Source organism: Trachypithecus francoisi, unplaced genomic scaffold (genome assembly GCF_009764315.1).
Source record: "Trachypithecus francoisi isolate TF-2019V2 unplaced genomic scaffold, Tfra_2.0 Lachesis_group4, whole genome shotgun sequence".
NCBI classification, from domain to species: domain Eukaryota; kingdom Metazoa; phylum Chordata; class Mammalia; order Primates; family Cercopithecidae; genus Trachypithecus; species Trachypithecus francoisi.
The window spans coordinates 144,202,042-144,490,399 of NW_022681469.1; the positions used below are offsets into that span (position 1 = coordinate 144,202,042).

The 288,358-nt window shown below is 38.4% G+C and overlaps 2 protein-coding genes across 5 annotated transcripts; one reads left to right on the forward strand and one right to left on the reverse strand.

Moving 5' to 3' along the window:
- Positions 1–11,405: 11,405 nt before the first annotated feature.
- On the reverse strand, positions 11,406–165,717 carry ZPBP (zona pellucida binding protein). Of its 3 annotated transcripts, none has more exons than XM_033194263.1 (8): positions 165,522–165,717; positions 161,877–161,957; positions 153,708–153,833; positions 129,094–129,243; positions 95,471–95,689; positions 82,705–82,781; positions 52,889–53,066; positions 11,406–12,993 (listed from the first exon to the last, which is right to left on the reverse strand). In XM_033194263.1, exons 1-8 carry the CDS (start codon positions 165,646–165,648, stop codon positions 12,899–12,901), a joined length of 1,053 nt encoding a protein of 350 aa, XP_033050154.1. In that variant the 5' UTR covers positions 165,649–165,717; the 3' UTR covers positions 11,406–12,898. The 3 variants fall into 3 exon arrangements, with proteins under 3 accessions (XP_033050154.1, XP_033050153.1, XP_033050155.1); XM_033194262.1 differs by having other exon boundaries at positions 129,094–129,246; XM_033194264.1 differs by lacking the exon at positions 153,708–153,833 and having other exon boundaries at positions 129,094–129,246.
- A 2,602-nt stretch (positions 165,718–168,319) lies between these two features.
- Positions 168,320–231,371, forward strand: SPATA48 (spermatogenesis associated 48). Of its 2 annotated transcripts, XM_033194260.1 has the most exons (10): positions 168,320–169,083; positions 175,981–176,073; positions 177,422–177,519; positions 200,871–200,947; positions 205,217–205,355; positions 207,215–207,282; positions 211,765–211,806; positions 213,225–213,332; positions 223,313–223,420; positions 230,531–231,371. In XM_033194260.1, the coding sequence occupies exons 1-10, from the start codon at positions 168,531–168,533 to the stop codon at positions 230,652–230,654; spliced, it is 1,410 nt and encodes a 469-aa protein (XP_033050151.1). In that variant the 5' UTR covers positions 168,320–168,530; the 3' UTR covers positions 230,655–231,371. The 2 variants fall into 2 exon arrangements, with proteins under 2 accessions (XP_033050151.1, XP_033050152.1); XM_033194261.1 differs by lacking the exon at positions 175,981–176,073 and having other exon boundaries at positions 168,322–169,083; positions 230,531–231,369.
- Positions 231,372–288,358: the final 56,987 nt, after the last annotated feature.

Genomic DNA, 288,358 nt, shown 5'->3' on the forward strand with positions numbered 1-288,358 from the left:
GTGGAAAATTTATAAACAATGACTTTACTCTGAGCTATAAAGAAAGTTTCATTATAAAACATTGACATCACATGAATTATAAATTCTGACAATTCAATTAAACTGTAACTCAACAAGAAAAACTATTAATAAAATGTCTCCATATGTTGCAAATTAAGAAACAAAATTCCAAGATGGGTGAGGTGGTACACACCTGTGGTCCCAGCTACTCAAAGGCCGCGGTCAAAGGGAGTCACAATAGAATGGAAAAGGGGCTGTCAATAGAGACTCTGCAGTGTTAAGAAGATAATCAAACTATAGTATGGGAGACTTCTGGCTCTGTCAAGATGGACTAGCCCTATTTCTCCCAGATTCTCCCTCTTACTAGTAAAAACCCTTGACATAATACAACAAACAACCATAAAAACTCTGAAAGTTAGGCCAGGCATGGTGGCTCATGCCTGTAATCCCAGCACTTTGGGAGGCCAAGGCGGGCAGATCATGAGGTCAGGAGATCGAGACCATCCTGGCTAACATGGTGAAACCTCATCTCTACTAAAAATACAAAATATTAGCCGGGCATGGTGGTGGGCGCCTGTAGTCCCAGCTACTTGGGAGGCTGAGCCAGAAGAATGGCGTGAACCCGGGAGGCAGAGCTTGCAGGGAGCCAAGATCGCACCGCTGCACTCCAGCCCGGGCGACAGAGCAAGACTTCGTCTCTAAATAAATAAATAAATAAAAACTCTGAAAGTTGGAAAGAAGACAGTGGCTGCCCAAGGACTTCAGGATTTGAGGAATGACACCCCAGTCTGTTCCATGGTTTCCTTATTGCCTCCCATAAATCCCAGACCCACCAACAGGCACAAATCATAAACACTCCAAGAAAACCCAACGCACAGGAAAAGGATGACCTAATAGCAGAAAACCTTTCTGGCTATGTGCACCCTACTCCAGGTAAACAATTACCTACCTCTGATTTGAATGGGCCCAGCAGGAGCTGGCCTCTTCACCCACTCTCCAGGCATGAAAGCAGGCAGCACTCTTGACCCCTGTTTGGTGGTATCTGGTCCATTTCTGCACCTCCTGTGCTGAGAAGTGGTCTAAGTCCTGGTCATATGTTCTTTTGTGTGGGATTCCATGCGTGGGCATCAGCCCTCCTATTAGCCCCCGGGTGGTGGTGAGACATATATATATGTATACACACATACATACACACACACACACACACACATAGTATGTACACACACACAATGAGTACATACACATCCCTGTAAAGATGAACCAGTGGATAGGGGCCAGATGGCATTAATTTGCTACTGAGTGGATGATTGGTGTCCCTGGGAAACAGTGCTATATCGGGACCCAGTGTTGGCCTCTGTTCCAGAAAGGTTAGACATTCAGAGGTGGTAGTAGCTAACAAGCCTGGGAAAGCAGGTGTCCATGCTATTGGGCACATATGTCACTCCATCACTCTATCCTGGCCACTCCCTCCATATGTCTGTGTGGGGTTCTGTTGGAGCTGATGATGAAAGATGGCCAATGCCAGTCACCTGGAAAAAATTACCTAGTTGGTTGTTTAGAGCCTCTTTTAAAGTACATGTTTTCTGCTTAGTGTTAACTATGTGATTGAAAAGTCTTCACACTGTGCACGCATGCCCATGTATCCATCCAAAGGCCTCTGCCTCAGACCTCCTTGTCTCCAGTCTTTTTGTCTTCCCTTCCAGGCCCCTGGCTGCAGCCACACCATTGGCCGCTGTCTAAGAATTATACATATTCTCCCCTCTCCACTGTCTTTCAGATCTCCCTCTAAAATAGGGCAGTCACTGTCAACTTTTGGCTTCACCCACTGACAGAACCCCATAAATCAAGCTTGGGATTTTTCCTCATGTGAGCTTGGGGAAGGGAAATGGTGTGATTGCTGTGGGTAATTTGGGAGTTTGGTCTGTCAGTGAATGTAGCTTACTTGGGCCCTCTGGACCTGCTTGGACTAAGTCCTGAATGGACCGCTGTTAGGTCAATGGACTCTGCATAACAGGCAGTTCTCTGTAGTCACTTGGCGCCCCATAGTTAAGCATTCCATCTGCCTGCAGTTCTTGCATTACTATGTCTACCTTTCGTCCCATCAATCCTGGCCAATAGAGAAAACCCACCAATTAGGTGTTAAGTGATGTTGGTACTGCTTAGACAACAAGTGTGTCCCTGATAGTGCCATGAATGGTGTGTCCTTGAGTCCTCTTGGACATAATGCGCTGTTGGGTTTTTTAACCTCATATAATTTACCAGCTCCAGCATTCCCAATTCCGTCAGCTTCTCTATTCCTTCTTCTACCACCTGCAGCTTAGGCATTTCTCATTTACTGTGTTGCCCATCACTTTTTCTAGCAGTAAGTTTTCCCAAAGTCTTCAATCTTGTTAAAGCCCTCAGTTTCTCATTCCTTTTCAAAGTATCTGTTTCACTTAACAGTAGTCAGCCAATTTTGCTGTCCTTGGTGGCACCCTTGTTCCCTTCTTAGGTCTAAGTCATCACACCTTCATACACAGGCCACTCAGAAGGGTACCCTCTTTGCCCACGGGATGGGCAGTGAATGAGTCACAGAGTCCCATCCTACTGCCTGTATTCTCAGACCACTTCTGACTCCTGGCATCACTTGGGTTAGCTTGGATCCTCTGAGAAACTGTCATAAAAATAGGATTAGACATGTAAGAGATGTGTTATAGTTTAAAATGTCTGTGAGAGAAAAAGGGAAGGAAGAGAGGAGAGTCTGGGAGATCATCTGGATAATAATGCAGGAGAGCAGGAAGGAGGGAAGGCCTTAGACTCCAGTTAGCTTTGAGAAGCAACTGGCTGTGAAGGAGCAGCCCTCCAGCCATAGCGGCCGCAGGAAGTTCTCACAGAACCGGGAAAGACCGGCAGCAGGCCTCTGCTGTGCTCAGTCTAGAAGCACGGACACAGCACAAACACAGTGGAATCAGAGCACAGCAGTGGACCCACTGGTCAGTGACTCCTTACAGCAGAAGGTCAGAGAGCCACATTTTCATAGCTGCTGTACCTTCATTCTGTGCCATTACCAGCCCCACCTATATTGGGTGTTGTAGTCTTCAATTAACTTTTACCACAGGACAAGAGAGTACTCAGATACACCACAGAGGATATCCCCATCTCTGTTGTGTAATGGCAACCCAATTTCCCCTTGATGGTTAGGATCAATCACTCCAGCCAGTACAGTAACTTATTTTGTGCCAGCTGGTTCAAAAACATGAGGTGGCAGTCCTGGCTTATAGTTTGTTAGAAGCATTCCTCCCTTGGGAAGTATGACTTCCAAACTAGCAGAGTCCAAAATTACAGAGACAGGAAGCAAATGTTTTGCTAGTGGCTATCCAGGGTAGTAGTGATAATCTATTCCCATCAACACCCCTCCAACCCACACACAATTCTGAGACCCATGAATCTTAATCATGGAAGCAATGGCACCATATATTAGAGTCATATTGGAAGCGACAGTTCTAGGGGCTTCCACTATGCCCTCCTTACAATATTCACAAATACACCATTGGCCATAGACTCAAAGAGGGTGATTTGGCAAATTGCTATTAGTTGCTGATTCAGAGTAAAAAATCACACCCAGGAGGAAATTACACTAGCTCAACTAAGTGCTGTCACCCAGCTGGCACCATAAGCATCCTCAGCAGCCCCTTCCACCATTCTGTTATTCCAGGTGCTACAAGGTAATGGAGAACATGGTAAGACCAAGGAATTACTTGAGTATGAGCCCACTGCCACATGTCATTAACTATGAGTTCCCTGGTCAGTAGCACTGCTGTGAGGAACATGACAGCAATAAATTTATTTAGTAAGTCTACAGATGGTGGTTTTGGCAGAAACACTCTAGTCAGGGAAAGCAAATTTGTATCAGATTTCAATATGAACACAGCATTGCCCCTCTCATGATGAACTTGATCCAATGTAATCAACCTGGTACCAGGTGACTGGCTGTCTCCCTGGTCAATGCTGCCATATTGAGGGCTCCTTGGTGGACTCTGCTGCTAGAAAACTGGACACTCAAAATGAGTTGTAGCTAGATTATGCCTTGGTAATCATGCATACCTTCCATCTTTGTTTTCATGGCCACTTTGTTCATGAGCCTATTGGCAAGGAAGAAAGAGGCTGGCCAATGCCCACAGGAGTCATGTTGTCCACTAACTAAGGTTATTTGCTGAGTTTACTAGTGTGCATTCCTACATGCTATGTGCTTGTTTGGAAATATCTAGTTACATACACTTTTCTCACAACACTGTCACCAAATTTCCAATCTTATTCCTTCTATGCTTCTGATCAGTGGGCCAAATTGTTGACTTATTGCTTAAAAATCTGTGCAGGTCCATACTTTTAGTCATCTCTCATTCTCAACAAGGTGGAGAGACTGGTATACTTCTTGGAGCCTCATCTATTGGCATTTCTCTTCCCCACTCTCCTTCAGGACCACCCCTGTGGGTAGGGCTATTTGTGGCTGCTGACAACATACGTGTACACCACTCTATAAGTGATGCTCAGATATCATAAAGAACTTCCCATGAGGTCACAGGTGCAGGCTGAAGTGGGGTGGCAGGAACAGAAGCCATGAAGGTCTGAGCCACTTGTTTGTGCAACTTACCACTCCCTTGGGACCTGCTTGAGTCCAATCTTGTACACACTAGTATATCATTCCCAGTGGATAAGAGTGCTGCTATGCATACCCAACTCCATGGCTCAGTGGGTTAGACAACACCTACCTCATGATGTAGGTCGGATTACATAGTAACTTTTTGGCCCAAACTGGAACCAGCACCAATCTAAAAGCTGTTTCTCAAAAGGAGAATAGTTACAGAGAATAGCATGGCTTTCTCTAACATCCTAAAGGTTCACACTGTGATCCTCAGCTCTCAGAACCTGTCCAAGTGTCCACACAACACCTTTATCTGCCATGACACTCTGAGCATGCTTGTACCCCTGGGTCACATTTTCCAAGTGGAGAGCACCTTTCACAGTGGCCTGGAATGGTTGCAGAGCCAGTTTCTGCTCTGAGCCTCATTCAAAATTGGCAGGCTTCCCAGTGACTTAAGAAATGAGCAGGAGCAGCAGGCCCGATGGAAACAAACGTTGACTCCCAAATCAAGAGGGTCCTCCTCATTCTAGGCATTGAGCCTCTTTCTTGATTAAAGAAGCCAGATAAATGTGTCCATAATCATGGAAGGATATGAACATGCCCTGGATCACAGGAAGATGAACTGGATGCAGAAAGAAGGAGAGATGCACCTCTGCATCTTTTGTCACCATGCTTGATCAGGACGATACAACACAACACAACCCAGCAAAAGAGAACTGTACGGCCCTTGAAAAATCCAAATCTGGCCGATGACAGCCTGTGAGTGTCTTAGGCCTCTGACTTCTCAGATAAAGTGAACTGAAATATAGTGCAGCTTCCAGAAAGGGGAATGCAAGGAATAAGGAAGACAACCACACAGGATAGAACCAGGGACCAACCAACAAACTAAAACCAAGTTGACAGCAGAAGGTCTCACTGTATCTTGTCCACCTGGATAAGCACTGAGGTGAGTTTTGCTTTCCTCCATTCTCTGCGTGGGAGTTTTAAATTAGTTACTCTATTCTTTCTCATGCATTTTATGAGGTGCGGGCAGATAAACTGTCTAGACCATATGAGCCCTCGACCTGATGCAAGTTTCTCCATCTCATCCGTGACTCAACATGCATCAATTGAGATGCAGTAACTGGATGAGAGTTTGAAGTTGAATTACATGTGGAGGAGAATGGGGACATTAAATGTACATGTTACTAATGTGAAGGGTGTGTATAAACGCACACAAGTTAAAGAGATGATTTGTGTAAGAAAAAGACATTGGCCTGTTCAACACTCATTCAAAGTTCGTGTCCCCTTTTAAATTGTTTTCTCTAATAATGAGAATTTAAAAATGAAGGTATCAATTTCTAGTCTGCCTTATAGTATCAGGTAACCTTGTGACATTATTCTGTTCAATATAATGTAAAAGTCCTGTAGAGAGTTTTTCATTTTTATGTTTTTTTCTGAATGGAAGGCAATTAAAAGCCTGAAGGCATAAGAGCACCTGCAACGATGAGGACAAAAGCTGCACTAAGGACTGGGGGCAAGACTACAAGTGGTCCGAGATCAGGAGAATGCTGCAGAACCACTGCATCAGCTAAGGGGAACCACTGAATCAGGTCCCTCAGGATCTTGCCACAAAATGGAATTGTAACTGACACACATCTTCACCATTACCAGCTATGTAAACGTGGGGAAGTATTTAATTATTGTGACTCATTTTCTTCATGTACTAATTAGAGTAACAATAACTCACAAACTCAGGCAAATTAAATATGAAAATCTATGTGATGGGTTTCAAACAAAACCTTTCACATAATAAACACTCAATAACTAACTAGCATCAGCAACAGCAACATTATTACAGGATGAAAGTTAAACCTCACTAGTACTAAAAAAAAAAAAAGAAAATTAATAGAGGAAGAAACTATTTCCATATATCACATTAAATGAATGACTTAAAAACGATACTGGAGAACATGCAATAAAATATGTATTCTGATATATCATTGGTGGTACTAGAAATTGGTATACTCCTTAGAAAATACACTTGGCAAATGATCCAAAAGATTAGAAATACCTAAACTTAGCAATTCTATGTCTGGGTATTTAGCAAAAAAAAAAAAAAAAATTTTAAAATACCACAAAATCTAAAGTAAGAAGATGTCAACTGTAATGCAACACATAATGAAAATTTGGAAGCAATAAAAATGTCCAACAATTAGAATAGCTTAACCATATGATATGGTTTGGCTCTATGTCCCACTTAAATCTCACCTTGAATTGTAATATTCCCCATGTTATGGGAGAGACCCAGTGCGAGGTAGTTGAATAATGGGGGCGAGTTTTTCCTGTGCTGTTCTCGTGATAATGAATAAGTCTCACAAGATCTGATGGTTTTATAAGGGAAGTTCTGCTGCACATGCTCTCTTGTCTGCCACCATGTAAGATGTGACTTTGCTCCTCATTTGCCTTCTGCCATAATTGTGAGGGCTTCCCTGACATGTGGAACTGTGAGTCAATTAAACCTCTTTCCTTTATAAACTATCCAGTCTCTGGTATGTCTTTATTAGCAGTGTGAGAACAGACTAATACAGTAAATTGGTACTGGGAGTGGGGCACTGCTGAAAAGATACCTGAAAATGTGGAAGCAACTTTGGAACTGGGTAACAGGCAGAGGTTGGAACAGTTTGGAGGGCTCAGAAGAAGACAAGAAAATGTGGGAAAGCTTGGAATTTTCTAGAGACTTATTGAATAGTTTTGCCCCAAATTCTAATAATGATATGGACAGTGAAGTCCAGGTTGAGGTGGTCTCAGATGGAAATGTGGAACTTGTTGGAAACTGGAGTAAAAGTCACTCTTGCTATGCAAAGAGACTGGTGGCATTTTGCCCTGCCTTAGAGATCTGTGGAACTTTGAACTTGAGAGAGATGATTTAGGGTACCCAGTGGAAGAAACTTCTAAGCAGAAAAGTGTTGAAGAGGAAGCAGATCATAAACGTTTGGAAAATTTGCAGCCTCATGATGGGATAGAAAAGAAAACCAATTTTCTGGGGAGAAATTCAAGCCAGCTGCAGAAATTTTCGAAAGTAATGAGGAGCCAAATGTTAATCACCAATCGGAAAATGTCTCCAGGGCATGTCAGACACCTTCACAGCAGCCCTTCCCATCACAGGCCTGGAGGCCTAGAAGGAAAAAATGGTTTTGTGGGCAAGGCCTAGGACCCCCTGCTCTGTGCAACCTAGGGCCACGGTGCCCTGCACATTCCAACTGCTTCAGCTCCAGCTGTGGCTAAACGGGGCCAACGTACACCTCAGGTCATTGCTTCAGAGGTAAGAAGCCCAAGCCTTGTCAATTTACACGTGGTAATGGGCCTGTGGGTACACGGAGGTCAAGAACTGAGGTTTGGGAACCTCCACCTAGATTTCAGAGGATGTATGGAAATGCCTGGATGTCCAGGTAGAGGTATGCTGCAGGGTTGGAGTTCTCATGGAGAACCTCTGCTAAGGCAGTGTGGAAGGGAAATGTGGGGTGGGAGCCCCCACACAGAGTCCCCACTGGGGTACTGCCTAGTGGAGCTGTGAGAAGAGGGCCACCGTCCTCCCAACCCCAGAATGGCAGATCCACCAAGTTTGCACCATGCACCTGAAAAAGTCACAGAATGCCAGCCTGTGAAAGCAGCCAGAAGGAGAGCTGTACCCTGCAAAGCCACAGGGGTGGAACTGCCCAAGGCTGTGGGAACCCACCTCTTGCATCAGCCTGGATGTGAGACATGGAGTCAAAGGAGATCATTTCAGAGCTTTAAGATTTTGCTGCCCTGCTGGATTTTGGACTTGCATGGGGCCTGCAGCCCCTTCGTTTTGGCCAATTTCTCTTGTTAGGAATGGGCGTATTTACCCAAAGCTTATACCCATAGTATCTAGGAAGTAACTGACTTGCTTTTGATTTTACAGGCTCATAGGCAGAAGGGACTTTACTTGTCTCAGATGAGACTTTGGACTGTGGACTTTTGAGTTAATGCTGAAATGAATTAAGACTTTGGGGGACTGTTGGGAAGGTATGATTGGTTTTGAAATGTGAGGATGAGATTTGGGAGGGGTCACAGGTGGAATGATAGGGTAGGGCCATGTCCCCACCCAAATCTCACCTTGAATTGTAGTAATCCCCACATATCAAGGGTGGGGCCACGCGGAGATAACTGAATCATGGAGGCAGTTTCCCCCATACTGTTCTCCTGGTAGTAAGCCTCACAAGATCTGATGGTTTTATAAATAGGAGTTCCCCTGCTCATGCTCTCTTGCCTGCCACCATGCAAGATGTAACTTCACTCCTCATTCGCCTTCCGCCATCACTGTGAAGCTTCCTCAGCCATGTGGAAATGTGAGTCAATTAAACCTGTCCTTTATAAATTACCCAGTCTTGGGCATGTCTTTATTAGCAGTGTGAGAACAGACTAATAAACCATATTACAGTTTTTTTTTTTTTTGCTGAAATGTATGAAATATTGTAGTCATTGAAATTATGTTAATGAAGTGAATAAAATAGTATGGAAATATATATATCATACTATTAAGGAAAATACTACATATGGTACCTATAGCATGAATAAAAAATTCACACAAAAGTAGGAAATTTACCAAGATGTTACCATTGCTGACATCTAGGTTATGAAACTATAAGTGGTATTTTCCCCTTATTTCTAATCCTCTACTTTACAAATTTCCTTTAATTAATACTGTATCAATTAGAATACTTTGAGCTGCAAGTAACAGAAAACCTAACTTGCTTAAGCAAAAGAAACTTTCTTATTTGACAGAACTAAGAAGTCTAGGACAGGCTAGGGTTCAGGTACAAATAAGGACAGTAACTCAACACCATCATCAATGCCCCAGTTCTTTTCCTATCTTCACTGTGTGTCCTCATTGTGGGCTTCATCCTCAAACTGGTTCACCTCATGGTCACAACAAGGCAGTGGCCAGAAAAGCTATGTGTTGACTGGCTAAAAAGAATCATTCTCTGGAGTAAACAAACTTGGTGCTTTGTTAGGAAGAAGGGGAGAGGTGAATTGATATTGGAGAGATAAGCAATGTCTTCTCTACTTTGCTACTATTTTAATTTTTCAAAGTATATTTATTGCTTCCAAGCTTGTGAATGTAATTCATTTCACTGCAGAAAATTTGGAAAACACAGGGCATTAAAAAAAAAAACTCACACATGATCCCATTACATGAAACAACCATTGTTAACATTTTGGTGCATTTGGTTTAAAAATCTATACAATATGGATAACAACTGTACACATGTGTATATAATCTTAATTTGTAAATGTGACTTTAATGGCACAATAACATTCAATCAAATGGAAACAGCATAATTTATTCAACCAATTATATTGTCACTCATTTATATTATTTTTCTTTTCATTATTATATATAATACAGAAATTAATACCATTGGATGTAATATTTCACTTTATTTCTTGTTTACTTCTGTAGTAAAATTTCCATTGAGATTACTGGACCAAACACGTTAAGGCTCTTTTACCATATTGCCAAATAAACACATCTTACATATTTATAATAAGAAAAATTCAAATTAATAAAATAAAAACTGGGAATTATATTTGCCCTGCTAACTTCACAGACTGGTATAATTATCAGATTATATAATTGCTAAAAACGTGTTTTGTGAAAATTTAAGCATTATATAAAAGTAAGATACTATTTTGATGCAAATAAATAAAAAACATTTGAAACTGCTTTATGACAATAATCTCTCGGGAATTCATTCATAATTTTTATTGTACACATTGTCATCACTTTAAACAAATTTCAACATTTCACATCCTACCTGTTAATAGAAGCAACTTTTGTCTAAATTGCTCAAGCATTTATACTCATAGAACTTTAATGATCCATTCATTAATTTTAAAAAGTATTAAGGATATAACTATGTGCTATGAAGAAGGCCATGAAGCTAGGAGTATCCTAGTATAATTGAATGTGGAAGACAAACATAATCAACTAAAATAAATGTGATAAGTGACATAACAGAGCAAAGGACCCAAGAAAAAGAAATAATTAATGCTTCCCTTCCTTCTGCTATTTTGTCCTTTGCTGCAATTTCTTTCTTTTTTTTTTTTCTTTTTTCTTTTTTTTTTTTTTTGAGATGGAGTTTTGCTCTTGTTGCCAGCCTGGAGTGCAGTGGCGCAATCTCGGCTAACTACAAGCTCCGCTTTCTGGTTTCAAGCGATTCTCCTGCCTCAGCCTCCTGAGCAGCTGGGATTACAGGCACACACCACCACGCCTGGATAATTTTTGTATTTTCAGCAGAGACGGGATTTCACCATGTTGGCCAGACTGGTCTCGAACTCCTGACCTTGTGATCCGCTGGCCTCAGCCTCCCAAAGTGCTGGGATTACAGGCGTGAGCCACTGCACCTGGCCCTTTGCTTCAATTTCTACAGCTTGTTTTCTTTGCCTGAACTTTATAAGTCTTAACCTTGTTCTGCCTTCAGATATTTGTGTGGTCTCATTATGGTGTGCCAGTAGCTAAAAATCCATGATATGCTCTCATCCCACTCCTGTTGTTCATCTCCTCTTATCTGGGGGTCACCTATCTCTTCGTGATTGCATTCCGATCCCCAGTACTTATCATGGGAATAACAACTCTGCCTCTGCTTTCCCGGGCTGTTGATGGGGTGCTGTTCATGGCTCAGAAAAAATGCATTGTAGGTTAAATTATTAAAGATTTTAAATATAGGAAAAAAGTAAGCAAACATAAAGAATAAAAAGGAAAGAATATGTATTCTAATCCATTATTTATTATACAGTTAAGAAATTTGGAAACTTTAGTAGATTACACTGCTTTTAGAAGTGGAAACGTGATAGGTCTTCTATTATTTGCAAAATACATGTGTTAGTAATTTTGGGAAGAAGAGTAACTCACCGGAACAGTGTAATGCGAGTATGTCACTTACTAGAGGAAAGAAGGCACTTGAAAAACGTCCCTAAATCGTATAGAAACAATTACATCATGATGATGAAAGCCCAAGGAATTTTTTTAGAAAACATTACCAGGGCTAATAACAAAGTACAGCCATATGTCATTTATCTTCCCTTTGTGTCTGTGTTAGAATTCTAGAGTTATATTTGTACACAGGATGGAAAAGTGAGAGGCTAATTTATTAACTAACTAGTTCATTTTTTAAAAGTCAAACACATCCTAGGTATAGGTGAACTGTCCTCCTGTCAATGTATTTCACATTTGTGCCCAGAGCCAACATGGGGTATGTTTGCCATTTACAAACGTTTATGTCTTAAGAGAGCAAATATGAAGAGCAAAACAGTGCATCCAGAGAGAGAAAGCTGATACAAATATAAATAAAACAATAATTAGAAAAATTGAGAAACTATTCATTTTCTAAATCACTCATGTATTTTCCCAGAATTTAAATCTTTTATTTTTTGATAACATTTCATATTCAAATATAGCATCCCATTGTGAGACAGGATAAGTATTAGTGATGGTACAAGTGATATCTGTTACATAATATTCATTTTCTTAGTGGAAGAAATAAAATAAAGGTTGTGATGACTGTTGATTATTTTTCCTAGAAGGATTGTCAGGGAAAGAAATCGCTTTCTCTCTTTCTCTCTTTCCACTAAGAAAGTTCAGTTATTAATTTAGGCACATAGAATAATTACTCCATTCTAAAATGCCGAAAAGGTAATTTAAGAGACTTAAAACTGAAAAGTTTAAGATAGTCACACTGAGCTATATTAAAAATCCACAGTGTGGTTGGAACTAGGCCTTATATTAAAGAGGCTAAAAATTGCAATAAGACCCAAGGCTTTAAATATGGCTTTAAACTGTGAAAGGTGAAACTAGAATGAATAAAATCCCATACATTTAAATCAAAAGAATGAAACAAGCTGAAATTAAAGTTATTATAGAAGAATATGGTGGCCTGGATCTAGTGAACATATAGTAAAAATAAAACAGAATATTCTGAAAAATCTTGAAAAATCTTTTGGGCTAACTTGATACGCTATATTTGAAACTATTTTTAAAATGCAGTGGTACAAGAAATATTTTAGAATCAAATGTAGGTTTGGCATTAATGGATAAAGACTAGGGGATTTTCGCCCTCATAAAGCACTTGGACATACAGTATTTGATTAAAATGATGACACCATTTTTTGTAAAATGTGCTTAATTTTGGCATAATAATGATTTATTATATGTTAATATTTCAAATATATACTTTGCATTTAATAAACTACTGAATAACTGAAGATAATGGCTTATAAGCACGTTTTTGCTCCATACACCAGGCTGCTGTTGCACTGAAGGCAATGAATCCCATCACGGGGGTTATATGATCCAGGGCTGCAGATCACTGTGAAAAAAGAATAAGTTAATAAGTAGCATTTTCCTAATACACATAATATAAAATTTTCAATCTCAATTCTTTTAAGTGTATAGTTCAGTAGTATTAAGTACATTCACATTGTTGTGCAACAAATCTACAGAACTTTTTCATCTTGCAAAACTGCAACTCTATACCCATTTCCTTGTTTCCACAGCTGTTGGCAACCACCATTATACCTTTGGTTTCTATGAGTTTCACTAATCTACATACCTCATGTAAATAGAATCGTACACTGGAAGTTTTAACTGCTTACTCTGAGATTCCTGTAAAGAGCGTGCAACCTGGATCCCTTGCGTGCATGCACAGTTGACAATATGGTTGGTACTCCTATGAGAATCTAATGCCATTGATGATCTGACAGGAAGCAGAGCTCAGGCTATAATGCTCACTTGCCCGCCACACACCTCCTGTTGTGCAGTCTGGTTCCTAACAGGCCATGGACCAGTACTGTTCCCTGGCCTGGGGGTTGGGGACCCCTGCTTTAAGTCATATAGCAGAAGCCACAAGAGGTCAACACTACAGGAGGAACCAAATGTGCTTCACACACGGCGATAACTGTATTTTAGGTGAAAAGAGACTGCGTTTTTTTCTAATAATCTCCTGATAAATTCAACAAAGTAGTAGTATACAAAATTGATACACAAAAATCAATTCTGTTTGTGTATATTAACAATAAACAATCCAAAAGGGAAATTAGGAAAATAGTTCCATTTAAAATACAATCAAATAATATTTCACCATAAACTCAACCAAGGTGTTGGAATAATGCATACTATAAATTACCAAAAATTGTTGAAATAAATTCAAGAAGACACAAATAAATAGACAGACCTACCATGTTCATGGGTTGAACACAATATTAAGGTGTTAACACTACACAAAGCTATTGATTCAATGCAATCTCTATCAAAATCCCAATAACATTTTTTTCATGAAAACCAAAAATCCTTCTCAAGACTCCAAATAGCCAAAATATTGAAAAAGAAAAACAAAATTGAAAGTCACATTTTCTGATTTTGAAACTTACTACAAAGCTACAATAACCAAAACAGTGTGGTGCTGCCAAAAAGACAGACATGCAGACTAATGAAACAGAATAGAAAGCCCAGTAATAAATCCTTGCATATAGGGACAAATGATTTTCATAAAGGATGCCAAGATCATTCAATGGGGAAAGAATAATTTTTTCAACCAACGGTATTGGGAAAACCGGATATACATAGACAACTAAGTGAAGTTGGACTTTTAGATCATATACAAAAATTAACTCAAAATGAATCAAGGACTTAAGAGCTAAAACTGTAGAACATTTAGAAGATGACACTGGTGAAAAGCTTCAGGATACTGGGTTTCACAATGATTTCTTTTTTTTTTTCTTTTTTTGCATATTTTCGTATAACATACAATCTTTTAAACGTTACTGCTAGTATCTGAATTTTTGTGTTTGTACTTGCAGTCCCTCTGAGTCACTGGTCTTCTTTTGTTTCTTGTTTGCATTTTTCACATTGTGTGTTTCACAGTAGTGCACACAAATGTTTTTGGATTGTTGCTGCTGTACTGCTCACTTCCACTCCTTAGATGTAAACAGCCTGCAAGTTTTGCTTGAATGTTCCTCTTCCCTCTGTGACTTCTGCTTATTTCCTTTTTTGGTAGATACTGTGTATCATCTACATCTTCAGATATTTTTCTCTACTCTTCATGTTTTTCACTTAGTCCCTTGGATATTCTGACTCCTGAAAAGTTTTTGGCTTTAACTTTGTCTAAAAACTTCTGATATTTAGCAATATTCTCATCTAGAGCTTTAATAACAGCTTTGGTGTGATTTTTCCATATGTTCTTCCTCAGATTCCTAGTAAGACTCTTCTTCATCATCTCCTGCTTCTGCTCCTCTTCTTCAGTAGAAAAGCTCTCAAGCTCTTTCTCCAGATATGACATATCCACAGGAACTGGGTCATCCCCAGAAGACTGAGGCGCCACATTGAGTTTGCCAAAGTTGCTGAACCCATGCACAAGAATCTGTTGCATCTCTGAGTTAGCATCCCAATGACTATTCTCTTCTTTTTCTTTTTCAATCACAGATTCTGTCACTTCACCTACAGTTTTGGTATTCCTTCTGTCACTTCCTCTTCTGGATTGTTCTGGGTTGCTTCTGTGGCAACTTTCACAGACTAGGAGGGTGAAAGCTGGGGGCCCACAGGGGGCTTTCTGCTAGGCAGCTTGACAAAGAAGGGAATCCAGCCCCCTCAGCCAGTCATTGAGGACTATCCACCCACGGTCAGTAAGTAAGTTACTCCACCCTTTAGTAACTTTCCAGTCCAGAAAGTTAGCTTCTCAATAAAGTCCTCAGCATTCTCCCAATAATTAATCTTTTATGTCTTGCTGACATATTCTCGCTTTACTTGTTCAAGTACATCAATGCAGTCTTCAGGGGCCTTAATTTTTCCTACTTAAACAACTCTTGAAATATATATTTTTTCTGATATAAGTATAGCTATTCCTGCTCTTTTCTGGTTTTGCATGAAATTTTTTTTACCCCTTTATTTTCAGTCTATGTGTATGTCTGTCTGGGTGTAGTGTGTTTCATAGTCTGAATAAAGGTTTGTTGATTTTGTTTATCTTTTTAAAAAATAACTTTTTATTTCATTGATTTTTGTACTTTTTTATTTCAATTTCATTTATTTATGCTCTGATCTTTATTTCTTCTACTAATTTGGGGTTTGGTTTGCCCTTGTTTTTCTAGTTCTTTAAGATGTATCAATAGGTTGCTAATTTGAAGTTTTTCTGCTTTTGTTGATGTAGGTGCCTATTGCAATAAACTTTCCTGTACTTTTTCACTGTATCCCATAGGTTTAGGTACCTCATGTTTTTCATTTTCATTTGTTTCAAGACATTTTTAAATTTCCTTCTTAATTTCTTCATTGAGCCACTGGTCATTCAGGAGCATATTGTTTAATTTCCATGTGTTCATACAGTTTTGAAATTCCTCTTGTTATTGATTTCTATTTTTAGTCCATTGTGGTCAGAGAAGATACTTGATATAATTTCAATTTTTTGACTGTTTAAATATTGGATTTGTGGCCTAACATATGGTCTATCTTTGAGGATTATCCATGTGCTGAGGAGAAGAGGCCTATCTTTGAGAATTATCCATGGGCTGAGGAGAAGACTGTGTATTCTGTAACTGTGGGATGAAATGTTCCGGGAATATGTCTATTAGGTTCATTTGTTCTATAGTGCAGATTAAGCCTGATATTTCTTTGTTGATTTTCTGTCTGGATAATCTGTCCAATGTTGAAAGTAGGGTGTTAAAGTCTCCAGCTATTATTGTATAGGGGTCTCTCTCTTTAGCTCTAATAATACTTGCTTCACATATCTGGATGCTCTTGTGTTAGATTCATATATATTAAGAATTGTTATATCCTCTTGCTGAATTGACTTCTTTATTCAATGACCTTATCTCTTTTTATACTTTTTATCTTGAAATATATATTTTTTCTGATGTAAGTATAGCTACTCCTGCTCTTTTCTGGTTTTGCATGAAATTTTTTTTACCCTTTTATTTTCAGCCTATGTGTATGTCTGTCTGGATGTAGTGTGTTTCATGTAGGCAACAGATTTTTGGGTCCTGTGTTTTTATCCATTCAGCTCTCTACGTCTCTTTGTTGGAGAGTTTAGTACATTTATATTCCATGTTATTACTCATAAGGAATAACTTTTGCCATTTTGTCACTTGTTTTCTGGTTGTTTTGTAGTCTTTTCCTTCTTTCCTTCCTTCCTGTATTCCTTTTAGTGAAAGTGATTTTCTCTGGTGATATATATATATCTGTTTTGTTTTTTGATTTGTGTTACCATAGCCTTGCAAATAATATCACGTAACCTATTATTTTAAACTGATGACTACTTAATGTTGATTGCAGAAACAAACAAGCAAAGAGAAAACTAGTAAAAACTCCACAGTTTAACTTCATTCCCCCCACTACTTTTTAGCTTTTTGTTATTTATATCTTGTTATACAGTGTTGTGAAAAGTTGTTGTAGTTATTATTTTTATAGGTTCATCTTTCAGTCTTTCTACTTGAGATATGTTTATACACCACTATTACAGTATTATAATATTCTTTTTTTGTGTGTATCTACTTCAGATGATTTCTTATTGTTCATTAACGTCCTTTTCCTTCAGATTGAAGAACTCTCCTCAGCATTTCTTATAGGCAAGGTCTGGTGCTGATGAAATCCCTCAGTTTTTGTTTTTCTGGGAAAGTCTTCATTTCTCCTCCATGTTTGAAAAATACTTTTTCCAGATATACCATTATAGGATACAAGTTTTTTTCTTTTTTTCCTTCAGCAATTTAAATATGTCATACCACTCTCTCCTGGCCTATACGGTTTCCACTAAGAAGTCTGCTGACAAAGGTACTGGAGCTCCATTGTATGTTGTTTCTTTTCTTTTGCTGCTTTTAGGATCCATTCTTTATCCTTGACCTTGGGGAGTTTGACTATTAAATGTTTTGAAGTAGTCGTACTTGGGTTAAAGTTGCTTGGTGTCCAAACCTTTCCCGTACTTGAATACTGATATCTTTTTTTAGGTTTGGAAACTTCTCTGTTACCATGCCTTTGAATAATCTTTCTATGCCAACCTCTCACTCTACCTCCTCCTTAAGGCCAATAACTCTTAGATTTGCCCTTTAAAGGCTATTTTCTAGATCTTCTAGACATGCTTCATTCTTTTTTTCTTTTGTCTTTTCTGACTGTGTATTTCCAAATAGCCTATCTTGAAGCTCACTAATTCTTTCTTTTGCTTGATAAATTCTGCTGCTAAGAGTTTCTGATGCATTCTTCAGTATATCAATTGCATTTTTCCAGCTCCAGAACTTCTGCTTGATGCTTTTTAATTATTTCAATTTCTTCATTAAATTTATCTGACAGGATTCTGAATTCCTTCTCTGTGTTATCTTGAATTCTATTAAGCTTCCTCAAAATAGCTATTATGAATTCTCCATCAGAAAGGTTATACATCTGTTTCTCAAGATTGATCACTGGTGCCCTATTTAGTTCATTTGATGAGGTCATGTTTTCCTGGATGATCTTGATGCTTATGGATGTTTGTCCATGTCTTGGCATTGAAGAGTCAGGTATTTACTGTGGTCTTCACAGTCTGGGCTCTTTTGTACCCATCCTCCTCAGGAAGGCCTTCTAGGTATTCAGAGAGACTTCAGTGTTGTGATTGAAGTCTTTGGTCACTGCAGCTATATCTGCATTAAGGGGCTCTCCAAGCCTAGTAACAATGTGGCTCTGGCAGACTTGCAGATGCACTGCCTTGGAGGTCTTGGGTAAGATTCAGAAGAATTCCCTGGATTACCAGCCAGAGACTCTTGTTCTCTTCTCTTATTTTCCCCCCAAACAGAGTCACTCTGTGTGTACTGAGCTGACTGGAACAAGAGGAGGGGTGACTGTGGCCACCACCACCTGTGACTGCACTGGGTGAGAACTGAAGCCAACATAGCTTTGGGTTTCACCCAAGACTCGTAGTGACCACTGCCTAACTACCACCTATGTTCACTGAAGACCCAAGGGCTCTACAATAAGCAGGTGGTGAGTTCAGCCAGGCTCATATCCGTCACTTCATAATTCTTTAAAAGATGTGTATATATGTATTTTATATGTGTTAGTACATGTATACGTCTATTTATATATACACATATAAATACACAAATTAATATGGTATATACCCTTACTTCATAGACCTGAGAGTAAAGGAACAAAAATATGAAATTATTGAAATAAAATATTAGATTTTTTTCATGCTTATGAGACAGCTAAAGCTTTCCTAAGAAGAAACAAGTATAATTGCAAGCGGTCCCAAATACTCAAAATACAGTTTAAAAAATGAACAAAGCTTCCAGTTGCACCTCCAAATTTCAAAACTTACTACAAACCCATAATAATCAAAACAGTGTGGTACTAGCATAAGGAAAGGCCTACCACCAATGAAACAGAATAGTGTTCATAAATAACCTCATACATCTAAGACAACTGATTTTCAACAAGGATACCAAGACAATGAAATGCAGAAAGAACAGTTTCTTTAGCAACTTATTCTCTAACAACCAGATAGCCACATGTCAAATAATGCAGTTGGATTCCTACAACACACAATTTATAAAATTTAGCTCAAAATGCATTGATGACCACTTTGAAAAAAATATAGGGGTAAGTCTTCATGATTTTGGATTTTGCAATGGTTTCTTAGATATGACGCCAAAAGCAAAAGCAATAAAAAATAAGTATAAACTAGACTTCATCTCAAAACGGTGACCAAATGGACAATATTATGGATGTGAAAAGAAAAGCAGAGAACAGGTAAAAATATTTGCAAAGCATATATTTGCTAAGAATCTAATATACAGAATATCTAAAGAGCCCTTACTACTCAAAAACAAATAAATAAAATCCCAAGTTAAAAAACTGGCAGAGGATTTACATAGACATTTCTCCAAAAAAGATACACAAATGCCCACCAAGCAAATATAGGAAAAAATGCTCAACATCATCATAATTCAGGAAATACAAATAAAAACTGAATGAGACACTATTTCACATATGCTAGAATGGTTAGAATAAACTTTTTTTTTTTTTTTAAAAAAGGAAAATAGCAAGTGTTGGCCAGGATGTGAAGAAACAGGTACTCTCATACATTACTAATGGGACTGTAAAATGGTATATCTATTGTGAAAAATGGTTTGGCTTATACTCAAAAAGTTAAACAAAGAGTAAGTGGAAAATAGAATAAAGTGGAATGACCCAGTATTCCACTTTGGTGTGTACCCAAAATAACTGAAAATAGGCACTTAGGTATATACTTTTCATGAATGTTCACAGCAACAGTATTCACAGTAGCCAAAATGTGGAAATAACCAAATGTGCATGGATAAACAAATTGTATATATACATAAAATGGGATATTATTCAGCCATAAAAAAGAATGTAGCATTGATACATGCTACATCAGACAAATCTCAAAAACAATATGCTATGTGAGAGAAGCCAGATACAAAATAATACATATTGTTATGTTTTATATGAAATACCCAGAATAAATAAATCCATAAAGATAGAAAGCATAGTGATAGTTGCCAGGGGTAATGGTAGACATGAATGAGGAGTAACTTTTTAATAAGCACAGGGTTTCCTTTTTGCAGTGATTAAAAAATTTTGGAATTTGGCAGAGGTGTTTGCAAAACATTGTGATTGTACTAAATGCTATTAAATTGTTCTCATTAAAATGGTGAATTTTAATTCATGTGAATTTCAGCTCAATTCAAAAAATAAATAGAGCTTCATTTAATCTGTGGACCAGTATAAATTGGTATAACACATGTGTATTTGATAATCAAAAGGAGAGGCCAATCATGCATAAAACAATAATAAATAGTTAAAAGCACTGAATTTAATGAATGATGTAAATGAACAGGTCAAAGATACCTGGCAAACATTCCACACAATATATATAAAGAACTCCACTTTTAGGCACTACAGAGTCGAACTGCTATTTATTTCCGGTGTAGCTTTGAGAATTTCTATATGAGTTTAACATAAAGATAAATGAGTTTTAATAAAGAGAAATTCTCAAAGCTATACAGGAAATAAACGTAAAAGCCCATCGTATTACAGGCAAGGTGGAGGGATTTATATAACAGGAAACTCTCTTCTCATCAGAAACAATAAATGCTAGAAGAGAACAGAGCAATGGTTTACTAGATATAAAAGTAAATTTTACTTTCAAAACTAAGGGTAAAAAAAAAATTTGTAATAAAAATTAGAGAGACACATTATCCAGGTAACAAAATAACATGTTCTCCCAAATCCTGCAACATTCAGTCTATAGAATCAATCTGCATGTGTACTCCTGAATAAAAGTTAAAAAAAGAAAGACTAAAGGAAATTCCTTAGCCTGAAGAGAGCTACTACCAGATGGAATAATAGGAAATCCATGTATCACCTTGCCTGAAACAACGAAAAATAGTAATCATCATTCAATATACATGGAAAAAAATGGTTTTCAAGACATTAGTTATCAAACCACAAGGAACTGTGATTCTTTGGAAATGAGAAACAGAAGATGTGAGCCCTACAATTGTGAGCCTAAAATTAGTAAACTAACTTCCATAGCTTACTGTCTTGAGTGAGTTTTCAAATTATGTTACAGGGAACTGAGGTGGAGCCCAGCAAAGTCCCTCAATTGAGGAGACCAACCTAAGAGTCAGAGAAGACCAACACTGCTGGAGTTAAGACTATGTCCCAGAGAGGAGATAGCTACATACACAGGGGACCCTGGAGATGAGTAGAATATTTCTCCTAAATATGTTACACAACAGCAATCAGCAAGTATGTGTGAGGAAGCTGTTAGGCTGGGAAGAGGAACATCTATTTTGATAGCAATAGAGGGAATAGTGCCTGGCAGTCACTCAGGATAATGAACAGTGTCTCTTCCCAATAGCCAGTGTGAGAAACTCAAAATTCAAAGGACACTGGGTAAAGCACTTGAAAAGGCAGTAAGAAACAATTACCTCTGTACTGAATATTGAACAAGAACCACCTATCAAATTACAAAGCAAGACATAAAATAATCAAACAGCTTCCAAGAAATGCATTAATTGCATGTGAAAACAAAGACTCAGAAGAAACAAATTTTTAGGAATATCAAAATATCCAGCACCAAATAAGGCAAAATTCACAATGTTTGGAATCCCAACAAAGATTACTGTGCATAAAAAGAGGAAGGAAAACATAACCCATAATCAGGGAAATAATCAAACAATCAAAACCAAACTGCAACTAAAGAGGTAAAATACACTGAATGCTACAAAATATTGCTGAAAGAAACTAAAGATGACCTAAATAGACATTCTGTGTTCATGAGAATAAATACTTAATATTGTTAAGATGTTAATATAACCCAAAGGGATCTAGAGATTCAATACAATCCCTGTCAACATTCCAACAGCTTTTATTGAAGAAATGGAAATGCCAACCCTCAAATTTATGTTGGATTCAAAGGGCACTAAATAGGCAAAAAAATTTGAAAAAGGAAAACAAAGTTGGAAGATGCAAAACTCCCAATTTCAAAAATTACTACAAAGCAATAGTAATCAAAATAATGTGGTAAAGGCATAAGGACAGACATATAGCCCAATGGAACAGAAATAAGTGCATATATCCATGACCAGCTCATTAGTTATAAGGGTGCCAAGCATTTTAATTATGGAAATAATAGTCTCTTCAACAAATGGTAAAGAGACAAGTGGATTTCCAACTGCCAAAAAATGAAGTTGAACCCCTATTTCATTCCAAATACATTAATCAACTCAAAATGGATTTATGACCTAAATAAATTTGAGCTAAAACTATTAAATTCCTAGAACAAAACATAAGGCTAAATCTTCATGCCTTTGATACAGCAATAAATGCTTAGATCTGACACCAAAAACATGGGTAACAAAAGAAAGCACACGTAACTTTGACTTCATCAAAAGTAAGATTTTGTCCATCAAAGTATATTACCAAGAACTTTGCAAATTGGCAAAGCAGAAGTATTTACAAGATCTAAATAACTGGTACAATATATAAACACTAAACATAAGAAAGATGGAAAGGTTATATTAATATCTAACAAAATAGGCTTCATTATAAGAAATATTATCAGGAATATAAAAATGTACTACATAATGACAGAGGAGGAAGTGATCAGGAAAAAAATAGCAATCCTAAATGTCTATTTCACTAGTTACTGAGTTTCAAATATGTGGCTAAACTAAAAGGAAAAATAGACAAATTCATAATGATAGCTAGGAATTTCAAATATTCCATTCTCAAAAACTGACATAACAAGTTGAAAATAAAAAAAACAGGGATATAGAAGATTAACCTTCTAAAACCAAAAATATCAGAATAAACTTTTTATTTATGGGAGCATGTAACATTTATCAAGATGTGCCAGATTTCTGGCCAGAAAACAATCTTTAGAACAACTGAAAGGACTGAATTGATATAGAATATGTTTTCTGAACATAAGATATTTAGTTGTAGATTAACAAAAATTATATTGGAATTGACCAGATGTTATGAAAATTAAACAATATACTAATAAATAAGACCTGGGCTAAATAAAACTACAAAATTAGATAGTATTTTGGACTTATCAAAAACTTAAAAATCAATAAAAATAAAATTAGTGGGCTACAGATAAAGCAATGTTAGAGAGAAATGTAAGGCTTTAAATACTTACATAAGAAAAAAGAGAAAGGTATGAAATTAATGTTCTATGCTATTCTCACAAGAAACTAAAGAAAGGGCCAGACGCAGTGGCTCACACCTGTAATCCCAACACTTTGGGAGGCCAAAGCAGGCGGATCACAAGGTCAGCCATTCGAGACCAGCCTGGCCAATATGGTAAAACCCCGTCTCTACTAAAATACCAAAAATTAGCTGGGCGTGCTGGTGTGTGCCTGTAATACCAGCTGCTCTGGAGGCAGAGGCAGGAGAATCACCTGAACCTGGGAGGCAGAGGTTGCAGTGAGCCGAGATCGCGCCACTGCACTCCATCCTGGGCAAGAGGGTGAGACTCCGTCTCAAAAACAAAACAAAACAAAACAAAAAAAACACTAAAGAAAGAAGAGCACATTAATTTTCAGATAAGAAAGGAAAGACTTTAGAAACTGTTAAAGGTATTAGTTAAAATTAATGAAATAGAAATCAGGTAAGAGAAAATAAATACGATGCTGGCTCTTTAAAAGGACTAATACAATTGATAAACTTTCAATTAAAGTCTAGTAAAACTTAAAAACAAAAAACGTATGTAGATGGATAATATCAGGAATTAATGATAAAATATCACTACAGATCCTATGATATTAGAAAGAAAATAAGAACATTGTGATCAATTTGTGGAATAAATTTGACATCTAAATAAAACAGACAAACTCTTGAGGATATACATTATCAAAACAGGCTCAGAAAATCTGAAAAGCCCTGTATCAACTAACCACTGAATTGTAATTAAAATCCTTTACACATGGAGTTACCATTTTGTTGTTACGGTCTAAGCTACTAATATCCAGCCATCCCATTGATTACAATTATATACTCAAAATAACTATATTGTAAAATAACTACCTGAGTACCCTAAAAAGCAAAGAGATTCAGGTGAATTTAGAAGGGCGGTTGAATGAAACAACTCACACAGGGAAGAGTGTTCATTCTGTTTGTCTGTTTTTACATTTTCTCTCTCTCATATTTATTACCACAAGGGTGAACTGAGTTGCAGAACAACACTGGGCAGGTAGGTAAAACTTGGATAGTAGGCCTGCCATACTTCTGGCGAATGAAACCAAAGAATGAAGTCAAATAATATTGTGATGTAAAGGAGATATCCTGGAAGGGAGAGAAGCTGAGAAACGGTTCCACTAATTCTGTGTACAAGCCTGGATAAAGCTTAGCCAAACCCAAAAACCACACATACACTACCCCAGATAGATCCAAACCAGCAAAGACTTAAAGAATTGAACTGAGATTTGAAACCATACAAATTTCAGCCTAACCCTTGAACACAGACGCATGAGAAAGACCCAAAATCAGCATAACCAAGTCTTTGAGACCTGAACTGGACTTCAGTTACTGCCCACAGAAGGAAAGATAAAATTATCTTTATCTAAATTATCATTACCTAAATATAATTGGGTAGATTTCCTGCTAAAAGGAAAACATCAACCTTCTCCATCAGATTATAACAGAAGCTAGAGGACACATAATATAACATTCACAGTTACAACATACAATACAAACTAAGTCTACACAGAAAAATCAAGGAAAATGTGACCTATTAAAAGGGTAAAGACAAAACATGCAAACCTCAAAATGACAGAAGTGTGAATTATCAAACAATGTCTTTAAAACAGCCGCAATAACTACATTACATGAGACATGTGAAAGCATACTTAAAATGAATGACAGATAGTAAATCTTAGGTGATAAATAGAAACAACTAGAAAAAAATTAGAAAACTCAACATTTAAATATAGAATATTGGAAATAAAAAATTCACTGGATGGACTCAACAAGAGAATGGGGATGACAGCAGGAAAGTCAGAACACTTTTAGATCAATAAATTAATCAAACTGAAAAACGGAAAGGAAAAAATTAAACAATAGGGGAATACACAGAACAAACCTCAAGCACTGTGCATTATCAAGAACTATGAGTTGTTACAGAAGGAGAGTCCAAAAAGAAGAGGGGGCAATAGAAAATCCAGCAATATTTTAAAATGATAATATGTCATTTGGTGAAAAATATCAATTTACAGATTTAGGATCACAAAGAACCCCTAAAAGGATAAATTCAAAGAAAACCATGCTTAGAAACGTAATCAAAACGTTGATGAGAAAAGACAAAAATCTGAAAAGTAGGTGGAGAAAAATGACAAATAATGTAAAAGGAAAGAGCAATTCAAGTCACTGGGAATTGCTTATCAGAATCCATGGTGGTCAGGGGACAATGGAACACCACTTTTAAGGGCTGAGAAAAAGTGCTGAGAACGCTGAATTTTATAGTCAGAGAAAATATCCTTCAAGAAATGGAGAACAGACATCTATACATAAAGGAAAGCCTTGAGATTCAGGAAAAGTAAGATAATTTGCCACCACAATACCTTCTCTACAAAAACTGCTAAAGAAAATGCTTTCAGGTAAAACAAAATAAAAAAGGAAACCTTGGATCTGCAGAAATGTAAGAAGAGCATCAACAGTGGTAAACGTGGGTACATCCAACAGACATTTTCCCCCTTAAGTTCTTTAAAATATGTAAAACTCTTCAAATTGAAAATTACAATAGTGTTTTGAGGAATTTTCAGTGTTTGTATATATACACACACACACATACATATAATATATCTATACACACATAACATATATGACAATTATAAAGAGCAGTGAGAGGGTAGCTGGGTAATAGGGCCTCAATGATTGTAAGGATCCTACATTTTATGTAATGTTGTACAACATTAAGTAGACAGTGAAACTATGAATTTGTATACTTTAATATGTAGACTACCAAAAACATACAAAAACATGTAGTCAAAAGAAAATTAAATGAATTAAATACAGCACAAATGCAACTGAACAATCTATAATATTAAAATTAAAAATATTCTAACAAGACAGAAAGAGAAGATCAAAGAAGAGAGGAGACAAATGGAAAACAATGAAAATAATACGTACACTTTAAAAGAAAGGCAGACATTGACAGACTAAAAAAGCAAGATTCAAGCATAAGCTGCCTATAATAGACAGGTTGAAAGTAATTGAAGGGGGGAAAAGCCTTATCATGCAAACAGTAAGGATAAGAATGCCAGAATTGCTACACTAATGTAAGTAAATAAAATTCAAGCAACACAGCAATTTAGGCATAAAGAGACATTTCATAATGATAATCCATCAGAAGGACATATATGGTGAAATAACAGTCTCAGAAGAATAAAAACCTGACAAAATTATAGATCATAAACAACCACTTTAATCTACTTACATTTATAGAATCCTACAATCAACAACTACAAAATATCCATATTTTTAAATCAGATATGGTACCTTCAACAATACAGACATAATGAGCCACAAAATCAGTCAAATTAATTTAAATGTCCTCTGACTATATAAATATCAAGAACACTGAGTTATCTAGAAAAATCTTAAATACCTAAAAATATTTTGAAATTAATAACAATGAATATATAACACTGACATTAATAAGATAAATCTAAAGCAGTATTTGAAAAAATTATCATTTTACATGTAGCTTTTATTAGGAAAAAATGGAAATTTCGAAATATCAATGCTCTCATTGAAAATTTCAAGAAATCTATTTTTGAAAAGTCTCCTAAAATACGTAAATTTAGCAAAGTAGTTGTAATCAAGGGCAACGAACAAAAACTATATTTCTAAGTACTAGCAATAAATGATTACAAACCAAAATTTAAGCCACAATACCACTTATAATAAGTACCTCCAAAATGAAATAACTATATGAATCTAATAACAATGTATAAGATCTATATGATGCTAACTACAAACTACCAATGAAAGAAATCAAAGCCCTAAATAAACAGATGGACAGGCTAAGTTCATGGATCTAAAGATTTAATACAGTAAAATTATGAAAATTCCACAAATCCTATATTGAACTATAAGTTTAATACAATTGCTATCAATATCCTAGAATATTTTTTTTGTAAATGCAGATAAATTAAGCTTTATATGGAAAAGCAAAGAAACTAGAATAGCTAAAATTAGCTTTGTGAGAGAAGAAAAAAGTAGGAGAAATCACACCACCAATTTTAAGACTTACTAACCATAGTAATGAAGACAGGGTTTGCTCTGGTTTGAATGCTTGTCCCTTCCAAACTCAAGTTGAAATTTAATTGCCATTATAACAGTATTAAGTAAGATCCTTAAGAGGTGATTAGACCATGAGGGCTTGGCCCTCATGAACTGATTAATGTCATTATCATGGGGGTGGATTCTGGGTTTGGCCCCCTTGGCTCTGTTTCTCTCTCTGTCTCACGCCCTCTCTTTGCACTTCCATCATAAGATTACACAATAAGAAGGCCCTCACCAGATGTCAATACCTTGATCCTGGACTTTCCATGCTCCAGAACTGTGAGAAATACATTTCTGTTCTTTATAAATTACAGAATCTCAGATATTCTATTATAGCAGCACAGAGTGGAATAAGATAGAAAATTGATTTTGAGAAGTGGGACTTTTGCTAAAACAGTCCTCTCATCACAGGCCCAGAGTGTCACTCCTCTCATCACAAGCCCAGAGTGCAGAGATCTGGGGAAGGATATATGTGAAAAGAGAGGCCTCAGGACATCGAGGCTTGCCTCCCAGGGAAGTCTCAGTCCTCTGCTCCCTGCATTCTGACACAGGGCTCCTCAGTCACCCAGGTGTTGCTGAAGGAGGCCCCAGATAGGACTTGAGCCACTGACTGTAAGAATACAAACAACAAATCTTGGTGGTGCCCACGTGGTGTTAAGTCTTGAGGCAGGCAGAATGCAAGGGCTGTGGAGGCATGGCTTCCTCCACCTTTATTTCAAAGAACCTTGTTGTGAACAACCTGGGGGCCCAGGCAGAGACTTATCATAGGGGCAGAGCCACGGCAGAGAGCCTCTACTGCAGCAATGCTCAGCAGAATTGTGTGGTCAGAGTTTTCAGAGAGTCTCCACTACAGTAATGCATAGTAGAGCCATGACAGCAAGGCCACAATACAAGAGTCCCTACTAGGGAATGCCCAGTGTTATGAGGGAAGAGCCAGCTCTGTAGAGCTACCAGAGTCCAATACCAGCCTGGGAGAACAGCAGGCATCTGACTCCAACCTACAAGAGCTGCTGCTTGAGCTATGCCCAACAAAGCCATAGGAGTGTGGCTTCTCGACCCCTTGAGGGCACAACTGCCACCCCAGTGTGCCCAGAAGGCAGGACAAGGGGTCAAGGAAAAATATTCTGGAGGCTTAAGATTTAATGTTGTTTACCTTGTTGGGTTTTGGACTTCCTTAGGGCCATTTGTCCCTTTCTTCTTGCCAATTTTTCCCTTTTGGAAATATATCCTATGCCTGTTCAACCATAATATTTTGAAGTAGATAATTTGTTTGATTTCACAGGGTCACAGCTGGAGGGAAATTTGCCTCAGGATGTATTGTGCCTTGAGTCTCACCCATATACATCTGATTTAGATGAGACTCTGGACTTTGAACTTTTCAGTTGATGCTGAAACAAGTTAAGACTTTTGGGGCTACTGGAGAAAAATGACTGTATGTTATATGCAAGAAAAACATGAATTTTGGGGGTTAAGGTCAAAATGGTATATGATTGGTATATATCTTCAAAAAGGATGTGTTGGAGACTTAATCCCCAATCCAACAGTGTTAGGAGGTGGGGCCTAATGGGACATGTCTAGGTCATGATAACTTGACTTTCATGAACAGGTTAATGACAATTATAGAATGGCTTGAGGCTGAGAGGTCTCTTGCTCCATCTCACTGTCTCTTTGGCCATCATGAGATGACACAGGAAGGAGGCCCTCATTAGACACCAGACTCTTGATCTTAGACTTCCCAGCTTCCAGAAATGTGAGCCAATAAATGTCTTTTCATGACAAATCATGGAGTCTGTGGTATTCTGTTTTATCTATGATAGCAGCACAAAACAGACTAAGACAGTGCTTTATTAGTGGAGGGATACACGCGTAGGTCAATGGAACAAGCTGGTAACCCAGTGAATTCCATTAAATATCAGAGGACAAAATAATATCAATCCTATAGAAGCACTTTCAGAATAGTAGGAGAAAACAATGTCCAACTCATTTCATAATGCCAGCATAACCATAATCCAAAATGATGACATAGATATTATTTAAAAATACAGAAAAATACTCTTGAAAAAGGTGTACATACTAACAAATCAAATAATAAATAAAAGGACCATGACCACATAGGTTTTTCTCCTAGAAATGCAAGGCTTGGTTCAGCATTAAAGAGTCAATCAAAGCAAATTACTATACTAATACAATAAGTGTTCTCAGATGTTCTTTGTTGGTTTTCAACCTGGCAAAGAACATCTAAGATAACCCTACAGCTGATACCATACTTAAAAGTGAAATAATTATTACTTTTCCTCCAATATTGGGAAAAGGACAAGAATGCCTTCTTTTGACATTTTTATGTAACACTGTACTAGAGGACCTAGTCACTGCAATGAAGCAAGCAAGAAAAAAAAAGCATAAACAGCAGAAATAAAGAATTAAATCTGTTGCAGAACATATATTTATATTTAAAAGGATCTACAAAATAATTATGATATCTAACCAGTGAATTAAGCATAATCACAGGATCCAGGTTAATATTTTAAAAATCAATCATATTATTACATGCTAACTAGAAAACTAAATCAAATAACATGCTAACTGGAAAATTAAATCAAATAATTAAATCAAATAACCATTAAAATAACTCAATTTAAAAGAGAGCAAATAAAACATAACATTCTTATGAATAAATCTAAGAGATTTGGTAGAAATCTGAAATGAAAACTACAAAACATCCCAAAGACAAATTTAAAAAGAATTTACACACATGGAGAATCAACATATTCACTATTTAGAATACTAAATATATTTGAGATAACATTTAATTACTTTTGTCTTTAGAGTCATTGAAATCAGTTCAAATTACAGTTGAATTGTTTGTAGAAACTGATATGTTAATTCTAAAATGCATACAGTAATTCAAACAACAGTGAAAAAAGCAATTTTTAAAATAAAAACAAAGCTGGAGGATTATCCTTGCTATTTCAATAGTTACTATAAAGCTACAGTAATCAAGATACTTGGTATTGTTCAAATAACAGACAGATGAATGGAGCATAATTAAATGCACATAATTGCAGTTGGCAGAATGTTTGACAGAGGCAATATGGCATTTTAATAGAGGAAGAAAAGTATCTTCAACAAATGGTACTGGATCATTAAGATATGATATCTTTATGGTAAAAAATGATCATCAACCTTTTTCTCATACCAAACAGAAAAATCAACTCAAAATGGATCATGGACCTAAATGCGGAATCCAAAATACTATTAAAAAACACAGAGGCCAGGCGCAGTGACTCATGCCTGTAATCCCAGCATTCTGGGAGGCCAAGGTGGGTGGATCACCTAAGGTCAGGAGTTCGAGACCAGCCTGGTCAACACAGTGAAACCTCATCTCTACTAAAAATACAAAAAAACAGCTGGGCGTGGTTGTGCACACCTGGAATCTCAGCTACTCGAGAGGCTGAGGCAAGAGAATTGCTTGAACCTGGGAGAAAGAGGTTGCAGTGAGCCTGTGCCATTGCACTCCAGCCTGGGCAGCAGAGTGAGACTTGGTCTCAAAAAAGGAAAAAGAAAAAAAACAGGAGAAAATCTTTGTGAATTCAGAGCAAGATAAGGTGTATTAGAACACAAACATATACATAAACTATTGAATAAAATAAATAAAATATACTTATCCAACTTTTTTGTTTAAAAACAAAAATGTGGGCCACAATCTGAAAGAAAATACTCACAGCACATATATCAGCAAAGGACTTTTGTCCATACTATTGTAAGGACTCTTGTAAGTCAATAATTATAAGACAAACAATCCACTTAAAAATGGGAAAGATAGTTGAACAAAGTATAAAACACATGCCAGTAGCCATTTGGAACTTGAAAAGATGCTCAAGATATCTTTTAACCAGGAAAATGAAAACTAAAACCACAGGAGATACCACAACACACACATACTGGAATGGCTAAGATGAAAAAGACTGACCACACCATGCTTTGGAAAGGGTTTGGAGCAACTGTCACCTCACATATTGCTGTATAACACAAGTTATACTGTATAACACAAGTTATAAGTGTGTTACACAGTTAACACAAGTGGAAATTATACAGTCACTTTATAAAGCCAATTGTTGGCTCCTAAATATAGACACAATTGGCTTACAAAAGGCAACAATTTGGCTTTTCTTCAAAATAAATAAAGTTAAACATACACTAACCATATGATCCAGCAATCACAGTCATATGTATTTTTCCAGGAGAAATGAAAATATATATCCACACAAAGACTTGTACAGGAATATTTATAGAAGCCTTATTTGTAATGGCCTAGAACTGGAAATAACCCAAATGTCCATCATCAGGTGAAAGAATGGATAAACAAAATGTGGTATACCCATACAATGGAGTACTATTCAGCAATAAACAGGGACAAACAATACATTCAACAAAATGGATGACTCTCAAAATCATTATGCTGACTAATAAAATTCAGACAAGGAATATATATACTACATGGCTACTTGTATAAAATTACAAAAACATATGCAAATCTATAATGACACAAAGCATATTAAGGCCTAGGAGCAGATGTTGAGAGGTAGATTACAAAAGGGCATAAGCAAAATACAGGGCATGGGACTTTTCTTGACCATTGTGATGCCTGCATGAGTGTATACATGTCAAGTCACTAAACTGTAAAATTTCAATATGTATAGTTAATTGTAAGTCATTGTTGAGCCAAAATAAAACAAGTTGCAAAAGTTACTTAAGGCAAAATATCATTTATTTTGTTGTTATCATGCAAAACAATACTATTTGTCATTATTCATGATCCCAATAAGTGTTAATAGCATAAAATTTTTAATTAGGATTAAAAAAAGACCAATCTATGATAATGGATATATCTGAGGAGAGAGGGAGGACAATAAGATTGTTGAGGACTTCATAGGAGGTGTCACCTGTGTCTTGTTAAAGTTGCCCTAAATCTTAGAAAGAATGTAAAGCATGTAACAGAATATGACATTTTCTTTCAATGGATGATACACAAATACTTGCCCCCATATCATTTCTGTTATTTTATGTGTTTGAAACATGATATTTATAAAGAAATATTTCATTTCCAAAGAGCCATAATAAATCAAATGCACATACATAAACACATACAAACTTTTCCATGAAAACCAAAACTGAAATAAACCTCCACTGACAGCTTCAATGAAGAATTAAATATTTGAAACAAGAATTTAAATTTTACATAAACCATTTATGAAAAGGCAAGAGGGAAGAACTGCAATTCATTTCTGAAATAGCAGTGCCCTAATATAGTACTACATTTTTACAAAAATTTATGAGAGAAGGGAACTATAGACCAAAGTCCCTCATGAATCTAGACACAAAAATCCTTAAAATGTTATAGCATATAAAAATTAAAAATATATTTTAAAATGATCACGTGTATTTTATATTAGCAGAGTTTATGTAAGGTTGCTTTAACATATGCCAATCAATCAATGCATCATAAAAACATAATAAAAGATACAAACCATGTGATCATCTCAATTGGGGTGTAAAAGACATTAGGAAAAATTCAACCTGATTTATGATTAAAAATAAAAAAAATAGGAAGCAGAATTTCCTTTGTCAACCTGATCAATGGCATTTATGAAAAGCCCACAACTAGTGTCATGCTTAATTGTGAAAGCATGAGGGCTCTGATAGTGGGAACAAGATTAGCATGCCCACTCTTAACACTTCTGTTTAAAGTTTTCTAAATACAATAGTCTCAAGAGGCAATAAAAAGAAATAATGAGCAAATAGATCTTAAGAAAAAAGTAAAATTGTGTTTATTCTTGTAGAATGTGATTAGGTATAAAGAAAAACCTTAAAAATCAAAAATAAACTATTAGAACTATCACTGAGTTTAGCAAGGCCACAAGATACAAAGTCAACATTTCTAGAAGAAAACAGAAAAAGGTCTTCATGAATTTGATCTAAGCAAAGATTTCTTGGACAGACACAATATCCTTGGAACATTAAGAAAAAATTTGAGAAACTTGGTTTTGTCAAGATTAAAATTTCTGATACTTGAAGGATACCATCGAGGAAATGAAGACAGAGCACATAGAGACCTGTTTCCAAAATATGTAAATAAATTTTATAAGGAAATATTTTTTTAAAATAACCTGATAAAAAGATACAGGAAAAGGTTTGAACAAACAGTTCAGAAAGGAATACATATGAATGTGCAAAGAGCAAATGAAAAGATATATCATTAGTTATTAAGTGCAAATTAATAATACTATACTCTTCTTAGGATGGCTAAAATTTAAGAGATGGACAATAGAAAACACTTCTGAGAATGTTGAAAAGCTAGAAATCTCATACATTGCTGGTGAGTGTGGAAAATCATACAATTTCTGTGTAAAAGTTTGGGGGCTTCTTACAATTTTAACTTATATTTACCATATCACTCCACAATTTAACTCTTACGTATTTACTCAAAAGAAATGAGAACATATAACCATATAAAAACTTAACACATAAATGTTCATACAACTTTATTCACACAAGGCAAAAACTGGAAACAAATGCTGATCAAGAGTTGGACAGATAAATAAATAGTGGTATATTTAATAAGTGATGGTAGAGATTGTGAACTGGCATAAGGGAATCATTTAGGGTTATGGAAATTTCTGCATCTTCATAGTGATGTTAGTTAACTGATGTTAGTTAAATGTTAGTTCTGATACTTGTCATAACTCACTGAGCTATAAAGTTAAAATTGGAATGTTTAAAATTAAAATCACATATATAAAATAAACACATTACATTTAAATAAAGAGGATTAAAAATATTGTCTCACAAAGACTGTTCTAGGCCCAGATGATTTCATTGGTAAATTCAATGAAACATTTAAGCAAAAAAAATTGTTATTATGGGTTTATTTTTTCAGAATACGGAAGAGGAAAGAATACTGCCCAACTTTTTTTTGAAAGGCCAGCATAATAAAAATGAAAAATGATTTATAATAAAATATGTAATATAAATAATGTAAATGCTTAGAATGTTAGCAAATTAGATACAACAATAGATGATGATAAAGTGGAGTTTGAAAAAAGAACATAAGGTTCAATGCATACTTCAACAAATTAAACAGAACTACTTTATTTCAATAATAGAGAAAAGCATTTAACAAAATCCAACTCTCTTATCCACAATAAAATATCTCAGTAAACTAGGTAGGAATTTCTTAATCTGATAAAGGGTATCTAAAAAATTTCTATAGCTAACACCTGCTTCAAGGTAAAACATTGAATGATTTCTTTCTAAAATTGGGGGAAAGATAAGCATAGCTATTCTCACAATTTATATTAAATATTTACTCGAGGCTCTAGGCTCCATAATAGAAATAATGAGGAAATAGACACCTTGAAGGTTAAATGGAATAAGCAATACTGTATTTAATGACCATATGATGATTTATGTATCAAATCCTAAGGTATATACAAATTTTCCCCTAGAAATAGGTTTAATAGGTCACAGGAAACAAAGCCCACATACAAAATACATTTTCCATTTTTATATCAGCAACCAACAATTGAAATAAAAAATTCAATTTAAAATAGGGTAAAAAATGTGTTAGACACCATCACTGAAAACTGTAAAATACTGATGAGATAAACTTAAGAATCCCTAAAAAGAGAGAGATATATCACACTTACAGACATGAAGTCACATTCTTTTCAAATAATCCTCGCTTATTGAAAAGGGATATTGACGAGCTAACTTTAACATCTATATGGAAATGCAAAGGACTTTTTGGCAAAGGGCATGTTCCAAAGATGGCAAATACCATATGCTAATTCTACACATTCTTACAATGTGACTTCATTCAGCAGTGGGGTCTGAGTTACCTTCTCTTGAACATAAGAGGATCTTTTTTTTTTTTTTTTTTTTTTTTGAGACGGAGTCTCGCTCTGTCGCCCAGACTGGAGTGCAGTGGCCGGATCTCAGCTCACTGCAAGCTCCGCCTCCCGGGTTCACGCCATTCTCCTGCCTCAGCCTCCCGAGTAGCTGGGACTACAGGCGCCCGCCACCTCGCCCGGCTAGCTTTTTGTATTTTTTAGTAGAGACGGGGTTTCACTGTGTTAGCCAGGATGGTCTCGATCTCCTGACCTCGTGATCCGCCCGTCTCGGCCTCCCAAAGTGCTGGGATTACAGGCTTGAGCCACCGCGCCCGGCCCATAAGAGGATCTTTATGGGTATGGCAGAACTGACACTAGGTGACTTCTGAGGCTAGGTCATAAAAACATCATGGATTTCCATTGTTTCCTTAGGACATGAACTTTGGATCTTGTCTGCCATACTGTAAGGTGACAACCCAATGCTCACACAGGGCTGAGAATAGTGCATGCTCCCATGAGTTAGTCTTGAAAACACCAAGAATGACAGGCTGACAGAGCAAATTGAAAAGTCTTGTCCCAGTAAGTGGAATATAATTAATGTAAACAGATCATTGGCCCAGCTAACAAATCTTAAGAGCAAGACCAGAAATGATTAAACTGCTTCCAAACAACTTACCTATGTGTGCCAAAACAAAGGAAAGAATTGTGAAGAAAAGTACACCAAGGCTCAACATACTAATATTCCTCAAAAGCAATGATAAAGATAAAACCTTAAAAGAATCATCAGGCAAAAAACAGAAATAAGGATAAAGGTGAAAGCAGAGATCTCATTGGAAACAATCACAGTGAAAAGACAGAGGAGGGGCAACAATTTCAAGATATATAAAGAATAAAAAAACTATCAACTCTTAATTCTATATCCACCAAACAAAATAATTCAAAAATTAAGGTAAAAGAAGACATTTAGATATATTTAAAAAAGGAAATATTCCTCAATAGCAAAGCTATACCAAAATAAATATTAAATAAAGTCCTTTGGGCCATAGAAAAATTACTGCAGATGGAAATGGGTCTACACCAAAGAATGAAGTCTACTGGAAATGGTAGTTACATGAGTAAATACATGAGATTTTTTTGGTGTTATTTCTATCCACATAAAAGATAACTGACTGTTTAATAAGCATAATAATAGTGTAGTGCAGGATTTGTGACATACGTAAAACTAAAACAGATGTCTACAACAGCACAAAGGTCAGAAGTGGAGAAATAAAGCATACTATTTTAAGATGCTTACATAATATATAAAAGTATAATATTACCTGAAGGTGGACTAAGATAAAATAATAACATATACTATAAACCTAAAGCAACTACCAAAATACAAAACACAAATTGTACCTAATAGGTCAAGTCAGATAAATGGAGTCATAAACAACTCAGACACACCATGATAACAACAATGAAAAGAAAGCTGCAATGACAATATCAAGATTAGACAAAGTACATTTCAGAGGAAAACCTATTACAAAAAATAAAGGACTTTCATAATGATAAAGGAGTGGATTTAACCAGGAGCATATAAAAATCTTAATCATTTATATACTTAATAACAGAACTTAAAAATACTTGAAACAGACGTTCATAAAACTGCAAAGAGAAACAGACACTTCCATAATTTTAATCATAAAGATAAATACCCCTCTTTAATAATTGGCAAAATAAGTAGACATAAAATCAGTAAAGGACATAAAAGATTTAAGTAAAATTAACAATAAAACTGACCTAATCTATATTTGCTGAACTTTCCTCCCATTCTCTGTCTCTGTCTCTCACTCTCTCTCAGTATCAATATATATGTCTCTCTATATATAGATATGACATGAGGGAAAAAATATATTTTTTTGAAGTACAAATGGAACATTTACCAAAATATATATACCATATACCAGGCCATAAAACATTTTAAATTAAAAGTATTCGGGCATGCAAAGTACATTCTCTAATAATTAAATTAGGTTTCCATAAAACAGAAATCTCTAGAAATCCCCCAAAAATCTGGAAATTAAACGCCACTCTTCTAAACAGCCAAATGCTCAAAAAAAATTCAGTGAAATTATTAAGCATTTTGAGTTGAATGAAAATGAAAATACAACATGTTGAAATTTGTGAGGTGCAACAAAAGCAATGCTAGACAGAAATTTTTACCTGAAAGACACAAACGATCAAAACTTCTCTAAGGAGAAATAAACAACCTTTGCTGCAGAGATTAGTTTTGTGACTCACAGATCTAGTCAAACATCCAAGAAGCCCACAACAGAAATGGGGTTATGCGGGAAAGTTCTGTGGAGGATCCCCCATCGAATGGTGTAAATTTCCATGGCATAGACAAGATTTTTGAGAATGCTGTATCAATGTTTACTTAGACTAACAGAGACAGAGGAAGGATAAAATGAAAGAGGACTGATGGATTTCCAAAATTCTACAAGCAGAAAATGGGCTAAAAGAGCTACTTGGTCTCAAGCTTGTGCTCTTCTTCAAGAAAAAGAAAAACATGACTCTGATGGAAGAACAATGGGCCCACAGGCTGATCCAGCCATAGTAATAGTTCCAGAGGTAGGGAAGAATGGAGCTTTCATGAGCCCAGGGGGCAGAGCTTCCGCAGTTCCGGTGGGCAGAGAATAAAGCCACAGATGATTACTCTCAAGCCTTAAAATCTAATGGTTCTCTGTTTCAAAGTTACTTGGGATAAGTGACCCCTTTCTTTCTTCTAATTTCTTCCTTTTGGAATGAGAGTATCAATTTTACGCATATCCCAGTCTTCTAATTTGGAAGCAGGTAACTTGTTTTCTATGATCATATATCCATAGATGGAGAAGAACTTTGCACCAAGATGCATCATACCTAGAGTCTCATCCACACAAGACTGACATGACCTAGATAATGATAATTTGGGACTTTCTTGGGTGATAATATTTAGGTAAGCTTTTAGAGTTAATGCTGCAATGGGATGAGATTTTTTATTTATTTATTTATTTATTTATTTATTTATTTTATTCATTTATTTTTAAGATGAAGTTTCGCTCTCATTGCCCAGGCTGAAGGGCAGTGGTGTCATCTTGGCTCACCACAACCTCCACCTCCTGGGTTCAAGCAATTCTCCTGCCTCTGCCTCCTGAGTAGCTGGGATTACAGGCATGCGCCACCACCCCTGGCTAATTTTGTGCTTTTAGTAGAGTCAGGGTTTCTCCATGTTGGTCAGGCTGGTCTTGAACTCCTGACCTCAGGTGATCTGCCCGCCTTTCCCTCCCAAAGTGCTGGGAATACAGGCATGAGCCACCGTGCCTGCCTGGGATGAGATTTTTTAAGATCTGGCACAGTGTGAATATATTTTGCGAGTGGATTGCCAGGAATTTTTGAGAGCCACAACCACAGGGCAGGCTGTGCTGGGTTGAATTATGTCCCTGAAAAATATATGTTCAAATACTAACTACTGGTAGTTGTGTAACCAAAACAGCATACTATAATATACTTAAATATAAGTATGAAAAGACAAAATAATAGAGTATTTTTTTCTCATGACAGCAGATTAATTTAGAACTAATTTTTTAAAAAAACATATTGGGAAAATTACCAAATGCTCAGAATTACAACACATTTCTATATAATTATTCAATTAAAGAACTAAAAAAAGAAATCAGGAAATACTCCAAACTCAGTAATGTGTGTGACCTCTAGACTGAAAGCCATTATATTTAAAATATTTTCCTGAAACTTAAAGAGATATAAATAAAAGGACAGATATATTAGGTTCATAGATTCTAAGAACCAATATTATAAAAATGCGAATTTTCCAAAATTAATCTATATTTTAAACTCTACTCAAAGCACTCACATGTATTTTGTAAAAATTATGAAATGATTCTAAAATTTATCTAAAAATATAGCAACCTAGGAGAGCAAAAATTAAGCTGAAGAAAAACAATAAAATTGGCAGATTTACATCAAAAGATATCAAGATATATGGAGTTGATTAACTAAATGTTAATTAACATATAATCTTAAACTAGACCTCTTATAAATTACTGATATACATACAATCATGCAAGTACATGAAAAAATTGTGTAGTAGTATCTACTAAAGCTAGTATAATATGCCAGGCCTATAACTCAGTCATTCCATTTATAGATATATACTCAAGGAAAACATTTCTTCTGAAAACATGAAAAATAACATGACTTGCAATTACACTCATAATATCACAGCTATTAATAATTAATAGTAATTGCTGATAATCACTATTAATAATAGCACAAATAAATTCCAATCAACAACAGAATGGATAAACTGACTCTAGTCAATAGCATACTGCATATCAGGAGAAAGTATTTATCATCATATAAAACTATAAGAACGTATCTCATAGACAGGATGAATACAAGAGCTAGTCACAAAAGATGACATAATATTGTTATTCCATTTAAATGAAGTTCAAGAATAGGCAAATTAATTTATGGTGATAGATGTCACATTAATAATTACTTCTGGGCCAGGATGGACTGTAAAGAGACCTGATGGAAAAATTACTGTAATATTGAAAATTTTCCTTCTATTGATATAAACTTGTGATTATTGATATATATTATTTATACATATTTTTATACATACATATATAATACAATATATATGATATATAATACTATATAATATTTTTATAGCCAATATATATCTAAATGTTCTTGTAGTTGCCCACATAAGATCTATGTATAAGTAATGTTGTAACATAACAAGTTTTAAATTATATATCTGAATATAACTATCCATTAAATTTAAATTTAAGATGGAATTAACAATTAAGAGAAAATATAACAAAACTGACACAAAATATACAATCTTAATGATATCATAACCGATCTAAAGAGAAGATTATGGGGCCGGGCGCGGTGGCTCAAGCCTGTAATCCCAGCACTTTGGGAGGCCGAGACGGGCGGATCACGAGGTCAGGAGATTGAGACCATCCTGGCTAATATGGTGAAACCCCGTCTCTACTAAAAAAATACAAAAAACTAGCCGGGCGAGGTGGCGGGCGCCTGTAGTCCCAGCTACTCCGGAGGCTGAGGCAGGAGAATGGCGGGAACCCGGGAGGTGGAACTTGCAGTGAGCTGAGATCCAGCCACTGCACTCCAGCCTGGGCGACAGAGTGAGACTCCGTCTCAACAACAACAAAAAAAAAAAAAAAAAAGAGAAGATTATTTCTTCAAATTAATCTTCCAAAAAGAAAACCTAGCTCAGATAATTTCAATAGCATGGTCAAATAAACAAAAAAACAACAAAAAACCACATAAGGATGAAATTATTCCAATTCATGCAGAAGAGAGAAAAGAAAGATAAATCACGCATCAATTTAAGGTGGCTGACATAAAGTTGTGTCAAAACCTGATTAGAAAAGTATGAGAAAAGAAGGTTACAGCCAGTCTCTCACAAATGCAGAAAAAGGACTTTCTACAAAAATGTTAGCAAACAGCACTGTATAAAAATGAAAATATACGAGAATCTAGTTGGGTTTATTTCAGAGATGCAAATTTGGTTTAAGAGTTTAAAAAGTTTATGTTAATAAATTTATATATATATATGGAGACATATACACACACACACACACATATATATGGAGAGAGAGAGAGAGAGAGAGGAGAGAGAGAGAGAGAGAGATTCTCTCTGTCACCCAGGCTGGAGTGCAGTGGCTGGCGCAATCTCAGCTTACTGACATTTCCGCCACCCGAGTTCAAGTGATTCTTGTGTCTCAGCTTCCCTAGTAGTTGGGATTACAGGCATGCACCACCACACCCAGCTAATTTTTATATTTTTATTAGAGACGGAATTTCGTCATATTGGCCAGACTGGTCTCGAACTCCAGACTTCAGGGTGATCCATCCGCCTCAGCCTCCCAAAATTCTGGGATTACAGGTGTGAGCCACATGTGTGGCCTATGTTAATAAATTAAGAAAGAAAAATCAAACAATTCTCTCAATAGATGTACAGAAAAACAAACTCAGTCTCAGCAGCTCTTAAAATACTCAAACAGAGAATCAAAATATATGAAGGAAACACAGAATTACAGGGAAATAGAGAGTTCTATAGTAACAGTTGGAGATTTCAGTACCCCAATTTCAATAATGAATGAACACTCAGAAAAAAGATCAATAAGAAAACAGAGGACTTAAAAAACACTATAAACCAATTAGACCTAAGAGTATTATACAGAACCCTCCACATAACAGCTGAATATACTTTTTTTTTTCTTTTTTTTGTGGGGGAGGGCACATGAAACAATCTTCAGGATAGATCATGTGCTTAATCACAAAATGTTTAAATAAATTTAAAATACTGAAATCATACAAAGTGTATTTTCTAATCAAAGTAGAATAAAGCTAGAAATCAATTGTTTAAAGAACACTGAAAATCACAATATGTGGACATTAAACAATACAATCGAACATTCAAAGGGTCAAAATAGAAAACACCAAAGCAGCCAGGTGCAGTGGCTCATGCCTGTAATTTCAGCATTTGGGGAAGCCTAGGTGGATAGATGACTTGAGCCTAGGAGTTTGAGATTGGCCTGGGCAATATAGTGAGTTCCAGTCTCTACAGAATAATAAATAAATAAATAAGCCAGGCATAGTGGTGCATGCTTCTAGTCCCAGCTACTCAGGGGACTGAAGTGGGAGGATCACTTGAGCTCAGGGGGTTGAGGATGCAGTGAGCCATGACTGTGTCACTGTAGTCCAGCCTGAGTGGCAAGGCAAGACCCTGTATCAATAAAAAAATTTAAAAACCCACAAAAGAAACAGATAATACCTTGAGACAAATGAAAATGCAAACACAACATAGAAAAACTTACACCATCCAGCAAAAGCAGTGGTAAGAGGGATATTTATAGCTGGAAACACATACATCAAACATGAGAAAAGACTGCTAATCAGTAAACTAATTTACACTTTAAGGAACCAGGAAAAGGAGAGAAAACTAAACATAGAATCACCATAATGAGGGAAATAAATTAGGAAATAGAAAAAAAAAAACAAAAAAAACAAAGGTTGGTTCTTTGAGAAAATCAAAAAAGGGAACAAACTTTAGCTAAATTGATTGGAAAAGAAAGAGAGGACTCAAATTACTAAAAATCAAAATTTAAAAGTGAGGACATTACTACTGATTTTATACAAACAAAAGAAAAATAACAAAATGCTATGAACAACTGTATACCAACAAATTGCATAACTTAGATGATACTAACAACTTTATAGAAATATATAATCTATAAAAAATGACTCAAAAGAAATAGAAAATGTGAACAGATTTACAACTAGTAAGGTAATTGAATCAGTAATCAAAAACTTTGTTATAAAGAAGAGCTCAGCAAGATGGTTTCACCAGTAATTTCAAACAAACATTTAAAGAAGTGACACAAATCCTTATAAACAATCTAAATGTTTGCAGAGGAAGGAACTTCCTAACTCATTCTATGAAGCCAGTATGATCACGACATCCAAGTCAGGAAAAGACATTACAAGAAAACTACAGACCAATATCCCTTATGATTACTGATCCAAAATTCAATAAAATATTAGAAAACAAAATTCAATAACATAGTAAAGGACTATATATAATAACCAAGAAGATGTTATTTCCAGAATGCGTGAAAGGTTTAACATATGAAAAAACAATCAATGCAATATACTACGTTAGCAGAATGAAAAGGAAAAAAACTACAGGCTCATGTCAATTGATGCAGAAAAACCACTTGCCCAGTGTCAACCCCTTTTTTCTGATAAAAATATTCAACAAAGTATGAATAGAACAATACTCTCTCATCACGGTAAATACTTTATATGAAAAATTCACAGCTAACATCACACTCAATTATGAAATGATGAAGGCATTTCCCCTAAGATTAGTAACAGGCCAAGGGTGTCTACTATCCTCATTTATATTTAACATACTGTTGAAAGCTCTAGCCAGAGAAATTGGGCAAGAAAAATAAATAAAAGGCATCCACCTGGAAAGGAAGCAAAATTATCTGTTCACAGATGACATTATCGTCTTTGTGTAAATCTTCAAGATTCTAAAAAAATCAAAATCTTGTTTATATCTAATAAGCATATTCAGTAAAGGTGCAACACAAAATCAACATGCAACAATAGCTGCATTTCTGTACATTAGCAATGAATAATCCAATGGGAATTTAAGAAAACAACTCCATTTACAGTTACATTCAAAAGAATACAATGCTTAGGAATAAATGTATGCAAGGAGGCAAAAGGCATGTACGCTGAAATCTAAAACATACTGTTGAAACAAATTAACTCATAAATAACTGGAAAGGCATTGTGTGGTCATGGACTGGTAGACTTAATATTTTTAAGATGGCAATACTACCCAAGGCAATCTACAGATTCAGTATTGTCCCTATCAAAATGCCAAGCATGTTTTTGCAAACCTCATCCTAAAATTCATATGAAATCCTCATCCTAAAATTCATATGGAATCTCAAGGTACCACAAATAGAACAATCTTAGAAAAGAACAAAGTTGAAGAATCCATATTTCCTGATTTTGAAATGTATTACAAAGCTATAGTAATAAAAACAGTGTGATACTGGCATAAAGACAGACATACAGACCAATGGAACAGAATAGAGGTCCCAGAAAAAAAAAAAAAAACACCTGCACAAATTATCAACTGATTTTGACAAGGAAGCTGAGACTATTCCATGGGTAAAAGACTGTCTTTTCAACAAACGGTGCTGTGAAAACCAGACATACACATGCAAATGAATGAAGTTGGACTCTTAACTTACACAGCAAACAAGTAATTTAAAGTAAGTAACATACCTAAGCTAAAACTTTAAAACTGTTAGAAAACCTAATGACACTGGGGGAAAGTCTGATGACACTGAATTTGGCAATTACTCCTTGGATACGGTAACAAAACCATAGACAACAAAAGAAAAAATCTGGACTTAACTCCAGTTGGAAAAATTCAGTGTCATCAGGCTTTTCTGGGGGAAAGTCTGATGACACTGAATTTGGCAATTACTGCTTGGATATGGTGACAAAATCATAGGCAACAAAAGAAAAAAAATGGACTTAACAAAAATTTATAGCTTTGTGCACTTAGGACATTATCAAGCGTGTAAAAATACAACTCACAGAATGGGGAGAAATATTTGAAAAATCACACATTTGATAAGGTATTAATATCTAGAATATATAAAGAACTCCTAAAACTCAGTAACAAAAAGGCAACCTAATTTAAAATTAGACAAAAGACTTGAACAGACATTTCTCCAAAGAAGATATACAAATGGCCAATAAACACATGAAAAGATGCTCAGTATCAATTAGTCATTAGAGAAATGCAAATCAAGCTCACAATGAGGAACACTTCACATTCACTAAGATGGCTAGTGTAGAAAACAAACAAGTAAGTGTTGGTGTGGAAATGGAGAAACTGGAAGGCTTCTATATTGCTGGTGGTAATATAAAATGGTGCAGCTGTTGTGAAAAACAGTTTGACCTCTCACAGAATGACCATATGATTCAGTAATTCCACTCTTAGGTATATATGCAAATATCTGAAAGTTGGGATTCATATAACTGTATACTAACGCTAATAAAAGCATTATTCACTATTGCCAACAGATAGAAACAACCCAAATACCCATTAATAAATGAACAGGTAAATGTAGTAGAATATTATTCTACCGTAAGGAATTTAGTTCTCATACAGGCTAAATGAACCTTAAAAATATTTTAACTAAAATAAGCCAGACACAGAAAGACAGACACTGTATGACTACACTTATATAAGATACCAAAAGTAGACAAATTCATAGAGATCAAAAACAGAACGGAGATTACTGGGAGATGAAGGGAAGGGCTAATGGAGTTATTGTTTAATTAATACAATTTTTGGTAGCCATACAAAAAGATCCTAAATGGATAGTGGTGATGATTGCACAATATGGTGAATGTACTTACCACTACTGAATTTTACACTTAAAAATGGTTAAAATTCTATATTTTATGCCATGTATAATTTACCAATAAAAAAAAAAGCCGAGCTTCTGGGAGACATGGTCAATCAGAAGGTTTGGGCAGGATAATTAGAAGGCAGGCCTGGGACATGTTATGAAGCCATAAAGTGAGAAATTGCTAAAAAAAAAAAAAATGAGGAAGGTATATTGAATGAGTACACATTTTACTTTAGAGAAACTATAATGGTGAAATTTTGGATAATTTGAACAACCTAATAATGATGGCAATGAAAAAATAACTAAAAGAAAACAATATTCATAAATCCATAATGGCAAAAAAATAATAAATTGGGAAAGAATATAACTTTCCCTTAGAGCAGAATTATAATCAATAAATATAGAATAATGAATAAAGAAACTGCCATTAGGCAGACAACACAGAAACAATTGTCACATGCAGGAATTATCACTGGATGCTAAAATTAGTTCATCATTTGATGTTAAACTTTGTCCACACATTTGCCAAATGTATGATGAATATGCATGTTTCTGTAGTCTCAAACTACTTTCTAACAAGACTTTAAGACAAAGGAATAAAATAGCATCAGATCTGGTGCTTCCATCCCCTGCACTGGGGGACTTGAGTGCAGGTTTGCCCAGCCCAGGCGGGAGGCCAAGCTGGGCAGGACTGAGCTGGGCAAACCTGCACTCAAGTTCCCCGGTGCGGGGCATGCAAGCACCAGATCTGATGGGGGTCAGGGAGCAGTTCTCAGGTCCCTAGAGAAATGCCCCAAAGAGGACTGGAAGAACTGCTGCCATGCCAAAGACCCAGCACAGGGAAATGGAGTGACTGGCTCCACAGCCTAGTGAGCAGTTGTGGGACCCACTTTGCTTTTATCCTCTGGACCCAGTGGTGTTCCTTCCCATGCCCTGACCTTGGCAGCAAGTGGGGACAATAAGTCACAAGCAGTATGCTTTCAGTCTGTGAAACTCAGGCAAATAGCTTCCTGCTACAGTTCCATGAAGGTGGCAGGGGTCAGGGGTGTCGCACTCATCTGTCAGTTCTGGCTATGGGGGCTCCTACCCTGCTCAAGACCAGAGTGCCAATCTCCAGTCTGAGATTCTCAAAATCAGTGAGTGTCACTGGTGCTAACTGGCATGTTCCCAAGCAATTCCCTAGAATCTAGGAAAGGAATGGCTTCCTCTTTTGGTGCCCAGGTCCAGGAGCATGTTTGGTATACTTACCGGTGCTGTTCCTTCTCATAGTTTCCTGACTGCTCCCCAAGTCAGATTCAGGGTTTGAGAGGGTCAAGGAGCTCTGCTGTGGCCTGGATTGTCTGGCTACCCAGTGGGAATGTGTATCACAGAGACACTCACTCTCCCTCTCACGTACTGGGCTTTCACACAATTTTCCACTGGATCTCATCATGTGGGCTACTGCCCATCTTCTTTTCCCAGAATACAAAGTTTTCTTCCACTTTTATATTGAACTCCCGTGTTCTTCCTTGTATAAACATTCTCAGTGTGAATTTTCTCTATATACACTATTTTGCTATTTCCAAGTGGGTGAGGTGTGCTGGCAAAGCCTCTATTCTGCTATCATTTTTCAGCTTCCAGGATGTCCTGGTATCCTGCATACCAATCTAATTCCTTCAGGTCACAGGTCACAAATGCTTCATAAGAGTCAACTTGGGTCTCCAGTATCTCAGGAGAAGAGGCAGCAGAGATGGGACTCTGGGCCATACACACTGAATTTAAATTGATCGTTTCAGTGAAATATTTTTGGTTCCAGTTGTACTTTTTTGTCCCCTTTCCAACTTGGCTTCTTTTGGATAAATAAAATGGAGTTTTGGGATAACTTTTTTTTTCTATCTACTAATTGTTATATACATATTATTTTACTGTCTTTTAACGGTTGTCCTAAAGAATACATCACGCATCTTAATCTATTATTACAATCTAATACAAATCATTACTTATACCAGTTCTAGACAATGGTTGAAACTGAAAACATTTTAATTTTATTTACTCCCTCTTGCTTTTGGTGTTACCATGATCATATATTTAGTGCTACATATTTTAAGCACATAAAGCATTATATATTTTTGTGTAGTCAATATTTATTTACATTTATCTCTATGTTTTTCCTTTCCATTGCCCCTTATGCCATCTTGCATGAACATGTTTCTACCTGGGATCATTTTAAACTAACTGAAAAATTCCCTTTAGTCCTTCTTTGAGTGTAGATTTGCCTATAACAATTCTCTCACATATTATGTCTAATGGTGTTTTGATTTTCCATCATGTATGATGATATTTCCATCAGGTATAGCATTATAAGTTGACAACTGTTTGATTTCAGCACATAAACATGTCATCCTATTGCCTTTTGATATCTGTCATGCATTTCCACACACCCCTTCTATCCATGATAGAAAGGAAGGGAGCTATGCTGCCTCTTGAATCCGTATGCCCTGACGTTTTACCAATGTCTTTAATAGAATGAGTAATTTTTAAATTTTATTAGACTTTTCTAGTTTTTCCAGAAACAGCTTTGGTCTGCTACAAGCTACTCCAGCATGGCCAGGAGAAGCACTAATTTTTGCTTTTTAGATTTTGACCCAGTAAGTCTTCATGATATTGTTAATTCTTCAACATATCTAAGACAGTTTCACTCAAATAAGTTTTTCAAATTACACGGACTGCTTTTACTGCAAATAAATGTATCAGCCAGGCGCAGTGGCTCACACCTGTAATTCCAGCACTTTGGGAGGCCGAGGCTAGCAGATCACAAGGTCAGTAGATTGAGACCATACTGGCTAACACGGTGAAACCCCGTCTCTACTAAAAACACAAAAAATTAGCTGGGCATGGTGGTGGACACCTGTAGTCCCAGCTACTCGGGCAGCTGAGGCAGGAGAATGGCGTGAACCAGGGAGGCGGAGCTTGCAGTGAGCCGAGATTGCACCACTGCACTCCAGCCTGGACGACAGAGCAAGACTCCATCTCAAAAAGTAAATAAATAAATGAAAATAAATGTATCTATTTAAGGAAAATCTGGGCATTCCACACTGCTAATCCATAGAATGACCTATCCATTGACCATGATTTTTCAATTATTTAGTTTCTTCAGAAATATAATGATTCAAAATAAGAACAATGTATTTATGGGTCTAAAAGGCAGATGAGTTTTATTTCATACTGATAATAGAAACTATTTATATATATGTAGTGAAAAAGCTGCAAAGGAAACATTTTTTGGTCTCTGATCCTCTGATGTAAAATCAGGGATGCAAGTCTGAGTAGGATAAATTTATTGACTCTGAAATGCTGTATTAAAAAAAATTTCACCTACTAAACAATTTGTTTTTCCTGCATAATTAACTAAAAGTACAAATGTACACTTTATTAATAAAACCATCTCAAGATGATTAAATACGCTAACCTGTAACCTAATCATTTCTGACCACTGACACAGTATCTGTGTCACAATGAAAGAACTCCCTACTGGAATTTCCATGTGATTATTAAAAGTCTTGAATAAGCAATAGCTATTCATTTTTTTAAAAAAGAGAAAGCAATAGGAAAAAAAAAAGCTGTCTAATTTATTATTGAGCTACATATTTAATCCATAATAATCAATGGCAAACAGTCTGCTACCTCAGTAGAAGCGTGGGCATCCTGTCAAGGTATTGCCTTATCAAAACTAATATTCCGACATTCTATCTATGTGTTGCCTTAACAACATTAATACTCAGATATCTCAAACTCAGTGTATATAAGAATCACCTAGGAAGCTTATAAATGTAGATGTCTGACTCATAAACGTTGGATATATTTTGAGAAAATCTTTAGGAAATTCTGATACACACATAAGAGTTTTAAAACCACTGCCATAGTTTAAACAGAAAAAAATAGGAAGGAGAACTGGGGTATTATGTCAAAGAATGTTACTTGACCTACAAATTTATTGGTTTTCTTTTTTTTGAAAAAAATTAGCAGAAATAAAATGGGGGAAAGTTGAATATACAAGCTACACAAAAATAGAAATAATAGAAATTGAAAAGTAAAGCATTTCAGAATCTGTGTTTTAACAAAATTCTTTTAAAAACAATGTAATATTTGGCTGGTCTTTGGTTGTAGTATATTATATAATTTATGAAATTATAAGATACTGATAACTCACAAATTTAATAAATCTCTCCTTAAAGTACCAAAACTGACCAACAAAATGATGTACATAATAAGCAACGCTAAATGTCAAGTCACAGAGAAGCTTTGCAGTACAACTTAATTTAAAATTACTAAATAAGTTAGGAAAAACAAAAATAATGTAGGTAGAAATGTCAAGTCTTCACTAATTTATAAGGAAACAAGCTTTGTCTGCCATCTAGAAAGTAAAACTAAATGAGAAAAGAACGATATCCAAAGGAAAAGAACAAATCTGGTGCTTCTTTCACCTACTATGGAGAAAGTAAACAAACTTCTCTTATGTCATAAACATGCTTTGTCTCAATCTTCTTTGTTGAATATAAACATGGTATATCATTTTATTCTGGACAAAGTTGTTTTATGAAATACCTCATATATTTTATGAGCTCATCATCATTTTATCTAGTAGTCAGTTTCATACTTGAATAGATTTTAAGTTCATTTACTGTGTTAATTTTGTCTTTTAACTAGTGTTATCCTAATTTAAAACACAGGGTAGTTTGTTAAATCATTTTCTATTCAGAGAACGATTTAAGTATCTTTTTGAGTAGTTACATGCTTTTCTAAAATGTTAGAGTGATGACCTTCTGTAAAATCAACAAAAACTATTATTATCCTATGGGGTCCTGAATATTACATTAAGGGAACTGAATCTTGCTTAACAGGAATAACACAAAGACAATTATAAATTAAGACATTTATTAACCATAAGATGGCAGAAAATGAAATTTGGCAACTCACTAATTAATAAGTCTATTGAGCAATGATGATGAGCCCATAAAATCCAAAAAATAAATTTTATTTTATTTGAGCAAAATTTCCCCCCATAAACTTGATGCTCATTCATGCTGTTGCTTGGATGGTACTTGCTATCCTAGTATCCTGCAAAGTAACTTCCTCAAGACTCAAAGACAAGTCTCACCAAGAAAGCCGTATCACAATTACACTGAACCTTTCTGATCTATCCTATTGCTAACTCAGTTTTCTTTATATAATCTTCTTGTATTTTTTCCTTTAACAGCCTTTTGTTCCCTAATTGTTTCATGGATGCATCTCTTAAGTATATAAACTCCGTGGGCAGAGATCAAATATTCAGGAGAACAAAACAGTATTTTAGAGACAGAAAATATTTTTGAGATTCATGTTAAATTTTTTCATATACTTCTTATGACAGGAATAAAAACAATTAATTAACCTGATCAAATAGTGTAGCACATAAGTTGAGTGTAATCATTACATGATGAAATTAGAAAACATTACAATTGTGTTGTTACCCAAAGTTTTTAAATACAAAAAAATTTTAATGATAAAATTATGTATAATTCTGACATTCAAAACTACTACTTCACTTGAAAGAGCTATGTTTGACAATTTCAAAATACTTATAATTAAGGAGATGCAAATATTTTAACAATTTTAGTTTATATTAAGTCTTTTTTGAATAATGATATAAATGCATGTAATAGACAGTCTACTATGTTCCAGTTTTTTTGGGTATTTCTATGTTTTTCTTTATCCTTATCTGTGTTCTGGAGTTTCATATATATATATAATATTAAATATATAAATATATCATATATTATATATTATATGTAATATATTACATTATATTATATTTACATACATAACATAATTTTCAGTCTTAAAAGTTTAAAATTTATACTAATATCACTAAATTTATAGCTGTCATAGTCTGTTTCAGACTATCTATATATATCATCAGTGATTATATATCATATATTATATAATTATATATTTTAGATTTATTTATGATCTATATATAGCATATATAAATATTTATAATTTGTATATATTACTTTATATATAAATATATAATATATATTATATGATATAAATAATCATGATTATATATAAATCATATGATTTTAAAATCAGTGATTTTTATATATATAAAATAATATATATAATCACGATTTTAAAAATAGTTACAAAGTTAACAGTTGGAAGTTATTTGTTTAATTTGTATTATATTTCATAATATATCTTGGTACTGTATTTTTTTGAAAGTTCATATATTTAAACAATAACGAAACACAAAATGTTATAAAGATAACTCTAGCCAAATCAAAGAAAACAAAGTAAAAGGAATATTTAGTGGTCTATTTTATGAAAAGGCTTTTAATCTAACTTAAATTGCAGAAAGAAAGGAGAAAAGAACAATTAGAAGTGACTTAATGAGAATGATATTGCTATGATTTGGATATAGTTTGCTTATTCCCATAAAATCTCATATTTAAATTTAATTCCAAATGTGGCAGTGTTAGGATGTAAGGTGTAGTGGGAGAGTTTTGGGTCATGGGAGCAGATCTCTCATGAATAGATTAATACCCTCCCTCAGGGGTGACCGAGTTCTAATTCTATTAGTTTCTGTGAGAGTTGGCTATACAAAAGAGGCTGGCATCTGCCCCCCTCTCTGGCTTCCTCTCTCACCATGTGATTTCTGCACACTCAGGCTCCCCTTCACATTCATCTTCTGCCACAGGTAGAAGCAGACCAAGGTCCTCACTGAATGCTCAATCTCACAACTTTTCAGCCATCAGAATCATGAGACAAATAAACTTTTTTCCTTTATAAACTATCAAGGCTTAAGTATTCTCTTACGGCAATATGGAACAGACTAAGACAGGTATAAATTTAGTGACATCAGTATAAATTTTTAAAACTCTTTTAAGACTGAAAATTAATTGGCCCATTAATCTCTCAATAACAGAAATGCAAAGACTTTGAATTCATGTGCTCAATCTAAATCAACAGCCTCTACAGAACTCTCTTCTATAGTAAAGATGAAAAAGAAAGAATAAACATCAGAGAGCAGCTCAGATACTGTAGTGCTAGGACCAAAAGTTAGAAAAAACAATTGGTAATAAAACATTTCATTTACTTATTTCAAAAGGAAGGAAAAAGTCACAAAGATGTCTACTGTAGACTATACAAACCTAAATTCATCAATAATAGATTCTAAAAGATATGTTAATTGGCTTTTTTTAAAGTCAGGAACTCTAAGTGACTCATAACTATTATTTGTGTTTCCTCCCAGGTAACTACCTAGTGATCCTAAACTCCCTTGGTGTAATATTAATACCAAGGCCAAAATTAAGCCAGACTGTTTTTTCTTTCACATCTTTAGATTCACATAGTCTTTTCAAATACACTACTTTAAATAAACTATGAAAAAATACCTAAATGATGGTAAAAATAAGTGATAGGCATTCACTTAGGCTTAATGAAAATAAGTACATTTTCAACAATATAAAACATGAAATCGTAATTCATTACATACCACAGCACTCAGGACATTTTGGATGTTTCTGGACATTCATTCCATATCCTGGAAAGCAGCGATTAATCCAAACCATCTGGAGAGTACCTTCAATATAGTATATTACAGGTAATTGTTCTGCACGTCTGCCAAGAATTTCTACTTGTTGATTAAAGAATCTCTCTATGAGATTTTTAGCCTAAAATATAAATACAATTTGATAAATTGTTAGCCATAAAAAATATAATTTCAGAACAAATAAGGATGCATGTGGATTTAGAATTTGAAGAAAACAAAGTCTCAAGGTCATTATTTTTTCTAGCACTCATAGAATATAAATAAAACACACAAAACTGAAAAGATGTCATCTATATACATCAAATATTTCTAAATGTACTTCCAATTACAATGCAAAGAAATCATTTGAAGATATAACCAAACATTTTGGTCCCTTTGTATTTTGAATAATATATGGATAAGTATATGAGCAAAATCAAGAAAGCTCTTTGAAACTGATTGAATGATAAGAAATGTAATGTACTTTAAAATAATATATTATAAGCATCCATAAGAAGCTTATCCTGAGGCACAACATCAACTCTTTTCACAAAGAAAAATTTAATTTAAAAACAAGAAAAAATATAACACATTACAACTTCTAGCTCTGTTTCAAAAATTAAGTCAAAAAAAAGCACCATTCTGATCTGTAATTATCTTTATGTTTGTAATAATTATACTGGCTTGCCTCCTAAAATTAACAAGAGCCTTAGACTTCTCTGACTGCTAAAATCTATGCATTCATGTATGAGGTACGCATAAATTCAAACTGCTACAAGCTAGTTAGTTCCACTCCATTCTGCCACACTAATTTGCACCTCCAATCTAGTCAGGAGCAGGGATAAATGGACCACACAGGCTGATCTACAACCACTAATGGTGCACCTCATGTCTACTCAGTTCTTCCAATATCTTGTAAGTTACACTCCTTCCATTACAATTTCTATAATGCCCAGATTCTTCCATGCAAAAACACCCACAGAGGGTGATAAAATAACTCTGTTTAATACATAAAGTAACTTAAAATATTGCATAAAATTATTTTCAGGTTATCTGTATAAGGCAGTGGTTCATAACCTTTTTGGTACTAGGGAATGGTTTTATGGAAGACAGTTTTTTCACAGACGAAGGTGGCAGGATGTTTTTGGGATGAAACTGTTCCACTTTAGATCATCAGGCATTAAGATTCTCATAAGGAGCGCGCAACCTAGATCTCTTGCATGTGGAGTTCACAATAGGGTTCGTGATCCAATGAGAATCTAATGCTGTCACTGATCTGACAGGAAGTGGAGCTCCGGCAGTAATGTTCGCTTTCTGCCACTCTCCTTCAGCTGTGTGGCCTGTTTCCTATCAGGCCATGGACTGGTACTAGTCCAAGGCCTGGGGATTGGGGACCACTAGTATAAGGTATATATGAAACATAAATAAATTTTCTATTTAGATTTGGGTTCCATCTCCATGATATCTCATTATATATATGCAAATACAGCAGGTCCTCAAATAATATCCTTTCCTTCAATGTCATTTTGTTATAATGTTGAAGAGAAAAAAAAATGCTTCCTAGCTAGGCCACTGTGCACATGGAGTCTGCATGTTCTCCCCATGTCTGCATGAGTTTTCTCCAGGTACTTTGGTTTCCTCCCACATCTCAAAGACGCATGTTACATTAATTGGCATGGCTAAATTGTCCCCCTAGGAGTAAGTGTGGATGTGTGTGAGTGCACCCTGTGATGGAATGGTATCCTGCCTAGCGTTGGTTCCCACCTTGAGTCCTGAGCTACCTGAATAGGCTAAAGCCACCAGTGACACTGAACTGGAACAAGTAAATAATTATCATACTTTGTTTTCATTACTCTTTCTTAAATATATGTATTTCTCACATTTATTTCAATGTTAGGATTAGAAGTGTTTTGGGTCTTTATTTTGAAATGTGGTTATATTTTTGCAACCAGAAATATGCCAGAGGAACTTAACTCTCATTTATATCATTTAGCCTGTAGTAAAAGTTGTTTTGTTATATGTCATTTTGCTTAAAGTTGCAGTTTCCAGAAGTCTATTGATGAAATTGAGTGAAGACTTACTGTATTTCAAAATCTGAAAATATCTGAAATCTAAAATACTTCTGGTTCCAACCATTTCAGATAAAAGATATTCAAAATATGTATAAATGTGTTATGAAAGTAATTGCATTTAAATTTGAGACTATAATTAAAACTGTCAGGAGACACTCCTAATCACTCAGATTAGGTCATACAGAGCCTAATTAGGCTTCTAATACCCCATGGGAAAAAAAAAAACCTAAATGAAGTTAGACCTGAGAAAACCTAGTGATAGATGCAGGGGCCAGATAAGGGAGGATCCCTGGAGAACCTCCGACCTGCCCCACAAGTGTTTACATCAGATGCTTTTGTGCAGATGTGGGAACCTGCCCAGGGTCTTGTCTGTGCATGCTGGCAACAGACTGGGGGCCTGCCTGCACACTGGGAAAATGGGGTGCAGCCAGTGGGGATTCATACCTTAGGCAGTGAGAAGGGTCCTGGCCTCTTCAGCTCATATGTGTGGTGACCTGGTATTCAATCTGTGAGTTGGAAGCCTGCTGGCAGAACCCCTTTTTTTCTCACTGAGAACTTTCTTTAATAAATTCCGTTCTCCTCAAACTTTCAATGAGTCCATATGCCTAATTTTTCCTGGTTGTGTGATAAGGACCTGGATTTTAGCTGAACTAAGGAGCAAAATATCTTGCATCATTTTGGTGGCCCATGTGGGGACATGAGGAAAGGTGAGTAAAATGTAGACCAAAGCATCTTTTCTCCTCTTGTATCTGAGCCTTTTGGTCCTTGGACTTCTGAGAGTAGAAGAAACTGCATCCCCTACCCACTGTTGCTCTTGGGGGTCAGGAATGTCAACCTTGTCTAACCTAGCCTTTTCTATGGCATTTTCCTTCTTTTCTTCAGGACTGTAATGGCACCACCCCACCCCAATGGCTGCAGGCACCCATGGGACTAAAAGGCAAGCAGCAGCACCCGTTCCCCCTTCCCTCCCAGCTGGGGCTGGGGCCCATTCCCAAAGGGTCCTGCGTGGCAGGCTGGCCAGCATTCCCTGCCACATGTGTGTCCACAGTGGCTTCCCCTCCCCTGGCCAAGAAGTCTAACTCTGTTCCAGCCCCAGGGAAGAAACAGCAATTAAGTTCCCGTCCTTGTTGGAGGAAACCATTTGCATAAGAGGTTCTTCCCCCAGTTAACACAGTCCTGAACTTGAAGCTGTTTTTATTTTCTTTTTTTTTTTTTTGTCTCCACCAAGTCAAGAGTTAACTTTTACACAAAAGGCTTTTTTCCTTTCAGAAGACATTTTACTAGGCCAGGACCCCAACTATCACCGTTTATATTCTCCATAAAGTTTTATTTATGAAAAAGGATCTGTGAGGCTGGTCTTAAGTTACAGCCAATCTAGAGTGCTTTACATGTCTTTACGGTTCTGTGAAAAAGAGGGGTACCTAAGGATGGGATATGGGCCCAGGACTCCACAGGCCCTATATTAAGCCATCTGGTAAACTGGTCAGTGGCAAACTTCGCTACAGACCTTCATCTTGTTTTATGTTCTTGGAAACATGACCTTACTGTAAGCAGGTGGCAGTGCTTTGTTTTAGCCTCTAACATTTTACAATGGCAGCCTGGGTTCAAATCTTAGCTTAGGGGAGTGAGTCCTTTCTGGTTTGCTATCTGTGTGACCTTTGACATTTGTTGATTCTCTTACCCTCCACCAACCGCCTTGAATTTTCTTCTCTGAGCACCTGGGAGATTATCTTTGATAAAGTCTCAAAGCTACAAATATTGGCTGTTTGGCATGGATAAAGTCAAGAAATAAGGGATTTAAAAGCATTTTTTTTTAAACAGCACTCAGCTTAATTCAAAATGGATATCCAAGTCATAAGTATATTTAAAAGGCCTTTATGTTTTTCTCTTATTGAACTTGATTTTCCCGGAAAAAGATTTTTTTCTCAGCTGACTAAACTATTTTTCTCCAAATTTTGCCTTCCCTGTCTTAATGCATACATAAGAGGCCCTAAGATAATTTCTCATGGCCTGGGACTCCTTGGGAAAAACAGAAAAGGTGCCACAAATTCCATTTTGGGAGAGACCTCTGTTTTCTTAAAGAAGCCCCAGGAATTAGAGGTGTATAGATACCTCTCAAAATCTGTTTTTATCTTCCAGCTATACCTGTTTATTAGGCCCTGGAAACTGCATGCTTTCCTAGCCTTGCTTTAAGTCTTTCCTAGCCTTAGAGAGTTCCATCCAGAGGCCAATAATCCAATGAGGAGATTGGCAAACAAAAAGTCTTATAGTTACTGAATCTTCTTCTGCCTTTCTGTGTAGTTATATATGTGTTTCGTGTGTGAGTGTGCATGTGTGTATGTGTGTGTGTGATGTCTATAAAAAAGAGCTCTAATTAACTGACTTAAAGAATGATAAATGCTTGGATCAAATATTTTTTAAAAGGAAAATAAAAGCGTGGTACCTTTGAGTTCACATGACATTAATTTTTGAAAAATAAAAACAGTCTTAAAGATTACTGGTAAAATGCAGATGTTGTCAAAATGTAAATTTTTGACTAGGGTTAATTTAGGATTGCTTTGAATTCGATAAGATAAAGCTAAAAGTTCAAACAAGTTGTGGAAAAACTGTAAAAATTAATCTTACAAAAGAAATTTCATGTGTGAATACATTAACTAAACTCAACAGGGTATTATATGGTTTGTCTGTAAATTAAGCATTAAAATAAAAGCACAATAAAATACTCTTGATGCACTAATCTGCTCTTTAGCTAAATCTGTAAAGGGTTATAAGAGATTTTTGCTTTTAAAAAAAATCCTAAGTCATCGCTTTAGAAAAATAAATAATATGGCAATTTGGAATTCTTTCATATCTTCAAGTGTTTTAAACCTCTAAAATACTTAACAGGCCTCCCCAGATCAAACTTCAGTTTCAAAAATTGTATTTCCTGACACCTAGCTTTCAGATGCTACAGAGGGCCCCTGAAGCATCTAGAAGAGTGGTAAACAGGATTATCTGACATGCTTAGGTACATGAGATTGCCAAAATGATGCTTAATCTCTAATTTAGGTTATATTTTATGTAATAGTGTTAATATATGTTCCAAAATTGTATGGGATTTCTAAAATTCTGAGTATACGCTATCAATCACAATTAAGGTCATTACGCTAAGTTATTATGAACCACAGAGATAACCAAATTTCTTTGTTAATCATGTTTCTAACTGTAACTACCATGGATATTTTGTTATTCACAGAAAATTGTTGTCTTATTTTAATCCTCTTCAAAGGATGGTTTATAATCAGTCACAAAACTCTGACAGGTGGTCTCAAATGCAGGATTCTGAAAACTTTGGAGATTGTGACGTTGGAATAAAGGAAAAACATACAGGACTCATGAAGAGCTGAAATGTTCACAAATATCAAGCAAAACAAGAGTTAACTGAATGGACTGAACTAATAGAAAACTGAAGTAAGGTTTTCAGTAATGACTTTTGATTGGAACATTGCTGATCTTTGTTTTGTTTTTCAGAGTCCAGGAAGCTTATTTTGAGCTATTTACGACCTTTAATAACTGAGTAAGTTATACTCCTATGAACAAAATTTGGAGCATATTTGTCTCTCTGTCTCTGCATGGCTTCTTCAGAATTGGGAAACTAGTTCTGAGTATTCTTAACTTATGCCAATATAGTTGTTTGCATCAGTGCAATAAGCATCCATTTTCTTTTGCAACAGGAACACAATTGGAGAAACTGGTTGTTTTACCAAAGCTTTGACTGGAAGGGTATGCTTCCATTTAAGGAATCAAACTCAACTTGCAGAGCTGATAAAAGTCCCATGGGAGGAAATGGCCTCATCCCTTGTGTACACAGTCCCTGTATGGGGTTCCTAATCTGCAGTGAGTAAAGAATGTCAGTTTCTAACAAGCCCAAGAACCCCATGCTCTAGGAACCTCAAAAAGAGAGGAGTTTGCCCAACTCACAGGTTTGAGGGTACAAACCCATGGCTGGGCTTGGCTTTACAAAGTCCTATCTGAGATTCCTTGTGGAACAGAGTTCCATCAAAGCAGATCTAAAAGGTCTAAGTAAAAATAATTATTCTTGCTGCACTTTATGCAAATAATCAGGCCAAGTATAAGACTGAAGTCTTTTTTGCAAACAAGTTAGTCCTATTATGATTTATTTTTAACAAAAATGAGGACTAGAGAGAGAGAAATTTTGTTTCAAAACATATCATACATTTGTCATGAAAATCTATACTCATTAGTTGCTTTTAAGTTTTTGCCTACTTTTTAGAGTAACCCTGCTTATTCCTGTGAAACAACCAGCAATCTCTGACTGCAGACCAGAAGGGAAAAAAGGGTATGGGCAATGTAAAAATCTGGATCAATATTCTAGTTCTGAGCAATTATCCTGAAAATTCTCCCATGTGAAAGGAATAAATAGGGTGCTCATCACCTGGAGTTTTCCTTAATGGAGCCAAAGTCAAGACCCATCACCCAAATCTTAGCAGGCGTAACTATAGCCACCAGTTTTCTTGGCATATCACAGGATATCCTTTTGTCTCCTTTGTTGGAAGAGGACTCAATTTTACAGCTTCACCTTAGCATTCAGCTTATGATAAAGAGTCCATGCCATCTCCCCCAAAACACATTTTTGTCCCAAATTCAATTCCAAGCTTCAGGTCAAAGCCCTAGGAAGAGAACTGGATCTAAGGGATCCAGAGGCAGGCAATAATGGAAGTTAAAAGGCACAGAGCAGGTAAGCATGACTAATTCCTGTTGATTAAGCCAAGTCTCCCATTTAATGGATAAATGCCATGCTAGTATCCATGGCATAAATGAGGTCTAGAAAACTCAAAGGCTACTGACAGCAAAGGGGACAGGGCATATGTGGGTAAGAGCAGATATTCCCACCCCCTTGGGCACCCTCTGTTAACATGGGTGAAAGCCCCTTTAACACCCATGGACAGCACCCTGTCACAGTCACCAGACTCAGGGATACAAGGACAGATGAAAGAAATAGGGATGCCTCACTTTCTCTCCCTCACATACTCTGGGTATTCACTAGGAAGAGAAGGGAAACTGGGATGAGTCTCTCTCCTCTTTCGAGATGAGTAGTCATTCATCTTCAGTCTGTACCCCTTTGGAATACACGCTGAAACCCTAGGACTCCTTTGAAAAAAAGCCCCCTGAAAAGAAAAGCTTTATAGAGGGATTAAATATATATGAGGGGAATTATGTTTTACAACAATTGGTCAATGGTTCAGGAAACAAAAAAAACTTACTGTTTCAACAATGAGCAATCTGTAAAATGTATACATTCTTGCATGAAAATGAACAGCTTATTTTTATTACTACAATCTGTCCTACTGACCATGCCAAGCTCATTGTGAATAAACATGACTGGAACAGCTTTAATATATGTTCTAGATTGGTCTAACAAACCTAACAAGAAGTCTAACAAGATTAGCTAACAAGATTAGTTAATTAATTAGTCTAACAAGAAGGTAGCAAGTAGCATTATGGGTGTTTTAGGATAGGCAACAGATATCATACAAGATTATAGTCCAACTAAGGTTCAAATATCCACTAGGAGAGAACTAGTATTTACAAGGTGTTACAGATATTATACCTAAAAAATAGAGTTCTTTGAATATCTCTGATTAACACCTATATTTGGGAATCTCTGGGACAAATGACGATAATAATCAAAAGGGGTTGGAAAAATAATTTTTAAAAGGAGATGGAAACACAAAGTGTCTTGAATGAACTGGAAAGAAATGTGAATTTTTATAGAAAAGGGATTATTTTGATGCTCAGAATGCAAATAAGAGGTTGGGTGTACAGACTTTATAACATAAAGTCTCTACAGATAACTATAAAAATGATTAATCAGAAACTCAAAATTGTCCCTCTCTCATTAGGAACATCAGAACAGGAATAATGTGATCTCATACTACTGATATGAGATCTCATATTAGAGATATATGAGATAGAGCTAAATTTGAGAGCAAAAGCAAAGGAATGAGGAAGAAAGTAAGGGTTATATAACAATTTGAATTTTATGAAAGTTGGAATTCACTCCTAAGAAACAATTAATCCTAAAACTTCAGATCAGAAAATTTTCACTTTGCAATGTGGGGACAACTTCAATCCTGAAGCAAAAAGCGAAACAATCCATTCTTCACTATGCTTTTTTCTCCAGAAACTGAAACTTGCACTAGAAAATTAGGCTCTTCAAAAGAAAGATTAAAGACAAATTGTAATTTATATCCTGAAATTATTAGAGATGTAAACTGGTATATTAAGTTCTTTTAAGTAGTATATTTCTCATTGAAAAAAGCAGATGAGACAGAGAGTGGGCAGGTAGAAATGAAATTTAAAAACAGGAAAAATATGTCCATTTTTAACCTTGTGGTGTACTAGATACCTTGAAAAAACCTTCTGTCAACAATCACCTAATTGAAACAAAGATTTTGTATAGTCACATTTCTACAATAAGAGAGGGTGGGAGAAAGAAAGGGAAGAAAGAGAGGGAAAGGGAAAAAGAAAAGCAAAAATGTAGGAAGGAAGGGAGAGAAAAAGGAAAAAGAGATGAGAGCTAAAACTGAGGGGAAAACTACAAACCTAATGATGGCTATGTCCCTGATTCACAGTGGACAAAGAAAATAAAACTGATTAGAAACGGGAGAAAACAAGGATTCTTAGAGGGTGGTAGAGGCAGGGAGGGTAGAGAGGTTGGAGGAGAAAAACTCCAGTGTGAATTCTTAGACCAAAGTCGCTATCTACTTACTGATAAAGGTCTAAAAAGCATGACTTTATCAACTGGAATTATGAAGTAAATAGTGAAATGAAGAAACAGTTGAAGCCACAACAGTCAAATTAGATCGTCAAGCAATTCATATAATTGAATATCAGTTATGTAAAATACAGAATGACTTTAAAAGTATATTTTAAAATATATAACCTTAAAATGGAACGAAAACATAAGGTAATTTATATCATGAAAAGAGAGAAAACACATTTGAAAAATAAATTATTTGAATACACATAATGAATGGAGTGAAATTAAAAATTAAATGGACAGCTTTAGCAGCAGATTAGACCTAAATGTAGCCACAACAATGAAACACAATGAATATCTAAAGATAATATTCAACATGAAAAACATAAACAGCTAGAAAAGAATATTACAAAAGAGAGATGGAGAAATCAATGAGAAAATCCAAATTATAGTGAACAGAAATTTCATTATTTTAGATAACTTCATTGAGATATAATTTACATAAAATGTATTTATTGCAAGTGTACTGCTGAACACAAAAGCAAATGCAGAAAAGGGAATTTTCAAAACAATCCTGGCTGAAAATTTTTCTTAACTGCTGACAGCCAATGAATACTCAGATCTGGGAGGCACAATAAATTCTGAAAGAAAAATGACAAGAGAAGGAAGGACTAAAATATAAGAAGAAAAGCAAATAAATAAATAAAATTGTGGGTAAATCTAAACAGACACTGATATTCTGAAACAATCTCAATAATAAGTAGAAAAATAAAAAGAATAGAACTCAAATACTAGAAACTAAAGCAATGAAAGATAAAAGCAAGTCAGGAAAGTTAAAGGTTCTTAAGGCCTTGTAGTTTTCAGGAGTGTAAAATAAACTAACTTTCAATACTGCTGCCTAGTATATATGTTAAAACTTGAAGCAAAACCACTAAAATAAATATTTAAAGTATACAACATTAAACAACAGAAAAAATAAGGTAAAAAAATTTTAATCAATTAAAAGAGGAAAATCTGAAGAACAGAAAACCAGGATAAATTATACAGAAGAGAATGCTGACATTCAATCCACATAGAGTAATCATTGTGATATGTAAATAATAAACTATCAAGGTAGAGCTATGAAAAGGAATCATTTTTAAAAGACACAATCTAAAGAAGGCAAAATAAAGGGAAAAGGGCTACAAAGAACAGATAGAAAAAATAGAAAGAAATGGAAAGGTGGTGGATTTAAATCCAAATATATGGATAATGAAATTAAATGCAATTGATTTAAACATTCCAATTAAAATGAAACGATTGTTAACTGGATTGAAAAGCAGTCACCAACTATAGTCTATGAACAATAAATGTTTTTCTCTATAGTAAAAGCAATTATACAATAAAATTTAAAAATATCTGTAATAACATTAAGTAAGAAATACTTAGAACAAAAATCTTCCCATTCACTGATGAATGGGGCCTAATGTAATCAACCTGTCACCAGGTAGCTGGTTGATCACCATGAAGAATGGTGTCACGTAACAGGGTTCAGTGTGGGTTTCTGTTGTTGGCAGACTGGGCACTTAATGGTGGCCACAGTCATACTAGCCTTAGTGAATAGGAATCCATATTGCTGAACCCATGCATAATCTCATGCCCACCACCATGGCCATGTAGTTCATGAGCACATTGGGACATGACTGTGGTGGCTGAGGAGAGTGGCTGATTAGTATCCACAGAAGGGGTTATCCCATCCCTTGCCTTATTAAAATTCTCCTTTGCTGTGGTCACCCATGAACATTCACACGGGACACACATATCTTCACTTTCTGCCCATTCAAAGAGGTCTTTCCACATTCCTCTTCTCCAAGTATCTTTGTCACCCAATTTCCAATCATTATCTTACCAAGTCTCTGAATATCCAGCCAAACCACTGGCACAGCCCAAGAATGAATATATAATACCACATCTGGCCGTTACTCCTTCCAATTGCACAATTTTGATGCATTGCCCAAAGTTTTCCCCACTGAGATTTTCCTTCACAACTGTCCTTCAGGGTTGTCTCAGGCAGGAGGCTGTAGTCCAACAGCTGTCCACCTTTCAGTGGTCCTGCATATTGTTGAGAATCATCTGTAAACCAGGCCTGAGCTCTTCCTCTGTCAATTGATCATAGAGAACTCACCATGAAGCCATAGGTACAGACTGGGAGAGAGAAGCAGTGTAGCAGGAATGGGGATCATGGGCATTTGAGCCACTTCTTCATCAATTTACTTGTGCTTCAAGGTCTGCTCAGGCCCAATCAAGTGAACACCATCTCCATCTGATAACAGTGGTGTTGTGCATGATCAACTTTATGGCTTAGTGGGTTAGCTAACACCCAGTTCATGATGGGTAGCTCAGGTCACATAGTAACCTGGTAGACCATGGTCAAGCATTCAATATTTCCTAAGACCCTGTAGAAGAAGCTGTCTCTCTGAAGAAGAGTTATTATCAGCAGATGTCAGGGCCTTGCTCCAAAATCCTAAAGGTCTGTGACATGATTCACATATTCAGGCCTGTCAAGGGCTCCAAGCAGCATCCTTATCAGCCACTGATACTTCAACCACCATCGGATTTGCTGGATCATATAGACTACATGGCACAGCAGCTTGTACAACAGCCTAGAACTATTGTAGATCCGTTTCTCTTGTTCTGGGCCCATCAGACCTAGCAGCTATCAGGTGACTATGTAAATGTACCAGAGTAACACATCCAAATGAGGAATATGTTGCCTCTAAAATATAAATAAGACTACTAGGCATTGTACCCCTTTTTTGATTGAAGGAGGACCCAGATGCAACAACATACCCTTCGCCCTGTGTTATCTCAAAAGGCCTCATACCATTGAACCCCTAGAAATTTTACTGAGGTAGAAGGTCCCCAAATTGTAATCAGATTTATTTCTCAGTCTCTGACACATAAAATGTCTTATCAATAAATCTAATAAAAACTAATAAACTAATCTTTCACCTTACTGTGCAAAAGTGAAGAACATGAAACTTCTGGGGAAGTTCTACAAAATTATACCATGATAAAATCAGAGACTTCAAAGAACCTCGCCTTATGAGTTGTACAGTATTTGCTATGACAGAAACCTAAAATTTTCTCCTGGAGGCTTTTTGATGCTTAGAGACAAAAACTTTAAACAATATAAGGCAGAAATAATTGAACACCTTTTCCTTATTCTTTCCACTTCCATCAGTTTTTCATTTGTTATACATATAGGTGGGGGAAAAAACTTAAGAAAACCTGTTCCTCTTTCTCGTATCTGGTAATGCAAGGAACATAAAATTACTGAGAACTTCTGCCTCTGGCCAATAATGAGTAACAGGGACTGCCGCTTGATATAAACAAAAAACAGACAAAATATATGAAACAATAGTTTACAAGACAGACACTGGGCATCTTGCAATGAAGGAGAATAATCCATTCCTTAAGAGCAAAAACAAATAAGTTGAGGTGTTTGAATACTTTACCTTGCTACCTTGAACAAGTTTTAGCTGTGGTAATGATGGGAAACCCAGAAGGACCCCTGACTTGAAAAGATGGAAATTAGAATCTGGGAATATGCTAACATGACTATTGTTAGTAGTAAAATGTAAAAAAGAAGAGACAGCTGCATAGAGTGAGTCCTCAGAACTATGAGGGTTATCCTCAAGTATTAATATTTATTTTGTATGAATGTATGCATGTACTTTTTTAGATAGGTCTTGCTCTGTCACCCAGGCTGCAATGCAGTGGCACAACCAAGGCAGCCTCCTAAATAGCTGGGACTACAGGCACACACACTACCATACGTGGCTAATTTTTAATTTTTTGTAGAGACAGTGTATTAGTCTGTTCTCACACTGCTAATAATGACATGCCTGAGACTGGGTAATTTATAAAGAGGTTTAATTGACTCACAGTTCCATATGGGTGGGGGTCCTCACAATCATGATGGAAGGCAAAGGAGTAGCAAAGTTACATCTTACATGGCAGCAGGCAAGAGAGCTTGTGCAGGAGAACTCTCACTTATAAAACCATCAAATCTCATGAGACTTATTCACTACCATGAGAACAGTATGGGAAATACTGCCCCCATGATCCAATTATCCCCACCTGGCCCTGCCCTTGACATGTGGAGATTATTACAATTCAAGGTGAGATGTGGGTGGGAACACAGCCAAATCATATCAGACACGGTCTCATTACATTTCCTAGGCTAGTCGTGAACTCCTGGGCTCAAGCGACTCCCCTGCCTCAATCTCCCCAAGGTGCTAAGATTACAGTTATGAGCCACTACACCCAGCTCATCCTCATGTATTTAGCTGAGTATTCCTCAGCATATGTACAGAATCTTCCCAAGACCTAAAAAGAACTACCCAGAAGGATAAAGTATCTGAAGATCATACCAGGTCAGAAATGCTACTTCTTAATAGTGCCCATAATAGAAAAGCTAAAAATTCACAGGACTTCTAAAGCATAAAGATCTTGTCTTAGAAGTAAGGAATAATTAGATCTAGCCTAAACACACTGCTCAGATCCTACTTTAGAAGTCAAAAAAGCAATACTTGAATGAATAAAGCTGTTTTCCAAATAACTTGTATTCCAGAACAAAGCTCAGGAACATTTATAAGAATATCAAAATTCCCAGCATGCAGCAAGGTAAAAATCATAGTATTTGGCATAAAACATTTATTGATAAAATAATTGATATGTTACCAAAAAATCTGAAACTAAGGTTAAAAGTTACTGTATGTTCTCATCCATGCAAAAATGCAATGTGTTATTCCCAAGCTAAAACAGAAATTATTTTACAGACACAATTTGCTAATAATTCCCTACTTGTTTTGGAGGAAAAACCCTAAAAGACATACCAGCACTGAGAATGGTATGGGAAATACACAAATATACTGTTAATATAGAATTATTATGAGTTGATTCTTCTGCATTCTAAAATGAAATAAAAATTCCACATGAAGTAACATCAATAAGACAGCAGACTAGGAAGTTTCATGTCCTTTTCCCCCCGTGGAAACTCTGAATAAACAATAATACATGGATTAAAGTGGCTTTGTAAGAACTCTAGAAACCAGCTAAGAAGCTGCAGAACCTAACTTTAATGCTTGACCAAGAAAGAGCTGCAATTAGAAGAGTAGAAAATGTCATCACATTTTGCTCACTCTAGCTCGGACTATCCCACCTCACCTCCAGGAAAACAGAACAGTGCAGTTGACGTGAGGATGCCCAATTCTTCATTCCCACCTAGGGAGAGAAGAAAAGGTGTGGAATGTGCTTACAGCATTCTAGCTGGTCTGGGGAACTACTTGAGAGACTAATTTCTGTCTCACCTGACCTGGAGAGCTGATAGAAACAGTGGCATAGTTTGGAGAGCAGATTGGAGGCCACTGACAGCAAAGGCAGGTGATGTGGTGTGCTAGAACTGCAGAAAAAGTTTGAAGGGACCCAGAAGTCATATAATGGAGTGACTGGGGAAGTACTTCTCCTGCACTAAGCCAGTCCACAGAGACAAGGAAAAGTGGCTATTTGTTGAACACTCAAATTTCAACAAATGTTTACAAAGTATATAAAGAAACAGGAAAAAAATGGCACATTCCAAAGATAAAAATAAATCTTCAGAAACCAACCCTAAAAAACACACATCTCTTACTGAACTGATAAATAATTTTTACAAATTTCCCTAAATATGCTTAATTACATAAAAGAGAACATGGATAGATGAACAAAATCAGGAAAGCAGTTTATGAACAAAATTAGAATAATAATAACAACATGAGCATGTCTGCATTGAGGGATGCCTAGATGGCTGGTGAAGCATTTTTCTGGGTATATCTGTGAGGGTGTTGCCAGCAGAGACTGACATATGAGTCAGGCGACCTGGAGAGGAAGACCTATCCTCAAAGTGAGTGGGCACTTTGTTCAGCTGCCGCCACAGCTAGAACAAAGAAGGTGGAAGAAAGTGGGATAAGTTTGCTTGCTGAGTCCTCTAGCTCTCTCTTTTTTTTAAATTCCCATGCCAGATGGTTGCCTTCTTTCCTCCTGCCCTGGGATGTCAAACTCCAGGTTTTTCAGCCTTCGGACTCAGGGACTGGGACCTGCAACAGCAGTCTTCCAGGAACTCTCAGGCCTTTGGCCTCGGACTGAGGGCTACATTGTTGGCCTCCCTGGTTTTGAGTCTTTCGTACTAGGACTGAGCCACTACTGGCTTCTGTCTTTCTCCAGCTTGCAGAGAGCCTTCCATTGGATTTTGCCTTATAATTCTGTAAGCCAATCTTCCCTAATAAACTCCCTATTATATACCCATACATCCTGTTGGCTCTGTCCCTCCGGAAAACCCTAACACAATCTACAAATAGACAGAAATAATAAAACCAAACAGAAATTCTGGAGGTTAGAAGTACAATAACTGAAGTGAAAAATTAATTGCTACAGAGATTCAACAGCAGAACCAATGAGGCAGAAGAAACAATCAGTCAAATTGAAAACAGGTCATTTGAAATTAGCATCTGTGGAGGAAAAAGAAGAAAAAATGAAGAAATACGAATAGAACCTAAGTGATATGTGAGATACCATATCAAGTTGATCAACATAAGCATTATGGGAATCCAAGGTGAAGAGAGAGAGAATAGGGCAGAGAGTTTATTTAAATAAATAATGGCTCACAATTTTCCAAATTTATACAGACAGAAATGGCCACACAAATACATACAGCTCAGTGAATGCTAAGTAGGAATAATTTTAAAATATGATATAAACAGAAGTTATCATTAAACTGTCAAAGAAAACAACTGAATCATTGAAAAAAAAAAAAAAAGGGCAAGAGAAACCTGACTTGTCATATACAAGAGAAACTCTGTAAGATCACTGACTTATTTCTTAGTGAAACCATGGAGGCCAGAAGATAGTAGGATGATATATTTCAAGTGCTAAAAAAAAATTTAAATGCTGTCAACTGTAAATTATACATATATAACAAAACTGTCCTTCAAAGAATGAAGGAGAAATCAGACTATTCTCAGATAAACAACTGAGGAAGTTCATTACCACCAGCAGAGTGTGTCTACTTGGAATGAAAGGCCTCTAGAGAATAAATGAAAATCTTACAAAAATATAAAGTAATTCTGTAAACAAAAATATGTAGAAATATATAAAACCCTGCATTGTTGAAATTTTGGTTTGTAAGTCAATTTTTAACTCTTAAAAGATTTAAAAACCAAAAGCATAAATTTATATTAATTGGCACACAGAATACGAAATTGTAATTTGTGACATCAAAATATAATGGGAGGGTGCAGAGCTGTAAAGAAGCATAGATTTTGCACGTGACTGACAATAAGTTGTTATCAGTTTAAAATGGATAGTTATAACTTTAAGATGTTCTATCTAATGCCCCAGGCAATCACAAACACAATATCTATACAATATACACAAAAGGAAATGAGAAGGGAAACAAAGCATGGCACTGTGGGAGATCAACTACACAAAAAGGAAGACAGTAAGGGAGGAAAAGAGGGGTAAAAAAGCTCTAAGACATACAAAATAAACCCCAAAATGTCAATAGTAAGTTCTTCCCTAATAGTAATTACATTAAATATAAATCAGTTAAACTTCATAACAATGTGTGTGTGTGTGTGTGTGTGTGTGTGTGTGTGTGTATGTTTTGCCTACATTAATATCAGGTTCTAGCTATATGCTTTCTATAAGAAATTCACTTTAGATTTAAAAATACATATAGGTTGAAGTGAGAGGATGGAAAAAGATATTCCTTGGAAAATAGTATCCAAAAAAGAGCATACTAATATCAGAAAAAAACAGACAAGTCAAAAAATGGTTACAGGAGACATAGCATTATAGCATTATATAATGATGAAAGGGCCAATTCAACAACAAGCTATAATAATCATAAATATATATACACCAAACATGAGAACACCTAAAGATATGGAACAAACACGGACAGAATTGAAGAGAGAAATACACAACAAAAATACCCAACTTTTAACAATGAACAGAATAATCAAAAAGAAGATCAGTACATACAGAGAATCTGAACAACACCATAGACCAACTGGTCCTAAAAGATGCACAGAACACTCCACCCAGTATGACAAAATACTGTTTTTTTCCTAAAGTGCTCATGGAACATTCTCCAGGGCAGACCATATGTAAAACCACAAAACAAATATTTATAATATAAAAGGTTGAAATAATACAAAGTATCTTTTCCAATCAATTTTCCATTTCTAATTTAATATGATTAGATACTGGAAAATCCACACATATTGATTAAACAAGATATCCCTAAACATGAAAGGCTCAGAGAAGAAAGCACAAGGGAAATTTATGGGATTCAGTTAAAGCAATGTTTAGAATGAAACTTATAACTATAAATGCTTACACAAGGAATAAACATTTCAAATCAATAACCTACCTTTACAACCTAAATACTTAGAAAAAGAACAATTTACACCTATATATAGCAAAAGGAAAATAATTTAAAAGATTAGAGCAGAGATAAACAAAATAGAAGACAGAAAAATACAGAAAACTAACCAAAACAAGAATTGCTTCTTTGAAAAGATCAACAAAACTGACAAACATTTAGCTCAATTACCTAAGAAAAAGGGAGAAGAAAACTAAAATCAGAACTGAAAATGAAGAAAGTACAACCCATTTTATAGAAAGTAAAAAAATAATATAAACAATTGCACTATGGTCTGAATGTGTCCCGCAAAACTTCCTATGTTGAAACTTAAATGCCAAGGTAGGGCCTTTGGGAGGTGATTAAGTCATGAGAGCAGGGCCCTCATGAATGGGATTAGTGCCCTAATAAAAGAGGTTGAAGGGAGCTGTTGTTCCTTCTGCTATGTGAGAACCAACCAAGAGAAAGTACCATCTATAAAACAGACAGCCTTCACAAGATACCAAATCTGCTGAAGCCTTGAGCTTGGCATTTCTAGCCTCCAGAACTATAATAAATAAATTTCTATTATTTATAAGTTACCCCTTCTAAGGTATTTTTATAGCATTCCAAATGGACTGAGAGAAAATGTATGTCAACAAATTGGATAACCTAGATGAAATGGACAAAGTCCTAGAAACATACAACCTACAAAGGCTGCATTATGAAGAAACAGAAAGCCTGAGTAGACCTGTAACTAGTAAGGAAATTGAATCAGTAACCAAAAACTTTCCAACAAAGAAAAGCCCTGAACCAGATGGCTTTATTGGTAGTAAAGTCACTGATCATTTAGAGAAGAATTAAAACCAATCTTCCTAAACTCTCAAAAACTGCAGAAGACGGAAACCTCTAGACTCATTCTATGAGGCCAATACTGCCCTAATCCAAGGCAAGAAAAAGACTACATGAAAAGAAAACCACAAATGAATATCCCTGAGGAATACTAAGATAGAAAATTCTTAACAAAGCAGAATCCAACAGCACATTAAAATAATTATTATACACCATGACCAAGAATGATTATTGCTGAAATGTTAAGATGTTTCAACATACAAAAATCAATCAATGTAGTACATCACAACAGAATGAAGGAAAAAAATATATATTTTTTCAACTGATGTAGAAAAGGTATTTTTAAAAAAATTAATGCACTTTCATAATAAACACTAAAAAACTTCAGAATAAAAGAAAACTACTTCAACATAATAAAGGCCATATAACAAAAGTCCACCACTAACATCATACTCAATATTGAAAGACTGAAAGCTTTCCCGCTAAGATTACAAATAGGACGAAGATGACTGATTTTGCCTCTTATTTTCAAAACAGCACCAGGACTCCTAGGAACAGCAATTAGGCAAGAAAATGAAATAAAATAAATCCAAACTATATAGGAAAAAATTAAATTATCTCTGTTTACAGATGACATGATCTTACATACAGAAAATTTGTAAGATTCCACACCAAAAAACACAAAAGCACTGCAATAAAAGATTTCTGCAAACTTACAGGACAGTAAGTCAACATGCAAATAACAGTTGTTTTCCTATACATTAAAAACAAACTATATCAAAAGGAAATTAAGAAAACAATTCCACTTACAATAGCATCAAAAACGAACAAAACACTTAGTTAAAACATTTAACCAAGGATATGAAAAACTTGTATGCTGAAAATTAGAAAATGTTGCTGAAAAATGCTTTAAATGATATAAATAAAGGAAAAGATGTCACACTTTCATGCATTAACACATTTAAGATGTTAATACAACCCAAAGCTATTTATGGATTTAATACAATCCCTATGAAAATCCCAATGTCAATTTTTTTTTTTGCAGAAATAGAAAAACTCAAATTCATATGAAATCTCATGAGACCCTTACTTGCCCCACAATCTTGAAAAAGAACAGAAAAGTTGAAAGACTCACACCATGATTTCAAAACTTATTACAAAGTTACAGTAATCAAAACAGTGTGGTACTGGCATAAAGACAGTCAAACAAACCGATGGAACAGAATACAGAAACCAGAAATAAGTCCTCGTATACATGGTCAAAATGATTTCTAAAAAGCATCTACAAACAATAGGGTGAAAAGATGAATGCCTTCCCCATCGCTGGAGAACAAGGAAAAGATGTCCACCCTCATCACTTTTATGAAGCACAGTACTGGATGTTTTAGCCACTGCAATAAGCGAAAGAGTAAATAAAGACACATACCGGGCTGGGCACAGTGCGCATTTTGCAATAAGCAAAAGAGTAAATGAAGACACATACTGGGCCAGGCACTAGTGGCTCATGCCTATAATCTCAGTACTTTGGGAGGCCAAGCCAAGTGGATCACTTGAGGTCAGGAGTTCGAGACCAGCCTGGCCAACATGGTGAAACCCCATCATTACTAAAAATACAAAAAAATTATCCAGGTGTGGTGGTATGTGTCTGTAATCCCAGCTGCTTGGGAGGCTGAGGTGGGATTATCACTTGAACCTGCTAGGCAGAGGTTGCATTGAGCCGAGAACCACTGCACTCCAGTCTGGGCGACAGCAAGACTGTGTTTCAAAAAAAAAAAAAAAAAGGCACATGCTAATTGGGTATGTTTTGTAAATTCTTAAAACTTAATACTTTCCTGATACTTCAACATCCCCTCAAACAGACTGTGAGCACCCCACCCAGGTAGCCAGGTCCAACAATGAACCTACCACAAGTTCACCTTCTTGCTGTCCCCTGATTAAGGCATTTGTCCAATGGTTCTCTAGTCCTGTCTCTCATTCTGCACCCCACTTACCCCCAGCAAGCTCCCCACCGGCTTGGTCGTACTTACTCTATGAAAACTCCTACCACAAGACCTCCTGCTTGCTATGCCATGCCCCCATTTCTAGGGCTGTTGAGTATTAAAAAATCCTTTAATTTCATATATCTCTCTGAATACAATTTCTGTGGTCATGTTAGAACCATCCCTAAACATCTCACAAGTGAGACTTACTCCCTATTAATAAAACATAGAGGAAACAATAAAACTATCTCAGTTTGCAGCTGACATAATTGTGATAGGAAATCCCAAAGAATGTAAAACAAAGCAAAACAAAACAAAATGAAAAAAGTCTAGAATAATAGAATACATCAAGTTTACAGGAAACTATATCAACACATAAAAATCAATTGCATTTGAACACACTAATAATGAACATTTGAAAACCCAAATTAAAACATAACATTCTTCAAAATAACTCCAAAGAAAAGGAAATAATTATATACAAACTTACTAAAATACATACAAGATCTGTACACTGAAAATTACAAAATACTGATACAGGAAATAGTAGGTCCAAGAAGATATAGAGACATATCATGATCATGGACAGGAAGAATCAATATAGTAAAAATGTAAGTTTTCCCCAAAATTATATATTGGTTTAACACAATCCCTATCAAAATCCCAAAATGATTTTTGTACACATACACAAGCTTATTCAAAATGTATACAGAAAGGTATGACCCTAAAATAGCTAAAACAATCTTGACAAGAAAACAATAGGAAGAATAATGCTACCATTAGTAAGTCTTACTACATAGCTACAGTAGTCAAGACCATGTGATATCAGAAGACACATAAGCACATAGAACAATGAAACAGAATAAATAACCCAAAAATAGTCCCACACCAATATGCTCAACTGTATTTTAACAAAGGCACAAAAGCTACTCAATGGAGAAAAGACAGCATTTGAACAACTGATTTTGGAGCAACTGGACATCCACAGGCAAAAAAAAAAAACAGTAAAATAATTTTTAGCTTAAATTTCATACCTTATAGAAAATTACTAAAAAATTATCATATCTTTGACGGGAAATGTAAAACATAAAAACCAATGTACAGCCGGGTGCGGTGGCTCAAGCCTGTAATCCCAGCACTTTGGGAGGCTGAGGCGGGCGGATCACGAGGTCAGGAGATCGAGACCCTCCTGGCTAACACGGTGAAACCCCGTCTCTACTAAAAATACAAAAAACTAGCCGGGCGCGGTGGCGGGCGCCTGTAGTCCCAGCTACTCGGAGGCTGAGGCGGGAGAATGGCGGGAACCCGGGAGGCGGAGCTTGCAGTGAGCCGAGATCGTGCCACTGCACTCCAGCCTGGGAGACACAGCGAGACTCCGTCTCAAAAAAAAAACAAAAAAAAAAAAAAAAAAAACAAAAAAAAACAAAAAAAAAAAACCAATGTACACAAATTAGTTGCACTGCTGTACACCACCACCAACCAAACTGAGAATCAAATCATGGACTCAACTCCTTTTATTACAACTGCTATAAAAGTAAAATGCTTAGGAATATACCTAACAGAGGAAGTGAAAGATCTCTACAGGAAAAACTATAAAACACTGCTGAAAGAAATCACAGATGACACTAACAAATGGAAACACATCCATGCTCATGGATGAGTAGAATTAATATTGTCAAAATGACCATCTTACCAAGAACAACCTATAAATTCAATGCAATTCCCATCAAAATACCATCATCATTCTTCAGAGAACCAGAAAAAAAAAAATCCTAAAATTTATATGGAACCAAAAAAGGCCCCACATAGCCAAAGCAAGACTAAGCAAAAAAAAAAAAAAAAAAAAATCTGGAGTCATCACATTACCTGACTTCAAACTATACTACAAACTACAGTTGCCAAAACAGCATAGTACTGTATAAAAACAGGCATGTAGACCAATGGAACAGAATACAGAACCCAGAAATAAAGCCAAATACTTATGGCCAACTGATCATCAACAAGGTAAACAAAAACATAAAGTGAGGAAAGACACCCTATTCAACAAATGGTGCTGGGATAATTGGCAAGCCACATGTAGGAGAATGAAACTGGATCCTCATCTTGCACCTGATACAAAAATCAACTCAAGATGGATCAAAAACTGACATCTAAGACCCGAAACCATAAAAATTCTACTAGATAACACTGGAAAACTCTTCTAGACACTGGCTTAGTCAAAGAGTTCATGATGATGAATGCAAAAGCAAATGCAACAAAAACAAAGATAAATAGATGCGACCTAATTAAACTAAAAAGCTTCTGCACAACAAAGGAAATAATCAGCAAAGTGAAGAGACAGCCATGTTGCCCACAAAGTCAAAATATTTACTATGTGGTCCTTTACAAGGAAAATTTGCCAACTCATGACCGAGATGATCTGAACAACACTATCATCCACTTTTAGTTAATTATAAAACATGACACCTAACATCTACACAGTATCTTAACATGTACATAATATATTCCACAAGGCTAGATAGCATGGTGAATAAATTCAGAAGGACTTAAAATATACAGAGTATGTCTTTGACCAAAACAGAATTAAACTAGAAATTGATAATATTAGGAAAAATTCCCAAAACCTGGAAATTAAGCTAACTCAAGAATCAAAAAGAAAGAAGGGGCCGGGCATGGTGGCTCATGACTGTAATCCCAGCACTTTGGGAAGCCAAGGCGGGCAGATCACAAGGTCAGCAGTTCAAGACCAGCCTGACCAACATGGTGAAACCCCGTGTCTACAAAAAATACAAAAATTGGCCAGGCGTGGTGGTGTGTGCCTGTAATCCCAGTTACTCAGAAGGCTGAGGCAGGAGAATTGCTTGAACCCGGGAGGCAAAAGTTGCAGTGAACCCAGGTTGCACCACTGAACTCCAGCCTAGGCAACAGAGATTCTGTCTCAAAAAAGAAAAAAAAAAAAAAGGAAATTAGAAAAACACTGAAAATGAGAGAGAATACATACCACTCAACATATCAGAAAAGAGAGATAATCACTACAAATCTTACAACCAGAAAGGTAATATTAGAAGCAATTTCATGCCAGAAAAATTTGACAATTTTGATTCAATATATGAGATTTTTGAGATGTGCAACTCACTAAACGTGAACAAAATGAACAGGAAAATCCAAATATCTCTACATGCACTTAAGATATAATTTCTTACTGAAAACCTACCCACAAAGAACACTACAGGACCCAGTGCTTCAACTAGCACATTCTATCAAACATCTTAAGTAAACGAATAACTAAAAACATTTTCAGAAAATAGAAAGAAAGAGTTACAAGTCATCTTACAAGGCCAATATAGTCCAAATACCAAAACCTGAGCAGACATTACAAAAAATAACATGACATATAACTTATATATATATATATATATATAAATCCTTAATAAGACATTAACAAATACAGATAAAAGTTGTTTTCAACAAGATCAGAAAAAATTTTTGAACAATGTAACACCCATTTGTAATGTAATCTCCCAGTAAATAGGGAAGAGAACTTTCTCATTCTGATAAAAGGTATCTATGAAAACCTAGAGATTACATCATACTAGATGGTACTTTCCCCTTTAGGATCAGCAGAAAGAAAAGGATGTCCATTCTTGTCACATCTATTCAATGTTGTACTGTAGATTACAGGTATTCAGAGTAAATGTAATACATAAATAAAATGCACAAAAATAAAAATAATGAAGTAACACTATCTCTATTTGCAGATGACATGATAGATTACATAGACCTCAGTAATCTATAAAACAACTACTATAATTAACAAGTTAATTTAGCAAAGTAGCATGATACAAGAATAATATGAAAATATCTGCTGGAAATTGAAACAACTATCAAGTGAATTTTTAAATATTCCATTTAAAATAGCATCCAAAATCCCCACAAAAAACTTAGGAATAAATTTAACCCAAATGACATATAAGACCTTTACACTAAAAAAAATGCAAAAAGAAGATAATTTTTTTCAAATTAATATATTTAATTCTGCAGAGATAAAACTGTTACATAGAAGACTGTTTCAACCCAAGCTCTATTATTTTATAATAGTTATTTAAATTATTTTACAGTATAGTTGTTATGTCATTTGATGTGTGAAGTTGAAAAAGAGAAATATAAAAACCTGCATAATGTAACAGTGACTAAAGAAAGGCATCACATTTCTCTGACTGTAAAGAATAATTTCCATGGGAGAGCTCATGAAGGAGAACACCATGTAATGAAGTTCTTTTGACATGTACAGAAGTTCAACATTACACAGACAAATATAAATATATTGTAAATAAAATTTCTGTGTAAAGCCATCAGCAGCAAATGTCTTCTTATATTTATTATTATACTATTTCCAATTCGAGGTAATAATAGTCTATTTTGAAAAACAGAAGACAATGGCAGTTCTCTTTTCAAAGACTAATTTTTATGAATAACATTGTAAAGAGATAAAGAAATGGACCATGAATTTTCCAATATAAACTTTACCCAATTAAAATCATTATTTTTAATATTGGGGAATATTACTCATCTTTCTTAAGAGTGATAAATATGTCAGAGATTACCCCAATATGAAAGACTCAATAGATTACTTTCTGGGTTGTAATCAAGCTCCACTTGGTCTGATTTTCTTTTTTTTTTTTTTTTTTTTTGAGGCGGAGTCTCGCTCTGTCGCCCGGACTGGAGTGCAGTGGCCAGATCTCAGCTCACTGCAAGCTCCGCCTCTCGGGTTTACGCCATTCTCCTGCCTCAGCCTCCCGAGTAGCTGGGACTACAGGCGCCCGCCACCTCGCCCGGCTAGTTTTTGTATTTTTAGTAGAGACGGGGTTTCACCGTGTTAGCCAGGATGGTCTCTCGATCTCCTGACCTCGTGATCCGCCCGTCTCGGCCTCCCAAAGTGCTGGGATTACAGGCTTGAGCCACCGCGCCCGGCCGGTCTGATTTTCAACTGAACACTTGAGTCAAGTAATTACACAATTATTTGAATATAATGATACTATGATAGCTTAACTTGCAAACATACTTAAAATAAATGGATGAATGAGTAAATACCATCTGTTATATATGGCAGTGGCATTGTTTTTCTTCTTTGACTTCTAGAAAAATATTAATCAATTATATATTATCCTATCATCCTTTACCTATTTCTGTTACAGTTAACTGCCACATTGCATATATAAGGTAACTTGTCTGCATGTTGGTTCTCCTACTTTCCCATGAACTTCTCTGAAGGAGGAGATAATACATTATTCATCTCCAAATAATCATATATATATATATATATATATTTTTTTTTTTTTTTTTTTTTTGAGACGGAGTCTAGCTCTGTCGCCCAGGCTGGAGTGCAGTGGCGCGATCTCGGCTCACTGCAAGCTCCGCCTCCCGGGTTTACGCCATTGTCCTGGCTCAGCCTCTCGAGTAGCTGGGACTACAGGCGCCCGCCTCATCGCCCGGCTAGTTTTTTGTATTTTTTAGTAGAGACGGGGTTTCACCGTGTAGACCAGGATATATATATTTTTTAAACCTAGAGAGAGAGATGTAGCATTTTCAGGTATTGGAAGATTGAATACTATTAAAATGCACTTCTCACCAAATTGATAATTTCAAGGAAACTCCAATCCCAACCAAAGCAGTCCTTTTTGAGAAAATTGACATACAAGCTGATTCTAAATTTTCTTGGAAAGGAAAGGAATCTAGAATATCCAGAACAACCTTGACAAAAAATCAACATAAAAACACTACTGACAAAAGAATCAGTGTACAGATGAAGTAATGCAGAAAGTATGGAACTGGCATAACGATTGACAAAACAGAGAAGAGTGGAACGAAAATGATACACTTAAGAAATATAACATATTTCTTTCTTTCTTTCTTTCTTCTTTTTTTTTTTTTTTTTTTTTTTTGAGACGAAGTTTCACTTTTGTCACCCAGGCTGGAGTGCAATGGCGTGATCTCAGCTCACTGCAACCTTCGCCTCCTGGGTTCAAGTGATTCTCCTGCCTCAGCCTCATGAGTAGCTGGGATTATAGGTGCCCATCACCACGCCCAGCTAATTTTTTTTATTTTTAGTAGAGATGGGGTTTCTCCATGTTGGGCATGCTGGTCTCGAACTCCTGACCTCAGGTGATCTACCCGCCTTGGTCTCCCAAAGTGCTGGTATTACAGGCTTGAGCCACCACGCCCGGCCTAATATAACATATTTAGAACAAATATTTAAAAGCGAGATACAACATCACCGGGACAAGTATGTCAAAGTAAATTTGGCCTTAGTGTAATCTGGAGACAATTTCAGTTACTTAAATCTTCCTAAAATCAAAGATTGTATTTAATAATATATAAGATGCTAATACAAGATGAAAAGGTACTAACATTGAAAGGCAAATGAGACCAACGATGAGACAAATACATCAAATAATTTTTCAGATTTTTAAATGAAGGTGCTTTTGTGAAAATAGCACTGCCTGCAAATTCTGAATTCTTTTTCCTATATGCCAATATACTGTTCTTATGCTATCATCAAGACAGAAAAGCACCAGCTCTTCTTTATTTTGCTGTAACAAGCCAAATAAGAAATTCTATGCTGAAGAAGAAAGAAAGATAAACATACTGCATTTTAAAAAAGCTTCCAAGGGACAGGAAAAGTCAGAAAGCAGGTATTTGGGGAGGAAAAGGGAACAAATGAACTTAATGAAACCACAGACCTCTTGTACTCAAAGCTTCATCGTATGGAAGCTTTAAAAATTATTTTGTGTTTCTATATAAAGCACAGCGATAAAATTGCCTTTCAGTAGAAAAGATCGAAACTTATTCCTTCACTTCACTATACATAAAAATCAACTCATGATGGATTAAAGATTTAAACTATTAAAAACCCTAGCAGAAAGCTTAGGACATACCATTCTGAACACAGGCCTTGGCAAAGATTTCATGATGAAGTCTCCAAAAGCAATTGCAACCAAACCAAAAACAGACAAGTGGGACCTAATTAAACTAAAGAGCTTCTGTACAGCAAAAGAAACTATCAACACAGTAAACAGAAAACCTACAGAATGGGGGAAAGTTTTTGCAAACTATGTATCCAACAAAGGTCTAATATCCAGAATCTATAAGGTACTTAAATCAGCAAGCAAAATACAAACAACCTCATTAACAAAAGGGCAAAGGACATGAACAGATATTTCTCAAAAGAAGACATATAGGGAGCCAACAAGCATATGAAAAAATGCTCCATATCACTAATCATCAGAGAAAAACAAATCAAAACCACAATGAGATAGCATCTCAAACCAGTAATAATGGCTATTATTAAAAAGTCAGAAAATAACTGATGTTGGCAAGGTTATAGAGAAAAGGGGACACTTATATACTGCTGGTGGGAATGTAAATTAGTTTAGCCACTGTGGAAAGCAGTTTGGAAATTTCACAAAGAAATGAAAACAGAACTACCACTTGACCCAACAATCCCATTACAGGGCATATACCCAAAGGAATATAAATCATTCTACCATAAAGACACATGGATGTGTATGTTCACTGCCACTATTTACAATAGCAAAGACATGGAGTCAACTTAGATGCCCACCAATGATAGACAGGATAAAGAAAACGTGGTACCTATACACCATGGAATACTATGCAGCCATAAAAATGAATTAAATCATGTCCTTTGCAACAACATGAATGCAGCTGGAGGCCATTATCCTCAACAAATTAATGCAGAAACAGAAAGCCAAATACCACATGTTCTCACTTATAAGTGGGAGCTAAACACTGAGCACACATGGACACAAAGAGAGGAACAACAGACCCCAGAGCTTACTTGAGGGTGGAAGGTGGAGGCTTGAAAAACAACCTATCAGGTACTATGCTCACTATCTGGGTGGCAAAATCATTTGCACACCAAATCCCAATGATGTGGAATTTACCCATGCAACAAACCTGCACATGTACCCCCTGAATGTAAAAGAGAAAAGAATAAATAAAAATGACATAAGAAAGCTCAACAATTATCACCGTGAGCCCACCATCAGGGAAAATAATAAAATGGGTCAGATTCTTTCCCCTACTCCTAATCCCTATGCTTGAACATACATTCCAACCCCATTTCCAAATAAATTATCCTAACTCAGGGTCTGTGACTGTTTAAGACTGGTAGAGGGCAAAAGATATATTAGGTAATAACTGACTAAAGTTTAACACAGTACTCACATTTTAAAAACTGAGAGAAGAAAATTAAGATTAAGTGCTCTCTTCATAGTGCCTCAAATCCTAAATCTTATTTCAAGAGTAAAAAAGAAGAAAACCTATCCCAAGGAAGACAAGTAATGCTTAAGAAAAAATTTTAAATGGAAATATAAGATAATATGTGAATTGATGACTTAGACCAACAGTTCCCACCCTTTTATGGCAGCAGGGACCGGTTTCATGAAAGACAATTTTTCCACAGACTGGGAAGGCAGGGGATGGTTTCAGGGTGACTCAAATGCATTACATTTATTGTGCACTTTATTTATATCATTACATTGTAATAAATCATGAAATAATTATACAACTCATCATAATGTAAAATCAGTGAAAGCTCTGAGCTTGTTTTCCTACAACTGGAAGGTCCCATCTGGGGTTGACAGGAGACAGTGACAGATCATCAGGCATTAGATTCTCATAAGGAATACACAATCTAGATCCCTCACATGCACAGTTCACAACATGGTTTGCACTCCCATAAGAATGTAATGCTGCACTTCATCTGATCTGACAGGAGGAGGCAGATCTCAGGTGGTAATACAAGCGATGCGGATGGGGGACTGTAAACACAGGGAAGCTTCTCTCTAGCCTGCCACTCACCTCCTGCTATACGGCCCAGTTCCTAACAGGCCATGGATTGGTATCAGTCTGTAGCCAAGGAGTTGGGAATGCCTGACTTAAACCACATTTTAGGAGGCTTACTGAGTACAAATTAAGAAATAATCCCCTTGTCAATTTCACTAGGCAAAAATAATGGATATCGATCTCTGTGTACAATATTTATACCTTTAGTAGAAACACTTTACAACCATTATAATGTAAATAATTATATATGCCAAACATTTAAAAATATTACTGCTTACAATGTGTTTATGGTCAGTAAATTATAATTAGGCATAGGAAAATACTGTCACAAATTTATTGAACATGAACAATATGTTAAGTATAATGTAAAAAACAACTAATTTAAATAGCTTCTAGAAGATATAGCATCATGTTCATCTTATGCATAGATACAGGATGCTGGGTATAGAGCAAAGCAATATGAAAACATTATAAAGATGGTTCAAATTTGCTTGTTATTTATGATGGACAACGGTAACATGGACAGTATTTTAGCTGAATAATAGTTATAAATTAATTAGCAATAGCAAATAAGGCAAAACAAATAGAAAAACCTTTATTCTACATATAACCCATTACAAAAGGCTAAATTTGTAAGTATTTTATAAAGATAAATTCTATTAATGTCTTATCTTTCATTAGCAGGTAAAGTTTTATTTTTATTATTGAAATCCTTAACTGCAGGGATTCAATGTATTTTATAAATAGCTAGGATGCTTACTTACACATGGGGCATGTTCATTTAACTTTTTTTTTCCTTTTACCAGCCTCACATAACATACCTTAAATAGTCTTTTGGAAGGTTCACAATTATGGTCTGTACATGGCTTGGGTCCTTTTTCAGTGTCTAGAGATGAAACTGAGAAAATATATTATATTTTATCATGGGTATAATGTATTCTGTTACAATATTTAAATTGGCTTTTGAAAAATGAAATGATATTCTAACATTTCTCTTCCATTAAAATATTAAGCAATTTTCCTAGTGCTAAATGATTCTTTTTAGCAAAAAACTAAGTCAACAATTTGCTTTCTATAAATCAGGACAACCTTATTTCTTCAGTGAACTTAAGAATTAATCAACTTTCCTGATAATGTTGGGCTGTTGATTTTGTAAAATCTGAGCAACAGATTTATTTCAATTTTAATAATATACATATGTATATGTATGTATACATTTATGTGCATTCATCCAATATAGTATTTAACTCTATGTAATATACTGTGTGTCATTTATCACAATTCTTAATCTCTAGCTGCAAAATGATAGAGGTAGGATAAACTCTGATCACAATACTGGAAAGGGAAATGAGGTTGGATTTTAGTAGCGGCCATGGTAACTAAAATGATGAATATTTATATTCAGACACACATTCATTTATTTAATAAATAATTGCCAGAAGCCTACTGTGTGCCAGGAATTACTCTAGGGGCTTGGGATACGTAAGTGAACAAAATCAACAAAATCCAGTTGAATTTAGCAATGTAGAAATTGATACTGTCTCTGCAAGATCATCTGAGAAATGTTCCTATTGTACTACAAGACTTAAAAAATACATTGAAAGAAATCTGATTTCTAGCCTGAGTTCTATAGGAGGTCTACTAATAAACATAGGTATAATGTAAAATAACATTTGAGGTTTCTACTCTAATTTGTAAAACAAGGGGCTGAATAATGTGATTTTTGTCACCCTTTCCAGTTATGAGGATATGTTTAAAAACAAATACTTCAATCCAGCAACCAAAATCTCTATAATTTATTTACTACTGATCTTGACAATTTTGTTTTTCCCATAACTCTACTTGTATGCTATCCATTCGCTATTCTACTCCAAATATTGCTCTATAATGCCTGTGTACATGACTTTAAGTTGTTCATTTTCCACAGAATTCTTTCAAAACACCAATAATTTTTCACGGGCCTCCTTAACTGTTCATCTCCTTAATAACATTTTCACTTCCTCAGAACCCATAAAACACTTGGTAACTCTTCTACAGTATTTACATAAGTTGTACTATTATTATATGCATATTGTTTTTACCATAATATAATCTTGAAGAGGGATCCTTACTCTACATTACCAACATTTACCTAGTATGTCATGTAAAATATGTCTGATGGACAACTGTTGATATGAAGATCATAAAACTGATCGTAAAAGTATGAATATACGTGGAGTATATTCCTAGAATAATGAGAAATCTTTATTTTGTTGTTTCAACATATTTCTTTCAAATCCTTCCCAAACCCATACATGGTGTGAAACTTCACTCTTGTCATCTGAATTGATATTATGAGGTACTATACAATATTACAGACAACAAAATTCAACCTAGTGATTTTATAAAATTAAATCAGTTAATTTCAGACAGAGGTCCAACTAGGGTCACAGACTTGGGGGAGAAAAGGTTTTATTTATATTCTATTTTTACCTTAAGTCCTTTTAAAATGAAGTTATCTAAATCTAGGCCCAAGAAAAGTTAAATCTCTAAATTTTATCGCTTGAACCCGGGAGGCGGAGGCTGCAGTGAGCTGAGATCATGCCCATGCACTCCAACCTTGACAACAGAGTGAGACTCTGTCTCAAAAAAAAAAAAAAAGAAAAGAAAAGAAACATATGTAGAGTTATGAAAAGCACTAGTAAACTGTAGCTAGGTCTTTTAAATATTATACACCTAAGGTACAGGTTTTGAATGGATTGTCCACAAAGTAATTCAGAGGGTGGCAGACCTGAGTCTACCAATGCATCATAACATGATTATGAGATTGAATTATCATGATGATGTAAAAATGTCTTACTTTTGAATCCTTATAAAAGTTTAAGGCAATTTTAAAAATTCATTAAGATCTACTATTCATGAAACTAATGCAAAACTGTCAGAAACCACAACATAGAATCAAAAGAAATACAAGGTATTTTCTTATCTGTCTTTTCAGAATCAGTATACATAAAAGATCGCTAAAGTAACAAATATCTAGGAGACTGTTTCAGCCCAAATCCAGTATTAATGGTGTTAACAGACAACAGACACTACATCCATCCCCACCATATCAGGTAAACCACACAACACTCATGTTGTCTGCATCAGCTATCTCTTCCTGAGCTTCTTGCATATCCCCTCTTTAGGCTAGCTGACTAACCTCATCCTGTATACAATCACCTAGCTTTTTGTAAGATAAGTTTTCTATGAGATTAAAAAATACACAAGATAGCAATGACTCCAGCGAAAATAGTAGAGAGGAAAACTGCTGGCCACCTCTTTCCATAGAAACATGAAAAAAAATGAACAAAAATGGCCAGAATCAACTTTTGTCAGAACTCCAGAAAATGATCAAATGTTTACAACAACCAGGTGAATGCAAAGTCAACAAATGATGACTTCAACACAGAATTTAAGAAAATATCTGTTAAGTCAGTAGCTGACCACAAAGGTTAAAAAGAATTCAAAGGTTAAATATGTAACAAAATTTCAAGTAAATGGAAGACAGACTTCAGAGGACATGACAAAAGATGCAGAAAATTATAAAACAAACAGCTACAATCCACACAAGCAACAACCAAACACGCTGAACAGGCAGAAGGATCTGATTTCAAAAGTATCCATTAAAATATTTTAAAACGTAAAGTTTTCAAAAAAAAATAGAAGTTATATAAAGAAACAAGAATGTATGGCCTATTCACAGAGAACAAAATATAATAGAAATTGTCCCTGAGGAAACAGACATTGGACTTGCTAGACAAAAACTCTAAATCAGCTATCTTAAATATGCTCAAAGAGCTAAAGAAAATCATGAACAAAGAACCAAAGAAAATAAGGAAAATGATATTCTCAAATAGAGAATATCAATAAAGCAAAATAAGTTACAGAAAAAAATCTAATAAAAATTATGGAGCAGAAAATTGTAACAACTGAAATGAGGAATTCACTAAACATTTTCAATGACAGATTTGAGCAAGCAAAAGAATTAGTGAACTTGAAGATAGTTCACTGAAATTATCCAGTCAGAGAAGAAAGAAAAAAAAATTTAAGTGAAGAGAACCTAAGACAAGTATAACATCATCAAGTGTACCACCATATACATGATGGGAGTCGCAGAAGGAGAGAAAAATGAGAAAGTGGCAAAAAGAGTATTTGAAGAAATAATGGCCAAAATTCCCCAAATTTTATAAAACACATACAAGATAAATAGAATACACACAGGGTAAATACAAGGAATCCCACACTGAGACAAATTATAATGAAACTTTCAAAAATCAAAGACAGGAGCTTCTAGGTTGCTGAACATGCAGAGATACTGGGTGGTGGCATGCCCAAAGGGAGCATGTAAGCTCCAGGCACCTTCCCACATGCCTTGCCCTGTGCATCTTTTCCATCTCGCAGTATATCTGTATTTTCTGTAATATCATTTATAATAAATGGGCAACCATTTTTTAAAAAATAAAAGACAGAGAATCATAAAAGCAGCAAGAAAGAAGTAATTTGTCGCATACTAGGTGTCCACAATAAGATGAACATCAGATTTTCATGAAAAACCACAGAGGACAGAAGGCAGTGGGATGATATATTTAAATAACTGAAATAAAAACACTCAACCAAGAATCCTGTATCTGGCAAAACAAGCTTTCAAAAATGGAGGAGAATCTAACATCTTCCAAAAATGAACAGCTGATGAAGAATAGATAGTAACTTGCTACTACACACACAAAAAAAGAACACTGGCAAAAGTAACTACATAGGAGTACATCTGGGTAAACATAAAAGGTAAATATAGAGAAATATAAAAGTCACTATTCTTTTTTCACTCATCTTTTTATATGATAATAATGACAAATGAATAAAACAATAATTACAAATCTATGTTAGTAGATACACAATATATAGTAATGTAATTAGGGACAACAACATAGAGAAGGAATGACCTTCACAGGAGCAGAGTTTTGGAATACTATTATAACTAAGCTGGAATCAATTCAAACTAGTGTCTTATGAGTTTGAAATTCTAATTGCAGTTCTCAGGTTAGCCACCAAGAAAATAACTAAAATATATTAATAAAATGAAATGAGAAGGAAATTTAAGTGGTACTCTATAAATAACTAAACACAAAAGAAGGTAGTAACAGGGATAATCAAACAAAAAAAGATATGAGACAATTTCTGGTTTCTATTTGACATCTAAGGAACTTGTCAGTTGTCAGGCCTGTATCAACAACAACAAAAAAATCTGCAACTTTTCTTAGACCCATCAGAAAATTGAGATCACTGGGAAAACTGCAGCTTCCAAAAATGTAGAAGCAGATAGGTGTATACAGAGAATCACAACTTACCAGGAGCAGAAGCCTGCTATGGGAGCCATTACCAAGATAATTTAAATTATAATTGCTACGAAGTTCAGGGTGTACAAGCTCCACAGTTAAAACTAAAATGGGGCGCATTCTTGGGCTGCAGGGGAGGGCTTCCAAACTTTCATGAGCTTTAGGTCTAGGAAACCCAACAGGTTCTCAGGGTTAAGACTGGAGGAAAATCTACTTGTGCTTCTGGCAAACGGAAGGAGAAAAGTAACCAGTTGGAAGTAAACCAAACCAAAGTACAACAAGAGCATCTGAAGTAAAACTAGTATTTTGGAAACCCTGCCTCAAGAGAAATAGCTTAACAAAGTTTCATTTTTACCGGAGCTTCAATGACCTGGGGGAAGGGAGATACCTCTCTAGCCTTCTCAGTGTAAAGTGAGAAAGAGAAGCGCTTGTGAAGGTCTCAGGCAAAGGACACAGGCTCTTTGAAAAAACAGAGCAAATCACAGACTTACAGGATGCTTACCCCCCAATACATGCATATATTACCACTATATTTACAGAGTTCCATATAATGCCATGGTATTATAATGGAAAGCATTTCAAGTCTTACTCAAGAAAAAGTCTCCATATCACCCAAAGACCATAGGAAAGACAAAAACAAGAGGATAAAAAAAAAATGTAGCCTCTAGTACTACAATAAACAGTAAACAAAGCCCAAATTCTAGCCAGATAAACAGAACTATCACACACTATAAGAACTATTTAACTAATTTCTTACTACTGGTGCATACTGGTCAGCTTTACACACACACACACACACACACACACACACACACACAAATGGAAAACATACTAAAAGTCAAACACAGTTTCAAGAAACAGAGCAACCATCAAAACCAAACTCAGATATGGCAGAGATTTGGGAATTATGGTACAGAAATGTAAAATAACTATGAATAATATGCTAAGAGTTCTAATGGAAAAAATGGGACAAGATGCAAGAACAGAATGGATAATGCAGTGAGAAAGATGGAAACTCTAAGAATCACAAGGAAATGCTAGATATCAAAATCACTTTAACCAAAATGAAGAATGCCTTTGATGAGCCCATCAGTGGGCTGGAGGAAAGAATCAAATAGACTGAAGCTTGAAAATACATCAGTAGAAATTTCTCAAAAAAAATAATTAAAAAAAATAAGAAAAGAATATCCAAAAACTGTGGAATAATAACATAAGTTGTATAATATACAAAATGGTAATGCCAGAAGGAGAAGAAGAAAAATAGGAAAAAGTACTTAACATCACCAATAATCAGGGAAACGCAAATGAAAACCACAATGGGATATCATCTCATGCCTGTCAGGATGGCTACTGTCAAAATCATGAGATAATGTACTGGTGAGGGTGTGGAGAAACTGAACGCTTGTATACTGTTAGCAGGAATGTACATTGTTACAACAATTGTGGAAAACAGTATGGAAGTTACTAAAGAAATTAAAAATAGAACTACCATTTGACCAAGCAATCCCTCTTCTGACTACACATCCAAAAGAAATGAAACCACAACCTCATACATATATCTGTGCTCCCATGTTTACTGCAGCATTATTCATAACAGCCAAGATATGGAAATAACCTAAGTGTTCAATGATGGATGACTGGATAAATATAAATAAATAAATGCATTATATACACACACACACACAGAACACAGAGGAATATTATTTAGCCTTAAAAAAGGAGATCCTGCCATTTGCAACAATACAGATGAACCTAAAGGACATATGTTAAGTGAAATAATATAGGCTCAGAAAGAAAAATACAGAATGATCTCACTTTAAGAAAAAAAAAAAAAACACTAAATACATAAAATCAGGAAGTAGAATGGTGATTACCTGGGGCAGGGCAGGGGTCGTGGTAATGAGATGTGAATCAAAGTGAACAAAGTTGTAGTTAAGAAGGATGAATAAATCTAGAGATCTGATGTTCTGATGTACCACATGAGGACTCTAGTTAATAATACTGTATTATATGCTAAAAACTTGCAAGAAGAGTCATTTTACATGCTCTTACCATGAGTTGGAGATGGAAAGAAAGATAATGATGTGAGATGATATGCTAGTTTGCTTGACTTGCAGTAATTATTTTAATGTGTACATATGTGTGTATATAAACATGTTGTACATCTTAAATTTATACAATTAAAAATTGTTTTAAAAAGTAAATTGCTTTCCTATGTACTTGTAATAAACAACTATAATTTGAAAACAATGCAATGCCACTACACTAACAAAAATGAAATATATAACAAAATAAGTACAAAGTCTGTATGAGGAGAACTGTAAAACTCTGATAAAAAATCAAAGATCTAAGTAAATAAAAAGATATTCCATGTTCATAGATAGGAAGATCCACTATTGTTACAATGTCAGTTCTTGCCAACTTGATATATACTTTAAACTCAATGACACTCAAAATATCAGTAAAATATTTTGTGCTTATCTACAAACTGCTTCTAAAATTTATGTGAAAAGGCAAAAGACCTAGAACAGCCAACACATTATTAAAGGCAAGAAATACAGAGGACCGACATTACTCAACTTCAGGACTTACTGTAAAACTACAGAAGTCAAGACAGTGTAGTACTGATGAAAGAACAGAGACCAATATAAGTGAACAGAAATCTCAGAAATATACCCATGTTAATATACTCAATTGATCATTCACAAAGGAAAAGAGCAATTCAAGAGAGAAAATACAGTCATTTAAAAAATGATGCTTGACCAACTGGATATCCACATGCAAATAAATCTAGACTTATACATTTAACCAAAATTAACTTCATAATATAATCACGGAGATATCTGTAAAATACACAAAATTGGAAAGCTGGAAACAAAGAAGAAAATCAAAGTGACCTTGGGTTTGTTAATGACTTTTTACATACAACTATGCATGTAAAAATGTGTGTGTCTATCCTTTGCTCAACTTTTCTGTAAAGTAAAAACTGCTCTAAAAATAGTCAATTAATGTAAAAAAACCCACACAATATAGAAAATGTGTAGCAAAAAGGCAAAAGTAAGTCCTCCCTTATCAGTAATAATTTTAAATGTAAGTGGCTTAATTTAAAGGCACCAATTAAAGGCAGAAGTGGACATAATGGATAAAAATGCAGGATCTAACTATTGTCTACAAAAGATTCACTTTAGGTGCAAAAACAAAAAAAAGCATGGATTAAAAGTAAATTGATGAAAAAAGATATTTTGTGCAAATAGTCATCAAATCTAGATAAAATAGACAAATTGCTGGAAACACACTACTACCAAAACTAACTCAAGAAGAAACAAAAAATATAAACAGATCTATATACAAACATCAGATAAAATAAACTTTAAGTCAAAAATTGTTACAAGATGCAAAGAAATGCACTATATTTTGATAAAAGGGCCAATGTATTAAAGAACATATAACATTTATAAGTATATAGGCCTCTAACAACAGAGTCTCAAATTATATAAAGCAAAAATTGACAGAACAGAAGGGAAAAGCAGATAATAATAGTGGAACACATCAATACCGCACCTTCAATAATGAATATAAAAGTTAGACAGAAGATCAATAAGCAGATAGAGTACCTGAACAACACTAGATCTATACAATATGCACAGAACCCTCCACCCAACAACAGGAGAATACACATAGTTCACAAGTACACATGAAACATTCCCCCAGGTAGACCATATGTGTAACCACAAAAGAGTCTCAGTAAGTATAAGAAGATGAAAATGATATAAAGTAGTTTCTGTAATCTGAGAAACAAAAATAGATGCCCCTTTATCAACTAAGATGGACCCCAAGGTTAAGGAAACAAAAATTAGCTATGAGCTAAAGGTTCAGGGCTCAGTTGGCATGTCAATTCCCTAAATTTCTATGGCTACAAAACACACACACACACACACATGCACGCAAACACACCTTGCTAAACTCTTTAACAACAGGAGCTATCAGACAAATTGCCAGACTCCCTTCCTAACTCTGATTTACAACTGAGACCACTAAAATTCTGACTGGACAGAGAATCTGCCTTACAAGTACTCCTTCCTGAAAGGCAACTGCAGGCCTTAAGCCAGTTTCAGCAAGCTAATAGAGACTGCACAAATTCTCTGTGTTTTATAGTCAGCCTTTCAATAGACAGAGCCAAATTCTACCTCGTCTTAATGCTAAAACCCACCCCAAAGTGAACATGGAATGTAAGTTACATACATGTCTACCCATTGCACATGTGTTCAGCCCCCCTCATAAATATGTATAGCTTTACCCAAAACAAGCTGAATATATAAGACCCTATTGGCAATACAGACCCTTTCCCTTTGGAAGAGAGAGTGCCTTCAGTCCACACCAAAGATCATATCTGCCCAAACTGCAAGTTGATGTCACAATACATCTCTTCTTTCTACTATATAGCCATCCTGGTGGTCATTTGGACTAGACTTCTATCCCACAAAAGAAAGAAATCAGAAAGCCTTAACAGAAGGACGTCTAGAAAGTATACAAACATGTGGAAATTGAACACCATACTCCTAAACAACAAACAGGTCAAAACAAAGTATAAGGGAAGTTAGAAAATACTTGCAGATGAATGAAAATGAAAATACAACTTACCAAAAAGTATGGGTTGCAGTTAAAGCAGTAATCAGAAGGAAATGTATGGGTGTAAACACCTATACTTAACAAGAAGAAAGATTTCAAGTCAATTACTTAATATCACACCTTAAGAAACTAGAAAAAGAAAAATGAATTAAACTCAGAGCTAGCAAAAAGAAGGAAATAATAAAGAGTAGAAAATATATAAACTAGAGAAGAGAAAAAGCAATAAAGAAAAAAATGGTTTTTGGAAAAAATGCAATAAAATTGACAAACATTCACATAGAGAAATCAAAGTAGAGACATTACTACCTACCTTTCAGAAATAAAAAGGATAACAAGAGAACACTATAAACTATTGTAGGCTAATAAATTAGGTAACCTAAATGAAATAAATTGCTAGAAACACACAAACTACCAAAACTGACTCAAGAATAAACAGAAAATATGAATAGGTCTATAACTAAGTAAGGAGTTTGAATCAGTAATCAAAAACCTGCCAAAAAAGAAAAACCCAGAATCCAAAAGCTTCAGTAATGAATTCTATCAGTTAAAGAAGAATTAAATAAAACTCATCTCACTTTCTTCCAAAAGAACAGAAGAGGAGGTAACATTTCCTAACTCATATCATGAAGCTAGCATTACCCCGACACCAATGCCAGAAAAGTATATGATTACAGGCCAATATCCATTATGAATGCAAAATTCTTAATAAAAAAATAGCAAACCAATTCCAGTAGTATGGTAAAGAATACAGCATGACCAAGTAGGGTATAATCCAGGAATGCAAAGGTTGTTGAAAATGTAACAATAAAAATAGAGTACACTGCATTAATAGAAGGCAGGGTGAAAAATAAAAATATACATGATAATCTCATTTCATACAAAAGTAGTATTTAACAAAATACAAAATCCTTTCATTATAAACCCACAGCAAATATCATACTCAACAGTGAAAGTGAAAGCTTTCCTCCTAAGATCAAGAACAAGACAAAGATGCCAATTTTGCCACTTCTACTAAACATTGTGCTAGAAGTTCAAACAAGAGCAACTTTGCAAGAAAATGGTGTAAAATGTATCCAGGGTGGAAAGGGAGAAGTAAAACTATTGCTATCCACAGACAACATGATTTTCTATACAAAAACTACTAAAGATTTCACAAAAACAAAACATAACCAAAAACACTATTAGAGCTAACAATGGAATTCAACCAAGGATGCAGAATCCATTTTTTAAAAAACCTAGTGTATTTCTATACACTAGTAATGAACAAAGTATAAAGGGAATTAAGAAGATTCTACTTATAATAGCATCAGTAATAATAAAATGCTTAGAAATACATTTATCAAGAGTTACAGCACTATACTTATACACTGAAAACTGTAAAATGCTACTGAAAGAAACGAGTTCTAAATAAATGCAAAGCTACCTGTGTTCACAGATTAAAAGACTTAATATTGTTAAGGTGGCAATAATATCCAAAGCTATGTCCAGATCCAATGCAATCCTTATCAAAACCCCAATGGTGATTTTTGTCAGAAATGGAGAAGGAGATGTTAAAAATCCTATGGAATTAAAAATAATCTCAAATTACCAAAACAATGTTAAAAAGGAAGAACAAAATTGGAGGACTCTCACTTCTCAATTTCCAAAGTGCCACAAATCAAACAGTAATCAAAATGGTATACTGACATAAGAGCAGAAATACAGAACAATGCAATAGAATTGAGAGTCCAGAGATAAGCCCACATATTTATGGTTAACTGACTTTTAACAAGGGTGCCAAGACAATTCAATGTAGAAAAGAATGGTCTCTTCCAACAAATGTTCTTGGGCAACCAGATAGCCACATGCAAAATATGAAGTATAAGGCTGAACCCATACCTCATACTATATACACAATTAGCTCAAAATGAATCTTAGACCTAAGTGTAATAGCTAAAACTACAGAAGGAGTAAATCTTGATGACCTCAGATTTGGCAACATATTCTTAGAAACGTCACCCAAAGTACAAGAAACAAAAGGAAAAAACAGGTAAATTGGACATCATCAAAATTAAAATCAATTGGGTATCAAAGGACATTATTAAGAAAGTAAGAAAACAACCCATAAAATGGAAGAAATATTTGCATATCACATATTAATAAGAATACAGTATTCAGAATATATAAAGAACTCTTACAACAACACCAAAAAGACACACAATCCAATTTTAAATTAAGCAAAGGACTTGAATTAACATTTCTCCAAAGAAGATACACAAATGACCAATAAGCACATGAAAAGATGCTCAACAACATTTGCCTTTGGAGAAATGCAAATCAAGTCCCATAATGCTTCATTTCTATTGGATATCATCTCTTTTATGAGTTCCAGTACATTTTCAGCTTTTTTTTTTTTTTTTTTAAACAGTCTCACTCTGTCAGCCAGGCTGCAGTGCAGTGGCATGATCTCGGCTTACTGCAACCTCAGCTTCCTGGGTTCAAGTGATTATCCTGCCTCAGCCTCCCAAGCCACTGGGACTACAGGCCCACATCACCATGCCCAGCTAATTTTTGTATTTTTAGTAGAGGCAGGTTTCCCCGTGTTGGCCAGGCTGGTCCCAAACTCCTGACCTCAAGTGATCCACCTGCCTCCGCCTCCCAAAGTGCTGAACCTGAAGAAAGCCACACTTTCAGGTTTTCTAAGAACTGATCTACCTATTAAACAGACCCAGGGGCTGGAGAAAAACTCTCAATGTATTTCTGGAGAAGAGGAGAGAGAGGGGAGGGCAGGGAAGGGAAAAGGAGTAGCGAGGGGAGGGGAGGGCCGAGGAGAAGGAAAGAGAGGAGAAGAGAAGGAAAGACAGGAGAAAAGTAAGGAAGATAAAAGACAGAAAATAAGGCAGAACTTCTCTTGTTTTTTTCCCTTAAAGCTTCATGCCTCTCAACTGTGTTTCTAAAACTTCAATCCTAGATGGCCAAAAAAGAAACAGAAGGGAAAGTCAGGGAAATGGTTAAATACAATCCAACTCTGATAGCAGATAAATAATGATTAAAAAAACCACACACACTAAAAAAGGAGGAAGGAAACTAGCACGCAATAACATTTGTGATGAAAGGGGAGGGGTGCCCTACTGTCACTGGGACCTCTTAAAAACACATAGGTGGGTATTCCTAAGTGGTCATTCATAAACCATTATAAATATAAAGATATAAGTATAAAGTCCAATTCTTTGTTTTCCAGAAAAGATTGGGCCTCTACTCCACATTATTAAGAAAAGCATACTAAGCTGAATGGTACCTCTGGTCTATGATATTAACCCATCTTATAATTAGATGATTTTACAAATTAAATCATTATACCTAAATAGCATGACTTTCCTTACACTAAATTCCACTCTACAGTAAATTATCATAACAGTGTTATTGAGAGAGCAAACTTTTCATTAGTACATGAATCAGTAGAATTCTATTTGAGGGGTTAATAGCACTAAGTCAAAGTAGAGAACAAAATATATTCGGATATATAGTGTTTATATCGTAAAAATGCTGTGAGTAATTAACAACATTTTTTAACTCTTAGTTATGTGTTCTCCATTTGCTTTTCTAATGAATTGTATAGACTTACCTGAAAATGTAAAGAACAATTCATTTTGCAAACCAGCTCTTTGCATTTTAATATGATGGCATTCAGACTTAAGTAAGGAAATTTCACATGAAAGGTCAAGAAGCAGTTTGCTTAAAATCTGAATAAGTTTCTTCTCAAAAGAAATATTATAAATACTATTGCAGGGAGCTGCATGATATCGAGCTGTGAACTGATAATAATAATGAGGCTCACGATAAGCTGTAAAAAATTAAGAAGAGAAAGACAAAAAAATGGTTACTTATAATTCAAACATATTGTAACTATTTAAGAAATATGACTACCTGGTATAAATTCTTGGTACATGTTTTTAGATACAATTATATTTATTTTTAGTTCACCAACACTTATCGTGTACCAACACTTATCTAAGTACCAACACTTATCTAAGTACCAAATACTATGATAGACACTTCACAAATAGTGACTCATTTGAATCTCTCAGCATCATTAAGATTTTCTATCTGTCATAAAGAAATTGAGGGAGGCAGGGATTATGTCACATGTCCAATGCCTATGCTTTCAAAACTAAGATTCTAACTTACGGAGCTTGGTCCCAGAGCCTATTCTATTAACCTTAACACTATGCTGCTCAAACTCAGGTATAACACTTCTCTAAGTTTAAATATTTATCTTGGAAGAAATTAAATTCATATAATTACGAACAATATTCAAAAATATATGTTTCTAATAAATACACAATTAGTTTTATTGAGTACAACAGCTGGAACTGAGAACACACACACACACACACATACACACATATATATATATATATATATATTTTACCCATCCCAAATTCTCACTGAAATGACACAAGAAAAATAAAAATGAAAAGAAATTCACTACAATACCAAAAGTCAGAAAAGTTCATCTTCCAAAACAGGGTGGTCTGTTGCTACTTCTGTCAAACAAGGGAGACTTCCCTGCCTGTTCCTGGATTAGGCTCAGGAAAAGCTTCCTGCACACACTGAAGTGCACCCAGCCATTGTTTACTTTCCTACCTACACATTTAAGCTAAAATTAAGTACACATAGTTAGCTACCCTCCATCTTTGTATTCGGAGTAGAAACCAGACAGCTTCTAATTGCTAAGGAAACCTCTATAGGTTTCATTTCTGAACAGGAATTCTAACATGCTTTTTGTACTGATTCATCCATCAGCGTAGGTACACATTTATCATGTATACATACATATATCATGACTTATAACATCAAAGATATGTAATACATACAAATATCACATAGAATAACTGAACCTGAAGGATCAGAGCTAGAAACTCTAGTGAGTCACAGTATGACTGGGGACAGAGAAAGAAAACTTTTTCTCTCCAGAAATCTGACCCATATGAAGGTATTTCCTGAAATAGAACTAAGTCTGAATTTAAGTCAAAATATCCCCCAAATTCTCTGAAACACTGTATCAAAAGTATACTCTTCTGAGCCTCCAGCAGAAGTACACACAAACCAGCAACAATTCAGGATCAGCTTATGTGCATAAAAGAGTTAACGCTGCAGGTGGGAGGCTGCTTGCATGATTAGCCCCTGGCTGGGAAACACTTCCCTCCACAAGACAGGAATCCTTTTCTTCACGATAAAACTGTCTTCTTAAGCACCTGATGCACTGAACATCTTTCTGCCTTCTGGGAGTCTGAGATTATTGGAGTTGCTAGGCAAAAGTGCCTGCAGAACTGGTCCCTAATAAACATTCTGGATGTGTTACTGCTTTACTCTGTTGCTTTTGTTTTTTCTTCAAAAGCTCTCTGCAAATCCTAAAGTGTCTTCAAGAAGATTCACGGAATAGACTTTAAATACACTTAAGTACAGTTTTCCGACATCACTGAGATAACACAATTAGACTGGTTAAGAATTTGAATAACTCCCATTTTAAAAACTAGACTCATAAAATTGCTAATCTAACATCAAGCAGAAAAAGAATTATGTGGGACTGAACTGATGCAGGACTAGAATAATTTTTAATGACTTTTTGTTGAAAACATTGCTGATTATTTTTTGTTTCTTTTTCCAGAGTTGAGAAAGCTTTTTTTTTTTTTTTAAGCTACTTATAGTTTGCAGGAATTGGGTAAAGTATATTTTTGTAAGCAAAATCAAAACATTTACCTTTCTCTCTGATTTCTTCTGAATTGAGAAACTAACCATAAATATTTTTATTTTATGGCAATATAGTTATTTGCATAACATTAATAAGAATCTGTTTCCTTTCATAATAAGACACAGTTAAAAACACATATTACAAAGGCTTTGATTGGGATGTCACATTTTCAGGTATGACCAGGCTGCTTTAAGGAACTAAAGGTTAACTAGGATCCAATTAATCCCTTGGAAAAACTGGCCAAGTAAGCTGTCTACATGGTTCCTTTACAGGGTTACTAGCCTTGTGGTAAGTAAAAAAAATATCAGTTTCTGAGAGGTGCAGAATACTCTAAATACTTTGGGGACTTCAGGGGCGGAGCAAGATGGCCGAATAGGAACAGCTCCAGTCTCCAACTCCCAGCGCGAGCGACACAGAAGACCGGTGATTTCTGCATTTTCAACTGAGGTACTGGGGTCATCTCTCTAGGGAGTGCCGGACAATCGGTGCGGGTCAGCTGCTGCAGCCTGACCAGCGTGAGCTGAAGCAGGGCGAGGCATCGCCTCACCTGGAAGCGCAAGGGGGAAGGAAATCCCTTTTCCTAGCCAGGGGAACTGAGACACACAACACCTGGAAAATCGGGTAACTCCCACCCCAATACTGCGCTTTAAGGAAACAGGCACACCAGGAGAATATATCCCACACCTGGCCGGGAGGGTCCCACGCCCACGGAGCCTCCCTCACTGCTAACACAGCCGTCTGCGGCGATCTATCCGCAAGGCAGCAGCGAGGCTGGGGGAGGGGCGCCCGCCATTGCTGAGGCTTAAGTAGGTAAACAAAGCCGCTGGGAAGCTCGAACTGGGTGGAGCTCACAGCAGCTCAAGGAAGCCTGCCTGTCTCTGTAGACTCTACCGCTGCGGACAGCGCACAGCTGCAGTCCATTAGGGGAAAGAGCGGGCCGCTGCAGACCCGAACGACTCTGTCTGACAGCTTTGGGGAGAGCCGTGGATCTCCTAACGCGGAGGTTGAGATCTGAGAACGGACAGACTGCCTGCTCAGGTGGGTCCCTGACCCCTGAGTAGCCTAGCTGGGAGACATCCCCCACTAGGGGCAGTCTGATACCCCACACCTCACAGGGTGGCGTCACCCCTGAGAGGAAACTTCCAAAGGAAGAATCAGACAGGTACACTCGCTGTTCAGCAATATTCTATCTTCGGCAACCTCTGCTGCTGATACCCAGGCAAACAGGGTCTGGAGTGGACCTCAAGCAATCTCTAACAGACCAACAGACAGTCCTTCTGACTGTCAGACGGAAAACTATCAAACAGGAAGGACACCTATACCAAAACCCCATCAGTACGTCACCATCATCAAAGTCCAGAGACAGATAAAACCACAAAGATGGGGAAGAAGCAGGGCAGAAAAGCTGGAAATTCAAAAAATAAGAGCGCATCTCCCCCTGCAAAGGAGCGCAGCCCATCGCCAGCAACGGATCAAAGCTGGTCAGAGAATGACTTTGACGAGATGAGAGAAGAAGGCTTCAGTCCATCAAACCTCTCAGAGCTAAAGGAGGAATTACGTACCCAGCGCAAAGAAACAAAAAATCTTGAAAAAAAAGTGGAAGAATTGACAGCTAGACTAATTAATGCAGAGAAGATCATAAACGAAATGACAGAGATGAAAACCATGACACGAGAAATACGTGACAAATGCACAAGCTTCGGTAACCGACTCGATCAACTGGAGGAAAGAGTATCAGCGATTGAGGATCAAATGAATGAAATGAAGCGAGAAGAGAAACCAAAAGAAAAAAGAAGAAAAAGAAATGAACAAAGCCTGCAAGAAGTATGGGATTATGTAAAAAGACCAAATCTACGTCTGATTGGGGTGCCTGAAAGTGAGGGGGAAAATGGAACCAAGTTGGAAAACACTCTTCAGGATATCATCCAGGAGAACTTCCCCAACCTAGTAGGGCAGGCCAACATTCAAATTCAGGAAATACAGAGAACGCCACAAAGATACTCCTCCAGAAGAGCAACTCCAAGACACATAATTGCCAGATTCACCAAAGTTGAAATGAAGGAAAAAATCTTAAGGGCAGCCAGAGAGAAAGGTCGGGTTACCCACAAAGGGAAGCCCATCAGAATAACAGCAGACCTCTCGGCAGAAACTCTACAAGCCAGAAGAGAGTGGGGGCCAATATTCAACGTTCTTAAAGAAAAGAATTTTCAACCCAGAATTTCATATCCAGCCAAACTAAGCTTCATCAGTGAAGGAGAAATAAAATCCTTTACAGATAAGCAAATGCTTAGAGATTTTGTCACCACCAGGCCTGCCTTACAAGAGACCCTGAAGGAAGCCCTAAACATGGAAAGGAACAACCGGTACCAGCCATTGCAAAAACACGCCAAAATGTAAAGACCATCGAGGCTAGGAAGAAACTGCATCAACTAACTAGCAAAATAACCAGTTAATATCATAATGACAGGATCAAGTTCACACATAACAATATTAACCTTAAATGTCAATGGACTAAATGCTCCAATTAAAAGACACAGACTGGCAAACTGGATAAAGAGTCAAGACCCATCAGTCTGCTGTATTCAGGAGACCCATCTCACATGCAGAGACATACATAGGCTCAAAATAAAGGGATGGAGGAAGATCTACCAAGCAAATGGAGAACAAAAAAAAGCAGGGGTTGCAATCCTAGTCTCTGATAAAACAGACTTTAAACCATCAAAGATCAAAAGAGACAAAGAAGGCCATTACATAATGGTAAAGGGATCAATTCAACAGGAAGAGCTAACTCTCCTAAATATATATGCACCCTATACAGGAGCACCCAGATTCATAAAGCAAGTCCTTAGAGACCTACAAAGAGACTTAGACTCCCATACAATAATAATGGGAGACTTCAACACTCCACTGTCAACATTAGACAGATCAACCAGACAGAAAGTTAACAAGGATATCCAGGAATTGAACTCATCTCTGCACCAAGCGGACCTAATAGACATCTATAGAACTCTCCACCCCAAATCAACAGAATATACATTCTTCTCAGCACCACATCGCACTTATTCCAAAATTGACCACATAATTGGAAGTAAAGCACTCCTCAGCAAATGTACAAGAACTGAAATTATAACAAACTGTCTCTCAGACCACAGTGCAATCAAACTAGAACTCAGGACTAAGGAACTCAATCAAAACCGCTCAACTACATGGAAACTGAACAACCTGCTCCTGAATGACTACTGGGTACATAACGAAATGAAAGCAGAAATAAAGAGGTTCTTTGAAACCAATGAGAACAAAGATACAACATACCAGAATCTCTGGGACACATTTAAAGCAGTGTGTAGAGGGAAATTTATAGCACTAAATGCCCACAAGAGAAAGCAGGAGAGATCTAAAATTGACACTCTAACATCACAATTAAAAGAACTAGAGAGGCAAGAGCAAACACATTCAAAAGCTAGCAGAAGGCAAGAAATAACTAAGATCAGAGCAGAACTGAAGGAGATAGAGACACAAAAACCCTCCAAAAAATCAATGAATCCAGGAGTTGGTTTTTTGAAAAGATCAACAAAATTGACAGACCGCTAGCTAGACTAATAAAGAAGAAAAGAGAGAAGAATCAAATAGACGCAATAAAAAATGATAAAGGGGATATCACCACCGACCCCACAGAAATACAAACAACCATCAGAGAATACTATAAATGCCTCTATGCAAATCAACTAGAAAATCTAGAAGAAATGGATAATTTCCTGGACACTTACACTCTTCCAAGACTAAACCAGGAAGAAGTTGAATCCCTGAATAGACCAATAGCAGGCTCTGAAATTGAGGCAACAATTAATAGCCTACCACCAAAAAAAGTCCAGGACCAGACGGATTCACAGCTGAATTCTACCAGAGGTACAAGGAGGAGCTGGTACCATTCCTTCTGAAACTTTTCCAATCAATAGAAAAAGAGGGAATCCTCCCTAACTCTTTTTATGAGGCCAACATCATCCTGATACCAAAGCCTGGCAGAGACACAACAAAAAAAGAGAATTTTAGACCAATATCCCTGATGAACATCGATGCAAAAATCCTCAATAAAATACTGGCAAACCGGATTCAGCAGCACATCAAAAAGCTTATCCACCATGATCAAGTGGGCTTCATCCCTGGGATGCAAGGCTGGTTCAACATTCGCAAATCAATAAACGTAATCCAGCATATAAACAGAACCAAAGACAAGAACCACATAATTATCTCAATAGATGCAGAAAAGGCTTTTGACAAAATTCAACAGCCCTTTATGCTAAACACGCTCAATAAATTGGTATTGATGGAACGTACCTCAAAATAATAAGAGCTATTTATGACAAACCCACAGCTAATATCATACTGAATGGGCAAAAACTGGAAAAATTCCCTTTGAAAACTGGCACAAGACAGGGATGCCCTCTCTCACCACTCCTATTCAACATAGTGTTGGAAGTTCTGGCTAGGGCAATCAGGCAAGAGAAAGAAATCAAGGGTATCCAGTTAGGAAAAGAAGAAGTCAAATTGTCCCTGTTTGCAGATGACATGATTGTATATTTAGAAAACCCCATAGTCTCAGCCCAAAATCTCCTTAAGCTGATAAGCAACTTCAGCAAAGTCTCAGGATACAAAATTAATGTGCAAAAATCACAAGCATTCTTATACACCAGTAACAGACAAGCAGAGAGCCAAATCAGGAATGAACTTCCATTCACAATTGCTTCAAAGAGAATAAAATACCTAGGAATCCAGCTTACAAGGGATGTAAAGGACCTCTTCAAGGAGAACTACAAACCACTGCTCAGTGAAATCAAAGAGGACACAAACAAATGGAAGAACATACCATGCTCATGGATAGGAAGAATCAATATCGTGAAAATGGCCATACTGCCCAAGGTTATTTATAGATTTAATGCCATCCCCATCAAGCTACCAATGACTTTCTTCACAGAATTGGAAAAAAGTGCTTTAAAGTTCATATGGAACCAAAAAAGAGCCCGCATTGCCAAGACAATCCTAAGTCAAAAGGACAAAGCTGGAGGCGTCACGCTACCTGACTTCAAACTATACTACAAGGCTACAGTAACCAAAACAGCATGGTACTGGTACCACAACAGAGATATAGACCAATGGAACAGAACAGAGTCCTCAGAAATAATACCACACATCTACAGCCATCTGATCTTTGACAAACCTGAGAGAAACAAGAAATGGGGAAAGGATTCCCTATTTAATAAATGGTGCTGGGAAAATTGGCTAGCCATAAGTAGAAAGCTGAAACTGGATCCTTTCCTTACCCCTTATACGAAAATTAATTCAAGATGGATTAGAGACTTAAATGTTAGACCTAATACCATAAAAACCCTAGAAGAAAATCTAGGTAGTACCATTCAGGACATAGGCATGGGCAAGGACTTCATGTCTAAAACACCAAAAGCAACGGCAGCAAAAGCAAAAATTGACACATGGGATCTAATTAAACTAAAGAGCTTTTGCACAGCTAAAGAAACTACCATCAGAGTGAACAGGCAACCTACAGAATGGGAAAAAATTTTTGCAACCTACTCATCTGACAAAGGGCTAATATCCAGAATCTACAAAGAACTCAAACAAATATACAAGAAAAAAACAAACAACCCCATCAAAAAGTGGGGAAAGGATATGAACAGACATTTCTCAAAAGAAGACATCCATACAGCCAACAGACACATGAAAAAATGCTCGTCATCACTCGCCATCAGAGAAATGCAAATCAAAACTACAATGAGATACCATCTCACACCAGTTAGAATGGCAATCATTAAGAAGTCAGGAAACAACAGGTGTTGGAGAGGATGTGGAGAAATAGGAACACTTTTACACTGTTGGTGGGATTGTAAACTAGTTCAACCATTATGGAAAACAGTATGGCGTTTCCTCAAGGATCTAGAACTAGATGTACCATATGACCCAGCCATCCCACTACTGGGTATATACCCAAAGGATTATCAATTACTCTACTACAAAGACACATGCACACGTATGTTTATTGCGGCACTATTCACAATAGCAAAGACTTGGAATCAACCCAAATGTCCATCTGTGACAGACTGGATTAAGAAAATGTGGCACATATACACCATGGAATACTATGCAGCCATCAAAAAGGATGAGTTTGCGTCCTTTGTAGGGACATGGATGCAGCTGGAAACCATCATTCTTAGCAAACTATCACAAGAACAGAAAACCAAACACCGCATGTTCTCACTCATAGGTGGGAACTGAACAATGAGATCACTTGGACTCGGGAAGGGGAACATCACACACTGGGGCCTATCATGGGGAGGGGGGAGGAGGGAGGGATTGCATGGGGAGTTATACATGATATAAACGTCATGCACATGTACCCTAGAACTTAAAGTATAATAAAAAAAAAAAAAAAAAAGAGAAAAGCAGGCTTAAAAAAATATATATATATATATTTCTTGTAGCCAGTAAAAAAAAAAAAAAAAAAAAAAAAAAAAAAAAAAAATACTTGGGGACTTCAAGAAAAGAATTCACTCAAGTACTACAGGTAAAATCTGAGGGTGAGTCCATGGCTTGACTTCCTAACCTGGAGAGTATTTTAAAAGTCTTTTCCTTATGACAAGTTTCAGCAAAGCCAACTTTAAAAGAGCCTATAATAAGGTCAATCATTATTTTTTCTACAGTTTATTTATTTAATTATTTATTTAGAAATGGAGTTTCACTCTGTCGCCCAGGCTAGGGTGCAGCAGCGCAATCTCTGCTCACTGCAGCCTCTGCCTCCCAAGTTCAAGCGATACTCCCACCTCAGCTGCCCAAGTAGCTGGGATTACAGGCGTGCACCACCATGCCTGGCTAATTTTTGTATTTTCAGTAGAGATGGGGTTTCACCATGTTGGCTAGTCTGGTCTCGAACTCCTGACTTCAAGTGATCCACCTGCCTCGCCTCCCAAAGTGCTGGGATTACAGGTGTAAGCCACTGCACCCGGCCTTGCTACAGTTTATATAACTAATCAAGCCAACTATAATGAGGCTAAAACTTATTTTACAACCAAACTGGACTCATTGTGATCTTTGGTAGAAATAAGTGACCAGAGAGAGAAAAATTATGTTTCAAGAAAAATTTAAAAACTATAGTGCGCTCGTTATTAGATTCTAGCTTTGTCCATTTGCTTTTGGGGGTTTTTTAAAAATTATCTAGGCTGAGTCTTGAATTTTTAGTTTCTTCCAATATCTGACTATGACTCTCCAGACTAAAATTTCCAGTATTTCTCCCACTCACTCATCTGACTCTAAATCCCTAGACATCAAAACTGCTTTTCCTAAAGTCCTGCAAGTTAATGCTAGACAACCTGATATAAACTTTGGAGAAATCACTACAACAACTTATGTATGTACAGAAAGTTCAGTGGAACCCCTGATTCAAACAACAATCTGGGAAAATCTATCAAATTGCCACTCCTTGTCCATCCCAACTGAAATGTTTTGAGTCAAAATCTAAAATATTCTCAGCTGACTGCCCTCCAAACTCAAAGACTAGTTTGCAGACTGCTTCAGATATTAACTTTTGTTTTTCTGTGTTTTCCATAAAAATGCTTCCAACTAAATACCAGTGTGCTTATACCATATAGAGACTGAATTTGAAAAAAATTCACCTATAACACCACGTCCTGAAATCAGGCTCATCTGTTCAACTAAGCTAATTATTCTTAGGACGAAGAGACTCATTCAGTAAGACATGGAATCCACTTTGTTGCTTTCCACTTGTTTCAATCTATTTCTCCTCCTTTGCCAGATTAGAACCTCTAACCCAAATCTCCCCAAAGCTACCAACTTGGACTTTAATATGTAAAACTTTCTAAAACTAAAGCTCTAAAAAGGGGAACTGAAGAAAAACAAAGTATTTCTCTCCCCCAAATATTGAAGGTTGTAAGGTTAAAGACGCTGAAAATGGAGGGGACCATTCAGGCCTTAGCCTCCATTTGCCCAAGGGCAGGACACCAATCCTTCCTTACTGGAGATAACACTTGCTAATCTGTCCAGAGAAAGCACCAGCAGGCACCAAAGGAATCTGGGAACAGATTTTACTATCATCCCACATTTTCAAACCTTTTAGAAGACTGGAATTGCTCTCTCCTTTGTTTTGTCACTAAATTGGATTTATGACTCTTTGTTAAAATATTATGTAAGCAAGGCCCCTAAGGTACCAATAGGAGATACTTTTGAATTGAGGCCTCTCCAGCATGATAGCTACAGCACATGCATAAACTTCTGCCACTTTCTTCCTTGTTAACCTGGCTTTTGTTTTCAGCAGTGTCTCAACTAAGAAGTTATTCAATTGCCAGTACAGTTCAAGGCCACTGCCTTGCTTTCTACTAAATAAGTGACAGTAATTTACCCACCATAAGTGCAAATATCAACACAGTAGAAATAGCAAATAAAATCTTAGTATAATTACGAAATTAGTTTTCACCTTACTGATCCCTTGAAAGTGTCTCAGGGACTCCCAGAGTTTCACAGACCATAATTTGAGAACCACTGATCTATAGTCAAAGTACTGTTAGAAATTGACAAGAGCACAAAAACAGGAAAACAGGCAAAATATATAAACAGAAAATCTTATATGGGAAAATGAACATATATAAATAGAAGCTCAAAGACAACAGTATTAAGGAAAATGCAAATTATAAGTGATACAGTTTTTTTACATCCACTATATAGATAAAAGAGCAATAAAACCTATTTTATTGGTGGTAAGGATACAAAGAAGTATATGTACATTATTAAAATTTAATAAAATGTAAAAATGTAAATCCTCAAAATGTTAAAGAAAGGAATAAATTAAGAACAGGAAATTATAAAACAAAAACAGGTGAATATGACCAAAAACAAGTGGGGATTATAAAAATGCAAGATCTAATATATTGGAGAATGAAAATATAGTCATTGAAATAAAAAGAAAAAATCACCAAAGTTAAAAAATAAATAAATTAAATGAAATAGATAAGCTAAACGGCAGACATAACATACCTGAAGAAACATTTGGTAAATTGCATGAGAGTACCTAAAATACACCACATTTAAAGATTCTGGTATATGAAAGACAAGCTAAAGGTTCTGAATTATAAGTTAAGAAATCCTAATAAATATGTTCATTTGTTTGTTTGTTTTGAGACGGAGTCTTGCTCTGTCACCAAGGATGGAGTACAGTGGCATGATCTCGGCTCATTGCAACCTCCACCTCCCAGGTTCAAGTGATTCTCCTGCCTAAGCCTCCCGAGTAGCTGGGACTACAGGCACCTGCCACTGAGCTGGCTACATTTTTTTTTTTTTTTTAGTAGAGACGGGGTTTCATCATATTGGCCAGGCTGGTCTCGAACTCCTGACCTTGTGATCTGCCCTCCTCAGCCTCTGAAAGTGCTGGGATTACAGGCATGAGCCACCACGCCTGGCCAATAAATATGTTTAAGTAGCATTCCAGAAATAAAAATAATCAAAAGGAGGCTTTGAAAGAAGTCAACAAAATCCAAAACTTCAATATTATAATATGTAATCCACACTCTCTGACACACAAAAAAATCAAAATAAAAATCAACAACAAAAATCCCTCAAACATTTTTAAACAAATAAAATACTAAATAACAAATGACTATAAAAGAAATAATAGTAGATATGACTAAATATTTATAAATGATGATAAACATATCAGTAATTGTGGGATGCAATTATAGTAATAAAAAAGTAAATTTATAGTCTAACTAGATTTACCCAAAAAATAAAAAGAAAATAAATGAGCTAACTGTACTACTCAAGAGTCTACATAAAGAACAAGGTTAACACAAGACAGCAAGTTAGGGAAAGAGAACAAGAAAAATCAAAGAAGGAATGAATCCCTGAGAAATATAAAAAAAATTATAATTCAGGTAGAAGGACAGTAAAATCCATGATACATAAGAAAAACATCAAATAATGTACTAACAGCAGAAAAAAGCTGTAAAATTTAATATATAAAGAAAAAACAAATGACTACATAAAACACTATAAATATCTTCATGTCAATGAATTTGGAGAGTTGGATTAAAACTATTTCTAGGAGAAAATAAATTATTATTCATAATATTAATTATTACAATGTGTGCAAGAAGAAATAAACTGAATAAAGTAATGACTACTACTAAAAAAATAACTGTAGGAGACAGACTTCTGACTAGACAGCTGGAGGAGCTCTGCAAACTCCAACAAAGCTGCTATAAATTCTTTTTTAAAAACAACCATTAAACAGTCTTTGGAAATTGTCCTAAGGGCATAGAAAAAATAAACATTTATTCAAAGAAGTCTATCGAATGTCTGTAAAAATAGTGTAATAGTCTGTTCTCACACTGCTATAAAGAACTACTTAAGACTGGGTAATTTATTAAGAAAAGAGGTTTAACTAACTCACAGTTCTGAAGGCTGTACAGGAAGCAGCATGGCTGGGAAGCCTCAGGAAACTTAGAATCATGATTGAAGGTGAAGGGGAAGCAAGCAGGTCTTACCATGATGGAGCAGGAGAGAAACAGAGAGTGAAGGGAGAAGTGCTACACACTTTCAAACAACCAGATCTCATGAGAACTCACTATCACAAGCACAAGGAGGAAATCTGCCCCCATGATCTAATCACCTCCCAATAGGTCCTTCCCCCAACATTGGGGAGTACAATTAAACATGAGATTTAGGTGGGAATACAACCAAACCATATCAAACCTGCTCCCTTCCTCCCTTCCCTAAGCTCAAGGAGAGGGAGAGAGAGAGACACTCCATTCCAGATTTCTACAGCCTAACACAGGGTTCTTTCCCCACCCAAATTTCAGTTAATGGACTATCTCCCAGGAAAGGAAGGATGTCAGCATTTCTCATCTACCCCCAGGTCCATGTTGCTGAATGTATTAAGTTCCAGGTGAATCTGGCTGAGAGGTGATGGCTACCTTCTTCCACCTAGTCCCAACTCCTGAAACAGAGGCTCTAAATCAGGTAGAGGAACACTAAGAATACTGAGTCCTCCATCACCCTTACCCCAATTCGTGGTGTAAGGGTTCCACATCAGGACTGTAAGCTGATGATACCTAGGGCTCCTGCTACCCCTACATCAAGTGCTCAGCTCCTAAAGCAGGGTGTCACCCAGAAAGAAGCACACCACTGTCCCCAGCCTCAGCTTCAGCGCTATCGCTCAGAGAATTTCCCCAGGGAAGAGAACCAGGCTGCAGAACAGAAAGCTCTGAATCTCAAAGGAGCTGGTTTCACTTGCATGTAAGTGTAGACAAGCTCAACTAAGACGAGTTTCACAGATTCACTGGAGTTATAAGCTAAACTACAACTTGGCCAGACAGCAACACAGAGAGTCACCTGGGAGAAGCAATACTGGGATCAGAACATATCTCAAACGCTGACCTAAAGAACTAATACTTCAAGAAACCTAAATTTAACTGGATCAGTAGAGCAATTTATTTCCTAGGGCACTGTTGAGAGCAATAGATCAATCACCCGAGTGAGTACGTTTCAGAAAAGAGACAGTCAGAGACGGCCCTGCCAAAACTGCTGTGGGTACACCCAAGCTGCATCTTTCAAGGACATACATCAGAGGCTTCACCCAGCAACTTCACTTCAGAGTTGCTATAATATACAGTCATGTGCTGCATAATTATGTTTTGTCAACAACAAACTGCATATACAATCTTAGTCCCATAGATAATGCCCTATTTTTAGTCTACCTTTATAATATTCAGATATGTTTAGATATACAAATACCACAGTATTACAACTATATACAATATTCAGTACAGTATCATGCTGTGCAGGCTTGTAGCCTAGGAGGAAAAGGCCATACCATGTAGCCTATGTGTGTAGTAAGCTATACCATCTAGGTTTGTATAAGTATACCCTATGACGTTCACAAAACAAAACTGCCTAATGACACATTTCTCAGAACATATCCCCATCATTAAGAAACACACAACTATATTATCTAAAATGTGAAGTTTCTGACAAAAATTTGTAACACACGTAAGGAAACAGGACATATACTGGAAAAAAGTAAGCAACAGAAACTATCTGTGACAGTGACCAGATGTGGGATTTAAAAAAATAAACACTTCAAATAATTCATTATAAATATGTTAAAAGAATTAAAGGAAACCAAAACTGAAGAAGATATGGTTATAAAATCACATCATATAAAGAATATAAATAAAGACTGAAATTACAAATAAGAATGAAATGGAAATGCAAGAGTTGAAAAGTAAAAATACTAAGAGGGCTCAAGAGTAGATTTAAACCGGCAGGAGAAATAATTAGCAATATTTGCCACATACCTAGCTTGAAATAAATTCCAAAAGAAGTCATTCAGAAGAAAAAAACGTGATGCCAGCCAGTATCTGAATCCACACACACACAAAAACAAAGTGCACCAATTAAGGTAATTATGTAATCAAAAAGACAGTACAACTATGCATTTCTTCTACTCTTTTCCCTTTTACTGATTTAAAAGCAATTTCACAGAAGAATTTATACCTAATGTATAAACTGGGCCTATAACACATAAATATATATATTTGCCAATAATAACACAAAAGAGGTGCATAAGAGAAGCTGTATTGGGCTAAAAAAAAATTCATATGGTAACTTGAATCCAGGGAACAAATGAAGAGAACCACAAATGATAAATAAGAAGGCTATATATGACAAAACCTATAAATATATACTTCCTATCCTTTCTACTCTCAGCTTATTTGAAAGACACAAAATTACAAAAAATAATAACAAGGTATTGTTTAGTTTGTAACATCTAAAGATATAATATGTGTAATATTGATACCATAAATTACAGAGAGACAGAAGTACAAAAGAGTAACATTTCTATAGCTTGCTGAAATTAAATTAGTATAAATCTAAAATTGATTCTGATAGGTTAATATGTATGTAGCAAGCTCTAGAGAAATTAATAAAGAACTGGAAATAAACAGCAAAAAGTAAAGAAATGAAAATACCACATTAGAAAATATTCATTTAATTCAACAGAATTAATGCAGAATAGAAGAATACACATGAAGGACACGGAAACAAAAAGTAAAATGACAAAGTATATCCAAGTATATCAATAATAACATTAAATGTTAACGGATTAAACAAGCCAATCAAAAAGCAGATTGTCAGACTAGATTTAAAAAGTGATATCCAACTACACTATATATTGTCTACGTGAGATGCACTTTAAATTCAAAGATACGGCCGGGCGCGGTGGCTCAAGCCTGTAATCCCAGCACTTTGGGAGGCCGAGACGGGCGGATCACGAGGTCAGGAGATCGAGACCATCCTGGCTAATACGGTGAAACCCCGTCTCTACTAAAAAATACAAAAACTAGCCGGGCGACGAGGCGGGCGCCTGTAGTCCCAGCTACTCGGGAGGCTGAGACAGGAGAATGGTGTGAACCCAGGAGGCGGAGCTTGCAGTGAGCTGAGAGCCGGCCACTGCACTCCAGCTGGGTGGCAGAGCAAGACTCCGTCTCAAAAAAAAAAAAAAAAAAAAAAAAAAAAAAAAAAAAAAAAAAATAAATTCAAAGATACAAATAGGTTGAAAGTAATAGAATGTTAAAAGATATACCACACATACTGCAATCACAAGAATACAATAGTGGTGACACAATTACCAAACAAAACAGACTTTAAGTGGCTGACAAGATGGCTGAATAGGAACAACTCTGGTCTGCAGCTCCCAGCGAGATCAACGCAGAAGGCAGGTGATTTCTGCACTTCCAACTCAGGTACCCGGCTCATCTCACTGGGACTGGTTAGACAGTGAATGCAGCCCACAGAAGGCAAGCTGAAGCAGGGTGGGATGTCGCCTCACCCGGGAAGCACAAGGGGTCGGGGAACTCCCTCCCCAAGCCAAGGGAAGAAATGAGGGACTGTACCATGAGGAACGGTGCATTCCAGCCGAGACACTACCCTTTTCCCACAGTTTTTGCAACCTGCAGACCAGGAGAGTCCCTTGGGTGCCTACACCACCAGGGCCCTGAGTTTCAAGCAGAAAAGTGGGCAGCCATTTGGGCAGACACCGAGTGAGCTACAGGAGTTTATGTTTCATACCCCAGTGGCACCTGGAACACCAGTGAGACAGAACCATTCACTCCCCTGGAAAGGGGGCTGAAGCCAGGGAGCCAAGTGCTCTAGCTCAGCAGATCCCACCATCCCAGAGCCCATTAAGCTAAGATCCAATGGCTTGAAAGTCTTGCTGCCAACACAGCTGTCTGAGGTTGACCTGGGATGCTTCAACTTGGTGGGGGAAGGGGCATCTGCCATTACTGAGGCTTGAGCAAGCAGTTTTCCCCTCACAGTGTAAACAAAGCCGCCTGGAAGTTTGAACTGCGTGGAGCACACCACAGCTCTGCAAAGCCACTATAGCTAGAGTGCCTCTCTAGATTCCTCTTCTCTGGGAAGGGTATCTCTGAAAGAAAGGCAGCAGCCCCAGGCAGGGGCTTATAGATAAAATTCCCATCTCTCTGGGACAGAGCACCTGGGGGAAGGGGCGGCTGTGGGTGCAGCTTCAGTAGACTTAAACATTCCTGCCTGCCAGCTCTGAAGAGAGCAGTGGATCTCCCAGCACAGAGCTCAAACTCTGCTAAGGGACAGACTGCCTCCTCAAGTGGGTCCCTGACCCTCGTGCCTCCTGATTGAAAGACTTCCCAGCAGGGGTCAACAGACACCTCATACAGGAGAGCTCCGGCTGGCATCTGGCAGGTGCCCTCTGTGATGAAGCTTCCAGAGGAAGGAATAGGCAGCAATCTTTGCTGTACTGCAGCCTCTGCTGGTGATACCTAGGCAAAGAGGGTCTGGAGTAGACCTCCTGCAAACTCCAGCAGACCTGCAGCAGAGGGGCCTGTTAGAATGAAAACTAACAAAGAGAAAGGAATAGCATCAACATCAACAAAAAAGGACGTCCACACAAAAACCCCATCCAAAGGTCACCAGCATCAAAGACCAAAGTAGATAAATTGATGAAGATGAGGAAAACCAGGTATCAAGGTATTATCTACCTTCAGAAGGTTGGAAATAACAAACCTCTGAGCTAAAGGAGCATGTTGTAACCCAATGCAAGTAAGCTAAGAACCTTGAAAAAGGGTTAGACAAATTGCTAACTAGAATAACCAGTTTAGAAAAAAACACAAATGACCTGATGAAGCTAAAAACCACAGCATGAGAACTTCAAGAGCACACACAAGTATCAATAGCTAAATCAATCAAGCAGAAGAAAGGATATCAGAGATTGAAGATCAACTTAATGAAATAAAGCATGAAGACAAGATTAGAGAAAAAAGAATAGAAAGGAACAAACAAAGCCTCCAAGAAATATGGGACTATGTGAAAAGCCCAAACCTACGTTTTATTGGTGTATCTAAAAGTGACGGGGAGAATGGAATCAAGTTGGCAAACACTCTTCAGGGATGTTATCCAGGAGAACTTCCCCAACCTACCAAGACAGGTGAACATTCAAATTCAGGAAATACAGAGAGCACCACAAAGATACTCCTCAAGAAGAGCAACCCCAAGACATGTAATTGTCAGATTCACCAAGGTTGAAATGAAGGAAAAGATGTTCAGGGCAGCCAGATCGGGTTACCCACAAAGGGAAGCCCATCAGACTAACAGAAGATCTCTCTGCAGAAACCCTACAAGCCAGAAGAGAGTAGGGGCCAATATTCAACACTCTTAAAGAAAAGATTTTTCAACCCAGAATTTCATATCCAGGAAAACTAAGCTTCATAAGAGAAATAAAATCTATTACATACAAGCAAATGCTGAGAGATTTTGTCACCACCAGGCCTGCCTTACAAGAGCTCCTGAAGGAAGCACTAAATATGGAAAGGAAAAACCAGTACCAGCCACTGCAAAAACATACCAAATTGTAAAGAACATTGACACTGTGAAGAAACTGCATCAATTAACAGTCAAAATAACCAGCTAGCATCATGACAGGATCAAATCCACATGTAACAATATTAATCTTAAATGTAAACAGGCTAAATGCCCCAATTAAAAGACACAGAATGGCAAATTGAATAGAGTCAAGACTCATCTGTTGGGAACAGGCCCCCAAATCAGGTCATAAAGCGGCCTTAAAACTGGCCATAAACAAAATATCTGCAGCAATGTGACATGCTTGTGATGGCCATAACGCCCATGCTGGTTGGTTGTGGGTTTGCTGGAAGGTTGTGGGTTTACCAGAATGAGGGCAAGGAACACCTGGCCCACCCAGGGAGGAAAACCGCTTAAAGGCGTTCCTAAACCACAAACAATAGCATGAGCGATCTGTGCCTTAAGGACATGTTTCTGCTGCAGATAACTAGCCAGAGACCATCCCTAGTTTCACCCCATCCCTTTGTTTCCCATAAGAAATACTTTTAGTTAATCTATAAACTATAGAAACAATGCTTATCACTGGCTTGCTGTCAATAAATATGTGGGTAAAACTCTGTTCAGGGCTCTCAGCTCTGAAGGCTGTCAGCCCCCTGATTTTCCACTCCACACTCTACATTTCTATGTGTGTGTCTTTAATTCCTCTAGCACCGCTGGGTTAGGGTCTCCATGACCTAGCTGGTCTCAACACCCATTGGTGTGCTGTATTTAGGAGATCCATCTCACATCCATCTCACACACACAGGCTCAAAATAAAGGAATGGGGGAATGTTTGCCAAGCAAATGGAAAGCAAAAAATAGCAGGGGTTACAATCCTAGTCTATGATAAAACAGACTTTAAACCAAAAAAGATCAAAAAAGACAAAAGAAGGGCATTACATAATGGTAAAGGGATCAATGCAACAAGAAGAGCTAACTATGCTAAATATATATCCACCCAATACAGGAGCACTCAGATTCATAAAGCAAGTTCTTAGAGACCTAGAGACTCCCACACAATAATAGTAGGATACTTTAAGACCTCACTGTCAATATTAGACAGATCAATGAGACAGAAAATTAGCAAGGATATTCAGGACATGAACTCAGCTCTGGACCAAACGAACCTAAAAGACATCCACAGAACTCTCCACCCCAAATCAACAGAATACACATTCTTCTCAGCACCACACTGGACTTATTCTAAAATTGACCATACAATTGGAAGTAAAATGCTCCTCAGCAAATGTGAAAGAACAGAAATCATAACAAATAGTCTCTCAGACCACAGTGCAATAAAATTAGAACTCAGGATTAAGAAACTCACTCAAAACTGCACAACTACATGGAAACTGAACAATCTGCTCCTGAATGACTACTGAGTAAATGACAAAATTAAGTCAGAAATAAGTTTTTTGGAACCAATGAGAACAAAGACACAATGTACCAGAATCTCTGGGACACAGCTAAAGCAGTGTTTAGAGGGAAATTTATAGCACAAACTGTCCACAGGAGAAAGCAGGAAAGATCTAAAATTGATACCCTAACATCACAATTAACAGAACCAGAGAAGCAAGAGCAAACAAATTCAAAAGCCAGCAGAAGACAAGAAATAACTAAGATCAGAGCAGAACTGAAGGAGATACAAACATGAAAATCCCTTAAAAAAATCAACGAATCCAGGAGCTGGTTTTTTGAAAAGATTAACAAAATAGATAGACTGCTAGCCAGACTAATAAAGAAGAAAAGAAAGAAGAATCAAATAGACACAATAAAAAAATAATAAAGGGGATATCAACACTGATCCCACAGAAATACAAACTACCATCAGAAAATACTATAAACACCTCTAGGCAAATAAACTACAAAATCTACAAGAAATGGATAAATTCCTGGACACATACACCCTCCCAAGACTAAACCAGGAAGAAGTCAAATCCCTGAATAGAACAATAACAAGTTCTGAAATTGAGGCAGTAATAGACTACCAACCAAAAAAGCCCAGGACCAGACCGATTCACAGCTGAATTCTACCAGAGGTACAAAGAGGAGCTGATACCATTCTTTCTGAAACTATTCCAAACAACAGAAAAATAGGGACTCCTCCCTAACTCATTTTATGAGGCCAGCATACTCCTGATACCAAAACCTGGCAGAGACACACACACAAAAAAAGAACATTTCAGGCCAATATCCCTGATGAACATCAATGCGAAAATCCTCAGTAAAATACTAGCAAACCGCATCCAGCAGCACGTCAAAAAGCTTATCCACCATGATCAAGTCAGCTTCATCTCTAGGATGCAAGGCTGGTTCAACATACTCAAATCAATAAACGTAATCCATCACATAAGCAGAATCAATGACAAAAACCACATGATTATCTCAATATATGCAGAAAAGGTCTTTGATAAAAATTCAGCACCCCTTTATGCTAAAAACTCTCAATAAACTAGGTATTGATGGAATGTATCTCAAAATAATAAGAGCTATTTATGACAAACCCACAGCCAATATCATACTGAATGGGCAAAAGCTGGAAGCATTCCCTTTGAAAACTGGCACAAGACAAGGATACCCTCTCTCACTATTCCTATTCAACATAGTATCAGAAGTTCTGGCCAGGGCAATCAGGCAAGAGAAAAACAAAGCGTATTCAAATAGGAAGAGAGGAAGTCAAACTGTCTCTCTTTGCAGATGACATGATTTTATATTTAGAAAACCCCATCATCTCAGCCCCAAATCTCCTTAAGCTGATAAGCAACTTCAGCAAAGTCTCAGGATATAAAATCAATGTGCAAAAATCACAAGCATTCCTATACACCAATAATAGACAGACAGCCAAATCATGAGTGAAATCCCATTCACAATTGCTACAAAGAGAATAAAATACCTGAGAATACAACTTACACAGGATGTGAAGGACCTCTTCAAGGAGAACTACAAACCACTGCTCAAGGAAATAAGAGAGGACACAAACAAATGGAAAAACATCCCATGTTCATGGATAGGAAAAATCAATATACTGAAAATGGTCATAATGCTGAAAGTCATTTATAGATTCAATGCTATCCCCATCAACCTACCATCGACTTTCTTCACAGAATTAGAAAAAAGCTACTTTATATTTCATATGGAACCAAAAAGGAGCCCATATAGCCCAGACAATCCTAAGCAAAAATAACAAAGCTGGAGGCTACCTGACTTCAAACTATACTACAAGGCTAGAGCCATGTAGTATAGTTTTGTAACCAAAACAGCATGGTACTGGTACCAAAACAAATATGTAGACCAATGGAACAGAACACAGGCCTGAGAAATAACGCTACACATCTATAACCATCTGATCTTTGACAAAACTGACGAAAACAAGCAATAACAAAAGGATTCCCTATTTAATAAATGGTGTTGGGAAATCTGGCTAGCCATATGCAAAAAACTGAAACTAGACCTCTTCCTTACACCTTGTACAAAAATTAACTCAAGATAGATTAAAGACTTAAATGTAAGACCTAAAACCATAAAAACCCTAGAAGAAAATCTAGGCAATGCCATTCAGGACATAGTCATGGCCAAAGACTTCATGACTAAAACACCAAAAGCAATGGCAACAAAAGCCAAATTGATAAATGGGATTTAATTTAACTAAAGAGCTTCTGCACAGCAAAATAAACTATCATCAGAGTGAACAGGCAACCTACAGAATGGGAGAAAAATTTTACAATCTATCCATCTGACAAAGGGCTAATATCCAGAATCTACAAGGAACTTAAACAAATTTACAAGAAAAAAAACAAATGACTCCATCAGAAAGTGGGCAAAGGACATGAACAGACACTTCTCAAAAGAAGACATTTATGTGGACAACAAACATATGAAAAAAAGCTCATCATCACTGGCCATTAGAGAAATGCAAATCAAAACCACAAGGAGATACCATCTCACATCAGTTAGAATGGTGATCCTTAAAAAGTCAGGAAACAACAGATGCTGGAGAGGATGTGGAGAAATAGGAACACTTTTACACTGTTGGTGGGAGTGTAAATTAGTTCAACCATTGTGGAAGACAGTGTGGCAATTCCTCAAGGATCTAGAACCAGAAATATCATTTGACCCAGCAATCCCATTGCTGGGTATATGCCTAAAGGATTATAAAATCATACTACTATAAAGACACATGTATATGTATATTTATTGCAGCACTATTCACAATAGCAAAGACTTGCAACCAACCCAAATGACCATCAGTTATTGTCTAGATAAAGAAAATGTGGCACATATATACCATGGAGTACTATGCAGCCATAAAAAAGGATGAGTTCATGTCCTTTGCAGGTACATGGAGGAAGCTAGAAACCATCATTCTCAGCAAACTAACACAGGAATAGAAAACCAAACACCGCATGTTCTCACTCATATGGGGGAACTGAACAATGAGAACACATGGACACAGGGAGTGGACACACCAGGGCCTGTCAGCTGGTGGGGGAGCTAGGGGAGGGACAGCATTAGGAGAAGTACCTAATGTAGATGACAGATTGATGGGTGCAGCAAACCACCATGGCATGTGTATACCTATGCAACAAACCTGCACATTCTACACATGTATCCCAGAACTTAAAAGTATAATTTTAAAAAAAGAAATGGTGGGAGATGTCTTCACAATATATCATGCTTCCACACCCTTTCTGATAAAATCATACACTAATGCTAATGATATATTAAAGGACAATACCAAAAAGCCAAGGCTCAGGTCAAAAAGGAGATGGATATTTTTACAGACCACACAGCAGAGTACATATACAACATGGGGAAAATGTCATAGGGTTGCTGGTCTATGGAACCAGTAGCAGAGAAATGGCAGCAGGAACTTAGCCTCTGTGGAGAATAGTCTTACGTGTTTTTTTATGTGAGATAGGGGACTAAAGCCAGGCTCACAGAATAAAACTAGGGACTGAGTATAGCACTCTGCTCATAGAAGCTAAAAAACCCAAATGGCAAAAAAAATCCCAAATGGCTACAATCGCTGCTTGAAGCTATGGCTCATAACAAGCAGGGTGCCTTATAAGAAAATGATCACAGTTCCTCCTTTGCATCCAGGAACTAAACCAAGACCCCCACAGCTTTCCTGAATGTATGGCAATATCTCCATATCACAATAGGTCATTAGAACACCTGATTTGGAACACAGGCCCAGTGGGTGGAGTGCACGAGGAAGCACTGGATGCGGAACCACTGGACAATGAGAAATACATTTCCATTGAATTTAACAGCAAGGGCACTATTGATGACCTTAACCTTAGTAGTTTCATGCAATTGCAGATGCAAGTACCAGAACAGAATGGGAGGGTAACTGAGGGTGAAAGGAGGAGTCAGGCATACTGAGTGTAGATATCTTTCTCAAGAAATAAAGACTACGCTTCTCCTACAGAGAGTCAGGTATTGGGAACACTGGAAAAAAAAAAAAAAAACAGACTTTAAAGCAATAACAAAAAGTTACTAAAAAAAAAAGGCGGACTTTTACTATGATAAAAAAGGTCAATATATCAGGAAGAAAAAGAACAATTATAAACATATACAGATATTAAAGAGGAATTAGACAATTCAACATTATTTGGAGACATCAATATCCTACTTACAATAATGAATAAAAAAGCTAGGAAGAAGATCAATAAAGAAATAGAAGACCTGAACAACACTATAAACCAAATAGATCTGAGAATCATCTATAGTAAATCGGCCAACAACAGTAGAATATGCATTCTTCTCAAATACACATGGAACATTTTCAAGGATGAAGCATATGCTAAGCCATAAACCTTTGAAATAATACAAATTATTTTCTCTGATAAAGTAAAATTTAAAAATCAGTAACAAAAGAAATTTGAAAACCTCAGAAATGAAAATTAACAGACTCCTAAATAATCAATAGATCAAAGAAAAAATTGAAAGATAAATTAGAAATAATCTTGATACAAATGAAAATGAAGACAAAAATAACAAAACCTATGGCATGCAGGTAAGGCAGCACTTAGAGGGCAATAATATGCCATGCCTGTGGCATATTATAAAAGAAAGCTCTCAAGTAGCCTAATATTTTATCTTCAGACAATGAAAAAGAAAGAGAAAATAGAAAAACTAAATATAAAGCAAGCAGAAGGAATAAAATAATAAAGACTTCAGCAGAGATAAGTGATGTAATAAATAAAAAACAGTGAAAATCAATGAAACCAAAACCAGTTTTTTAAGAAATCAACAGAATTGATCAAACTTGAGCTAAATTTACAAAAACAAGAGATAGAAGACTCAAATTACTAGAATCAGAAATAAAAGGGGAGAGAATACTGACCTTAAAGAAATAAAAGAAATATAAAGGAACACTACAAACAACTGTATGCCAACAAATTAGACACATTTAGATAAAACAAATTCTTTAGGAAGACACAAACTACTGAAACTGACTCAAGCAGAAATAGACAATCTGAATACACTTGTAACAAAAAGGTCGAATTAGTAATCAAAAAACTATCTGTGGATAACAACCCAAGCCCAAATGTCTTCACTGATGAATTCTACCAAACAGACATATTAGCAACAATTCTTCACAAACACTTTCAAAATTGCAACAGAAGGGAATACACACCAGCTCATTCTATGAAGCCAGTAATACCCTGATACCTAAACCAAAGATATCACAAGAAAAGTATAAACCAATATCTCTTATGAACACAAATGCAAAAATTCCCAATAAAATACTAGCAAACCAAATCTAGCAAAATATTGAAAAAAATCATACACCATGACCAAGTGGGATTTATCCCAGGAATGCAAGTTTGGGTTAACATTTAAAAAATCAATTCATGTAACAAACCATAGTAATGAAGTACAAAATAAAAAAACACATTTATATTAACTGATGCAAGAAAAAACATTTGACAAAATCCAACATCCTTTCACAATAAAAACAATCTGCAAATATAAATGTAGAATGAGAGAATTTCTTCCATCTGATAATGGGCACCTACAAGAAACCCACAGCTAACATCATATATACTCAATGGTGAAAGACTAGATTATTTCCCCCAATATTAAGACAAAGATAATGATGCCCACTCTCAACATACTTTTTCAACATGTATCTAAAGTCCTAGCCTCCTCAATAAAAAAAAACAAAAATAAGTAACAAATATTCAGATTGTCTCTGTGTCCACATGCCATGAATGTCTCATGAAGAATCTATAAAAATCTAAAAATCTAGTATTGTTAAGTGACTTTGATAAGGTGGCAGGATAAAAAATCAACATAAAAATAATATTTATTTCTACATATTAGCAATAAATACGTGTAATTCAAAGTGTAAAATATAATATTATTTACAATTATTCTAAAAAATCAAAATAATACACTTAGTATACACTTAACAAAATATGTATATGCAGATAAAAGAAATCAAAGACCTAATTAAATGGATAGACATACCATGTTCATAAACTAGAAGACACAGTATAGTAAGGATGCAATTCTTCCCCAAATTAATCTATAGATTGAATGCAATTCCCATCAAAATCACATTAGGATATTTTGTTGATGCATATAAGAATATTCAAAAATTTATATAGAAACGGACAGACATTTAAATAACAAAGACTATTCTTGGAAGCTATCTTGAAAAGAACACTCTCCTTAGTATTGAGGCTTTCTATATCCTTACAGTAATCAACAATGCAGTACTGGTAGAGGAGGTATAAACCTATAAATCAATGGAAGAAATTACAGAACCTAGAAAAAAAGCACCCACACAAATATTCTCAACCGATTTTTGACAAAGATGCAAAAACAACTCAATGGAAGAAGGATATCCTTTTCAGGAAATAACATTGAAGCAATGTTCAATCCATTTGTAAAAAATAAAATAAAAATCAACCTTAAACCAAGCCTCAGCACACTTTACACAAAAATTAACTGAAAATGCATCCCATAGTTATATATAAAAAGTAAACCTGTGCTGGGAGAACTGGCTAGCCATATGCAGAAATTTGAACCTGGACCCTTTCCTTATGCCTTATTTAAAAATTAACTCAAGATAGATTAAAGACTTAAATGTAAAACCCAAAGTTATAAAAACACTAGAAGAAAACCTAGGCAATACCATTCAGGACACAAGCACGGGCAAAGAGTTCATGACAAAAACACTGAAAGCAATTGCAGCAAAAGCAAAAATTGACAAATGGGATCTAATTAAACTGAAGAGCTTCTACACAGTAAAAGAAACTATCATCACAGCAAACAGGCAATCTACAGAGTGAGAATATCTTTGTACTCCATTCATCTGACAAAGGTCTAATATTCCAGAATCTACAAGGAACTTAAATTTACAAGAAAAAAAAAACCCCATTAAAAAGTGGGCAAAGGACACGAACAGACACTTCTCAAAAGAAGACATTCATGGGGCAAACAAACATATGAAAAAAAGCTCAACATTACTGATCATTAGAGAAATGCAAATCAAAACCATAACAAGATACCATCTCACACCAGTCAGAATAGCCATTATTAAAAGGTCAAGAAACAACAGATGCTGGGGAGGTTGCGGAGAAACAGGAATGCTTTTACACTGTTGGTGGGAGTGTAAATTAGTTCAAACATTGTGGAAGATGTTGTGGCAATTCCTCAAAGATCTGCAACCAGAAATGCCATTTCACCCAGCAATCCCATTACTGAGTATATACCCAAAGAAATATAAATCATTCTATTCCATATCATTGAAGCAAAGACATGGAATCAACCCAAATGCTCATCAGTGATAGACTGGATAAAGAAAATGTGGTACATATACACCATGAAATACTATGCAGCCATACAAAGGAACAAGATCATGTCCTTTACAGGGACATGGATGGAGCTGGAAGCCATTATCCTCAGCAAACTAATGCAGGAACAGAAATGTTCTCACTTATAAGTGGCAGCTGAACAATGAGAACACATCAACACAGGAAGGGGAACAACACACACTGGGGCGTGTTGGTGGTGTGAGGAGGAAGAGCATTAGGAAAACTAGCTAATACATGCTGGGCTTACTATCCAAGTGATGGGCTGATAGGTACAGCAAACCACCATGGCACATGTTTCTGTAACAAGCCTGCACATCCTGCACATTACCCAAGAATTTAAAATAAAAATAAATTTTTTTAAAAAAAAGGAAACCTACAAAACTTTTGGGGAAAAAAAACAGAATATCTTTGGGATCTAGGATGAAGCAAATAATTTTTCATCTTAACACAAAAAGCATGATTCACAAAAGCAAATCTGATAAACTAAATTTTAAAACAGGCTCTGCAAAGATCCTGTCAAGAAGATGAAAAGACAAAATACAGAGTGGAAGAAAATACTTACAAATAATATATATCCAACAAAGAAAGAGTATCTATCTATCTGTGTATGTGTATTAAATATCAAAAAACTCAACAGTAATACACCAAACAATCCAATTAAAAAATGGTCAAAAGATATGAACAGAAATTTTACCAAAGAGGATGTACAGATGGCAAATAAACTCATAATATATTTAATGAATATAAAATATTTTATTAATATAAAATATATTAAATACATCATTAGAAAGTATAGAAATGCAAATTAAGACCATAATGAAATATTACTTCACATCTATCAGAATGGCTAAAACAAAAGATAATTATAACACCAATTGCTGGTGGAGACATGGAGTAACTGGACTATCCTTATATTGTTGGTAGAAATACAAAATGGTACAGCCATTCTGAAATACAGTTTGGCAGTTTCTTATTAAACTAAATATGCAACTATCATATGATCAATCAACTGCACTTTAGGTATTTACCCCACAGAAATACATACTTAGGTCTATAGAAAAACAATCCACAAATGTCCTTAGAAGCTTTATATACAACAGTTAAAAACTCAAAGCAACCTAGATATTTTTCTTTTTTTTTTTTTTTTTTTTTTTTGAGACGGAGTCTCGCTCTACCACCCAGGCTGGAGTGCAGTGGCCGGATCTCAGCTCACTGCAAGCTCCGCCTTCCGGGTTTACGCCATTCTCCTGCCTCAGCCTCCTGAGTAGCTGGGACTACAGGCGCCCGCCACCTCGCCCGGCTAGTTTTTTGTATTTTTTAGTAGAGACGGGGTTTCACGGTGTTAGCCAGGATGGTCTTGATCTCCTGACCTCGTGATCCGCCCGTCTCGGCCTCCCAAAGTGCTGGGATTACAGGCTTGAGCCACCGCACCCGGCCAACCTAGATATTTTTCAATGGGTAAGTCATTAAACAAACTGTGGTATATGCATACTTTGGAATGCAACTCAGCAGTAAGAAAGAGTGTGTGATACATGCACAAAACTTACAGCAATCTCCAAGGAATTTGGAAAAATGAAAAAAAGTCAATCCCCTAAGGTTATGTACTATATATAGCACTGTATTTGTATAATACTTTTGAAATGACAATACAGAATCAGAGAAGATTGGTGGCTGCCAGGAATTCTGGACGGAGATAGGAGGGAAAGCGGGCTCAATTACAAAAGGTCAACACAAGGTATCCTTCTTTTGATGGGACTGCTCTGTATCTTGTCTATGGTTGTAGATACCTGAGTCTACCCATGGGATAAAAATGGCAGAATTATACACACACACACATACACACACACACACACACACACACAAAAGTACACATAAACCTGGAAAAATATGAATAAGATGGGTAGACTGTGACAAAATCACTATCTTAGTTTACAAGATATTATGATTTGGGGAAGCTGGCTAATGAATACATGGAATCTGTCTGTATTATTTCTTGCAACCATACGTTAATCTACATTTATCTCAAAACAAAAAGTTTAACCTGAAAAAACAGGCCTAAGGTTTAACTTGCCTTTTCAAAACCATTCTCAGTCTACTTTTCTAAGCTACTGGACCTTAAATTATTGAAAACTTAGTAATTGCTGAACATTTAATAACCTTTCCTTGTATTTAACTGAAAATGGTTTAAGAGTCAACAATTCGAGTATGACAATGAAGCAGAACAGTTTGAACGCTCAAGCACTTCTGTTCTTGTGTGTGACCTGCAGCCTTAATTTTCTGTGTAAAAATGGTTACATTATTTCCTTAGCTTTATTTGTTGGAGACAAAGAAGCAATGCTTGTTAAGTATGTCAAAACATACTCTTATCTTCAGAATTTTTGTTAATATATCATAGAAGATAGATTTTTCATTTGCCCAGAAAGCTCGTATAACGCATTTGGAAATTTCTGCTCTGTAACGTCTTTAGAGCTGACAGTCTGTTTTTTACTTCATGCTGAAAAGTGTCATCTTATGGTTTTGTGAACTGGCCAGAAATTCACAGGTTTTAAGGGCCTTGAGAAAATTTATATTGAACATTGCTCTTTGTCTAACAAATAAAATATGTTAATTTATTCCTCTTTTAAAAAATAGGCCTAGAAAATATAGGAAACAATTTTTCTTTTCTTCTTCTTTTTTGTTTTCTAAGGCTGAGTCTCACTCTGTCATCCAGCCTGGAATACAGTGGTGTGATCCGGGTTCACTGCAGCTTCTAGTTCAAGTGATTCTCTGGCCTCAGTCTCCTGAGTAGCTGGGATTATAGGCATGCACCACCACGCCTGGCTAATTTTTTTGTATTTTTAGTAGAGACGGTGTTTTTCCATGTTGCCCAGGCTGGTCTCGAACTCCTGGTCTCAAGCGATCCACCCGCCTCAGCCTCCCAAAGTTCTGGGCAATTTTTATTTTCTAGATAGGAAACAATCTCTTAGAAAACAAAACTAAACAAAACAAAAGCAAAACAACTCAGAGAATTAAAACTGATAGGTCTCATTACAAAAAAAAGAAAAAATTGAAACTTCTGTTAGTATAAACATCTTAAGTGAGAGAACGTAGAAATTATTTACAGCATGCATAAGAAAAGGCTAGTATCCAGAACAGCAAAATATCTAAAAATTAGTAAGAAAAAGACAAACTATGCAAAAGGAAGATGACAACTGAATTGAAAAGGCAATCTACTGAATAATAAAAATATGAAAAGATGTTCTAACTTACTAATAATTAAGGAAGTGTATATTAAAGCAATGAATCACCATTTTATACATAGTGTCTTGCCATATTCAAAACTGATAACAATTCTTGATTTTATTTTGTAATTTTCTAAAATTTTTTATGGTTTTTAATATATACAGAAAATTATAAGTTGATTTTACTTCTTACAATCCAGGTAATGGTGAATATCTTGCTCAACACAGTAAAAAACATGAGTCAAAAAGAAAATGCCACTTGTAGTTTATACAAAATTTTAAAATTTGGAATTATCCTTTACTTAGAATATAAGAGATTAATAAGCTAAAAACAAAATACAGAATAAAATGCATTTGACATAAAATTAATATCTACATAGCTATACATCTCTCTGTAGCTATTCAGACACACAGACATACACACAGAGAGAGCTCACACAAATAAGATTTGAATAACCCACCAAAGACCAAAAAATGCATATTAAAACTATAAAATACCATTAATTTATTATATTGGCAACACTTCAAAATATAGCATTAAAAGGGTTTTAGAAACTGAGGTTCTCATCTATTATAGCAGGGTTGCAAATTGCTATACAAAAGAATCAATCAAAATAGCACTATGAATTCCCTGCAGATTTTCCTTTACAGAATTCATCTTTCTGAAAGACTAACAACTTATCTTACAAAATACAGCAATGTTAGTATGGTGGGGGGGTATAGTGTATGTGTGTGTATACACAGATCAACGGCAGATGGATGGATGGACACATATTTAAATGTTCCACACAGTACCATCTGAGGTAGGGAAAATGTGAAACAAACTAAATAGTAATTAACTGAAGAATTCTCAAATAAAATCTGAAACTCCATGAGCTATTAGAAAGATTAAAGGAGGTATGTATAATAAAATAGAATCAATTGCATTGGTTTTAAGCATTAAAGGAGTAGGTCTTCAAAGTCAGTTTATTAATCAGGTCTTCATCCTGCTGGCATTCATATAACAGTGGTATACATAGTAGGATACCATAAAGCATAAGAATACTAACTCTAGGACCAGAATTCCTAAATTGAAATCTGAGTTCTCCCCTCCCCTCCTTAATAGCTGTGGTCTTCAGAAAGTCACTTAACCACTCTGTTTCCTTACAAGACCAAAAATCGCAGTGCCTACATCACGGTTTGTGGTGAAATACATTTAATATACATAAATTAGAACAATGCTTACACTCAGCAAGCATTACATAAATATGGATTTTGCTGTTGTTGCAATAATTACATGTAAAAACACAGCACCGCCTGCTATATCATAAGTGCTCAGTAAATACTAGCTATCATTATCATTATTATAAACCAGTACTCATTTTAGGTACTTCTACATTTGTTAGCATATGTGAATATGTACTTATGAGTGATTCTGAAGTACATTTATTATAAGTTAGGTACATGAAGTAACAAGAGGGAGATAACTACTATGTAACAAAAATGAAACATGACTGATTAAAAGGTTTTAACAAATTATTTGTCTAACAAAGTTAATTATCTTACCAAAACATTATGTCTCTCTTTGGCTATACGGGAAAGTATATTTTGATTAACCAAAATATTATCAAGAAACCACTAATAATTCTGCACCCTTGCTGTCAAAGTAATGGTGTATAAGTTATCTTATTGACACTGTAACAAATTACCACATACCTAATGTTCTAAACAACACAAATTTATGACCTTAAGGCTGTGGAGATCAGAAACCCAAAATGAGTCTTACTAAGTAAAAATCAAGCTGTATTCATTCTGAAAGCTTTAGGGGGAATCCAATTCTTTGCCATTTCCAGCTGTGGTGGCTGCTTGTATTATTTGGCATGTGGCTTCTTTGATCTTCAAAGAAAATCACTGCAACTTCTCCTTTTGTCAGCACATTTCCTTTGACCCTCTTGCCTTCCTCTTAGAAGGAACCCTGTGATTACACTGAACCTACCCAGATAATTCAGGATAATCTCATCACAATCCATCTGCTAAATCCCTTTTTCCATGTAGGGCAATGCACTTATATGTTCTGGATATGACTAGATATGGACATGTTTAGGAGCCATTATTCTGTCTGCCACACATGGGTCCCACTAGTGAGATGGAACCTACAAGCAACTTGGGTTCAGGCTGTTCTCCTGCCTACTCCATATTGACAGAGCAGGAGCACCGTCATCTCAGACAAACACCGCCACTTTAAGTTCCAGTTCCCCTTCTAGCCTCATGCATTTCATGGAAATCACTTCTCTTCTAAATACAAGCAGCCAGAAAGAACAGACAGTAAAACACAGATAAGACAACTGGGGCACAGAGGGAGATGGGTTAAAGTCTCTTGGGTAACTGCCAAACCTCACCCTTATACAATGGGTCCCAGTAAAACAGTGGGCCTTGGCCAGAGGCGGTGGCTCATGCCTGTAATCCCAGCATTTTGGGAGGCTGAGGTGAGCAGATCATGAGGTCAGGAAATCAAGACCATCCTGGCTAACACGGTGATACCCATCTCCACCAAAAATACAAAAAATTAGCTGGGTGTGGTGGCATGTGCCTGTAGTCCCAGCTAGTCAGGAAGCTGAGACAGGAGAATCGCTTGAACCCAGGAGGTGGAGGTTGCAGTGAGCTGAGATGGCGCCACTGCACTCCAGCCTGGGTGACAGAGTGAGACTCCGTCTCAAAAAAAAATAAAAAAGTGGGCCTTAATAAGCACATTCCTTTCCCTTTCCCTTCGGGTGCACTAAGATAGGGAAGCTAAAAGCAGATTTGGGGGATATGCCTGCAGCTGCAAAAAGATGCATGGGAACAGACACACAACTCTCCCTCCCAGATAAGCACAACAAAGAGACACAGAAGCAGTCCAAGCCTCTGATAAACTCTCCCACCCTGAATCCTTAAAAACTCTTAGTCTGTAAGAGAGTGTGCCTCTGACCTAACTCAGCCAGAAGGCATCTCTCAGGTTTGTTTTCTAAAATAAACCTGTCTTGACTGGAGAGCCACCTTTTCATGTTTCTTTCCTCTTTCTGTAATTCTTACAAATATCAACTGACCTCTGCCAGTTGTAAGCCTCAAAAGGTCAACCCGCCAGAAAAGGAATTTACAGTGGTGTTTCACGCTCCTGTTTTGGGGGATGGCAGTGTACCAGAAATCATGATACTCAAATTTAAAATACTTAGAATTCAACATAGTACAAGCCATAATATCATAATAAGTTGAAAAGATTTATACATCCCTGGCCCTATTCATCTGCGTGTACATGTCAACATTCCCCTGAAGAAAAAAAGACTGCGATCTGTTAACCATTCTGTGCCCTCACCACTAACCCTTTACAAAGTACTTACATAGGGAGGCAGTAATTCTTTTTTAATTAAATGAGACTAAAAAATAAAGTCTCTTTAAGACAAACCTACTTAAACATATTTAAATGTTTAAAATCATTAAGGAAGGTTAAAACACAACTAACTTTACTTCTTACCATATATAGCATATTTTAGTTGAAGACGTTTTACAATTTCTTCCACAGTAGGTTTATATTCGAGGAAACATGTATAAATTCCACTCATACTCTCCTCAAAATTTTGGAACACAAGGCTTCCTGTGGATGTTACTTGTGCAGTGTGGTTTTCTACTAAAGGAATAAGATACAGTTATGAGTTGCTTAAATTACATGAGACAACTACCAAAACATTTTCTCAGCAAGGTAAAACCATCATAATTTACCAACACAGTCAACGAAAGGAGTAGGGGGCATAGCTAGGACATTGCATCTGGTGTCTGCTAACGGTGGATGCCAGGATAACCTTCTTACTGACAGATGTTCACTAACCAGAGTTCATCAATTACATTGTTGCCGAAGTAGAAAGAGACTAACAAGGATACATACAGAATATACTCCTAATCTGCTCCTTGCATTGAACTGGGCACGATCAGAAATACAGTAGACATATATACAAATATATACACATAAATATATACACATACTTTAACATGATTATATTTATATTCAATGACAAATTAGGCCCTCAGTAAGCTTACAAACTATATATGAAACAATTAAATAATACACCCAGAACAAAGGCTATCAGAATATAATCACTAACAAGAGATTTCTTATTACTACACATGATAAAAGGCAAAATTTAGCTTATAAATTTGAGGTTTGCAGAAGAAGAAAAATACTGGATATGAGATCACCTGACTTGCCCAACATCACATAATCACACAGTTGCAGTGCTGGGGGTTACAATGGGATGTAAGCACCCTTTTCATTTCAACATACTTCATTATTTAAGTGTCATACAGGGAGAAAGCTATGTTGTGAACTGAAAAGTAAATCTGCCTTTGGAGGCATTGACGCGCGGGTTTGAGACCTACCTTTCCCTCTCACAAACTGTAACTGTGAGTAACCTATTAATCTTTCTGAGATCCAGTTCCCTCATTTGTACAATGAAAAATCAAAATATATGATAGCCTATCTCACCGGATTTCTCTGTATAACAAATACAACGAATGCTAAAGTACTTGAAAAAGCTATAAATCTGTTATTCTGAAAGTTTATAACCACAGTTTTTCATTAGAAAAATTCTTAGATATTAAAATTTGCTTAGTCAATAATTTGATATTCCATTCATTAGAACTGAAAGTACTACATCAGGAAATAATTGTCTACCTTTTTTCTTTTTTCTATTTTAGGTAAATGATTTATTGCTTATAAATTTTAAGTTGAAATATTTCTCCAAGACAAATGATGAGTGTTCATAGGGATGAAATGTTCATTATTTATTTGTTCAATAAATATTTACTGAGTGTCTAGTACATACAAGCCCTGCTTCAGGTATTGAAAGAGAAATGAACAGATGGATATACCCACCCTCAAGGAATTTACATAGAGCATTATGCCTTGAGAACTTCCATTTCTATATCCTGGATGAAGCTGAAAAATGTGATATGAATTTAGAATACATTTCCATTGTAATGCCTATTTCTTCATGATTATCTTTTGATGAAATATTACATATTTATCCTAACACACCAAGTGTTTTATAAACAAAGTCAACAGTTTGCAAGAGTTCACCATGTACTTCAGCAGAAACACCTCGTAGAGATATAATAAAGGGTTCTCATGAAGTTTAAAGAAATTATAGAATATTACGTCATCAATGAGATTATATATTCCTTGGCAATCATTTGAAATGAATGTTTCCCACACTAGAGAAAGCAATTAATAGGTGTATCAAAATATATACCTAAATGCCGACTACAACACTAAACATTATGACAGCCAGAAAATGTAGTAGTATACAATCTATAATAAAATGCCCCCCGACTGCCTTCTTATTTAAAAAATGTTTAAGTTGATCTAAAAAATAAGGGGGCTCAGAGCCAAGATAGCCAACGAGACACAGCCAGCAAGAGCTTCTCCCACCAAGAGATAAGACCATCAAGAAGACTAGCACACTCTGAGCAGATGTTCAGAAGGAAGGCATTGAGAGTAGACAGAGGGAGGACACCGACCCTGGACTGAAGGAGCAAGAAGGTGGGGACCCTGCACAGGGTATCCAAGCATCAGGAATTACTCCTCGCCCTGAGTGGCTCCTGGGGAAGGGATACGTTAAATAGACATGGAGTGGCCCACTGTCACTACGGACCTCTAGAATCCCAGCTACAGGAGAACCCATGGATATTTGGGCTGGCAAGGGAGAGCTTCTTGGAGAGTTGGTGGGGACAAGGCTCCCCTGCCTGGAACCCAGAGCATTTGCCATGGGACCTGCTGCAGTGGAGCACGGCCAGGGACACCATCCCCCAAGGCTTGCCAAAATCAGAGCTGAACTGAACAAAATTGTGACACAAAAAAACATACAAAAGATCAACAAAACCAAAGGCTGGTTTTCTGAAAGAATAAATAAGACTGGTAGACTGCTAGCTGGACTAATAGAGCAAAAAAAAAGAGAGAGGATCCAAATAAACACCATCAGAAATGACAAAGGGGACATTACCACTGACGCCAGAGACATATATAAAACCCTCAGAGACTATTACAAACACTTCCCTGCCCATTAACTAGAAACCCTAGAGAAATGGATACATTGCTAGAAACATACACCCTCTCCCATGATTGAACCAGGAAGAAACTGAAAACCTGAACAGACCAGTAGTGAGTTCTGACACTGAAACTGTAACTAAAAACTCACCAACAACAAAAAGCCCTGGACCAGACAGATTCACAGCCAAATTCCACCTGACATATAAAGAAGGTCTGGTACCAATCCTAGCTAAACTATTCCAAAAAACTGAGGAGGATCGACTCTTTCCTAGCTCATTCTATGAGGCCAGTATCATTCTGATATGAAAATCTGGTGGACACAAAATGAAAAAAGAAAATTTTAGGATAATAACCCTGATGAACATAGATGCAAAAATCCTCAAAAAATACTAGCCTAGCAAATCCAGAAGCACATCAAAAAGCTAATTCATCACAATCAAATAGGGTTTATCCCTGTGATGCAAGGTTGGTTCAACATACACAAAACATAAATTTGATTCATCACAGAAACAAAACTAAAAACAAAAATCACATGATCATCTCAACAGACACAGAAAAGCCATGCAATGAAATTCAACCTCCCTTTATGTTAAAAACCCTCAATAAACTGGGCATCAAAGGAACATACCTCAACATAATTATAGCCATGTGTGACAAACCCACAGTCAACATCATACTAAACAGGCAACAGTTAGAGGCATTTCCCCTTGAGAATCAGAACAAGAAAAGAATGCACACCCTCACCACTCCTATTAACATAGTTCTGGAAGTTCAAACCAGGGCATCAGGCAAGAGAAATAAATAAAAAGTCATACAAATAGGAAGAGAGGACTTCAAATTATCTGCCTTCACAGACTATTTGATTCTATACCTAGAAAATTCCATCGTGGCCTGGCGTGGTGGCCCACACCCATAATCCCAGCATGTTGAGAGGTCGAGGCAGGCAGATCATTTGAGGCCAAGAGTTCAAGGCTAGCCTAGCCAACATAGTGAAACTCCATCTCTACTAAAAATACTAAAATTAGCCAGGCATAGTGGTGCATGCCTGTAATCCCAGCTAATAAAGGTTGATTTTAATGATTTTAATGATTTCTCCTGGCTACTCCATATTGACAGAGCAGGAGCACCATCATCTTGAACAAACACTGCCACTTTAAGTTCCATCTCTCCTTCCAGCCTGATGCATTTCAGGGAAATCATCTCTCTTCTAATTACAAGCAGTCAGAAAGAGCAGACAGTAAAACACAGATAAGACAGGAAGCTGAGGCACGAGAATGGCTTGAACCTGAGAGGCAGAGGTTGCAGTGAGCAGAGATCACACCACTGCACTCCAGCCTGGGTGACAGAGTGAGACTACATCTCAAAAAAACAAAGCACACAAACAAACAGAAAAAACATTGCTTCTGTTCAAAGGCTTCTAGATCTGAAAAACAACTCCAGCAAAGTTCCAAGATACAAAATCAATATACAAAAATCAGTAGCAGTTCTACACACCAATAACATCCAAACTGAGAACCAAATCAAGAACACAATCCCATTCACAATGGCCACAAAAGAATAAAATACCTAGGAATACAATTAAGGGAGGTGAAAGATCTCTACGATGAGAATTACAAAGTACTGCTTGAAGAAATCACAGATGACACAAACATATGGAAAAACATTCCATGCTCATGGGTAGAATCAATATTGTTAAAATAACCATACTACCCAAAACAGTTTACAGATTCAATGCTTTTCCCATCAAATTACCAGTGAAATTTTTCATAGATTAGAAAAAACCTACTATAAAACTCATACGGAACCAAAAAAGAGCTGGAACAGCCAAAGTAATCCTACGTAAAAAGAGCAAAGCCAGAAGCAACACACTACCTGACTTCAAACTATACTACAGGGCTCTAGCAACTAAAACAGCATAATACTGGTATAAAAACAGATATATAGACTAATGGAACAGAATAGAGACCCTACAAATAAAGTCACACACCTACAACCATCTGATCTTTGACAAAAATGGCACAAACAAGCAATGGAGAAATGAGTCCCTATTCAATAAATGGTGCTGGAATAACTGCCTAGCCACATGCATAAGATTGAAACTGGCGCTCTTCCTTCCACCATACATAAAAAATCAATGCAAGATGAATTAAAGACTTAAATGTAAGGGACTCCCGGAGAAAGGGCAAAGCAAGATGGCTAAATAGAAGGCTCTATTGATCATCCTTCCTGCAAGGACACCAAGCTAACAACTATACACAAAAAAAATACCTTCTCTTAATAACAAAAATCAGATGAGCACTCATAGTGCCTGGTTTTAACTTCATACTGTAGTAGGATTGATAAAGAATCAGAGAGACTGATGGGATTCAGGAGGATATATATTATTTAGGTGCACCAGCCTAGTCGGATTAACATCGAAAGGACTGAGCCCCAAACAAAGAGTCATTACCTTTTAAGCATTTTGTGGGGTCAGGGAAGATCTGTGCAGGTGGAAGCATGTTACAGAAGCGAGAAACAAAGACAGTTATTCAATTAATTGAGACATGCATTTCATCATTTTTTACTTTTCAAGAAATAACATGTTTTACGACTTGAGTCTATCTGTCTAGTGACCTTGCAGCTGCACAGCTAGAGAAACAGGGTCTTCACAATGCCTGGAAAAGGAGGAGAGATAAAGCTCACTAGCCACAGATAAACAGGCAGTTAATTTTTGAAGGACTCCAGCTCTTTCTTTTTCTCAGGGGGAATTGGGTTTTCTTACATACAACTGAATTTCTGCTTACACATTTTTTAATTTCTGTTCCATTCCCCCATTTGGTGCTTTTTATCACAAAGGCGTTAATAGAAAGCACCACTATTTGCCATCTCTTCGCGGAGCTGAGCTTTTTCTTCTACTGGCAGCAGCTGATATTTGGTTAGTGCCATCAATTGCACAGTAGTGTGTCAGGTTACTACTGCCTCTATAGTTGACTGAACACTCCTAACAAACAGAGGTAAAAGGCAAGGGAGGATGAGGCAGATGCCAAGAATAAGCAAGAACCTACCAGTGAGGGCTTTGAATCTTTTAAAGCTTGAGAACCATTTTTTAAACAAGGAATCCGGGGACCACCTGGACTAAGTCTGAACTGGAACATGGGCCAACTCACACATTCTAGCTGTGATTTCCATGATAGCTTGGCCATTATCATCAATTTCTAGGCAATAGTTGGTTAAATTAAATTTTTCACATACTCTTCCTTCTGAGGCTAAGAGGCAATCTAAAGCTAATCTATTTTGATATATAGCATTTTTTATTTGTATTGCTTGCATTGCCAATAAATCTAGTGCCCTTGATGTTTCATTGGTTATAATTTCAAGAACTTCCTGCAACCTTATGATGCAGTTGAACATATAGATTAGGGTGCGGTACCCCCATGACCCATCTTGCACCCATATAGCTGGCCTATAATATTTAATGATTTTTTCAGGAGGCCATTCATTATCTTTCCAGTCTCTTATGTCCACATCTCTTTGACGTTTGTGTCTATTTTTGTAATTATGCTTCTATTTTTTATTTTTATCATAAACTGGATCTCTTAATGGTTCCTCTTGCTTTAGAGGAATTAGAAAGAAGGATGGCTTGATTGTTTTTAACATACACGCCCTCATCCATTTAGCCAGCAATTGCCAATATGCCCATGCTCTACAGATCTAATACAGGTCAGAGGGTGCCTTCCAAGCATTTGGAGCCTCTAGTTGATCTCATGAGTGGCTTAGAGAATCAAGAGAAAGTGTTTGGATCTGGTAAGTAGGAGTTGTTCTGGGCATTTCTCCGTAGGGTTTTGTTTTTAGTCTTATTTATAATACTGTTGCCTTAGGCAGGTTGTTTTTCCTACTGCTTCTGTGAAAGCCTTTTCTTATCAGGTGATACAGTACTTTTCAATTATGGCAGTTTTTAACAAGCAAACACTGGCCGAAGCTGTTGGTTCACTGGCCAGGTTAGGGGAAGTGAAGTTATCTTGTGGTATTAATTTTTTTGCCTCCCATGGCCACTGGTCTCCCATTTTTGTTTCTCCATATATATGTGGAGAAACACACATATGAGGAAATTCTTAAGCTGCCAGCTATGTTTTCAGCTAGTTGAGCAAATAACTTTTTGGTTGATGGGAGAAGCTCAGGCACTGACTGATTAAAATGCTTATAGAATGACTTATGGTCCTGGAATTGCAGGGTTGGATGCATTTGAGCCCTTCTAGTCTTTTTGACAATTAGTAGTGGAACTCCAAGGCCTGTTCCTTATCTTTTAACTTGTAACAGTGCTGTCTGTCCTATAGATCAAAAAGGTAGCTCTGGCTTTAAGACGGTAAAATTTAAAGAATTGCATGTCTTTGTCTTACAATTTCGTTTGGTTGACATACTACTTAGTAGAGCAGCCCTTCCTGAATGTAAGTGTTGGAGCTGTGTTAGCATATTCCACTGAATGTTACAGTCTCGGCATCCGATTTGTGGTTTTCCATACAGATGTTTAGCGTAGCTGCTGCTAAGCCTCTCTTGTGTTAAACCATTGCAGACTGCTTCTGGTTGTTTTAGGATTATGAACATACGCAGCATGGCAGGTATCAAAGTAAAAGGAAATAGGCCTTTTATAGGAGAGAGGGTCTTCTTTGGTTTAAGCTAAAAGCTCTCTTTTTTTTTCTCTGATTTAATAAGTATTTTAAACCAGAATTTATAGGGTAAGAGCTTCATAACATACATATAGCTGATTATTTCCTGGGTCACAGACTGAATAGGCGGTCTGGTTGTATGTGCAGGTTCCTAATTTGGTTCCTGTACATTTATAGTAGGCATGGTACAGTAGAGTTGTAACTATGGTACTCCTTACCCAGGTAGTATCTACATAGTGTGGGCATTCTTCTAGAGATTTCTTCCCTTTTAGTGTAGGCAGAAATGATAAAAACATCAGTGTAGGTAATAGAAATATGTTTACACTACACATGGGCATGGCAAACATTCCTCTGGGCATAGACATTTGCAGCATTTGCATTAATAACATAACAACAGAATAATCAGTATTGACAGAACTATAACTAGGCTTATAAATTATATTTACATTTACTTATCCAGAGATGGTACTCTTAGCTCCAGCTGTGCATAGACTAGTCAGCTTTTGGGATGTGACTAGAGCAGAGCTTGCAGGATCCTCAAGCTTTAGCCATGCATAGACTGACCAGCCTCCAGTGTGGTCAAAGCAGGGCACTTGTCCTTACCAGTGGCTGGGTTTCACCGTACGACTATTCAGGTGGGGCGATCTGGGTCTTATTGGCTAATCCACTGGTCATCGTTGGGAGTCACTACTGCCGCTGGCTTTAGCCATCTATGATTAATCCAAGGTATGACACCTGCAACTTTAACAGCAGTGGGAGTAGACATGATCACAATATGGGGCCTATCTTATATGGGTCCTAGAGTGGTTCGATTCTATTTTTTAACCTAAACAAAGTCCTTAGGTTTGAAAGGGTGTACTGGGTCTGTTAGACTTATAGGTATTTTTTTCATACCTAACCATGCATCTTTTGCATGGCCATACTTAAAGCCTGCATTTGCTTTTATGTTTGCCTTTCTTTTTTTTTTTAGCCTTTAGTGTTCTTGCTTTTTGGTGCCCCTTGCAGTGTATCACTGCCACCTCTTTTGGGGCCCATACAGCATTTAAAAGCTGTAGAATTTCTTCCTTGTACTTTATTTTTTTACTTCTAGCAGTTAAAATCTTTTTTTTCTTTGTAAACGGCCTCATGAACATGCAAAGTAGCAGAAGCATATTCGGAATCTGTGTAAAGATTTACCCTTTGGTCTTCTGCAAGCCAGAGTTCTTGTCAGAGCTATTAGCTCTGCTTTCTTTTTTTTTTTTTTTTATTACTATTATTATACTTTAAGTTCTAGGGTACATGTGCATAACGTGCAGGGTTGTTACATATGTACACTTGTGCCATGTTGGTGTGCTGCACCCATCAACTTGTCAGCACCCATCAACTCGTCATTTACATCAGGTATAACTCCCAGTGCAATCCCTCCCCTCTCCCCCCCCACCATGATAGGCCCCAGTGTGTGATGTTCCCCTTCCCAAGTCCAAGTGGTCTCATTGTTCAGTTCCCACCTATGAGTGAGAACATGCGGTGTTTGGTTTTCTGTTCTTGCAATAATTTGCTCATAATGATGGTTTCCAGCTGCATCCATGTCCCTACAAAGGACATGATTTCATCCTTTTTTAAGGCTGCATAGTATTCCATGGTGTATATGTACCACATTTTCTTAATCCAGTCTATCATCCATGGATATTTGGATTGGTTCCAAGTCTTTGCTATTGTGAATAGTGCCACAATAAACATACGTGTGCATGTGTCTTTATAGCAGCATGATTTATGATCCTTTGGGTATATACCCAGTAATGGGATGGCTGGGTCATATGGTACATCTAGTTCTAGATCCTTGAGGAATCGCCATACTGTTTTCCATAATGGTTGAACTAGTTTACAATCCCACCAACAGTGTAAAAGTGTTCCTATTTCTCCACATCCTCTCCAGCACCTATTGTTTCCTGACTTTTTAATGATTGCCATTCTAACTGGTGTGAGATGGTATCTCATTGTGGTTTTGATTTGCATTTCTCCGATGGCCAGTGATGATGAGCATTTTTTCATGTGTCTGTTGGCTGTATGAATGTCTTCTTTTGAGAAATATCTGTTCATATCCTTTGCCCACTTTTTGATGGGGTTGTTTGTTTTTTTTCTTGTAAATTTGTTTGAGTTCTTTGTAGGTTCTGGATATTAGCCCTTTGTCAGATGAGTAGATTGCAAAAATTTTCTGCCATTCTGTAGGTTGCCTGTTCACTCTGATGGTAGTTTCTTTTGCTGTGCAGAAGCTCTTTAGTTTAATTAGATCCCATTTGTCAATTTTTGCTTTTGCTGCCGTTGCTTTTGGTGTTTTAGACATGAAGTCCTTGCCCATGCCTATGTCCTGAATGGTACTACCTAGGTTTTCTTCTAGGGTTTTTATGGTATTAGGTCTAACATTTAAGTCTCTAATCCATCTTGAATTAATTTTCATATAAGGAGTAAGGAAAGGATCCAGTTTCAGCTTTCTACTTATGGCTAGCCAATTTTCCCAGCACCATTTATTAAATAGGGAATCCTTTCCCCATTTCTTGTTTCTCTCAGGTTTGTCAAAGATCAGATGGCTGTAGATGTGTGGTATTATTTCTGAGGACTCTGTTCTGTTCCATTGGTCTATATCTCTGTTTTGGTACCAGTACCATGCTGTTTTGGTTACTGTAGCCTTGTAGTATAGTTTGAAGTCAGGTAGCGTGATGCCCCAGAGCCAAATCAGAAATGAACTTCCATTCACAATTGCTTCAAAGAGAATAAAATACCTAGGAATCCAACTTACAAGGGATGTAAAAGACCTCTTCAAGGAGAACTATAAACCACTGCTCAGTGAAATAAAAGAGGACACAAACAAATGGAAGAACATACCACGCTCATGGATAGGAAGAATCAATATCGTGAAAATGGCCATACTGCCCAAGGTTATTTATAGATTCAATGCCATCCCCATCAAGCTACCAATGAGTTTCTTCACAGAATTGGAAAAAACTGCTTTAAAGTTCATATGGAACCAAAAAAGAGCCCGCATTGCCAAGACAATCCTAAGTCAATAGCTCTGCTTTCTAAGCAGAAGTTTCTGTAGGCAAAGACTGCACTACTAAGTCCAAAGCCACCACCGTATACCTAGCTCAGCGGACTCCCTTTAGTATGAAACTGCTTCTATCAGTAAAATATTCAATGTCTGGGTCCCCGAGGGGCCGATCTGTCAAATCTCTTCGGCTTGAGAACACTTCATCTACCATGTCCACACAGCAATGAAAGGGGCCTCCTGGCACTGACTCGATGAGGAGCAAGGTCGCTGGGTTTAGGGCATTCACAGTCTCTAAAGTCAGTTTATTAGCTTCCTGCACCAGTAGAGCAGTGGTAGCTAGTGTTTTAAAATAAGGAAGCCATCCGAGTGCCACAGAATCTAATTGCCTGGATAACTATGCCGCTGGGCAATGCCATGATCTTATGGCTTGAGTTAGAGTTAGAACTGGTGTGGTCAGAGCAGGGCAGTTGTCCTTCTAAGGACTTCTAACTTAGTAGTTGTCCTTCTAAGTTCTAACTTAGAGTTAGAAGCTCTACAGCCTCCCTTTCACTTGTGGACATACAAGAAAAGCTTAGTTAGTTAGATCTGGTAGTCCTAAAGCTGGAGCCTGAGTCAAGGTTTCTTTGATTTTTTTTTTTTTTTTAAAGCCTTCTCCTGGTTCGCCTCTTAGAGGAGGGGCTCCTTTTTTTTCTCCTCTTTGTGGCTTTGTATAATGGCTTAGCCATGAACAAGAAATTTGGCATCTAAAGGCGGCAGAACCTTGCTGCCCTTAGGAACTCTCTTATTTGACGCCAGGTGGTTGGAGCAGGAAGTGCACAAACAGTCTGCTTTTGTTCACTACTAAGCCATCTTTCTTCTTGGCTTATATGAAAGCCCAACTACTGGACACTTTTAGAGTAGATCTGAGCTTACTCCTGACACTTTATATCCTGTCTTTCACAGCATGTACAGGGGGTCTTTGGTTTTTCTGGGTGCAGTAGCCCTTGGCCAGTGTTTTTGTTTGTTTGTTTGTTTGTTTTCATACAATGGCCCTGACCATTTTCCTTATTCTTTTGATATGTATCCTTCTAGTGTCCTTTTCTTTTGCACTATGCACATTAATCTCTCTCTGGCCTCGGCCGACTTTCAAACTCCTGTCCAGATTAGCTTTTTTCCATGACTGTGTTCACGCCCACATCCATGCCTCCTTGCAAAGCCAGCTTCTCTTTCCTTAAGGGCTGCTGCTAGTAAATTAGCCTTTTTAAAGCCTCCCATCAGCCTTCTGATCTCGGTTAATTTACACCTTAGTAGCCAATTTAATAAGCTGAGTAGCATTCACACCTATGGAGCTTCTAACTTCCACAGTTTATGCCTGATATCTCCTTGGTCCTGCCTTACAATCGCCATATTCACCATGTGCTGATTTTCAGCAGCCTCAGAGTTACATGGAGTACATTCAGCAGCCTCAGAGTTAAATGGAGTACAACCAAAATGCCTCTCAAAGTCTTTTATAAAACTGGCTGGTGCTTTTATCTGCACCCTGGAGCACCTCTGAGATTTTTATATTAGTTGCCTTTTCTTTTACCATACTTTACCCTCTACAGAAGTGCTTCTCGGCACTTTTGTAGGTGCTGAAGCTGGACTGCATCATCTGGCTCTTAGTGGGGGTCCTCTTGTCCTCTTACGACACATAAGCACAATTTGGGCATGGCCAGACCTGAGATGGCCTGACTTTTTGAGCCCTTCACTTTAATTTCCCTGAGCTCTGATTTCTCCTTCTCACATGAAATCCAGCGCCTGTATTCCTTTTAACTTAACTCCTTAGGAGCAGTTAGCCTTGGTAAAGTCAGGTAGATTGGAATGTAGGGAGGAGGGGTCTCTATTCCCTACTGTGGTTCCTGCAAAACTGGTTTTTCTGCCTTTCCAGAGACTTTATTTTTTGTCTCAGCTTCAGGGGCAGCTGATTTTTACTTTCACTATTGGCTCGGCGGTGCTACAAGCCTCTGTGACTTTCCCTTTAACTCTGTAGCTGCCAGGGCAGCTGATTTCTCTTCGCGTGAGCTGCAAGCATTTTACAATAAACTGCTAGGCAGGGCTGCATTCAGTCATGAGTCAATACAAAGTCTAGGTCTGAATGCCCTGGATGTCCTCCAACCCTAGTCACCACCTTAAAACACAGGACCAATTTCTCTATAGTGCCTCTGGCCAGTCATCCGACACTAAAAGAGGGCTACACTAATTCATAGTATGTCCTTAACTTTTGAACATCCAGTTTTTTTGCATAATCACCTCTAAATCCTTTTTTAAAAGTTCTTTATCATGCACTCCAAAGGGGTTGGTTTTGATGCTTTCCCTCCATTTCCTCCCTTGCAACCTACTTTCACTTTCACTTTCACTCTCAGGTCCACCAGACTGGGTCCTATTACAGGAGTTTCAGACACTGCTTATCCAGGAACATGCCTTCCCATCACAGCCTGCTGCGGTTACAAAGCTGGTCCTATCAGCCTTATGCAACGTCCTACGAAGCTGGTCCTATCAGTCTTATGCAACGTCCTGGGTCTGATTTCCCCCACACTCGCCTTGGAGCACACAGCCCACGCTAAGGGATCTGTGCCTCCCCACGTCACTCTCCACATTGGCCTCTCCTGAGATCATCTCTTTCATGCCATTTCACACACCTCCCTTGCCCCAGGACTCCTAATCAGACAAAACGAGCCTCTCTCATGTCCCGGGTGAGCCTAGTTAGGCTCCCACATTCACACACATACACACACCACTCCTACCCCAGGACTCATCATTGAACGAAATGAGTCTCTCTCATATCCCGGGTAGGTGCACACACACCCACAACTCCCAGATCCTGTCTCCAGATTCAGTGAACCACTTTCACTTTGTTAGTGGGGACACGAGGTTCATCCAAATTGGCAGGCCACTCCTGCCACCCCCAGCCACTCTGGGTTGGATTAGTGGTTGTTACCCGGGAGGTGATCAAACTCCCCTTCATCCCTATGGGACAAGCTTTCCTGCCTTGGGCCCTTACTCCTTACTGCAGTTCCTGAAGTGCTGGTATTGTCCCGCAGCTCCATACCTGGTTCCGTTGCACTGCCACGCATGGCGCTGGGATGCGGGGAGAGCCAGTTTCCATCTGGGTGAAGCTCTCCCGTGGCAAGCCTTGGATGCCAGGTCTCCCCCGGCCCTGGGCCTCTAGTCCCAAAGGCAAAGGAAACAGTAAATCTGTCATCTCCAATCCCAGATGACCCCCCAGAAATGTAGTGGGATTGATAAGGAATCAGAGATACTGATGGGGTTCAAGAGGATATTTATTATGCAGGTGCACCAGCCCAGCTGGATTAACATCCAGAGGACTGAGCCCTGATCAAAGAGTCAAGTTACCTTTTAAGAATTTTGTGGGGTGGGGGAGATCTGTGCAGGGGGAAGCATATTACAGAAGCGAGAAACAAAGTCAGTTATTCAATTAATTGAGACATGCATTACATCATTTTTTACTTTTCAAGGAAAAACATGTTTTATGACTTGAGTTTATCTGTCTAGTGACCCTGAAGCTGCACAGCTAAAAAAACAGCATCTTCACAATGCCTGGGAAATGGGGAGAGATAAGGCTCACTAGCCACAGAAAAACAGGCAGTTAATTCTAAAGGACTCCAGCTCTTTCTTTTTCTCAGGGGGAACAGGGTTTTCTTACATACAACTAAGTTTCTGAATATACAGTTTTTAATTTCTTTTAATTCCTGTTCTAATATCACTAAAAGAGGCACTGAAAAGACTTTTTAAAAATCCAAAAATCACCAATGCCACCCCTCCCCCATTACCACCCCCACACCCCACAGTGGTGGCCTGGTGCAAATAGTGTCTGTGGGTACTGGGGGAGGGAGAGCACAGCAATTGTGAGGTAGTGAGCTCAGAGCTCTCCTGTTAGAGCAGAAAGGAAAAGCAGACCAAACTCACCTGACACCTTCCCATGGAGTGAGCATTTAAACCAGCCCAAACCAGAAGAGAATCATCAATCCCAGCAATATGAACTTGAGTGCCTAAAAATCTTGCCACCAAGGTCTACAGCACTCTGTTTACTCTCCAAGTAAACTTGAAAGGCAATCTAGGCCGTAGGGCTGCAAAACATAGGTGAGTCCTGGTGCTGAAGTAGGCCCAAAGACAGTGAACTGAGGGAGCACACAATGTCTTGAGACACCAGCTGGGGAAGCCAAGGGAGGGCTAGCATCACCCCTCCTCTAACCATAGGCTCCACAGCTTGCAGCCCCAAAGGCACCCCTTCTTTCCACCTGACAAGAGGAGAGGAAAGAGTGGGGAGGATGCTGTCTTGCATTTAAGCTACCAGCCCAGGTATAGTAGGATAGAGCACTGGTCAGAGTTGTTATGTCCCCATTACAGGCCCTAGTTCCAAGAAGACATTTCTAGACATACCCTGGGCCAGAAGGGAACCTGCTGCCTTAAAGAAAAAGACCCAGTCCTAGCAGCATTCATCATCTGCTAACTGAAGAGCCCTTGGGCCCTGAATAACCAGCAGTGATACCCAGGTACAACTTCGAGGGCCTTGGGTAGGCCTCTGAGACTTGCTCACTTCAGGTGAGACTCAGCACATGACCAGCTGTGGTGGCTATGGGGAAAAACTCCTTCTGCTTGAGAAATGCAGAAGGAAAACTAAAGGGTACTTTGTCTTACACCTTAAGTACCAGCATGGACACAGAGGGGGAGAGCAACAAGTGGACTCTCAGGATCCCCAGTGAACAGGACTTGATGTTTGGATGGCATTTCTGAACCTGCCCTGGGGCCAGAGGAGAGTCCACTGACCTGAAGGGTAAGTCCCAGGCCAGGAAGCATGGGCCTTAAGGGAACATTGGTGGTAGCTGGCAATAATTCTACTAGCCTGTGGTGGTGGTAGCTATCAGGTGAGGCTCCTCTCCCTTTGGAAAAGAGTAGTGGGGTAGAATGGGAAGGAGTGTGTCTTTTCCTTTGATTGCCAGCTCAGCTGCAATACAATACAACACCAGGCAGACTTCTAAGGTTTTCTACTCTAGTCCCTGAATCCCAGACAGCACTTCTGAACCCACCCAGGGATTGAGGGACCTTGCAGCACTGAAGGGAAGGACAAAGGCCTGGCTGGCTTTACTTCCTGCTGATTGGAGAGCCCCAGGGCCTTGAGCAAACACAGGCAGGAGCCACGGAGTGGTTACAGCAGGCCTGGCTTCAGGTCTGACCCAGTGTAGTCACTGGGAAAGTCTTTATTTCTATCACAGTGGTGGTAGCCACAGGGGTGCTACTGTCACTCCACCTCCAACTTTAGGTGGCTCAAAAGAGAGACAGAGACTCTGTATGTTTTGGGAGAAAGTAAGGGAAGAAAACAAGAATCTCTGCCTGGTAATCCAGAGAATTTTCCTGGATCTTGTCCAAGACCATCAAGGTAATACCTCTATGAATCTGCAAGAACTAAAGCATTACTGGGCTTGAGGTGCCTCCTAAAACAGATACAACTTAGATCACAACACCCAAGTCCTTTCAAATATCTGAAAAGCCTTTCCAAGAAGAAGGGCTACAAATAAGCGCAGACAGTGAAGACTACAGTGAATACTTAGCTCTTCAATGGCCAGACACCAAAGAACATCTACTAGTATCAACATCATTCAGGAAAACATGACCTCAACAAATAAACTAAACACCAAGGACCAATTCTGGAAAAACAGATATGTGACCTTTCAGAAAGGCAATTTAAAATAGCTATGTTGAAGAAACTCAAAGAAATTCAAGATAGCACAGAGAAGGAATTCAGAATTAGACATATTTAACAAAGAAACTGAAATAAAAAGAACCAAGCAGAAATCCCAGAGCTGAAAAATGCAATGGCATGCTGAAGAATGCATCAGAGTCCTTCAACAGCAGAATGAATCAAGCAGAAGGAAGAATTAGTGAGCTTAAAAACACACTACTTAAAAATACACAAAGGAGACAAAAGAAAAAGGAGTAAAAAACAATGAAGCATTCCTACAAGATCTAGAAAACAGTCTCAAAACAACAAATCTAACAGTTATTGACCTTAATGAGGAGAGAGAGAAAAAGATAAGGGTAGGAAGTTTATTCAAAAGGATAATAACAGAGAATTTTCCAAATCTAGACAAAGTCATAATATCCAAGTACAAGACGGTTATGGAACACCAAGCAGATTTAACCTAATATAGACTACCTCAAGGTATTTAATAATCAAACTCCCTAAGGTAAAGGTTAATGAATAGATCCAAAAAGAAGAAAGACAAAACAAATAACATACAATGGAGTTCCCATACATCTGGCAGCAGACTTTTCAGTGGAAACCTTACAGGCCAGGAGAGAGTGGCATGACATATTTAAAGTGCTAAAGGAAAAATAAAATTTATCGTGAAATAGTGTATCTGGCAAAAATATCCTTCAAACATGAAGGAGAAATAAAGACTTTCCCAGACACACAAAAACTGAGGGATTTCACCAATATCTGAACTTTCATACAAGAAATACTAAAGGGAATACTTCAGTTAGAAAGAAAAGAATATTAATAAGTAATAAATAATCACCAGAAGGTACAAAATACATAATTATTAAGGTAATAATACATAGAAAAACACAGAATATTATAGCACTGTAACTGTGATGTGTAAACTAGTCTTTGATGAACCAATCAAAAACAATAACTACAGCAATATTTCAAGACACAGTCAATACAATAAGATATAAATAGAAAAAACAAAAGTTAAAAAGCCGGAAAATTAAATTCAGGCATAGAGTTTTTATTAGTTTTCTTTTTGTTTATGCAAACAATGTTAAGTTTTTATCATGTAAAAATATTGGATTACAAGATAGCAATTGCAAGCCTCCTGGTAACCTAAAACCAAAAAGTATACAATGGATACACAAAAAAACAAAAAGCAAGAAACTAAATCATATCCCCAGAGAAAATCACCTTCACTACAGGAAGACAGAAAGGAGAGAAAGAGGAAGAGAAAACCAGAAAATAAATAACAAAATGGGAGAAGTAAGTCCTTACTTATAAATAATAACATTAAGTGTAAATTGACTAAATTCTCTAATAAAAAAAATAGACTGAGTAGATGAAAAAACAAGACCCTCTGATCTACTGCCTATAAGAAACACACTTCACCTATAAAGATACACATAGGTTGAAAATAAAGGGATGTAAAAAGATACTTCATGCCAATGGAGAACAAAGAAGAGTGGCAATTGCTACACTTATATCAGACAAAATAGATTCCAAGACAAAAACTATCAGAGAAAAAAATGGTCACTATATAATAATAAAGGGGTCAATTCAGAAAGAGAATATGACAATTGTAAATATGTATACACCCAACATGGGAGCACTCAGATATATAAAGAAAATATAAAGAGAGAGAGAAGCCCCAATACAATAACAGCGGGAGACTTCAATACCCCACTTTCAGCGTTAGACAGAGCTTCCAGACAGCAAGATCAACAAGGAAACATCAGACTTAATCTGTACTACAGAACAAATGCATCTAGTAGACATTTACAGACCATTTCATCCAAGAGCTGCAGAATACACATTATTTTCCTCAGTACAGAGATTCATTCTCAAGGATAGACTATATGTTAGGTAACAAAACAAGTCTTAAAACATTTTTTTAAAAACTGAAATAATATTAAGCATCTTCTCTGACCACAATGGAATAAAACTAGAAATAAATAATAAGAGGAATTTTAGAAACTATACAAATACATAGAAATTAAACAATATGCTCCTGAATGACCAGGGGATCATTAAAGAAATTAAGAATGAAACTGAAAATTTTCATGAAATAAATGTTAATGGAAACACAGCATACCAAAACCTATGAGATACAGCAAAAGCAGTACTAAGATAGAAATTTATAGCTATAAGTGCCTACATTGAAAAAAGGGGAAAAACTTCAAAGAATCTAACATTGCATCTTGCAGAACTAGAAAAGCAAGAGCAAACCAAACCCAAAATTAGTACAAGAAATAATAAAGATCAGAGGAGAAATGAATGAATTTGAAATGATAAAAAATACAAAAGATCAATAAAACAAAAAGTTGGTTTTTTGAAAAGTTAAACAAAATTGAAAAACCTTTAGCCAGACTAAGAGAGAAGATCCAAATAAAGTCAGAAATGAAAAAGGAGACATTATGACTGATACTGCAGAAATTCAAAGGATCATTAGTGTTTACTATGAGCAACCGTATGCCAATAAATTGGAAAATCTAGAAGAAATGCACAAATTCCTAGATACATACAACTTACCAAGATTGAATCAGGAAGAAATCCAAAAGCTGAACAGACCAATAACAAGTAACAAGATTGAAGCCTTAAAACTCTCCCAGTAAAGAAAAGCCCAGGACTCAATGGCTTCGCTGCTGAATTATACTAAACATTTGAAGAAGAAATAAATCCAATCCTACTCCAACAATCCTGAGAAATAGAAGAAGAGGGAATATTTCCAAACTCATTTTATAAGGCCAGTATTACCCTTATACCAAAACCAGATAGAAACACATCATAAAAAGAAAACTACAAGTCAGTATCTCTGAGGAATGTTGATGAAAAAATCCTCAACAAAACACTAGCAAACTGAATTTAACAAAAGGTTAGAAAGATCATTTATCATTACCAAGTAGGACTTATTCCTGGGATGCAAGGATGGTTCCGATATACCGAATCAATCAGCGTGATATATCAACAGAATGAAGAATAAAAACATGAATGATCATGTTTTGATTAAACTTCAAAATTGATGCTGAAAAAGCATTTGATAACATTCAACATCCCTTAATGATAAGAACCCCAAAAAAACTGAGTATAGAAGGCACATACCTCAAAATAATAAAAGCCTTATAAAACAGACCACAGCCAGTATCATACTGAATGGAGAAAACTGAAAGCTTTTCCTCTAAGATCTGGAACACAAGGATGCCCACTCACCACCGTTACTCAACATAGTGCTGGAAGTCCTGGCTAGAGCAATCAGACAAGACAGATATAAAAACATCCAAATTGGAAAGAAAGAAGTCAAGTTATCCTTGTTTGCTGATGATATGATTTTACATTTGGAAAAACCTAAAGACTTCATGAAAAAACTATAACCAATAAACAGGTAAAATTTCAGGATCAGCATACAAAAATCAGTAGCATTTCTATATACCAACAGTGAACGAAGTGAAAAAGAAATAAAAAAGTAATCCCATTTACAACAGTCACACATAAAATTAAACATCTAGGAACTAACTTAACCAAAAAAGTGAAAGATATCTATAATGAAAACTATAAAACACCTGATGAAGGAAACTGAAGAGGACACCAAAAAATGAAAAAAAAAAAAAAATCTGTGTTCATGAATTGAAAGAATCAATATTTTTATAATGTCCAAACTATCCAAAGCAATCTGGAGATTCAATGCAATTCCTATCAAAATACCAATGACATTCTTCACAGAAATAGAAAAAACAACCCTAAAAATTATATAGAACCACAAAAGACCCAGGAATAACCAAAGCTATCCTGAGCAAAAAGAACAAAACTGGAGGAATCACATTATCTGACTTCAAATTATACTACAGAGCTATACTAACCAAAACAACATGGTACTGGCATAAAAACAGACACATAGACCAATGAAATAAAATGGAGAACCCAGAAACAAATCCACACACCTACAGTGAATTCATTTTTGACAAAGGTGCCAAGAACATACACTGGAGAAAAGAGTCTCTTCAGTAAGTGGTTCTGGGAAAATTGGATATCCATATGCAGAAGAATGAAACCAGATCCCTATCTCTTGCCATATACAAAGATCAAATCAAAATAGATTAAAGAGTTAAATCTAATACCTCAAACTCTGAAACTATTATAAGCATTGGGGAAAACCTCCAGGACACTGGTCTGAGAAAAGGCTTCTTGAGCAATACTCCACAAGCACAGGCAACCAAAGAAAATATAGACAAATGGGATTGCATCAAGTTAACAAGGTTTTACATAGCAAAGGATACAATCAATGAAATGAATAGACAATCCACAAAATGGGAGAAAATATATGCAAACTACCCCCTTTGACAAGGGATTAATAACCAGAATATACAAGCAGTTCAAACAACTATAGGAAAAAAACCTAATAATCTGATAAATAAAATGGGCAAAAGATGTTAATAGACATTTCTCAAAAGAAGACATTCAAATGGCAAACAGGCCTATGAAATGGTGCTCAACATCACTAATCATCAGAGAAATGCAAATCAAAACTACAACAGGTGTCATCTCACCAGTTAAAACGGTTTATATCCAAAACACAGGCAATAACAAATGCTGGTGAAGATGTGAACAAAGGGGAATGCTTGTACACTGTTCGTGGAAAGGTAAATTAGTACAACCATTATGGTGAACAGTTTGGAGGTTTCTCAAAAAACTAGAAACAGAGCTAACATATGATCCAGCAATCTTACTTCTTGGTACATACCCACAAGAAAGGAAATTAGTATATTGAAGAGATACCTGCATTCCTGTTTGTTGCAGCACTGCCTACAATAGCTAAGATTTAGAAGCAAACTACGTGTCCATCAGCAGATGAATGGATAAAGAAAATGTGGTACATATACACAATGGAGTACTGTTCAGCCATAAAAAAGAATGAGATCCAGACATCTGCAGCAACATGGATGGAACTGAAGATCATTATGTTAAGTGAAATAAGCAGTCATAGGAAGACAAACATTGCATGTCCTCACTTGTCTGTAGGATCTAAAATTCAAATCAATTGAACTCATGGACATAGAGAGTAGAAGGATGGTTACCAGAGGCTGGGAAGTGTAGTGGGGAGTTTTGGGGGGAAGTGGGGATGATTAATGGGTACCAAAAAAATAGAAAAAATGTATAAGACCTACTATTTGATAGTACAACAGGATGACTATAGTCAATAATAACTTAATTGTATATACCAAAATAAAGAATGTAATTGGAATACTCATAACCTAAGGAATAAGTGCTTTAGGGGATGGATACCCCATTCTCCACGATGTGCTTATTTCACATTGACTGCCTGTATCAAAACATCTTATCCACCCCATACATATATACACCTACTATGTATCCAAAAAGTTTTTTTTTTTAATTTTTAAATATTCTTAAGAAGAATTTTTAAAAGACTTAAGTGTAAGACCTAAAACTATAAAAATACTAAGAGAAAATCTAGGAAACACCACTCTGAACACAGGCACTGGCAAAGATTTCATGAACAAGACTCCAAAAGCAATTGCAAGACAAACAAAAACAGACAAGTGGGACCTAATTAAACTAAGGAGCTCTGCATATTAAAAGAAACTATCAACAAAGTAAACAGACAACCTACAGAATGGGAGAAACTGTTTGCAAACTATGCCTCCCATGAAGTCTAATAACCAGAATCCATGAGGAACTTAACAAAACAAACAAAAATCAAGCAACTCCACTAAAAAATGGGCAAAAGACATGAACAGATACTTCTCAAAAGAAGTCAAACATGTGGACAACAAGCATATGAAAAGATGCTCAACATCACCAGTAAGAGAGAACAAAAAAGAGAGAGAGAGAGAGAGAGAGAGAGAGAGAGAGAGAAGACACAACCAACATCAGGAGTGAATGAGGACACATCACTATAGATTCTGAAAACCAGAAATCTGTTATCTATAAAGAGATAACACAATATACTACCAACTACTTTATGCATATAAATATAACACATTTAAAAATCCAATGTTGGACAAATTCCTTGAAAGATACAATCTACCAAAATTCATAAAATGGTGTGTTCCTATCTCACTGAGATTATATCTATGAACTCTGATAAAAGACTTTAGACATTTGACTTTAGGAAAGTACCTTATTCTCTTAATGCTTTTGTTTTCCCATTTATAAAATGGAGAAAACGGCTGTAATTACTGCAAAAGGTCATTGTTAAAATTAATATGTGTACATTGTTAGAATAATATCTGACACATGGTAATCTTGTGTTTATTATTTTTATAAAATTCACTATACCAAGTAAAGTAAGGCAGAAACTGAAAGACATACATACATGACCTCACTTATATGTGGAATCTAAGAAAGTCACACTAATACTCATACAAAAGTCAGACTCACACTCCACCCTACCACAAAATAGGGTAGAATGGTGGTTACCAGGGACTGGGGGGTTGGGGACATGTTGTTCTTGGTCCAAGGGTATAAAATTTGAGTTATAAGATGAATAAGTTCAGGAGACCTGATGTATAGAATGGTAAATACAGTTAACATTAATGTATTGTATACTTGAAATTTTATAAGAGTAAATCTCAAATGTTCTCACCACACACATACACAAAAATGGCAACTATGTAAAGTAACTGATTGTTAATAGCTTGACGTAGGAAAACTGAACACATGTGTGAGTACTTACAGATGTTTGTGTGAATATTTAGAAAAGTAGGAAAGTCCACACACCAAAAAGAGTTAATTCATCAGAATAGTATTAGGGTCAGAGTGGGAGGTACAGAACTTGTTGCAATAAAGGCAATTCCTTTGTAAATAAACAATACTGAACAGAAACAGAGAAAAAGAGAGACACCAAATCTAAGACTTGCTCCCTATGATTCATAACACATCCAAACAACTTGAGTATTTTCTCCAAAGGAATGTACAAGTGATCACATAATTACATGATTTATTTGGCTCAAATTAAGGGAAACTATCTTTGAGATATTCATAAAATGATAAGTACAGTGTAGTTTAAACTACAGTCCAAAAAGCTTCTCCGTTCTTCAAACTTTAAGAAATTAGACCTCTTCCAGTCCTTTCTGAAATAAAAAGTACAGTGTTCTTAATAAGCTTTACAACTGGTAGACAGTGACCTATGATAAAATACTGTATTGAAAACTATAATATAATCATAAAGTTAAAATACCAGAATTCCCTAAGAACGGTTTTTATAAAGGTAAAAACCAATGTAGTAACAGGATTGTGTCTTTACCTGGAAATAACTACATTTATGAATACCTACTTTTCTATTATAAAAGTGAGTAAAATAAATATTGCTCCTACTTAAAGGATAAATTGAATTTCATTCTATATTTGCAATATAAACTACAAGACCTGGCATGTCACCTTGAAGAAAAAATTTCAAATTTCAATTTCCAAATCAAAGGAGCAACAAATGACAATAGAAAAATTCAATGCTTAAAAGTTTCTATTTTTCAACTTGCGGAGTTTCAATATACACATGTTTCTATTACATTATGTGCTACTATTAGAGAGCAACAAAAATAAAATCTGATTGTATTTCCAGTATTGGGTGCTTTTACACCTGGACCACTTCTGTGATTTATATAAGCTGCAAAACCTATTAGAATTTCTGTTAATGAGTCCTGCTGATCTCATGAACAAACTGCACAATCATTCCTACTTTGCTAGTGTTGTGAGGCAGAGGTTATGTCTGATCTTTCTATCCCCCATAAAACCTAGCACAGCAGCTTCCATCAAGTAGTCACTCACTAAATGAATGATGAATAATTTGTTCTAAGAAAAACACAGACTGACCTAAAGAGGAGATTAACTCTTTAAAATTACCTATTTTAGAATCAACATAAATATCACAGAAACATACAGCTGAGATCTCTTAGCTACATAAATATGAATTAAAACATATTTAAAAATTACTATTTCCTACGCTTCTTTAGCAAGTCTTTGTATAAATATATTGCTCTCTTTCATCCAAGAAAATAAAGTAAGCCTGTAAGGTTTTATCCACAGGCACGATCTCAAAATACCAATAAGATTTTTAAGAAGAAAGGAAAGAAAATATGGTATATAGAGCAATAAAGAAAAACTTTCTCTGAGGGTATACAAAAATGACTGAACAGATCTTCAAAATGAAAACTCATTAATCTATATTTTATGCAAGGCTAGAAACAAAGTCAGCTAAGTTAACTGTCGTTTTTTAAAACTACAGTGTTAAAAATCAGCTTTTATCTAATTAAAAAATTATAATAAAAGTAAAATCTGTATTTCATGATTAAAAAACAAAAAGGTGACTAGAGGAAATATTAATCAAATCAGTCATAAAAATAGTAATTTCTAAGTGAAAAAAGTACCTTTTGGGGATTATAGATGCTTTGAGAACCCTCTAAACAGTTCATTCTTAGAGTAGGTCTCTGTATCAAAATAAAATATGTAAAAATGGGAACACTATCTGCATTGCTAGCTCTAACTCCAAAAGGAAATCACAAAAAAAAAGAATTGAGGAAATAACATAAATATGTATGAGATACAAACATTCTTTGTGTGTTGCACACAACTCAGATACATTTATTTAATTATAAGAATTGAAACAAAATCCTACCTGAAACAATTTTTCCTTTAGGCCCATGCCATTGGAATGATGGGTCTATCAGTTCAGCATTTCGCAGTCGTTGCGTTACACACAACACATGTGGACTCTTTTGATGGAGCATGACATACACTTTCACTGAAAATACAATATTTAAAATGTTCCAATAGCATTTTATGTTCTTTTCTTTCTCTATAATGTATACTTTTGCAGTTTGGATTACATGCAATAACAAGAGTACTATGAATTATTGCTATTACCTGATAAAAACTAAATTTCATTGCATTTTATGTAATTAACATTAAAATATATTATGTATTTGTATGTATATATGTGTATGCATGTATGTGTGTGTACATGTATCCCCAACCTGAGCATAATGTGTTAGTACTTTTCACTCAGAGCTCATGTACACTAACCTGTTTTATTCTCAGAATATTATTTCAGTAACAAAGTATTAATACTGTATCTATACTTTATCTGTTTTGTAAAGACACCAAACATGATTAGAGCTTAAAAATTGTTTAGATTAGCAGAATAATGCATTATTCACAATGATGTAGCATGATGTACTGAATAAAAACGATAAAGTGATTAAAAAGTCAGCAAATTTATGCTTGTATTGATTTTAAATATTAAAGCATTTTGTTCCATTTGCTTTGAAATTTAAATCCTGATAAGTAAGCAAAACTAGTATCCTTTAGGAAATACAAAAGGAACTCGGTAAAGATTCCATTGTTTTAAGTTTACTCATAAGTAAACTTTTAGGAAAGGTTCCAACAACCCTTTAGACACTGCATGGCAACTCTTCGTTGACACACTGTATACAAAGATTTTTGTGATCCAGTAAAATAAAGAGAATCAAAATTCTCTTTGACTTTTAAGAGACTTCCTCTAAAGTTTTACCATAAAGCATGATGTTTATTGAATGTACTTTTAGGTACATACCCTTCCACAGATTAAGAAAGTTCCCCTCTGTTCTTGGTTATTTGTTTTTATCATAAACATAAATCAGCACTGAATTTTAAGAAATGTTTTTTCTATGTTGATTGAGGTGATTTTTTTCTTTTTGAATACTTTAATGAAATGCTTGCATTAATAGAGTGCCTAACTTCTTTAATAACTTCTTTAATAAATGCTTACCCCATAAATTTTCACTCCTCAGCATGATTTACTGGCACCACTCTCCATGATCTGTCTTTTACATACATCTCAGTATACCTCTTTTCACACCCTCTGTCCTAACCATGCCATAGCAGCACACAGCATCATTCTTTTGTGATTTATTGGTGTAAGTTCCTCCTCATCTTTGGAAAATCAGCATAAGTATATCCTTTGTGCTTTGGCTTGACAGTACCTCATACCATGACTGTACCCTTCCTCGCGCCCCCACTAATCCCTGTACCTATTTCACAGCAAATATACATGAATCCAGAAGAGTTTCCCAATGCAAGATCAACATACAAAAACAAATAATATTCCTCTACATCAACAATAATGCATTAAACCATTTTGCAGGAAAGAAGATAATATTTAGAGTACAATAAACAAAAGTCCCTCTATAATCAAACAAGACCTCTGTGGGGAACATCTTTAGACTCTAGCAAAAGACATAAAATTAGACCACAATGCCATAATCATGATTGTATAAACATAACTTTAAAGATGTCAATTTATTCACATATGTATTTATCAACACATAAGCAAAATCCCAGAAGAAATTATTTAAGAAGCTCTTCGATACTGATTCTAAAATCCATTAGGAAGATTAAAGCTTCATAAATATCTGAAACAATTCTATAACAGAAAAGCAAAGAGGAGGGACTAGCAATAAGAGTTACTGAGATATATTAACATTTACACTAAATAAAAAAAGAGAGGCCTGGTGTAGGAACAAATAATGGGTCTAGGGGAAAAAATCAAATTGGTATAAATAACTGATATATATGTGGTAGACGTGGTACCTAAAATCACTGGAGAAAATATAGATTATCAATAAATTATAGTTAAAAGTTATCTCAAAATATATGCAAAGGTTAACTTAGATTTATACCTCTTACCGTATATAAAAATAAATTCCAGGTACACTGAATTCCTGAAGGCAAGTCATTATTTAAAGCAAATAATACCTTTTTGTCTGAACCAGTTATAGAAAATTATTTTAATGCAAAAAGCACAAATATAAAACTACTGAACTCAACTTCTTAAATGGTAACAATTTCTGTTTGATCCTGTATAACATAGGCAAAGTTAACAAATTTGACTGTAGGGAGAGGATATTTGCCACAAAGTTAATAACGTATTTATAACTGGAATATAAACAATATGAAAAAGAACTCCTTTGAAAACAACAAAGAAAAGAATGCACAGAGGCAACATAATCTTCAGCTTAGCAAATGTGGAAAAAGTTGGGTAAAATTTTGTGCTGATAAGGATGTGGGAAAATGGGACCCCCTCAAGTACCACTGAAGGAAGTGTGAACTGGTGCAGCCTTTTTGAAGAGCAATGTCAGTGAGATTGAGAATGCTCAGGTCCTATGATGCTAAAACCTCTTCTCCTGGATAATACAATCCCAGAAAACTTCTGAACAGGTACCAAAAAAAATACAAAATGGCATTTATTATATACACCAAAAAAAAATAGTATAAACTAAAAGTACAACAAAATATAAATAAAGGCTCAGTGAATTAATATATGAGTTAACGAAAATGGAAAACTAACTGACCTGAAAAGAATATACAAAAGGTGAACGAGTTAAAAAGATGGTCACAAATCTGAAAAGTGGCTAACACAGACAGATGCCAAGATCTTACATAACAGAAGAAACGGAAGGCACAAAAAATCATGCAGTCCAAATTATGGGCCAAAACCAATGAAATATCATATAATAATCTACTCAGAGATATAAGAACTACCTATTGAATTGGAATGGTAATCTATTTTAAGAATAAATGTAATATTATACAATAAAAGAAAATAAAAGGGAAATTAGTTACCCAGATAACATTTTATAATTCAGCTTTAAAAGCTGTCATTGGGGAGATGAATAAAAATGGCAGAATAAGGAACTCCAAAAATTATCTCCTTCATAAAAGTAAAGAGGAAAAATGTAGAAATTATCAGAATAAATATTTCCAGAACTCAAACTCAAAATTAATCAAATATAGCAATCCAGAAAACATTTATTCAAGAAAAACAACTGGATCTGATTTATGGGTTGATTGTGTCCTCTCTCTTATTAATATGTTGAAGTCCTAATCTCCAGTACTTCACGATATAAACTTATTTAGAAATAGTCTTTACTGAGGAAGTCAGGTTAAAATGAAGTCATCAGGCTGGGTCCAAATCCAATATGACTGATCTCCTTATTAAAAGGGGAAATTTGGAAACAGAAAATACAGAGGGAAGAGGATACAGAGTGATACGGAAAAGATGGCAATCTAAAAGCCAAAGACAAATATCTGGAACAGATTCTTTCTTCAAAGTCTCCAGAAGAAACCAACTCTGTCAACACTTTGATTTTTGATTTCTAGCCTCTACAACTGTAAGACAATAATTTCTGTTGTTTAAGCCACCCTGTCTATGGTTCTTTTCTTCCAGCATCCCTAAGGAACTAATTACAATCGGTAGAAACAGTGAGCTTGTAGCATTTTAACGTGCCTGATTCCCATGCCTCCTTTCCCAGCTCCACAATAAGGAGTCATGACAACCAACAGTTTACAATCCCAGTGAGAACCAGCAGCCTGGCAGCCAATGGAAGGGGCAGGCATGGTTAGAATGCCTTCAAAGCCTCCTTCCCAGAGTACTATCAGTATGTGACCTGTGAGTCAACATCCTTGAAGATCTCACATTAAAGGCTGTCCATGCTTGACCTGACTTGGACTTCGCCTACTGCAAAAAGCCTTTTCCCCAAAAGAATTCATTAAAAACAAGTAGAGGCCCTCATTTAACTTTGTAACTGCCTGATATAGTGAGCAACAATTGGGGAAAGCAATAGGCTAACCAAAACCCTTAAGAGGAAAAGCTGGGGAATGTCATGTCCACAGGAACTTTGAATTGTTCTGAATATTCCTGAAAAAATAGCAGGACATATTCATGCAAAGGACAGTGTACATGCTCAGGACAATCTGTATACTCAGTAAAGATGAAGAGGCCTTAAGTTCTCTCCTTTGGCTGAAATTGAGGTTCTGCACAGCCTAAAGTGAATGATAAGGTAGAGTTGCCAACTATCTGAAAAGTATGTCACAACATGCACAAAGACACCCTCAGCAAAGACTAGGAGACTAACTGGTTCAAGATGTTTAATAAAAACTCTGTCCAATCATTAGCCTAACTAAGTTAATTAAGCAGAGATTTCAGTGGCTATGTGATAAAGAATACAAAACTTACACAATTAGTTCAGAAACTCACTGAACAAATACGTGATATCAGCAAACAGCAGCAACATCACACTCTGGGAAGTAGAAAGAATCTTATTTCCAGTGTTGCTATATTATTGTAAATGTCAAGTTTTCAACTAAAAATACGAGACATGCAGAAAACCAAGAAAATACGGCTATGTGCATAAAAAAGGTAGCCTACTGAAACAGACTCCAAGGAAGGCCAATTATTGGAGAAAGACCAAATGTTGGACTTACTGGATAAAGATTTTAAGTTAGATATTTCACATATGATCAAAGAAAACCATGTCTAAAGTAATAAAGAATGTGTGATATTCCAAATAGAAAATATCAATAAAGATACAAAAATTATTTTTAATAAACTGCAGATTAAAAAGTACAATAACTGAAATGGTAAATTAACTAGAAGGAATCAATAGCAAGTTGAGAAGGCAGAAGAACCAGCAAACTTGAGGATAGGTCAAGTGGGATTATCCAGTCTGAGAAAAAGAAGAAAAAAAGAATAAACATCAGTAACTCAAGAGACCTTTGAAAAAGCATTAAGCATATCAATGTATGCATAATCAGAGTCCCGAAAGAGGGGGGAGAGAGAGAAAAAGAATTTTTTTAATAATGGCAAAACATCCCAAATTTGATTGAAAACATGAATCCACATATCCAAGAATTCAATTAACTCCAATTATGTTAAACTTAAAGGAAATCCATAGTCAGACACATCAAAATCAAACTGTCAAAATCCATAAACAAGGAGATAATCTTGAAAGTAGCAAGAGAGAAGCAACTCATCTCACACAAGTAACCTTTGATTAATAGTTTCTCATAAAAAAGTCATAATGAAATAGAAAGTCTGAATAGGCCTAAAATGAGTGATTAAACTGGTAATCAAAAACCTCCCACAAAGAAAAATTCAGCACCAAATGAATTCACTGGTGAATTCTACCAAACAATTAACAGAATTAACAACAATCCTTCACAAACTCTTCCAAAAGACAGAAGAGGAGGTAATTACATACCAATTTGTTCTATGAAGCCAGTATTACCTTAAAACCAAAATCAAAGGCATCACAAGAAATTTACAGACCAATTTTCCTTATGAACATAGCCATAAAAATCCTGAAAACACTAGCAACCAAATCCAGCAACATAAGAAAGGATTAAACATCATAATCAAGTGGAATTTATCCCAGGAATGCAAAGCAAGTTCAAACTACGAAAATCAATGTGATGCATCATATTAACAGGATAAAGAATAAAAAACACATTATCGTTGCTATACATGGAGAAAAAGCATTTAGCAAAATTCAACCCCTTTCACAATAAAAGAACAAACTAAGAATTGAAGGGAACTCTGTAACCCTGATAAAGGGTTACAAAAAACTCACAGCTAACATCATACTTAATGGTGAAAACTGATACCAGTTTTACATAACATCAGTATGAAAATATCAATTGTGTTTCTATATGCTAGCAATGACCAATCCAAAAACTAACTGAATAAAACCATTCATTTACAATAGCATTGAAAATAATAAAATATTTAGGGGTAAATTTAACAGAAGAAATGTAACACTTGCACACTGAAAACTATAAAATATAATTCAGGGAAACTAAAGATCCAAATAAATTGAAATAATGGAAAGACACCCCAATTTCATAGATAAGAAGACTTACTATTGTTAAGGTGACAATATTCCTAAAATTGATCTACAGATTCAATGAAATCTCTGTTAAAATCTCAATAGAAGGCCGGGCGCGGTGGCTCAAGCCTGTAATCCCAGCACTTTGGGAGGCCGAGACGGGCGGATCACGAGGTCAGGAGATCGAGACCATCCTGGCTAACACGGTGAAACCCCATCTCTACTAAAAATACAAAAAACTAGCCGGGCGAGGTGGCGGCGCCTGTAGTCCCAGCTACTCGGGAGGCTGAGGCAGGAGAATGGCGTGAACTCGGGAGGCGGAGCTTGCAGTGAGCTGAGATCCGGCCACAGCACTCCCGCCTGGGTGACAGAGCGAGACTCCGTCTCAAAAAAAAAAAAAAAATCTCAATGGACTTTTTTGCAGAAATTGACAAGCTGATTCTAGAATACGGAATTGCAAGGGACCCAGGGAAGACAAAGCAATCTTAAAAAGAACAAATTTGAAGGATTCACACTTAATGATTTCAAAACTTATTATAAGCAACAATAATCAAGATAGCAAAGTATCAGCATAAGAATAGATATATAAATCAATTGCATAGTCCAAAAATAAACCCATACATCTGGGGCCAATTGCTTTTCAATACAAGTGCCAAGCCAATTCAAAAGAAAAAGAATAATCTCTTCAACAAATGGTGATAAAACAACTGGATAGCCATGTGCTAAAGAATGAGTATGACTTCTACCTTGCACCATACACAAAAATTAACTCAAAATAGATCAGAGGCCTAAATGTCAGAGTTAAAACTACAACATTCTTACAAAGAAATATAGGAATAACACTTTGTAACCACTGATTAAGCAATAATTTCTTAGATATGATACCTGAAGCACCAGCACCATATAAAATATAGAAATTAGACTTCTTTATCAAAGTTTAAAACATATGCTTCAAAGAAAACATTAAGAAAGTGAAAACACAAGCCACCAACTGGGAAAAATATTTGCAAGTCATAGATCCAATATATAGAATATATAAAGAACTCTACAATTCAACAACAAAAAGAAAACCACCCAATTTAAAAATGGGCAAAGGACTTGAATAGGTATTCTGAAAATGACGTATCCATATAGCCACAAAACACATGAAGAGTTACAACATCATTAGTCATTAGGGAAATGCAAATCAAAACCACAATGATACCAGTTTACACATACTACAATAGCTATAAAAAAAGAAGATGGACAATAACAATGTTTAGGATACTGGAAAATTTGAACTCTCATACATTGCTCGTGTGAAAGTAAAATAGCTTAGGCTCTTTAAAAAATAGTTTGGCAGCTCCTCAAAATATTAAACATAGAGTTACCATATGTCCCATATGTACTGCTAGGTAGAGAAGTGAGTATTATTTCACCCTAAAAAGGAATGAAGTATTTATGCACTCTATAACATGGCTGAACCTCAAAAACATTACACTAAGTGAAAGACAGACACAAAAGGGCACACAGTGTATGACTCCATTTATATGAAATTTTCAGAACAGGCAAAACTATAGAGACAGAAAGTAGATAAGTACTTTCCAGGGCTGAAGAATGATTGCATAATGGATTAGGTCTTTCTTTTTGGGGTGATGAAAATATTGTAAAATTAGATAGGGGTAACAGTTGTCCAATCTTGTCAATATACTAAAAACAACTGAACTGTGCACTTTAAAGGAAGAATTTTATGGCATGTAAATTTGCTACAACTTAAAAAACACCAAAACAAGCTGTAGTTGCTACACTTCATGTGACTATTGCAAATCTTTGAATCCAAAATATGTATGATTTGTATTACCATATTTGCACTACATACATTTAACATTATAGCTAATTATTATATAATAAAAATCCACTACAGGCAACTTTAGATAACTTTTAGAAATAATTATTCTTTGTACACTTATGCAGTTATAGCATATAGTATTAGAACTGGATGAGTCTAACCATATGCAAACAACTTTAATCCACTTCTCTAGAAAGAAAAGGGCCTTCGGAGACTAGGATAACTGAAGAGCATTAGCCTTTTGGATAAGATTGATAAAATTTAAACAAATGCTAATAACTTATTTAAAAATTAGTGAAAATATATTCATGAATACCTGGAAAACTTGTCGATCCCACTATTTTCACTGAATCTTTGGTCAAACGAAAACTTCTTGGTAATCGAACCAAGTGTCCAACTATCAAGAAAAAAATGATCAACAATTTGTCTCATTAGATATTCTAAAATATTCAAGTATAGTATTACAGTATCTTTGGTATTGGTTGAGGGGAAGAGCCATAATTCAACCTCCTCTGACAGTTGATATCACTGTTCCAACTCTATTCCCCCTCAGATGATCTGATAAATTTAATCTACCTACTGCTTCTCCATATTATATCTCACCTCTGATTTTTTCTAAATCCATTTAGAATACTCTCTTCATTATTAGAAGCTCACATCTCCCACAATTCAAGACGCAAATCACAAGCCCCTTCTCCTTCAAACCTTGTTTGTCCTTAGCACTTCTTACCTGCCACAGTACATCACCAGCACCTTTTTAATAACACTCATTCTACACTGTACTATAGTTCTTTGTTTTTAATTTCCATAAGTTTTGGAGGAACAGGTGGTATTTGGCTCCATAAATTCTTTAGTAAGGGTTTTCAGATTTTGGTGCACCCATCACATAACAAACACTAAACCCAATTTGTAGCCTTTTATCCCTCACCCCCTTCCCACCGTTTCTCCCACCCGAGTCCCCAAAGACCATTGTATCATTCTTATGCCTCTGCATCCTCATAGCTTAACTCCCACTGATAAATGAGAACATATAATGTTTTGTTTTTCCATTCCTGAGTTACTTCACTTATAATAATAGTCTCCAACCCCATCTAGGTTGCTGCAAGTGCCATTAATTCATTCCTTTTTTATAGCTGAGTAGTATTCTATATACCTATATATATACATACTTATATACACACACATTTATGTGTGTATATATATATGCCCCACACACACACATACATATTTATATATATACCATACACCACAGTTTCTTTACCACTCGTTAACTGATGGGCATTTGGGCTGGTTCCATGATTCTGCAATTGTGAATTGTGCTGCTATAAACATGTGTGTGCAAGTATCTTTTTCATATAATGACTTCTTTTCCTCCAAGTAGATACCCAGTAGTTGGACTGCTGAATCCAATGGTAGTTCTACATTCGGGAGTTCCAATGTGGAGTTCTTTAGGGAATCTCCACAATTTTCCACAATGGTTGTACTAGTTTACATTCCCACCAGCAGTGCAGAAGTGTTCCCTTTTCACCGCATCCACACCAACATCTATTAATTTTTATTTTTTGTTTATGGCCATTCTTGTGAGAGTAAGGTGGTATCATACTGTGGTTTTCATTTGCATTTCTCTGATAACTAGTGATGTTGAGCATTTTTTCATATGTTTTTTGGCCATTTGTATAACTTCTTTTGAGAATTGCCTACTCATGTCTTTAGCCCACTTTTTGATGGGATTGTTGGGGGTTTTTTCTTGCTAATTTGTTATGAGTTTCTTTGTAGATTCTAGATGTAGATTCTAGATATTAGTCCTTTGTCAGATGTATAGATTGTGAAGGTTTTCTCCCATTCTGTGGGATGTCTGTTTACTCAGCTGATTGTTTCTTTTGCTGTGTAAAAGCTCTTTAGTTTAATTAAGTCTGGCATTTTTGTCATTGTTTTTGTTGCATTTGCTTTTGGGTTCTTGGTCACGAAATCTTTGCCTAAATGGTGCTGGGATAATTGGAAAGCCACATGCAGAATAATGACACTGGATCCTCATCTCTCACCTTATATAAAAATCAACTCAAGATGAATTAAGGACTTAAATCTAGGACCTGAAACTATAAAAATTCTAGAAGATAACATCAGAAAAACCCTTGTAGACACTGGCTTACATTGTACTACAGTTCTTGATGCACACATATCATTTTCCTTATTAGATTATAAGCTCCACTGATAGTGGGATCAATGTTTATGTTAACTTATCAAATATCAGTATCAAACACTATACCTTGCACACTGTAAATATTAAATAACAATTGTGAAACATATTCTGATAGTCTTCATTGTTAAATGAGCAAATGTGATGGGCATAATAATGTGAGGGGCAGTATAAAAATGCAATAAAGCATTATACCCCAAAAGCCTTTAGCAGACAGGAATAGCAAAGTGCAAAGAAAAGGATGTGGTATCAAAGCCAAAGGACTTGAGTTTAAATCCTAATTCTGCCATATACTGGTTTTAGGAAAATCACTTTTGACTCTAGGAGTTTCAGTTTTCTCATATGCAAAATGGGACTAATAATAATTCCATCCTTACAGTTACTGTAGAAAATGAGAATACTGTAAAAATTGTAAAAAGGTATATAAGAGGCCTTCACTATTCATCACTTATAAGATACTAACTGCTTATTCTATTTCTTATACCTCAAAGGTCTAATCTCATTATTTCATCAAAAGATCACCAGGTAAAATTTTAAAATAAAAACCCTTTCACACCTAATACACGACCATGAACCATATCCAAGAAGTTTCTTTCTCCTACATGGCAATTGATGGCTATCAGTTATTCATATACTTATAGAATAATCATCTTTGGATTCCTGATGCCTGGACTTTGATTTTTAAATCTCTATTCACTCCATTTACTTACTTTCTCCTCCCCCATCCCCTGCCTACCTCCACATTCCTTTTACATTTATATTCTTGGAGGACTTCTTTTTCTCATTATTCCTTATTTGAACAACTTTTTTCATATGAAGCAAATCTGTGATTTTATCAATTCTGGGGGATATTTTGTTTTATGAGTCTAGAATTTCAACACGAAATAATGCAGCCCAAACCTTTCTAGTTAAAGAACAGTTCAATTAAACTTTCACTTCCTTCCTCAGTGTTTGTTCATCAGTATCTTAAATGTATTTTTTGTTTGTTTGTTGAGACAGAGTCTCGCTCTGTCGCCCAGGCTGGAGTGCAATGGCCGGATCTCAGCTCACTGCAAGCTCCGCCTCCCGGGTTCACGCCATTCTCCTGCCTCAGCCTCCCGTATAGCTGGGACTACAGGAGCCCACCACGGCGCCGGCTAATTATTTTTGTATTTTTAGTAGAGGAGGGGTTTCACCATGTTAGCCAGGATGGTCTCGATCTTCTGACCTTGTGATCCGCCCGAATCGGGCTCCCAACGTGCTGGGATTACAGGCGTGAGCGACCACGCCTGGCCTTCAATGTATTTTTAAAACAGTATAGAAAAGTACTTCAATTCTTTAGAGGTCAAAACTTTAAAATCGCATTATTTCCTATATTTTACAGCTAAAACCAATAGATGGCGCTCCACCATCACGGATAATTTCAAAGCAGCACGTTGCCTATTCACTTTGAAAAACACTGAGCACATCATTACAGAGTTCACACACTGAAATGCAAACCTGGCAGATGACCCATGGACTGAATCAAGGAGTTTATTAACAAAGAAATTTAATTTTAAAACTTCAACTGTGGGTGATCTATCTATACCTTAATTTCCTGTCATTCACTCCTCTATGCAAATACAGAGTGCGACTTCTATAAAAAACAAACCTTTCTTGTCACGTATTAGTGAGCAAGGTATCTCTATATAACAGGGATGCACGTGACACAAGAAAAGGCAATTCGAAGAGTGGGGGAAGCTGCGGTTGTCCCTGCGGAGCTGGCCCGGCGGCGCGGACCCTCACCTGATGAGGGCACCCGCACTAGGAAGGCGGAGATAAAGAGGAGGATGGCGGCCCGAGAGAGCAGGGAGCCGGCGGCCCGGGTCCGCCGCCTGCCCCGCCGCGCCGGGCCGAGGGCCGAGGCCTCCATCCACACGCCGCCGTCGCCTTCCCACCGTCCGCGCGGAAGGTCGTTAGGCAACGCGCCTCCACCTGCAGCCGGAAGTTGGCGGGCGGAGGACCGGAACGACGGACCTGATGGACGTGCTCCCACTTCCGCCGGGATGGTAGACTGGGGGTCCGCCTGTGTCTCCACATAGCTAGTGGGGCCTGCACTAGCCTGCTTTGCTGTGCGGCCCCCAGGCCTTCAGGACAACACCGTCACGCAGGGCATCCTCAAGAACATAAGTGATTTGTCCAAGATCCTAGAGCTGAGAGAGAATCGTTGGGCCCCAAAGCCAGTGCTTTTACCTTTGCAAAGGGTTTGTGATCAGAGGGAAGGCCCTTTTTGTAAGCCAGGTGGTAGATGTGGGACCAAGTTTCAAACAACAGATAGTGAGAATGCATGAGTTAAGACGTGTAGAGCCCTCAGTGGATTGCTTTGATCTAGTAATGTCAGCAGCTAGTATTTTATGGATGTGTGGAACTTAATTGGGAGATAAATGCAATACACAGTGGGAATTAAAGGTAAGTAAGGCCTTCAGCCTCAGAAAGAAGCTTGATGGAAGGACAGAGGAAACAACCATAGATGAAGTTTACTTTCTAAAATAGACTGGAAAATCATCTTACAGTATCACCTAAATTCAGCAAAACATACAAAACCATCTATCCTGTGTGGGAGACCAGAATATACCTTCTCAAATATGAAGGATTGCTGCCCTGAAGACAAGAACCAGCGGATGCAGGAGAGATGTCCACCTTCCCTCTTTTTACCTAGAAGCAAGACATAGATTTAGAAAGACAAAGAGGTATCCTGCCCTGCTCCTTTAACAGAGAAAACAAAGGTTAACCACTGCAGACAGCTTCAGACCCTCATTAGCCTTGAAATGGTACCAGAAGAATTAATATTAGCTTTTTTTTTAACCATCTTTTGTCTGCTATTTGTTTGCTTAGCCCAAGTTACTGCCTATAGAGACTCAGAGTCGTTTTCCTTTGTCACATCTCTAAAATTTTCCTAGTCTTTGTTGAAGATGCTATACAAGCTGGAATTCCAAGATGCTTCTTTGAGAACTACTCATTCTCTGGGTGTTCCTCATATATAAATGAAATATATTAATGAACTTCTGTTTTTCTCTTGTTAATCTGTCTCTTGTAAAGGATTCATTCTAAGTACAAAGTTATGGGGATTTTTTTTTTCCCATACACAGCCTAAGAGGCCATTTATAGCCAGAACTTGTTTTAGAGAAATTGAAAGAGACGCATGCCTCTACTTTTCTGCTGCTCGAAGGATTTACTTAATGGGAGCAGAGCTGTGATAGAAATGAAGCAGTTGGTGCAAATACACTGAAGAATGAAGTTTGAGCAACTAAATATAGAATGCCTAATTACAAATGAGTTGTCACTTTTGATATGAAGAAATGAGTGATCATGGGTGGGCTAAAAACTGTCACTTGATATACTATGATCTGGATGAGGGATTTAAGACTGACAGTCTAGCCACCCAATTTAATCTCCTCACTTGTTTAATAATATATCTAAAAATTGTGAAGACTTTCAGTGGGGCATAGGCATTCTGATTATACCAAGCATATCACCCTTGACAGTTGGCCTGATTAATGATTATGTGCCTGACTCTTCAAAGCTAGAATCTTGCCTGTTCTAACATTTTTGCTGCAGTAAGGATGATGTGAACTTTTACCCCAAATTCTAATATTTGGATTTCCTCTTATAGTAGTTCATGCAAGATGAAATTATCCAGATATTTTAAGTGAACCAATATATTAGTGATTTAAATGATATTGTGTGTGTAGACAGTTAACTGACACCCATTGTGGTTTCCTAAAATGAATTTAAAACTCTTACTGTTCTTACTCTGGACACTATGGTAAATTTAAGGGAAGTAAAGACAATTTAGGGCATGTAAATATGTACCTGTACTTTCTATATAATTTTCTGTTTTTCTTAAAAATTAGATATACTGGGGCTGGGCGCAGTGGCTCATGCATGTAATCCCAGCACTTTGGGAGGCTGAGGTGGGCAGATCACAAGGTCAGGAGATCAAGACCATCCTGGCTAACACGGTGAAACCAGTCTCTACTAAAAATACAAAAAATTAGCCAGGCGTGGTGGTAGGCACTTGTAGTCCCAGCTGCTCAGGAGGCTGAGGCAGGATAATGACATCAACCTAGGAGGCGGAGCTTGCAGTGAGCCGAGATCGCGCCACTGCAGTCCAGCCTGGGCAACAGAGCGAGACTCCGTCTCAAAAAAAGAAAATTAGATATACCAATTTAACTTTAGTAATGTTTGTATTTTGCAGTGCATTTATATTTACATTTATTTAGATAGCAAGTGTTATATCTATAAATACTTAATTGTAGTCACATACATACTTTTGGGAAATATATTGTCACTAAATTAACTGCTTTATTTACCCTCCTTAAATATATTTTATACCCATAAATACCAACTTATGGAAAATTTTAAAATAAGTAAATGAACACAGCTTTCCTGAGCACCAGGGAGAAAAGTATCATGGAAATATTAGTACCAAGGCTATTTTTGTTTTTCTTAAGAATTAAATTATGACGTACATAATAAATGGTTCAATGTGTTAAGAGTTCTAGCCGTTGCCAAGCAACAAGGGCTCTGCTTTTTTCTCCTTCTGTCCTGTTCCTTCATTGCCCTATTCTTCCTTTGGTGGAGGAAAATATTTACCTTAAAAAGAAAAACAAAATTATCTGCCAACATTTAGAAAGCTGAGTCAATTTTATACTAGTTTAACACTGATCTTGAGTTATTGGAAATAGAGTTTATATACTTGAAGGAATTATCAGAAATACTTTATAGTTATCAAAACTTCTAAAGAGAAAGGCCATGGATGTAGAGATTCAGGACACACCTGGAAAGATAGGTATCTCTAAAAGGTCCATCCTTTCAGGAACTGTTGAGAATATAGATTACCCACACTATTGTGATCGCTTAAGAAAAATGAACATGCCTTTTGTGAAAGGTCTTGAGAACAGACATAACTATGGCAGATTTGAAAAGAAATGCAACCCTGCTTTTCTTAAATTTCACCCTTATCCCCCTTCAGTTTTGCCAGACTATCATTTACATTATCCTTATCCCCCACCATATGGGCCACATTATCCATTATTTCCACTTCGGGATGATGTGACCTTAGGTGATTCCTGTTCAGGGTTTATGAGTCCTGGTGGTGATGCTGATTTAAATCCTGGCATTGGCAGAACCATACCAACCCTAGTGGATTTTAGTGATGTGAAACCTCAACATCGAGTTCCCAGACCAGACACAGGATTTCAAACAACAATAAAAAGGCAAAAAATTCTATCAGAAGAACTGCAACAGAACAGGAAATGGAATTCCAGGGAAGTACCGGACATTTCTATCAGAGCAAGACTTGGAGGTAAATGAAGTGACATGAACTTTATATTTTTTAAATACTTGAGGGAAGAGAGTATGGACATAAGATTCAATATTTAGGCAGTTAAATTTACAAAATGACAATGATGTGAAAAAGGTTTTATTTTTAAATTACAGATTATAAGAAAGGAATGATAAACTTTATAAACTTATTTGTAAAAGAAAATTTGTTCTTTAAGAAAAGAACATTCATTAAGTGATTCACACAAATTATATAACATTATTTATTCTAGATATATGGATAAGCTTGTTTTACCAAAGGGGAATTTATGTATCACTTTGATAATTTTATAGAATTCTCCTTATCTGTCTCTCTACTTTGAAAGAATTAATTCACTGATGATTATGAAAGAGTTAGTTTTAAGGATTGAAATAAAATGGGAAAAATTTAAGTACTTGAACATAAACTTTTTGGTTCCAATAAGAACAGAAGCTGAAATGAAGCAAACTGCATAAATAGCTCCACAGCCATGGAGGCAGGATTGATGACTCCTTACTGATATCTGCACCATGTGGTTTCTCTGTAAGAACGCCTGTAAATGGAGTTCTTCTAAATGATAAGAAACACCTCCAAAAGAAAGCCATAGGTACTATTTCCTGTATAAAAGCTGTCTGGCAGACAGGAATGTAAAAAGATCAACATTTTTTAGCTTGTGAAAAAGAAAGGGCCAGATGCTATAGGAAGAAGACTTTTAAACATTATTCCAAGAAATGATAGGTTGAAGAAATGATTTAGCAAAGCTAACATAGGGCTAAAATGGTGTTAACAGACTTTGCACCACCAAGTCAGAACCAAGTATAGAGCTCATCTGTCCCATGTATTTCACTACCTGAATCAGTGAAACAGAGGAATTCAGAGAACGGGCTTTATACTCAGACTATCTGGCCTTGAACTCTGGCAAAAAACTAAGTTGCTGTACAACCCAGGGCTAGTTACTATTCTCTTTATGCCTGTGTAGCCTCACTTGTAAAACTCACCTAAGAGTAAAACTTCATAAGATAATAGTAAGGGCCATTTTATGTAATTCATGTAAAAATACCTAAAATAAGGAATTAATGTCAGATGGTAAGAAGTCCAAAATTTTCAGTTTCTTCATACATAAATTAGGAATAATAGTACTTCTTTTATACATTTGTAAGAGTCAAATGAATTAACACTTGTAAAGTGCTTAGCAGAATCCCTGAAACCTGATAAAACATTTCATTAATAGTAGCTATTATTATTAGCTATTAAGAGTTTCAAAAAGTAATACCTGCAATTTGGGGACAGAGTTCAATATAATTTGTCCTAGGCTTTCAATGACTTTGTACATCCTGGAAACAATCATTAATTGTAAATGATAAGTACTTTCAGGTTTTAAACCTAAAAACACATTATTTCTAATACATTCTCATAAAGACGGACATTTCAGAATTAATTTCATCACACACCGGTATGCTCTTCAGTGGACTTTCACAAATATCAAAGAAAGATCATAAAATATGATATTGCTGATTTCTTCTTGCCCCATTCCAAACTTGTGTAGACCTTTTACTGAGTTTAGCACTTCCTTTCTTGATCCAGTTGCCTCTTTTTATCATCTACCAATTAACTCTTCTAAACTTATTCTAATTATATTCAAATCCTTTATAGAACTCTGCCTCTCATTGCAGTAGATGATCCAGTCTTTGTTATCACAGAAGAAATAAAACTTGTCTATTGTCACTTCCTTGATTGTCCTCCACTTTGGCCTCCTGATATCAATATTGATACCACTTTGTATGTCTTTCTTTTTTTAAACCATTGTATTAAGTCACATTGCATGACAAATACTAAAGACTGGGTGGCTGAAATAACAGATATTTTTTCTCATAGTTCTAGAGGCTAGGAAGCCAAGAAACAAGGAATCGGTATATTTGATTGCTGGTGAAGACCTTCTTTCTAGTTTATAGAAGGCTTCTTTCTCCCTGCATCCTCAAAGAGTGCTCTAGTCTCCCTTCCTCTACTTAACACTAATGCCATCATGGAGGTCTTACCTTCTTTGCCTCATCTAAAGCGAATTACCTCCCGAAGGCTTCACCTCCAAATAAAATCACATTGGGAGTTAAGCTTCAACACACTAATTTGGGGTGATACAGACATTCACCACAACCATCTTTATAGTTAATTAATATTAAGTAGTATATTCATACTGTGCAAATAGCACCACCATCCATCTCTGGGATTCACTTCATCTTGCAAAACTGAAACTCTTTACCCATTGAACAACCCCCTATTTTCCTCCCTGCCAGGGGTTATGAACTCCTGGCAACAACCATTGTATCTTCTGTTATCTATGATTTTGACTACTTTAGTTTCCTCACTTAAGTGAAATCACGTATTATTTGTCCTTTGTGATTGGCTTATTTCACTTACCATAATGTCCTTCAGGTTCACCCATGTTGTAGCATATGTCCAAACTTTCTGTGTGTATTAGGTCTATTTGGCCTATGTTTTATTCAAGTACTCTATGTCCTTATCGATCTCCTGTCTGGATGTTGTATTCATTATTAAAAGTGAGGTACTAAAATATCCTACTATTATTGTATTGATGTCTATCTCTTCCTGCATTTATGATTCTCTTGACCTTGGTGAACATTTTTTTGTGACAGTTTTCTGTCGGGTACATTATTTAACTCCATTTTATTAGGATTGGTTTCTGAAAATCTATCTTCTTCCTTTGTTTGGAGGATCTTTGCCTGATTCTTCATTTTCCTTGACTCTCTGTGGAGGTGTTCACACATTAGACAAAATAGGCACTTCTTCCATTCTTCATGACCTGGTTTTGAAAATGAGAAGACCTTCACCCTTCAGCCTGGCCAGAGATTTGGGAACCTCTGACAACTGTTTTCCTTCCCAAGGGAATCTGAGAGATGGGATTTTTTGTTCACTTACTCTATGCTGAGGAGGGGGTGAGCTATGGTGTCTACTAGCCCAAACTCCCATTTCCGTTATCCCATAGGCAACTAGACTGTGCCAGATTCATCAGAGTTTCATGATTGGTAAGACAGATACTGTTTTTTGGGGCAGCCCCAGAGAAGCTGGGGTCCTGAATCAACTCTTGGATCTGTGATGACTATCTCTAGATCTAGATCTGTGGCATCTGCAAGCCCAGGCTACTTTCTCCGTCTTCTCCCAGGGGGTTAAACTATGTTGAATTTATCAGACTTCCAGGACTGGTAAGATAAATCCTAGTTCTTTAGGCAACTACCAAGAAGTTGGTGTGCTGAACACATGAGTGAATCAACCTTTTCTAGGGGCTGAGAGCGAGGATTATTTAAAATCTGCTTACTCTGTGCTGAGCATATGGGAGAGTCTGTGCTATCCACCAGTCCAGAATGCAATCTCTGTTCACTCTTGGATCATTAGATTGTACCAGACCCCTCAGGGCTCCAGGACTGGCAAGACAGAAGCCAGTCCTCTGGGGAGCCCCCTTGGAAAAGTTGGGGTGCTAAACATGGGAACCAATCGAGGGGAGAACACCCTGAGTAAATATGGGAGCTAGGAAATCTCTTCCTGATTGTCTGGTACTGCACCAGGGGCAGGGAATCTGCAAGAGGGTGACTCAAATCTCCATATCAGCTTCAGTACGTCTGTTTTGCATTCTGTCAAGGTGCAGGAGCCTTTCAGTTAGTTTCTGTATTTCTCACAAAGGCAACTTGTTCATGAATTGTTGCCGAATCAGTTTGTTAACTGGGGAGAGGAAGTTCAGAGTTTCCTACTCTGCCATCTTGCTAAGGTCATTCCCCATAAATTTTGTTGTTTAAATTTTCATTTTTCGGCTGAGCGCAGTGGCTTACGCCAGTAAGCCCAGCACTTTGGGAGGCCAAGGCGGGTGGATCACGAGGTCAGGAGATCGAAACCATCCTAGCTAATATGGTGAAACCCCATCTCTACTAAAAATACAAAAAATTAGCCAGGCGTGGTGGTGAGCGCCAGTATTCCCAGCTACTCGGGAGGCTGAGGCAGGAGAATGGCGTGAACCTGGGAGGCGGAGCTTGCAGTGAGCCGAGATCAGGCCACTGCACTCCAGCCTGGGTGACAGAGCGAGACTCTGTCTGAAAAAAAACAAAAAAACAAAAATCGTTTTTCTCAAGATAGTTTCCCATTTCCTTTATGATTTCTTATTTGATCCTTTGTTTCGTAGCATCATGTTTAATTTCTATATGTCTGTTAATTTGCCAGTTTCCCTTCTTTTGTTGATTTTTAGTTTCATTTCATTTCGACTGGAAAAGACACTGTATGATTTTAACCTTTTAAATTTATAAAGAAGTGTTTTGTGGCCTAAAATTATTCTATTCTAGAGAATGACCCATGTGTGCTTGAGAAAAATACATATCCTGCTGTTGTTGGGTGAATTGTTCTGTTAGGTCAAATTGTTTTATAGTGTTGTTCAAGTTCTCTATTTCCTTATGGATCTTTGTCTGATCATTCTGTTATTGAAAGTGGATATTAAAGTATCCAATAATTATTGTAGCACTGCCTAGTTTTCTCTTCAATTCTGTCAATGTTTATTTCATGTATTTTGAATCTCTGATATTTGGTGCATATAAATAAAATAGAGAATAGAAAAGCGACATGTACAAACAACTAAACCTAAAGCTGTCCTTTTAAAAATCAACAAACATGATCTACTTTAGCTATATTAAGAAAGATAACTCAAGTAAGACCATTAACAAAGGGCATTTTAGGTGTTATGAAAACCTATATATAACCAGTAGATGGTAGAAAATACATGAAGAAGAAGACAAAATACATAGAATGGTTCTTGAATTTTTCTCCTGTAATAGTTTTTGCATTCCTTAAAAGCACAATATTATGATATTTTACAATAAAAATAACAGGGCCTGTGGGAAAATAGGGTTCATGGCAGATGCCCTCAAACTCATATCATTTTATAGGTTACATATGAATCCTTCTCACAATAAAAATATGGTCATGGTTTTAAACATTTTAAGTTCCTAAGAAGTAAGGAAAATACTATAGTGCTTTCCTTAACAGAAGACTTGACATTTGCTTTTTGGTATGAAAGTGATGAAGTGGGATGGTGAGTATGAAGAAGAGATTAATGGTAGCTTGTCCAAAAGTGATCCTCAGCAATTCTCCCTGTTCCTGCATGTGCCTGCCACTCTTGCCAATAAACTCTGTTTACTTCCCACGTTGACATTGGGCCTGGACATTTGACTGGCTTGGGCCAATTATAAGTTAGTAAGTATTGTGCAAATGGAGATTTGATAAGCACTTGCACATTGGGATTAGTCCTCTTCAGAGTCTTCTCTGGGATCTCAGTCACTATCCTGTGAAAGACCAACTTATGCCCACAGAAACAAATACAAGGCATTTGCTAGTATGCCCACCTAAACCCCCAGTTAATGGTCAATACCAACTTGCCAGCCATGTGGGTGAGGCCATTTTTGAACCTTTGCAGCTATTGAAACCGACACCACGTGAAAGAACCACCCCCAACTATCTTCTGAATTCCGGGAGAGAATAAGTGGTTGACTTAAGCCATTAGGTTTTAGAATTGTTTACTTTTCAAATAGTAGATACTGAAACAGGGTGGAGGAAAGGATATCCTCATACTTGGACTTAAATTTGATGACTCTGAGGTATACTTCATTGTCCTGAGTCCTTCTAATCTGTCTTAACGTTAGAATTCTGGTTTTATTATTCTCCTATTTTCCTGCTTTTTCAAAGCAGTTGTTTGAATGGCTCCAAATAAGATAGATACCACAAAATGCCATCCTGTTGTTCGTGGCACAATAGACTTCTAGAGAGTTTCCTTTGTCCAGCTGTGTCACAGGCAGAATCATCCTCATGGTTCTTAAAACCGAAATGACCATGGGATTCAGCATTCTTTTCCTCCCTTTGCTTTGTCCTCTCACCTCTGTGTCTGTATTAGTTTTCTCTTGCTGCTGTAACAAATTGACACAAACTGGAAAGTTTACAGTGAAGCCCATCAATCACAGTTTTGTGGATCAGAAGTCTGGGGAATGTCATCTGGGTCTTCTGTTTAGAATCTATGATAATAATAATGCCAAAATTGGCCAGACACGACCGTGGCTCATGCCTGTAATCCCAGCACTTTGGGAAGCCAAGGCAGGCGGATTATCTGAGGTCAGGAGTTCAAGACCAGCCTGGCCAACATGGTGAAACCCCATCTCTACTAAAAATACAAAAATGATCTGGCCATGGTGGCATGTGCCTGTAATCCCAGCTACTCAGGAAGCTGAGGTGGGAGAATTGTTTGAACCCAGGAGGTGGAGGTTGCAGTGAGCAGAGATCGTGCCACTGCACTCTAGCCTGGGCAACAGAGTGAGACTCTGTCTCAAATAAATAAATAAATAAAGCCAAAATCAAGGTATTATCTTGATTCTTATCTAGAGGGTCTGGGGAAAAATCAACTTCCAAGCACATTCAGATTGTTGCAGAATCCAGTTTCTTCCATCTAAACTGTTTATTTCCTCATACACTGTCAGCCAGGGGACTCTGTCTGCTCCTAGAGGGTACCCATATCCTACTCATGTGATTGCCTCAAGCTTCAAAGTCGACAATGGTGCACTGAGGTCCGCTGATACTCTACTCTCTAACTGGCCCTTCTAAACCCACAGACTATCCAGCATCCACTTGTTCTGTATTCCTCCTTTACAAATCCCCATTGCAGATTCTGTCACGAGTTTCTCAGTCAAATATTGACTGAATTATCATCAATCATCATCATTATCATCATCATGAAAATAGTATTACTACATTAGTACTAAAAATACTAATGATATTACAAACACTAAGTGTTAATTAATAAACATGTTGAGCACTTAAACTACATGCCATAGTTTGCTTATTTCTTTGTATTAATTATAGTTTTTATAACGCTGGCAGTAGTCATTAAAGCTGAGGAAAATGAGGCTCAGATGGGTCAAATAACTCATGAAGGTCACTCTGGAACCCAAGCAAGTAAGTATATACATATATACATAATGTATATACTTGTAAGTATATATTATATGTAATATATAATGTATATACTTGTAAGTATATAAGACCATATATAATATTTATATATACAATATATAATATTAGATAGGTGGCGTCTGTGATAGAGCTCCACCAGAGTGACACCCACAGATGACCATGGAGCTCCTATCCTTCCCTAAGCACCTCTCACAATGCATCTCTCTCTTGCTTCAACATCTCTGTGCTGTCCATCCTGATCTCAAATTTTAACTTTTAAATTTACATTTTGCCAAGTTGGATTAATTCGTGGAACAAAGCTATGAGGTAGAGGACCAAGTCAGAAGTCCCCAAGGGATAAGAGAAATGATCTCTATGGAAACTACCAGAGGCACTGCAGTTCTTCACCTATGCTAGTCACCTGCCCATACCAAAGTAATCAATCTATCTTATTAAAACCTTTCAAGGGCAATTCATCTGCAGACTAAGTCCGAGGTTTTCATGCCCTGACCTTGGACTATTTCTTTTGCTTATCTTCTACCATTTCCTATCTACCATTTTACAATGTGCTATACCTAACATTTTTTAATTTCTATATATATTAATAGGCTCTCGCAGAGCAGGACTACCATCGCACATACTGTTTCCCTTCCTGGAACAACTACCCTTTCTCTACTTCTCCTTTTTCATCCAAGTTCTACTTAATTGTCAAGATTAGATCAGGTGTTATCTTTGGGGAGATGTCCCTAAACCCCGACAACCTGGTTGGACTAGGTATTCTTAGGTATCCTTCCTATGCACCCCCACAGCACTCTGAGCTCAGCTATTGCTGTATTGCCACACCATATTGAAATTATCTACTTGTATGTTTGTACTTTCTATTTGCTTATGGACACCTCAAACCAGGAGCCCTGTTTTTCATCTTTATATAAAAGCTTCCAATTACAGTGTACCAAATATTTTTGAAGGCTGCTTTTTATATCTGTTAGTTTTTTAGGACTTCTAATCTATCATTACATGAATTATCTGCATAATAACCAGACTCACCTTGTGTCACCATCATCCCCAACGTGTCTGTGTGCACATACATCGATGTATAGTACCAAATAGGTATCTTCCAATAATAAGTAAGAAATACCAAGTGATTCTGCACTATTATAATTAGGCTCACATAGAAATTCCAGAGCTATTCTGTTCTCACAGCTAAAAGATCCAGAAAAGTTATTAAATAATCCATTAAAAAATGAATTACAATCACACAGTCTAGCTTCTAACAGTAAATATTTCTGTTGAAAAAGAACTTTTATTGTGTTTTTAACCAAAACCCCATTCACTTGTTTTGTGTTTTCAGGTTGGACAAGCCCACTGAAAGTTACTCCTTTACAACCTCATCATGAAGGATGCTCAATAAGTCACATATTTACATTTGATGAGGAGGCAACATGTGCAGTAAGATTTTCTTGCTGAGTGTTATTACACAATATACGTAATTAGTTTATTTCATTGTTTAGTTATTAGATGTTGTATGCCCTAGACGAATAGCTACTATGTATATAGTTCTTCTTATGTTCCAGGTATTGTGCAGACCCTTGCAGTTAATGTATATTATGCATTACCTTGCATCATTCCTACAATACCATGGGGGAGGAGTGAGTAGTAGATGCAGCTGGTGCCCATCACAGACTCCCTTCACTGGCAAGTGTGTCTATTCCCAGTAGCAATGAGTGATGACCACTGAAAGGCTAACAGCCACAAGACTAGACGACTGCACCTTCTCATGCTGTCTCTTTCAAATTTTGGTCAGTGACTGACTGACTTCCTAGGGCAACAGATAAATGCTACTCTCCAGCTGAGACTGCATTCTCACTAACTTCTTTTCCTTCTCCTATTCTACTGTCTTCACTCCCCTTGGCCTGAGGGCATTCCCACAATATATCACTTGAACAACAACCCTGTCTGAATCTCTGCTCCTTAACCAGTAGTGTTGTTATTCTCATATCATTTGAGAAAACAGAAGCCCAATGATGTTGAGTAACTGACTTTTGATAAGACAGATAATAAATATAAAACCAAAATTTTAACGTAAATATTTTTCAGAATTTAAGGATTATATTCCTAATCATCTTCCTGTGTAGATTTTACAGTCTCTAAATCCTTGGCATTTAAATTAAGATACTTAAAGACTCCTAAGACATACACAGAGATACAAAAACATTTTTTTAAAAAGCTTTTTTGAGATATATGTCATGCACCATAAAATTCAGTCCCTTAAAGTGTGCAATTCAATGTTCTTAGAATATTCACAGAGTTGTGCAACCATCACCACAATCTAATTTTAGATTTTTATTACCTCAAAAAAACCCATATTCATTAGCAGTAAAAGCATGAATACATTGTAAAGAATCAATTTCCATTGCTGTGACTCCTATATGTATTTCTTCTAAAATTCATCTGCCTGGGAATTTACCCATATAGTGCCATGTTGATTTCTTTTTTTCCCACCTTTTCCTTCACAATAACCCTTTCTAGTTTACCACAAAGGGAAATGGGGCATACCTCTCACTTATTAACAGCTGTACTACAGTACATGGCCATGAAATGAAGAGCATGAGTCATTTAAAGTACGTGTCCTCAATGCCTCCTGTACTCAGGATGTCACACACATGGTAGGACTTTATGTTTTTCTTTGTCCTACACATTTTTCTTTTATAAGAAAATTATGGTGTTAGAAATAGTGGCAATTTTGTCTGTTCTAGGCTATTCTGAATTTAGACAAAATTCATAATGTGATTGCAAGGGTAATGAAAATTTTTATTTATTAGTTTTACTTTTTCTATCTTGAAACTCTTATCAAAAGATCCATTGGTCCTGTAGGTAAATCCTGTGAGAGCAAATCAAAGTGAACCTTATAAGAAATTGAAGACCTCATTGCCTTTTTTAAAAAATCTATGCTACAAATTTATGGCAAGATTCCATGCTTTAACTATTTTAAAACTAGAATTCGAAAGTAGGAACTTGTCATGGAAAGGCTTATTAGCATACTTATTTAAATTTAAAATAAGTTTAGACTTTTTATAGCAGTGAATAAATCTAGGTATTATTTCCAGTAGTGGAAGCTAAGTAATATGGACCAATATTTCCAATGGCAAAACAACTGGATTAATGTTCCTTTTTTCTAATAAGGTAGAGAGAAATTACTAGGCCGACAAGAGGATAGACGCTCTAAAATTTAAGCCTAGCACTTAGGGCCACTTTGATACTGAAAGAATTTGCAATTTTTGAAGAGGCAACCAAAAGTTTGATTTGAACTTTTGGTGGTCTCATAGGAGTAAAAGATCAGAAGCTGGAGTTGATCCATGAAAAACACCTGTGACTGTGGGCTGACTACCTGGAGGCCTGAATCCTACAAGTAAGGATAGGTCAATAGTAGAAAGCACTTGAACAGACTGCAGCCTAGCTTAATCCAAGTAAACAAGAAAACTTCCAGTCCTGAACTAGGATGAAGGTGATCCTAGACTGCTCTCATTTCCAGAAATCAGACAGTAGTAAACATTTTTCTTTGAAGGAAGATATTATCTTATTAAATCTCAAAGTATTTTTATTGAAACTTTTTTTTTTTTTTTTTTTTTGAGACAGAGTCTCGCTCTTTCGCCCAGGCTGGAGTGCAGTGGTGTGACCTCAGCTCACTGCAAGCTCCGCCTCCTGGGTTCATGCCATTCTCCTGCCTCAGCCTCCCTAGTAGCTGGGACTGCAGGAGCAACACCAGGCTAATTTTTTGTATTTTCAGTAGAGACGGGGTTTCACCATGTTAGCCAGAAAGGTCTCGATCTCCTGACGCCGTTCCACCCGCCTCTGCCTCCCAAAGTGCTGGGATTACAGGCGTGAGCAACCACGCCCAGCCAAAAACTTAAACTGTAATGTTCAACACATAATTAACAGTATCCAAACACACAAGGAGAAAGTACACTGTGAGTGAGAATCAGCAGAAATGAAAGAAAACAGAAACAGACAAAAGCCAAAGGTGACAGCAACAGAAGCATTCAGCCCCAGCACCAAGAGTAGTGGCAGAAAAAGTCTCAAGTTAAAGGAGGCAAAACATGGAGAACATAAAAATGGAAAAAGGAAAAATCTGAAAGTTCATTTTTCAACATAGATTATGGTAATTGCATTATTTGGAATCTGGACATCAGTAACCACATTTTGTCAGGTCTTGTTAAATATGAAGAAATTCTGGAAATTGAGGCACTGAATGATGCTGATGGTGTTGCAGAACCTTAACGCGGATAATGCTAAAGTTTTATTAGTACATAAAGGAAGTTCTACTTCAATGTGATTACTTTTATCAGAAGAAACTAAGGAACATTTAGAGTTAGAAGTAGAGATTCCAACTGAATCAGATTTCAAGTATAGTAAAGATATCAAAGAGCAAATTTAGTCCCTTCTCTATGAAATAGTAGACACACAACATGTAGAAGACAGCAATAGAGAGAAGATGCGCCAGCAAGAATATAGCCACTCGAAAGTGAAGATAGACAGCAAGGATAAATTTGAGTACCTGGAAATGAAAACATTTTATAAAGAAACTGAAGATACATAACGTGTACAAGTGAGTTTGTAGGAATATAATCAGAAAGTGGAAGAGATACTATATTAGAGAAAAACCTAGATTTCCTGAAAGATTATACCATATTATCATATTATCACGATATAGCACATCAAGATAATAGTCAACAAACATGTGAACTACAGAAAATATGACATAAATTTCAGATACTGCTAGAGAAGATTGAAACACAGGTTTAGAAAAAGTAATTGTCTCTTTGATAAAGGGCAATAAAACTGGTGGATTTCAGACTATGATGACTCAGGCTGATGGGAGTTATTATAAAGAGTGATACTTACATTGATTATACCTACCCTGATATTTTTGTTAGAAATTACTATATTAGTTTCAAACATACTACTTAAGACATAAATTTGTATCTATTTGAAACATGTAGCTAATTAATTAGAAAAAAATTAATGACATTTCAATAGAAGTTTGAAATGACCATAATGTAGTTATTTTAGTTATCAAAATTTAGTGGATTGGATTGTAAAATGCCTCTTTGGACACAAGTAAATTATATGGATTGATGTATAGTACAAAACACTTCTTAGCACATTAGACTGGTCATATCATAGCTGCTGTTATTAGACACCTGTTTAAATTTTAGAAAACTAACATAAATTACTAGCACTTAATTTCAGGCTTGTTTTGCCTCTGACTAATTAAGCACCCTCACACCAGTAGCTTTAGTATTGCACTAGGTTTTTAAAATAAAAGTGAATAAGGCCTCCCCGTTAAGATTGATTTATGATATATAAAATGTTGTCATTGCCTACTTGTTTATAAAGTGTGAACCATTTTCACTGGAATTTACCTATTTATGGCTCAGAAATAGTTTTATGTTGAAAATATTTTGATTTTAGAAAAGGAGATAAACACAACTTCATTCATGAAATAAATATTAGCCTAAAGAATAATAAGAAATGTTTTCCTTTATGTGTCAGAGGCAGCATTTCATCAAGTTAACACAGTATTTTTTAAATTAATTAATTAATTAATTTATTTATTTATGACAGAGTCTTGTTCTGTCGCCCCAGCTGGAGTTCGGTGGCATGATCTCGGCTTACTGCAACCTCTGCCTCCTGGGTTCAAGCAATTCTCATGCTTCATCCTCCCGAGTAGCTGGGATTACAGGCATGTGCCACTATGCCTCGTTATTTTTTGTACTTTTAGTAGAGACAGGTTTCACCATGTTGGCCTGGTTGTTCTCGAATTCCAGACCTTAAGTGATCCTCCCACCTTGGCCTCCCAAAGTGCGGGATTACAGGTGTGAGCCACCGTGCCAAGTCAACATTGTTTTAAAATAAGGTAATAGTTTTGGTTACTAGGGTCAGAATCAAAGAGATTTTTTTTTTATTATAGCTACCTCAAATTGCAATTTAATAATTTCTACATACGTAGAATAACCCAAAATAATAATCTGGTAAAATAAGCTGTAATTTTTCTGATGTGATATTACTGATAGATACAGTGTTGATATTGTTGATACAACATTTACATTAATTTGAATAATGTTAATTTATATTCTCAAATTTAGAACACTATTACTTTTATAAAGCAATACCTTTTATAAGAATCTCAGGAATAAAAGAACTGATGAATAAATAAAGTAAGTTATACTGGATTTTTCGGTACACAATCATTCAAAAAATTCTGGGAATTGAGGATCAATTCTGCTGTAGTCAATTTGAATATTTTGTAATTCCAAATCTGAATAAATAAAGCTTGTATTTAATTATGTAGTAACATGAAAAAAGTTAATACATTTTTTTAAAATATAAAATTTCTTCATTTAATATTATTTGAGTGCAGTAAAATTCAGAAGAATTTAAAAAGTAAAGACCTAATCAACCAGAGAAAAACTTCATAAAACCAAAATCAGTGATAATATCTTAAAAGCAGCCAGAGATGGGGGAAAAAACACAAATTACCTTCAAAGGCTTGACAGATCTTTTCTACATAGCAATAATAGATTACAACAGGAGTTCTAACATATGTATTTATATTTATTATATATTTAATATATAATATATTCATACTTAATATGTTGTATATAGTTTATATATTATATATTGTATATTTATATATTTGATATATAGTTTTACATATTATATTATATACTGTTATATTTATATATTATATATGATATATAATATGCTTTATTTATATATAATATTTACCACTTTTATATTTGATATATTATATACTTACATTTATATATAATATATACTATATATTATATAATATATAATGTGTATACATCATATGTTATCTATAATATATGCATCATATATTATATTGGAAAGTGAAACCCAATAGTAATATAATAACCATATATTATATTAAATATATATAAATATGTTATATGTTATGTGATATAGATTATAATATATAATTATAACTAATATGATATCTAACATGCATAATATAATATATAATCATATTATGTTATATATTATATATAATTAGATATATATTACTATATATTATTACATAATATATGATTATATATAAAAAACATAAGCTAATATATGATATGTAAAATATATATTTATAATATGTAAATCATCAACTAACATATATAATAAATATATGTAATATCTTTATCATATATAAAATGTATATTATATATTTATATACGATATATGATAACATTATATTATCATATATATGATACATATATATATTGAAATGGTGTCATTGTCTGGGGTAGTACCCGAGGTTTGTTGTCCCATGGCCATGGAAAACTAAGACACACCAGAGTGAGGATAAGTGGTTGTTTAATAGACAAAAGGAAAAGAAGAGCTCTCTGTGCAGAGGGGTCCTGGAGAAAATGGGTCCCTACTTCCACAGTGAAATGCAGAAGGATTTATAGATGAGCTTGAGGAGGCAGTGTCTGATTTACATAGGGCACACAAAATTGGCTGAACCAGATGTGCCATTTGCATAGCACATGAGAATCTGGCCACTGCCACCCTAATCTTATTATGTAGATGGATTCTCTACCTGACTGGCGCCTTGTTGCTTGCTTTTTACTGTACACGTGGTGACAAAGAAAAGGGAAGATGGAGCCTCCATGTTGAATATACCTGGCTTCCAGGTAGCCCTTCCCTATTAGCACAGCCGTCTGCATTCACACATACAAGCTTCAAGCCTGCTTACCTATGTTTGCAGCTGGATTTTTCAGGCTGATCTTTGTTAGAAAATAAAAGATTTGGGTGCTGCTTTTTGTTAAAAGGGAAACCCTGCCAAGGACTCTGTTGCCCTTACTATCTGATTAAACAATTTGTTTTTAGCTCCTGTATCAACATGACATTGTATTTTGCTACACTGACAGAGAAAGCAACATTAAATTAAAAATATTGCAAACTACACAAAATCCACAAAATGAATAGAAGAAAATAAAATAAATCTATTCAAAATTCAACCAACTGTAATAAAATAAAAAACAAGAATCAAAACACTCTAGTGAAGACAGTTACTCCTACATCAACTATTTAGCAGTAAATGAAACATTGTACTACAACACTCCAAACTGAATTACATATTTTCAAATAAGCCTTTGAGATTATAAAGGTCTGCCTTCATACGGAACTCCAAAAATTAAATACAAATAAAATAATCAGTGACAAAAAAAATAAAAATTTATCTTGGAATAATAATTAAATGGTGCAAAGGAAAAACAGAAAAAAACAAAAATGTAATAAAAGACATTGAATAAAAAATGAAAAACACCCAAGAAAATGAACATGAGATAAAGAATATTTGAAAGTGTTAAAGAGAAGGTGGTTGAAGTGGAACATAAACAAAGAAGAAACAATATACATATAATTGGAGGTCCTGAAGAACAAAAACCAAACAGTGGAACAGAATGTGTTAAACCATGGTTTCTGGACCTTGGCATGGTCAGAATTTTGGGCTTCATAACTCTGTGCTGAAGGAGACTATCCTGTGCAATGTAGGATGATTAGCAGCACCCCTGACCTCACCCACTAGATGCCAGTAGCACCCTTCCCAGGTGAATGAAAAGCTACAAAATGAACAGCAAAGTAAATCAAAAGAAAGCATGGAAAGAAAAATAAAAAATGATAAGTAAAGTAATGAATAAATTAGAGAAGATGAAGTAACAGGTACTCAAGCTACTTTTCTGCTTTAGCCAAATAGAAAACTGGACAACTTGTAAAAAAAAAAAAAAAATCATTTCCAGACACTGGCCAAAGGCACTGAAAGGCTGGGATCTCTAAAGAAGGGAAACTAACAATGTGAGCCCTACAATTACACCAGCTTGCTTCCTGGGGGGGCAGTTTTTAAGCCACAGTCCAGGAAAGTGAAACCCAAACATAGCTTTACATTCCTGTTGGATTGAAGAGGAGATTAGAGTTCTAAGAAGTCAAGGAATGGAGAATTTGCAGGGCAAGATGACAGAAAAGAGGGAGTTATGAAGATGTGGAGGAGCAGTGGGGCTTTGGAAATATGCAGAAGAGATAGCTCAGGTCTTTGGGTACTGATCTGTGTATACAAAAGAAGGAACTACTAAAGCTAAGGAAAAACTCACTGTAAAGAAGTGGGCATAAGCTTTCCCTGAAACTCAAACAGGGCAAGGAACGTTTTATGTCCCCACAAGCTAGAATAAAACACTTTATAGTAAATAGGTACATCAAGTCAGATCTTCAAAAGGATATTACTTTTGTAGTCAGGCTTAACTAGTTCAACTTTAAAGATTGCTCTGGACTTTCTCAAATTTTAAAAGCACCCGACTGATTCCAATTACTTCATTTGCTGGAAAAAAAATCCAAAACTTAAGAATAAAACAACTTCCAGCAACCAACCAACAACTTAAAGTCCAAAACAAGTTATCAGTTTAAAAAATAAAATGAAACTACTTTTCATGCAAAGAAGCAGAAAAATATTACCCATAGGGGAAAAATCAATCAATAATAACAATCCTATGAGTGACAGACATAAAGGACCAAGCAGCTATTGTATTCAAACAGCTATTACAAACCTGTTTCATATGTTCAGATCATAGGGACAGTCATAACCATGATAACAAGGGATGATGTGAAGATGCAAACGGACTTCTAGATGTGAAAAATACATCTGAAGTAAAAGATAAGTTGGTAGTTTTAAGAACAGAGCAGATCTTGCATGATGAAAGATCAGTAAAAATAAATACATAGCAACATAAACTATTCAAAATGAAAAGAGAGAAAATAAAGCTTCAAAATAAAGCATCAGTTACTGTGGAACAGTATCTAGTAAGACGTCTAACATGCATGCATTGGAGTCTCAGAATAAAAGTGAGTTGAAAAAAAAGGTTGGTGACACAATGACACAAATTGTTCCTAGCTGATAAAAATTATAAATCTGAAGAAAAAAATGTTCAACATATTTCAATCTGTATAAAAATGTTTTAAAATTATGCCCAAAACACATCAATGACATTACTGAAAAACAGTGATAAAAAAAAATCTTAAAAACAACTAGAGAAAAGATATTTACAAAGAAACACATGTAAGAATGACTTCTGGCTTTTTGTTAGTTTGTGCAAGCCAGAAGAAAATAAATGCACATATTTTAAGTAACAAAAATAAATAAAAATAAACTAAGAAGATATTAACTAACAATAAAAATATTTAAAATTAGAAGCAAAATAGAAACATTTTTATAAAAACAAAGCTGAAAGAATGCACTGCCAGTAGACCTGAAGGAATTTCTTTAGACAGAAGAAAATAATGTATATGAAAATTCAAGTTTACACAATGAAATAAATTGAGGTTAACAGAAATGGTAAACATATGGGTAAATATAAAATACTATTTTTCATCTTGGAGTTCTTTAAAGTATCACTGTTTAAAGCAACAATAATAATAATGTGTTTCAGGTTTATAGCATATAAAAAAGTAAATTGTGTGACAGTAGTATATGGGACAACAAAGAAAATGAGCATATGCTGTTTAAAATTTTTTACACTATTTTTGGAATGATATATTATTGTCCTGTAAACCCTGGAGTTAAAGATGTGTATTGTAAAATATCTATACTATAAATCCTAGAGAGATAACAACAACAGAAAAGAAAAAAATTTTTAAAGCATACGTAGTAAGCTAATAGGAGATAAAATGAAATTTTAAAATTAAAAAAATTCTTAACTAACTCAAAAGAAAGTAACACAAAAGAAAAATAGAGTAGATAAAACAAATAGAAAAAAACCAGATTTAAACCAAATTATGTCCACTGTTAAACAGAATTTAATATAATGAACTTAAAAGCCACAAATTGTTAGTTGGATAAAAAATTAAGACCTGGCCAGGTGCAGTGGCTCATGCCTGTAATTCCAGCACTTTGGGAGGCCGAGGCGGGCGGATCACCTGAGGTCAGGAGTTTGAGACCAGCCTGACTAACACAGTAAAATCTTGTCTCTACTAAAAATACAAAAATTAGCCAGATGTAGTGGCGGCTGCCTGTAATCCCAGCTACTCAGGAGGCTGAGGCAGGAGAGTCGCTTGAACCTGGGAGGCAGAGGTTTCAGTGAGCTGAGATCGCACCATTGCACTCCAGCCTGGGTGACCAAAAAAAAAAAAAATTAAGACCCTGCTATATGCTGACCACAAGAAAACCATGTGAAATGTAAATAAAAGTTTAAGGTAAGATGTAAAAATATATATAATTCAAAAACTAGTCAAATTAATGCAGAATTAACTGTAATAATATCAGACAAAGTGAATTTCAGAACAAGAAATTTTACTAAGGAGTCAGATATTTTACAATAAGAAAGGGATCAATCCATAAAATGTACATAAAATATATTTAAAATGTATATCACCTAATAACAGAACTCAAAATACTTGAAGTAAAAACTGATAGAACTGAAAGGCAGATTTACAGTTAGTAGATATTTCAAAATTCTGTTCTCAGCAGTTTATAGGAAAGGTAGACAGAAAAAACGGGGATGTGGAACATATGAAAAACATTAATCAGCTAACTTGATCTAATTGATATAAATAACAATGGCACACAGAACATTCACTGAGATAAATTATATTCTGGAATATCAAGCAAATCAAATGAAATCGAAAGAATTGAAACTATAGAAAGATGTTCTCTGATAGGAACAAAATTAAACTAGAACTGAATAATAAAAGATGCCTGGTAAAAAATAAAAGCATATATGCACGTTTAGAATATAGCAATATACAAATGGTTAATACATCATTATAAAGTTAGGTTTATTTCAGGTATGTAAGATTTGCTTAACTTTAGAAAATGGGTAAATGTGATTCATTGTATTAACTGATTAAAATACAAGTCATTTACTCATCTCAATATATGAAAAAAAATTTGATACATAAGATTAACATTATCCTTAAATTAATAATGGAAGTCTGTGAAAAGGTAAATCAAACAATATTAAACAGCGAAATGTTGAAAGCCTCCCCTCTGTAATCAGTCTCAGGCAAGTATGTCCTCTTTCATGTCCTCTTTTCTCCTCCTCCTTTCACCTAAGCACTGAAGTTCTTAGCCAGCCCAATCAAGCAAACATAAAAATGGCAAATTGGAGGTAACTAAACAACACGGTTATTCTTGATAATATGATTATGTATGTAAAAATCCAAATGAATACGTAGTTAAATTACTTTTCATTTTATTTTACCTTATTTTATTTTATTTTATTTTATTTTTTTTGAGACGGAGTCTCGCTCTGTCGCCCGGGCTGGAGTGCAGTGGCCGGATCTCAGCTCACTGCAAGCTCTGCCTCCCGGGTTCTCGACATTCTCCTGCCTCAGCCTCCCGAGGAGCTGGGACTACAGGCGCCCGCCACCTCGCCCGGCTAGTTTTTTGTATTTTTTAGTAGAGACGGGGTTTCATCGTGTTAGCCAGGATGGTCTCGATCTCCTGACCTCGTGATCCGCCCATCTCGGCCTCCCAAAGTGCTGGGATTACAGGCTTGAGCCACCGCGCCCGGCCATATTTTTAAGACAGAGTCTTGCTTCGTCACCCAGGCTGGAGTGCAGTGGCATGATCACAGCTCACTGCAGCCTCAATCTCCCGAGCTCAAGCCATCATCCTGCCTCAGCCCCCCAAGTAGCTGGGACTACAGGCATGCACCACCATGCCCAGCTAATTTTTGTATTTTTTGTGGAGACAGGGTCTCCCCATGTTGCCCAAGCTGGTCTGGAACTCCTGAGCTCAGGCAATCTGCCACTGACTCCAGCCTATACAGTTAAATTACTATGATATAAAGAAACTGAATAAGGTTTTCAGAAATAAACATTATCGGAAATGCATTTATTATATTCTAAATATAAGCAAGAAACAAAAAGTTTTAAAACATTTAATCTATCACTTAAAATTGTATCAAAAACTATTCACTATTGAGTAATAGATCTATGAAACTATATTGAAGAATCCTATGGCAAAACTAGTAAATGTGTTGAGAGAAAATCTAAAACCAAAACAGACAGGGAAATATGCTATTCTCTGGACTGGAAACTTAAAATGTTTAAAAAGTTTAGAGCTTCCTAACAGTTTCAATGCCATCTAAATCAATATTCTAACTGTATTTTTGTGGGATTTTGAAAAGTTCTTTAAAAAATAGATACATAAAAACAAAGAATCAGAAATAACTAAGACTATTCTTAAGTAGAGGCGAGAAATGCAATACCCTTTTATGGCAACTTGCTGGCCTCATAAGGGTCACAATGTTTTAACGGAAAAACTTCTGTTTTTAAGAAAAAACTGTTCACTTGGTAGGACATAACCTGAGTGTTGAAGCAATTCTCTTCTTGCCTGAGAGAATAAAAACTACTCAAAAATTTTCCTGGCCTACAGTTAAAAGAAACAATAAGAGGTTTTCTCGAGCTTGCAGGATACTACAGATGCTGAGTCCTACATTTTGCCCTAACGGCCTCACCATGGGATTAGCTTACTAGAAACTCAGTATCAGAGCCTTTACCTTGAGAAGACAGCCATGAGCAGGCTTTTCTGCAAATGGAAATAGCCTTACAACAGTCTTCAGTTTTAGGACTTCCAAATTATGCTAAACCTTTCACCCTGTTCATTCATGAAAATAACATTCAGGCATTAGGAGTACTTACCCAAACACATGAAGGAAAATAGAGGCCAATCACATTTTATAGCCTGTGATTGGACTTAGTAGCTAAGGCATATTTTAATTGTTTAAAAGCAGTAGCAGCAGCAGCCAAATTGGTAGCTTCATCTGAGCCGCTTTTAAGACACAAGCTTTATTTACAAGTCTTGCACACTGCAAAAAATATATATTAAATTCCAGTCAAACTCTGCATTTGTCAGCAAGTAGATTAATATCTTCTGGAATTCTTCTCCTATCTCCTAATTTCTATCTAAAATGTTGCAACTTACTTAACCCTGCTACTCTACTACCTCTGCCTCATGCAGGTGAAGACCACAATTGTGAGTGTAGTGTTAGAAATAGTGGCTCCTCATGTTCATATGTGAGATAATCTCTTTGATAATCCTGAGTTGATGCTTTTTGTTGATGGGTCTTATTATAAAACTCAGAAGGAAAATACCAGGCGGGGTATGATCTTATCACCTGAAATGAGTTAATACAGAAGAGAACTCTTACCCAATATAAGTCAGTTTCTCCTGAGCTTGTACATACAGCTAAAGACAAGTCAGTGAACATTTATACAGATAGTTATATGCTTTTGGAGTAGTCCATGATTTTGACATGTTATAGAAACAAAGAGGGGGACCCCCCCCATTAAAAACAGTCTCCAAGCAAATGCACTCCTTTCTGCTATCCTCTTATCATCACGAACTGCCATTATTAAGATTGAAGTTATAGCTGTAAAACTAAACCTGAATATCAGAGGAATTCCCTGACAGATTTCTATGCTAAATCAGCTAGTGCTGAAACTGTTAGGATATACAATTTGAATAAACTCTACAAGATTGATCCAAGTCAACTCACCTATGGTGACCTATTTAACAAACTGCTAAGTGTGCCTGATTTGGAAAAACAAAATTGATATCTGAAAGGCTGTAAATTCAGTGTTAAACGTGAACTCAAAGAACTCTCAGATGGGTGCCTAATACTTCCTTCAAGTACTTCCTGAGTCCTTGAAGCTTCCATTGTTAAAAGTTCTGCACTCCACAAAGCTGTTCGCTCTACAACTCATCAAGTAACAGATAGCATGATCCAAATTACAAACAAACACTGGTGGGGTGACTGTTATCACATTGATAAAATGGCTTATAACCAATGTTTGGTTTGTCAAACTCATAATCCTGTGAAAGCAATAAAAACTTCAGGTGGTGTGTTTTCACTATCGGACTTTATTCAATTGTCATTTTCAGTGGGATATCAGTATATTTACACGTTACCTGGCTGCATAGAGCCTTTCCCATCTGCGAAAGTTGATGTTATGATGGTAACTAAGAAGTTATTTAAAAAGTATTCCTTTATGGAGCATCCCTGGAAAAATTTCCAGCAACAGAGGAACCTATTTCACTGGACAATTTAGAAAGCAGTTGGATAAGCTTATGCACACAATGGCTTCACCTTTTTCCCTATTACCCTTAGTCTTCTGGAAAGGTCAAAAGATAAATGGCATCTTACAGCTGAAAGTGGCAAAGTTAACTGAATCAATTTGATTGCATTGGCCAAAGATATTACCTTGGCTTTAATGGTCATCAAATCCACTCGCAATTGAAAACATCAATTGACTCCTTGTGGAATACGTTCCTGGAAGGCATATGCCCTTAATAATAGAACCTCATGTATCTTCCATTCTCCTAATGCATTTTGTCTAAATGTATTTTTTTTTTTTTTTTTTTTGAGACGGAGTCTCGCTCTGCCGCCCAGGCTGGAGTGCAGTGGCCGGGTCTCAGCTCACTGCAAGCTCCGCCTCCTGGGTTTACGCCATTCTCCTGCCTCAGCCTCCCAAGCAGCTGGGACTACAGGCGCCCGCCATGTCGCCCGGCTAGTTTTTTGTATTTTTTAGTAGAGACGGGGTTTCACCATGTTAGCCAGGATGGTCTCGATCTCCTGACTTCGTGATCCGCCCGTCTCGGCCTCCCAAAGTGCTGGGATTACAGGCTTGAGCCACCGCGCCCGGCCCTAAATGTATTTTCATGAGGTAAAGGAGATCTTCCATGACCCACAGACTGAGAACAACCAAAGCTTTCAAAACCCAGAACCTGGAGATTGGATCTTCTGAAAATGGCATCAGGGACCTCATTGAACCCATGGTCCTCTCCCCATTGGAAGAGACCATACCAAGTTTTACTTGCCACCCACGCTGCAGTAAAATATCAAAGGCTTAACCTTGAATTCACATCTTACCACTCAAAAGGGCCCCTCCAAGCTCCTGGAAATGTATACCTGTTTGAGACTTCAAGGTAAACCTGACCAGAAAAACTTTTCCCCAGGAGCAGATGGCATCCTAGACACTGACAGCTATTCTAAGGCCATAGATCAAGACTTTTCTGACATCATGAAAACTGAAAACTTTATCCTTTTTCCTCTTTTTCCTATTGCTGCCATCCTAATCCTTCCTTCTTTACAGGAAAAGCCATGGACTGTAATTTGTGGATGGCTTTAGCAAAGGCTTATGCTCCAGTAAGAAACCAAAACAATTGTTAAATTTGTAGCTAATGCCCCCAAATTAAGAAATGATTCCACTAATGCCACTGCTTGTCTGTGTTACCAGTGGCATGCTAAAACCTAAAGGAGAAGTGGAAATTGATATTCTAGACATGATTGCTACTTGCTTTCCTTTGCTACTTGTTTCCTGAAAACAATACTCTGACCTTTCCAGTTAATAACAGAATGGCTACCAAATATAAAAAACCTATCCAAGTGATGCCTACAAAAGCTATATTGTGCTTCCAGGCATTGAATACTCAAGATCTGGGGATCACTTATGGGGGTACAAGTAATTGCTTGTATGATGTCACTGGGCTAAATCCAGTAAGGTCTTGTTCCACTGAATACGGTTATGCATCCTTCCAGCATGCTATAAAGGGACTACACACAGAAAATAAATTACTCACTGAACCTGGCTCAGGAGCTATGTAGGCCTATGGGTGAAAAAGTGTAACTAGCCTCTGCTCACATACCACGAGGTGGACCTCTTTTCCAGCTCCTGGGGGCCTGCAGATACATTGGGTCTGAGGAGAATTTGTTTACTGTGTTCTGCCTCCTTGCTGGTTCATATCTTGCTTAATGGGGCTGGCTCACTCCTCTCTTCCAAATAGCTTTCTCTGAAAGTTTCAATAATACCTTACATAATCAAAGGCCAAAGTGATCAATATCCAAAATTAATACTAACCTTAAAGTGGAATGAAGATAAGTTACTTTCCACTGAAAAAAGTTTCTAATGAGGTTCCTGGATGCTCACTCTTGTTGGTAGATGGTGCCAATTGTATGGAATTTGAAGGTAATCCATAAATTGGGAAAAAATCTTGAAATTTGTAGCCAATTATATTTTCCAGGGTTTAAATGGGAAGAAGTCACTCTCCTGAAGGGGAATTTTAAAAAGTCGTGTTCAGCAAAAGCACTTAATGGAACACCATACATTGTTAGATCTCTTCTTGGCTTATGTTGGGATCTTGCATATGGTGCTAAACAGAACTGAGTGCTGCACTTATCTTCCCCCTGGTTTTACTACTACAGAAAGCGTAATTTAAAAGGTAGCCAACACTGCTCTTCCTGCAGACACTACCACCGAATGCACCAGGGACATTTCTCAGGGGAAAGAAACACATGCTGTGTTTATGGGAGTAGCTAACAGCTGGTTTGCAGGCGTCATGAATGGTGGATGGCAAGGCTGGCTAGTCTAAGATTTTCTCATCTCTATGTTTCATTTAATCATCTACAGGTTACTATGATTGATATTACCAGGCTAACTACAAAAATAGATATCTCTTTAAATCAGACCATTTTATGGCACACTATGGTTCTTAATTGCTACTCCACCCCAAACACAGACTATGACCACTAAGACTTAAATACTGCTGAACTGTCTTTATTGCTTGAATTTTGAATTGTTTGTTCTGATGAGTTTAGTTCGCAGAGATTCCTGTTAAATAGTGTACTTCCCCTCTTTCTTTATATTATCCTCCCAATAGCCATTATAGTGGTCTCCTTTGTGTGTTATATCCCTTAAGAATCATAAATGCTCATTTGTAGCCATCCTTTGTCCATCAAAAGATCTCATTACAGTTAGAGTAACAAAAACATGAGGAAAACATAATCATCCAACTAATTTCATATAATGAATTGTGAATTCTATGCAGGGATCAAACAAGTCCATTATGAAGGTAACAGAAAGGAGTGTCAGTGCTAAGGTTTTGGTCACTCTCTCAAAATTGACTGGCTGAGCAAAAGAGAATAATTTTTAAATTAAATTAGATTTGGCCTGAAACTAACCTACGTATGTAATAAACTGTAATCTAAATTATATGTGAACCAACTGCAACCTAACAACTTGTGAGTAAATTCTTACAACATGCAGCTGTGTTGCAGCCAATCATAGCAGCCAAGCTTTCAGCCAATCACAGGCTGCAAACCAGCAAAACATGTTAAACTAAGGCAAACCCGGAACTGTAACCATGTAGACTATTTTTGTATGTCACTTTTGTTTCCTGGCTATAAATATTCCCTGCCCACATTTTGTAGTGGAACTCTCTGAACGGCTTTTGTGTTGAGTGCTACCTTGTTCACCAATCTTTCTTTTCTGCCCAATTAAACACTGCTACATTTAATTTATCTAAGTTTTTTTTTTTTTTTTTTTTTGAGACGGCATCTCGCTGTGTCACCCAGGCTGGAGTGTAATGGCATGATCTCAGCTCACTGCAACCTCCACCTCCCAAGTTCAAGCAATTCTTCTGCCTCAGTCTCCTGAGTAGCTGGGATTACAGGCACTCACCATCATGCCCAGCTAATTTTTGTATTTCTGTAGGAGTTTCACCATGTTGACCAGGCTGGCCTTGAACTCCTAATCTCAGGTGATCCTGTGGCCTCGGCCTCCAAAAGTGCTGGGATTACAGGCAGGAGCCATGGCACCCGGCTTTTCTTTTTTAATAGTAACATATTCACAGGTTCCAGGGATTTGAACATGGATATATTTGGGGGTTTAAATATGAATGTATTAAAATGATTAAAAAATTCAGGTAAAAGAAATGAAGGAAATTTATTGCCAACAAGTGTACACTAAAAGAAATCCTGCCTAGCAAAATATTACTTTTTTCCTTTTATTTAAGGTTCATATGATTATTTTAAATAGAAGTATAACATTGTCCTCTGAATGTATATATGACAACTGCAGAGTAAGAGATGAAAGCATATGATAAATTAACATAAGGTTGCAATGTTTGTACGTTATGTGAAGTGGTATGCTAACTCTAAGTGAACTGTGGAGAGTTAAACATGCACAATGTTTTCTCTAAAGGAGTCCCTAAAATGCAATGTAAAGAAGTATAGTTAAAGAGTCAATTGATGGCTTAAGTTGGAATTCTGAAAAAGCAAAAAGACAAATTTAAATAATTCCCAAAAAGGCAGGAAAAAAATGGAACAGAGAAGTAGAAATGTAGGGTTTTTCAGAAGCCAGTAATAAAATGCTACACTTAATCTAAATATATCATAATTATATTAATTATATTAATGGCAATATACTAAACATTCCAATTATAAGGCAGACATTGTCAGAATGGATAATAAAGACACAGCTATATGCTACTTACAAGAGGCATAGTTGAGATATATAAAGATACAAATCCATTGAAAGTAAGTCAATGAAAAATACATGCAATGTAAATAAAATATAAATAGGCTGTAGTGGCTATTTTGAGATCAGATTAAATAGGCTTCATGACAAAGGGTGTTACAAGACATAAAGAGAGTCATGCCTTAGTTACCAAACAGTTAATTTGTCAAGAAAACCTAACAATCATAAAGGTATATGCATCTAGTAACAAAGGTTCCAAATACGTGAGGCAAAAATGAACAGACCCAAAAAGGAGATACACAATTCCACTAATCACCTTAAGGGGATTTTAACATCTTTGTCTACTTGATGAAGCAGCTAGACAAAACAACTAGTAAATACATAGATCTAAACAACACGTCAATCACTTTCAGGTAGTTGGTATTTATAGAACACTGCACCAAACAAACACTAAATATTCTTTTCAAATGCACGTGATATATTTACTACTATAGATGATATGTGGGGACATAAAACAAGTCTTAATACATTTAAAAGTATTGAATTCATCCCACTTATGTTCTCTAGCCACCAGAGTCAAATTAAAAATCAATGATCATAAGACATCTAGGAAAATATCAAATCTTTTCAAATTAAACACACTTCTAAATAACCTACAGGTCAAAGAAGAAGTCACAAGACAAATTAGAAAACATTTAAACTTAGTGCAAAATAAAACATATCAAATTTTTTATAATGCAGTTAAAACTCTGCTAAGAAGAAAAATTAGCCTTATTTGCTTACCTTAGAAGACAAGAAAGATCTGAAATTAATGATAATGTTTTAATATTGAGAAACTAGAGGCTAGGTGTGGTGGCTCACGCCTGTAATCCCAGAACTTTGAGAGGCCGAGGTGGGTGGATCACTTGATGTCGGGAGTTCAAGACCAGCCTGGTCAACATGGTGAAACCCTGTGTCTACTAAAAATACAAAAATTAGCCAGGCATGATGGTGGGCGCCTGTAATGCCAGCTACTTGGGAGGCTGAGGCACAAGAATCACTCGAACCCAGGAGGTGCAGATTGCAGTGAGCTGAGATCACACCACAGCACTCCAGCCTGGGCAACAGAGTGAGACTAGGTCTCAAAAAAAAAAAAAAAGAAAAGAAAAAAAAAAGAAAAGAAACTAGAAAAATGATTAAATTAAACCAAAACTAAGAAGGAAGAAAATTAAAAAATGATAATAGAAATTGTGAAATGGAGGATAGATATACAAGAGAAAAAATTTGAAGAGTCAAAAGTTATTTCCTACCTAAGTGTCCATAGACAAAAGAATGGATAAAGAAAATATGGCATGTCTGTGTCGGGGTGTGTGTGTGTGTATATTTATAATATTATAATATTATTCAGCCATAAAAAGAAAAAGAACCTGCCATTTGCCACAACATGGATGAACCTGAAGGACATTGTAAGTGAAATAAACCAGGCACAGAAACAGAAATATTGCATGATTTTACTTGCATGTGGAATCTTAAAAAGTCAAGCTTATAGAAGCAAATAGTAGAATGGTGGTTTCCAGGAGCTGAGAGGTGGAGAAAATGAGAGATATTGGTCAAAGTGTATAAACTTTCAGTTTTAAGATGAATTAGTTCTGGAGATATAGTATGGGGACTGTAGTTAATAATACTGTATTTTTTATTTGAAATGTGACAAGAGAACAGATTTTTGGCATCCTCACCACATATGCACATACACACACACAAATGATAACAATGGGTGATGACAGATGTGTTAATTAACTTGACTGTGGTAATCATTACACAATGTATACATGTATCGAATCATTGTGTTGAAGACCTTGAATATATACATTTATTTTGCAGTTAAATATTTTAAAAGCCCAAAGGTTTTACTTTGAAAACATTAACAAAAGTGATAAACTTATTGTTAGTCTGATCAAGAAAAGAGAATACATATTACCAATATAAAAAATTACAGATTCTTAAAAAAGATAAGGAAATATTACAAACTCCTGTGTGCCAGTTCTTTTGGCACTTAGACGAAATGAACAAAATCTTTAAAAATACAAGTTAACAAAATTAATACTAGATAAAATAGAATATTATAAATGCATATATATATATTTTTATAAAATATATGGAGTTCTTTTTTTTTGTCAAAAGACTTACCACAGTGAAAACTTCAGGCCTAGATAGTTTTACTGATAAATATTATCAGACATTCTAGGAAACAACCACCGATCTTATGTAGGTTATTTCAGAAAATAAAAGAGGGAGTACTTCAACAATTTTAGGAGTCTAACTTTACCTCATACAACAAAATTATACAAAGATTTTACAAAAAATAGAGGAAATCATAGATTAACATTTCTCACATACACAAACACAAACATCTTTACAAAGCAAATAAAAAAACAATAATTATAGAAAAAATATAATCAAGTATACTTTATCTCAGGAATGCAAATATTCACTTACCATTAAAAATTAATCAATGTAATTTAACATACTAATGAAGTAAAGGAGAAAATTATTTTGCTAGATATGTCTTTGATGAATTTTTAAAAATATATGATGAACAGGTTTAAACACAAAGTAGAAAAAAATGAAAAAGAAAATCATAAACAGAAAAGTTAATTCTTCATAGCAATAGAAAAAAAAATACTAAATGTATATGAAAACACAAAAGACCTGGAATAGCCAAAGCAATGCTGTGCAAAATAAGAAAGCTAGAGACATCACACTTCCTGACTTCAAAATATACCACAAAGCTATAGTAACCAAACCAGCATGGTACTAGTATAAAAACAGACACAGAGACCAGTGGAACAGATTAGGGAACCCAGATATAAAAACACACAATTACAACCAACTCATCTTCAGCAAAGGCTCCAGGAATACACAATGGGAAAAGGACAGTCTTTTCCATAAATGGTGCTGGGGAAACTGTATAGCCATCAGCACAAGAATGAAACTAGACCCCTACCTCTCACCATACACAAAAATCAAGTCAAAATGGGTTAAAGATTTAAGTCTAAGATCTGAAGCTCTGAAACTATTAGAAAAAAGACATGAAGAAATGATCTAGGACACTGGTGTGGTCAAATGTATTTTGTTTAAGACCTCAAAAGCAGTCAACAAAAGTAAAAATGGCAAAAATGGGACTACATCAAGCTAAAAAGCTCTGTACAGCAAAAAAAAAAAAAGAAGCGAAGAGACTATTCACAGAATGGGGAAAATATTTGCAAACTACCCATCTGACAAAGGATTAATAACCAGAATGTATATAAGGACCTCAAACAACTCTATAGCTATGTGTGTGTATATATATATATATATATATGTCTTATTTTATGTCTTATTCTGAAAAATGTCTATTCATATATTTTGCTATATATATACTGATTAAAAAGGGGCAAAAGATATGAATAGACATTTTTTCAGAATAAGGCATAAAAATAATCAACAGGTATGTGAAAAAATGCTCAACATCACCAATCAGAGAAATACACATCAAAACCACAATGAGATATCATCTCACACCAGTTAAAATGTCTTTAACAAAAAGTCAGGGAATAACAAATGCTGGTGAGGATATGGAGAAAGGAAAACCTTCATTCACTGTTGGTAGAAATGTAAATTAGTACAGCCACTATGGAAAACAGTATGGAGGTTCCTCAAAAAACTAAAACTAGAAATACTGTATGATTAAGTGATTCCAGTACTCAGTATATATCCAAAAGAAAGGAAAACAATATATCAAAAAGATATCTGCATTCCCATGTTTATTGCAGCCCTATTCGCATTAGGCAAAATGTGAACTCAACCTAAGTGTCCATCAGTGGATGAATGGGTAGAGAAAAGGTGGTATATACACACGATGGAATATTATTCAGCCATAAAAGAGAATAAGATTCTGTCATTTGTACCAACACGGATGGAACTGGAGGTCATTATGTTAAATGAAATAAGCCAACTACATAAGACAAATATTGCTTGTTCCCACTGATATATGAAAGCTAAAATGGTGGATCTCATGAAGATAGAGATTAGATTGGTGGTTACCAGAGGCCAAGAAAGGGAGTGTGGAGGGGGGATAAAGAGAGGTTGATGAATGGGTACAAATATACAGTTAGATTCAATAATTAAGACCGTGTTTGATATATCAGTGGGGTGACTATAGTTAACAACAATCTGTTGCACATTTCAAAATAACCAGAGGAGAAAAATTCATATGTTTCTAGCATAAAGAAAAGATAGATATTTAAGGTGACAGATATTCCAATTAGTCTGATTTGATTTTTACAGAGTATATTAATGTATCAAATTATCACATTTACCCCCAAAATCTGTATATCTATTATGTATCAATATAAATACATTTTAAAAATATGAAAGTTGATAGTGGTAGAATAGAAGGTACATATGGAAATTAGAGATAAAGCAATACAAAAATTAAGAGACACGAACCACAGAATGAAAGTCCAATATTTGTCTGATAGTAATTCTAAAAGAAGAGAATAATTATAGTTCATTGACAGTAAATAGATAAATATGGAGAAATGGTTGATGAAAGTCATGAATTGTTAAATCGAAGAAGTATAACAAGTCCTAAGCCAGATGAACAAAAATACATCCTCTCCTAAACAAATTCTATTGAATCTGTAAAAAATCCCAAGACAAAGATAGTGTCCTAAAAATAAGCAAAGGGGAGAAAAACAGAATATCTGCAAACAATTAAACTCAGTGTATTTTAAAAGCAACAATACATCTTCAAAATCAATTAGATAGATTTGTTACTAAAAAATCGTAACTATAATTGAACTAGAATTCTAAACCCAAGTTAGAACATTTTTCAAAACTGAGGGTGAATTAAAACATAGAACTAGAAAAAGTTTACATTTGTGAAAGAATTAGCAAAAATTGAACTTCAGCAAAAAGAAAACGGAACCAAGTTCCTACGGGAGAAAAAACAAGTATAATAAAAAAGCAAAAGGAGGCAAAGAATTGGTAAAATATCACTGAAAATTGAAATAAATAGTAACCATTAAAGATAATTATTATAACAATGATTAATTAATTTTGATAAAATAACTGGAAGATAGAGAAAAGTATCTCATAACTAATCTCTTTATGTTATTAGAAGAAAAGACAATATGTTTTAAAAATGTTTTAATTACATTGTGCTAAAACTAAGTATTTGCGAATGTTTCCAATTCAAGAGCTTTTTCTTAATTCTCACTTTCCATTAACTTTAATATACTTTTTGTGAATTTTAATTTAATGATTATGACACTAGAACAATGTAAATTCCTTAAACAGGGGAGGAAAAGTAGGAAAGTGTTAAATCTGGTCAATCCAAGAGGTGCGTGAAAGAAGAAATATGAAGAAGGAGGCCAAAAGAAAACATGATGACTAGAAAACAACAGCAATTTTCATTTATATTTGGTCTCTTTTAACTTATCTTTCATGCCTTCTAGGATGAAGGTGAACCACTTGTTCAAACAAACAAGAAATGCAATGCAAAGGACTCATTTTACAAGTCCTCTACACAAAAGTAAGCAGTTTTCCCAGTGGAATTTTGATTTTGGAATATATTTATTTTTCCTTCATGACACATCCTCTTTATGTCTACAATATCCTGGATCTTATGAGTGACCCAGAGAACATCAAGCGCAGACATTTACTTATATTGATTGCTAAAATAAACATTGAAGGAAGAGTCTTAAGGCACACCTATGCTTGATAGACGAATAAAACCAAAACAGACAGTAAATGGTCAAAGAGAGAGAGGGGGGAGATAAGAGTACTGTATCCTAGAAAGCCAAGACAGAGAAAGTTTAAAGGGAGAATTCATTGACTCAGTCAACAAATACATTGGGTACCTATTACGAATCTATGTCTTAAACTATGAGCTACATCAGTGAGTAGGCAAAGATCTCTGCTCTCAGGATCTCTCATTATAAAGGTGTATTGGTCTGTTTCCACACTGCTAATAAAGACATACCTGAGACTGGGCAATTTATAAAGGAAAGAGGTTTAATTGACACAGTTCCACGTGGCTGAGGAGGCCTCACAATCATGGCAGAAGGCAAGTAGGAGCAAAGTTACGTCTTACTTGGTGGCAGTCAGGAGAGCCTGTGCAGGGGAACTCCCATGTATAAAACCATCAGATCTCGTGAGACTTATTCACTACCATGAAAACGGTATGAGGGAAACTGCCCCCATAATTCAATTATCTCCACCTGGCCCCACCCTAGACAGGTAAGGATTATTACAATTCAAAGTGAGATTTCGGTGAGGACACAGCCAAACCATATCAAAAGGGGAACAGACAATAATAAGCAAACACACTAAGAAAGTAAATAGACCATATCTTAGAAAGTGACAGATAAGTCTATGAAGAAAAGGTAGAACAGGACAAGATCAGGAGTCCCACATGTACAGGGTAGCAGGCTTCAGTAATAAGTAGGAGGCATGGGGAGGCCTCCCCAGGTACTGAGGGGTGTGCAGAAATTTGGAGGAGTTGAGAGAGCAGCCATGCAGAGACTTGGAATGATTCTATTCCCCGAAGAGGGAATATAGAGCAAAAGCCCAGGTCAGAAGTGTGCTTAAGATGTTAAGGAAGAACAAAAGGCCAGGGTGCCTGGAGTAGGATAACAGTAGGGTAAGAGGAGGGAGTAGCAAAAGGAGAGGTCAGAGAAGTGCTAGGAACCAGATCTTGTGGGATACTTTAAGCAATTGTAATTACCAGGACTGTCATTCTGAGTGACATGAGGCTTTAGCAGAGAAGTGGAAAGATCAAATTTATACATGAAGGTAATAATCATGGTGGCTGCTGTGTTCAAAGTGGATTTTTGCAGGGGAGAGAAGATGGAACACCAGTTAGGAGGTTATTGTTGTCATTTAGGATAGAGATAATGGTAGCCTGGGGGAGAGTGCTGGCTGAAAAATTTGTAAGCAACGATTGAGTTCTGGATGTATGTTGAATGTAGAGCCAACACAATTTTCTGATTGTGATGAATCTGGGAAAAAGAGGACTCAAAAATGATTCTACGGCTTTGGCCTATGCAGCTGGATGTACTGAGGTTGCCATTTCATAACAAGGTGAAGGCAGTGGAGAAGTCAGTTTTACATACATTGAGTATAAAGATGTTCATTAGACATCCAAGTGGTATGTCAAGTAGGCAGTGTGAAATGTGGTTTTGAAGTTTGAAGCAGAGGCCTGGGCTAGAGAAATCAACCTGGGTGTCATGGCTTATAGAAAGGTATGTAAAGCCATGGCACTGAATGAGAACACTAAAGGAGAAGTGTAGTCAGACAGGCAAAGGGCACTGAGTCCTGGCATCTTGTTAAAAAAGAGAAAAAAAAGAGGAGAAACCAACAATCGACACTGAGAAGGAGCAACCAGTAAAGCAGGAGGAAGATGAAGAGTCTAGGTCCTGGAAGGCATATTGAGGATGTGTTCAGGAAGGAGTAATGAAAGCCTATTCACATAATGCAAATAGGTCAAGTGGGATGAGGCCCGAGAATGGATAATGGGGCTGACTAGTGGATTTAGAATTCAGCAGAGTGATAGAGTGAAGGCCAAAACACATGGCATGGCACAGAGAAATGGATGAAGAGGGAAAGAGAGGCAGCAAAAAGAATTAAAAATTGACAACATGTGTGGACCTCAAAGCACTTCAGGTCTGCCCACTCTTTTTTCTTCACATTTTGAACACTTCAGACAGCCTTCACATTTCAACTTCATTTTTTATCTCATTCAAATTGAAAGTATACCCATGACCAAACATAGTGTCATGAAACACATGTATGAATGCCTACTGTCCCAGGTGTGTTATGAAAACATTTAAAAACATGATACAAAGTTGGATTTCAAAGCGTTAGAACAACATGAGAAAAAAGCCTTTTTCATCAGCCAACTTGGATCCAACTCTAGGGCTCAAAGCATACCTGCTTGCTGAATATGGGACTTTGGCATCCTCCATTCTTTTTCGTCTCAATTTTCTCATCTTAAAAATGAAGGTTGATAACTAAATGGCCCCTAAATTCCTCTCACTTTTGGGTTTATTTCCCATTGTATTCTTATCTTGATTTTAATTTTAAAAATTTCTGTGATCATCTCAGAAACAGTTAATATTTTGATTAAGGACATGATACTTCACTCAGAATGGAAAAGTTTTATTATAAGACAAAGGATCAAATCATTGTATTAAGTAGTTTATCTTTAAACATAAAAATGTCCTTGGGGAAAAGTTTATTACCTTCATGGAAAATTCCATAAAATATTTATGAAATTTATCAGAGGCTCAAACAGTGAGGTATCTTTTAAGCTTTCATTGAACTCACAGATTAATTTCTTACATACAATGCTAGTCAGATATGTTAGAAAACATTTAAGACTTTGCTATGATTTAAAATATCTTGTTATATTTAGTACTTCTATGACACTAATTTGAAGTAAGTTCAAAATGTGTTCACACACAACAAAAACACTATGGACTCATCTCTGATCTATTTAACTTTTCCAATATTATGTTTTTTAATTTTCACAGCATTCCTTTGTGGTAGAGACAATTTTTGTATTGGTTCTTGTTCACTCTTGTATCATAAACACCTCGCACAAGACTTGAAATATAGTCAACTCTGAACAAATACGTGTTGAGGAAGTGAGAATCACTGATAATACTTTTAAAAATGACTTGACTGACAGGGGATTTTTTGGAAGGGTATGCCTTGTCCAGAGAATAGAAAGATCAAGTTTCGCACTAAGTGTGGATAGGGCAGGAGAAGGTCTGGGGATCCATCCATCTTGTCATAATATAGTCTTTAGAATGCGGGTTGTATGGTTTTCACTCAGGATCAAATTGGAATTGATTTCACCGTGTCTGTCATATATGCCTGTGAAAAAGAACAACTTTCAAAACTCCGAAGATCCCCATATTTGTGTGTGTGTGTGTGTGTGTGTGTGTGTGTGAAATAATTGCATTTCATAGGATGGCTGAAGCCCTTCAACCATGCTAAAAAAAACTTGTGCAATTTGGCTGCATTAGTGTGGAATAGTGGGAATGCTGCTGAATCTTAGGAGGCAGATTATGTGGATTTGAGTCCTGACTTTGACCAATAGCTGACCGTAAGCAAAGGAAATCAGTTTTCTAAGCCATAGTTTATTTGTAAATTAATGGTATTCTCTGAAGGTCAAATGAGCATTTTTTTGGAAACTGTAAGATGTATGTAAGTTTTCTATTTCTGTGTGGCAGACTGCAGGAATTTAGTAGCTTTTGTTATCTGGCAGTCCTGTAGGTCAGAAGTCTAGGCATATTCCAACTGGGTTCACTGTTTAGGGTTCCCTAAAGCTGGAATCAAGGTGTCAGCTGAGACTGGGTTCTCATCTTCCAAGATCATTCAGGTTGTTGACAGAATTCCGTTCATTGTGGCTGTAGGACTGATATGTGTTTCTTCAAGGGCAGACAAAGAGCATGTGTTGCTGTTTCCTGTCTCTTTCTGGAGCTTGCTTGCTTAGATTGGGCCTATTCAGGACAATCCCACCTTTTGATTAACTCAAATTCAACTGATTAGGGACCTTTATTACATGTGCCAATCTCTTGGGGCATATAAAATCACATAACACAGGAGTACTATCTCATCATAATCACTTGCTCTGCCTATTGTCCAGGGGAGGTGATTATATATGGTATGCACACCAAGGGGCAGGGGTCCTCGGCATCGTCTTCAGATTCTTCTTATCACAGTATAATATTGTTATAAACTTTACTAATTGAATATGCTTTTCATAAGATGTTTCTATTTAATAACTTCATAGAGCTTATGAAGATGTTCCTTGGGATAAGATGCTACCACCAAAACTTGTTCCAGAAGAAACAACATTGGAAAAAGCCGCTGACCCCATCTCACAGTGTTTTACTCTGAAAAGATACAAAGGGTTGCCAGCAATAACTCAGGTCAGCAGACTTCTCTGAGCAATTATGTATTTCTCATTGTTACTGAAATGAGTTCCAAAACTTTAAGTCAAAATAATACTTACCTTATTTTTAACAATACATAAGGAAGTAAATTTATGTAAGATAGGTAAATACATATATACACACGCACACACATGCACACACACATATGTATGGAGTTGAAATTTCCATAATCGTACAAGTTATTGATGACTGCAAATACTTTGATATTTTCAATATTTAAAATTTTATTGATTATATAAAGACTACCTCTTTCTCAAAAGTCATTTGCAATGACTGTGTTTATTTCTGGAATTGCAAGAGAATGAGTAAATAATGAAGAAGACAGAAATAATTTTACCAGATAACCTATGCTGAAGATGGTTCTTCACACAGGATCTAGATCTTAGCTCTGTACCTTTCATGGCAAAAAGAGAAGATCCATAGATTGCTATCTGATGTTATCACTTATGATGTGATAAAACAAAGGATACCAATTTTTCAGTAGTGACACTCATTCTTTTCATTTCTGAGTATCAAGAAGAATTTATCACATGAATCATCATATCTATGCCATAGCCAGAGAACTTTTCCTCATGTGTGAATCTGTTTGTTACTCCACTGATTAAACCCATCGTTTTTAATTAAAAAAAAAAAATCCATACTCCTTGACATGACACAGACCCAATTCTCCAATATTTGTCCATGGTTCCCTCCTTAGCGTCATCCCTGTCCCGTTCTCGTCTTCTTACTGTTCCACTTTATTGGCCAAACATCACGCCTCACTGTTCCCTGTCCTATCTCTGCTGAGCTTCTCTCAAGTCTCAAGTCTGCCATGCTCTTTTCCAGGTTGTGTGCTTTGCAGAGTGTTCCACTGCCTTCATCACTCTCCCTATTTATGCCAGGTGAATCTCAAGAATTCTTCAGGTCTTATTGTAGCCCTCACTTTTGACCTCCCAACACTGGATTAGATGTCTCAGCTTTGTGCTTGCAAAGTACCTTCTACTTCCATTGATTCCTTTATCCTTTTGTGCCACTTCTCACTGCGTAGGAGTCTTGTTAAGCCCTTGGACTGTTTCCCATAATAAAGTTTTTGAGTACATAAAATCCATAGGATTAAAAAGAAAATCAATTATATTGAAATACAGCTCTTAATATAGATCCCAAGAGGTCCATTGATGATAGGTTAAGAAGCCCATATTTTCTTGGAAAATTTATTCAGCTTTTAGAGAGGAAAACAATAATGAAAGAGGAAAAACATGGCTTTAATATAAAGACTCAAACCTGAGATTTTCACATAGAAAAAGTTAATTAAAAGAAAAATGTATATGGTTTCATCTAGCTAATTTTAAAGGACTGCTAAACTACTTTAAAATATTTTTATACCTGTGAAAGTTGGTCCTTTCATTATACATTCCTTGGCGTTAAATTCTACTGGCATCCAAAGTCCTTCTTGGGCCAGATGAGATTCAAAGCTTAGGATCTAGCCTGGTTTGGAAGTAGGAGACTGGCCTGAGTTTGCAGAGGGTAGGCTACAGTGGATCCAAGTCAGAACAGTAGCTAAGGATGAAAACTAAAATCAGACCTTCCACATGGGTTTCAATCTGAAGCGGGTGGATAATGAGACAGATTCCAGCTATGAGAAAACAAATTGAAATTGGAAGTTTGAGACCAGAGCAAAGACCATGAGTGGTTCCAGACCGAATCCATGAAGTGCTAGGAAAGCTTGAAGAATGTGTTTCCTAGAGAGCCTGGGACATGGCTGTGATGTGGAAAGGACTGTCAAGGGCACAGGAACTTATCCACCGGAAATTATAATGTGCTCATTAACTGTCATTGATTTTGATGATTATTTTTAGATGGTTGGTGAGCTCTGGGACAGATTTCAAACAAGATCTTTCTTGGCACCAGTCAAACCAGTTAATTTGTAAGTTTTATCTCCTGAAATTCTCACACTAGGTTTTTCATTATCGTGTATTATAATTAAGAAGCTGATGCTGTAGCCCATGGCTTAGAGGGGTGGGTGAGGAATATGTTCTCTGATGGAGACCAACCCAGGGACCCCCTGACTCACATCCTTAGGGCTGGGAAGATGACCCAAATCCCAGGACAGTTGCTCAGTGTGCCTGCTTCCTTTACTTTCTCTTTACCCTCCTTAACATTTAGAATATTGGATGTACCATAACCATTTTGGAAAACTGAGTGTGGTGACTCATGCTTATAATCGGAGCATTTTGGGAAGCCAAGGTGGGAGAATTACTTGAGCCCAGGAGATAGAGACCACCCTGGATGGTCTGTAATTGAAATTGAGTTATAATTTCTCTTTTGTAGACATGGTAAGACCCCATCTCTACAAAAATAAGAAAAATAAAAATTAATTAGCCAAGAGGGATGGTGGTGCACCTGTAGTCCCAAGTACTCGGGAGGCTGAGGCAGGAAGATCCTTTGAGCCCAGAAGTTCCAGGCAGCACTGAGACATGATTGCACCACTGCATTCCAACCTGGGTGACACAGCAAGATCCTGCCTTAAAAAATAAATAAATAGGCCGGGCACAGTGGCTCATGCCTGTAATCCCAGCACTTTTGGAGGCCTAGGCAGAGGATTACCTGAGGTCAGGAATTTGACCAACATGGTGAAACCCTGCCTGTAATCCCAGCTACTTGGGAGGCTGAGGCAGGAGAATCGCTTGGATCCAGGAGGTGGAGATTACAGTGAGCTGAGATCATGCCACTGAACTCCAGCCTGGGAAATGAGCGAGACTCCATCTCAAATAAATAAATAAAATAATATAAAATAGGGAGGGCTTTATAAATCATTTGATATAAACAATTATAATGTCGCTAAAATCCATGGACTTCATATAAAATAGATTGCACATTATTTTCTATCAATTTTTGTATTATATAGTTACTTTGTGTTCTATTAATGTTAGAAACTATGGTTTTATTACTACTACTTCCTTACATGTAATTTTCACATTTAGTCTAAAAAATCTTGGTGTTTCTGCCTTTGAAAACATCACAATATTATCTCTTCATTTTTGCTCTTAACACAACCCACAACACAGGTTATCATCTTTGTTTTTTTCTTGTATTCATTTTTGAATATTTTATGTACACAAAAATGTGTAAGAATGTGATATAATTTGTGTATCTGCTCCCCAACTTCAGAAATAAAATATTACTTACACAATGGAAAATTTCTATATACTTTTTTCTAAGCGCATCTATCTTCCTCAGGGAGCATGACTAGTATTCTGGATTTGACGTTCACATTTTCATGCATTCTTTTAATATTTTAAAACATACGTGTTATTGTTAACCAATATATGGAACTGTGTTCTTTGTTTATAAACCCAATATTAGTGGTATCATACATATATTTATGCAAGTTTATATTTTGTTCATATGAAAAAGTACATATGAGGAAGTAACACTAATAAAGTCATAGTTTCAAACATTAATAGAACACAAAGTAACTATATGATACAAAAATTGATTTAAAATAATTTACATTATTTCGTTTTATATTATTTCGTTTTACATTATTTTAATTTACACAAAAATTTATATTTGTGTTTGTAAGATTCATATCTGCTGACATCTGTTTTTCTAGGCATTTGTTTTCATTGTTATAGAGTCTTCCTTTAAATGGATGTGCCAAAACTTATTCATCCATTCTCATAATTTTCTGATTTGTAGTATAGTTGCTACAGTGCCCACATACCTTCACATACCTAAGTATAAAAATATTTCTGAGTTTTATATACTCATATTTATGTCTACAATTGTTGGGTCATGTGGTGTGTACTTCTCTGCTTTTTACATATTGCTATGTTCTTCTCCAAATGAGTTTTCACAATGGAATCTCCCATTATAAGTGCTTGGGTTCCCATTACTGCACATCACAGCCAGTGTTTAGAATTTTCAGATTTAAAAAAAAAATCCAATCTTATGCATAACAAATTGTGCTCCATTATAATTTTAGTTTGCATCTACCTGATTACTAACGATCAGTTTTTGCAAGTTTATGACCTGTTTGAATTTTCACATCTGTAACTTGCCTGCTCATACCATTTTGTCCCTTTTGCTGTTGGGTTTTTACTTATTGATTGTCACAACTTTTCTATTCAATATGCTGGGTAAAAATCCTTTCTTGGTAATATGCATCAAAGTATCCCCTTCTAGTCTGTGACTTTTTTATTTTAAGACTTTTCTATTTTTGCTTATCTGAAGTTTTGAATTTTAATGTAACTAAATTCATCAATATTTTTCTTCAGGTTTTGTTGTTTTTGTGAAGATTTTAATGACTGTTTCTCTGCCTCGAAAGAATAAAGATATCCTCCTTTTATAACTTTTTTTCTAAAACATTCAAAGTTTTGCTTTTCACATTTATTATTTTTAAAGCATTTGATTTTTACTTATGATAAGAGCTAGGGATCCATTTTCCCAACATAAATAAGCAATTATGCTAGTTCAGTTTAATGAGAGGGTCTTATTAAACAGTTTAATGAGTGATTTGTAGGCCTGTTGGGTAAAGCCTATGAGTGCTGAGTCACAATCAGCATTTTGCAAAAATAAAGTTGAATAGGAAATATAATAAAGTGAATCACATGGAATTTTGAAATGGAACTATGTATTTTTCAATAACTACTGTGGGCAATTATGAAGAATAGTGTGAGAGAGACAGACATCACTTACGAAAAACACATGCTATTCCGGAAAAAAATTATTCATTGTATCTTTTGCTCCCTGGAATTTCATCTGATTTTCTGGTTTTTAGATGATCAATTTGATCATCACCTCAGTGAAATGGTCAGTCTTATATATTTAACTTTATATTTACCTAATCCAAATTAAATTTAAAGCAAAATGGAATAGATATTGGTCCACAGCAAAACTAATGAGAGTTTTTGCTAAATTTTAATTATCAAAAATCAATATCAAGGATATCATTTTTAAAATCTTTAACAATTGCACCACTTCAATAAAAGTAGTATAAAGTGACCTTTAAAGGGGATTTTTTGGGTAACTGGTAGAAAAAGGAATGAAATGGAAATACACAATACTGTACTCAAGTCTGACTGCTGGATCTAGAAATGCAAATAGTGACAGTACGGAGAAGAATGTTGAGTCTTGTCAGAAAACTACCATTTTATTGAACCATATCTAAAAATGATGTGTAAGATTTTTGATAAAAATTATTTAAAGTATGGTTTTGTCAAATGTGTAAAATACCCTGCTATAGACTCCAACGTGTAAATTGAATAGTAATAATTTAAATAAAAGATTGAAATGGTTAAAAATTTAAGATTCTTGTTCAGGTGCATGGGCTCACACCTGTAATCCCAGCACTTTGGGGGACTGAGACAGGCAGATCACGAGGTCAGGAGATCGAGACCATCCTGGCCAACGTAGTGAAACCCCGTCTCTACTAAAAATACAAAAATTAGCTGGATGCGGCGGCAGGTGCCTGTAATCACAGCTACTCGAGAGGCAGAGGCAGAAGAATCGCTTGAACCCAGGAGGCGGAGGGTGCAGTAAGCCAAGATTGTGCCACTGCACTCCAGCCTGGGCAACAAGAGCGAGACACCAACTCAAAAAACAAAACAAAACAAAAAAATCAAAAAAACAAAAAAAGAGATTCTTGTTTATATAGCAAGCTGAAATTGATGATAATCCCATTTGAATACCTTTTTTAAAATGTAATTTTTTTGTACTAATTCTTAACATGTGAATGTTGGTTCTAAAACTTCATTGGTATATTGGCATTTTTAATTTACATATCATGTGGTAAAATGGCAAATAGCTCAGGGAGATGATAATTTTTTTATTCCAGTTTACATGTATCCACTTAATTTATTGATTAAAAGTCAGCTGGCAAATGAAAAGCTATGTGTGTTAGTCAGCACTGCCACACTTCAGAATTCTTCAGCATACTATTCACAATGTAAGGCTCCTGTATGTAAATGTTCCTTCCAAGAACCCACACAAAAACCTATATGTGAAAGTTTATAACAGCTTGATTCATAGTCTCCAAAACCTAGAAACAACCAAGATGCCCTTCAGTAGGTAAATAGATAAAGATACTAAAGTATGCCCATACAATGGAATACTACTCAGCAATGAAAAAGAACAAATGCAATACACAACAATATAAATGAATCGGAAACACATTTTGAAAGCAGTCAGACCCAAAAGTTTATTATATGGTTCCATTTATTTGACATTCTGGAGAAAGCAAACTACATCCTTAAATAGTCTCTGTTCAAAATCACAAAGCTTTAAAGGACAATTCCTATGAGATATCCTTGAAGGCTTTTATCTTAATTAGAGAAATACTGTAATAATTTGATGTTTATTAACTTAATGTAAATAACCCAGTTGCCTCTCTTCTCTTTTTTTGAAGTGTGAGTTCAAGTTCTAGAAGTAAATATATTCCTCTCTACACGTAAGTAATGTTTCTCAGTCTTGTAAAAAAAATTTAGATTTGGCCAGGAGCATTGGCTCACTCCTGTAATCCCAGCACTTTGGGAGGCGGATCACGAGGTCAGGAGATCGAGACCATCCTGGCTAACACGGTGAAACCCCGTCTCTACTAAAAATACAAAAAAATTAGCCGGGTGTGGTGGTGGGCGCCTGTAGGTCCCAGCTGCTCAGGAGGCTGAGGCAGGAGAATGGCATGAACCCGGGAAGCGGAGCTTGCAGTGAGCCCAGAGCGTGCCACTGCACTCCAGCCTGGGCGACGGAGTAAAACTCCATCTCAAAAAAAAAAAAAAAAAAATCAGATTTATATTTTGGTTGTAGTTGCTTTTAGCTTACTCATGTTGTATTCACTTTTTAAGACAACTTATGTATTGTAACACATTTCTAATGTTTACATGGCACACAGTGCCTGTTTAATGTCAGAAGTCCCATCTGAGGTTTGGTTTGATGAAAGAAAGAAAAAGAAAGAAAGAGAGAGAGAGAGAAAGAAAGAAAGATAGAGAAAGAAAGAGTGGTATTTTTTTGGTTTTCCAAATAGGTTACCTTTTGAAACAAAATACCTTGGATGCTACCACTATTGGGTGTTATGAATCACGAAAATTGTTATAATTGCAGAAGGGATGAGGTGCTCGTTAACAGTGAAGTGCAGGAAATATCACCTCTTATTTTCTACATTTAATACCAGCTTTCCATAGATGGCAAAAAAAGTACATGATCTGCCAATTGGGGTCTTCTCTTGGTTTTTAGATGGAAGAAAAACCTTGAAACAAAGTAGATCCAAGAATATGGAGGAGGGATCTGGACCTTTAGTCCTGGCCCACCCCCTCCCATTACTTGGCCTCTTCTGCTCTGCAGTTGACTAGTATTTCTACCAGTGGCCCCAGAAGTCCTTGAAACTCTCTCTGATTGACATTAACTCGGCCTCTCAATTTTCTCTCAGGCTCAAGGGCACGTGGCTTGTTGCCCAAGCCCCTCTGCACCCGTGAGGGTTTTCATCCACCAGTAGCCTTATTATCTCCAGCATAATCTCCAGCATATAATAATATCTCCTTGCCCAACCTTTAGCCAGTCTCCAAAGAAGGAGTTGTGCTGGGGCTACAGGAACAGCCCACTTCTTTGTTCAGAAACACAAAACAGCCCTTACTCTCACTCTGGCTCAAATTTAACATCAAGGAGCATGGCACCGCTCATTCTGAAGAAGAGAAAATCATCTTTATATTTTTTAAGGAAAATTGCTCTATCATTATGCTTTACATTTTGCATTTGGAGCCTTTGATCTATTTTGGCAAATAAATTTCCTTTGGAAGTTAGAATACTGTTCAATGGTTTCTTCTATGTTTCTTATAAAGAAACGTATGCCTTCTTTCCTTTCCATTCTAACAGTGGTCATGTGCAATCTACAAATGCTGATGATGTTGACAACCCCTTGGGAGATATCACATCGCTAGCCAAGCAGCGGTGCTCTAAGCCTCTTTATACAAACACAAGTCGGTGAGTTCCATTCATGATTATTTCCCTTGTTTTATTACTGAGGATGAAACATGATGATGGACTTTACTGTAAATGAAGGAATTTAAACGTGGCTTTTTATTGAACATAGCTGAAGAAGAAAGATACCTGCTTCCTAAAAGAAATGTGGTTTGTCACAAAGGAGATTTTGGAGATTGACTCACTTGGGGCCCTTGAGCAAGTCACTTCATCTCTGTGACTTCAGTTTCTTCATCCGAAACTTGTGAGAAAAAAAAATGCCACCAAGCGAGGTGATCGTGGAGGGATCAGTAATGTTTGTAAAGTATCTGAGAAACGGCTGATCACTAACAGAGAGGAATCACTTTTTTTTTTTTGAGACGGAGTCTCGCTCTGTCGCCCAGGCTGGAGTGCAGTGGGGCAATCTCGGCTCACTGCAAGCTCCGCCTCCCGGGTTCACGTCATTCTCCTGCCTCAGCCTCCCGAGTAGCTCGGACTACAGGCGCCCATCGCCACGCCCAGCTAACTTTTTTTATTTTTAGTAGAGACGGGGTTTCACCGTGTTAGCCAGGATGGTCTCGATGTCCTGAACTCGTGATCCGCCCACCTTGGCCTCCCAAAGTGCTGGGATTACAGGCGTGAACCAACGCGCCCGGCAGAGAGGAATCACTTTTACACATAGGAACTTGAAGGCTGTGGTGCCGTGCTTCGTCCTGAGGAAGGAGTCAGTGGGCTGGATTCTTCCACACATTCTGCAAGGAAATCATTGTTATTACACATAATAATTCTAAAAATCTAAAGGAAGGATATAGGAAGAAAGCCAATTTGAAATATTCTTCGGGCACAACAATTTAGGATTGTTTCTTCTTTGATACGTATATCTAAATTTTGAAATGTTTTATGAAACATTCTTGCAAAAGAATCAAAACATTCTTTGGGGTCATTTCTTCAAAGAGAGTGAAGAGCAGTATGGCAGCATTTTAAAGATTTGATGTAAAAATGAGCCACTTAACTTCAAGAAATTGGGCGTATAGCATTCCTACTTCGTCTTGCTGTCAATTTCTGTTTTTAAGCAAATGATATTTTGAGCGAATCATAGAAAAGAATTGAAGACATTACTTGTACTTATCTGATTTGGGCACTAGAGGGCCTCCAAGGTTGCAAACTTTCTTCTTTTGATTTGCTTTCAATTTTTTACGGAATCTTAACCTGTTAACACAAAGAAATGTTTTTCATTTTTATTTATAAAATATTGACAGACACAGAAAGATATAGTGTCACATATGACATATCAAATAACATAAGTAAACGCCTGTCTATCCCCCACCTAGTAACATACAGAATGGTACTCAAAGGTTTTCAACCATGTGTGTGGCCCCAATTTCATTGCCAATGCTTCTGCTTCCCCAGCTCAGAAGTTAAACTCGTTAGACTTTGTGCCTTTCTTTTGCTTAGTTTTCTTTCTGGTTTTGATACATACATATGAATCTCTAAACAAATTATTATGTAGTTTCCACAATACTGCTTGAGCTAAAAAGCAAAGTACAGGAGAATACAAACAATATGATGTCATTTGCGTACGAGTAGATGAGCTTACTTTGTGCCAAGTAAGGAACAGAGAACCATCCTATTCAAACGCAAGTATGTCTCCTCTTGAATTTTTTCATTTTAAAGTTTCTTGAAGAGAAATGGCTTTATGATATTTTTAGGGTTTTTTTTTAATGATTGGTGGCACATAATCATGGCTAGGAAGCCCTGCTATACCCTTGCCTTTTCAGTGAAAGCCTTTCTTTTTTTTTTAGAGACAGAGTCTCACTCTGTCACCCAGACTGAAGTGCAGTAGTGTGATCTCGGCTCACTGCAACCTTTGCCTCCCGGGTTCAAGTGAGTCTCCTGCATCAGCCTCCTGAGTAGCAGGGATTACAGGTGCACAGCACCATGCCTGGTTAATTTTTTTGTAATTTTAGTAGAGATGGGGGTTTCGCCATGTTGGTCAGGCTGGTCTCGAACTCCTGACCTCAAGTGATCCACCTGCCTTGGCCTCCCAAAGTGCTGGGATTAAGGTGTCAGCCACCACACCCGGCCCAAAAGCCATATTTCAGGCAAGGGTCAAGGCCATTTACTCTCTAGTTCAAGTGGTTTCAGCATTGCAATCACCAATTTTCCTACAGGGCAAAAGTTTTAAAAAATTTCCTTCATCAGTTAATTTTATTTTATGGTTACTAAGCCATCGGACATGCTCTGTGTTTTTTATATTGGTAGTGATTGTACTAATAGCTTAAAAATAGTAGTTTTAATTTTTATTATAGAACTGAATCTGATCATTAAAGAAAAAGTATAGAAATATTAATAACAATAACAATATAACCATACTCTTACACAAAACATAACTATTATTAACATGCTGGCATATTTCCATCTGTCATACACACTTTTAATCTCGCTTTTGTATATTTATATAACTATGATCACATTACACAGAACATTTTTACCACCATAACATTACCACATAATTATGGGTACATGTTTTTATGAGCTTATCATAGCTTCTACTTGTGTAGATGTACTGTAACTGCCTCATTCACTTAGGTTACATATGTAAATTGTTTCCATTTTTGATATGGTAAATCATGCCCCCAAATATTCTTTATATGACTCTTTCTTGATTTGAAGTTATTTATTTAAGTGACACTCCTCCAAAAGGATTCCAGGGTCAGAATACCTAAACATTCTTAAAACGTTCTTAAACTTATGGCTATCATTTTCTTGAAGTGTTATGTGAATTTACAGAGGTTTGATGAGCCAGTGATGATGCTCAGTATTTATGCTTACCTTTAATGTTAACACTGAAGCTCCACAAATAACTTTTTTCCAAAAATGTTCGTTACGAAAATAATTCAGATATTTTTGAAAGTAGAAAGTAAAATATCTTTCATTTTCAATCCCAAAAATATTAAAAGTTTGATTTCTTTTTACACTCTTCCCCTCATGCATTTATGAATGTGTGCAACATATATGTACAAGTGTATTGCATGTGCATGCATAGGTGGAGTGTATGTGTGTATGTAAGATTGAAATATGCACTAGATATTTTTCCATATTAAAATCTTTTTAATGGCTAGATGTATCCCACCAAGTCTATAACAAGTTTATGTAGCCCAAGCCCTTGTTGTAAAGAACATAGCAAAAGCAGCCTCTACATATATGTTTGTACACTTATCCATGCATTCTTTTAGAACAAACCACTAAAAATGAAATTGTTGCCTGAGTTTTCTTGTTAAAATTATTTTCAAATTTGGTAGGCATGCCCAGTTATTAAATGACATTTAGAGTTCAGGAACTCGAAATATTAATGCGGTTTCTACTGCAGTTCCTAACTTATAACTTGAGACTAGTTTAGGAAATAGAAAGAATCCAAAATAGTCATTGGGTTTGCAAAAATTATTGAAGTTCTGTATAGCTAAACAATTTTCTTTGTTTCTTCAACAAACATGTACTGTTGACTGGATCTGGGTAGTGTTCAGGAATTTTTTTAACTGATATAAATTCATCCCCACTTATAATCTGTGTCAAGCAGAAAATTAAGGTAAGACTGAGATAAGAATCCTGTTTAATCAGGCCGGGCGCAGTGGCTCACACCTGTAATCCCAGCACTTTGGGAAGCCAAGGCGGGTGGATCACCTGACGTCAGGAGTTGGAGATCAGCCTGGCCAACATGGTGAAACCCATCTCTACTAAAAAACACAAAAATTTGCCAGGCTTGGTGCTGAGCATCTGTAATCCCAGCTGCTAGGGAGGCTGAGGCAGGAGAATCACTTGAGCCTGGGAGTCGAAGGTTGCAGTGAGCTAAGATCGCACCACTGCACTCCAGCCTGGGTGACAGAGACCTTGTCTCAAAAAAAGAGAAAAAGAATCCTGTTTTTCAAATCTGATGTTTTGATCCTCTTCAATATAAGATCCATATTCTTTGCAAGGGCTCAGTGAACAAGTTTGAAGAGAAGCTCAGTCCGTTTCAGTAACCATTTTACAGTGCCATATACCTTCAGTGCTTTGCAGTCATGAGTCATCAGTACAAGGAACATGATAACTGAATGATCTGTAATGGCAGATCTGTGTCCTTTCCCAAGGATATGGAAAAAGGTGTTGGGGTGCTTTTTCTTTGGTAATGGACTCTATTGTAGATATATAATATATATATGTGTGTGTGTGTGTGTGTGTGTGTGTGTGTCTGACATATATGGAAGAGAGCTCTGGGATCTAACCTATGTGCATCTCGCCCTTGTATTTCCAAAGAATAAACGGGCTCAGCACAGGTGAGGTGCCCGCCCAGCTAACAGAGCAGCACAGCCCATGCCTTCTGACCCCAAACCCAGCACTTGCAGTCACCATTTGCTTGTTTTTCCAAACTAGGCAGGTGCCTCTGAGGTACCATCCTCCACTAAGTTATAATCTTTTATCTGAGGACGTTACAAGGTTTCATATTTACTGTGCTTTTTGACCTCAATGATATCTGAGGAAGCATTTGCAAATAAAGAGGAATTGTCCAACATGGACCCCCAGGCAGCCCCTGACAAATGTCTCCCATCGAAAAGGGGGCTTCCCTGTCAGCCGCTGGACTGTGTTGCAGCTTAACAAAAAAATCTTACCACAACCCAGGTTAAAGAATAACTCTATGAATAGTAGTTCCTTAGATCAGCCCAACACTTCTGCCTTTTCAGACTACTTTCACACACTCCCTCATTTGCTTTTCAAATAATGTGATGAGGCCAGAAGTGAAGGTGCAAGTTCTATCCCCATTTTGCAGAGGAGGAGGCTGAGGCCAGAGGAAATGACATAAAGAGGCAAGGTCACTCATTTCATGAGTGGTAAAAAGTCCAGAGAACTGACCTCTTAATCCCCAGGGCAAGCTCTTGCCTTAACTCACATTAAACGGGGCTTCTGCCTTTGGCAAGTAACGGGTTCTTAGAGCTCCAGCCTCAGCTCTAATATAAAAGCTTTGAGTTATACTGTTTCTACATTCCCTTCTAAATGGAAGAATTGAAGATCCCAAGAAAACAGGAGGAAAGACTATACCCACTAGATGAAGAGAATAATCAATAAACCTATAATTCCTAAAAAATATCTTGTGGCCATGACATCTTATGATATTCAGAAAAATGCAATCCAGTGACCAAAAGTCATTGCAAAATGATTCCAGTTTTACTTGCATTTGTCATTGAACAATAAAATCAGACAAACCCCAACTCACAATGGACTCCTGTCTTTTCCTCTCCAGCTGCATCCCCTTTACAGTTCTCCATAGTCCTTCCTTTCTCTCAGCCCTCTGGGCCAACCCTCCCTAACGTCCAAGCCTGGACTTTACTACTCTTCCTCCCTCTCCCACTTTCTGCTCCCCTTGTCCACCCTAACTCCCATCCATCTCCTGCTGCTCCTCTCACATGGGTCTGCACCTGCTGCACGCTGGACACTGTGCCAGGCCTTTACTTGTATCACATTGTCCCCAGCACCCTCCAAGGGAGTGCATCTAGCCTGACTGATGGCCAATTATAGGTGAGATGCCTGAGAAAACTTCAGTCGAGGTCTAAGTTCACACAGCTGGTCAGGGCAGCCCTGGAAACTAAATGTGTCTGTCTCACACTCCCCTCCCTTATGTTGTATCCATGGTCTTTGTCCACTTGGGATCTTTAAACATTTAAATGTGCATTTTTTAAATTAAAAGTATTAGTGCGAAAGCTGTTGGGAGCTAAATCAGCTTGATGTCTGCCTAGAACTGTACCTGATATAGAATGGCTCTAAATAAAAGACTGCCACATTGATTTGAACCTGCACTTACACCCCATCCCGTATAAATGCAGCCCACCGTGAGCTAACAAGGCTTTCCTGGCTGGGCTGGGAGTAATGCCAGTGGCCCTTCCCATTCAGTTCAATCACACTGAGGTCCAGTTCTACCACTTGCCAGCTTGGTTGTTGCTGGCCATGTTACTTAGACTTTCTCTGTCTCAGTTTCTCCATCTATAAAATGGGCATGATCATAGGACCTATGGCACAAGATTACTGTGTAGTCAACTTACATCAAGCATTTAAAAGGGTGCCTGGAACATAGAACATACTCAATGACTATTAGTCATGTTTACAGTGCAGAGTGAGAATTTGTATACATGCCTAAATTTTATGCACATATACAATACTAGAGTCTACATATAACATGGTTTCCTCCACATTTTTCCTGTCTCATATTTAACTTACATACCATCTGTACTCCCTTCTTCTGAGTTACTAAACTTCTTGATTTTCTTAAATTACTTAATTTCCATTTTATCACGCTTTGTTGAGAACCAATTCGTTGTAGACTTGGGCAATAGTATATTCAAATGTATCAATTAGTGAACAAAATCCTGGTTTATTTGGAACTAGGGAGTACAAAATAAGGTGTTTAAAGAACTAGAAGCTGTGGAGCAAAGGCAAAAATGAAGATTTCTTATTTTTAAGTGGGTCTCTGCTTCTTTCTGCTTTCCTCAAATGGGGAGTGGAATTCTTTGAACATGGGTCTAATCTGGAAATCCATTTCCCAGCTTGTATGTTTCAGTATCTTTAATAGCTTTATTCCCTCCAGCTGAAAAATAACATCTCCTATCAGCAGCAATCTAAAGTGTGCCCCAGAGAGTATTCTCCTCCTAATATAAGGTCACCGTATTGCACTTAAGATGGCAAAATTCCCCTTGCTATGGCCGTATGTGCCAGGGTTAAATGGAATAGATTTAGAAGTAGTGTGGGTGAGGACTTTCGTTTTCAAATATTTGGCAGTTTATTATGCAAGTGAATTCATTCTCAAGCCTGAGCAGCTAATCAGTCTACCTTTCATGATATGTTATTATTAAATATGATGTAATCTAATAGCATTAAGACAATGTAACATATGATACCATTTAGCATCAATAACCTGCATGCCACAGAGGCACAGAGGCTGTGCAATGTTTTTTTTCAATCCCTTCATGTGATTGACAGATGGCCTGCGTCCATCCCTCTGACTTCTTAACTGCTCTGATGGGAGGATATGACTTTAGAGGCGTTTTAATTCTGCAGGTGTTTTCAAAGGCAGTGGAAAAAACCTTTCACACAGATGGAGGGGATTTCCTTTGTAACATGCATGGAAGCTTTAATGAATGGTTGACAGAGAGACACACGCATGAATAACTTTGCCTCATTCAGGGTTACCTCTCTAACTTACATCTGCACTTTTCCAACAAAATTCCAAGAAATCCTGCAGGGCACTGCCTAGAATTCGGCAGCTTCAGTTCACTCACCTAGGTCCCTCCAGCAAGCTTGACAGTGTGACTCTAAAACAGAGGCTCCTGAACTTAGCAGCACAGGAGAATCATCTGGAGAGCTATCAAAAGTCCCAGTGCTCAGGCCACACCACTTACTAGTTACATTAAAATGTGGGGCTGGGCCAGGCACGGTGGCTCATACCTGCAATCCCAGCACTTTGGGAGGCTGAGGTGGGCAGATCACGAGGTCAGGAGTTCGAGACCAGCCTGACCAACATGGTGAAACCCCATCTCTACTAAAAATACAAAAATTAGCTGGGTGTGATGGCACATGCCTGTAACAGCAGCTACTCAGGGGGCTGAGGCAGGAGAATCACTTGAATCCGGGAGGCGGAAGTTGCAGTGAGCCGAGATTGTGCTGCTGTACTCCAGTCTGGGCAACAGAGCAAGATTCCGTCTCAAAAAGAAATTGTGGGGGTGGGAGCCAGGCATTGGTGCCTTTAAAGATGCCCCTGAGATATCAGTGTGCAGCACCATTGGAAACCTCTGTCTCAGCATCTTTTCAGCTGTCTGTACTGGATAAACTTTGCAATCTCCATGTGCATGGCCCTTATTTTGTAAATGTTTTATTTCTTTAAATTACTGTATTTCAATTGAAATTAGTTTAGCATCTATTAAGTGCTAACAATTTGCTAGCCGCTTTCACATTCATTTAATTCCTCTAATCCCCAGAGTGCCCCTAAGAGGTTAGTGTTGTTGTCTTCATGCTGCAGTTGACTAGCTGAAGCCCAGAGAGCTTTCTTCACTGGAGTAAAACCTCACAGTTGGTTAAGGGGCAGAGTCAGACTTGCCACAGAAGCCTGCTTCTCGATGCAGTGAGCTTCCCCCAGTCTTTAGCTGCCTTATTTTCCTAGTCTCACAAAATCTGTTATTTTGTACTGTTTATTCTGCTGTTGCCATAGGTGTAATTTCCCTTCACTTTGTTAGTCTCTGGGTGTCCTTGATTATATCACCTGCAAGCCAGTAAGTCATCACCAACAGAGTCATAAATTACATAACTGGAAGAGAATTAGGAGACTTACTAGTGCAATTCCCTGTCTGATATGTATTTTCCCCCTAACATTTTGATACTTGCACATAATCAATGTGGGAAGGACACCAAGAAATTGCAATGTGAATCCTTCTCATTGTTTCCACTTCTCCCTCACCCAAGTCCTTCTGGTTGGTATCACTAACCTGGGGTCAGGCTGAGGCTAGCAGGCTCCAAAAGATTATGTCTAGTCCAGATCCCAGAGATGATATGGGGAACCGGGGTCTGAATCTTCCTCCCAACCCTTAAGCACACACCCCTTTCCCTAACCTCTCTTCTGCCTGCCTTGTCACCTGATACTTTCAGGAGCAACTCCTATACGTTCCAAATTTTGAAAATTACTCCTAAGATAAGTGGTTCCTGGAGAAGGCTTTGTTTGGCTTACTGGTCTTGTGGGAAGGTCGTGGATATAACCAAGGCAGCCATTGAAGAACCATTCCTCCACCACCCACAGAGGTTTGCTTGTTGCTACTGTGTTGCATTTTGTCTGGGCGCCAATTTGAGTAGGGAACCATGACACAGGGATGTCCTGCTCTCAGAGAAAGGCCCAAGGATGGCAAGTGAAAGCCACTGAGATGAGTGAAATTTGCAAGCTGCCCACTGGCCCTTTCCTCACTGGGGGCAAATTCATGATGGTGGCCTTTCTCATTCCTTCCTGAAGCCAGCACAGTGAGCTGAGGCCAAGGCCTTGATACGACTCTGCAAAGATGGTAGGTTGTTACACAGAGCCTCATGATCTGCAAATGGTGTGTTCTTGGACTTTGAAATACAATTTAAATCTTATTTTCCTCAACTCCTTGCAGCACACAGGACGGAGCTTCATGCTGGGCCTGTCCCATAAGCCTTACCCACCTCCTAGGAAATAATCTGTGTAAACCACCTTGCGTGCTATCATGGCAAGAATATTCGTTATTCTTCACATTCCTTCCTCTGAACTACCTACTTAAACCTTTCTCTTGAATACTCGTTTACCCTTTCTGGAGAGAGAGAGCTTTTACACACACTGAAGACGGCTTCTTCACGCTTGTGTTTTCCTTTTATCTCCCACTGTCCCTGGTGGAGAAAAGAAGAGGGAAGCAGAAGAGTCAGTGGAGTTCGACTAAACAGACTGTTGTAGAATTAATGCTGGGGTACATTTTTTTCCAATGGGTAATTTTAGGAAATCATCTGAAATTTGTAGTACAGTACATTAATGGTGATAAGAAAGATATTTGATAAAAGTAACAATGCTGTAAATGTAAGTGTGCATATTCATTAATATTAGAGTTTGCATTACAGAAATATATATGAGATATAGGTCTGCTGCTCTGTGAAGACCTGATATCTTCCTTCATTATGAAACAGAGTCAGCAGTGAGTCATGTTTATAAAAGACATGGAAATTTAAAATATTAGAAAAACATGAACTTGAAGTAAATTTTATTGACCCCAGCGTAGGGCTGTTATCTAAGTACCTTTGCATGAGCATGCCCCAGGCCTGCACTGTTTCCTTTTTGGACAGCCCAAGTTCCACACCTTATACAGGAAAAAAAAATTAGACTGCATCTTTCTTTATATTTTTCATATTTGGGTGCTAGTTACCACGACAATTTCACAAATCATCATTTTAATTTCCTCTCTTCCTCCTCTCTTAACTCTTCACTTTAGTGCTGCAAATATTCCAGGATATACCGGCAAGGTTCATTTCACAGCCACCCACCCAGCAAATTCTAATATTCCATCAACAACCCCATCACCAGATTCAGAACTGCACCGGTAAGTATGAATCCTCTTACTCAATTTGCTCATATACATTAGGAGGGGAAATCCTAATTATGTTTATTCCATTAAAGAACAATTAAATAGTAAAAGCAAATTTACATTGTTTTTTAAAATGTGGCATCAAGTCCGAAACAGAAAAAAGATAATTTTCCATTTTCCTACTGAGGGGAACTTTATTAAGCCTTGTATGTGTTTCCTTTTTGAATCTTACCCAAAATTACACTGAAAACCAGGTGTAGATTAATGTTATGATGAATGTGGCCCAAAGGGCATATGAAGGTATTTCAGGCACTTTAGAGGAATGGCATCTTTGCTTAGACTCACAGCTATGCACACACAGTACCTTTCTGCATGACCATCAGAAGACACATGGAACATACATCAGATAGTTACTTCTTGTGAACAGTCACCTTATTTTTTATAAAAGACAAAGTTCTGTTGAAAGTCACATATATTTTTAAACCTGCATTTTGCAGATTGAAAGCAGGAGATGTGGCCAGGCATGGTGGCTCACCACGCCCGTAATCCTAGCACTCTGGGAGGCTCAGGTGAGCAGATCACTTGAATTCAGGAGTTTGAGACCAGCCTGACTAACATTGTGAAACCTTGTCTCTACTAAAAATACAAAAATTAGCCAGGTGTGGTGGTGGGCACCTGTAATTCCAGTTATTTTGGAGGCTGAGGCAGGAGAATCACTTGAACCCAGGAGGCGGCTGTTGCTGTGAGCCAAGAGTGCCACTGCACTTCAGCCTGGGCAACAGAATGAGACTCCATCTAAAAAGAAAAAAAAAAAAAATCCCAGAAAACAGGAGATGTTAGATGCAAGGTTACTGAAGATTCCTTTATTTGAAGCTACTAGTGAGAAGGAGCATATCGTTACTCATTTATTATAACTCAAATTTGAAAGCACCTGATGGAATTCCTGGCATTGCAAATGGTTTTGAAAATGCAAACACAGTATGAATGATGTCTAGTGGCTGGCCCAGTGCAGATGAATATGCTAGCACAGTCGGAAGGCAGACTAGAGGGATGGCAGTTCTCCCCCAAAAGGACAGCTTGTTCTCCTAGATCACATTCTTTTGGTAGAGGATTCATTTGTTTATCACGTATTTTATTTATTTATTTATTTATTTATTTGAGACAGAGTGCTCTGTAGCTCAGGCTGTAGTGCAGTGGTGCTATCTCAGTTTACTGCAACCTCTGTCTCCTGGATTCAAGAGATTCTCATGTCTCAGCCTCCCGAGTAGCTGGAATTATAGGCGTGCACTACCACGCCCAGCTTATTGTTGTATTTTTGGTAGAGACAGGGTTTTCCCATGTTGGCCAGGCTGGTTTCGAACTCCTGACCTCAAGTGATGCTCCCACCTCAGCCTCCCAAAGTGCTGGGATTACAGGCATGAGCCACCGTGCCTAGCCTTATCAAACATTTATTGAGCATCAATTCTGGGCCAGGCAGTGTTCAAGACACTGAAGATACAGGGATGAACAGACAAGGTCCAGGCTTTCAGGAGCTTATTTTCTGGTATGAAAGATAGACAGTAAAGAAGCACACAAGTAACTGAAGAAATGAAATAATAATCTTAGCTAGTGAAATGAAGAAGAAAGACTGATGTAGGAGAGAGTTCCTCAGAAGGGGCTTATTGAGCTTGGTGGTCAGGGAGAGCTTTCTGAGGAGGTGACTGTCAGGCCATGGGTACCAAGCCTGAGCTCCTGCTCTGATCAGCTGCTTAAACTTTCAGAAAGGCAATGGCTATGAATGGGAACAGCTGCCATGCATGGGCCTCCTGGGCTGTGGCTCCTGGACCACCCAGCTGCTCATCCTCTCATTCACTCATCCATTTGCTGGTGGATTCATATGACCTTTTACTGAGTCAATGCATGTTTACTGTGCTCCAATAAATCACAAGAACTGCTTGCAAGGAGCTCACCATCTCGCAATGAGAAATAAATAATTGCAGCAGAGGATGACGAAAAATGTCTTAACACTAATAATCACTTCTGTTAGCTGAGTGCTTTGTGGGTACTAACTCAAGTCACCGTCCCAGGAATCCTGTGAGGAAGGGAATGTTACTATCCCCATTTTACAGATAAGGAAACTGAGGCACACACAAGCTGCCTGCGGCTCTGGGAGGAGGCACTAAAGAAGACTTCACAGAGGAGTGGCTCATGCAGTGACTTGAAGGAGTGGGGTTTGGTCCCCGGTAATTGAGGGCAGCAAGCATTGCTCACGGCACAGTAAAGGCACCGTAGGGGGCAGCTCTCAGGCCCCAACTAGCCCATTGTAGGCCACCGTGTATAGACAGTTCTACGCATCCCACAAGCCCTGTGTGTGTGGCCTTTTCTAAGGTGCCTGCCAATAGGAGGCTTTATCAACGCCTCTCACTTTCTGGATTGGTAATTGTCTAGCATCTCTCCAGGCCATCTGATGAGAAATATTTTAAAAGGAGGTCCATGGCTTTCTAGGCTAATAACTTGCACTTGGTTTTTTCTCAAGACACATTTTTTCCCAGTCTCAATATTTGCCTGTATTTAAAAAGATAAATTCTGTCATGTATATCATCCTAACAACATATTACGATGAGATATGGGTATATAGTAAAATGGTTACTATAGTGAACATATCTGTCATCTTCATAGTTACCCATTTTCCCCTTCCCCTTGTGGTCAGAGGAGCTATAATCTACTCATTTAGCAAAAATCGTGAATACGATACACTATGACTCTCTATAGTCCTCATGATGGATCTTATGTCTCATGCTTGTTCCTCCTGCGTGGCATCCTTTGACCTACATCTCCTTTTGCCTTACCCCCCACCGAATCCCTCATAACCACTGTTCCATTCACTCTCTCTGTATATTTCGCCTTTTATTTCTTTTTTAGATTTCACATATAAGTGAGATTGTGCAACATGTTTCTTTCTGTGTCTATTAGCAAAATGACTTCCAGGTCCATTCGTGTAGTGCAAATGGCAGGATCTCCTCCTTTTTAAGGCTGTGTAATATTCCATTTTCTTTATCCATTCATCTGTCAACAGACACCTAGGTTGTGTCCATATTTTGGCTATTGTGAATATGATGCAATGAACACAGGAGTGCAGATATCTTTATGAGGTGGTAATTCACTTCTTTTGAGTATATCTCCAGAGATGGAATATGTTATTTTTATGCTTAATTTCTTTAGGAAATCCCATACTGTTTCCATAATGGCTGCTCCAACCTACATTCCCATCAACAGTCTATCATTTCTCTACACTCCCATCAACACTTATTATCTCTTGTCTTTTTGATGGCAGCATTCTGATTGGTGTGAGGTGATATCTCACTGTGGTTTGTATTTCCCTGATGAGCAATGTTAAGCACTCTTTCATATACCGGCTCACCATTTTTGTTATCTTTGGAGACATATCTGTTCAGCTCCTTTGCCCATTTTTTAAATTGGGTTTTAAATTGTTTTAAATTGGGTTATATGTATTGAGTTGTGTGAGTTCTTTATAAATTTTGGATATTAACCCCTTATCAAATATACGGTTCCCAAATATTTTCTCCCAGTTTTTAGGCTGCCTTTTCATCTTGCTGATTGTTTCCCTTGCTGCACAGAAGTGTGTTAGTCTGACATAGTCATATTTACTTATTTTTGTTTTTGCAGCCCAAGCTTTGGGTGTGATACACAAGAAATCACTGCCAAGGCCAATGTCAAGACATATTTTGAAATGTTACAAATCCATTTCTGAAGGCAAAGCTGGTAGACATTTAGACAAGTAATATATATTTACTTCATGTGAGGGACATAAAACAATGTCAAAATTAAATACATCCTTATATTGATCATTTAGACTCACCGTCCAAAGAGAGCTAGGATGAAACCTTGTGGCTGGTTCATGATTTAGGAGGGATCTGATCCAAAGATTCTCTGTCAGTGCAGATATAAACATTGCTAATCCCTTTTCTTTTTTTCTTAACGATCCATCTTCTCACCCCCAAATCTCGGACCCCGCCCTGATCTCTTATTGCTCTAATGTATCTACACAATGCATAATCAAGCCATCCAATATGTGATAAAAGGTTCCTATTATCTTTCAGATTAATCTCTATTTCTAAATGAAAAACTGTCCCTTATGTTACTCCCAGAGAATATAACTTGTATCTTTCAGTCAGACTTTCACATTCAGATTCAGGCCCATAGCTGACTCTTGGGGGTCCTCGCAATCCCCCTCAATACACACATAGTGCACATACGGCTGTCATCCATGGCCCTCAATATACACACATACTGCACATACAGCTGTCATCCATGGCTCGAATAGGGACCCAGCGCCCTCTGAGGCAGTGTCTCTGGGATTCTCATTCTCAGGGTGCAGATAACATGCTAGAGAAAGTGACACTAACCAAAGTGTCACCCACAACTAAGTGATGGCTCGTGCTGGGCCCAGGTGTCAAGGCCTGCACCTCTGCCTTCTGCCCTAACAGCAGCTCCTGGCAAGCAGTGGCTTTTTTCTGGCATGAAAAAGCACAGTGCAGAGGAGCAGGAGGGAATTAAAACATGTAAAAACTCACCGTGCTTTCATAAGGACAGTGCCCTCTAGCAGGATGACCTGGCCCTTGTGGTCAGAAAATTGGGCCTTCCAGGCTCTTCACATCAAAAAGTATCACTCTGATTTTATTTAACACTATAATTTATTTTTCTAAAACTTTCCAGTGAAAGTATGAGCCTTGATCTCTCTCTGATGCGTGTCATGAGAACATAGTGAGCTAACTTCCTCCTGACTGTTTCTGCTTCATCTGATGCATTTTTTCCTGCTATTTCTAAGAAGTCATCTTCACACGGGCATCCCCTGGGAACTCCTGAATATTAGCCACTACTGTACTCTCACTGCTCCTCTGCAATGGGTTCCTTGCTTATTAAGAGCTAATGCCATCCCTATGGTGGCTGTCTTCAAACCTCTCTGTGCCACATGAGTTTCTAGTCCCTTCCCCATACCCCTCTCAGCTGGCCTTGCCTCCTACTTGCTGGGGCACCCAACGTGATCCTTTCATTTTCCCTGCTAGTGTCCCCTCCTCCTCTCCACATCCCAGGCTCTATTTCCATTACTGCTGTCTCCCTTTTCCCCCAGGAAGACATGCTCTTACTTTTCTAAAATATTGATCATTATTTCTGAGCTCTGAGTCCTGTGGTCCCATCAGTCCTGCTTCCTTCCTTCTGCCCTGCTGTGCTGGCCTCTCCCAGCTAGCCAGTTGTTTAAGAAGAACCCCAGCAAACTTCCCTGTGAGCTGCCACCCTGTTCTCCCCTCTCATTCCTTTCACCTCTAAACTTCTTGAAAAAGCAAACAGCTAATCTCCCGGGCCTCCTGCCTTCACTTCCTTCCTGCCCACTCTCTCCTGAACCTGAACCTCCTGGCTCTGGATTCTGACACCAGCAGTCAAGTGACATGCTCCTGCCTGCCAGGCTGTACATTGGAAGGGGGACAGGAGAGAGGCCATTGAATCTTCTTGATGCAGAGGCAAGGAACAGTGCATTTGGCTGGATCTCTGTAATTGAGAAAATTGTACTGGTGGTTTGGAGGTTTTAAGTTGTTTGGGCCTCAAATGTTGATACAAAGGGATCCATGGCCATATACTCCCACACCATATTTGGAGCAAAGTACACAGGGCCCCCACAGTGCCTCAGGATGAATATTGGGATGGAATGTAAACTGAGAGGAAGGGACAGTTGAAAGAGATTTGAAGTGAGGAGATGGGGTGTATTGGAGGTGGAGAAGAAGCAATGTGACCAATCTCCAAAGTCGTGAGCAAGGGGAACACAGGCACAAATGCTTTTTCTAGCTCCCTTTTCCAGGACTGTCCAGTGTTTCTTGCCCACACCTTCCCACCAGAATGTAACCTTCACAGAAACTTGCCTTCCCACCTCTGCAGCCATTTCTCACAACATATTATATATATGTGTGTGTATGTGTGTGTATTTATATATATAAAGCAAAATAAAATATTAGTTCAAGGTGATCACAGCATAAAACAAAGCCGTTTTAGATGGAGTCGCTATATAGAGGGTTAATTTTAATAATTTTTAATTTTTTAATTTCCCATGCCAGCATTGTAACTCACTGCTAATACAAGCACTGCATTTTGTGTGTAATTCAAATAGCAGCAAATTCACAGCAAAATTACTTCAGGCCATGGGCTTGTGGGGTTGCTCATAATAGCTGGCCCAACTCCTGTGATACTGGAACAGCCACCTCCAGGCAGAATAGGGAGTTTGGGAATGCCAGTAACCCAAGGGGATAAAACATCACTTGCAAAGCATTCCACATTTTCAAAGCTTTTTTAAACAAAATTATTTTAGTTATCACACCAAACTTGATAGGGCAAATTTGTTCCTACTGGGTATACAAGCAAAGTAAAATGAAGCCCAGTCATGAGCCTCCTGTGGGAACAGGCAGCTTAAATGCTCTGGCAGAGCCAGTAAAACCCTGTACAGCAGGCCTTGCTCACCCTCCAACAGCAGCCTCTGCGGGAGGCCCAGGCCCCTCCCACCCATGTCTTTTCCTGGCCTCTGAGTGACCCAGCCATGTCTTCTCTTGGGGCCTCTGCCTGAGGCCCTGGCCCACTCCACCCATGTTTTCTCTTGGCCACTGGGTGAGGCCCGGGTTCCCCCCTCCCATGTCACCCATGTCTTCTCCAGGCCTCTGGGTGACGCAAGTATGTTCCCTCTTACCCTCTGAGCGAGGTCTGCCCGCCCCATGTCTTGTCCTGGCTTCCCTGTGCCTTGTCTGTCCATCCCTCACTCCTCCTTGGAGGACACTCCTCTTAATTCCCACGGCCGCCCAGCCCGGAGAGCTCTCGCCTGCGTGCCCTGGGCCCTCCCCAGACACGATGCGGTCGGGTTCCCTGGGTGGCTTTCTGCAGATCACCCCCATTCCTAGCACCCACCACGCAGAAGTGCAATCCCTGAAGCCGAGAGCTCCCCAGCAGGAGTCATCCTCGCTCCCTGCATACAGTGCGCGCTCTCTTCCCCTTCCCGCACATGGGTATCATTTGTTGGATGAGGTTGTATGTTTTTACAGGTCTTTTACGTCTCATTTTCCTCTTTTTCTCCCCATGCTGCCTCAGCGTCTTACAGAAAGAAATGGCAGTTGACCTCTTCCGTCACCAGGCTCCGCTGTCTCGACTGGTCACAACTGTGAGACCCTACAACCCTTTCAACAAGAAGGACAAAGAAACCATAGCCTACTAGGGGAGGCTGCCCGGCGCGGGCTGTCTAGGCTTCTGCCTGGGGAAGGGCTGTGTGGCGGTGGGAAATAAAGGCGGCTTCTCCCCGCTGCGCAGTGTAGTGGGTTCCGTGCTATTCTCCGCTGGCCTGCGCATCCCTGCCCAGCCCCGCCTCTCTCCTCCGGTAGGCAGCGCTCAGCTGGACCCGGGGCACCGGCCAGTCGCGGCTCAGTCTCCGAAGCCGCCGGCAGCAGGGGAACAGGGACTGTATTGCAGAAGATTCCTCTTTAGGGCTGGATTATTGGGTCTAACTAGAGGTTTCACATCGGACCACTTCAGTGCGGGGATTCTACAGCAGAGAGCAGACCATAGATTTTAGAATCTCAAAGTCAAAAATCCGTATGCTGCCAGTGGGAACACTGAGCTGAGAAAGTGCGTTCTTTTCTCGCGGGGGACATCACACAAGGGGACAACATCTACCCTATCTTGGCCTGCTCCAGTGTTTCCTTCAGAGAGAAGCGTTCCCCAGGCCCCATGAGGGTCCTGAGGTCTAAGTCAGGACCACTTTGGGTTAGAGTGTGGCCTGACCCGGCCTTGACCAAAGAGAGCACCAGCTCGCAGAATCTCTCAGGGGTGCATGTGGGCTGAGGGGGAGCCCTCTGGTCTTCGGAATATACACCTAAAGTATATTTACATAGTATTTGCATACACACATACACATACACATACACAAAGCCTGTTGGAGTTTACAAAGTACTTTTGTAAACCTTAGCTCATTTGATCCTGCAACCTCATAATAAATTCTTGTAGCAGGCATTTTGCAAATACCTTGCATTTTATGAATAAAATAGACTAAGGCCAGGAAAAGTGAAGTATTTAAGGTCACACAATTAGTAATTAGTAGAGTTATAACTAGAACCGAGGTTTTCTAAGTTTAAATATTATACCTTTCCTACCCTTCCATTTTTTCAGCAGATTGGATAACCTTCAATGAATTATAAAAACAAAGAAACAGAAAAAAAACCCTCCCTGTGTTTCTAGACTTTTCTGAAGTGTCTCAGGGTTTCTATCTGACTTCTTCTAAGAGATTCAGATCAAGATAGTTATACCTCAGAACTCCAAGTAAATGTGTAAATGCTTTTGGGGGTAGATTGTTCTTGATTTTCCCACAGAAAGGGAGAAGTCAGCTACCTTTGTGATGGAATCATGTATTGCCTCAACAGACAACAACACAGACTTGGATGGTGAGTATTCTACCAGGATGAAAGAGGAAGGACAACAGCCATCCATTCTGAGGGCGGACGTCCCTGCATGCAAAAGGAATGGCTCCCCCGAACCCAATCTTGTAGTTTAATTATTTTTAGAAAGAGTAAATTGGAAACAAAATAGACCCAAATAAAAATCTTCAACTCTGGAACGTTCTCAGCAAGACACAAATGGGGCAGTGTTATCCTCCTTCAGGAAGCAGATTAACGTAGGTACCTGAGATTACATTTGGCAGTAAACATCCCTGGCAGCCCACTTTGTCAGGGGGTGGTGGTGCTCAAAATCTGAGACACCTCTTCATCATTCAGGGCCTGGACAGGGCTTCAGTAATACTGGATCTTAGCATTTTCCAGGCTAAGATAATTTTTCCATTCTCTACAGTGCAGATACCTAGACACCTGTCAGAGCACTTGAACACCCAAATGCTGCTTCTAGAAGGATGCTGACTTTGTCTGTAGCATCTCTGGGCCTCATTCAGAAAAAGAGATGGTGACTCTTCATTTGCACTCTAACTTGTTCAGACTTCTCACTTGTGAAGATAAAATGCATATCCTGCTCACCACAGACCTAGAATCCAAGGTCAGTCACAACAAGGAAGAACATAGAATTACCAGTGTTCCTGACCCTGACCTGTGGGTGTAAGTTGTAGTATTTGGGCTTCTGTGGTCAACATTACAACTAAAAGTCACAAAAGCCGTGGAAGATAGTCTCAGGGATATGCATCTGGTCTTCAGATTCTGAATTCTGGTCTTGCATGATTTCTTTCACCAGGAGCCATCACAGCTGTGCTTCCTCGGACTAACAACTTGCCCCTCATTCCCTACCCTCCAGGCACCATCTCCTCTATAAAGTCACCCTCTCAGCTTTCAATTATCCCCAGAGATGACCCAAATAAGAGAACTGTGGCATTTTTTATAGCATTTAGCTGAAAGATTTTATAAATTATACAGTTCACCCGAGAGAGAAAATGCATGCTACCAGGCAGTGGCTCACACCTGTAATCCCAGCATGTTGGGAGGCCAAAGCGGGAGGATTCAAGATCAGACTGGGCAACACAGTGAGACCTCTTCTCTACAAAACAGTCAAAATATGAAGTAGGAGGATCGCTTGAACTCTGGAAGTTGAGGCTGCAATGAGCCATGATGGCAACATTGCACTCTTGCCTGGGTTACAGAGTGAGACTCTGCCTCAAAAAAAAAAGAAAGAAAGAAAGAAAGAAAATGAAAGACAGAAGAAAATCCATGCTAATACTCTTATTCTAGCAAATAAGGATGTTGGAATGCAGCATATGAAAATATTACAAAAGTACAATAATATGAAAAATATGGCACTCAACACAGAGCAGAATGGAAACTAGAATCAAATGGAGGAAAGCATTTTGAACCCCTGAGTACAGGATAGATTTTTTTCAATAGATGGTATTGGGACAACTATTTGAAACAAAAGATCCACTAAATGAATTGTTCTTGGAATACAGACTTAAATAGATAAGTTACAGATTACTCGGAAATTCAGGGGAATTGGTTTATAAGGTGGAGGGTGTGAAAAAAATTTCCAAAAAGGACACTGAAGGAGATAAAAAGCTACTTTCAACATAAAAAATACAACCACAATTTTAAGATAAAACTGCCAGGAAAATATGTCAAAGGATTCATATTCTCATTGAAACAGCCTATGATTTAAAAATGATGATACTAGTAAAAACAAGTCAAAGGATATTAACAAGAAATAAGAAATATGAATGGCCAATACAATTTTTACACCTCAGTAGTATTAGAGAAATGACCGTAGTGTTTTACTTTTCACCCAGCAATTGGTGCTGATGAGCAGAAATAGATGTCTGTCTACCACCAGTAGGAGTTTACATGGTAACACCTTCCTAGGGGATATTTGGCAAAACATTTTAAGAGCTTTCACAAGTGGCATATGTTTCATCTCGGTCATTTCACTTTTTGGATTTTGTCAAAGCAAATAATCACGCAGTAAGCAAATATATTTGCATAAAGAATTAAAGGTGCAGCATTTTATTTAACTGAGAGAAAATGAGAACAACTTACTGTGCTGTAGGGTAAACACAACTGATAGCAATAACTTAAGCATACTCTTAGAAGGACCCTTATGGCAGATGCACCTGATGTGTGTTCTGAGCTAGGGAATCTGGGAATGGCCAACAGAGATTGGTTTCTTATCTATGATAAACATCTGAGCCCCTGTCACATCCTGTGGAACGTGACCGAACAAGAGATTGAGGCCCTGAGTTTTGGGTTCATGAAGGTTGGCAGGTGGAGTTCACTAGGAGGAGGATGTTAAGTGAAAATGCTATATAAACTGCATGCTGTTTGCAAGCAGTTGCAATTTTCCTGCCCAGCCTGCTACCACTGGGTTATGTGGTTATATGTTGTCCAGGCTACCACCACCATTTCTGTAATTAAGGTAGTCCTATTATCCAGCCTGCCTCCATTGGGCTCTCTCCCCTGTATGTATGCTCCTAATAAAATCCCATGCCTCATCTGCTGTCTCTGGGACTCTTCTTCAGCCTCTTGAACCTAGTGTCTTCCCTATTGAGTTGTATAGTTCAATACAATATGCCTATCAAAAGAAAATGTGATAGGCCTGGTGCAGTGGCTCACACCTGTAATCCCAGCACTTTGGGAAGCCAAGGCAGGCAGATCACCTGAGGTCAGGAGTTTGAGACCAGCCTGGCCAACATGGTGAAACCCCATCTGTGCTAAAAAATACAAAAGTTAATCAGGCATGGTAGCAGGCACCTGTAATCCCAGCTACTCAGGAGGCTGAGGCAGGAGAATCACTTGAACCCAGGAGGCAGAAGTTGCAGTGAGCCGAGATTGGGCACTCCCGCTGTGGCAACAAGAGTAAAACTCCATCTCAAGAAAAAAAAAAAGAGAGAGAGAGAGAGAAAATGTCATAAATTGTTGTACATTAATATACTGAAATATATGCATTAAAAAGATAATACAGCTTCATATTATTATCATGAAAAAATATATATGCAATACTGGCAAATGTAAAAGCAGGTATTACAACAGTGTGTATTTAATAGTTAAATTTTAAATATATGTATACATAGAAGAATGTAGAGAAAAGGTTAATAGTTACTAGTTCTGAGATTACAGGCGATTACCCTTTTATACTGTTACTACAGTAGGCATGTATTCTTAAAAACTGGAAAGCTTGAGAAGTTATAATAAAGTCAATGCCCTTTCTCTTCAAATGTCCTTACATAAGAAACTATCCAAAACATTCTTTTAATAATTTAGAACCAGAAAAATGATTGTCCCTCCTGAAAAAAAAAAAAAACAACTGGTTTTAGAGTATGAGAATCATGTAAGTCACCCACCTCAATCTCTTCTAAAATCTGCTGTTTATAATATATACAGGAGTGAAATTACATAAGGTAAAGTGCTTCTACTTCCCCCTGCCTGCCAGGGAGCTCAAAGCTGAAGTGAATAAATATATGAACTGATGGCTTAAACACTTGAGCCAGGGTTCCACATTTAAAACTGACATTTGAATAAGCCACTAACGGAGTCATCCTGACCCAGGTTCAAGTTTGACAACCACTGATGACTCTGAGGGCTGTGTGCCTGCTTCCTCCTGCATTAGCAACATTTTAATAAAATTTGTATCTTTTCTATTCCTGAAGGATCTGAGGTATCTCCTAATACTGTAAGGTCTTAAAGTGGACACAGAAAAATCTAAAACCTACATGACTTCATGTTTAATTTGTTTCCCCTGAGTGTTTCATGCACAAAATGGAGCATTGGTTTTAGGAAAAAAAAAATTAGACCCCTCTCCTAATAATTGTCCAAATTGCCTTTGTGGTCAGAGAAGGCAATTATCCAATAGTAGAAATAACTTACCAACCCAGAATTATTTTCTAATAAGTGAAAATTTTCCAAATTTACTCAAAATTTAATCTATTTGCTTCCATTAGCACAGTGTAGACTCTGGGCTGGGTGACATGGTTTTTCAGCTTTTGTTTGTTTGTTTGTTTGTTTGTTTTACTTTGTGTAAAAATGCATCATATCCAAATGGTACTCAGAAACAATACTGTGATTTTATTTGACGCTATTGTATTTTTTTAAAATTATGATTGGTTTAAATATAATACTCACAATTACTGTTGTCAAAACAATTCCCATTTCATCCTCTATAAATGTAGATTCCTCATGGAGTGGTGAAATTGACAGTAAAGAACTGTTTCAGCCCTGTTCATCTTACCTGCTAATTACAGGTGCACAGGAAGAGTGCTGGTTTCCTCTGTGCCAGCCCAGACTTGGCTGGTTACTCAGACTGGGTTTCCAGGGCAAACCCCATTGGTTCTAGTCTGTAAACTGTAAATGGAAACAGATTTACTTCCTTACATGCACACTTTGGAAATAAAGCCCTAAAAAGTGTTCCGTGTAAATCTATGTTTCTGGTGCTGGTAGATTGTTTTTATTGTGTCTTCCGTGGGCAGAGCCACAAGATAAAAGATAAAGTGAGACAGCAAAGGGCCGGGTGAGGACAGGCAGGAAGAGGTGTCTGGGCAGAGGAGGGGTGGGGAAGAGACGCTGAGGGTGTGGTGCCCTGAGGTTGCAGGGTGCACATTGTGGAAGGTTGGGGTATCTGCACTGGAAGGCTAGTGTCACAAGCTAGAGGCTGTCTGCTCTGGAGGGACCCATGGGCAGGGTCCAGGCGTAGCCTTGGGATGGCAACCCCGCAATGCTAAGCACAGCTCCAAAGCAGGATTGCTGAGCTCTGGGCAGGGCTATGGGCTGAGTGGGAGCTGTGCTGCGCAAAGCAGAAATTAAGGAGAACTGATGTCTGATAGCTGAGGGTAGGGGGTGGTATCAGAACACTGACCGTTGTCCAATTCCTGCTCCAAAGAATGACTTCCAAACACAAATCAGTATATTGAGTAAATATTCCCCAACATTTAATGACTTAGTACTATGCTTTCATATGCAGTCATCTAAGAAGACAGATACAACCAAAGTCTTCCCTGAGAAGTTGACTAAAAAGTCCGTGTTTCAGGGTAGAGCCCCCATGGGTCCTTTCCTGGGATGATTCTAAGACCATGTGAGCAATTGTAGACTCCTAGTCCACAATCTAAAGCTTTCCTAAATAGACTGCAATGATAATAGTCATGTCGGCCGGGCGCGGTGGCTCAAGCCTGTAATCCCAGCACTTTGGGAGGCCGAGACGGGTGGATCACGAGGTCAGGAGATCGAGACCATCCTGGCTAACATGGTGAAACCCCGTCTCTACTAAAAAATACAAAAAAAACTAGCCGGGCGAGGTGGCGGGCGCCTATAGTCCCAGCTACTCGGGAGGCTGAGGCAGGAGAATGGCGTGAACCCGGGAGGCGGAGCTTGCAGTGAGCTGAGATCCAGCCACTGCACTCCAGCCTGGGTGACAGAGCGAGACTCCGTCTCAAAAAAAAAAACACAATAGTCATGTCAAACGCTGCTGGGAGCACCTGGACTGGTTTCCAAGGAAAGTCTTGGCCTTCCGGTTGCTTCCTTGGCATGCATCATGGTGGAGTGGCCTCTGTTAAGGCACAGGCCTTGGTAAGAAGCTCAGTGTTCAAAGTGTGAGGTCCAGCTTATGCTGAACTGAGCTCAGCAATGTGGATAGGGGTAGGAGAAACCACTGCAACTCTACCTTCCTCAGCCATTGGGACCCCCCAGGAAGCAGGCTCATGGCTGCAAAATCAAATCCAGGGTGGTGGTGGTGGTTGTAGTTGTTGTTGTTGTTGTTGAGATGGAGTCTCAATCTGTTGCCCAGGCTGGAGTGCAGTAGCGCGACCTAGGGTTACTGCAACCTCCGCCTCCTGGGTTCAAGCAATTCTACCTCAGCCTCCCGAGTAGCTGGAATTACAGGCGCGTGCCGCCATGCCCAGCTAATTTTTTTGTATTTTTAGTAAAGACGGGGTTTCACCTTATTAAACAGGCTGGCCTCGAACTCGTGACCTCATGATCAGGCCCGCCTAGGCCTCCCAAAGTGCTGGAATTTCAGGTGTAAGCCACCGCGCCCGGCCTAAATCCAGGTTTTATTGTCAAGTTTGGCCCTGCCACGCTTGGACCAACGTTTGTGAAAACAGGGGAGCATTCAGCAGGAAGACAGAGAAGGTGCTGTGTGCTCGCTGTTGATCTATCTCAAGGCAGCCGCCCTGCATGCTGAGCAGAAAGCTTATCTTTCATTTTGTCATCCAAATACTAAATGTGTAATCCTTTTAATATGCAAGCAGATTATGTAAGATGTAATATGAAATTTAAAGGGGTGTAAAGTGCTACAGCATATCAAAAGATGTATGAATCCCTGTCTACAAAAACTGGAATATGGATATATTCATACATTCATGTTATATATCAATATATTCATATTTCAATATTTTGTGTATCTATCCATATATGAATATCTTGGATTATGGATAGATATAGACATATCATTTTATTTGAACTTAGAAGTCCCCTTGACTTCATTTTTTCTTTGGGAAAAAACTTATCTTTCCTAATTTGCTCATCAAACTAGGGTCAGAAATATTCATTTTAGGTTATTGGTTTTCTTGGTCTTGCTATTTAAAAGAATATGTCTCAACTGCCATCTGGGAAAGGTCACAGAAATATTAATATACTTCTAAAACTAGAAGACCAAAAGGCTCAGCTTTCAATATAAGTTAAAGTGTGGTGATGCAAATTGCAGAAAATCAGTGGCCTGTATCTCTTCAAGAATTATTTAATAATGAATTTACCAGTAGCAAAATAAAAGGACCTCTCCTGAGTAAGCTTTAAACACAACTGAAATACACACAGAGGAGGAAGAGCTACTGGGCTTCTGTGATTCCGAGGATGACAAGGGGATGGCCCTGTGGTGTTCAGACACCCCAGAAGTTGGGGCAGAGCCCTGAAATGACAGGAACCTCAGCCAAGGAGCTGAGGAAGCAAGTAGGGAAGGAAGGAGAGCCAGAAAAGGGGATGCACAGCAGAAACTGGGCCAAGGCGTGCCTCCCTTACAGCAGCTGCCAGGCCTGGCAGGCCAGCGCCTTCCTCTCATGTTCTCGAGGAGCTGTCTTGAGTAAATGCCCCACCTGAGCACATGTGGATTCCTTTGATCTATACACAGGGGACTTCACAATCCTCCAAGGACAAGTGGTCACTGCTCTTTTGGGGCCACTCTGACCATTTGTGCAGTTAAGTTAGTTCTTGGCTCTGAAAACCAGTGGAAACAATTGAAGGTTCTCCCCAGATGGAGTCCAGGCTCTGTGAAGGCTCAGGCCCTGCCCATGGGCGCATGACCCAGCCTTTCATGCAGCTTGACAGCCAGATCCTCATGCCAGATGCCAGGCTATCCCTGGGGAGGGCTCCCGGAGCTCAGGCGTGAACTCCATGGTGCTGTGGAGGTGAGAGCAATGGGTATTTCTCCAAACCACCAGGACGTTTACAAAACTTTCACCCTCTTCTGCTTAAAATGTTAGCTTAGCTAAGGCAGGGCAGTGACGTGTTTATGTTGGTTGTGGTTTGATTCTAGTTCCTTTCATTTCTTCATGGTTTGTCCTTCAAGGTTCCTGGAGTCTGGGGCTCCTGAAAGCAAGCCCCAGCCCTCTTCACAGTGACAGCACCCCTTCCTTTCTGGCATACCCTGCAGAGAGGCACCCCTTTTCCCCGGAGGCGCCTCTTGTGAGTGAATTGCTCCTGTTCACTTCCTGCCTGAGGGGCAGCATTGAAGGGGGCAGGGAGAGACAAGAGGAGGGACGTTTTAGCAGGGGTGAGGAGAGGAGCAGCCGTTCTGCGCATGCAGGGACCTAGAAATTCCAACTGTGCTGAGACTGATGCTCACGTACCCCTGCCTCTGGCTGTGGGACAAGAGTATTTGCCTTCTTGGTGGAAATTTTCCCTAATACTTAGCTTTTATTTCCCTAAGTTTCTAACTTTCTAGAACTTCAAAGTTCACATGGAAAAACCAGTAAAACCATAAAGCCATAACCTATTCCCTTGGACCGTGGCTGTATGCTGCACTAGGCCCTACCCGGGAAGCCATGCACCTGGCCTACGTCAGAGTCTGCTCCAGGAGAGGTTAGGGCGTAGGATCCAGCACTCACGTTGACTTGTGGCATGGAATGTATGTCCTCAAAGACTCCTATTTCTCACTAGTAAGATACAGGGTTGTTGTGGGTGTTGAAGAAAAGAATATGCAGAAGTAGCTGGCACATTAGAAGCAATCAATACAATCTTGAATATTAAAAGTCATTGTCCTCTGAAACATGCGTTGGCACCCCTTCTTGGCCTGCAGGTACTGTCTGTGTAACAAGCAGCTCTTCCCCACCCTGCCCAGCCCCAGGAGCCATCACAGTAAACCATGTCCTCCTTTTTTCTTTTGTGACAGAGTCTTGCTCTGTCGCTCAGGCCACAATCTCTGGCTCACTCCAACCTCTGCCTCCCTGGTTCAAGTGTTTCTCCTGCCTCAGCCTCCTGAGTAGCTGGGATTATAGGCACGCACCACCATGCCCAGCTAAGTTTTGTATTTTTGGTAGAGATGGGGTTTCACTATGTTGGTCAGGCTGGTCTCGAACTCCTGACCTGGTGATCCCCTTCGCCTCAGCCTCCTCAAATGCTGGGATTATGGGTGTGAGCCACTGCGCCCAGCCAACTATGTCCTCTTCCTCCAGCCAGGCTGGGCCTCTGGCAATGCTGAGGAGCCAGGGATACCAGGATTCATGTGGGCACCAGCACCAGAGGCTGGGAGCCAGCCTAGAATCCAGAGCTCTCAAACCCCCACATGTATGTTACTTCCAATGTCGCCTTACTTAGGTTTTGTCTGTAATATGTTATAGCAGTGATCTCATTGTCATGAAAGGACCTGTTTATGTATTATTTTCCGTGTTCCTTCAAGTCTGGTTTTACTCCTCTTGTTGAAAGTCATGTTTGATTCCTCTTGGTGTGAATGAGGGTTATGTATGTAGCCAGGTACTATTAGGTATTTGCAAATATCTATAACAAGGATGGATGGATAGATCGATGGATGATTAGTCACCCAGGACTCCAAGCAGTCCTAAAATTCATAAGATGGAAAGTCAGAAATTTCCAATACTTTTTCTGTGTTTGTTCTCCCAGTTACTCCCTTTTTGTTCGCTGTGTTTTCTCCTTCAGATCATTTTCTTTCACCTATTGCTCTGGTTAGCATCCCTCCTCTTGTCTGCTGCTTCCCTCTGCTCCGCAGCCTCATTGCTTACAGTGTGGGTCTGCTGGTAGTATTTAATCTAGTTATTTCACCACACTACAAGGTAGGTATCATTTCTTACATGTTACAGATGAGGAAACTAGAATCCAGACAGCATGTCCAAGGTTACACACTAGCTCGTGGTGGGTTGCGGTATCTAGCAGAGATCTGCCTCCAACCAGTGTCAGACCACTGATACTCTGATTGCAAATGACTATGAACTATATTTATTCAAGTATCACTCATTCTAAATATTACTAAAAGAGAGAAACTATTTCTGTGAAAATAACCACTAATTCCAATTTTGGGGCCCCAAGTCACATGGAAGTGCAAATTTTTTTCAAAGAACCTCTTATTCTCTGTGCACATTCCCCTTCAGAATAAATGAACAGCTCTGGGGCTGCTTATCTGGAAATTCAATACATCAGCCTGGAATATGAGGAGCCACCATCTTTCTTTTTTCAAAATCAAGCTCTCATGTTTGTCTCCTAAAGTCCTAAAGCATACAGACCCCCCAGGATGTGTCTCCTAAAGTGTGAGGCAGATGAACCCCAAGATGTGTCTCCAAAAGTCCGAGACACACAGGAGAGCTTGATCAAAAAAAGAAAAATAAATAAATAAATAGCGAGGGAGAGAGAGGAGAGAGAGAGAGAGAAAGAAAAGAAAGATTGGGAGGCCGAGGCAGGCAGATCACCTGAGGTCAGGAGTTCTAGACCAGCTTGGACAACATGGTGAAACCCTGCCTCTACTAAAAATACCAAAAGTAGCTGGGCATGGTGGCACATGCCTGTAATCCCAGCTACTTGGGAGAATGAGGCAGGAGAGTCACTTAAACCTGGGAGGCGGAGATTAGAGTGAGCCGAGATCACACCACTGCACTCCAGCCTGGGCGCCAGAGCAAGACTCTGTTTCCAAAAAAAAAAGAAAAGAAAAGAGAACAAAGGAAGGAAGGAAGGAAGGAAGGAAAGAAGGAAGGTTGGTTCCTCAGGGGCATGTGATGTTTTCTGGTTGCAGAGATAAATCCCATAGGCGAGGCAAGGTCCAAGAAGAATGTATTATGTAAGAAACTTTAAGAGAGAAATGGAGGCTCCTGCTTCAGGGGAGAACAGGCCACTTCCTGGGGTCAATGACTTCAGCAAAGCCTTGAAGAATATCAGGAGTTCTGTGAGGGGGAGGAGTAAGGAGAACATTCCTGGCTCCACTTGAGAGGCTCGAACTGATGACTCCCTCCATCAAGTGGGGAGATCTGAAACATTTTGATTTTAGGAATTCTTAACACCATTTAAACTTATTAAGGTTCCCAAGGACTTTTGATCATATGGGTTACATTATTGATAATTACTGTATTGTAAATTAAAATTGAGAAATTTCAGAATCTGGATCAATTCATTTTGAAACCATAGTAATAAAGTCATTTTATGTTAACACAAATAATTACTTTTTAAATAAAATAACTATATTTCCCAAAACAAAAAAAATAAGAAGAAGAAGAGTGTCATTGTATATTTTTGCAAATCTCTTTAATGTCTGACTTAACAGAAGAGAGCCAGATTCTCATGCCTGCTTCTGCATTCCAGATCTGTGGCAATAGGTGTTTTGGGTTGAAGAATATGAAGGAAGTCAAGCTTCACACAGTTAACTAGTAAGTAGAGGAGCATTTTAATTTTTTTGGATAATTACAGATACTATTCCTTGATTCTGTATCAAAAATTGACAAGAGGTAGTTTTTGCAAAATTATTTGCCGTATGCTGTTGGAAACTGTGTTCTGTTGAAAATTGATTGGCCCATTGCTTTGTGATGGTTTTGTAATGCATCACCTTGGCCAGGTTGAACTCCATTCCCCAGAACTTCCATTCCAGCATGTTTTTGGTAAGAGCGGGCTATAAGGGAGATTTTCTCAGGAAGAAAGTTAGAAGGTGGGAGAGAGGCAATGGCCATTTTGTATCTTACACACACTTTCTCCAGCTGTTTGTCAAATGCTGGGAACAGAGGCCCCTCTTCGGAATCCTCCTCAGTTTCTCTGCCTCCTGGGCTAGGTGTGTGTTGCTCCCTGAGGAAGGACCCCAGTTTTCACCACACACCTTTGTCAATAAGATCAGTGGCAACAAGAGCAGACACAGGCTTCTGTCTGTCCAGCTCAGCACTGTGGTTCCAGGCTGCTAGTGATCTTCCTGCCTGACAGCCTGCCAGTAGGCTTCAGGCTCCAGCCTCAGAATTGGGGCAGCCTGGTATAGGCTGCTTAGCCAGCCCACTCTGTACTAAGATCATTTAAAAAATTACCTGTGTGTGTGTATACACATACACATACATACACATACACATACACATATAACATAGGTACCTTACTGGTTTTGCTTCTCTAGTCAAACGCTTCAACCAAATACACACTCCCAATGGACTTTTTTCCTGTCTGTGATTTGACCTCACAGATATCTGAAAGAGTGCGAGGTATCTCAAGTTTTCTCAAATGACTCTTTGAGAACTGCAGGTACAGGGAAAATAGAAGGCAGGCTAGGGCCAGATTTTAAAGGATCCTTAAATGCCAGTATGCGAACTTTGGACTCTTCTCTGTAAATAACAATCAAGTAAAGATTTATAAATATTTCTGAGTGTTTTAAGATGAGTTTGAATCAATTATAGGAAGTTTTGAATAGGAGAGAAACTAAACACAGGAAAATAATATTCATGTGCAACTTGCCCTACTAAGTTGTGTTCAGTTGGCTTCTATTTGCTGGTGACCCACAAATAAATCTTGATACCCCATCCAGGGATCCAGTCCTGTAGTCAGGGACCCTGCATCTAGATGTTAAAAAATATATCTACTAATTTTTTAAATCTTCTTTTCTCCATTCCTATCTCTCATTTTTCTCTAATTTAGACCCTCAGTTTTATGCCTGATATTTTGCAATAGCCTTTCAGTGGGGTCTCTCTTTCTCTCTCTCTCTCTCTCCTTCTCCTCCTTTTTCTCCTCCTCTTCTCCTCCTCTCCTCCTCCTTCTTCCTCTTTTTCTTCTTCTTCTTTTCTCTCTCTCTCTCTCTCTCTCTCTCTTTCCCTCATCGCTTTCTCCCTCTTCTCTTATTCTGGGGAACATGGATCCTCATTCAAATCCATCTTCCTCAGTGTTGCTATATGATTGGTCTAAAATATGAATTTGTTTATTTAATTCTGTGCTTAAAAATACTTCAATGGCTCCCATTTTCTTTACCACAAACCTCTAGCCCATTCAGGACACAGCGGTCTCTCAGAACACGGTCACATGGTCCCCATCTCCTCTCTTTCCAGGCTACCTTCTACCTGCCACCATCCCATCCCATCCCGTTGCTGCCATGGCAGCTGCCAGGAATTGTGTCACACCTCTTTATAGGTTCCCTCGCCTTTGCCCAGAATGCCTGCCTTTCCCCACCAACTTTCTCACCCTAAACTTAAAGACCCCGTGGTAGTATCCCATGCTTTGTGAAGTCCTCGTAATCCACTGGGAGGATTAATGACTCCTTTCTTATCATTTTCATTGCACCCTATGCACATATCTATCTATTAATGGATTTTTTTCATATTTTATCTGTGTGCCCTGTTGGTCCTAAACAGCTGGAAACTATGTCCTTTAAGGGTAGAAGAAAATGCCTGGCATATATTCAGAAACTCAACCGAAGTTACAAGAAGGAAATTGAAGTTCACATATATGAGACAGAGAAAGTTGTATCTATTTACACCTCTACCGTCTTGTCTCATATGATTCCTAAAATGTTGAGGATGAATTGAAAAAATTCCAAACTCCCTGACTTAAATCTTTCACTACTTTAGGAAACATTTATTAAATGCCTCTTATGTCTCAGGAAAACGTGCACTACTTTCTACCTACAAATGGAAATAAGTCCTTAGTGAGTCCTTGGCACACAGCATGGCTAAAAAGAATTCTGCAGGATGGTCACTTGTGCAGACACCTGGAGAAGATTTTGTATGGAATGAGCACCATTGTGTGCTAATTGTGGGAGAAGCTTGCATGTTGATAGGGCTGCTTGCCAGGAGACAGTCACAGTGAAGGTTTTGTGAAACCCCTCAGGCAGTGGGCTGCAGCTGAGGCATAGTGGAGAATAAAATAAAGGAAGTTTCCTTTCTGAATCTGACAGAGCTGGCCAGGTAGGAGGAAGCTGTTCACTACACAAAGCCTTTGCCCTCTGATGCTTTCCGCTGATGACAAAATCCCATGTTATTCCAGCTCTAGTCTTCGAGAATTTCCACTGTCACTGAGGGCCCCTTACTTGCATCCATGTCTTTGTTCAGGAAGGAGAATGCACCACGGAGTCTTCTCAAATTTTTTCAATATGAAGCTGGCTTTTTGCTATTTTCATTCGACAAAAGTATTTTCATCTGTTTATTAACTAAAAACCTGCTCCCTTGATTTTACATAAAATGAGGGTGAGGTCTCCTCTTAACATCCTAGATGGCTCCTGAATTCATTTTGAAGCACAGTTTGTGCTTTCCTGCTATTAACTTTCCTACAGAATAATTAAATACTTTGTATGGACTGCCACCATGTGAAAATATTGTTTAGCCAATTAAATAATTAAAACTTAGTCTATAATTACTTAGGCAAAACCACCTGATATGATAGCATGCATTTTATGATAGTCTGAGAAATCACTAAATCCTGTCAACTAGCCTGTAAGGAATTATAGGAGTAGAAATGATGTAGCAAAGATGGCCCATGACAGCGAGTTCTGCCTTCAGTCAGCTCCAGCAAGTCACGTGTTATCTCTGGGCCTCAGGTGACCCCTCTGTGAAGCAAAGTTGTCACTTTCTAAGTTCTCTTTCATCTCCATCGTTAGGATATTGCGACTAACAAGAATATCACTGACTATATTTGCCAACCGTGAAGCACCTATAAAGATTGTGTAGATTACTTCAGGTGCTTGTTGAAATTACAGGTGTCTTGGTCTTTTTAGGTTGATACAACAACTTTCTCTTGGCCAAGTGTAGTGGTTCATGCCTTTAATCCCAGCACTTTGGGAGACAGAGGCAGACAGACGGCTTGAACCCAAGAGTTTGAGACCAGCCTGGGCAACAATAAAAAAACCCCATCTCTACAAACAAAACAAAACAAAAATTAGCAGGGCATGGTGGCGCATGCCTGTGGTTCCAGCTTCTTGGGAGGCTGAGGTTGGAGGATTGCTTGAGCCTAGGAGGTCAAGGTTGCAGTGAGCCATAATCGTACCACCATACTCCAGCCTGGCTGACAGAGTGAGACCCTGTCTCGGAAAAAAAAAAAAAAAAAAATACCTTAAGCTGAGTGGTTTATAACAACAAAAATTTGTTTCTCAAAGTTCTGGAGACTGGGAAGTCCAATGTCAAGGTGCCCATAGATCTAGCCATCCAGCTTTGCCTTCCCATGGTAGAAGGGGCAAGAAAGTTCTCTGGGGACTTATAAATAAGGGCACTGATCCCACTGACAAGGGCTTGGCCCTCATGACCTTATCACTCCTAAAGACCTCATCTCTTTTTTATATCCTCACCTTGAGTGTTAGGATTTCAATATATGAATTTGGAAGGGGTATAAGACTCCAATTTATGGCAATAGATAAGCATCATGATGATTTTGATGTATATGTCATCTTTCTGGGTATTCATTTCAGAGTCGTAGAGGAGGAACTCACATGCAGAGCCCTGAGCACAAAGCCAGACCAAGAAGTTTCACTCACCTTGGACTTCAGTTCACACATTTTCAGGAAGTAGGTCACAACCTTAAGGGTCATAGATGCCTAAGCCCCATCCAATAACATCACTGAGAGGTTAGGGATTTGGGTGGCTGGGAGAACCCAAGGGCATTCAGTCAACTTTAGTTTGTGCTATACCCAAGTTATTCTCAAGAATCAATGGCCCAGACCTGGAGCCCAGGGAGGCCAAGGCAGTCCAGCCAGAGTCTGCTTATCCGGTAGATTTCACTGTACCCAGTGACTCCAGGTCTAGCTTCCCATTGTACAGGGACCAGATCTCTCATTCCTGGTGCTTCCTTCGCCATTTTGCTAAGGAACATAGGGCTTTCATGCAAATGGGCCTCCTAGAAACTTGCCCACAGATAGCACAGGGTTTATGAAAGGTATTAAACAAGCACTTCACCTATTCTAATGTGTTTCTCCTTTCTAGCTCTTGACTCTCAGCATTCTTCCTGTCTATGGTCCCACTCCTGCACCTTAGGCTGTCCATTTGCATTAATTCTCTTTAGTTTCAAAGACTTTCATGTGAATTTATTGGGCCTGGTCACTCATTTCAGACCTCCTGGGAGACAGTATCTCCCTCATGTCCCAATCCCACAATGGTGGTGGGAGTGTTTAACACAGAAAAACAGTGGTTTCCCCAGATTTCCCATTGCAATGACAATGTCCCTAAAAGCTTTCTCCCACCATTGTCACTAGCTCCTCTCTCTTGACTTTGCAGTACTGTCAATTACGGAGTAAGATTCTGATCTAAATGCAAACATTCCAGCAGAGTGCACTCTGGTGCAAACCCAAGGCATGCATTTATCTTTGCTTCTATATAAATTTATACTCAAAGTTTACAAATATTTGTTGAGTTGGGTGTCATTGGATACAAATGTGGTAACATAAGATTTCTTTTGTCTGTCACAGTGTCATCTTTACCCCTTCCTTGCGCTTTTAAGGGAAAAGTGAGTTTCATAAATTTTTTTAAAAGTCCAAAATTTGTTAGCATAACACTTATACTATTATATAAAAGTATTAGGGCTTTTAACTTCTATCATATGCTACAATTACCTCAGCATGGATCGAAAACCTAAATGGAAGGCCTAAAACCAGAAAACTTTTTTTTTTTTTTTTTTTTAATCTGAGACAGAGTCTCACTCTGTCACTCAGGCTGGAGTGCAATGGCGTGATCTCAGTTCACTGCAGCCTCCATCTCCCAGGTTCAAACAATCCTCCTGTCTCAGCCTCCTGAGTAGCTGGGATTACAGGCACGCACCACCATGCCCAGCTAGTTTTTGTATTTTTAGTAGAGACAGCATTTTGCCGTATTGGCTAGGCTGGTCTTGAACTCCTGAGCTCAAGTGATCTGCCTGCCTTAGCCTCCCAAAGTGCTGGGATTGCAGGCGTGAGCCACCGCATCCATCCCAGAAAACTCTTACAAGAAAACATAAGAGAAAAGATTCATAATGTTGGATTTTTCAATGCCTTTCTTGGATATGACATCAAAAATATAGGTAACAAAAATAAAATAATTAAGTTGGATAACATCAATATTAAAAACTTCTATGCGTCAGGGAACACTACCAACAGTGAAAAGGCAACTATCAGAATGGAGGAAATACTTGCAAAGTATATAGCTGATAAGAGACTATTATCCAAAATATATAAATTACCTTTATAACTCAACAATAACAGATAACTCAATTAAAAATTGGGCTTGAATAAATGTCTTTCCAAAAAGATACACAAATGATCAACAAGCATATGAAAACTGATCAACTAATCATTAGGAAAATACAAATGAAAACTAAAATGAGATGTCACTACACACCTATTAGGATGACTACAATTAAAAATAACAGCCGGGCATGGGGCTCACACCTGTAATCTCAGCACTTTGGGAGGCCGAGGTGGACGGATCACCTGAGGTCAGGAGTTTGAGACTAGCCTGGCCAACATGGCAAAACCTCATCTTTACTAAAAATACAAAAATTACCTGGGTGTGGTGGTGCATGCCCGCAATCCCAGCTACTCAGGAGACTGAGGCAGGAGAATCGCTTGAACCTGGGAAGCAGAAGTTGCAGTGAGCCAAGATCGCGCCACTCCACTCCAGCCTGGGCAACAAGAGTGAAACTCTGTCTCAAAAAATAAATAAATACATAAAAATAACAAATATTGGTGAGGATATGGAGAAATTGGAACCCTTGTGCACTGATGGTGGGAATGTAAGATGGTTCAGTGATTGTGTAAAACAATTTGCTGGTTCCTCAAAAAACTAAATATATAATCCAGTAATTCTACTTCTTGGTATAGATCCAAAAGAATTGAAAGCAAGATCTTAAAGAAATACTTGTACACCCACATTCATAGTGGTGTTATTCACAATAGCCAAAAGGTAGAAGCAAGCCAAGTGTCTACTGATGAGTGGATGGACGGATGGATGGATAAACAACATGTAGTCTATACATACAATGAATATTATTCAGCCTTAAAATGAAGGGAATTCTGACACATGCTACAACATGGATGAAACTTGTAGGCATGGTGCTAAGTGAAATAAGGGCAGTCACAAAAGGACAAATATAGGATGATTCCCCTTATATGAGGTATCTGGAGAAGTCAGATTCATAGACAGAAAGAAGAACGGTGGTTTCCTAGGGCTGGTGGGTGGAGAGAGGAATGGGGAATTAGTATTTAATGAGTTTCACTTTAGGAGAATGAAAAAGTTCTGGGGATGGATGGTGGTGATGGTTGCATGACAGGTATTTAACACTATTTAAATATACCCTTAAAAGTGACTAGGATGATAGATTTTATGCTATGAGTATTTTACCACAGTTGTAAACAAAACTTATGCTATGAGAAATAACCAATATTGACAACAGGGAGGAATAAAGGAAGAGACCAGAAAGGAATCAGCAGACCATCGGGGTTCCAGGGTTTAGAGGGAAAGGTGGCTTGCTCCATCAAATAGGTAAATACTTATTTGCGCCATCGTTTGGACACATTTTATATTCATCATCACTTAAGAGTAAGATTATTTTCTATTGCCTACCAGTTATATCAGGAAAGATTTCCAGACCATTGATGAGAATAAAAAATATGCCCTGTGCTTTCAAATAACTAACTCCCTGGAGCAACGGACACATATCCAATTAGCTGGCAGTGCTTTTATGGAAATACAAACAAAGTTTAATGAAAGCGGTTTATTTTCCCTGAGCACATTAGAAAAGCCATCTCAGAGAACTTTACCTTAAGAAAGCTCAGGAGTCTTTCTGATAAAGAAAGGGATCAAGCTTGCCAACCACAGGCCAAGTGTGAGCAATGACACAGACCCAGTTGGGCCCAGTGCTCTGCTGAGAGAGCAGGCCGGGAGAGAAGGAACTCGTGCTGAACCTGCAGACAAGACCATGAAGAGTTCTGAACACCATGATGAGGACTAAGATGAGAGTCTGCCTCAAATAACCATCTGAGCTGGCCTCTGCCTGGTGCTGCTACTTTCAGTGGTGCTGCTACTTCTCCCAAAGAAGGCTGCCTGTGCTCCTGGGATTGCCGCAGGAAATGCCATGCATGTCCATGGCAAAATTGTCATTGGAAAACTACCTCACATACGCTTCATGCTGAAGCATGAGCTAAGCTGATAGCTTTTATGTCTGCAAGCTAGTAGTCTGAACGTGCACAGCTCACCCAAAGCTTGTTTGCTTTTGTTAGTACCAGAGATGCAAGAAAGTCATACACCAGATTATCTATAGCATTCAAATGGAGGTAAACCGAAGCTTACAAATAAAAATTCAATGCCCCTTGTTTTCACTCATGACTAGAAAAATTCCAATTGTGCCCTCACAGCTTTCATTCAATAATAATTTCAAAGCATCTACTATCTGCTGGCATTTGTACTGGGTGCTGAGAATACAATGGGAAACAAAACACTTTCCTGACACTCACAGAGCTCACAGAGAAGGGACAACACAGCCACACACAGCTGATGGTGAAGCCGGGTGAAGGCTGCCATCCTGCAGTCCAGCTAGGATGTATGTGCCAGCACCTCAACAAGCCCGGAACTCTTGTATGCTCCAGTAAACCTGACAGGTCATGCTGTCATTAATGATCCCACTTTCCAGATCGGGAAAACTGAGATCTAGAGGGGAAGAACACTGCAGAGCAGGATTGATCCGCAATCTCAGTCACTTGCAAGGAGGAGACAGTCCTTGGAAAGGAATACCCCCTAAAAAAAGGCATGACCAGGACTAGCAGAGAACTCTTCTGGGACAGCAGGGAAGGGACTCGGGACACGGCCAGATGGTAGCTGCTCCTGGGCCTTGAACGCCAACTCAGGCATTTTTCTTTATTAATGTATGCCCTGAGATCAGGCAGCTTTCCTCATGATTCCACGGGGATTTTGCTTTTTCTTTGCCTTAGAGTTAATTAAACTGATGTGCTGGCCCTGATAGCCATGCAATTATATTCCATAAGCGCTTTCACACACGGCTGGGTTTGACAACAGCAGATGAACGGTTCGGTTATCCATGGTGCAGTCCATGAGAGCCCAGTGCAGAACTGAAAGATATCTCTCGTCAAATTAGCTTCTGAGGAATCTAGACCAGAGAACTCAGAGGCGGGTGGCAGCGTGACCCTGAAGGCACTTGGCTGTGCAGCTGGCTTTGCCAGAACCCTGGAATTCCACCTGGAACCCTCTGAGACCCCAAAGGCAAAGAAAAAGCACACATAGACCCCTGTGCATTACCATTTTTTCAAACTTTCCAGGAAATAAATCCTGTCACCTTTACCAAGTTCCTTATCCATCCAGACACTTCCGTTAGAAAATGCGTTTTTGTGTTTAATAAATTGCTTCTACTTGGCGGAAAATCATTTCTCGCTGTTATCTCTGTGATCAGTTACTTCTGCCCTTCTTTAATGGACTTCACCTGATTATACGGCTAGTCATTAAAAGCTTAGTCCCCAGTACAATGGTATCTTCTGTAGAGTGATCCATGAGAGCTTTATAGAGGCTTACCAGCCACAGCCTTAATTTTACTCATTCGTCTTAATTTTTTGTAATCATTTTTTGTAAAGAGGGTATAATGTCAGGCTTGCTTCCCTGCCTCTGACAGATCCAATCTAGCAGATAATTACCATAAGGAAATTGATGCTTTAGTGTGCAGGAGAGAATTTAATTTACTCAGACATCCTACAGTACAATGCATTCCAGAAGATATGAGGATTTAAGTTTTTAAGAAATTAAATTTTACTATTTAACATGATTACTTATGTTGAACATCATTAACTAGCTTTTTTAACTGTTTGAAATAATTACAAGCACACTTGCTGTGTCTAAAATCCAGAGCCTGCATTAAATACGGGTTAAGGATCCATGAAATGAAAAGAAAACCTGCACTTTTTTTTTTCTCTCCAGTCTTCCAAAAATTGCTCTTTGAAACCTATGGAGAAGTACTAAGAAAATGCTCTCTTTGAAAGATACAGATCCTTTTCTGCATGATGTTCTAATGCGTACTCTAATAGAAGTATTACACTCATTGGTCTGGCCTGTTTTGTTTTGTTTTGTTTTGTTTTGTTTTGCTGAATTTCAGTGGGTCTGGCCTGGGACAAGGTTATTGGTATGAAGTGTTAGAATAAGCAGGAAAGCATTTTGGAGGAAAGTAGAAGGGTGGTGGTTATTCTAGTGCACTTTGCGAAAAGGCATGGGTGTGCATGAAGAAATGAACCACTTCCAGCATTTCCTGTCTTTTTCTTCATTTTAAATCTGGAAAAAGGGGGGAAAAAGACAAATGCCAAGTGCATGCTCAGGACCATCAGAAAGTTGAGAAACTAAGACAGGATATAAAATTGACTCCATTTCTTAGAAGAAAGGCCAAACCTCAAGTCTCCTTGGCCTTAGCGTGCAGCAGCATGTCCCAGGAGGCCTTGAGAGACAGGCATGTGTGTTGAATTTCTTTTCATTGCGTTCTAAACCTTTGTTAGCTGGATTCCCAAAAGTTCCTCAATCCTTTCCTAAACGTGAAGTGAAACACTCAACAGGAAATTTCTGGACAAAGCCAGCCCAGAAGTTCCCTTTATCCAGCACTTCTCCCTGGTCACATTTCCTCTCAGGAGAAGCCATCACTGTCCTGCACCCACTGTAGACCCTGTGACCGTTTGGGTAAGAGCTGGGGGATTGCCCAAGGGTCCCACTTTAAAATTCCCCTGTCCCCTCAGGGAGGAAGCTGCTGACTCTGCGGTGGTCCTGGTTTGAAGGGGCTCCTGGAATACCACGCCGCAGGGTCTCTCCTGCCCTTCGCCCTCAGAGTGTCTGTGAGCATGGCCATTTGGGTTTTTGATGCATCGGATCCTGGCAAAATTATGACATTTGGTCAAAGACCATTGAAGTGCCTGAGACAGAGGACCATTCCATACACTGGGAACACAAATGCCAAGGTTTTTAAAAACTGTAATTATGAGGGCATGGTGCATGCTGTCGTTACTGAACAATCACCTCTGCCTGGTAACTGCTTAATTATTTGAAACCTTAAATATAATTTGATTTGGGAATATACTTGGAGTTGAATTTATATTTAAGTGGTGAGGGGGTAAGAAAGGAAGTGAAATACAGTATAAAATTGTAACCAGCTAGCCTGTGTCTGAAACAGGTGATAAGCATTGAACAGAGATTTTGTGCCAGATGCTGTTTACCCATGTTGTATATTTGTCTCTTACAACTAATAATAATAGCTAATAATTTCACAGATCTTGCTGTGTTCTAGGCATGATTCTAAGCATCTCACACATGTAACTCCCTTAACACACACACACACACATACACACACCCAGAGAGAGAGAGGGAGAGACAGTACTATTACACCTCATTTTAAATTTAGAGAAATCAAAGAATGGAGAGATTGAATAATACATCCAGGGTCTCACAGTTAGCAGGTGGTTGAGCTGGGACTTGAACCCAAGACAGTTGATACCAACATCCTTGTTCTTATTTACTAGTCCATGCTGAAGTGAGAGCTAGGCCCTCCTCCAGGCCCGAATTCATCTCCACTGTACCAAAGCCAACGTTAGCAATTGGTATTGCTTCATTTTGTTACTATTATAATGACGATTCTAGGATTTATTCAATTATCCCATCAGTAGGCCAGTTGTTCATTCACAAACATTTACGACCACCCGCCACTTACAGAGGCACGGAGGGTGCTAGGGCCATTAGGAATGCCAGATAAAAATCATTGTCAAGGGTCAGGTGCGGTGGCTCACACCCAGCACTTTAGTAGGCCGAGGCAGGCGGATCACCTGAGGTCAGGAGTTCAAGACGCCTGATCAACATGGAGAAACCCTGTCTCAACTAAAAATACAAAAAAAATTATCTGGGCATGCGCTAGCATGCCTGTAATCCCAGCTACTCTGGAGGCTGAGGCAAGAGAATCGCTTGAACCCCAGGAGGCGGAGGTTGCGGTCAGTCAAGATTACGCCATTGCACTCCAGCCTGGGCGACAGAGTGAGACTCCGTCTAAAAAAAAAAAAAAAAGTCATTGTCAACGAAAATAGTCACTTATTCATTTCTGCCAAGAGATGCACATATCCCTTGAACCTGCATTAAAACATTCAGCTTCTGAAGTCACTTTATTTTTCACTGTGAACACAACAGCATTGCAGAGTCCCACAAGTCCTGGCTGTTCCTGTCCTGGCCCTCCATGCTGCACGCCTCCCCAACCCAGACCACACAAGCACAGGCTTCAGCTTCCTCTTTCCACCCTGCCAGGCTCTTCCCATGTGGGCTCCTTACTTCTGCTCCCAAGGAAATGCATATCACTCAGGCTGTCCATGTTAACCATGTCATTGCTGGATTCAGTTCTGAGTCTCATCTGCTACTATCAAGTTCCCTAATTGTCTAAAAAGCTCATTTCTATGTTCTAAGTCTGCACAGTATTCAGAGGGAGCAGTTGGCAGTTTCTAACCTGCAAGGACAATTGCTTCTCATCCTCCCAGCTGGTGGGAGGCACGACCATGGATACACACTTCAGCTCTGCTGGTGATCCCCTTGAAGGAAGGAGCTGACCCTTTGGGGGAAAGCATTCGTTCACATGGCAGCGACTCAATACCAGGGACTCGCATTTATGCTCAGAAACATGCCACGAGGTAGGGCAAAAGTTGTCTTGTGATTTAGTAGGTACAGCAGAAGAAACGGTGGGCTGGAGAAAGAACATCACATATGGCCCATGCTGGCCTCCCTCTCCCCACACGGTGCTTACTGAAATGTCCCACAGTGAAATGTGAAGTGAGTTTGCTGAATATTTATTTGCAACTGAAGTGTCCTTGGGTGTAGTAAATGGAGATTTTCTTTAGCTCTAGAATTGCTAATAAAAGCATTTGAGGATTCAGGAGCTAAGGCAGTTTCAGGGAGCTGCCAGCAGGTGATAATCAGGTACATCCTACAGCTGATGTGACATTTTTCTCCGACCAGATTAATTTATTGATAACTACATCTACGAGCATAAGTTCCATGAGGCAGTGAGTCCTATGTGTCATCTCCATTGCTCTGGCCCCAGTGCCAGGCGCAGGCCCAGGCACATTGTGGGTGCTGGAAAAACAGGAGTTGAATGAATGAGTGAAAGAATAAATGACCATGGAAAATTTGAGGGTTTTCCTGTACATCCGTTTTTTGTTGTTGTTGTTGTTTATTTGTTTTGGTTTTATTTTTGCTTTTGAGATGGAGTCTGGCTCTATCTCCCAGATGGAGTGCAATGGCATGATCTCGGCTCACTGCAACCTCCACTTCCCAGGTTCAAGCGATTCTCCTGCCTCTGCCTCTCGAGTAGCTGTTATTACAGGTGCCCACCACCACGCTTAGCTAATTTTTCTATTTTTAGTAGAGATGGGGTTTCATCATGTTGTCCTGGCTGGTCTTGAACTCCTGACCTCAGGTGATCCACCTGCCTTGGCCTCCCAAAGTGCTGGGATTACAGGCGTGAGCCACAGCACCCAGCCCTATACATCAGTTTTTAACTGTGGTTGCTCATAATATGGAACTTCATAAGAAATTCAGGCTTACTGAATCAGACTCTAAGGAGGTGAAGTCTGGAACTGATATTTTGCTGAAATTTCTGAAGAAATAGAGATTCACAGAGATAAGTAATTTTGCTCCAAAGCACACAGCTAGTAACCATCATGGCTAAAGTCCCAGGTGTGTCACCTCCTAAATGTATGCCTCCTCCACTAGACATTCAACCAACATGCTTGGACTCCATCTGTTCCCACGCCTCAACCCTCAAACTCTGGCAGTTACTGTGTTCCGGACGCTCAGTGGGCTGACACCACCCCAGTCTGCCCAGGGAGAAGTACCGCTATGGATGAACTTCCTTTTAAATAGTGAGGAGTTAAAATTGGTTTGTATTTTACAATCATAGCTAATGTGTTATAAATCTTAATATTTTTCACCCATGAAAAAATATTGCTTGCTTTAAGAATGGAAAGCTCACCCTCATACTTTTCTAGAGTAGAAGGCTAGATTGCATTCTTAGAGGACCCTTGACCAGACTTCATGCAATCCTCCAGGAAATAGACTTAATGTCTGTCCCTCCATGCCCCCACTTCATGCTTCCTGTAGATACGGCCATATGTCTCTCCTAATAGCAGGTATTAGTATTCAGCCACACTTAGAGTCAAAGAGAGACAAGACAAAATGGAACTTTGCACCCAAATCCCATTATGAGCATCACTAGAAAGTTGATTCTGGAAGCCTTTGGGGTCTTTGGGCCTTGCCCCTGGTGCAGCCGGGATGCCAGCTCTTCATATGTGTGAGCTGTGCTGACTGTGTCCCTCAGACACAGTCCTTATGTTGCTCGCATTAGTCAGTTTCTGCTGCTTATCATGCAAAGCACGTTAAATATACATTCCTCCGACCACAGGTCCACTTATTCACGAGGTCCTGATCATTCTACCCACTGAGTAAATGAACCTTCTTTCCATTTTTGCTGCCATTGCCCTCAGGTCCTCTCTGTGCCCCTCCTGGGCCACGGCAGTAGCTGTGGAATTGATCCCACACCCAGGTATCTTCTTTACAGTCCACCCTGTTCCCTGCAGCAGGTACAGGCACCATGAGCTTCCTAACCTGGGTCCCCAACTTCCTCAAGGGCTCCCCAGCCTTTGCATAGCCCGCAGGGCCCTCCCTGACATGCCCAGCCTCAGCTCTGCCACTTCCCTTCTCTAGCGCCCACTGCCCCCGCCTGCACCAGGAACCTTGCTTTGAGTAATACCACAAGCATTTCCCACAACATGAGACAACCTTGGCCTCCACCCAGCTTTAAACTCTTTCTTCAGCTAGAATTTTTAGGTCTTCTGGTCCACCTACATGTTCTTACTCAAGTTGTAAGATTATAATTAGATGTTGCCTCTTCTGTGTGGCCTTCTCTTGCTTTGCCAGTCAGTGGTGGAATTTTCTCTCCTTTGTCATCCCCTGTAAGGCCTTTTGAACCTTGTGCTCTGTGGGTCGACTAGTGAGATGGACACCCTAACTCTATCACCACCAAGTAATCTAGAATCTAGAGGAAGTTATTTGATCTCTCTAGACCTCAGTTTCCCCTCATGTAAAATGGAGTAAGAATATTCCTAACTTCTTCGAGCTCACTGTGAGGACTGAATCTTAAGCACATACTTAGCATAATATAAGCACATACAGTGCAATTAAAATAAATAGTTATAGTAATTATCTTGTACTACTGTATTGTTTATACCTGAAATTCTGCACTGAACTGCAGGCAACTCCTTGGTAAAAGAGGCTGGATCTGTCCACATACAACTACCCAGAGTGCACAGCCCCTGCACACACGTCCTCTCAGTAAACGTAGATTAAATGAGAGTGAAGCAAAGCTTGGCTGGCTGATAGTCGGAGGCATTGAATGCACTCACCGCCTCGATGAGCTCAAATGGGATGGCCCTAAGAGGTAGGGTGTTAGGCACCCACTAGAGACCTTCAAGGAACACCATCTGGGAAAGATAAAGCCTAACATTTTGGCTCTCAGTAATACTCTAGAACTGCAGCCCGCGAGCGTGAACGCAGAGGTGGAGTGCATTGTGTTTTTGATGACTATAGCGAAGGATCCAGGAGAGTCAGTTCAGGGAAATGGTCACAGCGGTGGGCTCTGGGCTCCTTGGGTGCTGGGAGCCTGAGGCAAGGGGAACTGGAAAGGGCAGTGGTTGCATGACAGAGCAAGCCAGGCCGATTCACTTTCCTTTTCTGGAAATTTGAGGAGCTGCATGAACTTTGACCAGAGGTAGACGTGACCCACTGTCCCTGAAGATCCCTCCATGTGGTTGGTAGCATGGTTGTTAAGAGCCTGGGCCACAATGTCAGATGACATTTCAGCTCAGCCACTTAATGGGCACTTCGTGTGTGAATTCAGGACTTTTTCTTTAACATCGTTGAAACTTGGTGTCCTCATGTGTAAAGTGGCATAATAATACCTATTCTGTGGTATTGCTATATAACAAAGATTTTGTAGAGTGCCTGCTATATACAAGAAATGCAGTAGCTAGTGACCATCACAATTAATATGCATTCCCTTTCTTTCTTTCTTCTTTCTTTCTTTCTTTCTTTCTTTCTTTCTTTCTTTCTTTCTTTCTTTCTTTCTTTTATTCTTTCCTGAGATGGAGTCTCGCACTGTCGCCAGGGCTAGAGTGCAGTGGCGCGATCTCTGCTCATGGCAACCTCTGCCTCCCAGGTTCAAGCAATTATCCTGCCTCAGCCTCCCAAGTAGCTGGGATTACAGGTGCTTGCCACCACACCCAGCTAATTTTTTGTGTTTTTAGTAAAGACGGGGTTTCACTATGTTGGCCAGGCTGGTCTCCAACTCCCGACCTTGTGATCCGCCCACCTCAGTCTCCCAAAGTGCTGGGATTACAGGCATGAGCCAGTGTGCCCAGCCACAATTAATATGCATTCTAAGACACTTTCTGTAGCTAACATATAGTCTAGATCCAGTGGGAATCTCTGAGAGGCTTGGGAAAAGAAAATAAAGATAACAACTTTCAGAGGGCAGCTGCAAAAATCACAATCTACTACCCACTGAGCTGTTTGTTGAGTACTCATTACCTTCCAGGCACAATGTTAGGCACTTCATGTGTTAGATCATTTATTTCCTCAACATCCAAAGTTACACATCAAAGTATTTGGGCAGGCCCCTTTTCCTTGCACAAATGCTCGTGATTGGAGATACCAGATCACACATTCAGTCATACCGGACAAGCGTTTTTATTAGAGCCTCTCTGTACATTGATCAGGAATAACGGGGTTAATGATGCTCTTATTCAAAGAGTTGCAATTATGTTTCAACATTAACACCCATTAAGATGAATGACAATGCATTATAAGTAGTGTTTCAATTTGAAATTGAAATTGTATCAATTAGCCTTTAAACTAGCCTAAATAAATTTCGTTTGGTAGCTCAAAAATTATTCAAATGCTATGGTTTTGAATAAGAAGTTTTTAAAAAGTTTTAAATTCTATTCTAAAGATTCATACTAATAATAATCATATGTGCTTCCATAATCTCTTGTTGTAAGAGAGAGGAATAACAGGGACGATCAGCTGCTAAATCATCACATCTGATTGTGAGTGTGTAGCAATTATGAGAATGATTATTTCTCAAAGAGGGAAACAAACAGAGGAACAAGGCCCTTCAAATTGCTGGGAAATAAGATGTTTTTTAAATCCCCGGGAGGACTAGGGTATAGCTGTTTAATGGGTCCATATTGACCAAACACTAAACAGCCTCCTTGGCTACCATCTTTAGCGGGTCCTCTACCCCCAGTTATCAGGTAATGGGGCCACAGCCTGAAAACCAGGTGATATTCCCACCAGCTAATAGGCGGTATTCTCATTCTCAGTTCCTACTTGGCCTGTCCTGCCCCACCTCACTTTCCATTGTTTATGCACATGTCTACCTCCTATTCGAGTGTAAGCAGTAAGCACCATCGAAGGCAACAACCTGATCTCACTCATCTCTCTAACTCCCTCCATCTCCCAGTATCTAGCCAGCTGTACCAACAACATACTCCTATTAAAATAAATACTTGATCCTTTTAGATAATGCACCAGTTCATTAAATTTTCCAAACAGACACACGTTCAGTGCAATAAACTGAATGTTTGCATCCCCCACCAAAATTCATGTGTTGAAATGCTAATCCCAATGTGACGATATGTGGTGATGTGGCCTTTGGGAGGTTATCAAGTAATGAGGGTGGAGCCCTCATGAATGCGATTAGTGCCCTTGTTTAAAAAAACAGGAGAGAGAGAGAGCACATGTGCTTGCTTTCTCTCTGCCCTGCTTTCTGCTATGTGAGGATGCAACCAGAAGTTGCCAGTCTACAACTTTGAATAGGGTCCTCATCAGGGTTTTCTGTTGCTTTAGAATCAGAGATCTCTGTCCCAACATAGTGATTCCAGTTATATGACTTGAATATAACTGTCTTCCATTCCCCTCTCTCTCCAGAGGTAAGGTGGAATTGCCTCTTGCTCTAATGCTAGACTGACTGGCTGTTAGCTGCATGCCTCAGTGTAAGATGCTAAGCCTCTGGAAATCTCAGGCTTATTCATAAAGCAGGGATAATGATTCTCATGTTGTCGGGGCTGCTGTGGAGCTAAATGCAATATCTGACACAGGTGGTGTGTAGCATGTAGCTGGCACTCAGTTAAGAGAGCAACGCTTGATACATGAAATATAATGGTATTTAAAATCACCCATGGAATCTGAAACATCTTCACAGTTCTATTTGTTTTGTGAGGGGAATATAGTGTTGCTCGGTTAAAGTGCAAAATGAAAACAAAGAAAAGTTATGAGTGCGTCCTCATGAGGAAGACCAACCATTGCTACCTTCTCTTCCCACGCCCTACTCCTCCATTGTAAAACACACTACTAACTAAATAGACCACCTGTGGAGGAATTTGGGTCGATTTTATTTGCAAAGTATTCTCACTACTGTCTTGGAACATACATGCATAAGCATCCACATTTGATCATCACATAAAACAGCCTGAGTTCAGGAGAATGGCGTGAACCCAGGAAGCAGAGCTTGCAGTGAGCCGCCACTGCACTCCAGCCTGGGTGACAGAGTGAGACTCTGTCTCAGACAAAAACAAACAAACAAAAAGAAAAACGGCCCAAGTTGTAGAAATTGGTAGATAAGAGCTCTGGACTTGTCTTCCCTTGCTTAAAAGTTGTGCACAATTTGGGACCTCAGTTTTCTGCTTGGTAATGTGGGTTTCATCGTGATGACTTACAGAGTTCCACGAGGGTGGAATGAATTGGTGAGCATGAAGGCATTTTGAAAACTGTAAAGCTCTGTGCAAATGTGATAAAGTGTTACTTGGCTCTTGCTCTAATGCTGGACTGACTGGCTGTTAGCTGCCAGTCAGACTCTTGGGGATTTCCCAAGCAATGCTCCTTGCCCTTGATCCATTTATAGCTAGGAGGAAGTTACCATCTTGGGAAAAAAAAATTGTTAATGAAGGAGTTCAGGAAATGCCACCCCCAAATCTGCTGCTTTGGTATATTATTGAGCTGAAGGCACTTGCAAAACAGCATGCACACTCCTTATCAGTCCAAAGATAGAGTTCCCAAAGGACCTCAGTTGTCATCAATCCCCTTCCAGGGAGTTTCATTATCCAGGGAAGACGGACTCTCATCACAGGGGAGAAAGCTAAAGTGATGCCACACCCAGACAGACCTTGTCACCAACCATCGTCTATTCTCCTAAGGGCCAATTTGCCTTTCTCCAAAAAATCATTACTCTCACATATGTTGCCTACAACCCTCTCCCTTTCCCCCACAAAGAGGCTATACAGGCTTCTAAATCTCACTGGGTATATTAGTCTCTTTTCACACTGCTGACAAAGACATGCCCAAGACTGGGTAATTTATAAAGAAAAGGAGATTTAACTGACTCACAGTTCCACACAGTGGGGAGGCCTCACACTCATGGCAGAGGTGAAAGGCATGTCTTACATGATAGCCGACAAGAGAGAAAAATAAAAACTAAGTGAAAGGGGTTCCCCTTATAAAACCAACAGATCTCGTGAGACGTACTCACTACCATGAGAACAGTATGGGGGAAACCACCCTCAATTATCCTGACTATCCTTGTGGGAGATTCAATTATCTCCCACTTGGTTCCTCCTGCAACACGTGGGAATTATGAGAGCTACAATTCAAGATGAGATTTGGGTGGGGACACAGCCAAATACCGTATCGCTGGGTTTTGGAGTATTCACTTTTATTTCCTGTGATGCCCCTGTGCACATAATACATTTGTCTACTTTTTCTCCTGTTAATCTGCCTGTTGTCAGTTTATTTTAAAGACTCAGTTGCTGAATCCTCAGAGGGTGGTGGGCATATCTCCTCTTCCCTACACTAACAGTGTGCAAGCCCTCCTGATGGATAATGAATAGGCTCTGACTCCTCCTCATCTACCACCTGCTGCATCCTGGCTCCCACAGCTCTGCCCACCTTTGGCTCCAGCCACTGCTGGCAGCCAGCTTCCCACAGGCCTTACTAACAGCACCTGCCTCTGGGCGTGGATGGTCACTCTCTTTCTGCCTCAGTCCTCCTTAAATGCAGACAGCACTTGACTGAGCCAACTTGGAAGTGCAAGGGAGTTACGGCCTCAGGAGGTGCCCAGTGAGCAGCAGCAGGGTATCAGAGCCAGTGGGCATGTCTGAGGTACATTCCACTGCTGCATGGAGGACAGCAGCCCAATAGAGCCCAGCAACTTTTCCCCCTCCCTGTTTTGTTCTTTTGCATTCCTTGTTCCTAATCCCTGGCATCACTTCTCAATGGCCAGCCTGGCCTCTCTCTGCTTGCTGCCAGGAATCCAGGCTGGCTCTCTGAAATAGATGGCTATTTCCAAAGATGATTTGGAGTTCCTCTCCGTGGCCCTCCTAGTTCCTATGAGCTTGATAGGGCTGGGGTGCACTGGAGATCCCAAATGGCTCACTAACTCAGACTCAGGAGAGACTAGCATTTGGACAGAGTCTCCATCCTTGTCCCCGCATTTAGAGGCAGTGGTGAAGTAGAAACAGCGGAGCTCAGGAGTTGGAAATCATAAGCTCAAATACCACCTCCACCATCAGTAACACAGAGTAGTCACTTGGCAAATGGTGCCTAAGATTATGGTGATTAACATTATTAACTAACTTGTCATCACTCAACAAATGGTAGCTATGATGACTATGATTAATGTTATTAATTTGTTACTTTATGCATCCTGAGTTTGCTTTCTCCACGTGCTGACAGAGCTACTTTTTCTTGATGCGCTCCTTTCCCCTTATATTTTAAAATAGTGAAAAAAAAAACAAACCAGATTCATTTTAGCATTTGTTCTGATTTTGTCTTTTCTCCTATCTTCCCCGGAGCCTTAATTGACCCTTTATTATTCTCGTGCTCCCATCATTTCCCATTTCCAATACAGTTCCAGGCGGGTAGCTCCAAAGCTGCTGTTGGAACCTGTCTCACCATAAATACAATTTGACAAACTATTTCCAAGCAGTCAGTAATGTGAGAAGGAGGTGATCCTGGCTTCTCATCTCATTGAGTCTCGCACATCTTTTCAACGTGAGCGGCTGAACTGACTGAATGCTGACATTATTTTGCTTAGATTTCAGACAATAAAAACTGTGATCATCAACCAGGGACCCATTTTCAGACTTGCCCCTTCCCTTTGCTGATAGACAAAAAGGTCACAGCCATTGCAAGAAGGATGGGGCAGGCACAGGACAAAGAACCCTGGAACCCACGCCGAATTTGTACAGCTTTGCGCAGGACCACAGAGCTAAGGAGAGTCAAAGAGCAGAAATTTGACAATCACACTGAATGGGGGAGGGCACACTATCCAGAGAAAGAGATACCCGCATAGAGCAGGCACGTTACTTAACACTTGCTTAACATTTTCAGGATACACCGATAATTCCTTCAGAAATACAGAAAACTTATGAATACTGACTTTCCGTCAGTCTTTCTGTACCTCGTGAGTGCTAATTGACCATTAGCTATGTTTGAAGAAGCAAAGCTATTTTTATGTACTGGAGTAGAAAACCGTTTTTTAAATATCTGTACGTGACCTGTTTTATCAGCTTTGAGTACAGATGGAAGCATGCTTTTTTTCCTGGTTGATTGATTGAGCCCCCAACATCTTTTATTAGCAAGGCCTGCATTTACCTGCTGAGGCTCACCTGGTCCAAGGGGTCAGTTTCACTTCCAGGCTGCAGCAGAGAGGTAGGGAATGGGATACCTGGTGGGTCCACCGTACTTTCCACTCACTTGCTGCTGGGTGGTGGTGCTGCAAGAATTGGGTTCTGTCAGCCTAAAGAACCCACTTGGCAGTAATTCTGGGCTGGTCCAGGCACCAACACATGCTATGTTGGTGCTTGTACCTGGATCCCATGATCAGGATGTGCTCTTGGCTCATACACCATGTGTCCTCACCACTCCCAGAATGGCTCACCTTCAGCTGTCATCATGGGGCAGCCAGCTAAGCAGCTGACCTTTGTGTGTCGTGTGTCAGGTGTCATCTGGGCCCCTGATCTCCTGCTGAATCAGCTCCTTTGAAACAGCAACGCTAAGTTAAAACCCAAGCTAGAGGGATGTGAGGGTCTCAGTCTTCCCACCCACATACCTTGGGTTCCTTTCCTAAGTTGCTCTAGTGTTCTGCATCCCTAATGGAAGAGGCTGTGTTTAGAGGCAAACGAGAAATCTCACTCTATCCTTCTGCATTGTAAGATGTTTTGCTTACATAACACCTTATTTAACAAAGAAGATCCTTTCCAAGGTGACTATCTGCCTCTGCCATACAAAGCTGTGGTGGATATAAATAAAACAACAAAGAAAACCAGACATTGTTGAAATGCTAGTACCACATTATAATAGCCCCTTCTTGTCCTCTGAGGATACATTCCAAGACCCCCAGTGGATGCCTGAAACCACAGATAGTACCAAGCCCTATCTATACTATTTTTCCCAAACAAAAATACCTTTAATAAAGTTCAATTTATAAATTAGGCACAGTAAGAGATTAATAACAATAACTGATACTAAAATAGAACAATTATAACAACATGACAGCATCACCACTCATGAGCTTTGAGGCTGTCGTTGGGTAAAATAAGGGTGACCTGACACAGGTATTGTGATGATGTGACAGTCAATCTGATAAACGAGACAGCTTCTAAGTGACTCACAGTGGGTGGCTGAGACTGTGGATACACTGGACAGAGGGATTATTCTTGTCCTGGGTGGGATGGAGTGGGATAGCGAGAGATTTCATTCCACTACTTAGAATGTCACACAATTTAAAACGTATGAATTGTGTATTTCTGGAGTTGTCCATTTAATATTTTCAGACTGCAGTTGACCACAGGTAACTAAATTGAAGAAAGCAAAACCACAGATAAGAGTGAGAGTCTATGATATACGTCAGAGAAAAATAAGCTCTGCTAAGAAGCATATTGGCTTCCCCAGTCTCTTCCACATCCAGTCACTTCTAGCTCCACAACTCACACTTGTCCTGTGATATTCAGGATTTTTCTCTAGTTAGATTTTCAGGAATTAAAATCTTGGTTGAAGCCGTGGCTCCTTACCTGGTCTTCACTCACCGATTCTCTAACCGTCCTTCACACACTGCCAGGTCAGTCTTCCTAAAGTACAGTCCCAGCCCTTACTCTACCACTCAGAGTGGTAACTTTCCCATTGGCAAATTGACCTGGCAATTCATTCAATTCTCTCTATATTTTGACCTGAAGCAAGAAGTTTTGATAGGAACATTAAGTGATAGCCAATAGGCATAATATATTTTAATGTAGTCTTGGGGAGTGGGGGAAACCCTACATAGTATTCTTTCCATTTATTTAATGAAAGTCACCCATAAAATCAGGTTGAACGTTGGGGTACTGGGCAGGACTGGGATATGGCTCAGTGTTGGAGTGGAGGTCAGACAATGAGGTAAGATGCAGAGATGGGAAAGAGGTCAGGGGAAGTGTCATAAAATGGGAATGAATGACCAAATGTTCCCTTTGTCAAAGCTGCCATATCAATATGGCAATTGGAATGCCTGTACCTCTCAGAGGGTAACCACCAATCTCAGAAACTAGGATACCACTGGAGTATCCTGAGCCTTAGTGTGCAACCAAACTGCTTTGTTTGCCTTTAGAGAGTTAGTATTTTTTCATGCTACTGCATCCTCCAGGAAAGACCTCCCTATTTTCCCTATAGCCATCAAAATCCTCTCCATCCTTCCAATGCCTGCTCAGATTCTAGATCCCAGGAAAAAATTCCATTGATTTTTTAACTGGATTTCATATAATCCTACCCTAAATATCAGTGTTTTAAAAGGTATTTAACTCGAAAACAAATATTTAGGCACTTTACAGCAAAGATTGCATCTTGTCTCTTTTATTTAGCCTTCTCAGAGTATCAGAAAAGGAACTTGCCTGCAGTAGCTACTAAAAAGTCGTGGCTGGGTTGGTGATGATTTCTTGTGCATGAATATTTCCAAAGCTTGGGTAGTAGTGATTGGAACAGCGAAGCATTGGACACCAAATCAGTCACCCGACAGCACAGATGTAATCAAAAAGGCAGACAAGCGTTGGTGAGCATGTAGAGAAGGTGGAAGTCTCATACACTGCTAGTGGTGCAGCCACTCTGGGAAAAAGTCTGTCATTGGTCCCTTAAATGATTGAGCATAAAGTTACCATATGACCCAGCAATTTCACTTTGAGGTATAGAGCCAAGAGAAATGAAAATTTATGTCCTGCAAACCCTGGTACATGAATGTTCATAGCAGCAGTATTCATAATGGCAAAAAGATGAAAACAACCCAAATGTCCATCAACTGGTGAATGGATAAACAAAATGTAGTGGGTCCATGCAATGGAATATTATTTGACAATGAAAAGAATGAAGTACGGATACATGCTACCACATGAGTGAACCTCAGAAACAACACGCTAAGCGAGAGAAGTCAGTCACAAGCCACAGAGTGTATGATTCTACTTATATAAAATGTGCAGAACATGTAGCTCTATAGAGACACAAGGTAAATTAGTGATCACTTGGGGAGGAGACCAGCTCGGGGGAAGAAATAGGGAATGATTACTAGTCACTACAAATAATGAATGAAAGTATTTTAAACTTACATTGTAGTGATTATTACATAGCTCTGTGAATATATTTTAAAACATTGAATTGTACAATTTGAGTGAGTAAAGTTTATGGCATAAAATTATATTTCAATAACACTACAACACATTGAAGTATGTGGGGAGGGGAAGAATAATGCCTGTGGGTGGCCTGAGCCACTGGGTGAATCTGTTTACTGAGACTGCGAGATCAGTTCACTGGAGTTGAGAGCCACAAGCTCTGCTTTGCTCCTGAGGAGGTGGAAAAGCCTATGAGAAGCCTGCATAGGATGCCAGGTGTGGAGGTGGAGGTGCGGGTCTGGATTTTCAGGGAGGGGCCGGGATGAGAGAGACAGAGTCGGGGTCATCAGGACAAGCCTGGCCTGGAAGAGGTTCCGGGAAGAGTGGTAAAGGAGAGAGAGGGCCAGAGCAGAGCCCAGGGGGGACTGCCCCATTTCAGTACCATGAGTAAGAAACTAGGAAGGAAACAGGCAGAAGGAAATCCACCAGGTAAGAGTCCACAGAAGTCTGGAGAAAAAGCAGTTTTCAAAAGAAAATGGTGCCAAATGCCGATAAGTGGTTGGAATCAGACCAGAAGAATGGAGCACGACCTTGGCAGCCATCGTGGCTTGCGATCCTCAGGGCCCTGACAAGAGCCATCTCCTGAGGGAAGAGACTCACTGGCAGGGCTGAGACAGAGTACGTGCCGGGCACTGCTGGGCAGCCGGGAGCCAGGCCTGCGTGGAGATTTCCTGTGACCTTAGGAGAAAAATGGGCCAGGAGTTGGTGGAGAGGTGGGACCGAGGGACGGATTTATTTTGTCTTTTAAGATGTGAGATCCTGAAACATGTTGGTATGCTTTATATTCATGACCCAACAGGGTACACTGGTTAGGGCTCTCCAGGGAACAGAACCAATAGGCTGTCTGTTTACAGAGTGATTTACTTTAAGGAATTGGCTCTTGAGAAAGTGGGAGCCAGCCGTTTTGAAATCTTCAGGGCAGGCAGGCAGGCTGGAGACTCAGGGAAGAGCTGATGTTACAGCTCAAGTCCAAAGGCAGTCTGGAGGCAGGGATCCCTCTTTCCCAGGGACTCAGTCTCTTCTGTTAAGACCTTCAACGGAGAGCATGAGGCCACCCACATTACAGAGGACAATCTGCTCTCCTCAAAATCTACAGAGGTAAATGTTAATCTCATCCAAAAAATAACTTGAAGGCAATATCTAGACTGTTATTTGAGTAAAACCTGGCCTCTGTAGTGTAGCCAAGTTGACACACAAAATTAACCATCTCTTTGAAGAAGGATGTGGACACACGATTCTCTCTACAGAAGGCCTGAGCAATTCATTTAGGTGGAGATGTCAGTTTGCTGAGGTCATATTGTTAATATTCAAATATGGGGAAAATTGCCACCCCTGACTGTCCCTGGTTTTCAGGGACAGTCTAAACTGGCTGGCTGTTTGCTCAGGGAGTCCTGGCTTTTCCAGTCCACATTGATTCTCACAGCATGTGATCCTAAGCTAGGTTCTTCACCAGCGATACGTAAGAATAAACCTTGGGCTTAGGATGTCATGACACTTGGTCTGTAATAGATTTCCTCTGGAAATGCACCATCATGAGGAGAATGTAAACACGACTGGTCTCCAGCAGCCCGGCCTCTGAGCAAGAACAAAGTGGGTCCCATCCTTCCAGCAGCTGCTCCCAGAAGAGCTTCGCGTCTCTCAGATCCACCCTGACAGGAGCCATCGCTCACCTCACCTCTCCAAGTTTCTAGAAGTCTTCAGTCTGCTTTCAATGAGATCACCATCAAAACTCATCCCTTTAGCCTGAAAGCCCAGCTATGCTCACACCTGTCACTTCTAACAGACTCTCCTCAGGCTGGCTCACAAAAGAGGATGGCAATGTAGAGAGGAAAACCAGAAGCACACCTCAGCTGCCTCCACTCCCAACCTGACTCGACATTACTGCCTCCAGGCTCACCCTGTCCTAGGCCCTGATGCAGCTGCCATATTGCCAGAACCACCCCTTTCTCCTCAGGACCCATGGCCCAGCCCTACCTTGCCCACCATTCAGAGCCACAGGAGAGGGGAGCAGATGGCCTCTTAAGGCCATCACTGTCACCTGGGCAGGAAGGCTTGCTGCTGCAAGGAAGAGAGAGTTCTCTCACCATTGCCAACTGCAGATTTTCTTAGTCTGAAGCAATGACATGACTAAAAACTCCACATTGTTTTGTCTCCAAGAGCAGGGGAGTAAGAATCTACTCCCAAGACTGACTTAAGCCTCCAGAAACTGATTCCCACTTAAAAATAGCTCATTTGTTCCTGGCCCAGTGAGATGAAGAGACCTGGGGGTTGCCCTCCCAGCCTGGGAACTGGGAGATAGGAAGATCACATCCTGCGGAGGAGGATCAGGAGGCTCACAGGGGCTGGGCCTCAGGGATGAGTCATGCCACCAGACCAGGGCACAGGTGGGTGACAGGCTGAGGGCCGCACTCTGACTCAGCGGCCTGCCTGCTGCAGGCACCTGACGCCTGGCGCTCTGTGGGGTGGGAGTATGAAAATGACCTTCAAAGCAATCGTCATGACTCATGCAAGGGGTTGCCACCAGCCTTGGTACTTAGTTTTCCAGAGAAAGGTGATGTTTTGATTCTAATTTATTTTTTTTAACTCAAACTACTGCTGGATATGTAAATTGAGTTTGCAAACCCTACATGTAATTTCCAAACTGCTGAGAGCATATTTGAATCATAGATTTAGAAAACAAGAAGCCAAGTTCTTTTCTTGTATCTTTATGAAAAAGAATAGCACGTAAGTAAAAGATTTTTCACCTTTTAATTTTTCAAGGGAATAGAATCAGATTAACCTTTCATGAGACGCTCAGCTCTTACTTATTAAAATTGATTTTAAGGAAAGGAAAATGAACTAGAATTTTATCTTTTCATATTCCACCTTTAAAGTGTACTCTTGAGCAAATGTGAATAAAATTTTGCCACCAGTGAAACTAAGCTTGTAGGATGTAGTTTTCCAGGATAAAATGATTATTCCATTTTCTCGATTATGTTAATTACTAGGCATCCTTTCAAAATGAATGTTAAGTGAAAAGACAATGAATGGACTTCCTTCTGATTCTTCTTATTCAACTATCTGCTCTATGAGGGCAGGAAGACAGGCTAACTTATTCATTAAATGTGGTAAACACCCTCAAATATTTATTAAACAAATGAATTAATAATGGTTGATTTTCGACTGCCATACACAATAATATACACTTTATGTTTTGTTCTTTGTTTTGTAAAGAAACTTAAAATTTTGTTTCTTGCTGATGGCAAGTGTCTCTCATCTGGTACCCTGTACAAGTGCAGCGCTACCTTTGGGTCAGTCCTAACAGGAACCTGTACCTTAACCAGATGGGCCTGCTCCTCATGTCTGGACTACCCACCTCTTCTCTGCTCCCTGATGTTTGCCTACCCTGTTTCCCCAGCCCTGAACATCTGCCATCCAAATATTAGTTGCTTTTCCTTTTTTTTTTTTTTTTTTTGAGACAGTCTCACTCTGTTACCCAAGCTGGAGTATAGTGGTGTGATCTCAGCTCGCTGTAGCCTCTGCCTCCCAGGTTTCAGCGATTCTCCTGCCTCAGCCTCCCAGGTAGCTGAGAATACAGGTACGCACCACCATGCCTGGCTAATTTTTGTATCTTTAGTAGAGACGGGGTTTCACCACGTTGGTCAGGCTTGTCTCAAACTCCTGACCTCAGGTGATCCACTACCCTTGGCCTCCCAAAGTGCTGGGATTACAAGTGTGAGCAACTGCACCCAACCCCAAATATTGGTTTCTAAATCTTATTCATTTTCTAATGCAAGTTCTCATTTTCCTTTCTCCTTTGATTTGCATAGAACTTGCCATTGTTTTGCATCCACCCCTGTCACTGTTTGGCCCATCTTTCACATCATCCTCTCCTGAGCTCCCAGGTGTGTCCTCAGCTTGCCATGCATTTCACATCCAGAGCTTCTTGGGGGTGAAATAAGACATGCAGGGAGCTGGCAGGGAGACAGTGATGCATAAGAAAAAGGTCCAGGGCACATGCTGTGAGCACTGAAAAGAGGAAAAGAGAACGGCTTCTTTAGGGGTCCTTTGGACAGGGCATGCATGATCAGTAGGACCCGGCCAAGTGAAGACAACGGCATGAGCAGGAGCACCGCAGTCAAGGGAACAGCATGAGGACAGGTAGGGGGTGCAAGAAGTGCAGGCCTGTCCCGGAGCAGCAAGGAGCTGGTGGGCTGCAGGTGGCATTGCATAAGGAAAGGAGAGACTCTCGGAAGCCACTGGGCGTGGATGGGGGCCTGAGTGTGGAATTCATGCCACATGTATGTTTTCTATTTGACAGAGAAATTTAAGATTGCACATGTTACAGTAAGAACTCAAATCTCCTTAAATAAAGGAATTATTCTGATACTTCTCAACAGAGGGGTAAAGAGAAAAGCGTAATTTGGGGAATGACATGTGTTTGGATTTGTGTGCTGACTTTCCTGTTTATTAGCTGGGTAGTGTTGGATAAACTGGCCCATTTTCTCTGAGCCTTAAGGTCTTGCACAGTGAGATGGGAATCTTACCAACCATGTCATAGGGCAATATGTGAGTGGACTGGGAAGAAGGTGCCTGCATGAACCTACAAAATGCCTGGCAAAACATCTCCCCTCTCCTGGAAGGGCCCAAGTGGCCCAGGCTATGATGCCTGATACTGAATTGCACTGGGAAAAGACACATGGTTTTGCCCAGATAAGCCAGTGGGGAGGCCAGATGTCATCTCTGAGGTTTTATAACTGAGTGGAACTTTCTATGTAGGAAAACAAGGTAAAAATTTCCCAAGGGGTTTCTACGAGATTTCCAGCACTTCCTAAATTAGCCCTGACCAGTAAAACCACGAGAGAAGACTTCCTGGCAGGGCTTGGCACTTCCATTTCCAGAACCAACCGAAAGCAGGAAGCATTGAGACAAGTAATAATTCAACTCTTCAGTTGGCTTCCAAAATTATCCACATTCGAGTCCCTTGGCATTTGTACCAAAGGTCAGGAGTTATTCTGATTTTATCTGTTCCAGGTTATTGACTTGTTTTTGAGTGAACCAAATGCAGACTCACTTCTCACTGATGAAAGTATTTTATGTCTTCCTCCTCACCTCAGTGTATGCTGAACAAGCCTCCCAGTGATGAGCAATCCATACAATCAGCAGAAATCCCATAAGCCTTAGGTTGTCCACCATTAACCTGGAAAAAAAAACTTTAAAATCCTGCTCCTTGGATTTAGATCACCTTGGTACAATTCTCAGCTCTGCCGTTTATTAGCTGTGTGACCACAGGGAAACTTTTAACATTTGCTATGTCTTCGTTTCCTATTCTATAAAATGAAGAAGCTCCACACCCATTAGGATGGCTACTCATTCAAAAACATTTTAAAAAATAACAAAAAAGAAATAACAAGCACTGGCAAGGATGTGGAGAAATCATCATTCTGGTTGGGAATATGAAATGGTACAGCTGCTATGGAAAACAGCATGGCTGTTCCTCAAAAAAATTAAACATAGAATTACCATATGACCCAGCAAGCCTACTTCTTGGTATCTTCCCAGAAGAATGGATCTGAAAGAGATATTTGTATGCCCATGTTTATAGCAGCATTACTCACAATAGCCAAAAGGTGGGTGTTTCCATCTATAAAAGAATGGATAAACAAACTGTGGTAAACGCACAATATGGAATATTACTCAGCCTTAAACAAGAAGGAACTTCTGACACATGCTATGACGTGAATGTACTCTAAGGACATTAAGCCAAGTGAAATAAGCCAGTCATTAATGAATAAGTGCTGTATGATTGCGCTTATATAAGGTCCCTAGAGTAGTCTAATTCAAAGAGAAAGTAGAATGGTGGTTACTGGGAGATAGGGGGAGGTGGGAATGAGGACTAAATGTTTAATGAATACAGAGTTTCTGTTTAGGAAGATGAAAAAGTTCTGGAAATGGCTGGTGGTGATGGTTGCACGACAATGTCAATGTAATCAATGCCACAGAACTATATGCTTAAAAATTGTCTGAAATGGTACATTTTATGCTAGGTGTAGTTTACCATAATTAAACTATTTTTTAATGACGAAGCACTTTATTTTCAAAAACAATGTTTGAACATTACAATTTTTCTATATCAGAAATTCTATCATAATGCAATCTTGGATTCTAGGCAAAGCATATAACCATACCAGACCATCACAGGACATGTTACCTTATTGGTCTGGTGCATTCTTAGAAGACCTGGCCTTGGCTTTAGGGTAGCAAAGCTTCTCTGGCAGGTATTCAGCTTTAGCGATCCAGTGCCTACATGAGCATTCCTGCCTCTGGCCACGTGGACACATGGAGTTTTCTGGCTTCTTTGTGAATGATACTCGGGCCATGAGCCCCAGTCCTTCCACTAAGAATAAATCCATAACCTTATTTTGAGCACAGGATCTGATAGACCACGATGCCAGTGATAGATTTGCCTCACTATTTATCTCTCCTATTTTCTTTTACTATGGTGTTCTTCCCACTCTTTCTTTTTTCACTTTTCTAAGCTTTATTTGAAAGTTTCAGTCCACTGCAATGGTTTGTCCAAAGATCAACAAGAACAGACAGGGTGTGGGTCCCCAATCACAACAGTTTTTGACTGCTGTGTTGACTCAATGAAGTCAATAGAAGTCCAAGCCCATCCTTTTTCTCTGACATTCTGGAAGCTCCTGTGTCTTTTATTGATCCCTTTCGATGGCCTTTGCTCTGTGACCAGAAGAGTTCAGAGCATGGTGCAGTTTAGGACCTCAGCCTCTGCTCTCAGCACTATGACAAGCTCTTGTTATCTGGTCTCTGTGGTTTTTGATGGGCCAGTGAAATGGGGAGAGGGTGGCCTTTAGGGCCACATAGACATGAGTGCAAATTCCAGTCCTGCCACTTAATGGTTTTGCATCTATTATGTGAGGCTCGATTTTCTTATCTGTAAAGTGGAAAATTAGTAAGAACCTTGCAGGGTTGTTGTGAGCATTGAACAAGATGATGCAATTAGAGTGTGTCATGTAAAAGAAGCAATGAACTGTTTCAAAGCCTTGTAGCTCAGAAGAGCAAGCAGTTACTGTCTCAGGACTGTGTGAATTGTTCCCTGAAGAGTGTAGCCTCAGCTCATCTGCGCAGCTTCTTTGAGCTGTGGGGTCAGCAGAGCTGGTGGTCACATGTCTGGCAGTTGGTGGCTGCCTCAGTTCTCCTCCATGTGACTCTCTTCCTCCAGAAAACCAGACAGGCATTCCTTCCCAGTGGTCTCAGGGCAGTTTCAAGAGGTCAAAAGCAAAATCTGCAAGAGCCCTCAAGGCGTAGCTTCTGGAACTTGCACAACTCTGTCTCCATCCATTTCATTATCCATTGATGTCAGTGCAAGTAACAGGCTGCTCCTGAGTCCAGATCCCAGGGGTCAGGAAATGGACCCCACTTCTTGATGGGAGAGCCCCAAAGCCACATTGCATTCTTCTGCTCTTGTATGCTCACCTCTGATACTATCTACTGTCATACACCATCCTCAAGAGTGAAAATAGAAGAGATAGAGATTACTGACGGACACCTAGCATTCCTAAATTTTGAATCTAACCCTAGGTCAGCAACCTACCCCTGCAAGCTTCCCATGGGAAGCTAAGCCTCAGCAGAAAAATCCTGGGTGTCACTGTTGGCCTCAAAGCCACGTAGAATCACTTCAGTGACACCACTTGCCTGAACTGAAGGGAGCAGGAGTAAAACCACTTCACTTTGTTGTTTTCCTCAGCCTAGCCCTGTTATTATTCTTACCCCTTTGATGGTAACAGGAAAAATGTTCAGCAAGGAGAAGCAAATACAAAACACAGGAACCAGAGCAAAAGCATAGAATAGTGTTCACCCTAATGCCTGTTTATTTTGTATCTCTCTGTCTAATGCTCATGTAGAACTACATGACCCAATCAATATCCCTGGACTTGACCAATACAAAAGCATTCCTCTTCCTTGAGGATAAGGAAGGGAAGAAAAACTAAGGGAGCTGGGAGCTTCCCCTGCTAGAAGCCACCTGCCAAGGCTGAGGCCAAGCATTTTTCCATTTACTCATTCAACAATTTATTAAGCAGCTATTAATCTTTTACCTCAGGCACTGCTCTAGTACAGAGATCCTGTGTGTCAATGAGGAGCCTGCACTCTTCTCGTATGATTCTCTGTGTGAGCTCAGCATGGTTGGCCATGCATTGTAGGCTGCTGTCCACCAGGCTCGCCCAGGCCGGCGACCTCCCAGAGCTAACTGTGCCTTCTCCCCCAGGCTCCATCCCGCACACTGCCTCTTTCAGATCTCTTTCTCTCTCCCTTTGTAGCTCTGTTACTTCCGGAAGGTTGGGGGGGCTCTCTTCTCCCCTCTCACTACCCAGTAAATTTCCATTCACCCATCAGTTCTCCATACAAGATTTCCTTCCTCTGTGAAGCCTAGCTGGCTGCTGGGCCGGGTAAAGCTCCTCTGCTCTATGCTCTTGTATGATAGGTTCTTCGCCTTCATAATATTCTCAGTTGTAATCATACGGTCGTTTATGTGATACTTTGGTTAATCTCCATTTCCCTCCATGAGGCTCTATGCTTTCTGCAAACAAGCACCATGGTGATTTTCTCTCAGCCCCCTATTTCCAGCACACAGCATAGTCCTTGCAGCAAACTGTTTATGATCATTGGTTGTGTAAGTGAATGAATGGATGAATGAGAGAATCTCCCTGTGTGGTCTGTAGAGGTACCCCCTGAGCCTGTTGCTGGGAATGTAGGGTCCAAAGCAAAAAAACCTCACCTCAGATGAAGATGTCTTCCTAAAAGGCTCAGATCCATCTTTCTCTCACTTCTTTCAAGTCCTCAACCAAGAACCCCAGGGATCTCACTTCCAGGGTCCCTCCTTCTGTTTCCTGCAGGAGGACTAGTAAATACTCCTGCCGACAGACTCCATTGGCTGCCTTAACTGTCCTGAAATCCCAGAGTCAGCCCCAATCCTTGCCTTGCTACAATTCAGGTACAGAGAAAACATAAAGATGTTCACAGTTGTAGAGTGATAAAAGCAAATGCTCTTCCATTGTGTCCACGTGTTTTGAGCACCCACTGTGTGCCAACACCACCAGCACTCACATTGAAGTAATTCTATGCTGGTATTTTTTGACATCTTCAAATGCCACTTGGTAGTGGTTTGCTAGGAGGGACAAGAGGCAGGATCATGAGTTGAAAGCTGCTGTCAGAGACAGTATAGTTTTCTGGTAAAGACGCATCCAAACTCAGAAGAAGCACAGACAATCTACGACTTCCTGTTGGCTGCTCTTCCAGACAGTCTGACCAGCCTGCCGACATAGCCCTGTTTTTTTAGGGGAACTTAATCCCTGCATTTAAGGGCCTAGATCATTGCTGCAAGTATCAAAGAACAAAAAGCATAGTCATTATTTTCTGGAATGATGGCTGTAATGAGGAGATGTTGACCTGAAGTCCCAGGAAAGGAAATTGGCAGCTCACATTTTGTCTTTCCATTGACTGTTATAAGGTTACAAGGAAAGATAAAGCAATGAGAGTGGCATGGTTGGCTGTGCTTACTTTTTTAACATATATTTAACAAGCCTTCATTTTGTCCTAAGAGAAATCAAATGCTGCATTTAGGGGCCTGGAGCAGAGCACAGAACAGGTCGCTGGCCCCCTCCTAGCCTGAGCTGCTCCTGACCTTGGAGTTGAGGCTTACGTCGCTGCGGGAGGTCTGACGAGGATCTCCTCTGCTCTCCTCGGAGATGTGGAGATGCATAAGTGCAGACAGCCAGAGGGTGCTGTGGGTTTCCACCAAGGCCAGGCCACTCTTCATGGGCTCTCCTTGTGGACTGTGCAGGTCTGGGTGGGGGTGGGAATTTAGGAGGGAAATAATGGTGAGGAAATCCTCTCCCTCTCACACTAAAAACTATTTCTTCTTCCCCTGTGAGTGGGGGAAAAATGGGAATTTTACCAAAATAAATAAATAATGATTGCAGAACTACTGTGCTGGAGTTTTTAAGAGCCCAATCTGCAAATGGGGTAAACGGCCACCAGGTGACAGTAATGACTAGGTCCTTGAATCAACCAATGTGGAGCCCACAGACAGAATCCCGCATCACGATCTGGGGGAGGAAACTGAGGCCAGATCCCATGAAATCATTCGCCAGATGTTTAAAAAAGAAAAAAATCAGCTGATCCTATTCAGCGTGGCTCTGCTTTCTACAGACGTCAAGTCTATCACATTGCTATCTTAAAGGACTTCACAGTTGTAGTGATGGAAGCATATTATCTTCTTCCATCAGGCCACATGTTTTGAGCACCCACTGTGGGCTGGCACCGAGCCAGGGACAGGGATTTGCAGGGAATTAAATCAGCTCCTGCCCTCCTGGAACTCACAGAGCACTTGTTCTTCTTTCGTTCTTTCTTTCTTTCTCTCTCTCTCTCTTGCTTCCTTCTGTCTCTCTCTCTCTCTTTCTTTCTTCCTTTCCTTCTTTTCTTTCCTTTCTTTCTTTCTCTTTCTCTCTCTCTCTCGCTTCCTTCCTTCTCTCTTTTTCTTTCGTTGTTTCTTTCTTTTTTCTTTCTTTCTATCTTTCACTTCAACTTTTATTTTAGATTCAGGAGGTACATGTGCAGGTTTGTTGTGTGCATATATTGCATGATGCTGAGGTTTGGGGTACAATTGATCCCATCGGCTGGATAGTGAGCATTGTACCCTACAGGTAGTTTTTCAGTCTTTCCCCCTCCCTCCCTCCCTTTCTAGTATCCCCCATGTCTGTTGCTGCCATCTTTATGTTCATGTGTACCCAATGTTCAGCTCCCTCTTACAAGTGAAGACATGTAGTATTTGGTTTTCTGCTCCTGTGTTAATTCGCTTAGGATAATGACCTCCAGCTGCATCCATGTTGCTGCAAAGGACATGATTTCATTTGTACAGCTGTGTAGTATTCCATGGTGCATATGTATCATGTTTTCCTTTTGTAGGCCACTGTTGATGGGCTCCAGGTTGGTTTTGCTATTGTGAATAAGCACTTGTTTATTACGATGTACCTAGGCAATGCCAGCACCGAAGTCTTACCCAGTTGACGGGAGTTCAAAGGGAGACAGCATCGGCTGTGGATGGGGGAGGGCAAACCAGGAAGAGGGGCAGGTGAGTTCAAAGAGGAGGTGACATTTTAGTATGTTTTGAAGCCCTGTGTGACTCACACTTGCCTGCCAGGGAGGAAGATGAGGTTATTCCAGGCAGAGGAGCAGCCTGGCCAACAAGACCCTGCATAGCTAGCCACGGAAGTCAGCTGAGGTTGCAGTGTGTATAGTGTGTGCAAAGTGGGGGGTGGGGTGACACTAAAAAGAAACATGGGGCAGCTTGTGAAGGGTGCTGGACCTGTGATGACTCACTTCCCTAAACATGGAGCAACTCATCACATTGCACAGGGATTGGCCGGGCTGGGGGAGAATGGGGGATCAAGAGAAGGAAGCCAGGGCATCCCTCCTGGGACTGAGGAGCTGGGCCAGGTGAATCTGGGAAGAAATCGACCTTAGGCTACCCACCCCAGCCCCCACCAGGTCGATGGGGTCCTCTGGAACTCCCACAGCACCCTCTATCGCCACACCTCTCCCCTCACACCAGTATCACCGGTGAGCTCCTCTGTCCCCTGGATTAGGAGAGGAACCCCCTGGAATGCTGCTGGAAACGGGCTTTTGCTTTTGTTTCTCTGTCCCATCAGGATCTGTCTAAGCTCCTGCGTGGAGTGGGTACCCTGTAAGCTGCTGCGTGGTATGGACGCACGAGGGGCACGGAGCAGGGGCAGTCAGTGAGTGTCCCTGAATTTTCTAAGGCAAAGCAGCAGCGGCAGATGATGGGACCTCCATGGGGAAGGCCGCGATGCCGAAGAAGGAGGGAGAGGTGAGTGCTCTGGCACCAGGACCCAAGGCCTTCTCGTCCATGTTAGGCCGCAGCCCCCACTGCACGTTAGCCTGTCCCTGGGCAGAAACACCCTGGGGTGCACAGCGTATGGGGAGCTCATGCTCCCAGGAGGGTGCAAGGGGAAGAGGAAGGTGCTGGAGCAGGCAGAGATGGATGCAAGGAGATGTAACCAGCAAAGATTTCCATCAAGGAGCTTAAAGAGGAGGGGTTAGGAAAAGCGAGTATGAGGTTGTTCACCTCAAACTCATTCATTCTGGGCTGACTCTGTGGCCACTCCAAGGCTGGCATGGCTGCAGCACTGGGGCTGAAACTGGGGAGGCTCCAACCAACTCCCCTCAGGGAACGTTGCTTCCAATGAGAGGAAGTTGACCAGAAATAGCAGCAAAGACAAAACCTGAATGCAGATATTTTCTTTCCCACTGGCGCTGGCAAGAGACTTACTCCAGCTGAGTGGTGCAGGCCAGCAGTTGTGGCCAGGGAAGGCCTCTTTGAGGAAGTGACATTTGAGCAAGACCTGGGGGCAAGGAGTGGCCCTTCCAGGCCGAGGGAAAGGCAGGGAGGAGATGGAGAGGCGGCCTTGGGTGGGATGTGGGAAACTCGGCTGGGAAGGACATTGGTTCTGACTCCCAGAATTAGGGGAGGCCGGGAGGTTTGTGAGTGGGGCCTGTGGCCCTGGGGGATGCTGTGGAGCTGACATGCTCTGTGGAAGAGAGATGCAGGGCGAAGGGAGAGCAGGGACCTGGGTGGAGGGCCACCGTCAGTCCAGGACAGGAGGCTGGCTGCCAGAAGGTGGGTGAGGGAGGCCACGAGGTTTTAAAGTATTGTCCCTCAAAACTAACTGCTGGGTTAGGCATGCTGGGGTCAGGCAGGGAGGATAAAACGTGGGTTCTGGGGTGAAATGCCATGGGAAGGCCCAATGTGTGAAATCCCAGCACTGCACAGGAGACTGGAGGGACAACATCATCAAGACTTTTCTGGCAAAAGATGGACGTCAGCTGAGGGCGCACACACACTTAAGTACAGAATAGTACCTGTCAACCAAGACTCAGTCTAAAAAAAAAAAAAAAGGTGCCTCCTTCTCAGTTCATGCAGTCAGCCCCCACAGCCCAGGCTGTCCTAATCTGCCCTCCCTCCCACCACAGGCTGCCCTTTCCGTGGCGCTGGGGCTGTTGGTCTAAGTCATCTGACATAAGAAGCCCTTTGCTTTTCCAGGTTGTCATCTGCCATTCTTCACCTTGTCCCTGTTGTGCCCTTCTTTCCTTCCTTCCTTCCTTCCTTCCTTCCTTCTTCCTTCCTTCCTTCCTTCCTTCCTTCCTTCCTCTTTCCTTCCTCTCTCTTTCTCTCTTTCTCTTTCTTTCTTCTTTCTTTCTTTCAACGGAATCTTGCTCTATTGCCCAGGCTGAAGTGCAGTGGCACCATCTTGGCTCACTGCAACCTCCACCTCTCAGGTTCAAGCAGTTCTCCTGCCTCAGCCTCCCCAGTAGCTGGGATTACAGGCACGTGCCACCACGTCTGGTTAATCTTTGTAATTTTAGTACAGGCAGGGTTTCACCATGTTGGTGGTCAGGCTGGTCTCAAACTCCTGACCTCAGGTGATTCACTCGCCTCGGCCTCCCAAAGTGCTGGGATTACAGGCGTGAGTCACCGCACCCAGCCAGCTTTTCTTTCTTTATGCCCTTAGCACTAATTAAGGCCAGGCCATCGCTGTCTTTATTAACTGAGAAGGGCACCCCTGTGTCCTGAGTCCTGTCCAACAACAGTGGATAGAACAAGTCCACAGCCGAAACAGGTGGACCATCTTGTTTGATCGAAATAGTTATCTTTTCTCTCTTCGAGGAGAAACACACAGCATGAAAGAAAGCATTTCTGTACTCTGTTCAGATTCCAGATTCCAGGCTTCAGCCATAGCAGTGCAGCCATAGCTGTGATGCCATCTGCAATAAGGAACTTTCATGACCTGACTTATTCCACATTTCTCTCAAGAAACTGTCCTCTAAAAGGATTGGTATCTATTTTTCAGGAACAAAATATTTTCAAACACTTCAACAGAATCTTAGAAAGGCTTCAAGACAAAAATGTAAGGTGGCTTCAAATACATAACACGAGGTCTTTATTTTGGTCATGACACCTTGTTTGAAAAAAAGGTAATTTGTAGGTATATATTATCCCTAATTTGGTCCTTATAACATAATAAATTATAGAATAAGAGGCAGGTATTATACAGATGAGGAATCTTGTCTAAGGGCACACAATGGTAGATGCGGGACTAGAGCTGTGGTTATTTCTAGTCTGATATAGTCAACAGTCAGTGTGGAATCCCAGAACCTGCGTGGGACACCTAGGGGGAGTGTTTCATAATCGTAAATGCCTGCCTGCTAGAAAGACCTTTGGGGTTTTTCCTCAGAGAACAAAATGTTTATTACACAGGGCTGATTGCTATAATTTAGCATATTTTTCATTGAATTGGCAGGTCATGTAGGCAAGGTGGCCTTATGACTCACACAGAATAAGTGCATACGTCTTGTAAGTGTGTAGGACTTAGTTGTGACTTTTCATGTGGTCTTTGCCCAGGGTCACTACCACACGCCACGTGCTCCAGCATAGTAGCAGGGGTTCACAGCTCCGTACATCCTGCCCATGGACCCCTCAGTGCCTGGCTGTCATTTCCATCGACTCCCAGCTCCGTCTCCCTACTGAGTCTGTTGGTTAGACATTTTCCTTCTGTGCTTCTCTGAGCAGAGCTCATACCTTTCCACTCTTTCTTCTACACACATTGACTGTAGCCTGAGCCTTTTGAAAAGTGAGAGGCAGGAGGGACTGAGGACACACACAACCCAACCCCATCCTTTCTGATGGAGATAGAAAACCTGCAGAGTGACGTGAGTCACTGCCAGGGCTCATTCATGCCATCCTCTTATTAATGACTGTCTGCAAAAATAAGTATCAGAGTCACACTTTACATTGAAGTACAAATAAAATGATTCCCTAGAGGACGGAAAAGACTGATCTGGAGACTTTGTCTCATAGGATACGTCTCCATACACCACCCTGCATTACAAGGGCTGTGCCAGAAACAGCATCCGCAGCTCACACTTAAACGGCTGTCACAGTTCCCATATGTGATTCTAATTCATTTTCATAGTAGTCTTTTGAAATAAATGCTATTAGGATCACAATTTTCCAGAAGTAGAAACTAACACTCAGAGAAGTGAATTATCTGCCCAAGTCACACAGAACATGATGGAACTGGCAGTTGGGCCTCTGTGTCTTCAGAACATGCATTCCTAACAATGGTCCATTCTGCTGATCAAAGTGAAACATTCTCTGCCCACTAGGAGTTGTGCTTGACCACTCAGTGACTTGTCAGAATTAGGCAGAATTTGAAGGAGACGGGAGGACGGTTGCCTTTCACTGAATTCTCCCATGAGCGAGTGGATTCATGATCTGAGAGTTGGGTCAAATGGGAATGTGTGCAAACCGGCTGAGGAACTACGCAAATCTCTCCTTATCTGTGCGGGCATCACCTTTGCAATAACTGTGTCCCCAGCATGAGCCAGAGAGGACACTCGAAGGCTTGACCGAGCAGCCTTGTGCAATGGCCTGCTGTATCCAGAAATCTCTTACGCAAGATCACCTTCAACCTCACTCTTCTTGAACACTGGAAGACAGCATGGCCAAGACGGGATGTGTGGTCTCTGCTCACCAGGGTGGGAGAAGCATATGAGCTAGAGACAGAACTTCTAACACTTTCTCTGCCATTCTCTAGGTGTGAACAAGTCACTTTAGCCCTCTTTAAAATGCCATAATAAATACCTGACTGTCCTTCTTCATAAGCTGGTATCAAATAAGCTGAAGTTACTCAACAAAGGCAAAGTGGTTGAATTTTATTTGTAATAATAGTGTTGGGTTTGTTTATCTCCTTCCTTAGTCACAACTACAAAATCCTGTGCTTGGTTCTAAAGACTTTTTCAAAACATCAAAGCATGTCTGGTATGGAGAGGTGAGATCTGTACACAACCATAAGAACAGCTTTGATGCACGTGGCAGCTTCTGAGATACAAGGGACAAACGCCAAGGGATCCACAAGTGGCCAGAGAAGCTGTCTGGAGGCCAGGTCGTGTGTGCCAGTCCCTTTCCTTCCCTCCAGTTGGCAGGAGGACTTCACTCCAGGACAGACTCAGCTGAATTTGGCCAAATTTAAGGGCAGACCTGCAGTTAGCAAGGTTGGTTCCATATGTTTACCTGCCAGAGAGCCCCTTCCACAGACAGAACTTGGCGCAACCAGGAGTCACCTGCAGTGCAGCAGGAAAGAAGACTGGCCCTGGGAGGCAGGTGCTAGCATGCTGGCATCAGGAGGAGGTGTCTGCACTCTGGCCTCGGAAGGCAGGTGTCCACACGATGGCCTTGGGAGGAGGTGCCCACACGCTGGCATCGGGAGGAGGTGTCTACACACTGGCATCAGGAGGAGGCATCCACATGCTGGCATCGGGAGGCAAGTGTCCATAGGCTGGCATCAGGAGGAGGTGTCTGCATGCTGGCATCAGGAGATAGGTGTCAGCACACGTGCTCTGGGCTCTGCTGACTGCAAATGCTTCTAGCACCCCAGCAGGCAAAGGGTCACTTCCCATGCTTAGGGAAGCTGAGACCTGGGCTAGTGAGGCAACTTCCTGTTACCAAGGTAGAATCCTATGGCCCCTGCAGAACCTGCCTGCCCTATACCCTCCCAGTCTCCTTTTCTTTCCCTTTTTCTTCTCTCCTTCTACCCAGGCCTGCCCACGTGCCATCCTGCCACAGGTCCTGCATGGATAACGATAACCTGCAGGCTGAAGCTCACGTTAGAGGTGGCAGAGCACTTTCATAAGCTCTCAGTCCTGCTTATGATACACCAAGGGATGTTGGCAGACAATCCCAAGACCACCAAGGGGTGCACTCAGTCAGGAGCTGACACTCACTTCTCAGAGCCTGTTGGGAAGAGGACCGCCAGCCTGAGCGCATGGTCAGCCCTGTGAAGGCCACTATTTCTACTGTACAGGGCTCTTGTGAGATGTGCTGAGACGAAAAGATGAGGGAGAAATGGCCCAGGTCTGTGAGGTTACCACATATTCAGTGAAGAACAACAGATGCATAAAGAGATGGTGCCAATAAAATGAGGAAGTATATGACAGAGTACCCAGCAGGGGACAGAGCGGGGCTGGCCCTGAGCAGCCCACGAGACAAAGCTGGAGCCGAGGCTTAAGGCAGAGCCCAGTCGGGAGGGTGGGTAGAGCAGATGGGAGCCCTGCATCCTGCAGAGGGGAGAGGATGGCCTGACCCAAGGCACAGGAACAAGAACTAAGAGGGACAGGAAGATGCTGGAGAAAGAGTGGGAGGCAGGCCAGGGCAGGGGATGGGGCAGGTGTTAGAGAAAGAGTGGGAGGCAGGCCGGGGCAGGGGATGGGGCAGGTGTTAGAGAAAGAGTGGGAGGCAGACCGAGGCAGGGGATGGGGCAGGAGATGGGACAGGCGGGCAGGTGAGCACACGGGGCACACATCCTTCCAATACTTCTGCTCTCACACTGTGGCTTTTCTCTATCCACAGAGAACAGATGCGGCCTAGGTAGGAAGGAGAGCGAAAGGGACCCTGTCCGTGGTCATGGGACAGAAGTAAGCCACAGTGCTTGGCCTGGGCAGAGGCTCCAGCCGGGCTGAGGCAGCAGCAGGATGTGGGTTAGGGGAAGGGCAGGGCAGGAGTGGGGTGCACAAGGCAGGGGGACCTCGGGCATCAGCCTGGGCAGTGGGGAGCAGTGGGGACATGTGCTGGGCACCCTGCTCCCCTCGGTTCCATGCCAGCACTTATCTCTCAATCAAGCGTGCATGAGGCCAGGATATATATCTTTTGGGGCCTCCAGAGAGTTGGAAACCACATCCGTACCTTGGCTTCTACACGAGAGGAACTGCCCAGGGTTGGAGAGCGCCTGGTCTTCACCAGCTGCCTCCGTTTCCTCCCAACAAGGTCTGCTCCAGGCAGTGGGATGGGTTTTCGCCTCCCTGGCTGGAGAGTGCAGGCCCTTCTGCTATTCTGGGCCTTTCCACATGTGCACATTTTTGTGCCTTCTCACTCCCCACTCCTCTTCATTTCAGTCTCAACAAATTTAGCACAATCCACCACCATACACTGTGGCAATTGCATCCTCCCAGCCCTCTTTGTCTACACCGTGTCCCTCATACAAACCAGGCCTTGGTGCTGACCCCAGGGCAGTGGGAGGGGCTGAGCTCCTCTCCTGGCCGCTTGGGGACACGCTGCATCTTGTGTCCTCTACTGTGCTCTCTTCCCTCCCCCTCCAACCCCTCCGTGGATCTCCTCACACAAGCTGCCTTCCGTTTCCCAGAAAGGACCTGAAAGAGTGTAGGTTTGAAGCACACCCTGGGATCCCAGCCGTCTTGGGCAAAATCCCAGCAGATCACCTCCTCCTATGTGCCTCAGTTTCCTCATCCGTAAAGCAGAGGGTAGCACCAGGTTTAGTACATAAAATGATGAAATTATCACATTGCCTGGCTCACAGCTCCCAACAAATAAAGACGAGCTATTTTAATTAACTCAGCAGCATGAAGGGAAGAAGCTGTTGGTCTCCTGGCCTCTGCAGGAAACTGAGGCCAGGCCAAGTATTCATTGTCAAATCCATTGAGGCCTGATAAGCCCCTGGGAAGGGAGATCGCATCGGGCTGGACAAGGAAGATGAGGAAGTTGGACCTGAAGCACAGACTGGCAGGTGCTCAGCTACTGAAATTGAGTTGAAAAGAGAAAGTTCTTGTTTCTGGAAGGAGCATTTTGTTAAGCGGCTGAGGCACTTGAGTGTTTCTCCAGGGAGCCTCAGGCACTGCCTCTCTCTGGAAGGAAGCTGTCTCTGGTCAATCAGCTGACCCCGAGTGCCTGGGTAGGAGCAGCTGCTGCTATATTCTCTGGGGTCCCCACACCCTTCTTAGCACAAAGGGGAGCCTCAGAGATGGGGCGGTACGACTGGGAACTCCGACAGAACTGCTCACATACCAGACCTGGAGGTACCAGGGATTTCTCCAGGCCTCATTTATTTGCCTCCTTGGTGAAAAGCTGGGGAGAGTGTCCCCAGAGCCGTGTACTGTGCTTTCCAGAGAGCACAGGGACTCTGCTCACAGCAAGCCCTGGACAGGTGAATCCTATTGACAGTGGCATGATGCTTTCCAGGAAAGATTCATCTTTCAGCAAAGATTGAGGTGGAGACAAGTGCGGCATGTGCCTGGGTTCTGCTGTGCTCTTCTGAGCAGGCCTCTTTCCCCCATAGCGTTTTTCCTTGAGGCCTGTCCTTTTCTGGATATTAGCAGTCATTAAACTCGCCTTATCTTTGCCAGTTTTTCCATCTGTGCCTCTGAGATAATCTATAAATGGCCTAGCACAGAGTAGGGCATTGACAAAAATTCAATCAGTGCCAGTTCTATGAGCTCCTTGGTCCCTCCAGACCTTACAGTCCTCAGACACTGTTGCTTACAGTTTTGGACCCTGGCACTTCCTGGGGCCTAAGTAACAACAGTTGTAATAAAGAGATGTGGAGATGCACCATTTAATTTCTAAAACTGCAGCCAAGTTCTGTGTGACCAAAACTAGGTAATTCACCCATCAGAATTAAAACTGCAATAGAACTATGTCCCCTCACCACTCAGAGTCATGGCATCAAACAGGATCAAGGACCCATAACGTCCCCGCCTTGGTCCCGATGCCGGAGCTGCTGAGGGAAAGGCCCAGGAAGCCCTCAGAGAGCATGTCTGTCACTGGAGATGGGCTCACCACGCCCCCCAGCTTGCTCTGCACTGGCTGGAGTGCTCCCTGTGGTCCCAGGATTAGAGCATGTCTGCAGAGGGCTGGAGGGCAAAGGCACCAGGTCACACAGGGCTTTAGAGCTCTGCTTCAAACTTAGACTTGAACCCATCAGCCTGGGGAAGCCTTGATAGGGTTAAAACAGGAAGGGAAAAAGTTACCTTTGTAAAGCTCAATAGAGCCAATGGCAGAGCCTGGATTAGAGAATAGGGAATTGGGAGGCCAGAAGACTAGTTGGGGACAGTTCAGAAATTGCTGTGAAAAAGCAGCACTGCACAGTGGGCCAGAAAGGAGAGTTGGGAAATTGCCTTTCAATACACAGAAAAGATGGGCTGCCTCCCAGGCTCCTTGTTTACGTGCCTTGTTATTCCCCAAGGCTGCTGTCAGGGACCATGAACTTCAATGCTCACGTTCCGGGGGAACTTGGGTAATTTTGAAGCAAGAATGGAGTTTGTAGAAGACCTTTCACCTCACTGATACGCACATCTCCAACACTGGCCCGCTGGAGGTTCCCACTGGACAGAGGGAGCATCATGGCCATTAATGCAGGAAAGGCTGCTTCCCGGAATCTCTCCTGAGAGGTGCGCTTGACCCTGGAGTGAGGACAGAGCCTGCAAAGGCAGGGCTGCTTGAGCATGTGGTGAGTCCCCCATTCGCTCCTCTAGGGCCCTGTGCCTGTCATTGGAGTGGAGAGGACAGAAACATAAGGTTGGTAAGTATTTGGATTGGGTGAGGCTGCCTTGGGTGTTGGGGAAGGACACAGATCCCGAGATGTAGTGACACCCATTGACATGTCTGCAGAGTCCATTTACAACTCTGTCCAGGTTCCTGGAGTCTCAGGAACAGCCTCTCATTGTCCCATTTTCAATCAGGTGTGCCTGCCAGCCCCCACCTGCAACTGCAGTTGAGCATCAGAGACCAGCACCCTCAAACTCAGCATCCCTGTGGAGTTGAGATGGAAAGAGTCTTGGCTGGGTGGTAGAATATTATAGAATATTCTACCATGAGCAGTGAGGAGCAAAGAACACTGGTCTATAGAGAAAGAGTCAGACACCAACAGAAATGTGTGTGTGTGAGACAGAGGTAGTGCAAAAAAGCTGAAAGCTTCCTATGGGTTCAGAGAGAGACCTGTGCCTCCCCTTAATAAACATTGCTGTTTTACATAAACTCCCTGGAGGTGACTCTGATTGGCCCCAGAGTGCCTTAACTAGCACAGCTGGGCAGCTCAGGAGGCTGCCCTTCCCTGACCCAGAGCAGGGTGCTCTGTACCCCTCAAGGTGCCATAGGGATAGTGTGGCAGCCAAGCACCCAGAAACCCTGGGTCCTTAGCCCGACTCAGCCAGTTGATGTCCCCAGTGATGCTGGACAAGCCAATTCCCCTGGGGCCCAAACGTTTCCTTTTCTGACATGAGAGCTGGATCTGGTGACACCTCTGCCCAACCCAGCACTGCCATCTCCATGGCTCTCTGTCCTGAGGAATCCAGGCCGGAGCTCCACGCCCTTGGGTTTTGCTGCTGACTAGGAGCTTCACACCATCCGTTTCTTTTATCATGCTTTGAGGATACCTT

Bases quoted from the DNA above. Each gene is read 5' to 3' on its own strand.
- ZPBP (XM_033194262.1), bottom strand. From the start codon at position 165,648: ATGGAGGCCTCGGCCCTCGGCCCGGCGCGGCGGGGCAGGCGGCGGACC. The intron at 161,958-165,521 runs GTGAGGGTCCGC...TTTTCTTGATAG, and splicing joins AGTGCGGGTGCCCTCATCAG to TTGGACACTTGGTTCGATTA. The intron at 12,994-52,888 runs GTATGTAATGAA...CTTTTTTCACAG, and splicing joins AAAATGTCCTGAGTGCTGTG to TGATCTGCAGCCCTGGATCA.
- SPATA48 (XM_033194260.1), top strand. From the start codon at position 168,531: ATGGATGTAGAGATTCAGGACACACCTGGAAAGATAGGTATCTCTAAA. The intron at 177,520-200,870 runs GTAAGATTTTCT...CATGCCTTCTAG, and splicing joins ATGAGGAGGCAACATGTGCA to GATGAAGGTGAACCACTTGT. The intron at 213,333-223,312 runs GTGAGTTCCATT...TCTTCACTTTAG, and splicing joins CTTTATACAAACACAAGTCG to TGCTGCAAATATTCCAGGAT.